Here is a 288,358-nt window from a genome sequence, read left to right as displayed (position 1 = left end):
CCATATTGAAGGAAGATATTGACTCTAATCAATTGGTTAATTTTGAATTATTTCTACTGTGACATTCAGTGGGGAAACTTTTGGAAAAAATAGTATTAACAAATCTGCATTTGAGGATGTGGGTTGCCTGAATCCATATCAATTTGGATTCAGACAGGCACACACGGCAAGATTAATTCCTTGAGGGGCCCCTAGGTACACAAGTACACTGGGCCCCCTAGCCCTGCCCATGCCCCACCCATTTATTTACCTGTTTTCTTATTTACTTCTTTATTTCCACTTGTATATTTTTTCTTTTATTATAAAATTCAAAATGAACAAAGAACCAGTGCCAGTGTCTAGTTTTAGTTCTATGCAAGCCCCAAACATCTCTAAACAAATCCCCCTTCCCACCTACTTGCCCAGGACTTTTAACTCTGAATCCTTTCCAAACATATGTGTTCAAATGCATTGTTAAGCAGCAATACTATCTGAAACATAAGCCTATATTAATAACCAAATTTGCAACTCCTCTGAACTGCCTCACTCTGTCATCCTACTGTAACCCATATATGTACGTATAAACAACCAAATCTGAAACTCCTCTGGTACGTTCCACTCCATGTATGTTAATTTGTAACAAAACAAACACTAGAAGATGTCCAAGATGTAGGCTTTATTGAAGATAGTCATAAAATCCACATAATAAAATGTCTATGACCCATAAGATGACTGTGGATCCACCACAGTCCGTGTTTCGATAACCCTGTCTTCCTCAGGGGTCCCTAAGAGTCTTAAGTCAAAGAACATGGATCAAAGGTTGAGAACAGTCCTGCTCAAGAGCTCTGCATGATAGAATAATACAGTTCAAACTCCTCTTACTGATCTACAAACAGGGCAGCCCCCCTTCTAAGCAAGCTGCTCTGACAACTTTTCCAACCATTTTTTGTTGCAGGGAACTAGTGGCTGTGGCAATGACTGAAATGTAGCCTGTGGCCTCCCTCCCCGATTTCCTTCTGTCATGGTCTGCCCCCAATGATGCAGTTTCTGTTTTCCACCTGTGTGGACCGCAGCAAAAGGAAAGCACAGAGGGTGGCCACCAGTTCCCTGCAACTAAAATGGATAAGTTGAATGAAGGTGACTAATGTCAGACTGGTGCCCTTTTGAGAAAAGCCGCTGGAAAACTGCCTGTTTACGGCTTTCAATACCTGGCTTCACAGAAACTCAATATGCTGTTATAATTAATATATATTTATTTTATTAACAATCAAGTTACAAGAACAAATCTTTAAACCATATGGAGCTGACAGATAGTATGCCTCGAGCGCTTGAGTATACCTGGATGTCTGTCCTGTTTTTATAATCACAAAAGCTGTCTCTTATACAATTCTTAGCTTGAGGCCACGTTGGCACATATCATATTGTTAGTTTTTATTGGTCACTTACAAACATCATTATATTTATCAGTTTTATTAATTGGTTTATAATATCTGTGTCATACCATACGCATGTCCTGTTTACTAAAATAACTATCTATTCCCAGCAAATGTCATTTTAATATCAACTCAAGTTTGAGCAAAGTGTCTGATAAGAATCCGCCCATTCCAGGATATATCTCGCAAATAATTAATTTTTGTATTCTTGTTCAAGACATATCCTCATCCTTCTCAGGTTCACTTCCCTGTTCGTATGGCATTACAGCAGATGTGACACCAGTTGCCATGTAAAAGAATAAGTTTCGTTTTACTTGCTCATTTTTAGCATAAGTTTCGCTTGGCTTGCTGATTTCAACAAGCATAGATTGTGCAAAGGCTTAACAGTTTTAGTCAAGCATTCTCAGCCATCTTAGGCCTTTAGTTGTGTTTATTGGTCTAATATGTTAGGGGATTTCCGGGGGGGGGGCTCTTCATCTGTCACCTGTACAGGATTCTCTCTCTCTCCTCCCCCTCCCTTCTCACCTTAGAAGGGGAGGACATACTGGGCCAGGAAGCCCTTTGAACCAACTTTTTTTTTTTTTTTTTTAAAGTAGAATGCAGGAGGAGTTTCAAAGAAGTGCAAGACTTTTTGTTGGGAGGGTATGTGAAGGGAAGAACTTCTAGGGCCAGAAACAGAGTACTAGGGAGAGAGATGGTGCGCAGTGATCTGGAGGCAGAGAAATTGGACAGGGGGTGCTATGACGGAAAAGGGAAATATACTTGAAGGAAGGACAGTTGGGAAGAGAAAGGCAGAGATGGTGGACCTAGGGGTGGTGTAGAGAGAGGGAGCGATATTGGAGGATAGGATGGTTAGAAAGGAGAGATGGTGAACCTGGGGGAGGCAGGGAGAGAGATGGGATGGAAGGGCAGTTGGGAAGAGAGAGAGAAAAATTGGACCTTGGGATGGAAGAAGAGTATGGAGGGAAAGAGAAATGGTAGGTTTAGGGGTGGAAGGGAAAGAAAGATGCAGCATCTCTTTATTTTTTCCCTCTCTCCCATTGTTCAGCATCAAGGAGGGAGAGAACAAAAGAGAGGGAGAGATGGATCCATAGGAGGCAAGAGAGGTGAGATAAGATGCTAGGGGATGGTGAGAAAAGGACAAGGAGATATTGCCGATGAGAGAGAGGAAGGGGATTCTGGAAGTGCTGAGTCATGGAAGAGGACAAGATGAGAGAGCAATGAGTATAGTGGTGGTAATGGGGAGTAGATAAAAGGAAATAGGAGACAGGAAATTGGTAAGCTGAAAATTTTAAAAAGAGGATGAGAGTGTGAGATTTGAGTGGAAAGGCAGAAAAAAAAGGAGGAAAGTTGAAAGGGAAAAATCAATATTTTATAGATGAGCATATTGAGGGAATGGAGCAAGAGAGGAGAAAAAAATGGACAGCAGACACTGGAAATAGAATTAGAAGATAGACAAAAATCAGAAAGAAACTAGGAGCAAGATGCTAGAAAAACAAATTGTCCAAACAAGGTAGAAAAAAATGTTTTATTTTGAATTTATTAACTGAATACGTTAGCTTTGAGCTATGTACATCACCAATATATTTGTATTTTATTCAGTGGCATAGCCACATGCCTCTTTTTTTTTCTTTTTGTGGGGGGGAGGTGGCTGGAGCCCAAAATGTGTGGCTGGGCACCAAATTTTCTCCCCACCTGAATGCAAAATATAAATACATGAGATGATGGGCATCCCCCCAAGCCCGACCAACTGAAGACTTCTGGTCCAGAACCAGAAATCTCCAAGCTTTGCAGCTAGTGGCTGTATCATCAAGCTGCCACTGCTTTCATGCATGCCTGCATGAAAGCCAAGGGGGTGGAGAGGCAGCAGTAGCTCTGAAATACTGTTGCATGCTGCAGAACCTGGAAAGTTCTGGTCTCTGCACCTGAGGAAGGGGAGGAGGTGGTCATCTGCTGGTAAGGCTTGGGGGATCACCACCAGCTACAGCAAGGGAGATGTTCATTTTGAGGAGGCCTATGCTCAAAGTGGGAGGCCCAGCCCCCTCTCATGGTTATATCACTGATTGTGTTTAGAATACTTACGAAGTTTAATGTTTTGGGGTTTCTAGTTCAGTTTTGGTATTCATATTTCTAATTTGTAATCTAGTGTTCTGTATTTAGTGAAGGTCTGTCTGTTTTGTGTGTGAAGAAGTCATTTAAATCTGTTTTACACATATATGGTACTAATGGTCCATGGGGAAACTGGGAGAAGGACCGAAAGAAGGGTGCCTTTCTTAATTTCTGTCCTGGGCCCCAGCATGTCTAAAACCAGCCCTGCCTGCAAGCACACTCTCCACTACAGTAGTGCTGCCCAATTCAGGAAAAAATATTTTGATTCGATTCATCTTGTTGAATCGATTTTTCAATTTGATTCATCTCTCCAGTGTGCTGCGGCACACCTGAAATCTCAGGAGGCACACAGTTGGGATACACTTCCCTAATCCCTAAATGTTGTGGCTTGATGTGCATCAATTCAGGTTTCAGCAGCCTGCCTTCAGCTGTTGGGTCCCTCTGCTATCTCTCTGTTCATCTCTCCCTCTCCCCATTTTGCCCTCCTCCACCAAGTCCATATCTCTATCATCATCTCTCCTTCTCACTCTAGCTTTATTTTGTTATAAAACATGTTGCCGATGGCAGTAGCAAATCTAGCAATCCACAGAGTTCTCCTGCCACCCATAGTCCAGGCATCTTTTTACTGCGGACTGGACTCAGTGACAACTTTCTGTTTCTACTGGGGTGGCTACAATGGAAAGAAGATACCTGGACTAATGGCAGGGTAGCTCTGTGAATCGCATTCGCTACTAGTGCTCGGCAACAAATTGTACACCGACTTAAAGGTAGATACGGGGCCAGGAGAAGGAATTAGATAAATGCTGTTGGTGACAGGATTGATTCCAGGAAAGGGAAAGCCAGCTAGTAAAATATAAAAGTCAAAACTCGATTTAGAGTAAGAGAAGCCAGGGAGATGTAGGCTCATCTTACTGCTGATCTGCGCACACAGGCTGGCTCAGGCGTTCCCTTTGCACAAGTCTTTTGTTCTGATGTAATTTCCTGTTTCATGAAACAGGATGTTACATTAGATGGAAGGACTCCGGCAGAGGAAAGCCCCACCAGCCCTGTGCAAAACAGAGTGGCAGCAATGGGCCACATGAATCAGTGGGTCTGGTTTTTTTTCTGGAAATGAATAGATTCACCCAAAGTGATTTGATTAGAACTGGGACCTCTACTCTACAGCTCCTCATTATCTCATCTCTCCCTAGACCCTGCCCTAGGACTACTGTTCTTTGAGTAAATCTCTCTTATCTGTACCCTTCCCCTCTACTCCCAATTATGATCCTTCCATTTTACTGTGCTATATGTGAGGTGCCATATCTGCAGGTCTCCAGGCTCAAAGTCCACTTTTTTTGAAGCTTTGAAGCTGCAGTTAGGTCCTAACCCTAATGCTTCCAATTTATAATACACAATATCTATTTATCATTTCTGCTGTAGTTCTTACCCTCGCTACCTCTTCCTCCCTTTGTATGTCCCTTTAGGACTAGAATACTTTATATTAAGCTGCCCTGGCTCTTGTTTGTCATAGTTTAGATCAGGGGTGTCCAACCTGCAGTCCCGTGAAGTATTTTGTGTGGCCCCGGTTGAGGGCGATGCAGTGTTTTCCTCTGCTGCCCCTGGGTGTTTACTGTCTTGCCAGCTCCCTCCTCTGTCTTGCTGCAGTGTTTGCACGGCCCCAGAAAATGTGTTTTTTGGCTAATGCAGCCCAGGGAAGCCAAAAGGTTGGACACCCCTGGTTTAGATTGTAAAAGCTCTTTTGAGAAGGGACTGTCTCTTCCAGTACTGCGTGCAGCTGCTCGTGCTGTAGAATGGGAGGGAGGAATAGTTACAAATCAGGTACTCGAGCATGTTCCCTATCTGTCCTATCTACTGTACCTGGGGCTGTGAAGGATTAAGTAAGGCTGTCGCTCTAACTACTACGCCCACTCTCCTCAAACTCTCCTATCCTACCAGTACTGAAGTGCTGCCACCTGCATACCTGGGTGATCCTCTCCAGTGCCACCCCTGCACTGCACACTTTTTAGTTGGGTAGTCTATGGGCCGCTGCATTTCCCCACTTAAATGGCAGTAAGCGATTTAAGTGGTCAGGAGCGGTTCTTGCCTGCTTAAATTGGTTTTTAGCTTCTGGATCAAAGATGGCGTTAGGCTAGACGCACTGAGGAACCGCTCTTCTAAAAAATTGATTATTCTTGCAGTGGAACATTTTTTCTTACCAGAATGCCGAAATGAGGCCGGAGCGATGCTGGTGCTTCGTGGCCCAATGAGATCCTTGGTCTCGGCAATATTGAAGAGCTATTTAGGCGGATACAAGGAGCTTTGGCAGCGTCTGAGAGCAGCCCGCTGACACAGGGAATGAGCGAGACCATGGCGGTTCCTCTTGGGCTAGAAACAACTCTAAGCACTCGACTAAGGGTGCAACCCCTGCAGCCTCAGACTACCAGCTCTCCAAGGGGCTCAAAAACCCTAGAGGTAGGGGTTATTCACTCTCCTGAGGCAAGCAACAGTATATCAGAGAGTTTGGAACTAGGAGCTCATGTAATTGTGAGCCCTATTGAAGTTTCTGGGACAATTTCAACGTCAGAGGGTGGATTGAGCCAGCCGGGACAATGACAAGTGGTGCAACAGCCTAGTGAGCACTATTTCACTACTCGCCCTTTAATTTCTTTGGAAAAACCTTCAGAAGTAACCCCGGAGTCTTTATGGGATCTTATGGCCGGCCTGGTAAAGATCATAAGCCCAAATTTTCAACAAATTGAAGGGAAATTATGTTTATGTGAACATATATATGAAAGAGTTGAAAGATTTGAAAAGTGAAGTGACTGCTTCTAACTCCTCTGTTCAGAAATTTGAACAGGAAATAAAAACTTCCAGCAATTACAAGAAAGTTTAATGAAAGACAATAAATATTAGCCTTAGGAGGAAGCTGGAAAATAATTCTAGATATAATCACTTAAGGCTGATTAATTTCACTAGGCTAACATTGGTAACGCCTAGGGAAATGTTTAAGAGGTATCTGACAAAAATCAATCTAAAAAAAAATCTCGACCAAGAATTATTAAATGTATTGGAGAAATCAGATAAAGAGGCAGCAGTGCCAACTACTTTGATTATAGCTGTAGCTCTTTCTATTGACAAAGTTTGGTTGTTAAAACTTTTCTTTTAAAAATAGAAAGAATTCATGGGATTTAAACTACAAATGTTACCTGATTTTTTACGGAGACTCAGAAGCTCAGAAGATACAACCCCCGGTTTCATTTTGATGAAACCGGGGGTTGTATCTTTGGGTGCTACTTTTTACTTAGACATCCTTGTAAGTGTTTAGTATGTTACCACACTGTTAAATATGTCTTCTTTGAGCCAAATCAGTTGACATCTTTTTTAGTGCTGTCCCGTCTGGAGCTAGAAAAATCTTAAGCCCTATTGATTAAGGAATCTAACTCCTGTACTCAACGTTATAGCCATTATTATGCTTTAAACTAAAATGTACGTTTAGTTAATTTGTCTTATTTTCTCGCTAAATTGTATTATTATGGATCCCATTATTGAGGACTTAAGCATAATTAGCAAAGACGTATTATTCTTTTGCTTTTTTTAATGTATTATTTGATGTATATATAGTAGCCAATATTGCTTTCTGTACAAGTTATACTTGGTAATTTCAATTTGAAAATCAATAAATCAATCGGGTTTTTCTTCTCTTCTTAGACGAGTAAACTTGCGGTTTATTTTCTGCAAATGATGTCGTCCCCTAACAACGGAGCTTTAGGAACAATCAAATAATTGGCGACTCCTATTAGATCCGCTCTGACGCAAGTCGCAATTGTATATGCGCACGCCGACACATACAAACCGAGCGAAGGCAGGCGATAGGACAGGACTGCATGACGTACTTGTGGACATCTCAAGCCGTTCCACCATCCCTGGAGCCAATCTCAGACTTTTTCTTAAAACAAACCTTCGCGCGCTCGCACACAGACCGGGGCATGCTGGGAGGCCGGTAGTTTCAAACTGTGTTGTTCTGCAAGTGGCTGTTTTATTGGGGAGTTTCCTAACATCTGACCAGTGTTGCTAGTTAAGCAGGTTTCCCTTATAGGCTAGTTTATAAGGCCGATGGCAGGAAACTTTTGGTTTGGCAGTTTGGGCAGTATTCAATCGAAGAGTATTCCGAAATTCAGCCTGCTGTTCCGGCTAAATTCCAAGCCTCAGTCTGATACTCCAATAGCCTCTTTCGTTGTATTTAAAGCCTCATTCTGGCCCTACAAAATTGCTCCCAGTGCGTTCTAAGCCTCACTCTGGTATCATCGGAGTTATTTCCAAGTGGTTTGTGCTTTCTTAATGTGATAACTGCAGCTAGCCACAGTGGTGAAGTTTGGAAGCAAGAGGATAAGATGTAAGAATAACATGTCTTTTCTGTTGCTAACTACTCCTCTGTCAACTCAGTATTTCTTGTCTCTTTTCCACATGTTCCTTATTTCTTCCCCCTTTTCTTGCATCCATTTCGCCTTGACTTTTTTCTCCAACCCCTCCCTCGCTCTAGTATCTGCTGAAACCTGTCTTTTAGCATTTTGTCAGTGGTCACTCACTATAACAAAAATCATCCCACCACAAAAAATCAAAATACCTTAAATGTGAATACAAAGTAATTTAAAGGAAGAAAAGTCATCGCACTAAATAAAATACAGTTAATGTGGCAGTTTATAAACACAAAAAATGTAATATTTTAAAATAATTATTCTTGAAGGAGAGACGGTTGGGTGCCTGAAAGTTAGTTTGGGGGCTTAAGGCTAAAGATTCGTCTAGGACAGTGGTCTTCACTAAATTTTAAGTCATGGCCACTTTGGACCTAAATGAGCAGGAGAGCCACCAGATATCTTCCTATGCAAGGCTGTGACACTGCTATACAGGGTGTGTCAATCATATCTGCTCTACTAATACGCCTTCAGACTTTATTGAGTGTATCCTTAAGGAGGTAGGCATTTTAAAATGCTTGTTCTTCAAGCAGACAGTGTCCCCCCCCCCCCCCCCATGAGCTTGTGTAAAGAGGCAAAGTGTAGCAGATAAAAAGCCAGAATGATTTAGGGCCACCACAGAGGCCTTCAGGGGTTGCATTGAAGAACACTGGTCTAGAATGACACTCCTGTCTACTAGAAAATATATTAATGTCTTTTTCTGGGCAGTTACAGAAACATGAGGCAGATAAAGGCCAAATGGCCCATCCAAACTGCCCATCTGCAGTAACCATTATCTCTTTCTCTCTCTCAGATCCCACATGCCTATCCCAGGCTTTCTTGAATTCAGACACAGTCTCTGTTTCCACCACCTCTTCTGGGAGACTTTTCCACGTATCTACCACCCTTTCTATAAAAAAAATTTTTCCCCTTAGATTACTCCTGAGCCTATCACCTCTTAACTTCGTCCTATGCCCTCTCATTCTAGAGCAGTGGTTCTCAACCCTGTCCTGGGGGACCCCCCAGCAATTTAGGTTTTCAAGATATCTCTAATGAATATGCATAAGACATATTTGCATGCCTGTCTCCTCCATTATATGCAAATCTCTCTCATACATATTCAATAGGGATATCCTGAAAACCCAACTGGTTGGGGGTCCCCTAAGATAGGGTTAAGAACCACTGTTCTAGAGCTTCCTTTCAAATGAAAGAGACTCAGCTCAAACACATTTACATCACATAGGTATTTAAGTTAAATGTCTCTCAAGTGAATAAATTGTAGTGACAGAAAACCCAAAATAATTGAAAATGTCACTCGCTAGCAGTGGACTCTTTCTCAGATCCCTCATTCAATACAAAAAGGTGGAGAAAAAGCCTCAAGAAAAAATTTGTCACGTAGCAATCATTGATGATTTTAAGCTAGCATTATTTTTGTCACTGGTAAAAAAACTCACACCAAAAGGAATGTAGGGATCTAGAGAGATACAAAACCCACTACTGTGCACAGTAAGGAGTAATATTTCTAATATATTTTTAATTTTGTGGGGTTTTTTAAACTTTTTATTAAACTTTTCAAAAAGCCTATTCAAAACTGTAAAGGCAGTTACAGATGGAAAATAGAAAACCTAAAAAAGTAACTTAGCTCTGGTGCCAGAACACTTGCTGTTGCTTAACCAACTCCACCGGTATCATACAGACTCTCCTTTTCAAAGGCGTTCAAGGTTATAGCTACAACAATGGCGGCAGGGCACGAACTCCTACAAGATCTTGTTTTACCAACATTCCTTTAGGTGTGAGGTTTTTTTGCCAATGAAAAAATAACGCCAGTTTAAATCATCAATGATTGCTACGTGACAAATTATTTCTTGAGTCTTTTTCTCCACCTTTTTGTATTGAATGAGGGATCTGAGAAAGAGTCCACTGCTAGTGAGTGACATTTTCAATTATTTTGATTTAAACGTCTTTATCATATCTCCCCTCTCCCGCCTTTCCTCCAAAGTATACAGATTGAGATCTTTAAGTCTGTCCCCATATGCCTTATGACGAAGACCATGCACCATTTTAGTAGCCTTCCTATGGACCAATTCCATCCTTTTTAAATCTTTTTGAAGGTGCAGCCTCCAGAATTGTAGACAATATTCTAAATGAGGTCTCATAAAAGTCTTATACAGGGGCATCAATACCTCATTTTTCCTACTGGCCATACCTCTCCCTATGCACCCTAGCATCCTAGCTTTCGCCGTCACCTTTGGCCACCTTAAGATTATCACATACAATCACACCCAAGTCCCTCTCTTCTGTCATGCACATAAGTTCTTCACTCCCTAAACTGTTGTGCACATAGGTTCTTCACCCCCTAAACTGGGTTTTTGCAGCCCATATGCATGACTGCATATTTTAGCATTAAATTTTAGCTGCCAAATTTCAGACTATTATTCAAGCTTCACTGGGTCTTTCGTCATGTTATTCACACCATCTGGGGTGTCTATTGCAGATTTTGGTAACATCTGCAAAGAGGCAAATCTTACCCGACAGCCCTTCAGCAATATCATTTATAAAAATGTTAAAAAGAATAGGCACACGAACAAAACCTTGAGGCACACCATTGGTAACATCCGTTTCCTCAGAGTAATCTCTATTGATCACTACCCTCTGTCGCCTTCCACTCAACCAGTTCCTGACCCAGACTCAGTTTATTTATTAAATGTCTGTGTGCAACATTGTCAAAGGGAGGATAGATGGAGGAGTTTTAGGGAGGACATATAGATGTTGAAAAGAATAGGAGATAGAGGTGAGCCTTGCGGGACTCCACATATAGGTTTTCAGGGAGTGGACGAGGTGCCATTCATGTTGACAGTGTAAGAACAAGAACGTAGGAATTTTGAGAACCAGTCTAGGACTGTGAAGTTAATGCCTATCTCAGAGAGTTGGAGAACTAGAATATCATGATGGACAACGTCAAAAGCAGCGGAAAGGTCGAATTGTAGGAGGACGGCGAACTTATTTTGAGAATGAAGTTGTTGAACCTTTGAGATTAAGGAGGTCAGAAGGGATTCGGTGCTGAAGTTGGAATGAAAGCCATATTGGTAAGGTAGAAGAATGGAGACTCTCTCTAAATATGATGAGAGTTGGGTAGAAATGATGGACTCCAGCATCTTGGTTAGGAGAGGGATGTTTTCTATTGGGCGATAGCTGGATGGTGTGGAGGAGTCTAGGTCAGATTTTTTTCTGTAGTGGGGTCAAGACAATATGACCCATTTCTGGGGAAAAAAGGCCCAAATGTAGGGCGGAGTTTATGAGTTTGGTAATAGATGAGATGGCCTGTGCGGGAATTTTCTAGTATAGGTAGGAGGGGAATGGGTCTAAGGAACAGTTGCAGGATTTCAGTTTGAGGCAGAGTTTGAAGACCAAGGATTCAGATACGTGCTCAAAGGTAGTCCAGGATCTATCGGCTGGGATAGGGTTGGAGACCGTTAGGGTAGAATTGGAGTCTGTGGGCACCAGAGAGTTGTAGGAGACTGTAGGTGGGAAGAAGCATCTCAAGGTAGTGACCTTTTCGTTGAAGAATTTTGCTAGAACATCGGCTGAGGGGAGAGGAGGGGAGCAAGGTGGAGTCTTTTTTGGAAGTTAAGGAGCGCCAGATGTTGAATAGTGTGCTACTCTGGTTGTTGAATCTGGAGATTTTGTCACCGTAGAAGTTCTTCCTTGCTTTTTTTAGTACTGTATTGTAAAACTTAATATTGATTTTCCAAGACTGTCTGTCTATAGGGGATTTAGATATTTTCTATTTGCGTTCCAGAGCTCGACATTTCTGCTTTAGTTCTCTGTGATAAGGGAGTTGCCAAGGAGCCTTACAGGAGTAGGAGATGGTTTTAGTTGAGAGAGAGTATATTTATTTATATACTGCCTATTAATTGTCTAAGCAGTTTACAGTCAGATACTCAGTCATTTGTCCCTATCTGTCCTGGTGGGCTCACAATCTATGAGAAACCAAAAAACACTGTGGAGTGACGATGTTCCTGAAATGGACTTTATTGAGAATTTCAAAGTTCCAAAAGTACAATTAAGCAATCCACATAAAAATAAAGTACAGTGGTGCCTCGCATAACGGACGCCTCGCACAGCGAACGCTGCGCACAACGAACTTTATGTCTTGATTCGTACAACGAACTTCGTTTCACACAACGAAGTCGCCCGAGCTGCATCCTTCCGCGCAGGCACTGCGCTTAACTGCCCTCTCTCCGCCTGGCTCCCTCTTGCCCCCCCCCGACTCCCCGACACGATCGGGGCAAGAGGGAGCCCAAGCCCTCTTGCCCCCCCTACTCCCCGACACGATCGGGGCAAGAGGGAGCCCAAGCCCTCTTGCCCCACCGACTCCCCGACACGATCGGGGCAAGAGGGAGCTCAAGCCCTCTTGCCCCCCCGACTCCCCGACACGATCGGGGCAAGAGGGAGCCCAAGCCCTCTTGCCCCCCCGACTCCCCGACACGATCGGGGCAAGAGGGAGCCCAAGCCCTCTTGCCCCCCCGACTCCCCGACACGATCGGGCCAGGAGGGAGCCCAAGTCCTCCTGGCCACGGCGACCCCCTAACCCCACCCTGCACTACATTACGGGCAGGAGGGATCCCAGGCCCTCCTGCCCTCGACGCAAACCCCCCCTCCCCCCAACGACCGCCCCCCCCCAAGAACCTCAGGCCCTGCCCCCAGGAGGGACCTAAGGCTCCCGGGCCTATTCTGATTGGCCCAGGCGCCTTAGGCCCCACCAGTAGGCGGAGCTTTGGGACGGATGGGCCAATCCGGCCTCATTCCGTCGTTGGCTGCCTGCCGGACAGGCGGGTTTGGCTCCCGTCTGTCCGGCCAACTACAGAAAGGTACGGGGAAGGGGGTTGGGGGTGTCGTGGGGGTCGGGCAGGGGGGGTCGCGGGTCGGCTGGGGGGGCGGTCGGAGGTTCTTGGGGGGGGGCGGTCGTTGGGGGGAGGGGGGGTTTGCGTCGAGGGCAGGAGGGCCTGGGATCCCTCCTGCCCGTAATGTAGTGCAGGGTGGGGTTAGGGGGTCGCCGTGGCCAGGAGGACTTGGGCTCCCTCCTGGCCCGATATTGTCGGGGAGTTGGGGAATCGGCGGGGCAAGAGGGTTTGGGCTCCCTCTTGCCCCGATCGTGTCGGGGAGTCGGGGGGGCAAGAGGGCTTGGGCTCCCTCTTGCCCCGATCGTGTCGGGGAGTCGGGGGGGGCAAGAGGGCTTGGGCTCCCTCTTGCCCCGATCGTGTCGGGGAGTCGGGGGGCAAGAGGGCTTGGGCTCCCTCTTGCCCCGATCGTGTCGGGGAGTCGGGGGGGGGTTAAGAGGGCTTGGGCTCCCTCTTGCCCCGATCGTGGCGGGGAGTCGGGGGGGCAAGAGGGCTTGGGCTCCCTCTTGCCCCGATCGTGTCGGGGAGTCGGGGGGCAAGAGGGCTTGGGCTCCCTCTTGCCCCGATCGTGTCGGGGAGTCGGGGGGGGCAAGAGGGCTTGAGCTCCCTCTTGCCCCGATCGTGTCGGGGGTGCCAGGGACCACACGGAGTCACCCACCGTACCACCCGATTCGGGTAAGCGCAGGTATCGGTGGGTGGCTTATTTGCGGGGGGGGTGCCTTATTTTACATTTTTTTCTAAAAAGGGGGGGCTGTCTTATTTGATGGCCCTGCCTTATCATCGGGGAAACACGGTAGAAAAAAAAAAAAAAATGAACAGTTAAGTCCCAGTTTTTGCCGCTGAGACTCTGCCCTCTCTCACTGTAAAATTAGACTCTACTTAGTCTGTCTTTAAATTTAAAAAATGTGTGTTGTTTTAAAAAACAATTATGTTTTTAGATGTATCTAAATAAAAATAATAACCAAAAATTTATCTTTTTTTATGTCATCTTACATATTTTATGCTGCAGAACGAATTATTTTTTTTTACATGTATTCTTATGGGAAAACGCGTTTCACATAACGAACGTTTCGCATAACAAACTTGCTCCTGGAACCAATTAAGTTCGTTGTGTGAGGCACCACTTAATCCACATAAAAAGCCTAAAGGACCTAGTTCGCTGAAAGCGTAGGACCCAACACGGTCCGTGTTTCGACAAGACAGTCTTCTTCAGGGGTCCCTGAAAGTCCTATGGTAGTAGATACGTAGAGTAACTAGTGTGTGGAGAATCGTGAGGAAAGCACTGCTTGAAAGCAAAACAATCTATCTGACATACCTGGGGAAATGGAGGATTAAGTGACTTTCCCAAGGTCACAAAGAGTAGTGCAAGGTTTGAACCCACAACCTCGGGGTGCTGAGGCTGTAGCTCTAACCATTAGGACACTCCATCCTATCTCTTTTTGAGATGTGGTGACGGTATTCAAGGTGCAGTCAAATTATGGAGCAATACAAAGGATTTTTAATCTCAGTTTTGTTTTCCATTCCTTTCCTAATCCTAAAATTCCCAACATATATACATTTTTCCCACTTTTCTATTAGCATTAGAAGCTAAGTTACTACCATTGCAGCATTACACAAATACTGTTGGTTTTTTAAAAAAGCTGTGGTCTCCAAAATGGTTTTCCTAGGTAAATTATTGCATGGTTCATTTACAATGATATTATTTAAAAGCAAATTGTTGTAGTGTCAATGTTGTGAGTAATTGGGACTCTGATTTCTAGTGTATGCTAATACTACTACTGCAATCAATATCCCTAGCCCCTGCTGGCTTGAGAAGCTTTACTCAAGTCAAGACACTGAGCCTGTGTTTATATACTGCTGTTGAGCTATCAGGCTGACTTGGAGGCCTTATTTTACACACATCTGTGTTCTTGTTGCTTGGCATGTCTGGCATTATAGCAAAATTAAACACACCATGTTTTGACCAGAAGTTTGAGGTCTATTTTACATTTATGGTAGACTTCAAAAAGGAGCAAGACATTCCAGCAAATTCTCAGAGCGACAAAACAGGGTGCCTCAGTCTAGAAAAATGCTGCTGAGTCCAGACGTCTCAAGAATTCTACGGGTTCCCGAGGATGTGGAACCTGAGGAGTTCTATGGTGAGTAACTGTGTGATCTCTCTTGGGACTGGGTTTGGTGGGATTCTATGTCTGCTGATAGCTCAGAAGACTGGATATCTCTTTCTGGACCCCTGGTGTAAGCTTTAGCTTATACTGGCAATATAAAACGGGCCTTATCAAAAACTTTTCAGGGATTCTAGCCCTAGCTTATCATTTTGACGGGTCACTGCTTATCATGAGTCTGAGAGAATTTTCTCTCTGAGAGCCCAGGAAGCTAAATTTTAAGTTGCTCCAAATATTTAAACAAAATACTAAATTTGGGGGCAGCTTTTTTTATTTTTCTTGTAGCACCAAATCTGTTCTCCAGTTCAGTGCTGGAGCAAAGATTCTGCATGGGAGCAAATGAGTCATCTGGGGTAAGTGTAGCATCTTATTCCAGATGACCCTCAACCACTAATCATTGTTGCCACCCAATCAATCATTTTAGAGCACTTATCAAAGAACTCAGTTTATAAGTCACATATACAGAACTGTCAAAGGTTGTGCTGAAATCCAAGTACACTGGGGCCAATCAATATTCAAAGCAATTTAAGCAGTCATGAACTGGTGTTTTCAGAGAACACCTATTACAGGTGAACAACTTTGCTTTCTTCACTTTACTTTCATTGCAGATAAGATCAGCAGTTGAATCATGGAGTTGGTTTGTGATTTTTCCCCCCCCCCCCTTTTATCCATTACGGTTTTACAGATCATCCTTTGCACAGCACTGCTGTTGATGATCAGCTAGAGAAAGAATGTACACAGAGTAATGTGTCACCAAACATATCTAAAGCTTTGCCTCAAGTGCCAGGAGCTGAGAGCAGGTAATTTCCTATGTTTAATAAAAAAAATACGTTCTTCAGTGTAATTGTTAGCTTGCACTACAAAGTGGACTTGTGTCACTGTATCCAACGGCCCAACACAATGCTTTTCAATAGCATGCATAAACTGTGTTTAATTCATTCCCAGAGGTTTGGACCTTCTCTAGAGGCTGCCCTTAATGTAGCTGCCTTTTTTTCTAATTTCAGCAGTTTATTTGTGCTCCTTTCTCTCCAACTCAATTGGAATTTAGTTCTATGAATGGTCATTCATGCTGCCTGGGGATTTTTTTTTTCTCCCTCTCCCAGCCCAAACCTACTTGAAAAGATAATTGCAGAAACGATCCTTGACCTGAGAAATTTTGCACCTATCTTAGTCAATACATTCACCAACTAAGATAAGTGCAGCTTTGAAGTGCTCATTCTGTTGCAGAGGTTTTGGAAAGAAGGCTTTCTGACCTCCTTCCAGCAGGCAGCCATCTTGCACCACCATCAGTTACTTCAGAAACTTGCCCCAGACCTGTCCCCCTACCCCTCAGTAGCCAAAAAAATTACCTATCTCTACTTCATTTTTGATCTGGCAATGGCAGTTCTTTTTGTAGCATAAAGTCTCCTTCACCTGGTAACTGCATAACAGCTCAACTTTGTGAAGATAATTGTGTTCTTTCGCTATAACAACAGATGGTCTCAGCTAATTGCCATTTTGTCTGCCTATTCTATGTGCGCACTCCAAGCACAATGGACCCATATCCTCTGGCAATGGCAGTTCTTTTTGTAGCCATGGCAATAGCAGTGGTCCCAGGGTTTGGTCTGGAAGGCTTCCAGGCACTCCAATAAAGCGCAAATTTCCCTGCTGGGAGCGATTCTTTATATCCTCCAGCTTCACTTTCTGTTCAGCAAACCGGCATTCTAAAATAGCCAAGGCTGGTGTCGCTGCATGAGAGGAATCCTCCAAGGAAGAAACGCAACTCTCCAGCTCTATGAACTGTGTTAAAAAGCAATGATTCCAAATAGCCCTCTTGACTGGAGAGTTTCGTCAGTTGGGGCTCTAATGCTCGGGTGACAGCAAAGCTAAGCTGAGACAACTGGCGTTCTGTGAAATCAAAAGAAGTTGGAGTGGGACAAGTTTGCCATCTTGTCAGCTGAGTCGCAGCTGGTGTGTTTCAGTTTTTGGGTGAATTTCCTGGACATTTCACCTCCCGATGTTGAAAGATATCTATCTGTCCATGAGGTATATGTGCAATATAGAATGTTTGCCAGTGATGCACAATCACTTAAAAAGCGATAATTAGGAGCTGGAACAGCACGGGACCAAGAACCGAAGAGAACATGACCTTGCCACTCACATCATCACTTGATCCATAATTGAAGTTATAAAATTGCAAAACCAACAAAAAATTAAATTTGAGAGTTATTTAAAGTTCTTTAAGCTATGTATGGGTAATTGTAACAATGGTGAAACTAAAGTAGATAGAATTGCTAATCAATAGGATGGATGTGTTTGTTTTGAGAGCAGATTAACTGAAAACACAGCTCGTTAGTCAACTAGCAAACATGGCATTTCATCATCCACCATCTGCAGTCATTTTCTTTTTCAGGTTGTTTATCTTTATTTTAACAGGTTAAACAACAAACAATCAACAGAAAATATTTCATAACATTGCTTACAGAGTTGCCAGCATGATAATCACGCTATACAGCTGAGCTCTATTTCTTTGGTACAGTGCTCTCACAGATTCAATAAGTACATCAGCCAACAATCCCCCCTCCCCTTGCCATCAGCAACTTAGAGAGCAATGTTGAGGATTGTTAAATTTAAAGTGTACATCGCTTAGAATATTTGATTAAGCGATTTATCAAGTCACAGAATAAACTTGAAACTTGATAGCTTCAAATAGTAGCATTCTACACACTCGACCCAGATGAATGCACCTTGTATATAGGGATTCAAAGTCTTCAAAAAGTTCCGAAGACTGTTAGCGCGTTACTGTGAATTTTGACATGTGCATTACTGTGAGTTTTGACATAGTCCACTCTAAGCTGCACATGTTGTCTAGTGGGATTTCCAGGCTGTTTCCAGGTGGCTGCCAATTCCAGTCTGGCCGCCGTTGCAACAAAAGCAACCAGTTTGATATTTAGCTAGAACTCCCTCTGGTGGACAATTCAGAAGGCTACAGCCCAGATCTCTTAATTGGAACCATGCAAATATAATCCAATACCTCCTAACTTTTGGGCATTGCCACCAAATGTGATAAGTTCCTTGCTCCCCACAGCCCCACCAGCATAACTCAGTAATATTAGCTTTAATGTGATGAAGTCTTGCTGGGGTTAAGTACCACTGATAAAGTTGTTTGAATCCATTCTTGACCAGATTACTCGCTATGGATACTCTTAAGAAACGAACAGAAAATCTGTTGCCACTGGGCTTGGTCTACAGATTGGCCTAGTAAAGATCCCCATTTCTTGGTATAGAGCTTAGGAGGGTCCCCTTGATACAGTAGAGCTTTATAAATGTGAAAGATACTACCTCTCTCGGAGCAAATGTCCCATACCCTATCCCATATGCCCATTTGTAGAGAAATGTGTGGACCTGACGATACTGGAACTGGTCCATCAATGTGAGGCCATGAGACCGCATGAGTTCCGATAGAGGAGAATACCCCTCCCTCTTCTAAGAATTGTCCCAGCATGGTGAGCTCTCCCTCCACCCAAGTCTTGTATTTCGTGTCCATCCCAACTGATTTGAAGCCTTCCACCACTACTAGGGAGGTTTGCTTGAAGTAGAAGCGGTGTTTAAACATTGTAGCTCTAAATTTAAACCAAATATCTTCAGGGTTCCTAAAATAAACAGCCACACTATCCTATCAAAGGCTTTGTCAGCATTAATACTCAGGATCAAAGGTGGGGACTCCCGTCGCTTAGCCAAATGAATCACATGCGAAATACGCCATTCATTATCAAACGTTTGGCACCCAAGCTTAAAGGCAGCTTGATCATCCCTCACTAAGTGGCTCATGTAATCTTATAACCGATTAGCTAATATTTTTGTGAAAAGCTTATAGTCTGTGTCTAAGAGTGAAATGGGGCAGTAAGATCCACATTGTTCCAGATCCTTTTCTGGTTTAGGTAGTAATGTGACCCCCCTGCCAGATGCCATGTATAAGGTAACTTGTCCCCTGCCCTGAGGCTAGTAAACACCTCAGTGAGGGGTTTTACCAGTAGACCCCTAAATCCAAGATCGCAAAGATAAGAAGATCCAAACAGTAACAAAGCCTTGATTGCTTTGTTGCTCAAATTAGGATAACTATTTACAGTACATAAAAATAAAATTGCTTGCTGTTAGTTTTCAAGAATTAATCACATCAAAAAATGCTTGTCTGGGCACACAGATGCTCATAACATTGACAGGCTCTTGCATACGCGATATACATGTCATCTATTCTAGTGTATATTTATGAAGGGAATTTTAAAAAATAAACTAAAATTCTAGAATCTCTCTTGGTGCGCTCGGAATCTCTTTTAGAGCACACCACTGTGCTGTGGTACACAGTTTGAGAGACACTGGTCTGTTGGAAGAAATGTTAAGGCAATAAAGCTAACAAGAACTGGGGAGGCACAGATCCTCTCTCCACCCTGCCCTGCCCCTTGCTTTCTAGCCCCCTCTATTTCCATGCATATTATGATTGAATTTTAAAAATGTCTTTTTTCTTAGGTATTTCTGGGCTATAGACTTAAAAGTCTACCCGATACTGATCTTAGTTTTCAACTACTGGAATTGCCATTGAAGCTCACTCCAGTCTATCCAAACCATCTCATTTGTGGGATTCAGACCGTGAAAGTTAGCCCATTTGCTATTGTAGCGATTTCCACACAGCTATTTTTATGGGCTGCATTGCATTTGTTGCACCGGGATGCGCTGCCACAGCTGTGTAAAAGGGGATCTAGATATGTTAGAAGATAACTTTATAGAGTATAAATCAAGTGCATGTTATTTTGTATTCAAATATACACAAATATGGTGCAAGTCTTGCACAGAAGGTGCAATTCGTGTTCCTCCTTCCCTCAATCTTCAAGTTTAAGGGGGTGTCTAATCTTGCTCTGTGGAGAAGTTTGCTATTATATCCCCCCTCCATTTGTCCACCACCCCTGAAGCATACAGCGCAGAGCTGTATGCTGTTGAAGCAGATAATGTATGGGCTTCTAGGGAAGGAGATGATCCCTGCTCTTGGTGATGCAGGGCTTGGGAGTGTGTTTGTCTCCCTGCTGCATGGCTTCATTGCTGGGTGTACGTGTGTGTCCATACTTTTTTGGCTTTTATTTATAAAAAATTTCTGTCCTGCATGATCTTGCTATTCTTTGCAAGCAAACATTACATTACATTAGTGATTTATGTTCCACCATTACCTTGCGGGTCAAGGCGGATTACATAAGAATTGTCATGATATTAGGAAATACATAAGGAATACGGTAGTTTGAACATTTTCTAATTTGCTAAGGAGTAGATAGTATTGCAGATCTGGTTGTGTTATATTGGCTTTATGTATTTTTTGAAGAGTAGGGTTTTTGTTTCTTTTTTGAAGGTTTTGTAGTCTGTGGTCGAAATCAGCAGATTGGTGAGTTGTCTGTCTAGTTTCGCTGCTCTAGTGGCCAGTAGGTTGTCATACAGTTTTCTTCATTTGACATTTTTGATTGGCGGGTATATGAATAGTGTATGGATTCTCCTGTGTCTGGTTGAGGTGGATTGAATTAGTCGGTTGTTCCAGTAGGTTGGGCTGTCTCCATTTATAGCTTTAAATAGTAGGCAGTGGAATTTGAAGTGTACTCTGTCTTGTATTGGGAGCCAGTGTGAATCGTGGTATACCTCTGCAATGTGGTCGTATTGTTTCAGCGAATAGGTAAGTCTTAGAGCTGTGTTTTGTATTGTTTGTAGTTGGATACCGTGCAGGAAGATAGAGGGGAAGACTCACTGGATCTTAGGCAAGACAGACCAAAAGGGACACAAGAGAGAAGGAAATGCAAGAAAGGAACAAGCCACAAACTCAAGTGTATGTACACGAATGCAAGGAGCCTTAGGAATAAGATGGGTGAATTGAAAGCTGTGTCACAAAAAGATAACATTGACATCGGCATCACTGAAACATGGTGGACTGAGGGAAATGTCTGGGACACTGTGCTACCGGGATACAAACTATACCACAGAGACAGAGTGGCTTAAAAAGGTGGGGGCATTGCCATATACGTCAAAGAGGGAATTGAATCTACTGGAGAGAACACGCCACAACAGACAGATAAGTTAGTCTTTTGTGGGTCAAAATTCCAGGAACAAATGGACTGAAAACGAAGATCGGCATCTACTACCGACTCCCAGGGCAGTCAGAAGAAATTGATGGAGAAATGACAGATGAGATTAAACACAACTGCAAGGGAGGCAACGCAGTTATCGTGCGTAAAATTTATCAAAGTACAAATATCAAGCTAAAATATAGACAAACGCAAAACTAAATATTTTCAATAAAACAGATCAACCATTCTTGCATAATGCTAACATAAAACAAGTGTTTAAAATACCAACTCTCTTGCAAAAGCCCTTTTGAAAAATATAATTCTGAGAACTATGTAGTTATCAAGGCATAGATCACCCGATATTCAGTGCTATTTAGCTGTCTGGGAACGGCTCCTAGCTGGCTAAATGGTGCTAAGCTAGCTAACTATGAATATTCAGTGGGACATAGCCACTGATCATTTTCAGTCAGCGGCTAGCCCAGTCACTGGCTATAGTGTGCAACATAATGTAGCTGATTTATGCCAATATTCATGGCTGACCGGCTAAGTTTAGCAGCCAGATAGGCTTGCCTAAATAGTGGGTCTTATCTTTGGCTGCTATGACTTAGTCAGTCAGCCAAAAAATATCAATTTGACTGGCGAAGTCAAACGCAGCTTAAAAATAGAACAGAAATTCAGTGTCAGTTGCTGGATACAGCCTCGCATTGAATTTTCAGGTTTGCCGCCAACTGCAGGAGTCAGTCTGACTAACTCTCGCAGTGGATTATTGGCCCCAGAGTTCCTAAGTTTAGGACCAGCAATTGGAAAAAATTCTGGTGGATCTGTGGAGCCAGCCTGCTGTGCGCCACCCTTCTTAGACTCTGGGTCCCTTTCCCTGGTAGTTCGCTTGAAAACGTAGATAATCTGTAGTTATCTTATCTAACATGAAATGAGGGTACATCCAATAACTTTCTCACCTGATTTTTATCAGCCTTGTAAGATTATAGATATGTTAATTTGCAGCAGCCAAAGGAGCATGGGGGGGAGGTGCATACTATTTGGCTTCTGGATCTACAGGACTCAGATTTGTGCATGAGTGTGCCCTTCTCTGAGACTTTAGGATTGGAAGAAAGGAGTAGAAGCGTGAAAAGGAAGAGTATATTAAGAGGGTTAAAGAGAATAGATTGTGCTATATAGTGTTCCCCTGTGAATTCGTGGTTTGTGGACTCGCTCATTCATGGTCTTCTCCAATCGCCTCTTCCTGTAGTAAAGTTGGGCTACACCAATCGGGAGCTATGTGTCAAAGCAGCTCCTGATTGGTGTAGCCTGACTTTACTACAGGAAGAGGCGGTTGGAGCAGACCGCGAGTGATTTTTTTCACCCGCTGGCACTCCAGCTGCCCTCTCCCGTCTCCCCTGCCTTTTGACAGACGAAAAACCGCATTTGCAGTTTGTTGAAATTTGCGGGGGTTCCTGGAATGGAACCTCCGAATTTCAGGGGAGTACTGTATGCCTTGCCCTCGGCAGTCCTCTGTTGTCGCCTAATTCCCCAGATCAGTTTTGGTCTCTCAACCTGTTCAGAAAACTCCCTTGCCTCTCAATGTATTTCAAATCACAATTTGGCTCTTCATATGACAGGTTTGGTAGTGTCCTTAATAAAGCAAACTATAGGGGGTTTCTTCTGCTGTGAACCAGAATCTCCTGTTCATGGATTTTTACTATTAACATAGAAACATGATGGCAGATAAAGGCCAAATGGCCCATCTAGTCTGCCCATCCGCAGTAACCATTATCTCTTTCTCTCTCCAAGAGATCCCATTGTATTATTAGTTTCTGAAAATTGCATATCACATGGCTGTGTGTAATTGTTCTTTTTGCTCAATCAGAGAACCCTTATAAATGACGCAGGCAGCTATGAGCTTTATATTTTTATTCTGGAGGGTGGCTGAATGGTCTATATTTGTCTTTCAGAAAACACCTGCAAAAAGCTGTCACATCTGAAAGAAAACTAAGCAAAACTCTAACAGAGGCTTCAGATAAGCCCACTGTGCAAAAAAACAGAAATGTAAGTTGAATTAAGCTCATTGATTATACTGTATATTTTTTATATTTATTATGATTTTACTCAAATATTCATTCTGTTAGGTCCCTTCAGGATTCCATATGCTAAGTGTTCCATCCAACCCTTTTCTGAGCACATGCTCCTCCCCTTTAGACTGAGAGCTAGAAACATATCTAGTTTCAGTTTCACAAGCAATCCATGCAGAAGTCTTTTGCAGTTCCTTTGATTTTTCTTTTTTTTTTTTTTTGCTTCAAGTTTGTTTTGTTCAGTGGCTTCAGTGCCTTGAGGCCCCTTTCGGTGGTCCCCTGTCAGAGGAAAGGACGCAGTCCCGTGGAGCTGGACTGCTGCTTCACAGAGAAACTCTTGTGGATCTGTGGAGACAGCTTGCTGTGCGCCACCCTTCTTAGACTCGGGGGGTCCCTTCCCCTGGGAGTTCGCTTGCCCGCTGACCTTGTCATGGGTTTTAAGTGCAGGCTGTATGAAACCCCCCTGTACCCATCTTCCTGCCTTCATCATCTCACCATTCTATGATCCCCTCCTCCTGTGTAAAGTATCATTCCTTCTGCATTCTTATTCTCCCCCATGTCTAGCCATCTCTATGTCCATATACCACCCCCATACCGATGCAGCATTCCCCTTTTTGTTCCTGTTCTGTGCTCCTATCCATGCCCACCATCTTCTCTCTTTTTGTATATCTCCCTGTGTCCAGCTTCTCTCCTCTTACTCCATACACTAATGTGTCTCTCACACTCTCTCTTTCCTCCCTCTTCTATGTTCAATATTTCACTCGCTCTTCCTTCATTCCCTTGGTTCAGTTTTTCTCTTTCCTTTTCTTTCTCTCTCTTCCTCTCTGCAGGTCCACCACCTCTATCTTCTCCCTTCAGCGCCCATGTGTGGATCAGGCACCTCTCTTTTCCCTCCAGTTCTACTCCACCCACTACATGGGCCCAGCACCTCTCTCCCTTCCTCCCCAATCCTCAGACTAGATCCAGCCACCGTCTCCCTTCCCTTCAGCTTCAGCCGTTCAACGTCCATCAGCCCAAGCAACTCCCCCTTCGCCTATTGGAATGGAAGCTTCTTGCATGCGTGTCGCAGGGCTGCTCGGACTGGAACCTTCTTGCAACTGAGCCTCTCCTTCCGACGTAACTTCAGGAGGAAGGCACGGAGGCAACTTGTGGCAGATACTTCACTGCAGGGACAAGGCCATTCACTGCTCTATGGGGTGGTGAATGGCTTTGTCTCCGTACCTGCGACAACCAGCCTTTTTCCCCCCATTTCTGCAGGTTACCCACTGGTAGCAGTCACCCTGTCATTTTCTAATGAGAGGCCCCAGAGGTCCCCTTCAGGTGGCCAAAGCCATGGTGAAACTGTCTGATGGATGTTGCATTTAATCAGCCTTTTGTTCTACTGAAAGTGGATTCCTTGGTGGTGTAGGTTACAAACCATACCCTTTCCAGTGAAGGTGGCATGGTATTAAAGGAAGCCCAGGACTACAGGCTTGATTTTATTCATAAGAAGCTCTTTGAGGCCATGGCCTCAGGTTTAAAAGCAGCTGCTGCAGCGTCTTTTGTTGCCTGGGCTTGCCACTTCAAGTTGCACCATGATCCGGAGGCAATTGGTGGGAGGAATCACCAGTTTCTAATGTCTGGAGTGGATTACTGTATTTTTCGCTACATAAGATGCACTTTTCCCCAAAAAAAAGTGGGTGGAAAAAAGAGCGCGAATACCCAACCCTAACATCCCGCCCGTTACCTTATTTAGACCGCTGCCCCTCGCCCGCCGCCGCTGCTACTTTTGGTCACTCGCTACAAGTAGAGAAAGAGAAAGGCCAGGCGGGTGCAGCGATTGCAATCCACCGGCCCAGAAGCCTTACTCCCGACGTCAATTCTAATGTCTGGCCCGGACCTTCTTTCCGATGTCAGAATTGACGTCGGGGGTAAGGCTTCTGGGCCGGTGGCATGCAATTGCTGCACCCGCCTGGCCCTTTCCAGCAATTTGTTCCATTTGGAGGGAGTGAAGTGCTGCTGGCTCCCTACTCATCCCTCGCATTCGGGCCGCTCTCAGTGCCGCGCTGATGAGTTTGACCCGCTGCTTTAGCCAGGAGTGTCCCCCCCCTCCACCGTTGCTGCTTCGTCAACGTGTCCTCACAGCAGCAGCAGTGGGAGGCAATTAAAGCGGGCGGGCAGGCTTGTGGAGGGCAGAAGAGGACAGAGGCTGGAAGGTGAGGGGAACATAGCAGGGAAGGAGGAAGAGATAATTGTTGGGCCTGAGTTTGGGGGGGGGAAGAGGACAAAGGCTGGAAGGCAGTGAGGAGAACATAGGAGGGAGGGAGCAAGGGACAATTGTTGGGCTGAGTTGGGGGGGAGAGGAAGAGGACAAAGGCTGGAAGGCAGTGAGGAGAACATAGGAGAGAGGGAGGGAGGAAGGAACAATTTTTGGGCCTGAGGAAGGAAAGAAAGAAATCACCATACAATGGGGTGAAGAAGAGGATAAAGGCTGGAAGGCATTGAGGGGGACATAGGAATGAGGGAGGGAAGAAGTGACAATTGTTGGGCCTGAGGAAAGAAAGAAAGAAAAAAATCACCAGACAACAAAGGTTGGAAAAATGATTTTATTTTCAATTTAGTGATCAAAATGTGTCAGTTTTGAGAATTTATATCTGCTGTCTATATTTTGCACTATATTTGTTTATTTTTCTATAGTTGTTACTGAGGTGACATTGCATATTTTAAAAAGTCATCTGCCTTGACCCTGTCCCTGCCCGCCCTGTCCCAGCCCGCCCTGTCCCAGCCTACCACTAGACCACCAGAGGGGGGACAAGGTACAAAGCCTGGCAGGGAGGGGGGACAGGGTGAAGAGCCTGGCAGGGAGAATTTGGTTCAGAATTTTTTTTTTTCTTTCTTGTTTTCCTCCTCTAAATCTTGGGTGCATCTTATGGAGCGAAAAATACAGTATGTAGCTGATGCTCTGTATGATCTTTTCAGAGTTATGAGTAAAATGTGTGCTTATTCTATTTTTGCCCGCAGGATGCTATGGATAAGAAACTGGGTGGGGGATTCCTCCTCCAAGGCGACCTTGAGTAAATTTACCATTTAAGGGACATTTACTATTTGGGAAAGGTCTGAATGATCTTATGGCCTGTGTATAGCATTGCAGACCAAAGTCTTTATCGGACTTTATCGGATCGCTGGAATAGTCTTCCACTTCGGGTTATTGAGGCCACCAGTGTGGCGGATTTTAAGGCCAGATGGGATAGACATGTGGGATCTATCCGCAAAGATAGATAGTGAGGATCACTGGGGTGGGCAGACTTGATGGGCCTTGGCCCTTATCTGCCGTCTATTTCTATGTTTCTATGTTTCTATGGACAGTAGACCTCGAGCCCTTAAGGGGTCAGGTTTCAGTAATTTTCGGACCTCCAGACAATGTCGCCAGTTCTCAGGAGGGCCTTTTGAGCCAGAGATTTTTTCAAGGCTCCAGACAGATTCAGTGGGTCCAGGTGCCCCCATTCTTCAGGATCCTGTTCTGACACAACTCCCAAGAAGTATTTAATGACTCCAAGTCATTGACCGAGTCTCCACACATCGGTGGTAGGTTATCGGCCTATTGGGGAGCATGGGTGAAGATCACTACAGACTGCTGGGTGCTGGACATTATTTAGGAGGGGTACAGGCTCAAGTTCTTTTGACTCCTTCTCAGACCACCTTCTGGACGCTCCAGCTGGGAACCGGGGAGGGTGGGAGGGAAATAGCCAAAGCTTGAAGAACCGCGTAAAGGCTGCTGGATCTGGAAGCCATGGAACCCATTCCAGAGGAAGACTCAGGGTGCAGCAGATACTCGATATGCTTCATAGTGCCCAAAGAGGCTCGGAAGACTGGAGGCTGATTCTAGACCTCAAAGCAATAAAGCAACCCTCGGGGTACCTATTTTCAGCTAGAGACAGTGCAGTCAGCGATTGCTTCAGTGGCGCCTGGAGAATTTCTCACTTCACTGGTTTTGACAGAGGCTTATCTGCAAATTCCGATTTTTTTTCGAAGAACACAAGAAATCTGTGCTGGAGCAACATATCCAGCTTGCGGCCTTACCCTTCAGGCTGGCCATGGTGCCACAGACCTTCACGGTCGTAATGGCAGCACACCTGCACAGAGCGGGCATACAAGTACATATGTATCTGGACGATTGGCTGATTATAGCTTAGTATGAATCCAAAGACAGGCTAGCGGTTCCAAGAGTTGATTTAGCTACAGAAGCTGCGTTGGATGGTCAGTTTTGGAAAAGTCACCTGGAGCCAACAAAGCTCTTGGAGTATCTGGGAGTCTGGTTAAACACATGGGAGAACAAGGTGTTCCTCCCAGAAGTCTGCAGAGAGAAGCTTATGCAGGCACTGGGAACAATGGTTGTGACCATGGATGTGGTTTTCTGGGCAAGGGCGCACTTGCTTCCAGAATGCTCTCCTCTCCCACTGGTGTCCATAGAGAGTTATTCTTCAGCAGCAGCTGCTTTGGATAGCAGAAGCACATTACAGTCTACCCTGGTGGTTGGAGCCTCAAGTCTCTAACCAGAGGAATTCCCCTTCACATCTCCACACAGGTGATCCTGACACCGGTTGCCAACCTATACTGTTGGGGGGTCACATTGCAAAGGGCGACTGGTGCAAGGATGCTAGTCCCCCCCTCCTCAAAGGAAGTGATCAATCAACTGCTTAGAACTTCAAGCTATCCACCTAGCACTTTAGGGATTCGGAGGCGCGCTGCAGAGCAAAGCGGTACAAATTTTCTCCGGAGACAAGCAGTAGATATGAAGGCACACTTGTTGGTGAAGTCCTCTGACGGAGCCTGTGTGCTAGGTAAGCTTTGAGCTTATTGGGCATGTGCAGGAGTCCCTAAACCTACTGCCCCTCCCCTTTAGCCTGCCAGTTTTTTCTTCGGCCACTCCTTACAGGTTGCAGCTCTCCCCTCTTTTCCTCTCAGAAAAAAAACAATAAACTTAACTATTTTCCTAATATTGATAACCACTTTTAGTTAGAACACTAAATAGCTTTAAAAAAAAAAGGGAAAAGAGAATTAATAGCAATAGGAGGACCAGAACAAGGACCATATTTCAAGAATATAATTATTAAAATAACCATTTATATGCAGCGAACACTATTGGAAACCAGTACAGAGTGTTACAAGGTAGGCGATAGGACCTAGAGGACACTTTTACCTTCTCACAGAAAAACTGTGATGGGACGGCGGTTCTCGCATAGCAGCCCTTTGAGCTGGAACTGTAAAAAAAGTCAGTCAAGCTGCTCGCTCCCTCCCCCAGAGCCCTGTCTTGGCACCGCAAGGGGAGGGAAGCCAACTACCGCTGACACCATTGGGAAACAAAAAAAAAAACCAGCAGATTAAGCAGGCCACAAGAAAAAGCTACTACTTCCAGAATGCTGCATTACTCCTTCACCTCCGACAGTGGTGACTTCAATATGGAGCTCTAAATTGAAGCAGCTTCATCTTTTCCTGAGGCTATAATGAAGGCTCCCTGGGGCTCAGTATCAGCCTCTCGGTTCTCTCCTAGTCCTATTCAACATGTTCCAAAGGATACAGGTATTTCTTCAAAGCCTACCAAGTCTCTCTCAAAATCTAAACGGGGGTCCTCTCCTACACCTACCTTTTCAAGAGCAGGTTCTTCCCAAACAACCTGCTTTATCTGTGTCTAACCCAGATGTTTCTTTACAGGGGTCAGAATCCATAGAGACTGTTTCTAATTTTTTCCTGCTTCTTCAAAGATTTATTTATTTATTTATTTTTGTAATTCTTTATTGATTTTCAAACTAAAACAGTACAAATAAAAGAACAATAATTATTACATACATTGCACTATTAACTATACAGGTAACATATATATCATTCAAAATTTTTCAGTTTCCTACTTTTATTAGTAACATAACATAATATAGAACATAATATGTAATGAAAAAAATTAAGTTACCCAAGTGTAACCATCAATATTTATTTCCCTCCCTCCAACCCCCCCCCCCCCCCCCCCCCCCCCCCCGGATGTGTAAAGGTAAATAAGCAGAAGAAAAGAAAAGATAAATTTATGCAGGATAGTGCTAATTTACTTCAGAGTTCTCCTCAGTTTCCTCCAGTTTTGCAGGCCCAGCAATGTTTAGCCTGTATTGTACCAGATTCTTCTGAAGAACCTATGTTTTCAGGTCCTATAGTACCATCTAAATATAGTTTGGGAACCCTGCAGTCCTATTTGTTCCTCTCCAACTCCAGATCCTCCATCACCTGCAGCCTGGTCAGAGCCTGATATACATCCTGTTTCAGATCCTGATCAACCTCTTCAATTGCTCCAAGCTATGCAATCGGTACCAACAAAAGAGTACTCTTATCCAAAATTTTTGCAGAAAGTCTCTTCCCTACTTAGCCTTGCTCAAGCGGTGATACCTACAGGTAGCAAGAATTTTGAAGCCATCTTTCAGTCCTGTAAAACTCCAATAAAGGAGCTGGTTGCCCTACCTGTGCATGAAGTTTTACAGGACCTTCAATTAGCTAATTGGCAAAAGTCTCTATCAGTATCAACAGCTTCCAAGCATTTGGAATTAAAATATAAAGTCCAAAAGCCATCATGACATTCAACAGCTTCCTCACCATTCAATGATATCCGAGTCGGCGAATAAAAAGGCGAAGGTTTCCAAAGCTCCGCTAAATATGCCCCCTGGAAAAGATCATCATTTTCTCAATTCAATAGGTCACAAAGTCTATCGGGTTTCTATGCTTTCTTTCAAGATTATTGCTCAATAATTGCAGATTCTCCTTTTTCAACATTCTGTTCTGCAACAACTGGAAGCCACTTCCCCAGAAGCTATTCCGAATCTCCTTATTGTCCTTCAGGAATCCACTTATTAAATCCAACTACGATGCCTATGACATGACGTCTCGAACGGTAGCGGTGGCTAAAGCTGCTAGACGCACAGCATGGCTTAAATCGTTGGATCTTAGAGAAGACCTCCATGAGAGACTAGCAGATGCTTCCTGCGCAGGAGAGTCTTTTTGGTGAAAAGGTGCAAGAGACAGTCTCGCAACTTAAGGAAGATTCCTTGACTAGTAGGGAACTCTCAGCGCATCCCTCCGGGCTGCACCAACAATTTTGTCACCCTTCTTCTTTGTTTTCTTACCGTAGAGCTTACCATCAACAATTTTTTCAACAGTATTATCTGCGTCACAGGTTTGCTCATTATAATCGACCTGCCCTACAAAGACCGCAGTCTTCCCCTTAAAACCCCAAACAGCGTATAAGAGACTAGAAGCAAGTATCTACATCTCAGCTTCCTGCTCTGAAGTCTACTCATAGTTTTTGACCATCTGCCAGTGAGAGGACGGCTGACCCATTGTTCAGCTTGGCAGGCCATAACAGACCAGTGGGTCCTTCGCATAGTTTCTCAAGGCTATTTCCTCAATTTTCTTCCTAACTCTATACCATTGCAACCTCCTCTCCCTTCTGTGATTCCACACCATCACATCCCAGAACTTGCAGCAGACGTTTCCCTTCTACTGCACAGCAATGCCATCGAGGAAGTTCCAGATGAACCAAGGGTTCTACGCCCAAGTTCTTCCTCATCCCCAAAAAGATGCAAGACCTTTGTCTCATTCTCAACCTCAGACCACTCAATGCCTGCCTAAAGAAAGAAGGATTCAGCTGCCCTAGACCTCAAGGACTTACATTCCCATTCATCCCACTGGCACTTCCTTCGCTTCAAATTCTTAAATCAACATTTCCAGTACAAGGTTCTGTCCTTTGGCCTTTCATCAGCACCAAGGGTTTTCACAAAGTGCCTAGCTGTAGTAACAGCACACCTGCGGAAACAACACCACATGATATTCCCTTACCTAGATGATTGGCTTCTAGTAGCACATTCCAGAGGACAACTGTTACTCACCATCCAATCCACAGTTCTCACCCTTCAATCTCTGGGGTTCCTCATCAACTTCCAAAAGTCCAACCGTACTCCAACACTCTCCCTCACGTTCATTGGAGCTTATTTAGACACAGATGCTACAAAGGCCTATCTTTCTCGAAACAGACATCAGACCATCATCACTCTGGCAGATCATTTCAGAAGATCTGCTTTACCAGCTCGCACCATTCTACGCCTCTTAGGGGACATGACAGCTTTGATTTCTGTAGTACCATATGCAAGACTGCACATGAGACTCTTGCAGTGGCACCTCAAATTGCACTGGAATCAACAATACCATTCCTTCGCCAAGTTGATTCCTCTTCCCACAAAGATTCAAGACTCCCTCCTGTGGTGGATTCATTCTCTGTCCCTACAAGAGGGTTGTCCTTTCCATCCTCTGCCTCCTCTTCTTACTATAACTATGGATGCTTCAACTCTGTTTTGAGGAGTGCATCTCAAAAAATTGCAGACACAAAGTCAGTGGTCGACCAACGAACAATCCCTGCACATCAACCACTTAGAACTACATGCAGGCCTCGGCTCGCTCTCTGACGTCACTTCTTGGTCCTGTGACCAGGAAGTGACTTCAGAGGGAGATCCAAGGCCGCCGCAAGCAGCACGTTGGAGATGCTACTCACGCCGGTGAAGAGCCAAAGAGGTACGGGTGGGGGGGGGATTGGAGAGGATGAGAGGTGCCAACACCCAGGACAGTCCACCCCTCCTTACTATGTCACTACTTTCAGTCATCTCCACACTTTGCCCTTTCCTGTGAAAACATCCACTAGTTGCTAGGGCACTGTTCTTTTGATGTTGCTCAGTAAAGTTCCAGCAACACTGCTGCCAGCGTTCACAGCTTCCAGTAGGTCTGAAAAAGTAACTGCCTCAGGCGCTACTGGAGCTCAAAAACTTAAGAGTGGCATAGCGAGAGTTGGAGATGCCTAGGGTGTAAGCATCTCTCTGTGCCTTCACTTCCCTCCATATCTCTTTGACTCTTCGCCAGCGCTAGCAGCAACTCCAACCTGCTGCCCACACATGCCTCGGCTCGCTTTCTGACATAATTTCCTAGTCTCACGACCAGGAAGTGACTTCAGAGGGAGAGCCGAGGCCGCTGCAAGCAGCAGGTTGGAGATGCTACTCATGGCACAGTGCCACAGAGTGTGACACAGTGGAAAATGTGGAGCAGTTGGAGAGAGAAATTTCCACTCCTCTGTTTATTCTTCTTCCCCATTGCTTGTTTGGAAGTGAACCACAGAAGCCAGCAAAAGAGTATCCAAGGATGAGATTCACATAAATGTCATTTGGCTCCCAAATTTAATTTAATTTCTATTTGTAAGATAAACTGTTTAATTAATGACTTTGAAACCAGTAATAACTGTAATTTCACAGATCACTCAGCTTTCTATCCTGCTTATGTCTGAGATGAGTGTGGCACAGTGGTTAGAGCCACAGCCTCAGTACCCTGCTCTGCTCCTTGTGACCCTGGGCAAGTCCCTTAATCCTCCACTGCCCCAGGTTTATTAGTCAAATTGTGAGCCCACCAGGACAGATAGGGAAAATGTTTGAGTACCTGAATGTAAACCACTTAGGCTATAAGTGGTATATAAATACTAAGGGCTCCTTTTATCAAGCCGCGCTAGCAGGGTTAACGTGTGTGACTTTTCATCACGCATTAACCCCCGCACTGGCCAAAAACTACCACCTGCTCAAGAGGAGGCGATAGCGGCTAGCACGTCCCGTGGTTTAGTGCGGCTTAATAAAAGGAGCCCTAAAAATAAATAAATAAACCAGTAGTTTATCCCTGGAATAATCTTCCCTATTGAATGCAACATTTTTATTTAAGAACAGTTGTATCTCAGCAGAAAATAATTTTGTTAATTTTTAACTTCTTGCCCAACTTCAGTTTTACTGCTGACTTTGCTAGTATGTTTTTTGATGTTTAAAGAAATAGATATCTTAATTTTATTCTATATTTGTTTTAGATCTTTAGAAAAACTAAGGCAAAGGAAGAAGAACCACCATTCACATCATTGAAAACTGGAAGCATAAGTCCAAAAAGTAATAATACTATTGTGAACTCTGGATCACAAGATAATGGGTCTGTAGAAGCTGGTAATCTTGTGCAGAGCCATCAAGATGATGCAACTCCAAATTCTGAAAATCTTTCACAGACACCAGCAGACACTGTTGTATCTGTAAGTGAAGATGGACACCAGGAAAGGAAAACCCACTTGTCTAAGAAGGGCTTGCTTCTGGAAGGAGCTGGGGTAATTATGCTGTTTTTGGTACTTTACTTTTTAAAATAAATCTTGCATAGTAATATAGTAAACTAGTCTTATAACCCGTTACATTAACGGGTGCTAGAATATATGTGTGTGTGTCTCTCTTTATTTCTTTCTCTCTCTCTCTCCTTAGCCGCTTTCTTTCTTTCTGTCTTTCTTTTTACTTGGCTGTCCATCACCACCCCTTGCCTGCTCCCCCTGTCCATTCTCCCTTCCTTTTACCTCCCCTGTGTCCACCACCACTCCTTCACAGGTCTCCTTATGCAGCAGCAGCCCTTCTCCCTTTCTTTTACCTCCCCCCTGTCCAGCAGCACCTTCCTTCTCCCCCTGTCCAACATTAGGCTTCCGTTCCTTTTTCTTCACCCCCCCTGCCCATCAGCACCTCTTTCCTTCTCCCCCTGTCCAGCAGTAGGCGTCCCTTCCTTTTTCTCCCCCCTCCTTCTTATCCCTATGATACACTTACCTTGCTCTGCCCATGATCAGAGGCTCCCGACAGCCGCCCAGTTGCACCCATTGGAAAAGTTCCCTCTGCGGCATCCTGCACCCCTCCTGACGCGACTCCCGCTGTCCCGCATCTGCCCCTGTATCTTTCTTCTTGTCTTTCTGTGTCCCTTCCTCTGTCTGTCTGTCCAAAGCAGCATTCCTTCCCCCCACACCAGTTCCCTGTGCACCTGCCCCTGTGTCTTTCTTCTTGTCTTTCTGTCTTCCTTCCTCCCTCTGTCTGTCTTTCCAAAGTAGCGTTCCCTGTGCCTGCATTAGCGTTTCCTCTACCCTCTTTCCCTTCCCACAGTCACGACTACAAACGCGGGCCCGAGTCCTTTGCCCCTTCCCTTCCCTTCCCTTCCCGTGAGCCCGACTACACATGGCGATTCAAGCAGCATGTCAGCACTCTTCACACGCTGCTTCGGGCCCTTCTACTGCCCTGATTTGCTCCGGACGTGCCAGAGTAAATCAGTGCAGTAGAAGGGCCCGAAGCAGCGTGTGAAGAGTGCTGACACGCTGCTTAAATCGCCAGGCGGGCCCGCGGTAAGGGAAGAGGGGGGGCGGCAAATGAGTCGGGTCCCGGACAGCGGAAAATTGCTGGGCTCCTCGGTGTGGCCGCGATCCCTCTCCTCCCAGACCCCCCCCCCCCCACCCCCGGAGGAACGGAGATCGAGTTGCCGTCATTTTGAAGATCGTTCTGCCCTGCTCCTTGCCTTAGTATATTTTTAAGTTGAAAGACACGGTGGCGGTGGCTCCTCTCAAGATCCCCGACTGCATTGGACTTCCGACGCATGTGGGGATCCTGAGAGGAGCCGCTGCCTGGTCTTTCAACTTAAAAATATAGTAAGGCAAGGAGCAGGGCAGAGCGAAGAACATTGATTCCCATAAGATCATCCGCCTCGGGGGAGACAACCGCCGCGTCCGACATCAGCCTCGGGGGAGGAGAGAGGACTTCAGGCAAGGAACAGGGCAGATCAAAAAACAGCAATGGGCCGATAGCCGCCGTGTCCGATATCCGTCTCTGGGGAGGAGAGAGAGTGTTTCCGGCGCACTCCTATCTGAGATGCTGAACATCTCACGGAAAACGGACCCACGCGATGGAACTGCGCATGCGCGGCCTAGCGTTTTATTATATTAGATGATGGTAGATAAAAACTGAATGGTCCATCCAGTCTGCCCAAACATACACTCTATAATTTAATGATTTAATTTAAATTGTTCTTTTTCTTAGATATTTCTGGGCAGGAAACCTAAAGCTCCGCCCGGTATTGTGCATAAGTTCCATCTACTGGAGTCTCTGTCAAAGCTTACTCCAGCCTATCTAAACCATTCCAGCTCATCCTCAACTGAATGGCCATATACGGAACACAGACCATGCAAGTCTGCCCAGTACTGGCCTTAGTTCTTCAATATACTGTATAGCATTATTTTCTGATTAGAGTTCCTCTGTGTTCATCCAATGCTTTTTTGAACTCTGTCAAGAAGAATTTCCTAACATTACTCTTGAGTACCACCCCTCAACATCAGATTATGCCTTCTTGGGTTAAATTTTTAAGATAAATTGACTCTTTGCTTAAAAAAAAGTTGCCAAACTCTGCTCTCTGCTATCCTCTCTTCTGTCTGCCAGTCTGACCCCAAAGCAACAATTCTGTCCTTCACTCTCTGGGCAGTTTCTTACAACAATGTAACCTTATGACAATGTAATGTAACCTTTCCCATGTTTCAAGTTTAAAATTTCTTATACCACCCCCATCAGCCTTCTAGGCGGTATAAATGGGTCTCTTACCTTGTAAATTGCCTTGAACCTGTTCTGGATAAGTGCGACTCAGAAATTCTGACTAAATTCTTTCTTGTAAATCCATACTCTATTGCTGGACAAGTGGATAGTCAATCCCATTTCTTGAGATCTCTTGTAGGAAGCTTCATTTACATATTTTTGATCCTCCACTCTTACCTCAGGACTGCCCTCTGACTTCCAGTTGGTACAAAAGCAGACAGCCATACCTGTACAGGACACAGAAAGAGAGGGAGGGGTACAGGATGCTCCCTGAGAAACAAGTCTAATCTGCTCATATCATAAAATTGCATAACAATCATTAAATATTAAACCAGGTTGCAGAAATCTTATAAACCATAAAATCAGAACAACAAGGAGACACAGCTATAGGATCGGATGTTAATCTTAGAAAGGCTGGTCAAAGAATCAGAAGTCCAACTGCTCTGTTAAGTCCCACTTGTCCAGGAATAGAGTGGGATTGTACAAGAGCAAAAGATTAGGTTCTTACCTTTGCTAATCTTCTTTCTTATAAATCCACTCTCTATTCCTGAAGCCAACCCTGGGAGTTGCTGATTTGTCTGCCTCAATAAGTACTGGTAAGTTGGACTTCTGATTCTTTGACCAGCCTTTCTAAGATTAACATCCAATCCTATAGAGTGCACTTCCCCTGGGGGGGGGGGGGGGTTTCTTGGCTAATATGCCCCACCCTGTTAGTGCAGGCTATGTCTCCTTGTTCTGATTTTATGGTTTATAAGATTTCTGCAACATGGTTTAATACTTAATGATTGTTATGCAATTTTATGATATGAGCAGATTAGACTTGTTTCGTAGGTATGACTGTCTGCTTTTATACCAACTTTGGAAGTCAGAGGGCAGTCCTGAGGTATGAGAGGAGGATCAAACATATGTAAATGAAGCTTCCTACAAGAGATCACACGAGATGGGATTGACTATCCACTTGTCCAGGCCGCATTGGCTGAAAATTTTTTTTCTGGGGCCACACTAACACTAGCTGAGCAAAAAAAAAGGTTGAGCAGGTCCCAAATTTGCAATCACTAATATAGAAGATGTACATATCTAATAATAAACCTTCATTAAAGGGACACTGGAGAGGAACCCAAAAAAGCAGTAATACTTACCATGACTGAGTGATCCTCCACGTACACCGCTGACAGTGGGAGCAGCCACAGGCTTACGCATCCCCACTCTGATGAGCAGGGATGCATGCTCCTGTTCTCCCATTCACTTCTATTACAGCTACGGCGAGCCTCTTCAGCAGCACACGGAGGATCGTTTAATCAGGGTAAATATTACTGCTTTTTTGGGCCTCCCACTTTGAGCTTAGGCTCCCTCAAAATGAATATCTCCCCTGCTGTAGCTAGTAGGGATCTCCAAGCCTCACCAACTGACAGCCACTTCCTCCCCCTCCAACTTCCCAAGTTCTGCAACTGGCAGCAATATTGCAGAGCTGCCTTCCCTCCTCCCTGCCCCCCCCTTTGGCATTCATGCATGCATGAAAGCAGGGGCAGCTTGAAGATGTTGCCATTGGCTGCAAAGCTTGGAGATTTTGAGTTGCCAAATTGGAGAAAGATGTCTTCAGTTGGCAGGGCTTGGGAATCCCCACTAGCTCAAGTATTTATAAATTGCACTCAGGCAGGGAGAAACTTTGGTGCCCATCCATTAATTTTGGGCTCCAGTCCCTCCCCCAAATCAGCTGTATATGACTATGCCACCAAATACAAAAATAATTGTGATACACATATCCCAAAGCTAACATATTCCAGTTAATAAATTAAAAATAAAACAATTTTTTTTCTACCTTGTTGTCTGGATGTTTTATTTTTCCGTCATCTTGGTCCCAGTTTCTCTTTCTGCTTTTTCTCTATCTTCAAGTAATTCTCTTTCCAGTGTCTGCTGTCCATTTTTTTTTCCTCTTCTCTCGTTCCATTTTCTTCTTATGCCTGTCTCCAACGTATTGATTTTTCCCTTTCAGCTTTCTTAACTTTTTATTTTCTGCCTCTGTCCACTCAAATCTTGCCTTCTTTCCCACCCTTCTTTTTAAATGTTCAACTACCTCTCAATTGTCCATCTTCTCTCAGTCCCTAGCTCTCTCATTTCCCATCTCGCTCCTTTTCCAGCCTCCTATTCCCTTCTATCTACTCCCCATTACCACATTTCTACCATTGTACTCGCTGCTCTCTCACTCATCTTGTCATCTCCCTTTTGACCTCATCCACATGGCTCACCACTTTCAGAATCCCCCTCCCTCTCTCCACTAGTCAAGCTGTAACTCCCTGTCCCTTTCTTTCCATCTCCTGCCTAGCATCTTCTTATCCCAGATCTCTTCCCTCCTGCCCTCCCTCCTCCCTTCTCCCTTCTGTGCCCCAGGTATTTACCTTCACGCCAGCTCCCTCCTCACTGCTAGTCATTTTTTTTGCTAAAAGCCGCAGGCAGCATCTCCCTCTCAAGTCCCAACACACCCACATGGTAACACAGAATGCCAAAAGTAAAACATGGTAAATTAATATAAACAGTAAATATGGACCAAAACACATGAGCTAATGTAAAAACTAATAATATTAAAATAAAATAACCATCTTTTATAAACAATCTGTTTAAAACCTTGTACTAAAATTAGAATTGAATGACCAGACAAACTGATGTCGAGCCAACTGAAGAGACAGGTGTCAAATACCAATAAACAAAATCCAGACAGAGTTGTAAAAACAAAGCAGCATAACAAAGTCACATGTTTAAGATAGGCATGGAAGATCCCAGCATATTAACTAAATAAAACAGGGGATTATTATATTATGTTAAAATTGATTAATATATGAGTTAGTCAAGTGTGTATTCAAGTTTCTATTGAGTTTATTTGTAACACTTGTTGTAACACAAAAAAATGAATAAAGATTTAGAAACATAAAAAAAAAAACTAAATAAAACCATACAATGTACAATGAGCGAAGTCACATTATTAAAACAGGCATGGTTAAGCACAGCAAAATGACGTAATAGAATGATAAAACAAGGCATAAAATGTCCAATGAACAAGATCACATGATTGAAACAGACATGATGAAACAAAGCATTGTCACATAATTGAACCAAGCTTGGAATTTGCAATCAACAGAAAAAAAAATTGGACTAATGGAGCACAGCAGAGTAACAAAAAATAAAAATTACAATGGCAACAGATGAAGCAGTAGATTACAGTAAACTGGAAAAAATGTGATTAAATAAGAACGGCCATCAATACACTATAGGGCCATGCCATGAAACATGAAACTAGACAAGAAGATGAACAGAGGCAAATTATACTGGTGAACCACAAGCACTAGGGGTCTCTCGGAGAAATTGAAAGGGGACAGGTTTAGAACAAATGCTAGGAAGTACTTTTTTACCCAGAGGGTGGTAGACACATGGAATACTCTTCCAGAGGTTGTGATAGGCCAGAGCACAGTACAGGGGTTCAAGGAAGGTTTGGATAGGTTCCTAAAAGATAAAGGGATTGAGGGGTACAGATAGAACCAGAGGTAGGTTAAAAGAATGGTCAGGAACCACTTCACAGGTCATGGGCTGCCACGGGAGCGGACCGCTGGGCGCGATGGACCTCTGGTCTGACCCAGTGGAGGCAACTTCTTATGTTCTTGTGACCAACATTGTTGTCTCTGGACAGTGGTATACTGTTTGTAGATTTGGAAGCCTTGATGGCTGTGCAGGAAGGGAGAGGGACTGGGTGCAGAGCCCAATAGGGCAGGGGAGCGCTTGAAGAATGGGAGCTGGGTGTAGAGCTGGGCAGGGCACTTGAATATTAACCTCCCCCACCTCCGGATTATACTCCTTTTTTTTTGGGGGGGGAGGACTACCTTGGCTTATAATTAGGTCGGCTTATGTGTGAGTATATGCAGTAAACTAGTTTTGCCCTAGCTCAACTTACTGGGCCTGTGGGACCTTGCTTCTGCTGCTAATATTCCACAGTGCAAAATCAGGTCAGAAGAGTGGTACCATTTTGTGCTGCTGTGACTGGACAAATAAGGAAATTTCCTTCCTTGCCCATATGAAGGCATATATCCCTAGTAGGATCAGGTTTTGATTCAACTACAAACCAAAATGAGCAAAGAAGCTGCTTTGCCAAAAATAAACTTACTTGTGTTTCTTAGCAGGAAAATTCCATTCCAAAAGTGAATAGCAAGTCCAAAGGGAAAAAAAGGAAGAAATCTACTCACCATAAGTCATTGGACTCTACAGGTACAGCTAAATGCTGTTTTGTTTTCTACTATAATCATGTGCATAATTTCTGTGGTTTCCTGTTTTACTGTGATTTTCCAGACTAGAAAATGGCACGGGGATGAGAATGTGCAATAAATGCACAGTAACAGCAAAAAGATTAATGGATTTACTGCTGATGCAGGCAAAAAATTGCAAACAACCCATGGGAATGCCGGTGGTAAATTCAGTAGAGCCAAAGCACTTACTGCTGAGTACTGTGTCTCCCCACTGACCTGTCACAGTGTCCTCCTGCCCCACCCTGCTGTGGAGGAAAAATGGCCACTGTCTTTAAGATTCTTCCTTCCTCTAGCTTCTCTCTATGTGAGCTGATTACATCACTGTCACTTTTGGTGATCTCTCTGCTATCCGGAGACAAAATTGAAGGAAGTTACCACTAAAATTGTTTCTCTAGTCTATGTGGCAGTCAGCAGTTTGGCTTCAGTTTCCTGGTTTTTTGCAAAATAAATTGCTCTGTCCCAACTAAAGAAGAGCTTTCTGTACGCTTAATATACTCCTTGCTCGGCACTGCAACTCACCGCTAAATTTCTCTGATGGCAGGCAGAAAATAAGTAAGGCACTCTAGGGAAAATTCTCAAAACTTTAACGCTGTTGCTATACTGTTTACCGACTGTTTAGCCTGTACGCATTTTAGCGGCAGATTATCTAAACAGATTATCTCTGTGAATAGCGAGCTTTCTAGCAGTCTCAAACAATGACATGCAAATAGGCTGTTCAATATTGAAATGAGCCCTCTGGTGGATTCTTAAAAAATGGTGAGACATTTTCTAAAAGCGGCATCGGCTTTTTGTGACAAAAATAAATGACTGGTCCAGAGATGCCAGTCAGTGTCAGATTGCTAGAAAACTTGTGTTGTGATGCAGTGGGAGAGATGCCCATTCTCTCTCCCACTGCATCACAACACCCCTCCCCTGCAGCGGCAGAGAACACCCCTCTCCCCCCTGAACAGCAGTGACACCTCCCCTCCCCCGCAGAAGGAGAGATGACCATTCTCCCCGCTGCCAAGAAATGCATACCGCCACTCAGCTGCATGCACCTTCCGCAGAAGAGAAATGGCCCCACTCCCCACTGCCGCTCAGCCACGCTCACTACCTGCTGCGGGAGAGATGGCCACTCTCCCATGCTGCCAAGTGACCTCCCCCCACCTCTGCCTCCGATGTCCCCTCCCCCTTATCTCAACATAGATGCATGGAGGGCACTCACTCCCTCCTCCCAGCTGGCCTGCCTGTGTTGTCTAAAATGGGACTTCCCCCTCCCCAGTGCATCTTGGGATGCACCGGGGAGGCGCCTAAGGCTCTGATTGGCCCAGATACCCCATAGGAGGAGCCTTAGGTGTCCGAGCCAGTCAGAGCTTTAGGCCCCTCCCCAGTGCATCCCAAGATGTACCAGGGAGGGGAAGTCCCATTTTAGACAATGCAGGCAGGCCAGTTGGGAGGAGGGAGTCCGTGCTCTCCATGCATCTATGTTGAGATAAGAGTGAGGGGGTGTCGGAGGCAGGGGGAGGTCACTTGGCAGCGGGGAGAGTGGGCATCTCTCCTGCTGCAGTGGGTGAGAGCTGCTGAGTGGCAGCAGGCGTGTCTTGGCAGTGGGGAGAGTGTGCATCTCTCCCGTTGTTGTGATTTTGGGGGAGGGGTTTCTGTGCATGTACCCATCGCTATCATCAGTGATGGGCACATGCAAATTTAGTGAATCTTCGCTGCTGTCCGCCGACCTCATTTGTACTTGTTTGGTTTTTTTTTATTTTTTTTAAATGTCTCGCTTTTTTTCAATTCACTATCAAAACGGCTGCAGTAGCAGACCGTTGCTTTTTAACACGGTTTTTTGAGAATTCTGGCCTCTGTGGATAAACAGCACTTTACTTCTGAAGGGTTCGGTTTCTCGGCATTTTCTTATATAAATAGAAACTGAATTCTAGAGGTTGTCAAATCACCTCTTCGCTGTGTTTGTCTTGTTCTCGCTGTACAGTGTAGTGCAGGACCTTGAAAATTTTTATCTTAGTCATCATTGGCACTACAGCTCCAAAATCAGGCTTTATGTCCGATCACTGCCGGTTTTCAAAGGACTCTCGTCAATTAGCTACCACATTGTTTAACAGGCTTTTAAAAGCTAGTTATCTCCAAACTTTGGAGCAGGACAGTGTCAAGAAATACTTAACAAATAACATAAAAGTTGATTTATATACTGCAAAACTGTGTTTTTATGTTAACTATAAAAGAAAAGAAAAACTGTAGAAACACAGTGATATACAAACTTAAGCTAACAAAAAATTTTAAACAAAGTCATAGCAATTTCCTAAAATGTTGGTATGAAATAGTTGGTTATCAAAATACTAAATTCCTGAAAGACAGTAATCTATGAAAATATCTTTTATGTGAACAACCTTGTAAAAGAGAACAAAGTAAAATTTTGTAGTACCATATATACTCGAATATAGGATAAGATTTTTGGGCCAAAAATATGGCCCTAAAATGGGGGGTCTCGTCCTATATTCGAGTCATTGCACAATGAAGACCCGACTCCCTCCTGGACTTGTTGCAGGCCTGAACCGGCCTGCCGTATGACCTGGTAGGCCAGGACAAGAGGGATCCCTCCTGTCTCCCGTCCGGCTAACAATTTTTTTAAACCCCCTCCCCCATGTGTACCTTTTACACTGTTTTTAATCCCTGGTGGTCCAGCAGTGTATGGGGCAGGAGCAATCTTTCTGCGCTCCTGCCCCATGCTGAGCCTCTCCCTCCCTGGATGTCTGCTTCCGATTTCGTGTCCAGCGGTACACACGACAAGACCGAGCTTTTCGTGCTTCCTGCTCAGCTCTGAATGGCTGCCACTATGTGTTTCTTTAAATAGTGGATAAATATAATGGTGCATTGTCCCCTCCCAGCCTTCAACCGGTTTCTCTCTTTCACCTAGCTTCTTTTCCCTCACCTAGTTTCAGCTGCAGAAGAAACAACAGGATTTTTCCTCCCCCACCACAGCTTAGCTTTCTGCAAGCTTGAGCCACGTGATGCTGGAAATTCAGGTTAATCTTGTGTGACTTGAAACTGTAAGATCAACCTGAACGTCTGACACTGTGTGGCTAATGGCCAATCAGGGACTTCCTAAGGAAGTTCCTGATTGGCTCAGATGCCTCAGGCCCCTCCCAAGAGATGAGTCTGAGTTGTCTGAGCCAATCAGGGCCGTAGGCCCCCTCCCAGTTCATCGCATGATGCCCTGGGGAGGGGCTTATGGCCCAGTGTCATCACTGGAGGAGCAGGAGGTATTTTCAGTACCTCCTGCTACCAACTTCAAGGTATGGGAACAACCTTCCAGAATATATTCATCAACAGCAAAATTTACAGAACTTTAAGAAAGCACTTAAGACACTTGTTCTGTAAGAAGAAAAAGAAGAAATATAGGATTTGAGATTGGTTGAGGGAGGAGGAGTGGTGACTTGAGTGCAGAGTGCTGGTCACTGATGTATTCCATGGTCTGGTCTATTTTATTGGTTATAATGAGGTTTGTCGTTGAAGCGACTTGTATGTTATATGTAATTTTATATTCTGTATGTAAGTGTGCAATTTGTTTTATAGTGATGTTTGTGTTGATGCGATATGTATGTTAAATGTAATGTTTTATTTTGTATGTAAATATGTAACTCGCCCTGGATAAGGGTGGGGGATAAACAAACAAACGGGGGCACAGAGGGGGAGGGAGGTGGCAGGAAGGAGTGGGCATCCATCCTGCCTTTTTTTCGGGGGAGGGGGAGGTGTTTCCAGGCAGGAGGGATGTGCATTCTTCCTGCTGTTTTTTTTAGTGGGGGGAGGAGGTAGCGGGCGGGCACCTTCAGGGCAGGAGGGAGTGGGCATCCCTCCTGCCATATTTTTGGGGTTCGGGGGGGAGGAGAAACGGTGGCTCAGGAGTACTAGCTGGGGAGGGGGTGCTTTTTTAATGGGACAGATTGAGTGCAGAACATCTGTTCCATTAAAAAAAAAAAGAGCAGAAGCCCTGACAGCAGTGACAGGAGGCTTCTTCCCCTGTCACTAATTTTAGGGCTCTATATTGTGTCAAACGCTTACTGAGCGATTGAGTCGGTGGGTTTGCATGCAAATGATTTGCATAGAGTCGGTGGGTTTGCCTGCAAATGATTTGCATGCAAACTTGATAGTGAATCAATTGCTGTTGGAAAATCGGCCAGAAAATCGGCCAACAGCGATTGAGTCGCTATATTTAGTCAGTCTAGCTCTAAACCTTGGTATTCTGTGATTTGCACCAATTGTTTCAGCTTATAAGTAATCAGTACTTTTGTTCCTGGTAAAGGTTGTTTCCTTTTAAGGTTGTAATCTATTATATCATGTAATTGCATGTATATAAGTTCTATGTAAAGCTTATGCTATTTGTTACCCACGAGGAACACCGACCAATATGTGAGGATTTGGTGGGATATAAACCTACATAACTTATCATTAAGTGCTGAGTATGTTTCAAACTACAGAGTTCACCCAAGAATTTGCGGTTTGCAAATCACAGATTTGCTCATTCGTGGTATGCTCCGACCACCTCTTCCTGTAGTAAAGTCGGGCTACACCAATCAGGAGCTGCATGTCAAAGCAGCTCCTGATTGGTGTAGTCCGATTTTATTACAGGAAGAGGTTGTCGGAGCAGACTGCAAAATGATTTTCTTCACCCGCCGGCACTCCAGCTGCCCTCTCCTGCCTTTTGACAGACGAAAAACCACATTTGCGGTTTTTTTTAAATTTGCGGGGGTTCCTGGAACAGAACCCCTGTGAATTTTGGAGGAGTACTGTATACATTTATCATTCTAGTATGCCAGACGCATTATTCCAGAACCTATGGGTAATTGATCAATTCCTGCAAAAATTCTTATAGCATTCTTTTGCTCCGCTTCCCATCTCTCTGGGCTGTCCTCTAATTCCTCAGTTGTCTTTTCTGCTCATGTTTATTTTTCCATTAAATTTGCATTTGGTTTTTTTGTTGGGGTTTTTTTTTTCTTATTTGCAAGGCTTTTCATTGCTTCTTAGGATCCCATTTTGGGACATTTCTGGCTACAGGAGAGCACAGACTCTCTAAGGTTGGAGGTCTGCATCTAAGGGGCAGACTGCCTTGCAATAACATCCACTTAGACAGCCTGTACTAACAGTCCAGGAGCTCAGAGACTAGTCCCTTGGGAGTAAAGTTCGTTCTAGGTTCTGTCCACAGTGGGTGAGAGTGCAGGCTTAGTGGCTTCGTGGCAAGTATTCCAGGTTCAGGGTTGACTGTTTTCTTCTTGCCAACTGTGTGCGTGAGGTTCCAATGGGGGTTGAGGTCTCTGGCTGGTAATTGGGCTTGAGAGGCAAACAATCCCCAAGCGGGTCTGGGCTCAGTAATTTTCAGGCTTCAAGATGCTATCGCCAGTTCTCAGGAGGGCCTTTGGGTCAGAGATTATTTCAAAGCTTGAGGCAAAGATTCGGACGGGCCAGGTGGGCCCCTCCCCCCCAAATGTTCAGGATCTTGCTCTACAGCAGCTCCTAAGAAGCAATTATGATGCCAAGCTTTCAGCTGAGTTTCCACGCTTTGGAGGGGAGGGAAGAGGTTATTGGCCTCTTAGGAAGCGTGGGTGGAGATCATTATAGACCACTGGGTGCTGGATATTGTATAAGAGGGTTACAAGCTTGAGTTCTTTCGTTCCTTCCCGGACCTGTTTTTGGATTCTCAGGCTGGGAAGCCAATAAATGTGGTCAGAATCCAAGCTACGGTGCAAAGGCTGCTAGATCTGGAAGCCATAGAGCCCGTACCAGAGGAAGACTCGGGCTCCAGCAGATACTCGGTATACTTCAGTGCCCAAAAAAGGTTCAGAAGACTGGAGGCTGATATCAAGGTCTCAAGGAGGTCAATACTGCTCTCAAGATACCTTGTTTCTGGATGGAGACTGTGAGGTCAGTAATTGCTTTGGTGGCACCTGGGGAATTTCTCACCTCACTGGATTTGATGGAGGCCTGTCTGCACATTTCCATTTTTCCTGAGCACAGGAAGTTCTTGCGCTTCCATGAGCTCAAGCAACATTTCCAGTTTGTGCCCTTATTCTTTGGGCTGGTCATGGTGCCCCGCATCTTCACCAAGATGATGGTGGTAGTTGCAGCACACCTATGCAGAGCGGGTATACAGGTATATCTGTATTTGAATGATTGGCTGATAAAAGCCCAGTCCAACTCTGCAGGCAGATCGACTGTGCAAAGAGTAATTCAGCTACTGTTGAGGCTGGGCTTGGTGGTCAACTTTCAGAAAAGCCACTTGGAGCCAACACAGATGTTGGAGTATCTGGAGTCCAGTTTGACACAAGATGTTCCTCCTGGAAGCCCGCAGAGAGAAGCTCCTGCTTAGATACAGGAGGTTCGGAGTAAGACAGCTCCGAAGGCCTTGATTAATTGCAGGTGCTGGGATCAACAGTAGTGACTATGGATGAGGTTTCCTGAGCAAGGGCATATTTGTGTCTGCTCCAGAATGTACTCCTCTCCCGCTGGTGCCTGCAGAGCGATGTGCTGTAACAGCAGCTCCCTTGGACAGCAAAAGCATGTTGCAGTTTAGCCTGGTGGTTGGAGCCTCAATCTCTAGCCAGAGGAGTTCCCCTTCACATCTCTGCATTCGTGATCCTGACAATGAATGTCATCCTATGACTGGCTCATTGTGAAGGGCAACTGGTGCAGAGATGCTAGTCCCCTCTGCAGAGGAAGTGGTCAGTCAACCACTTAGAACTTTGAGCCATCCACCTAGTGCTTCAGGCATTCAGGAGCATGCTGCAGTGCAAAACAGTACAAGTTTTCCCAGATAATGCTCCTCTATGCTTGGAATCCCAGATGCTGTTTTGGTGGGCGGTGTCCCATCTCTTGGCACTCTCGATGGCACATGTAGCAGGAGTGGACAATGTATAAGCAGATTTCCTCAGCCAGAAGACTCTGGATCCCGGGGAATGGTCACTGTCTCAAGAAGCCTTCACCTATATTGTGAGAAGGTGGGGGCACTTGATTTTCGATTTGATGGCAGTGGCGGCCAACAAGAAGGCAGCTCAGTTCTTCAGTCGAAGACATGAGCCAGGAGTCAAAGGTTTGGATGCCCTAGGGCAGCCTTGTTCAAAGACAGGATTTCTTTACGTCTTCCCACCGTGGCTTATGATAGGCAGACTTCTGCGCAGGATCACAATTTACCAAGGGCTGGTTATTCTAGAAGCACCAGACTGTCCAAGGCGACCGTGGTGTGCAGATCTGATCCATTTGCAAAGGGACCAAGGATTCAGTCTGACATGTCACCCAAGATGGCTCACGCAGAGCCCAATTGCCCTGGAGGATACGGAACACTTTGGTCTTATGGCATGGCTCTTGAGTGTGCAGTGCTTGCATGCAAAAACTATTCAGACAGAATGGTGTCCACCCTTCTAAGTTGTAGAAAGAAAGCAAGATTAGCTGCAAATGCAAAAGCCTGGAAGTGTAACCAAGCTTGGTGTGCTCAGAGGAGTGAGGACCCAATATCTGTGGTACTAGCTTTCCTGCAGGAAGGACTGGAAAAAGGCCTAGCAGTTGGCTCCCTGAAAGTTCAGATTGCGGGGCTATCATGATTTGGGTCTAAGGTTAATAAGAGCACCGTAGCCATACATCCAGATGTGGCTAGGATTTTGAAGATCACTTTGCGCCTCCAGTATGACAGCCTTTTCCGGTGTAGAGTCTTAATCTGGTCCTATGGGTGCTGGGTAGAGTGCCCTATGAACCTCCTAGAGCAAGCTTCTCTGATGGATCTTACAATCAAAACTGTATTTTTAGTGGTAATTGCTTCAGCTCGATGGGTGTTGGAATTATAGGCATTGTCATGCAAAGATCTCTTCCTCAGAATTTTGGATTCAGGCATAATATTGCGTACAGTACCATCTTTCTTACTGAAAGTAGTCTCCAACTTTCATATCAATCAGGAAGTGTGATTGCCTGCCTTCATGCTCTCGGGATCAAGGAAGAGTGATAAAGTGCTAAAATTATTGGATGTGCGCAGAGTGTTATTGCTGTACCTGGAGGTTACGAACAAATTTTGACTGTCTGATTATCGCTGTACTGGCGAGTACTGCCTGTAAAGTCCAACCAGTCTTGAAACAGACCATTTCAAGATGGGCTCGTAAGGCCATCTTTTCAGCCTATATCTGTGAAAGTGCATTCCACTAGAAGTGGCTTCCTCATGGGTGGAATCTCAGTGGTGTCTTCAGAAGAAATCTTTGAGTGGCCACATAGTCCTCTCTCCATATGTTCACGAAGTTTTACAGGGTGGACGTAACAACAAAAAAGGACTCTGCATTCGGATCATCTGTGTTGTCAGCAGGCTTATCTGCCCTGCCCTATACTTGAGGAACTGCTTTGATATATCTGTCGCACTGGAAGGAAAGATTAGGTTCTTACCTTGGTAATCTTTCTAGTAGATAGACACATTATTCCTGAAACTCGCCCTGTCAGATGTTCCTTTGCCTGCTTACTATTGTTTGTCAGATGTCGTTTCTTTCCTTTATTCAGCATTAACAAGGATAGAGGATGCGACTGCTGCTTTAAAGAATCTAAGGGTTATATGGAGAATCTCTTAGTGCGGTTTGCGCTTCAGTAGATGACTTGTTTTTCACCTTATGTATTGCAAAGGGTTAAGTTTTGTTGTTTTTTTTGTTTCACCTAATAGATGTTAATGATATGGGCAGAACAGGCATGCTTCTCGGTGAGCATCCCATTACCCCTCCCTATTCTGTTTCCTTTCTAGGGCTGACCATCTGCTTTGGTACACACTGAGGAATTGGAGGACAGCCCAGAGAGATGGGAGGCGGGTCAAAAACTGCTAATGAGGCTTTACAAGAAATCTCGTGGGAATAGATTGACTACCCACAGGTTCAGGAATAATGTGTCTTCTAAATCATTCCTTTTGGATTCGTATCTGGGACACCATAAAATCTATTACCAAATGTTCAGAACCTATTTCCATGGACATTATAATCCTTCGTTCTCAACACCCTTGCTTCGCACTATCAAACTGTCCTCCCAAACTCATTGACACCATGTTTGTGACAGCTCTTATGCACATTTTAAAAAATTGGAAATCATCTACATTACTAGACTACACCTTTTGGTGGAACTCTTTGAGCATGTACCATAAATTCGAATCATATGCATATGAAAAAAACATGATATCTCGTTTCTCTACAAAATTGATGCGAAATAAATCACCTTGGTCGTTCTTGGATTCATATGTTCATTCTGCCTCGTAGACACTTCTACCCCTCTCTTTTTCTCCCTCTTTCTTTCTCCTTCTTTACCTTTCTTTTTTCTTTTACTTCATCCTCACTTTCTTTTTTCTTTTACTTCATCCTCTCTGCTTATCTACCCTTTCTATTTCTTTTCTTAGCAGTTTCAAATACTCTGAATGCTTCTTAATAATTTGTTATATGCAAATGAATGCAATTACGGTTTCTTTTGTTTCTACATCAATATTTCTTATTCAATTTTCATGTACTTGAACTGCTTTCTGTATATTATTTATAATATTCAATAAAATTATTGAACTCAAGAAAAAAAAAAAAAAAAAAAAAAAAGAAAAATTAACAAGATAAGAACCTAATTTTTCCTTACTGTGTTCTACCATTATTATTTTTAGATGATGCTGGTCCATCCCACACAACGATTTTGAGTCCAGAAGGGATGCAGAGATCTTCCAAAGACTTGACAGAGTTGGATGTTGTCCTAGACAGATTTAAGGAAATAATCACAAACTACAAGTAATATCTCACTTTCCTTTCATATATACAGATTACAAGTTTAATCCACCCCATAAAACTGGTGCAATTGAATATGTAATCTCCTTTTATTCAGAGTTTCCTTAATGATTGTAAGTTTTCAACTAATGTGGAGCCCCATTTTAGAAAGGACACAGAAAGTGGAATTCAGACCTTCGGGTTAGAACATTGGCAATTCCCATAGTATAAATTTTACAAGAGACTCTTGTAAAATAGGTGTAAGATGAGGGAAATTATTTTTTTTCCCCAAAAAAGCTACAAGTGGAGAAAACACATAGTGGGTCATTCCATGTCAAGTGGTCCAGAGTTCCCCACTAGACCATCTCAGAAATTGATGTAATTTTTTTCAGTGAATATGTTGAGACTTCTAACAAAGATATCCAAAGTTTTGGAGCATGATCTCAACTAGGTACAGAGTTAGGGACCCCTTTATTTGGGTCACGTTTTAGTATCTTCCATGGATACAAAAAAGATGTCAACTTTGGATTCAGGTTATGGAAAGAACAGTTGGTCAACCAGGGTGAAAGCCAGATTTCTAGGGGAATGTTTTAGGCTAAGTCCAAACATACTGCTCAGAATAATGGTAGATGCTTTTTTGGATCACTAGATGACCACAAAATTGTTTAAAAAAATAGTTTGTCATGGTTCAGGTTCAGAATTCAGGAAATGGAAGAGACTACAGCCAGTGGATGCCCCACAAATTTTTAAGTCCACCGTGCTTTTTATTAATGAGAGAAAGCGTCATCAGAATTGATGAAAAAACTTTATGCAAATTTTTAGCTGTATTTGAAGCCATATATCACAACTGTACATTCTCCAATCCTTTTCTTTTTTTCACTGTTAGAACAAATTTTAAGCTACAGAACTCACCTAGCTATATCTTAGAACCACTGTTTCTAATAGGCTAAAAATGACTTCAAAGTAGAGCAAGTTTGTCTGTGCGTACACAATTTTAATGTATGTCTGACAAGTCCTTGCAAGTGCTTGTTGACTCATGTTAGCATCTGGGAAATTAAACATTGGTGCCTTGCAAGGCCTATTGCAGTTCCTGGGGTATTACTTTTATTGGACAAGCCCAGACTTACTTGTATAAACAGCAGATTTTTGAAGAAAGTATTTACTATGTGCCATTGTTTCTATTGTCAAGCCAAATAGCTGTTTTGCTTCTCTTATGACTAGTTTGACTGCTTTTGTCTAATTTTTAAAAGTGTTACTTTTGGAGCTTCACTGCAGTGCTTTTAGTTTATTAGCTATGGAGAATGATGAATTGGGTCCTTGGGTTTTTGCCAGTTTCTTGTGACCTAGATGGATTACAGAGCTAGATGGACCAGTGGTCTGACTCAGTATGGCTATTTTTATGTTCTTATGTACTACTGGGAAATTTAATGGCTCTGAATGTCACAAGGCTTTCACTTTTTATTATGGCCAAAGTATACTGAAACCAATTAAGGATTTGACAGAATCTGAACAGCTGTTACTATTGCATTAATCTGGATTACATAGTATTGAGGGATCCGATCATGTTCATTCCTATCACGAGGCAGTACTCTTAATTAAAATTAAATTCTTAGAATGGTTATGTTGCAATCCTTTCCAAAAGAAAGACCACAGTCACTTTAAAGGATTGCACCCTATAGATATATTCCAACAGTAGATCAATTACAGGCTTTGACTGGATGTATCTTCAAACCTGGTCAGAAATTGTTTCCCTAGATCAGGGATCTCAAAGTCCCTCCTTGAGGGCTGCAATCCATTCGGGTTTTCAGGATTTCCCCAATAAATATGTATTGAAAGCAGTGCATGCACATCGATCTCATGCATATTCATTGGGGAAATCCTGAAAATCCGACTGGATTGTGGCCCTCAAGGAGGGACTTTGAGACCCCTGCCCTAGATGCAGGCAAGATCTTGCTGAAAAGGAACAACTCTCTAGCTCAGTGGTTCTCAACCCTGTCCTAGGAGACCCCCAGCCAGTCGGGTTTTCAAGATGTCCCTAATGAATATGCATGAAAGAGATTTGCATATAATGGAGGAAACAGACATGCAAATATGTCTTATGCATATTCATTCTGTTGGCAGCTACTTATTTAAATGACTATAAAGTTCTGATGGGCAAGGTTGTATGTAGCTTAGATTTGAAGGATTGCATGCTGCATTGCTGTGAACCGTGTGTCCTGGTATGGAGGTGCTTGAGCATTACTTGTCTATGACCCCGTTGACCAAATTGTATTTAAACAGTAGGTTCATACTGACCATGATACTTTGACTACCTGCCAGTTGAGCAGTGAAGACTTCATAGCAGGACTTGCAACAAAAATATTCCAACTTAATGGCTAACACTTTATTTCCAAGCATTAGAGCTCCTATCTCAAGATCCTAAAAGAAAACATACAAGTAAAAAAAGTGATGTCATTATAGTAATGGACTCTGCAGAGAACATCTCATCTTCGATTGGAAAACTTACTCAACAAATTCAAAACCAAACTAAAAACTTTTTTATTTAAAGATGCATACCAAAATTCTAGATAAGATTCTTTTCTTTGAATTTATAATTCTTCAAAACAACCGCTTTTAAGAAGCGACACCCATCACCTCTCCCTTCCTTTCCTACCTCCCTTTTATTTTTATTTTGACTTCGATGTAATTTTGAATCTTCCCCTCCCCCAGTGCCTATTGTACCTACTTTGTCCATATCTTTGTCTTCGTCTGGTTTTTATGTTCCCCTCTTTATTTTTATCATTGCATCTTTTTTAAACTCTAATTTTAGCAATTGTAAACCGTCCAGATATTTGTTTGGTCGTATATCAAATTGTAAATAAACTTGGAAACTTGGAACTATTCCTTTTTTTATTCAGGATGTGAATCTATCTTGAAAGGAGTTGATCAATTAAAACTTCCCACTTCATGCAGTTTGTCCAGAATGGAATTTCAATTTGGTGCTCAAGTCTTTCCAGAAGGCCCCATTTGAGCCTCTTACTAGGTTACCTTGAAACTGGTGGCTATTATGTCAGCTAGGAGGATTTCTGAGCTTCAAGGCTTATTGTGTAGGGATCATTTCCTTTGTTTCACAGAGGCTGGAGTAACCATTAGAACTGTTTTCTCCTTCCTTCCTGAGATTGCTTTCACATTTCATTTGAATCAGCCTCTATTCTGGTCATCCTTCAGTAAATAAGCTTATATCAAGGATTATGACTCTAGATTCCTAGATGTGCGCCAAGCTCTAATTAGGTATCTTCAGACACTAACAACTTCTGTTGCTCTGATCATCTTTAGCAGGCTCTAATAAGGAGTCCTGTGCTTCCAAGCTTACCATGGCTTGTTGGCTCAAAAAAACTATTTCTTTGACTTACTTTCTGGCTGAAATGCAGCCATTTGGTTTGTTGAGGGCTCACTCTGAGAGCTGTAGCTATTTCTTGGGCAAAGGCAAGGGCATTTTCTCTGGATGATATTTGTAGATCAGCCACTTGGTTTTCTCTTCATAGTTTTTTCCCAGGTTAGCCATTTTGGCTAGACCAGAAGCCTCCTTCAGGCCCTCTGAGTTTTGGCACTGCTTTGGTACTCCAGCTAAAGTACTGATTCCTGTATATATGTAACAGAACAAAAGATTAGGTTCTTACCTTGATAATCTTGTTTCTGTTAATGTACACAGGAGTCCGTACAACCCACCCTGTGCTGACTTTTGATTCGCCTGATTTCTGTCTCAGACATTGCCAGTGTCCATCTTCTACTGTAGCTAAGATTCAACTGAGACATTGATTCAGAAAAAGGGGGCTCCCTTTCTCTAGCCCCTACTAGTTGCACTTAGCAGGTTGGCTCCTAGCTACTCATGTGCATAATTTGTGGTTCAATGTTAAATTGTTAAATGTTTTATTGATCATTGTTCTATTGCCTAAGTTTCAGAGCAAAACAGAATGTTGCTCTAATTGCATCCAGTAGGTTGAAAGCTGCATGGCTGTCTTACAGAAAATATTATGTGGGTGATAGCAGTAGGCTAGGCAAGGGGTTCTTCTCTCCCCATGGAACTTTGGATTTGAGAGTGTGGGGATGTTGGGCTACTGTTACCTTAGACCTGGAGTAAGCAGTCCTGTAGGGTGGCACCTTCCCAACACAGTGTTGTTTGTATGCCCTTTGAAGATCAAATCTCCCCTTTCACAAGACCCTTTAACCAAAGACACAGGTTTGCTGCAGTGGCTTTTTAGTCTCTCCCCTACTTCTCCAGCTAGACCAGTACAGCAGTGCTTGGGGAAACAGCCTAGTTGGCCAGGATATGGCCTGGGCTACTGTTCTGGCTGTGGGAGCCAGTGGCAGTCAGCCATTGCAAGGAGTTTTTATTTCCTGTATGATTCAGGATAGGCCTGTTTTGAGGAATATATGGAGTGCATGTGAAACACTCCCTCCTATCCTTGAATTATTCCAGAGACCAGGGCCAGATGACTACACAATGGAGGCACTTTACATGGTAAGTTTCTATATAAAAAAGGAGTTCAAAGAGAATTTCATATCCAAATAGGTATTTCACTGCTTTTTAGAACTGTGTTTTAGAAAACTCATGAGAGAGACATATGAACAGATGTTTACATAGAATTAATGGCACATTTTACAGTTTTTGCAATGTGCTAAAAAGAGTTTTACAGACTGAGCATTTATTTACTTATCCTTCTATAAAATCTTGCCACTATAAGAGGTTCCTTGAGAAAACTTTCAGGCCGCTAAAATGAATATATGGCTCAGAAAAATGACGTTAGAAGCTTCTTCTTATTTAGATTTTAGGAAATTAGTAAAGACTCAATTATTTAATAGGCTGACATCGTAATGGTTTCACCTTTTCTCTTATTTCAACCATGTTTGCATTTTATTTTTATGTTTCTTACCTGCATGGTTGCACTTTCATCTTGATCAATTTTATTGAAATGTATGTACTGCCTTTTATTGTATTTTATTTTATTTTTTTTTTTTTTTTCTCAGTATTTTTTATTTTCAACTTTTACATAAAGTGTACATAATAATAAATTACAATTGATAAATGCATATTATCACTTTTATATCTAATACATTATATATCTAAATTTGATTTTCCCCCTCACCCTCCCCCCACCCTTTTATTACTTTAATATAAATATTTTTATTTTTCAAATTTTTATAAAAAGTTTACAACATATTGGAATACAATTGATAAATATTCAATAACTTTTTTGTATCTAATACAATATAATCTAAACAAATTTTGTCCCATTTCACCTCCCTCCACCCTTTTATTACCTTTTTTTTTCATACGTTACATTTTGTATAATATATTATAACATATTATGTATAAATTATTTTTTTTACCCCCCCTCTATGTGTGTCGAAAAAAAAAAAAAAAATCCTTAAAAAGAAGAAAAGAAGAAGAAACATCATATTATTTAATCATTACAGTATTTTGTCAATGGCCCCCATATTTGTATGAATTTATTATATGTCCCCCTTTGTATTGCTATTGTTCTTTCCATTTTAAAAATATGACATATGGTATTCCACCAAAATGTGTAATTTAGGTTGTTGTAATTTTTCCAATTATTAGTTATATGTTGAATGGCAACCCCTGTCATAATTAATAAAAGCTTATTATTTTCTGGTGAAATTTGACTTTTTTTTCTCATCATCATTCCAAATAAAATTGTATCATATGATATTGCGATATGATTTTCCATTAATTTATTAATTTGTGGCCAAATTGAATTCCAAAAAATTTTTATATAGGGACAATGATATAATAAATGATCTAATGTCCCTGGTTTTAGATTACAGTGCCAGCATTTATTGGACTTAGAACTGTCTAATTTTTGCAAACGAGTAGGGGTCCAAAAAGCTCTATGTAATAAAAAGAACCATGTTTGTCTCATAGATGCTGACACTGTACATCTCATTCTCCAAGACCAAATTAGTGGCCATTGAGATGCATTAATTTGATGTCCAATCTCAATGCTCCAAATGTCTCTTAGACCATTTTTTGGTTTTTTATTCAAATATCCAGATATTAATTTATACCACATTGCGGCTTGATGTCCTAGGAAGTCTGCTTTAAAGCATAAGAATTTTAAACTATATTGATAATTCAATGTTTTCCATTCAGGGAACCCAACCTGAATGGCCTGCTTCAATTGCAACCATTTAAAACTTTGTGTTTTATTAAGACCAAATTTATGTTGCAATTGTGAAAATTCCAGCAGTTTACCTTCTGAAATAACATCATCTAGAGATCTAATGCCTGCAATAATCCAGTTCTTCCAAAGGATTTGAGCTCTGCCAATTTTGATCTTGGAGTTTATCCATATGGATTGATTAGTTGATTTGTATATTGGGATGGGTGTTAATTTATCAATAAATCTCAATGTTTTCCAAGTATCCATTATTATTTTATTTTCTCTGTATCTTCTAGGTATATTAATACTTGGCAAATGAACTAAATTTAGGGGAAACATAAGGCGCCATTCCAAATATAACCAATCTGGTGCATTATCTATAAGTTCTGGGAGGATCCAATACATACCCTGACGTAGAATATAGGCTTGATGGTACCTATAGAAATTTGGAAAATTTACCCCTCCCTCCTTAATTGATTTTTGTAAAGTTACTAAAGCTATTCTAGGTGTTTTACCAAGCCAAAGAAATTTTGTTAAAATTCTATTAAGCTTTTTATAAAAGGACCCCTGAAAATAAATAGGTATCATACTCATTTGATAGCAAACTACAGGCAACATCATCATTTTAATAGTTTGAACTCTTCCCCACCAAGAAATATGTAATGGGTTCCATTGCTCACATAACTCCATAACTTTTTTTATTACATATTTTTCATTTTCTTTTACAGTATCTTCAATTGTATTTTTAACTTGAATGCCTAGATATTTAAATCCTTCTTCTTTCCATATGAATGGAAAAGTATCAAATAATCCTTTTACACAATGAACATTCAAGGGTATAATTTCTGATTTATTCCAATTAATTTTATATCCTGAAAATTTACCAAACTTATCAATTAATTCCAATAAAGAAGATAAGGTAGACTCTGGATTTCTCAAATAAAGTAAAATATCATCAGCATAAGCCGAAATTTTATATTCCATATCTGAATATGGAATACCTTGTATCTCCCTCGTTTGTTGTATTGCTAACAATAAGGGTTCTAATACAACATCAAATAACAAAGGAGATAAAGGACAACCTTGTCTAACTCCCCTTTGCAATTGAAAACCATCAGATATCTTATTATTAATATTTAGTCTTGCAATTGGGAAGCTATACAAGGTTTTTACCATTTGTATAAATCCAGAACCTATACCAAACCATTCTAAAGCCTGATACATAAAATTCCATTCTACCCTATCAAATGCTTTTTCAGCATCTAATGAAACTGTAAAAGTCGGTTCATCTATTTTTTTTGATAAGTTTAGCATGTGAAATAATAGTCTAGAGTTATTGGAGGAATGTCTTTTAGCAACGAAACCCGTTTGATGCATATCTATAATATGTGGGAGAGCTTTTGCTAATCTTAAAGCCAAAATTTTCGCCAAAAGTTTATTATCAACATTTATCAAAGATATAGGCCTGTAGTTTGAAACCAAAGTAGGATCTTTATTTGGCTTAGGCAAAACAATTATTATTGATTCAGCCATAGTACCTTTTACATTACCTTTTATAAGTTGTGTCTGATATAATTTTAATAAATGTGGGGAAAGGATATTTTGAAATGTTTTATAAAATTCTACTATGTAACCATCACCACCTGGAGCGGATCCAACTCTAAGAGATCTCAATGCTGTTTCTAATTCTTTTAGTGATATAGGTTCTTCTAAACTTCGTTTTATATGATCAGGAATTTTAGGTCCATTAATTAAATCTAAAAAATTTTTCCCATCTTTTTGTTTCTCCAAATAAGGTTCGGAAGAATACAGGTCCTTATAAAATTTTAAAAATTGTTTTAGTATTATATTTGTTTGATTTGTTATTATACCATTATCATCTTTTATTCCGTTAATATTAGTTCTCCTTTTTTTTGCCTTAAGATAATTTGCTAATAATTTCCCCGCCTTATTTGAATTTCCATAATACACTGTTTGCTTGGAAAACAAATCCTTTCTTATCATTTTTGAAGTTAATTCATTATATTTACCTTTTGTTTTCAAAAGAGCTTGTAAAATTTCATATTCCCATTTTCTTACCAATTTAGCTTCTAATATTTTTATTTCTTTTTCTAATTCTATATATTGTTTTTTAATTTGTTTCCTAATAAAAGCTGAATATGATATAATATTACCCCTCATAGTTGCTTTAAATGCATCCCATACATTCTCTATAGATGTATCTTCCACTAAATTTATTTGAAAGAAATCGTTAATTTGTGTTTTAAAATTTTCCAAAAATTTGTCATCCACAAGCAATGCATTATCAAATCTCCAAAGAGGTCTATTATTTTCTAATTGGTCTAATTGTAATTCTATCCATACTCCCGCGTGATCTGAAATAATAATAGGATCAATGGAGGCTTTATTCACCTGTTGCACTTTATTTGTTGAAACAAAAATATAATCTATTCTTGAAAATGATTTATGAACCTGTGAACAAAATGAATATTCCTGATCATTAAAATGAAGAATACGCCATATATCTTTCAAATCACATGACTGAACCAAATTATCTAGACCTAAAGATTTAATATTTTTACCTGGTTTTTTATCCAATAATGGATCCATTACAGCATTAAAATCTCCAGCCACCACTAAATTAGAGGCAGCCAGTGGTAATAACATATTCTGTAGCTTTTTGAAAAATTCTGATTGATTCGAATTAGGGGCATATATATTGAATAACGTCAGGGTATCATTTCCCATACCTATATCAACTTGTATCCATCTTCCATGTGGATCTAAACTTTTTATCTTTATCTTGGCCATACATTTTTTATTTATAAGAATTGCAACCCCTGCTTTTTTACCCACTGCTGGAGCAAAAAAACATTCCTTTATCCATCCACCTGATAATTTCTGTGATTCCTTCATATTAAGATGGGTCTCTTGCAGACAGTAAACATCCGCATTTTGCTTTTTTAAAAATGTTAATACTTTTTTTCTTTTAATTACATGATTCAGGCCATTGACATTAATAGAATATATTTTAAAAGACATTATACTTTTTAATACTTTTCATTATATTTTTCTTCCCCTCTTCTTCTATATTTAAAATCCAAAAAAATTTTTCCTTCACGACACACATATTTACCCCTAATGTATATAATCCCTTATTTATTTTACCCTTAATAATACTATTAAATATTCTCATTTTCCCTCCCTTTCCCACCCAATACATTGGCTGCTTAAGGATACACATTGGAATTGCAACCCGAATATTCTCCTCTCTCCAGGCAATCTATATTCAAACAAATTTCCCTTCTTTCTATCAATATTAATCTTTTATATCTTTAATCATTTTTACATAACATTTCATTAATATATCATTATCCATTTTTCAATTATTAATTTGTATTTCCTTAGTATTATAATTTTAGCATATAATTTATTTTAAACATATATGTAGTGTGTTGTTTAATAATTTTTCTATATCTTGTTCCTTCTTTCTTATTATTTTTATTGTCTTTTCTTTATATCATTTTCTTTCTTTTCTTCATATAATTCAATATTTCATATTTTTATAATTCTTCATAAAATCATCAAAACCATCTTAATGTTTTATATTAAAATATCATAGGTTCTGGTTTAGAAAGAAAGTCTTTTAGTTTTTCGGGATCCTCAAAGTATAAGGATTTTTCTCCTGATGACACTCTCATTTTCGCCGGATAGTATAGACCATATTTAAATCCTTTTTCTTTTAGTAGAGGTCTCAAATCTAATAATCTTTTTCTTTTATTTGCTGTGTTTTTGGCAAAGTCTGGTAAAAACCATATTCTTGATCCTTTATAATTTAGATTTTTATCTTTTTTTGCAGCATTTAGTATTTCCAATGCTTGTTGGTATCTCAACATTTTGAAAATTATTGGTCTTGGTCTGCCTTTGTTTTCTAAATTTTTAATTGGGATTCTATGCGCCCTTTCTATTTCAATTGGTTGTTTCAATTCTATTTGTAGAATTTTTGGAATTAAATTTTCAAGGAAAAGGATAGTATTTTTTCCCTCTAGATTTTCTTGTATTCCAAAAAGTTTGATGTTCTTCCTTCTTCCTCTATTCTCATAATCCTCCAGTTGATCTTTTAATTTGTTTAATTCCAGGCTATCATTTTTACATCTTTTTGATTCACATTCTATAGCTTCCATTTTTGATTCTAATTCGGTTGTTCTTTTGTTATTAACTTCCATTTGTCTATGAATATTTAAAATTTCTTCTTTCATTTCAGACATATTAGTAACTGTTTCTTTAAGCATTTGTTTGATTTGTCTTAGTTCTTCCATGACTTCTGCTTTGCTTAATATGTCTGGTTCTTCAATAGGAAGTGGTATCTTGCTTGGTGTTATTTGATCTTGTTTCTGTCTTTTTGCAGATGTACCAGCCTCATTTTTGTTTTGTCTGGTGCTTGCCATGTTGTTATTTTCTTTTTCTTGGTTATTCTTATTTCTTATGTTTAGTCTCTTGGTTTTAGATTTGGTATTTTTATGTTTTTATTCCCTTTTCTTCCAAGCTTTGGTTCTGTCTTTTGAAATAGAAATTTTCTTTCCTTTTTTTTTTTTTTTTTTTCCCTTTTCTCTTTCTCAGTTATCTGTCTCAATCTTAAATATATTTTTTTTTTTTAGTGTCTTTTTTACTTTAATATTGGTAAAAAGGTTCTTTGGAGTAACTGTCAGTTTTGTTTCCAGTTCTAAAAAAAAAAACAGTATTCCCTTTTTTTTTGGTTCTTTTCCCTTAAGTCACTTCACTGTCTCAATGAAGGAGGGGATATTCAGTCCAACAAACTAACAAAGTAAATGAAATATTGAATATTACTTTTCTCTAGCAGGCTGCGATTGGGCTTGTGAGTGAGGAGATAGAGGAAAGGGACAACGGAACTTTTTTTAAAAAAAAAAACTGAAGCAGCAAGGCATTAAGGCAGTTGAGAAACGCTGTGAATAAACAGAGAACAGTTGCTTCAAGTTTGTCAAATAAGAGAAAAGAATTGGGTGAAGTGTTGCTCTCCTCGGTCAGGGCTGCGATTGGGCTTGTGACAGGAAAGCTAAAAGAAAGGACTACTAAACAATTTTTGTTCAGCGCTGAAGCGGTGTCTCATCAAGAAAGAATGAATGCCAAAGGTAATGAATTAAATCTGTGAAAGGACCTGACAAGTATGAGAGATATCTAAAGGAAGAAAAGTTTTATTGTATTTTATTGAGATTTTATTGAAATTATTTTTTTCATGCTGTGAGCTGTTTAGAACCTCCCCGGTATGATGGCATATAAATAAATAATAATTATTATTATTATTATACCACAAAGATATTCAACCAATATTTTTTTCTCAGACAGACGGTAAAATCCAGTTCCGTCAGAAAAGCAATTGATCTGTTCTTCTCAACTATGAAGAAAAATCTAAATAGAACAGTAAGTAAAATCATGCAATAAGTTATTTACATGTTTTATATATATATATATAACACAGTACTTCCCCGATATTTGCGGGGGTTCTGTTCCAGGAACCCCTGTGAATCGTGAAAAACCGCGAATATGGTTTTTCAATGGGGGAGACTTGAGAGGGCAGTGGGAGAGGCAGGAGAGAGCAGCCGGAGCACCGGCGAGTGCAGGAAATCACTCGCTGTATGCTTCGACCGCCTCTTCCTGCACTAAGTCGGGCCTTACCAATCAGGAGCTGCGTGTCAAAGCAGGATTGAACTAGCCAAAGATGTGAGTGACTGACTTTCAAGCTCAGGTTCACTCCAGTTTCTTAAACAGTTGTCACAGTATGAGGGAGCAATGCAGTCGCATGATGCTAGAATTCACTAGTTCATAGGCACAGATTGTTCAGTAGTGCTTGACAGAGTTCGCTCTCTTCGACTGAAGACTGGTCCAGGCAGTAGCATGAAATGAGGGTATGGTTACTATGAGGAATAGATTGCTTTACAGGTGCTTTAGAGAAGAAGAGTGACTGATCAAATGTGCCAAAAAATTTTTTAAATTATGCAAAATTCTCTGGGGTGTACCACCTCTTCCCTCATGTTATCTCTCTTCCCCCATCCATGCACACACTTTCTTTTTTCCTTTTCCCTTTCTCTCCCAGTATGTTTTTCCCCTCCTGATATATTCTGCCCCCCCCCCCCAGAGGTCCTGCATCTTCTCCTCTCACTCTCCTTCCTATCTCATGGAGGTTCATTATCTCTTTCTCCTCTTGCCTCTATCAGGTCCAGCATCTCCTCCTGCCCCACTCCTGTCCAAATCAGGTTCATCTGTCTCTCCTTCCTTCCTTAGATTTTCCAATTCCTCAACCACTTGCAGTCAATCATGCCTCTACTACTACTTATTTCTATAGCGTATGCAAGGCTGTACATTTAACATAAATCAGGGGTTCTCAATCTAGTCCTCAGGGCATACCTAGCCAGTCAGGTTTTCAAGATATCCACAATGAATATGCATGAAACAGATCTACATACAATGGAAGTATACCAATTACTTCTGGCTAAGACTCAACTGGGTAGTCAATAGACATCAATAACAATGACAAGCAACCCAGACAATAACTAGTATATAACTTATTATTACATCCTCGGCAGGCTTGTTATTCTCTTTTATGCTTTTCATGAAGAGATCGCATAAGCCATTATCTTCACAGGATCCTTTTATTTTATCTATGATTTTGTGCAATGCTTATTATAGTGAATCCTTAAAATCATTTAATATTAACTTTTCTTTTTAGTTGGAAATATATTCAAGGAGCGCCTCCACTGACAGACATGCCATGACCCCCCTCCCTTTTTACTAAACCGTGATAGCAGTTTAGTGCACAGGGAGCTGCACTGAATGCCCCGCGCTGCTCTCGATGCTCATAGACTTCCTGCACTAAAAACCGCTACTGCGGTTTAGTAAAAGGGAGCCATATAGACAGCAGATATATTTTTCGCTCCATTAGACGCACTTTTTTCCCCCCCAAAAGTGGGTGAAAATTAGGGTGCATCTTATGGAACAAATAACCAAAGCGCCCCCCTCCTCCCCCCCCCCCCCCCGTTACCTATTTTTAGTGCGGCCGCCCTCCCTCGCTGGAAGCGGTGCCCTCAGATGGCTATCAGGCGACAGGCAGGCCCTGGCCCTCTTCCTTCACCCTCCTCCCCCCCCCCCCCCGCGCGTACCTTTTTTTTTTTACTTCTGTTCACGGGAGCCAGTAAGGATGCCTCTCAGTACCGAGCAGCAGCGCCAAATCACGCTCCTGCTCATATCGTTCAGCGGCCGAAGGAACTCGCGGCAGCAGGGCAGGAACTTGGAAAGTTCGCTCCTGCCCGCTGCACTTCCACCGTGGATCGCCAAGATAAGGTACCGTATGAGGCTAAGACGAGGGCAGAACCTGGGAGGGAGGGTGCAGAGTCTGACGGGGAAAGGAAGGAAGGATGCTAGGTGCAGAGTCTGACAGGGGAGGGGGAAAGGAAGGAAGGAAGGAAGGGTGCTGGTGCAATGCCTGACAGGAGAGAGAGGGAAGGGTGCTGGGTGCAGAACCTGACAGGGGAGTGAATCCAAATTGACAATGGTTCAATATACTGAGCAAAAAGTAATGGTGAGAGAGGGCGTCCCTGCCGAGTACCCCAGGATATGGAGAATAAATTAGTGTAGGACCCATTAATCTTAATACATGCCCGGGGAGAAGCATATAGCACACATACCCACTCGCCAAACATCCCACCCAGTCCCATTCTGTCCATTACCACCCATAAAAAGTCCCAACTCTCCCAATCTAACACTTTTTCAGCACTGATAGCCAATAACGCTCTTACTTCAACAAATTTATTTCATAGCCAGTTCTTCCTCCCCCCCCCTTTTTTAAAGTTACCACTCATCATACTTGAATCCACTTTTTCCCCTCTCACGGTACTTTGTACTTCGTATTCTCTGACTGCACAATGGCTTCTTCACCATTTGTATTCTGCTATTCGCTCATTTTACAACATTTCTATTGTAACATGTTAAAATTTTATTGTAACCTATGCATATCTTTCTTCTTACTAATTTACACCATGTAATCACAGGATGCTCTGTGACCTCTTCTCCATCTGTATGTTGTAATCGCTGTTTGTACAGCTATTTTTCACTGTGAACCGCCTAGAAGTTGCAAGATTATGGCAGTATAGAAAAATAAAGTTATTATTATTATTATCCTGGGATTGTTTGGATCCCTACATCAAGTGTAATGTCCTCTGAATATTATCCTCTACTTGTCACCTCTGAATAAATCCCAACTGGTCAACATGTATAAGGTCTGGGAGCAACTTCCCCAATCGAAGAACTAACACCATAGCAAGTATCTTAGCATCCACATTTAACAATGATATGGGTCGATAAGCCCCACACCACAAGGGGTCTTTACCAGGTTTCAAAAGGACCATGATTCCATCCTCTCCCATTGAAGACGGCAATGGATCTTCCTTCTGCACTCCGTTGACCACCATCATCAGAAGCGTACCTAACAAGTTTGGAAACTGTTTATAAAATTGGCCCATGAAGCCATCCAACCCAAGTGATTTTACAACCACTTAATGACCCCTTCTACCTCCCTGATAGAAACTGGTTCTGTAAGCATACTGAGAGATACTCGGAAATGGAAAATTCTGTAAAAATTGGTCAACAGCTGATGTCCTGTCCCTCTACTATAAAGTCTCTCATAATATTACAGTATAACTTGGTGAATATCTTCATCAGTATAATGACGGTTGCTCTTTGTATGGTCTGCACAGTCACATGAGCCTGCCTAGAGTGTAAAAAGTGAGCCAACATAGAGACAGATCTATTCTCATAGTCAAATAAATTTTGTTTCAATTTAGTTTTCAAAAATAAAGCTCTTCTTGTTGTAACAGTTGCGACAGGCATGCCTGTTGCAACTGTTCAGCTACCAAGGGGTCCTGGGAAACATTATGTCTACTCTCTAAAGCAAGAATTCTTTCCCTTAAACCCAGGGACTGCTGGGCTCTAAGATGCTTCTTCCTGGTCCCCCACTTAATAAATACCCCTTGGACCACCGCTTTCAATGCATCCCCTACTGCCCCAGTGTCATTCTCCCGAAGATAACAAAGGATGGCGTCCCGAACATCATTCACCACCTGAGGATCTCCCAATCAATCAATATCCAATAGTGTCTGCTCTCAGTATATCTTGGGTGTGAATGAGTTTGTCTTTTCTATCCACAATGGAGTTCTTTTTCTTTTCAGTTAGATGCAATTTATTTTAACATGTACTTGTACTTTTATGTAATCCGCTGAGAACTTGTGAAAGATTTAGTGTTATATCAAATTTTAATAAACATAAACACACTGTCATGATCTGACACTTGTATGGAGTCTATGTCTGCATTCCAAATGGACCCCCATAAATTCCTATGCACCCAAATGCCATCTATTCTGGTATAAGTTTGAGTGACATGCAAAAAATGCGTATAAATTTTCTGGGTCTCGTGTAACAACTGCCAACAGTCCATAAGCCCCAACAATTTCATTAACTGAATCGGAGCTTTACTATGTCTTGTAGTCTGAGGATGCCCTCCCTTAGAATGATCCAGCCTAAGATCTGGCACTACATTAACCTCCCCCCACCAAACCCCCCCCCCCCCCACAAAAACAGCAACCCCCAAACAAAAAACATGCTTCCCCTTCAGAACTGCAGGAGATCCCCTTGCAGAGATGTATAAAATGTTGACTGATCGGCCTTGGGACCATATACATTCCCTCCCTTTAAGGCAGCCATTAACTGCTAAACAGCGACCCTTTAAATCTCCGTAAATCTGATTAATCCTATTTCATTTACCCTCTACCTCTGTGCCATAAGTTTCTTGATTTGTCATACTAATTGATGTTTCTTTTCTGTCTCTTATAGTCAGAAGATGTTCATAAATTGAAAAATCTGAAAAAGAAAAATGCAAAGGTAAGTACCGTGTTTCCCCGAAAATAAGCCCTAGCATGATTTTTGGGATAGGTCTTAATATAAGCCCTACCCCTGAAAATAAGCCCTAGTTGCCAGCAGCAGCGCTTCTCCCCACTCCCGCTGACCCTTCCATCTCTCCCTCCCATGCGAATCCTGACTGCGAGCCGAAATACCTGGAAATAAATAGCAGTGTCGGCAGCACAGGCTGTATTGCAGCCTGCCATTCTCATGCCCAGCCATTCCGTACCGCGTTGCTGATGACATCATCAGTGATGCGGCAGAGCAACACCTGGACGTGATAAGGACAAGCCGCGATCCAGCCTGTGCTGCCGACACTGCCGTTTGTTTCTGGGTATTTTGGCTCGCGGTTGGGGTTCACAAGGGAGGGAGAGAGGGAAGGGTCAGAAGGTGGGGTGCACAGCTGGGAGGGGATGGGATGGGAGGGATAGAAAGATGCTGCACAGGGGGATGGGAGGAAGGGAGGGATAGAAACTTCAAGGGTTCTGCTGCACAAAGGATGGGAGGGATAGAAGCTGCAAGGGTTCTACACAGGGGGTTGGGAGGGAGGGATAGAAAGATACTGTATAAGGGAATGGGTGAGAGGGGAGGAAAGATGCTGCACATGTTGGGGGAGTGAAAGGAAATAGAAAGAATTGGGGTGGAGGAGAGGAAGGGAGAGATGATCATTCTACATGAAAAAAATAAGACCTACCCAAAAATAAGACCTAGTGCCGTTTTTGGGCCCAAAATTAATATGACAGTGTCTTATTTGGGGGGAAACATGGTAGTGAAATTTGATAACTGCTTTGTTTTTCCCTTTGTTTAGTTGGGGAAATTGACTATTTATAAATATACAAAAATGTTCCATACACTACTCTGCTAATGGATTTGTCTATTTGGAACCACGTTATTAATGTATTATTTTTTTAAAATCTAATATTAGTGCTTGTCTAGAAAATACAAATCTCTACCTATGTTTACCTCTGCCTTTATTTATTGTAAACTGAAGCCTGTGCAGTCTATTTTATCTAAGGTCAGTACCAGGCTATAATATTTTTAGGAAGGACAGAGATGGTCGAAAAGGTGGAAGAGTAGCTCTCTATGTAAAGACAGATATCCAAGTGACTGAAATGCAGGGGCCTGGGGAAACTAAACTAAACTTTAGGCTTATATATAATAATAAAGCTCGGCACGGTTTACAAAAATTAGAAAAGAGAACAAGTACAATATGAATTTGGAATAGTATGGAGAGGAGCGGAATTTACAACTTTTGAAAATAGCCAAGTTTTCAGAAGGGAAGAAGCGATATGAATTGTTTTGAAAAGAGAAAATGGAACTTCCATCCACTTGGGTGTTGTCTACAGACCTCCAACTCAATCACAGCAAATTTACAAATATCTGATTATGGATATACAAAAGTTGGAAAAGAAAGGAGAGGTGCTGTTGCTGGGTGATTTTAACCTGCCAGATGCAGACTAGAAAGTTCTGTTCGGAATTGGAAAGAAGTAGAGAGATTGTGGATACCTTTCAAGGAGCTCTGCTCAGACAAATGGTGATGGAACCCACGAGGGAAAAAGCGATTCTGGATCTGGTGCTCACAAATGGTAAAAGTTTCTCTAATGTCTGAGTGGGGGCCCACCTGGGAAGTAGTGATCATCATATGGTTTAGTTCAATATAACAGCCAAAGAGGAGGATGGCCACACAAAACTTAAAGTCCTGGATTTCAAACATGTGACTTTAGTAACATGGGAGAGTACCTGAAGAAAGAGCTGATTGGATGGGAAGACGTAAGGAAATGGAAAAAACCGGTCTAAGTTGAAAGGTGCAATAAATAGAGCTACTGACCTTTATGTGAAGAAAATAAAAACAGGAGAAAAAGGAAACCGATATGGTTCTCCAAACTAGTGGCAGAAAAAATAAAGGCAAAAGAACTCAAGAAGAGGAGAACAGAAAGGAATATCGGATGAAACTGAAAGAAGTCAAGCGAGAGATACGTCTGAAGAAAGCTTGAGTGGCAGAGCAAATGGCTATAGATATAAGAAAGGGAGACAAAACTTTTTTCAGATATATTAGTGAAAGGAGGAAACCAAAAAATGGAATTACGAGACTGAAAGAAGGTGGAGAGTGATGAGGAAAAAGCAAATGTGCTAAACAAATACTTCTGTTCGGTGTTCACAGAAGAAAAACACGGAGAAGAACCGCAGTTGGTCAGCAAAGTTACATATGAGAATGGAATGGATACTGCACCATTCATAGAAGAAAGTGTTTATGAACAACTTGAAAAATTGAAGGTGGACAAAGCTATGGGATTGGATGGGATCCATCCCAGGATATTGATGGAGCTCTAAGAGATTCTGGCAGGTCCTTTAAAAGATTTGTTCAATAAATCTTTAGAGACGGGAGAGGTTCAGTGGGACTGGGGAAGTGGTTGTAGAGATGAAACAGGAAACTACAGGCTGGTAAGTCTCACTTCAGTTATTGGAAAAATAATGGAAATGTTGCTGAAGGAAAGGATAGTGAAATTCTTAGAATCTAATGGATTACAACAAGATCCGAGGCAACATGGGTTTACTAAAGGTAAATCATGCCAAATGAATCTGATTGAACTGACTGGGTGACCAGAGAATTGGATCAAGGACGTGCACTAGATGTAATTTTCTTAGATTTCAGCAAAGCCTTTGACATGGTTCCTCATAGGAGGCTTTTAAACAAACTCTGTGGGCTGAAGTTAGGACCCAAAGTGGTGAACTGGATCAGAAACTGGTTGACGGGCAGATGTCAGAGGGTAGTGGTAAATGGAATTCGCTCAAAGGAAGGGTCAGATGAGTAGTGGAGTGCTTCAAGGCTCGGTGCTGGAACTGATTCTGTTCAATATGTTTGTGAGTGACATTGCTGAAGGGTTAGACATTAAGGTTAACCTTTTTGCGGATGATACCAAGATTTGTAACAGTGGACACCCCGGGGGGAGTGGAAAACATGAAAAAAGATCTGCAAAAATTAGAATGGTCTGGCAACTAAAATTCAATGTGAAGAAGTACAGAGTGATGCATTTGGGGGGTAGAAATCCAAGGGAATCTTATATGCTGGGAGGTGAGAAGCTCATAAGCACAGATGGAGAGAGGGACCTTGGAGTAATTGTTTCTGAGGATCTAAAGGCATCTAAACAGTATGATAAGGCAGTGGCTGCAGCCAGAAGGATGCTAGGCTTTATAAAAAGAGGAGTAACCAGCAGAAGAAGGGAGGTGTTTATGCCCCTGTATAGGTTGTTGGTGAGGCTGCACTTGGAGTATTGTGTTCAGTTTTGGAGGCCGTATCTGGCGAAGGATATAAAAAGACCTTGAAGCGGTCCAGAGGAAGGCGACGAAAATGGTAAAAGGTTTGAACCAAAAGAAGTATGAGAAGAGACTGGAAGACCTAAATATGTATACTCTGGAGGAGAGGGAAGGACAAGGGAGATACGATAGACGTTTAAATACTTGAAAGGCATTAATATAGAACCAAATCTTTTCCAGAGAAAAAAAATGGTAAAACTAGAGGGCATAATTTGAGGTTACAGGGAGGAAGACGTAGGAGCAATATTAGAATTCTTTACGGAGAGGGTGGTAGATGCCTGGAATACCCTCCTGAGGGAAGTGATGGAGAGGAAAACGGTGATGGAATTCAAAAAAGCGTGGGATAAAAATAGAGGATCTCTAATTAGAAAATGAAGGATGTAAAGTAAAGAACTAAGGCCGGTATTGGACAGACCTGCACAGTCTGTGTTCCATATATGGTGATTTGGTGTAGGATGGGCTGGGGTGGGCATCAATGTGAATGCCACTAATATGGAACAGGAGGATGTTACTGGTCAGACTTTACGGTAGATGTCCTGCAAACAACGGGATGGTTGGATAGGCTGGAGTGAGCTTAGACGGCAACTTCAGCATTTGGAACCTAAGACAATATCAGACTTTACAGTCTACAGCCCAGAAATATCAAAGAAGAGACAAGTTAATCTAATCATGTATTTTTTAATAAATATAACTTATGGGCAGGCTAGATGGACCGTTCAGGTCTTTATCTGCCATCATTTACAATGTAATTAAAGTTGGTAGTCTACAAAGGAATGGTTAAATCCCTATGAAATGAAATGAAGCTGATTTATCGGTCGCACGACTAATTTTATGACCCCCCTAAATATTTATTTATTTATTTTAAAAAAATTTATGAATCGCTTAAATCTAAGCGATGTACAAAACATTTACATCCAATTTAAAGTACAAACAAACATTATAAAATGCAGTAAACAAGTCAATCTTCCCCACAAAATTTTCTTAATACAGAATTCTTTAAATCTAAAACAAATAATAACCATAGAGTTAGAGAAAGGAATCCACAAACAATTGTGTTTTAACAATTTCTTGAAAGACTTAAGATTTTTGCATAATCTCATTACACGTGGAATTGAATTCCAGAGATTCTTACCGGCAGTTGAGAAAATAGATATCCTAGATTTTACATAGCGAATCCCATTTTCTTTTAAACTGATGAGCAACATCCCTCCCTCAGATCTCAAACATCTTGCAGGTTGATCGATTTCCCACAAGCTTTGAAAGCAAGTAGGAGAAGAGGAATACAATATTTGATGAACAACAGACAGAGCTTTATAGCTTTTAAGATTGGAGTAATATGGGCAATCCTAGGAATACCCATTATCAATCTAGCTGCTGAATTCATTAGAAGTTGCACAGGTTTGCATGTTTTCTTTGACAATCCAAGATACAAAAGATTGCAGTAATCAATAAATTATTCAATAGTCAGTAATGAGCTCGTTGACAAGACAATCACTGCATATCAGTTACATGTGTCTTGTCATAGATACAAAGATAAATGAAATGGAATATAGTGATAGCTATCACTGTTAAAAAATGTCATAGCACTGCTGTACAAAAGACCTGGGTTTGATTTCCTATTTACCAGCACAGAGTCCATAGCTAGTTTGATAAACCACCCTGCAATAATAGGTCAGAGTGGGATACAATATCAAAATATCAGATAAAAGGTAAAATTTAATTTAATTACAACTTAATTGTATATACACACAATAGATTAAAAACATATGCATTTAATTGTTTTAACTTAGATTTTGCAGAGAGGCCAGACCCAGTTCAGCAAAATCCTCCCCATGGCCTTTCAAATAAATATATTTTACATTTTTTCTTAAAATGTTAGTTTCTCCCGCCAATTAAAGGAAGCTTATTCCAAATCTTCAGGGCCATCCAAAAAACATGCCTGTTTTGTAACCATTAGAAGGGCATCCAGTGTTGTGGGCAGAGCTAAAGTTTGAGTGTCTGCAGACCTCAGTGCCTAAATATTGTGATTTATTATCATGTAGAGCTCTATGGGTAGCAAGCAACAAACTAGTAAAGGAGCCCGCTAGCTACTTCAAAATTCTTTTCATTAGGTGGTGCTCAGATTCCGAGATGGAAATGAAGAGTTCAGTATGGGGACCAAACCCCTATGAAAACTCTTAAGGTATCTATCATTGCACCGTATGAAAAAGATGTTTTAAAGTGCTCACAAGGTGAACTTATAGTATGCTCAGATTCTTTATAAATACTGTATGAATGTCCAGTCTTTGAATGAATTTGAATATGTAACAGCTTCAAAATATGCAAATATTCAAAAAAGGACTTAGCTGAAGAATGCTGAAAGCGTGGATAATTGCTGGGTCCTGACGCGTTTCGCCGCCCTGGCTTCCTCAGAGAACCCGCAGCTTTCAGGCTTGTATTCAAAAACTTGTCCTGTGGTGAATCAATAATTTCTCCGTTTCCTAGGACCCAGCAATTATCCACGCTTTCAGCATTCTTCAGCTAAGTCCTTTTTTGAATATTTGCATATTTTGAAGCTGTTACATATTCAAATTCATTCAAAGACTGGACATTCATACAGTATTTATAAAGAATCTGAGCATACTATAAGTTCACCTTGTGAGCACTTTAAAACATCTTTTTCATACGGTGCAATGATAGATACCTTAAGAGTTTTCATAGGGGTTTGGTCCCCATACTGAACTCTTCATTTCCATCTCGGAATCTGAGCACCACCTAATGAAAAGAATTTTGAAGTAGCTAGCGGGCTCCTTTACTAGTTTGTTGCTTGATACGGTTCATTTAGGAACCCTTTTGCTTTTTGAATTTACCCAGTTGTTTATATTGAGCTCTATGGGTAAACATAAGAAATTTTTATATATGTGTCATAATCCAAGAAAAGGGACCAAGGCCTAGATTCACCAAACTTACCGATCGTTGTTGGGCGATTCTTGGCCAAGTTTTGCCAAGTGACCGATTTACTACAGATTCTACATGCAAATGATCTGATTGGACGCATGCCCTATAGCGATCCCACTGATCTCTGTAAGAGCAATCGAAACGCATGCACAGAGTATCCTTGTTTATTGATGCAATTTACACGTGGGCGAGGTTTATTCCTGCACATCATTGGAGGTAAAGCACAAGCGAGCTCAAAAGAAAGGGGAAGGGGTGGCTGCAGTTTACTTTTGCTGGCCCTACAAGTTAGACATTTTTAAAAAGGAATGATTTGTGACCGATGCAGTGAATTATTTTGTGTAGCCAGAGTATCGAACAGAACACGCTTTAAACCCACAGGTTAAAACCACAGATTCACAATGTGCTTTTTACAGAATATATAAAAAAGGAATTCTTAATGCATATGTTAAGATGGTTGTTTTATATGGGGTTGTAACCTCGATACTGATATTTCAGGGCGGAAGAGGGCAGGAGAGTCGGCAAGGATAGCAAGCGACTGGTCCTCAGCAGTCTTTTCAGATCGGCAAACCCAATCAGTGTTTCTTCTTATATTTAGTGAATCGATGGCTTCCTACTTTTACATGCCATTTCCCCTCATTTGTATGGGTGGATCGGATTGGATATTGATCAGGAAGCTGTTTAGTGAATCGGGTCGGGGAATGATCGCAAAACCAGTAAAACTGGTTTTGCAATCATCAGGACAGGATTGGAAGGTTTAGTGAATCTAGCCCAAGGCTTAGAAATTAGTTATTCAGCTATCTAAGTAATCAAGATGCTGATTCAAATGCAACAAACCACATCTTTCTATTATTTCATTTGCCAGTGATATACTCAGGGCTGTGGAGTCGGAGTCGGAGGAAATTTCGGGTACCTGGAGTCGGAGTCAGAAGTACAAAAAACTGAGGAGTCGGAGTCAGAACATTTATCTACCGACTCCATTTTTGAACTTGGCATACCAATCACGAGCGATTCTTTCAGCTATAGCACCCACTATATACACAGCACAAATGTTGCGAGCAGCTTCTGCGGCCTTAGAACCTTGATTAAAAGCAAAAAGAAGGTGGTGTCGAAAATGCTCATTTCTCTCAACTTGACATTCCATTTTAACGATCTGAAAATTAACCAGTGCTCTGGAGTCGGAGTCGAGGAGTCGGAGTCGGAGGAAATTTCGGGTACCTGGAGTTGGAGTCGGAGTCTGAAGTACAAAAAACTGAGGAGTCGGAGTCGGAGTCGGAACATTTATCTATCGACTCCACAGCCCTGGATATACTGTTTCAATTAACAATATAATTCAACAATTGAAGATTCAAAATTGTGAGAAACATTAAAAACAAAGTTTGACAACAGTTTATTAATGCAAATATCAATTGTTTTTAAATTTTGGTTTATTGGAAACTTGGATCATCAAAAATACAGAAATTGGTTTTAGTCATATGGGTTACAAAATTTTATAATTTTTATAAGCAATATCGGAGTCTGATTTAAAATTGCAAAAGGTACCAAGTCTTAAGCCTAATTTTGGGCTCCTTTTATGAAGCCACCCTAGAGGTTTTTATCACAGGCTGGCACACTGAATGCTCTGAAACTTTCTCCAATGCTCATAGGAATTGAGGACATGGCTAGAGCATGATAACCCAAATTATATTATTATTGGGCTAGGGTTAGACTTGTTTTACAAATGATTGGGAAACAAATTACCCTGTACAGAGTGCCAATCAGTTAATGATAAAGATCACACAGTTCATGGGTTCTAGTGTGCACATAAAAACATAAGAATTGCCATACTGGGACAGACCAAAAGTCCATCAAGCCCAGTATCCTGTTTCCAACAGTGGCCAACCCAGTACCTAGCTAGATCCCACACTACTGGGTACTGTAGCCTCGGTTTTAATTAATGAAATTTGGCACTCTTCCAGATCCACTGGTCAGTCAACTGCATTCTAGTAATTCCGTAGGTCTAGACATTCGATAACCTTGTGCTGGAGATTTAGTTTTTGGTTAACATCCTGTTCCATTAGGCACACTCATCTAAAGATATTCCCAGGATGCACTCCTAATAATAGAAACATGATGGCAGATAAAGGCCAAATGGCCCATTTAGTCTGCCCATCAGCAGTAGCCATTATCTCTTCCTCTCTCTGAGATCCCACGTGCTTATCCCATGCCTTCTTGAATCCAGACACAGTCTCTGTCTCCTCTACTTCCTCCAGGAGACTGTTCCACACATCTACCACCCTTTCTGTAAAAAGTATTTCATCAAATTACTCCTGAGCCTCTTAACTTCATCCTATGCCCTCTCATTCAAGAGCTTCCTTTCAAATGAAAGAGACTCAACTCATGTGCATTTATGCCATGTAGTATTTTTAAATGTCTCTATCATATCTCCCCTCTCCTGCCTTTCCTCCAAAGTATGTAGTAAAGCAAACTGGCTTCAATAGAAGAAGAAAGGAGTGATTGAGATGTGACCCAATTAGGCTTGAAAAACTGCTCAGAAATATGAAACTCTGAAGGGAAGGCTGTTAAACCTCCCTTGGAGAAGAGTTCACCTTCCAGTCACTGCAAACTTAACAAGTTTATGGGCACACTCAAAAACTCCAAAGATGTTTGAAAAGACGAGGTTTCAAAGTCTTTCTGTTTTATGCAATAAATGTCTTCATTTGGTAAAAATTAAAACTGCCACCACTGAGTTACTTAGCTCTGTTTGTTGTCTTGGGGGTCCCAACGTGGCCCCGTTTCGAATCCTGCTTCAGGAGACCCGATATAAATGAAAATCAGAGAGTAACAGATGTGGACATGTGTAAATCTACAGTTCTTCATTGGCTAAATACTTTTACTGGTCGTGATATTCAGTTGTATCTAAAGGTAAGATTTAAAAACAAGTCTGTGTGAATATAATCTCTAATTCACACTGGACTGCAAAGGTTATGCAAACTTTAGGCAAAAGCAGAGGAGAGAAGCTCATAAATTATACATACCACGGCTCTGGAGACTGATATGTAACAAACTCAAATTGTCAACAAGACGCTGTGACCTAGCTACTGTTTTAAAAGGTCAGCTATGGGGAAGGAGGAGGGGGGAAAAACGTGATGACATAGCATACTGTCAACTGCAAACTTGATGACTCTGTTAAGATTCAACATGTTGTCCGATTTAAAAGGAAATGCATGTAGATTTATATGCGCTGTGGATTCTAAAAATGGATACTACACAAATCCTGTTGTATCTTGCACAAGGAGAACAGAAGGAGATAGACATATCACTTTGTGACCTATAGAAAAACAATGTAAAATTAAAGAAACGCTATCCATTCAATTTCATTGTTCAAACCCTTAGGGTGTAATGTATCAAGATGAAATAGCCACTTCTGTTCCTTTTTCCACAGTGTGTGAGCCAAATTACCCCCTCTATTTATCTTGACGATATCTAAAATTGAGTATTTCAAATCTTCTAACTTGTGCTGTTTCTCTGACCAATGGAGAACTAGAGAGGCTTCTTTGACATTCAATCTAATCCTGCTGATGTGTTCACCAATCTGGGCTTTGATAGGGCGGGTGGTACATCCTATATATAAAAGATCACAAGGACATTGAATAACATACACTACATTAGAGGTGTTACAAGTTGTAACTGGACACTTATGTTGCTTCACTTGTGAATTGGTGAGGTGCAGATCTTTCTAAGGGACACTGTAGTCACACATGGTGCAGTGCCCGCAACGATAGTGTTCTCCTGGAATTGTGGCATTGGGATCTTGTCTAAAAAATTGTGACCGCACCAAATGCTGTTTCAAATTTTGTTGTTTGGAGAAAGCAAATCTGGGAAAATCCTGAAACTCATGATGATACTGCATGATGCCCCAATGTTGCTTAATGACTCGTTTGATCTGAAAAGCTAAAGTGGAGTAGGGGAGGACACACACCAGGGCTTGTTCATCAAGTTTAGGAGCAGGATTCAGAAGTAAATCTAGATTGGCATACAGCGCTCTTTTGTATGCTTTGCGGATAACAGACCTAGGATAGCCTCTCTCTTGAAACCTATACTGCATATCTTGAGCCTTATCAATGTACTCTTTCACTGTAGAACATAATCTGCGGAGCCTCAAAAACTGGCCAACTGGAATATTGTCCCGTAAATGTCTAGGGTGGAAACTGCCATATTGCAGTAAGTTATTTCTATCTGTGTCTTTGCGGTATAAAGTTGTTGTAAACTGACCCTGGTCCAATATAATATTGATATTCAAAAAAGGAATATGGCTCATATCGGTATGCATTGTAAACTGCAAATTAGAGTCACAGGAGTTAATCCATAAAAGAAAAAGTTTGAGGTCTTCACAATTACCAATCCAATCGGCAAAGACATCATCAATGTAGCACTTCCATATCAAAAAATATTTCCAAAACACTGATTAGTGCAAAAAAGTGCTTTCAAATTTGGACACATACAAACAAGCAATGGAAGGTGCCATTTTAGCCCCCATTGCTGTGCCTTTGATTTGCTTGTAGAATTGTAAATCAAACTGGAAGTAATTCATATTGAGGGCCATGTTTGCCAACTGAATCAAGAGCTGTATTCTGCTATCTGGCATGTCTTGAGATTGCAATTCTTCTGCTATGATATCTACGGTTTCCGGTCAGGTCACAGTACTGAAACAATTTTAGCTTCTCTGCTTGATTACCTTCATCAACAATTCAGCCAAGGTTCATGCGCTCTAATATTGCAACTCAATCTGAGTAGCGCATTTGACTTGGTTGACCACGCCACTCTACTAGACTGTCTGACATCTATTGGAATCTCAGGTCATATTCTCAATTGGTTCCATGGATTCCTGACAACAAGAACCTACAAGGTGTTCAAGGACGACACTACCTCCTACAGCTGGGACAACCCTTGTGGGGTCCCACAAAGCTCCCCCTTGTCCCCCACCCTATTTAACATCTACCTTGTCTCCCTAGGAAACCTCCTGCAGAGCTTAAAGCTCAAATTCTTCATCTACGCAGACGGCATCACCATAATCATTCCGCTCTCTTACTTTACCTCAGAGCTTCTAAACTCGTTATCTTTCACCCTAAATCAGATCGAACTTTGCATGACAGCATTTAGACTAAAGCTAAACCCAGAAAAAACTAAATTCTTTTTAGTATCCCCAAACGACAAAATCAAGGAAACTGCGCTACATGTCAACGGACTAGACTACTGTATTGAGCAATCCTTAAAAATACTAGGAGTCACTTTAGACAAGCATCTCACACTGGAGAAACACACTGATCTAGTGTTTAAGAAAAGTATCTCGGTGCTCTGGAAACTCTGCACCATTAAAAAATACTTTGATGACACCTCCTTTCGTCTACTGGTCCAATCTTCTATTCTTAGTGTCCTGGACTACTGTAACATCATTTATCTAGGCGCCTTCAAGAAAATCACCAGGAAGCTGAGATTGGTCCAAAACACCGCCATCCGCCTTATCTTTGGCCTGAAGAAATGGGAACACATATCCCCTTTCTACCACAAGTTGCACTGGCTGCCATTCGAATCCAGAGTTCTATTTAAGTTTTCTTGCATCTGCTACAAAACCGTATCTGGTATGTCACCAGACTATCTTTACCCCCACTTCATCCTAAACTATAATAATAAGAGCTCCCGCAGAATAACTATGTTTCGCTTTTCCCTCACTGAAATAGTGTCATCTTAAAAGATTCCTCGAACGAACCTTCTCTTTTCAAGCGGCCAAACTAAATTCATGGCTCGCCCAAATTCTACTTGACGCCTCTTCATACCTCCACTTTAGAAAAAAGCTCAAAACTCTATTTTTCAGTGGACCAAATCCTTAATGCTCCCCACTTCCACCTTAACGTTCCCCTTCTCCACACTAGAAAACAGATCAAAACTCTTCTTTGCAACAGATCAATTCCTTAACGCTCCCCTTCCCCCTCCTCAATGCTTCCCACCTCTTCCTTTACTTTTCCGCCTCCTCCCCCCACCCTTCTAAGATTGTTGCTCCCCCCTTTCATCTAATATGCTTTGTTCCCCCTTTTCATAAATTCAATTGTATCCTCTTACAGTACACACTGTATGTGCTCTGTATTTAGCCTTCCCTCACCTAAATTGTTAATGTAAACTAGTTTGACCCTACGATTGCCTTATGTTCTTCTTTTTTCAATCGCACTGTATGTAATTCATCTATCTGTTGTGAACTGCCTAGCACTCCCTGGGTATGGCGGTATACAAAATAAATTATTATTATTATTACAGCTGCACTTTGTGGTATGTTTGTATAGAGTGCTGCAATATCTAAAGTTACCATGATGGCATGAGCAGGTACACACTGCACAGTAGCTAGAATATTAATCATGTTTGCAGAATCTGCCACATATGAAGGAGCTAAAGGAACCTTGTTTTTAAGGTACGTATCTATAAATGCTGAAAGTGGTTCCAAAATGGAGCCTATCCCAGACACAATGGGTCTTCCCGGAGGGTGATGTAGAGACTTATGAATCTTGGGAACAAAATAGATTACAGGCGTTCTTGGATATTTACAAAACAGAAATTTAAACTCCTTTTCTGTAATAACTTTGGATTCCAATACCTGTACTAGCAAATGAGAGACCACATCTTGAATATGTTCCACTGGATCCCCTTGCAATAGTGTGTAATATTCTGGATGGATGGGTAATTTCTCCATGCACCTCGCAAGCCATACAGAAAGAATCTACTCCAGCTTTTGAATCCCTCCTCCTTCACTAGAAGGCTCTGCTGCCCCCTTCAGTTTTTCCTTGTGTTTGTGAGCCAGAAGGATTCTTTCTGATCCGCTCTGTGTATATTCTTTTATTTTTTTCATGATTTCTTGACAGCTCTCAGTGTTCAGAGCTCCCCTTGTCAAGGATACAGCTCTGCCTGCATGGAGAAGAAGCAGATTGAGGTCTGCAGCTTAACAGGCCAATCCCTCTGTAGTACCTGTTGGCCAGCCTGCAAAAATGTTTTGGAGCTTGGGGTCCGCTTCCCTTATAGCATTGCTTGCTTACTGGGTCACAGGGGCTTGAGCGCCGGCTGTCAGGCATCTGTAGTGACTCAGTAGGGTTCCACAGGGTGCCAGCTGTATTTAGTCTCCTTTTCACATCCGTGGGGGTTTGAGACTCAGACTCCAGTCCATCTGGCAGCCCAAAGATTCAGTGTTAGAAGAGGTCCATTTGAGATAGTGATTTCTTCTCCCAGATCCAGCTGCTTTAGGAGATGAGGCAGGCTGCAGCACATATCCAGCACAGGGCACAGTGAGTAAGCTGTTACAGCCTATGAAGAAAATTGGAGGGGGGGGTTAAAACTTTTTTTTTTCAGGTTTCTGCCCTATCCCTTATGTTTACCCACCTCTAAAATCTCTTGTATTTATCATTTATGTTATAGATCCATATAGAAATCAATAAGAAGAGGCAACGTTTGATTGACGTGAAAGAAGAACGAATTGTGTAAGTTCCCATGTTCTGAAAAATTGATTAAAAATACATTAGCTCGTATTTTCTTTTTATTAAATGTATGCACTATATATCCAGTCACAAAGAGGGTAATTTCATAACAAATGGGTCCTTTTACTAAAGTGTACTAACCGATGTAGCGCATGCTAATAGGCTTCTTAGCATTTAGCACATATTAAATCAGTTAAGAACATAAGCAATGCCTCTGCTGGGTCAGACCAGAGGTCCATCATGCCCAGCAGTCCGCTCACGCGGCGGCCCATCAGGTCCAGGACCTGTATAGTAATCCTCTATCTATACCCTTCAATCCCCTTTTCCTTCAGGAAATTATCTAATCCCTTCTTGAACCCCAATACCATATTCTGTCCTCTCACACCCTCTGGAAGCGCATTCCAGGTGTACATCACCCTTTGGGTGAAGAAGAACTTCCTAGCATTGGTTCTGAATCTGTCCCCTTTTAATTTTTCCGAATGCCCTCTCGTTCTTGTAGTTTTCGAAAGTTTTAAGAATCTGTTCCTCTCCACTTTCTCTATGCCCTTCATGATCTAGTAAGTCTCTATCATATCCCCTCTAAGTCTCCGCTTTTCCAGGGAAAAGAGCCTCAGTTTCTCTAATCTTTCAGCATATGAAAGGTTTTCCATACCTTTTACCAGTCGCGTTGCTCTCCTCTGAACCTTCTCGAGTATCGTCATATCCTTCTTAAGGTACGGTGACCAATATTGGACGCAGTACTCCAGATGCGAGTGCACCATCGCCCGATACAACGGCAGGATAACTTCTTTCGTTCTGGTTGTAATACCTTTCTTGATAATACCTAGCATCCTGTTTGCCTTCTTAGAGGCTGCTGCGCACTGTGCCGACGGCTTCATTGTCCTGTCCACCAGTACCCCCAAGTCCTTTTCTAGGCTACTCTCACCCATTACCAGCCCTCCCATCGTATAGCTGTACATCGGGTTTCTGTTTCCTGCATGCAAGACTTTACATTTCTCTACATTAAACTTCATCTGCCATCTTTTTGCCCACTCTCCTAGTTTGTTCAAGTCCCTTTGTAAATCTTCACAGTCCTCTTTAGTCCTAATCCCACTAAATAGTTTGGTGTCATCTGCAAATTTTATTACTTCGCACTTCGTCCCTGTTTCTAGATTACCTTAGTTAAAAGAACCCAAAACCCCACGCAAAGCACCTATTTTATAAAGGTACTTATGTGTCTTTACAAAATAACTCTTGGAACTAGCCCCAAGAATGCACAAATTCTCTCACAATTTTATATTGACTCCAAAGAAAGTGTAAATGTGCATTTATCTTATAAAGTTCTCCAATAATAATAATATTCTTTCTCCAGTTAGAACAGTGGTCTCAAACTCAAACCCTTTGCAGGGCCACATTTTGGATCAGAAAAAATAGGTAATGTCTTATTAAAGAAATGACAATTTTGCATGAGGTAAAACTCTTTATAGTTTTTCATAGTTTATAAATCCCTTTTGGCTAAGTCTTAATAATAATATTGTAATTTATAGCTAAAGAGACATATGATCAAGAAACTGTTTTATTTTACTTTTGTGATTATGATACACATACCGAGGGCCTCAAAATAGTACCTGATGGGCCGCATGTGGCTCCCGGGCCATGAGTTTGAGACTACTGAGTTAGAAATAACTCGTCAATTAAACACAATGGGGCTCATTTTCAAAAAGGTAGACATCCAAAAGACGGCATAAACCGGTGCTTGGACATCTTGCAAGTCAAAATGTCTATGTGAGCATTTTTGAAAATGACTTTTTAGATGATTTTCTGGTCATTTTGTCTCCAATGCATCTAAATCTTAAGGCTGTATGTTAGAGGCGTGTTTTGGGCAGGATTAGGGCAGGCTTAGCACTTGGATGTTTTACAAAATGTCCAGGACACAATTTGGATGTTTTGGGCTAGACCTATTTTTTAAAATGTATAAGGGCCAAAAAAGGTACCCAAACTGACCGGATGACAATATGGTCCCACAAACTCCCCCAAGTCACTGACCGCCCCTCCCACCCACCCCAATTTCTGCATGAAACAGTACATATCTGTCTCTATGACAGCTGCAGATATTATGGTCAGTCCTAGAAGAGCTGCAAGCAAGTCTCTGGAGTAAGCCACCCTAACTAGTTCACTTATGGTGGAAAGTGTGAGCTCACCCATACTCACCTTACTGCAATGTAGGTGACACCTGGAGGCATAAGGGTCATACAGCGTGGGGTAAGCAGTGAAGACTTTAGGAATCCTTGATCACAAATCGGTTGAACAGGTTGGTCTTAACTTGTTTTCTGAAGTTGAGGTAGGATGATGAGTGCTTGATGATGCTGCTTAGCCAGTCGTTCTACAGACTTGCTTGGAAGGCAACCGTTCTGTCAAGGTATCTTTTGTATCAGCAGGTTTTTAATGTAGGGTGGCTAAACATACGTATTCTGCGTGTAGGCCTGGTGGAGCAGTCTAGTTTAAAGTGGGAGACCAGGTATAGAGGGGCCAAACCGAGAATGGATTTGAAACAGAGGCAGGTGAATTTGAGCAATACTCTTGCTTCCAGGGGCAGCCAGTGGAGTTTTTGTTAGTAGGGGGGTTATGTGATCCCATTTCTTTATGCCGAAAATCAGCCGCTGAAGTGGCACTCTAGGGGGTGCTATGGAATGGATAACGAATGAGATGTGTTTGTGGAGTTTTTCTATAAAAGCACCTGCTTTTCGTATAATTCTGGGTAACTCTAGTCAGATACAAGCATATGTGTTAGTTAAGGCCACACCCAATAGAAGCGTATGAAAAATTGGTGAATTAAAATCTGAATATGGATGTAGCCAAGGCCAGAAAAACACACTACAGATTAATATTAAGGGAAAGCATAATAATATTATTTTTATGTACTTTGCTATTAAGCCAGACCATAAGGGAAATCAGGACACACTTCTGGAGGGATGAAACTGTCTCTATGTTTCTTTATCTTTCTCTCTGCGTTTCTCTTTGTTCAGGTTTTTCCCGCTTTTAGTCTCGTGGTTCTAATTGATACCAGATGTGCCTTAGGCTGGTTAGGAAGAGCATATTAGATTACGTATCCCAAACTGAGATATAACATGCATTAAATATGAATGACATATAATGTGTAAACAAAACAAAACTGCAGATCTGTACAAGACGCAGGCAAAATTTATTTTGACAAAATAATTATATGCAAACCCTTTTACCAATCAAGGGACCCGACACGGTCCGTGTTTCGGACAAACCTTCGTCAGGGGTCCATGGTAAAAAAAGGGGATAACAAGAAAAGTCACAAAAAATTGTAGAGTAGCAGCAAAGTATCAGCGACGTCAAAAATCGCCACTGCAATGAGCCGTCGCAAAAGCCCCTCCTTCTCCTTGACTGTGCTGACAGGGAGAGCCGAGAATTTCTCAGCACTTTTTAACAAATGCAGGTTCTCTTAATATACCTTTTTTAAAAGGGCAAAAAGAATATTGGATATGTTATAAAATGTTAATGTATATTCAAGGATGAATGTAAACAAACAAATATGATTTCTGAAACTTTTAAACATGTAAAGGAATTTTCTTTGTCCAAATTTAAGGACCACCTCTGTTAGTGGATTGGCTGACAGCTAATGATGTCAAACTGGACTGAAGGTATATTATATTGGGGAGCTTTGAAGTATCGGGTTGAGATCGTTATCAGAAGGCCAGCATTCTGGCAACTATAATGACCTCCCGCTAGCGCAACTAGCCTTTTGAGGTCCATGATGGAAAAATAAAAGCAATAAATAATTATTTTGATAAACCTTCCGTTATGCATCATTTCCATGTTTTTGTTATTTTGCACATCTTGAGTGAAAGCTAGCAGCTTAATTGGCAACTGCAGCTTAATGACTGCGCTGGCGTCCAATTACCCATGCTCAGTCGCATAGCTGAATTTTGTATGATTCGGAGTCTTTGAATGGTTTTCTTAAGAGACCCCAGATAAATGATATTGCAATAGTCGAGTAGGTTTAAAATGGAAGATTGCACCAGTAAGCAGAATGATGTTGTGTCGAAGTACTTTCTGATTGTTCTTAGTTTCCATAGTGTCGAGAAGCCTTTTTTGATCAGTAGCTCTGAGTGCATATTTAGAGTGAGATAGCGGTCCAGTGTCACTCCTAGGATTTTTATGGTATCGACAATGGGGAAGTTCTGACCGTTCAGGGTTATTGTATCTTTGATTTTGTCATTTGGACTTGCCAGGAAGAATTTGTTTTTTTCAGGGTTGAGTTTCAGTTTGAACTCTGTCATCCATGTTTCGATTTGTTTTAGAATTAGTGCTAGATGATTCTTGGTCTCAGGAGTCAGGCTTGTTAGGGGCAGGACTATGATGATGTCATCGGCGTAGATGTAAAATTTGGTGTTTAATTTTTCCAGTAGATTTGCCAATGGGGCTAGGTAAATGTTGAACAGAGGGGAGATAGAGGGAAACCCTGTGGTACTCCGTATAGGTTTACCCAGCTGGAGGATTGGATATTGTCGCTATAGACTCGGTACAATCGTTTGGTCATGAAGCCTTGGAACCATTTAAGTACATTGCCTGAGAGACCAATTGTCTCCAAGCAGTCAATTAGGATGGTGTGATCGACTAAATCAAAGGTGCTGCTTAGGTTAAGTTGAAGGATTAGTGCACTAGAGCCTTGGCTGAGTAGGTTCAGGAGGGAATCCAGTAATGAAGCAATAGCCGTTTCCGTGCTGAACCCGGATCGAAAGCCTGATTGGTTGTCCTGAAGTATGTTGAATTTGTCCAGGTGTGTTACTAAGTCCTTGTTTACCAAGCCTTCCATGAGCTTTACAAAAAAGGGAATTTTTGCGATGGGTCTGTAGTTAGATGTCAGCTTGATAAGATTCCTTGGGATTTTTTACAATCGGTGTGATCAGTATGTGACCTAACTCCTCGGGAAATGTACCCGACAGTAATAGAGAGGAGAGCCAATCGTATAGCATGGCTTTGAAGGTGACTGTAGCAGCTTTCGTGGGCGGCTGTCTAACCTGCAGTATGAATCGACGTATTTTGAGAAGAATTTGCCGAAGTGATTCCAGGTAAGGATAGAAAAGTTGTTCCAGTACATGTCTACTCTGGGTTCGTTTGTGTGTTGGGCAACTGGGTAGTTCAGATGGTTGGTTGTGGAGGGTGGTAGGTTGGATCTTAGGATATTGATTTTGTTGTTAAAAAATTCAGCCAGTGCATCTGCTGAAGGTGGGGAGTCTGTGGTGTGGCATGAAAAGGCCTGTATATCGTAGAGATTGTTAACTAGTTTAAATAGGTTCTTGGTGTTGGTGTTGGGATAGTCTATTTTTTTGCGTAGAAATTTGTGCTTTTTGTAGTTATAAGTTTTTTGTATTCTTTTAGTTTTAGTCTCCAGTTTGTTTTTTTTATGTTATCACCAGATTTCAGCCATTGTCTTTCCAGTTTTCGTAATTCTTGTTTCACTGCTCCTAGTTCGGCGTCAAACCAGCCATCTAGGTTTTGGTTTCTCGTTTTTCTTAGTTTGATGGGGGCCATCTTGTTAAGAATCTGTGTGCTTGTAATGGTCCAGGTGTCAATAGAGGGGGAGTTTGAGTCTGATGAGATATCGTAATGTGACCAGAATTCCACTGGGTTTACCAAGCCTCTGGTGGCTGTCATTGTCCTAATCCTTTTTTTCTCCAGAGGTTTAGTTGGGGAGCGTTTGGTTAGCCAGTTGAATTGGAAATTGCATAAATGATGGTCCAACCGTAGGGTGTCGGTCCAAGTGGTTTGGTGCCAGTGCATTTTGGGATGGGCTGGGGCTTTAGAAGAAAAGGTAACAAGATCTAGTTGATGTCCTTTTAGATGGGTTCTATCGGGGGGTAGCACAAGGAAGTCGAGAGAAGTGATGAAGGATAGTAGCTCTTTGGTGTCACCCTGCTCTACCTGCTCTAGGTGGATGTTCAGGTCACCAGTCAGTAGGTTGTAGGGGCCATCAGTTGAGTTTGTAAGGAGGAATTCGAAGAAGGTGTCCTTGGCAGTGGACCATTTCTTGGGAGGAATGTAAAATAGCGTGATGATTAAGGCCTCTTCTAATTTGCCTGACCAGAGTTTGCAGGAAAGTATTTCCATGCCCACTGAGGAGTTCGAAGCTATGATGGTGGATTTGTAGGAGTCTTTTACAATGACGGCTAGCCCTCCCCCTCTTCCCCTGCTTCTGGGTAGAGAAGTGATTTTGAATCCAGGTGGGAGGCACTCGCGTATGATGATGTCATTGTCAGCGATCAGCCATGTTTCCATTAGAAGGTCGAAGTCAGGGTTGGTCTCCTCAAGCCAGTCTTTGACCAGTTGTGACTTATTCCTAATGGATCTGATATTAAGGTAGAAACCTTGGACCTTTTGAAAGTGAGGGGAGACAGTTGTTGCTGAGAAGGGGACTTTCCTCAGCTTCCGCTGGTGTTTGCGGTGAGGTCTGTTAGGTTTACGTGAGGGTGGTTAAGACCGGGATTTGAAAAGGTCCCTTTTCGGAACAGTTATGAATGAATCGAGGGGCAGGTCTCTGGGGTTCTAAGATGGTGTGACGGGATCTGGTGAGGATTGGGATTGGTGTGGAGTAAAGGGCATCGGCTGACCTGTATTTGTAGCAGGACCAGTAAAACATGAGAAATAGTATTAAATGTTGATTTATAGAAGCCATTATGTAGTGAGACAGTAATTGGATAGACAGCAGAATCTTATCAATTATCCTGTCGATTGGTTGGGCATGCAGGTATTTGACTAAATTAACAGTCAGTTGGCTGAACATGCAAATTAGAGAAAAATATACATGCAGATACTTATCAGTCTTCAGTTAATGGGTCCGTGAGTAGGTCTTCCAAGATAGACAGACTGGTGGTGCAGGGTTGGAAAATCTGGTGCTGATGGGTGGCTGCGCCATTCCCGCAGATCAGTTTAATGCTCCCGCAGGTCAGGAGGAGCGGAGCCGATTCGCACTCCCAGATGGGGGTGGTGGTATCGATGGAGGCTCCGTGGAGGAGTCGGCCCCGGTCGCTGGAAGCTGCCGATTGCGGGTGGGGCTCTGTGGAGGAGCCATCCCGAAGCTGCTGAATCCTGCCGACTGCAGGTTCAGCTGTGGATGGGAGGTCTGGCTGGGATTTTTCAAATTTGTCGCTTCACTAATCCAGTCGCTTCACAAAGGCGCTCACTAAAGCGCAGGTGCCTTTGCCGGCGCGCCAAACGGCTGTGCGCAATTGGCGGTGCTTGTTTTAAAATAATCCCCGGATGGTTCGGGGGAGGGGCGGATCGACTCCCACGCCTGCAGGATCGGGCTCCTGCCTGCCTGCCCGCTGGTTTCAGTGCGGGAAAAGGCAGAACTCCGCTGGCGGTGCTTGTTTTAAAAGAATCCCCGGCTGGTTCGGGGGAGGGGCGGATCGACTCCCAAACCTGCAGGATCGAGCTCCTGCCTTTCCGATATTCACGGGGGTCCCGTTCCAGCTGTCATTGACTAAAAGGGTCTCAGTCTTCTCAGGATCTGTTATAGGATTTAAAATATTGTAGCTGATAACTTTGAAAACTGATTTTTCCATCTACTTTTGAAGATATCCATGCCATTGTGATTTGTGCTTTTGCAGAAATGAATTGAAGAAGCATCAGCTACTGAAAGAATATAACGACTTAGAGCAGAAGAAGTCATCCTTCAAGAATGCAACACAGTTCTTGCATGATTTGCAGGAGTTGCAGAGAACATATTTAAGCTACAAGGAGCAAAACCAAGAAGAAAAGGAAGAGGTAATAGTCTGCATTATAATGTTCTTTCAATTGGGTACTAACTCCCACTTATTCCTTACAGTGTTACTCAGGATTGCTACACTGTATGTTTATGAGATAAATTAGCATAAACTGGAGAGAGTTTTACGTATAATGGTCTTCCAATCTATGCAAATTTATCTCATTTTGATAATCAAAGCAGTGCTTTACATATTAATGTTTATTGCATTCTCAATAGCTTTTACACAATAGTTCTTTTGTTTCATTTCATTATGTATGTTTATTGAATTCTTATGTACCACCCTCTCATAAAAACATCAAGTCGGTTTACAATCTAAAAGCAAGAAAGGAACTACAATTGTAATAGGAAAGATATTTAGCTGAGGCATGGGCAACCTTGACGGCTGCAATCCAGTTGAGTTTTCAGGATGTCCCTAATGACTATGCATGTGATTTATTTGCATACAGTGGAGGCAGGGCATGCAAATAGATCTCATGTATAGTCACTAGGGGAAAACTGAAAATTTAACTGGGTTGCAGCCTTCAAAGATCAAGGTTGCCCACCCCTAATTTAGCCTGTTCTTCCAAAAGGTTCAGGGCAGGTTCCGTAAGAATATTAAAAAATCAATCATAAAAGCAAAACTATTTAGCCACAGTATCACCACAGGGATAAAACAGTCTAACACCAAGATAAGAACATAAGAATAGCTTTACTGGGTCAGACCAATGGTCCATCAAGCCCAGTAGCCCGTTCTCACGGTGGTCAATCCAGGTCACTGGCCAAAACCCAAGGTATAGTAATATTCCATGCTACCAATATAGAGCAAGCAGTGGCTTCCCCCATGTCTTTCTCAATAACAGCCTATGGACTTTTCCTCAAGGAACTTGTCTAAATCTTTCTTAAAACCAGTTAGCTCTCCGCTCTTACCACATCCTCTGGCAACTCATTCCAGAGCTTAAGTATTCTCTGAGTGAAAAAAATGTCCTCCTATTGGTTTTAAAAGTATTTCCCGGTAATTTCATCAAGTAATTTTTGATGGAGTGAAAAATCGATCCACTTGTACCCGTTCTACTGCACTCAGGATTTTGTAGACTTCAATCATATCTCCCCTCAGCCGTCTCTTTTCCAAGCTGAAGATCCCTAATAGTTTTAGTCTTTCCTTACACGAGAGGAGTTCCATCCCCTTTGCCATCTTGGTCGCTCTTCTTTGAACCTTTTCTAGCGCCACTATATTTTTCTTGAGATAAGGAGACCAGAATTGAACGCAATACTCCAGATGAGTTTGCACCATGGAGCGATACAGGGGCATTATAACATTCTGAGTCTTGTTGACCATCCCTTTTTTAATAATTCCTAGCATCCTGTTTGCTTTTTTAGCCACCGCCGTACATTGGGTGGAAGATTTCATCATATTGTCTACGATGATATCCAGATCCTTTTCTTGGGCGCTAATCCCCAAGGTGGATCCTAGTATCCGGTAACTGTAATTCAGGTTATTCTTCCCAATGTGCATCACTTAGCATTTGCCCACATTAAATTTCATCTGCCATTTAGATGCCCTATCTTCCAATTTCCTAAGGTCCGCCTGCAATTTTTCACAATCCGCATGCGTTTTAACAACTTCGAATAGTTTAGTGTCATCTGCAAATTTAATCACCTCCCTCGTCGTTCCAATTTCCAGATCATTTATAAATAAGTTAAATAGCACCAGTCCTAGTACAGACCCTTGCGGCACTCCAGTGTTTACTCTCCTCCATTGAAAAAAATTACCATTTAACCCTATCCTCTGTTTTCTAGCCGATAACCAATTCCTAATCCACAACTGAACTTTAACACATATCCCATGACACTTTAATTTTTTCAGGAGCCTCTCGTGAGGAACTTTATCAAAAGTTTTCTGAAAATCTAGATACACTATATCGACCGACTCACCTTTATCCACACCTTCAAAGAAGTCAAGCAAATTTGTGAGGCAAGATCTCCCTCGGCTGAATCCATGCTGACTCCGTCTCATTAAATCATGTTTGTCTACGTGTTCCACAATTTTATTTTTTATAATCGTTTCTACCATTTTGCCCGGCACCGAAGTGAGGCTTACCGGTCTGTAATTTCCAGTATCTCCCCTGGAGCCCTTTTTAAAAATCGGCGTAACATTGGCCACCTTCCAATCTTCAGGTACTACACATATCATCAGATATGCAACTGCAAATAAATAAAACCATACAGAAATCCTTTGCAATAATGAGAAACCTGAGACAAGTCCGGAAATTCTTTGAAAGAACACAATTCCAGCTCATAGTGCAATCCCTAATCCTAGGATTGCTAGACTACTGCAACATCCTCTACCTCCCCTGCCCTGCCACGATGACCAAGCAACTACAAACAATCCAAAATACTGCTCTGAGACTCATCTACTCACTGAGGAAACATGATCATATCACAGAAGCCTACATCAACTCACACTGGCTACCAATCCAAGAAAGAATATTATTTAAATTCTACTGCATGATATTCAAAACCCTAAATGGAAACAGCCCAGCCTACCTAAACAATCGCCTCATCCAAGCAACCTCAACCAGACATAGAAAAACGCACTCCCCTTTCACACCTCCCCCGATCAAGGAAGTAAAACGGTCAAAACAATACGACGGCCTCCTAGCCACTCGAGCTGCAGGAATGGATAACCAAATCTCCAACCTACTGTTAACCACCCCAGACTACAAGATTTTCAGAAAACAAATAAAAACTATACTCTTCAAGAAAGCCCTGAAACAGTCCTAACCACACCCACTCTTAAAATCTCTTACTCTTAACAACACTTTTATCTATCAAATGCTATCTAAAACCCATAATTTCACCATATTCTTACCTCCTAAAGACCTCCACTTCCCTTTGGTAACTCTTTATCCAATGTTTATTACCTTAAAAAATTCTATGTCATCGCTTATTCTATTCCTTTTAATTTGTATGTAATTCCTGTTTTTTAGTTTGAATGTAATCCGCCTTGAACCGCAAGGTAATGGCGGAATAGAAATCACTAATGTAATGTAATGTAATGTAATATTCACTAGTATGATAGTAGGCCATAAACAAGGCAGTGAAATTAGAAAAGGCATGTCAGTTAACATGAACGAAATCCAAAGTTGAGAAGCAGGGCAAGTAAACACTTCCCTTGCAAGCACAAAGGAGAGTTTAACATGGCACAATTTGTTCCTCAACAACATCAGCAAGGGGAAGAGGGAAGAGATGGTGCACATGGACAGAGGGAAGAGTTGGAAAGATAGATTTGAGATGGAGGCAGAAAAATGGAAGAAAACTGAATATGAAAATCAGTGCCAAAGATGGATGTAGTGCAAGATGTGAAGAACGAGAGGAAAGAAACAGCAAAGGCATAAGGAAGCCTTGGAAGCAGAGTTAAGAGCAAAGAGGGAGCAAGATGATCAGAAAAATAAAATTGCCAGATAACAAAGGTTGGAAAAAATGTTTCTATTTTCAATTTAGTGATTGAAATAGTCAATTTAGAAAATTTACTTCTGTTTTTATAATTTGAACTGTTCAGAAAGAAATGCATTTTTTTCTATTTCTTTTGTGGTGTACTGTGTGCAGAGTCTGGCATATTAAGGTTTCATTTGTGTATAGTAGTACTTTTGATTTGTGGGTTTGTATTTGAAAAGGGTTTTTTGCATGTGTGACTGAGGGCAGGTGTTCTAGTGAAGATAGAAGTTCAGAAACTTTGGTTGGTGGTCGTAGCCCCAAGTAGGAAGATATTTGGCTCTCCTTCAGCTTTTTTGGACTCGAAACAACCCCAACTGAAAAATTATTTATTAAGTACTTATGGCATTACTTACGACACTCACATACCCAAATTTCTAATCTCAGTTTATATTCGAGTCAACCTTTTTTCCTCCTCTCTTTGGGAGGAAAAAAGGTTACCTCAGTTCTGTCAGTACACAGTCTATAGAAACACTAAAGAAATAGTACTCAAATTAAAGTACTGTAGTTTAAGTTGAAAGAAATGATAGGTTTCTCTTTCCCCGGTCCTGAGCTCTGCCTTTAGTCATGTGTTTCCAGATCATACCTTTCTTCTTCTCTACTGCTTCCCTGTCTCTTCACCAGCACCAGGCCTTTTCTCTCCTCCTGCACTGCTTCCTTGTACCTCCACACCTTCCTTTCCCTCCCCCTCCCCATGCCCTGGCATCTCTCTCCTCTCCTTCCATTTTCCCCCCTCCTCCATGATCTGGCATTTCCTCTCCCTCCTTCCCCTCTCTCCCTCTTTCCCCCTGGTCTAGCATCTCTGTCTCCTTCCCTTCCCTCCCCCCTCGGTATCGCCTTTCCTTCCTTCCTGTCCCTCCCTTCCTCCCCCGTTGTCTGGCATCTCTTTCTTCTCCCATCCCTGGTCTTTGTTCTCCCTCCCTCCCTCTCCCCAGCCGGGTGCAGCATTTTTCTACCTCTCTCCTAGTAGGATATATTTGGTGTTAGAACCAAAGAATCCTATGGCAATGACTAGTTCAAGAGTATCAATTGGTTGTAATGGATGAGAAGCAGCTGTATTATGCTGAATTATTAGCCAAGCCTGTGAATCATCCTAAAAAACTTTTTCAACTTTTTTCACCAAGACACTGATGTTTCTTTCAACGTTCGGATATTTAGCAGTTTTGTTAGGTATTTTTTAATACAAGCAGTCCCCGGGTTAAGAACGTCCGACTTACGTTGGACTCGTACTTACGAACCAAGGTCTTGCCTCAACCTTCCTCTGCCATTGTGCCCCTTTTCCTCTCATCGCGACCCTCTTTCTCCCTTCTATGTCCAAATGTAACCTTTGCCATCCTTCCCACCCTCTGTTCTGTGTCCCAAATTCCTGTCTCCCTCCCTCCCACAGGTGTTTACCTCCTCTGCTGGCTCCTTCCTCCCAGCCACACTTCTTTACAAAGTTCTCTAGGATAATTCACAGACTTGGCTAATAATTCAGCATAATACAGCTGCTTCACATCTATTACAACCAATTGATACTCTAGTGTCCAGAAGGATCCTTTTTGGTTTGTATTGATATTTGGCTGTTTTTCTCTGTAGTTCAAGGCAATTTACATTCAGTTGCAGGAGATATTTTACATATGTTTCTGTCCCTGGAGGGCTTATAATCTAAATTTGTACCTGAGGTAATAAAGGGTTAAGTCGCCTAAACCTGTCTCTGGGGACCCCCACCCCCTGGAGTTATGCAATCAATTTCCATGAGAGAGATTTGCCTCAGAATATATTGTGACCTTCATGTGGATTTGTTTTGAATATTAAGCCTGTTTAGATCAGTGTTCTTCAACCACCGGTCTGTGGACTGGTGCCGGTCCGCAGAAATTTCCTGCTGGTCCACAGGCCTAGCATGTGTATTGGGCCCAAAAAAGTGTTCTTCAACTGCCGGTCTGCGGTTTGATCGGTGTAGCATTATCTTCGGGCCGGCTCCCTCTTCCTTACTGCCGCAGTGCACAAAGCCGCAAGCAGCGGCTCCTATGCACGTCCTACGCCTGAACCAGAAGCCTTCTCTCTGACGTCACAATGTCAGAGGGAAGGCTTCCAGAACCGTTGCCCGTGACTTTGTGCACTGTGTCAGTGAGGAAGAGGGATCTGGCTTGAAGATAACACGGGGGGGCGGTATAAAATGGCCAGGCGAGAGCAGGCCAGAAATTAAGGCACAGCATGGGGGGAGGGAGACAATAAAGGTAGGGGGAATTATTTTATTTTTAAATTTAGTGATTGAATTGTGTCAGTTTTGAGAATTTACATCTGCTGTCTGTATTGTGCACTGTTCAGGAAGAAATGCATTTGTTTCTTATTCTCTGGGGTTGTACTGCATGCAGAGTCTTGCATCTTAGGGTTTGTTTGTATATATTAATACTTTTATTTTTTGGTCCCTTATTTACATAGGGGTTATCTGTGTTCTGGTAGGAATGAATGTTGATAAGCATACGTACAGTGTGCTTTGTGTAGTTTAATTTTGTGGTTAACTATTATGTGTTGTTAATAAGATTATATTGTGTGTATATATGAAAAATGAATGGAAAAAAGTGTTACAATTAGTACTGTTATGGTGGTGGGGTCTGGGGCGGAGATGGGCGGGGTCTGGCATACGACTTAGCCCAGTGTTCTTCAACCACCGGGTGCTGGTCCACAAAATAATTATTTTATTTCTGCCGGTCCATAGGTGTAAAAGGTTGAAAAACACTGGTTTAGATAATCACTAAATATGTTATAATAATGTTTTTCTCTACTTTTTGACAGTATGGAATTTCTAGCCTGCCTGCTCTTCTTTTGGAAGCAAGACCAATTTTGGAAGCTGAAAAACATTTGCAGAATATCAACAGGAAGCTTCAGCACTGGCTTGACCTGGAGAAAGAATCAGAAAACCTGATTCAGAAAAATTAAATACATTTTTTTACAACTTGTTTTTCATGTAAAATCTCCTTTTAAACTTTATTCAATAAAATTTCATAAACAAAAAAAATAGCATGCTTGATTTTGGTCCCCATGAATATGTGGATATAAAGGCCAACAAATTTAACTGTAGGCTAATATTTTTTTATTGGTCTAAATACATCAGTGACTAGCTTTCAATACATGAAAGCAATATACAGTAACTTTGAAAAGCCTAGTCACAAATTATTAATCAAATAAAAAGGTATTAGGTTACAATATGGCTCCAGAAAAAGGAAGACGGATTGAGACATCTGGGTTTTACTTTCATTGAAAGCAATGGAAGTAAATCCCGGATGACTCAATCTGTCCTCCTTTTTCTGGAGCCATACGCTAACCCTAGTTATTGCCAACAAACTTTTTCTTTTACAATTAAGCTTGACCTAAATAGCTACAAGAGTTTTCTGAAGTTACTTAATTGAGACTGGCCTGGCAGTTTACAATGTTCCCCAGCGAATTTGCGAATCATGGACTCGCTCATTCGCGACCATCTCTTCCTGTAGTAAAGCTGAGGACCTTCAGTGCTCTCTGACTGCTTTCCAATTACAGCGCGTGATAAAAAACCTAAGGAAAGTGTGCTCTAGTGTGGTGCATTGGGAACTTCAATTGAAGATTGTTTTACATCTCTATATACCGCCCATGCGTACTTATTGGATGGGTATTACTCCTGTTCATAATTGTCCTAAATGTACTCAAGCTCACGCCTCATTGGGCCATATGCTATGGACCTGCCCTCGTATTCTTCAGTTTTGGCAATGTTTGGGCCACTATACTTCATCTTTGTGGGGGTCGACAGTGGACTCCAGCCCCATGAGCACTTTTTGGATTTTAAAACCTTACATCCCCGAAACCGAAAGGATTGACAGTTTTTATAGCCAGAGTGATGCTCCTTGGCAAGAAAGCTATTTTGACCAACTGGTTGTCCAGTGATCCGCCGTCCTATAGTCAATGGAGATTGTTGATGATTGTGCATGCCTTTTGGAACTTAGACAATTTGGTGATCTTGACACAGGATCTGGCCGTCATTTTTGTTCAATTTGGGAACATTTTTGGATGGATCTTACTCCTCATGCACGCAGTAGACTTTTGAATAGAAATTTTGTCATAATCTTATTTTACATGCTCTTGATATAATGTTTGTACATGGGATTTGGGGGAAGGGAGGGGGATATCTGGGGGTGGGGACTGTTTTGTGCACATATGTGAGAAATATGTTTTTACCTTTTGAATATTTTGTTGGCACTTCTTTGAAAAATTTTAATAAATATATTTAAATATATAAAATCACTGTGATGACGAGGTTCATTGGTACCTGTGCACATAGTAAGTGGAGGGAAATTTTCAGCCCCCAAAATTTATCCTGTTAATTATTATATGGGCAAATTCCTTGAACCCTGCCCTAATACTGCCTTTGCTCTACCTATATCCTTTCAGAAGTGTTAGGGAAAAAAACAACAAATATTTGATTTTTTGGGGGGTTCCATTTGTGAACTTTTTTCACTTATAAAACTTTGTAAATTTATATCTTGTACACATTGGACTTAATTCTCATGCTTTTGATAGGGTTGCCATATTTTGGGCTTCAAAACCCTGGACGCATGGCTCTGCCCTATTCCGCCTCCATCCCATTTTGCCTCCAGCCCCACAGTTCTGCACCCAGCAAGCCTTATCTTTCCTTCCCTGACAAGCTTCGGCCACATCTGGAGGGCCTGGAGCATGCATGGATGTGTGTGGTATCTGCGCATGCTCAGAGACCCTCCAGATGCAGCTGGAGGTTGTTGGGGTTTTCCAAAACCCGGACAAACTGCCAGGTTTTGGAAAATCCTTCCGGCACCTGAACAGTCCTCAAAAAGACAGGGTTTTTCCAGACATCTGGTAATCCTAGGTTTTCAGCTAGAATTTCTGGTTGTATCAGAGGCAATGGGGAGTGAAAATGACTTGCTCAGCTTCTCTGATGCCCAGCTCCAGGAGGGAGACTTTTTGGCCAGCCCTGTTTTTGAACTTACATTCTAGTTGTGTTCTATTAGTCCTTGATACCAAAGGAAATCAGCACTTTAGGTTAGAGAGTTGCGCGGGGACAGAAATCCCACCCGTCCCCGTGAGGAATCCCTCCATCCCCACCCGTCCCCGCGAGGAATCCCCTCCGTCACCACCCGTCCCCGCGAGGAATCCCCTCCGTCACCATCCTTCCCTATAAACTTCAGAAATAGTTATTTTATTTAATTATGCTACTGAATTAAAGGCTCTGGTAGAGACCCATTTACAAATAAGCAAAGAGACTTTATTAATTTGGAAATATTAATTGGGAAGAATACATACTTTGTAAATGGGTTTCTACCAGAACCTCTAATGTAAATATAAAATATAAATACTCAGCTGATGAGAACCCACAAACTGTCAGCTGAGGACTTCCTTTGCAGTTGGCCGGGGGTCCCTTTTGCCAAGCTTGGCAAGCAGCAGTAGCGTCCCTGAGTCACAGATGCTGGCACCTCAGTGGCTCATGGATGCTGCCAGCGACTGCTGCGCTTGGTGGAGGGGAGTTCTGGCCATCTCTAGAGGAGGTCCTCTGCTGGCGGTGCTTGGGGATCCCCACCAGTCACAGCAAGGGTCAACAAGTACTTCAACACTGTAGAAATAAAACCAGAAATGCATTTCCTTTTCTTTTGAACACAAAACAAAGACATCTGCCATATACATTTCCCAAAGCTAACATATTTTAGTCAATAAATTCCGTTTTTTACCTTCGTTGTCTGGAGACTTATTTTTCCATAAAGTTGGTCCCAGTTTCTTTTTTCCACTTTCCCATCTTCTGTAAATTCTTCTGTTGCTGTCCATTGGTTCCCCCTACCATAGTCCAGCATTTATCTCTTTCTCATCTTTCGTGCCTGCCCACCAGCCCCATGCCCAACATTTCTCCTTCTATCACCCCTCTCCAACACTATGCCACATCTCTCCCTCCATTCCCTTCACCACTGTCCAATATTCCTCCCTCTTGCATCCCTTTCAATCTGTCCCATTGTTCCCTTGCCACATTTCTCACTCTCATCTTTTTCTTCCCTATCACATTCTGTACCTTCCTCCCTATGACCAAAAATTCTCCTCTTTCTTCCATTTGCCGTGTGTGTGCCGTGAGGGAGGTCTGGTGCCCCAGAGTAAGAGCAGGGGTGCCCACACTTTATGGGCTTGCGAGCTACTTTATAATGACTAAGTCAAAATGATCTACCAACAATAAAATTAAAAAAAAACACAAAGCACAATGAAAGGCAGAGAAAATGTTAATTATTCATATTCCGGGTTTTTTCAAAGAGGTCACGGCAGATGACTCTATGCAATGTCACCTCGGTAACAAAATACAAAAATAGACAAATACACCCCCTCCCTTTTTACTAAACCACAATAGTAGGTTTTAGCACAGGGAGTTACGCTGAATGCCTCGCGCTGCTCTCAATGCTCATAGGCTCCCTGCGCTAAAAAACGATATTGCGGTTTAGTAAAAGGGAGCCATAGTGCAAAATATAGACAGCAGATATAAATTCTCAAAACAGACACATTTTGATCACTAAATTGAAAATAAAATCATTTTTCCTACCTTTGCTGTTTGGTGATTTCATGAGTCTCTGGTTGCACTTTCTTCTTCTGACTGTGCATCCAATCTTTCTTCCTTTCTTTCAGCCTCCTGTATGTTTCCTCTCCTCCAGACCTCATTCTCTCCCCCAACTTTTTCTTTCTGTCTCCCTGTTCCCCCTTCTTTCTGTCTCCCTGTCTGCCCCCTTTCTTTCTTTCTCTGTGCCCTCCCCCAAGCCACTCGGTTTGCTGCCACCGCCATCGGGGAATAGCCCCCAAAGCCACCGCTGTCCCAAGCTTTCCCTGCAGAAGCGTCGCGCTGACCAGCATTCCGCTCCCTGACGTCAATTCTGACGTAGGAGAGGAAGTTCCGGACCAACAAGGCATTTCTCCTCATTCCATCCAGCCTGAGCCCCATCTCTCCTTGATCCAGCATTTCCCTTCTGTGTCTGTCAGAATTACCATTCTACCTATTTTCCAGCATCATCCTTCTTTGTGTCCATCTCACCTATATCCCTATCTCACCACTTTTTCAGAATCTTCATTTGTCTCTGTCCTTGTCTTTACCCCATGTTCACCATTTGCCCTTTCAATGTCTTTATCTCCCCCCCCCCACACTTTTTCAGCATTACTTCTATGTCTCTATTTCACCTCCTCTTCATGTCCCCTCTGTATCTCTATCCTTATTCAGTAGGTCCTGCTTACTCTTTCTCTTCTTTGTGTCACTATCTCCATTTACAGCTTTCCCCCCTTTTCCTTTGTTACTGCACCCGGTAGCCAGAATCTTTCCATCCTCCCTCCACTCCGGCCCAGCCCAGTATGAAATATTTCCTTTTGTTTCCCTCCCCTCTCTCTCTCTCTTCTCCTCCCTCACCCACGAGTCCTGCATCTGGCCCTCTCCCTTCTACCTGCACCTGGCAACACCCCCCTGCTCCGCTCTCTTCAGCTCTGTTCAGCAACTCGTCAGCAGCGGTGATCAAGACAAGCTGCCGACATCGAGGCCTTCCCTCTACGAGTCTCGCCTTTGTGGAAAACAAGCGGGACTCGCAGAGGGTAGGCACTGATGTCAGAAGCTTATGTCGATCGCTGCTGCTGAGTTGCCGAAGAGAGCCGCGGAGCAGGGGATGTGGCCAGAAGCAGGTAGAAGGGAGAGGGAGATAGGAAGGCTGTAGATCTCCGGAGCATGACACCGACCCTGGCCAGGATGATTTCTTTTTCAGGTGTGCAGCTTACAAGTCCAGCGTCACGGCGGGAAATAGCCATGCTGAGCAGTGAGCTCAGCACGTACACAGATGAAAGCCTTGCTGATTGTTCCGGCGGGGCGGGGCCGCCGGACCAATCAGCAAACAAGGCTTTCATCTGTGTACGTGCTGAGCTCACTGCTCAGCATGGCTATTTCCTGCCGCGACGCCGGACTTGTAAGCTGCACGCCTGCATCGCCAGAATTTAGGTAGGCTGTTTTCATCCCCGTGGGAGTCCCGTGGGCCAGGGGGCGTCCCCGTGGGAGTCCCGTGGGTCAGGGGGGCATCCCCGTGGGAGTCCCGTGGGCCAGGGGGCGTCCCCGTGGGAGTCCCATGGGCCAGGGGGGGAACCCGCGGGATCCCCGTTCCCGTGCAGACCTCTACTTTAGGTCCCATAATGTAGTCATCCAGCACAATGTTTCCCAAATCGGTCCTGGAGCACCCCTTGTCAGTCAGATTTTCAGGATAGCTGCAATGAATATGCATGAAAGTGGGGAGGCAGTGTAAGCAAATCAATCTCAAGCATATTAATTGTGGCTATCCTGAAAACCTGACTGAACAAGAGGATACTCCAGGACCAACCAGGGAACCACTGATCTAGCAAGGTGCTTCTCAACCCAAACGCCCAGCCAGTCAGGCTTTCAAGATATCACAGTGAATATTTATGAGATTTGCAGGTACTCTGTAGGCAAATCTCATCATGTGTATTCAGTGTGGATATCATGAAAAGCTGGCTGCTATGCACCAAAATCCTGGGTTGAGCACTAAATCTAAAACTTCAGCAGCAATCCTGGGCACAGAAGACAATCTAGCTGGCAGCAGATACTGCAACACCACTAGCTGACAGGAAATTAGTAAGCTTCAGCTGCCCTCTCAGTTGGCCTGAAACAGCTATCTTCCTTGCAGCAACTTGCAAGGCAGATACCATCAGAAGATAGGTGATTTTTTTTTTTTTTTTTTTTAAGCAACACCATTAGAACCTAAAGTGTGAAGGTAGGCAGAAGCCTTTTCTATGCTAGGGTCAGGTGAGGCATCACTGTATGTAGAAGTCTGATTAGCTTGCTGAAATTTCAAGGGATCCAAGTTCTTCACCTACAAAAGCAGGGGCTAGTGCAGTGGTAGGCAACTCTGGTCCTCAAGGGCCGGAATCATTGGGTTTTCAGGATTTCCCCAATGAATATGCATGCACTGCTTTCAATGCATATTCATTGAGGAAATCCTGAAAACTCAACTGGATTCCGGCCCTTGAGGACTGTATTTGCCCACCCCTGGGCTAGTGCGTTGGATAGCCTGGTAGAATCATGACTAGCATCCAGGGTCCTCTATGTTTTCTTGCCAGAAGCCTAGCCCAGTCCTGGATCTCTTTCTTATTCAGGGGTAATCAGACAATCACTGTTTGTCTTAGCTGTTGATAGCAACAGGCTATGTAGCAAGGTTACTTAGCTCAGCATAAAAAAGGTCACATATGAGACCTATGTTCAAGTGGGAAGTCTGTTAGTGTCTCCTTTATGAAGTAAATTATTTCCCTTTTAGCAATCCTTTTCTTGTCTTTCCTCCTGATATGCTTTTACAAAAGTAACAATACAGCTGCTGTTTGTGTTTATAAAGTATATTGCAACCCTAAATATGGTTGAAATTAGAAATTAGTCTTTGGAAAATATGACTAGAGCCTGGATTTTGGAAAACTTTACTTACACAGTATTTCTTGCCCTTCACCTGGAGGCACATCTCACCAGTTAAGTCATCCTGTAACCCCATCTCATGCATACTTGGAGAAAAGCAGAATGAGGTGTATCTTCAGAAGAGGGGTGAGAAGCAACTGCAGTTAACAGAACCAAGTTTTTTGAATGCTTATCACTACTTGAATAGCTGGAAGAATTGGCTTTCAGTTTGGCTTCAGGGACTTAGATGCAGAATTTTGCCCATGTCCATAGATTTTGTACACCTTTCAGCACTTAAATGGGTAAATTAATCCATTTCACACTTAAATAGGTAAATTAATCCATTTCAGATCCCAGTTAAATCCCATAATGTAAAAAATATATTGATAGTTTTAAACAAGATTTAAATTTTGGCCCATTACTACACCTAACAAAGATTCATTAGAATAGGCAAACCTGTTTTCATTGTAAACACTTTTCAAGATCAGACTCAGATGATCATATTTTAAAAATAATTCTTGGTTCAAAATCACTCTGTATTTTTACCAGACCAGTGCTACCACTCAAGCAGCTCACAATCTCATCACTGCTGAAGCTTTATGTACTTAATTCGCCGATGATGCCAAATTATGCAATATAGTGGACAAGAACACAACAGGACCTGACAACAAATCCAAGACCGATAGTATGGCACACGACCTCCTCCTACTGGAGAATTGGTCCAGGACCTGGCAACTAAACTTCAATGCCAAAAAATGCAAGGTCATGCACCTAGGCAACAGAAATCCATGTAAGACTTACACTCTTAATGGTGAGATCCTAGAGAGAACTGTAGCGGAACGAGACTTAGGGGTAATCATCAGTGAGGACATGAAGACTGCAACTCAGGTGGAGAAAGCTTCATCTAAAGCCAGACAAATCATGGGTTGCATACGAAGGAGTTTCGTTAGCCGTAAGCCCGAAGTCATAATGCCATTATATAGGTCCATGGTGAGACCCCATCTGGAATACTGTGTACAATTCTGGAGACCACATTACCGCAAAGATGTGCTGAGACTTGAGTCGGTCCAGCGAATGGCCACACGGATGGTCACGGGGCTCAGGGATCTCCCGTATGAGGAACGGCTGAATAAACTGCAGCTCTACTCCCTTGAGGAACGCAGGGAGAGGGGGGACATGATCGAGACATTCAAGTACCTCACACGCCGTATCGAGGTGGGGGAGGATATCTTCTTCTTCAAGGAACCCACGTCAACACGAGGGCATCCATGGAAAATCAGGGGAGGGACATTACATGGCGACACCAGGAAATACTTCTTCACCGAGAGGGTGGTGGATCGATGGAATGGTCTTCCGATGCAGGTGATTGAGGCCAGCAGTGTGCCTGATTTTAAAGCTAAATGGGATCGAAAGGTGGGATCTCTTCGCAAAGAGAGGTAGGGGAGGGTCATTGATGTGGGCAGACTTGATGGGCCTTGGCCCTTATCTGCCGTCACCTTCTATGTTTCTATGTTTCTATGTTAATTATCACTGGTCTGTTATTTACTGAAAAAGTTTTAAGACCTTATTGATAAAACTCCAAATTACTGCTCATTTTATTTAATTGAAAAGTAAATATTTTTACTTGGTTTATGAAGTTTTGGACCTGAATAAGCTAAGTCAATAAGAGGACTCAACTAACATGAATCATGTTTTGCCTGAGGCTTCCTCAAGGATTTCTTCTTTAAAAATGGTCTCTCCCCATTTCTTACTTAATAAGATGAGCAGTAATTTGGAGTTAATCAATTAGATAAGCTCTTAAAAACATTTTCAGGAAATAAGACTGGTGATGATGAAGTATATAAAGCTTAATTATAATTGAGAGACTGACTCAAGTAAATTATACCACCCACGAGACAGACCCGCTGTACAGTAACTCAGCTCAGAGACATAAAACTCTGAAGAAGGGGAGGTCACCTCCTCTTGGGGCAAGAGTTTATCATCCAATCATAGCATAATTATTGATAAAAGCGGGTCCAACTCTGAGGTGTGAAGTTAATTGGTATCTGTATATATATATATAGCTCTTAATAGAAATGCAAAATTCATTTTTTTTTTTCACTTAAGTGAGGTTTTTATATTTCCAGTGACAACCTGAGTGCAAACATTTTTGAAACTATTGAATTTTGCATTTCTATTAAGAGCTATATATACAGATACCAATTAACTTCACACCTCAGAGTTGGACCCGCTTTTATCAATAATTATGCTATGATTAGATGATAAACTCTTGCCCCAAGAGGGGGTGACCTCCCCCTCTTCAGAGTTTTGTCTCTGAGCTGAGTTACTGTACAGCGGGTCTGTCTCGTGGGTGGTATAATTTACTTGAGTCAGTCTCTCAATTATAGTCAAGTTTCTTTTCTGACTCTCTTGATACATTGTCCCTGCTGTATTGGAAACGTATATAAAGCTTAGCCAGCAATGAGAAAGGCAGGGGGAAGCAAATGCTTGCCCTGGATCGATAGTATGGAATATTGTTTCTCCTTGGGTTTTGGCCAGGTACTAGTGACCTGAATTGGCTACTGGGCGTGATGGACCCTGGGTCTGACCCAGTAAGGCTATTCTTATGAGATTGTGAGCTGTCTGGGTGCTACCGCTGAAAGGCCAACATCCTGCAACTCCACCTTAGCAGAGACAGTCTAGTTGCCAAGCAGAAGCCTCAGTGAAGGGGCCACTAAAAATGTTAACTCCTTTCTTATGGCAAGGTAGCTGCTAACAGCACTAAAGGGCAGTTGTGCTTCTCCCTTTACCAGGACAAATTGGAAAACGTTCTGACAGTATCTACCATCCCTTATCTGGGAAAACTTGCATTCATCTCAATGACTGGCTGACTAAACCCATGTCGATTTGGCTTCAGACCTAGATAAGGAACAGAGACAGTTCTTCTATCTCTACTTGACCACTTTCACAAAAACTGATAAGTTTATTTAACATTCTGCAATGGAAGAAACATCGATGCGGTTTACATCTGAACACTGCTTGATTTCTCAGTAGCATCAGTGACTGATGGAGAATGATTATTTTGTTAAGCTGATGCTATATTAATGTTAGTTCCTGCATGTGCAAAGCTGAAAGACACTTTTCAGAACATATCCCTTGTATGGATAAAATTCAGAGCTGGGCAAACACAAATCTGCTTAAGTTAAATGCTAGTAAAGCCAAAATTCTTTGATTTCAGAATCCATCTATTCTAATTGCTTTATCCTATGGTAAAACCCTACAGGTTGATACTTTGGTGCTGTTTTGGATTCTTCTTTAACTTTTTATCCCCAAATTGCTAACTCAAAACTACCTCTACTTCAGGAAGCAGGTGAAAGCCTGGATCTTCTCCCAAACCTTAATGGTTGTGGCAACTGACTACACACTCCCACCAAATCTGGACTAACTTGCTGCACAGTAGAGAATGACACCGGGACAAATTTTTTCCCGTCCCTGTAGGAACTCAATTTCTCCATCCCGTCCCCATGAGTTTAGTCCCTGTCCCATTCCTGTAAGCTCTGCCTTAGCCACACAAGGCTCGGACACTTATGATTTTAAATTGTTTGAGGCTTGTGCAGATGGATGCAGGAATGGGGCAAGGACAGGAAAAGAACTTGCCGGGATGGGAAAATGAGTTCCTGCGGAGATGGTGAAAAATTTGTCCTTGTGTCATTCTCTACTACATACCCTAAAACTGAGAATTAGATTTTATTAACTTTATATACTACATATATCAGAGTGTCAAAGAGGTATAAAGTTTATACATACCTTATTCAATTCCTCAATTTAGTCACCCACTTATAGCCAGGCAAGACGGGTGACAGAAAACCACTGGGATAAACCCCAACTACACTTATCCTCTCTGCTGCCTCTTAAGATGTTTCATTGTATTTTGCTGATACTGTATCTTTTATATGAATGTTCTACAGTGATGCTTTAATGGATTTTGGTCATTTTACTATTGGTATGTTAAAACAATGCAAATCTCTTCAGAAAGATATAGTCGATACATCCTATGAAATACAGTACATTCAAGTAACTTTAAATACTCGTGCATACATATGATACAATGCATAAATTGTTCCAATTAGAACAGGGCACCACTGGACTGAAGATCTCCTTGGAAATTCATTTTTAATTGCCTATGTATATTGCACCATATTAACTCCAGAAGGAGTCTCTCTTTGGCACAGTGCAAGTGTACAGATAAGCATTAGAAGTGAATCAGAGAGAGTCAAGCTCATATTCAGCCTGCAGGAGATCGTCGGCAATCTCCCGCAGTCCACAGGGATACTGGAAATTCAATGTCGGCACCGTATCTGGCCACTAGCATTGAATTTCTGGTCTATTTTTGGCTGGCTGAAACATAGCTATATCAACATTCAGCAGTTAGCTGGCAAAGTCTCAACAGCCAAAGATATATCACCCTTTTACGCAGTTGTCTTTGGCTGCTGAATATAGCACGATATAGCCAGTCTCCAGTCAATCTGGAGATAGCTAACTATCCCCTTCTGAATAATGGTTGATAGTTGGCTATGTGCTATTTAGATGGCTGGGAGCCATTATCTAAATGGCACTGAATATCAGGCCCAGAATCTTTATATCCTAACATTGGTTGGATCATTCCTATAAAGGTAGCTGCAAAATGAATAGATGTCCAGAAATTTTTTCCATTTATCATAATCCTGGGAGAATGACGAGTCAATCCAAATTGTATATTTATAATTTAACTTATCAACTATTTTAATTGAAAAGAGAATCTAAGTAACCACAATAATTTAAAACAAACTAAAAAGCATTTGAGACTGATCCTACCATTTACAGGAGTTTAAGTTTGAACAGAAGCTAGGATGCCTGTGCAAAGGGGCTATAGATCTAAGTTGTATCAAATGGTGCATAGGGACAGGGATCGTAAACTGTCTTATTTATTGGCTTGGGAAGCGGATTTGGGGAGGGTTCTGGAGGGGGACGAATGGGAGAGGATAGTGTTTCTGATCCATCATATCGCTAGGGCGCCTGTTTTGGTAGAGAATGCTCTCAAATTGTTAGTATGATGGTATATGACTCCCGTTACCCTGAGCAAAATGTCTGCCACTAGTACTGATACTTTCTGGAGGGGATGTGGGCAGCGTGGCATGTTTTTTTCATATGTGGTTGAATTGCCCAGAGCTTCAGGTATACTGGGTGCAGGTATTTGGCTATGTGGGACAACTTCTTCAGGTGCCTTTAGAGGAGAGGGCAGACATAGCTCTCCTGGGGATGCCCATGGGGAGGATGGATGGTACTCAGGATAAAATGGCTAGCTTAGCGTTCAAAGCGGTTAGGTTGACTGGCTCGCTACTGGAGGAGCTCGACTATGCCCATTTTGCCCCTCATGCGGGAAAAATTAGGCTGGGTGTGTGATAAGTATAGGCTTTCAGCCTTGTTGACCAGGATAAGTATAGCCTTTTGGCCTTGTTGACCAGGATACGGCAACAATATTTGGATATTTGGGGTAGATTCTAGGAAGAAGAGGGATTGGATTTGGGGAAGAGTGAGAAGGGTTAATTGAGGGTCTTAGTGGGGGTCATGATAGTTCTTTTCATCATTCTGACCTCTTGGTTTGTCTATATTTGCTGTCATTGGGGGGTGCCTCTCCACATGTGGAATTGTTGGGGATATGGGTTGGGAGGTTTTTACCTGTTGTTTCTGGGGGGTTGTGGGGATTATAGGCAGTTGGATTGTTCATCCTGAAGAAGGGATTTGTTTTCTGTATTGCAGTTTTTGACTGATGACTTGTGGGTTGTTTTTTTATTCTTCTAAATAATTACAAAAAAAAAAAAAGCATTTGAGATAATATAAAATTCACCCTAAAAACTAGAACTGAAAAAGCTATAAAATGTAGTTAAAATAAAAGAACCAACCCTTTAACATGGATTGTTTGTTCATATTCAGCAAATTTAATCAAAACTTGGTGATATGTCAGAACAGTAATTAAATAAGCATATTTACATATTGATTTGCTAGACTACTATGTACAAAATTCTGACTGACTCATACATATCAAAGCCAGTCTACACAAATCTTTAACAGAACAACATTTAGATGCCAGATGCCAGATGGTGTTATCTACTTCTATGTTTTGCTTTCAGAAGCTTCATATTCTTGTAAAGCTTCCCATAAGAGCTTATCTGATACTTCTGGCTCCCAGTCTTCCATCAGCACATCTTTCTCTGCAGCTTCTACTAATTCAGCATCCTCAGCAGCTTCTAGACAATCTTTATCCTCAATTCCATTCATCCAGTCTTTATCTGAGCACAGACTTTCAGAACACTCTGTAACTTCTTTCAGTAATGACATTGGCTTGTTTTTTGGTAGCTGTACATGATGAGAAGTGTGTGCAATTTTGCTTTCTTCACAGCTGCTGACTTCGTCCATATAATCATCTTCTTCCTTTAAAGGAAATTGCATTATTTATTTATATATATATATATATATATATATATATAAAGTTATTTTTAAATAGCATCCAATCAATAATGTATACAAAACTTCACATCTCAAGTTAAAAAGTCATCTATGTGACAGGGGGTGGTGGTGATCCATATACTTGAACAATCAAAACGAATGGTGAAAGATGTGTATTAACAATCAAAGACCAAGTACCACCCCAAGTTAATACGATAAGATTAAAGCCTAAATGGAGGAAAAGATCTCAGATTCACCACTTAGGGAACATGTGTGGTTCTCCCTAAGTTATTGTGGTGTTGGGTTTCTTTCATTGATCAAAAAACCTCCATTCTATCCTAATTGCTAGTCATTAATAAAATATTTTTTAACTTTTATATTATTTTTTAAATTAATGATAGCATCATAACAATATTTGAATGAATCTAATCACAGGGGCCCACAAAATTCAATATATAAAAATGGCTCTCTGAAAATATGATATTTTCATGGAGCCATTTTTTTTAATATTGAATTTTGTGGGCCCCCTGTGATTAGATTCATTCAAATATTGTTATGATGCTATCATTAATTAAAAAATTAATATAAAAAGTTAAAAAATATTTTATTAATGACTAGCAATTAGGATAGGATGGAGGTTTTTTGATCGATGAAAGAAACCCAACACCACAATATCTTAGGGAGAACCGCACATGTTCCCTAAGCGGTGAATCTGAGATCTTTTCCTCCATTTAGGCTTTAATCTTATAGTATTAACTTGGGGTGGAACTTGGTGATCCATATACAACAACTTTTCAAAATGTAAGCAAACTGTAAATATGATTCCGTCTGGTTTTGGTATTGGATTTACACTCTGTCATATGTTTGCTGTTCTATTCTGTAACTGAAAGTCATAACATTGGATTAGAACGGAATATAAACAAAAGAAAGATTATGAATATGGAAAATTATGAAGATTTTGAGCTTGAAGGCCACAGAATAGAAGTTGTAAAGAGTTTTAATCTTTTGGGCTCTTTGGTAAACAAGCAAATTAAAAAAAATCATTTACAAATGACTCAATAAAGACATATTCTAATCAGCCAAAATTTGGGGGAATCAAGGAAACTGACTTTTGTCTATTATAATTGTTTTCTTTTTTCATTTTTACTTATTTGCTCTCTGTTGCTTTCTGCTATCCTCTCCAAGTGCCTTCCTTCCAAGTATTCCTTGCCAGCCAACTTCTTCCCCTCATCCTGATGACTGCACACACCTATTTACATTGGGCCAGGTTCCAATGGCAGTATCTGCCACAGCATTCTATCACCTGGGCCCTGCCAGGAGCAGCTGCCACAGTATTCCACAATCAAGGCCCCTCCAGTATTCTTCTTTTTGGCATCAGATACCAAGTTTCAATGCTTGGGATTTTTCTAGCTGTCATTCCAAGGAGAGACGTTATGTCACAGAGGTTTCTTTGTTCATATTTAAGAGGATATAGTCTGCAGGATTAGTCACTGGTGAATAAAATGACTTATTATATAAATAAGCTTTCTTTTGATTAGAGTATTGACTTTTCATGTTCTGCTTTAAGTCAAAAGTCTACCTTTGCAATAGATAGCAACCATGTATGTATATTAGTGCCGTACTGAATATTTGTATTTGATTAAATTTGGTGCTGAATAATGCCCTGAACACATTGTTCATATTTGGCTGAATAATGATTTAAATTCAATATTCAACACTGCTTATAGCCTAAGCAGTTTACAATCAGGTACTCAAGCATTTCTCCCTATCTGTCCCGGTGGGCTCATAATCTGACTTACGTACCTGTGGCAATGGAGTGTTTAGTGACTTGCCTAGGTTCACACAGAGCCGTGCTGGGCTTGAACCTGTAACCTTAGGGTGCTGAGGCTACAGCCCTAATCACTAGATCACCACTAGGAGCTTTCTGTAATGGCTCCTCTCCTCCCTGATCTGGCTTTCTTGCTATGTGCTATAAATATGGTGATTTGGCTCTGCACCCTTGTTCCATTCCTGTGAATGATATCTTTATTCCTGATAAATTTGTAACTATTCTCATAGTTCATAAAAATTTTGATTAAAAGCTAAACATAGAATTCAAAGCGTCTTACATTAAAAATAAATGGGGAAATTAATATTAACACAGAACTACTAACATACTGGAATGGGAAATAAAACAAGAGGAAGGGGAGGGGAGAACTCCATTAATTAAAGAAAAGAGAACAAAAAAGGAAATAACATCAAGGAGGGGTGGTGGGCAAGTTAAAAATAATAAAATATCCAAATGGTGAATTACTCATAAGCATTTTAAAAAGAAGGCATTTTAAATTGCCCTTAAATTTATCTAAATTTTGTTCTGCTCTAATGTGTAATGGAAGGGAATTCCAAATAGTAGGAGCTGTAACAGAAAAAATGAAAGTGTGGCGTGTCCCAATAATTTTTAATGAGGGGACATGAAGAGTATGTTGCAAAGCAGATCTTACAGTTCTAGAAGGCTCATATGGAATCAACAATCTATTAATAAATGCCTGCTCATTGGACTTTAGTGATTTGAAAGTAAGAAGAGCAATTTTGTACGTAATTCAATGAGCGATTGGAAACCAGTGCATCTTCTTAAGTAAGGGAGAGACGTGATCATATTTTTTTAAATTTGTAATAATTTTAACAGCTGTATTCTGGATCAATTGGAGACGTCTAATATCCTTTGGACTTAACCCTTTATATAGCGAATTACAATAATCAATTTTAGAAATAACAAGAGAATGGATCAGAATATTGAGACTAGGAGTATTTAGGAGAGGGACTAAAGATCTTATCATTTTTGGTTTATAAAAACAGTTTTTAAGAAGAGCACTAATTTGGGGAAGAGAGGTTAGTTTGTTGTCTATGATGACACCTAAAATTTTAATTGATGAAACGACTTCTATTGGGATATTTTGGATAGATAATGGAGCCGAAAGTTGAAGATTATCTTTCCATGGGAAGAGGACACTGCTGGATTTTGTGATACTAAGAGATAGCATATTAGTATTTAACCAATCTCTGATTTTTTCCAACTTAGAATTGATGCTCATAATATCATTCAGACTGAAGGAGTTAATAGTGTGAAGAATTTGAAGATTATCAGCATAGGCAAATTGAGAAGCCGATTGAGAGTTAGTAGTGGGGCAAGATAGATATGAAAAAATAATGGAGATAAAATGGATCTTTGTGAAATACCAAAGTTATTTTGAAAAGGATTAGAAACAGAATTATTGAAATGTATGGTTGAAGTTCTGCAAGAAAAATAAGAACGAAACCATTCAAGAATTTGGCCCATAATACCAATAGAGGTTAATCTTTGAAGTAAAAGTCGATGAGCTATAGTATCAAATGCTGCTGCAAGTTCCAAAGAAATAAGAATAACTGATTTATGTTGATCAAAGTAGTATTGGATAGTTGTAGTAAGACCCAAGGGAGAGTGTTCTAAAGAGTGATTTCTGCGGAATCCCATTTGATTGGGGTGTAGTATTTGAGTTTTGTCTACAAAATCAGATAATTGATTGTAGACAATTTTTTCTGTTAATTTGGCTAGAAATGGAAGGTTGGCGATGGATCTATAATTAGTACAATCCTGAGAGCTGTTTTTAGGATTTTTGATGATTGGGTAGAGCGCAGAGTGTTTCCAGTCATTCGGTAAAGTAGATGTGGTAAGACACTTATGAACGAGTTTTAGGATATATGGCCCAAAGATGGAGAAATAATGTTTTAAGATAAATGGTGGGATTGATTCTGGATTAGATCCTTTGGTATTGAGTGATTGTATGATACGTTCAATGTCTTTAAGGGATGGTAAAGCAAAATAAGAACATCTTGCGGTCAATGCATTAATATTATCATCTTCAATGTGACTGAAATCAAAAACTGAGACAGTAGAAAAGAATGCTAGTAAAGGCAGGATAGAAGACACGAATGTAATTTAATTTTTTTCCAGGAAAAAATCAGCCAGATTCTCCTATAGCATATGATTATTTTGGTAATTTTACAGTTGTTATCCTGTATTTTGTGTCTTTCATCCATCTCTAACTTTTGTTCCATTTCTAATCTCTCATTTGTATCCAAGATGGTTGAAAAACTGGACACAGCACAACTCATAGACTCTCTTGATGAAACCAATACTCTGCACCCCCACCAATCTGACTTGCACACCCATCACTCAACTGAATGGATTTTCTTGTTCTCACTAATTACATTAAGATGATCTTAGATATTGGCAAAGATGTACTCCTGGTCTCTCTCAACTGATCTGCTTCTTTTGATTTGGTTCTTACTAATAGGACACGGATCTTGGAAATCATCTTTACCCAAGCCTCTTGCTTCTGGAGTCCCTTAGTGTTCTGATCTAGGACAGATTCTCTTCAACATTTTACTTGTGCTGCTTGCATTACTTATTCAAATCACTTGGGTTTATGTTTTTCATCTACAGTGATATTCATATTCTTAAGAACATAAGAATAGCCTTACTGGGTCAGACCAATGTTCCATCAAGCACAGTAGTCCGTTCTCACGGTGCTCTCCTTGAGCCACATTCGCCTTTCATTATAGATACTATATCTTCTAAGCTGGACAAGATTGCTGATTAGGTTGTATAGAAATGATATGAACTTCAATACAAACAAGTCTGATGCCATTATTTTATCTTACAGGCAACTGAGACCAAATGATGTATGGGGCAGAGCTTATTTAGGTTTAAAACCTGGTGCTGGTCACCTATGAGTTTCTACCCGGGGCCAAAAAAAGTCATTGGTTTTAAAAGTATTTCCCTGTAACTTCATTGAGTGTCCCCTAGTCTTTGTAATTTTTGACCGAGTGAAAAATCAATCCACTTGTACCCGTTCTACTCCGCTCAGGATTTTGTAGACTTCAATTCTCCCCTCAGCTGTCTCTTTTCCAAGCTGGAGCCCTAACCATTTTAGTCTTTCCTCATATGAGAGGAGTTCCATCCCCTTTACCATCTTCTTTGAACCTTTTCTCGCGCCACTATATCTTTCTTGAGATAAGGAGACCAGAATTGAACGCTATTCTCCAGATGAGGTCGCGCTATGTAGCGATACAGGGGCATTATAACATTCTTAGTCTTGTTAACCATCCCTTTTTTAATAATTCCTAACATCCTGTTTGCTTTTTTGGTCACTGCCACACATTGGACGGAAGGTTTCTTCATATTGTCTACGATGATACCCAGATTCTTTTCTTGGGCACTAATCCTCAAGGTGGACCCTAGCATCCAGTAACTGTGATTCAAGTTATTCTTCCCAATCGTTAGGTCCAACTCGATTCTATTAGGCACATCTTTGGCATAGAGTTCAATCTTCCTTTAAAAATGTAAGACCTCCTTTAAAGCCTACCCTTTCAAAGGAATAAATAGAAACAGTATTTACATTGGGCCTTTAGCATCAATATTTTTAATTTTTAAGGGAGGGGGGGAGAGAGAAGAAAAAATAGCATACCTCTCTAAATAGGAATGAAAGGCATATGTCAGGAGACAATGGAAAACCTGTAGTAAGAAAAACAATGTTTTCATCATGTGTATAAATTCAGTGAAATAGATATATAAATAATACACATTTTATTCATGAGAAAAATCTTACACTTTGACTTGAAGTTATTTGCTCTGCAGACAGGGTCGTGACATTTCTGATACCAAATTTCTTTTTTCAAATCTACAAGAATCCTTCCGATAGAAAATTACATGTTAATGAATGGAAACATTTTAGGATTCTCTGAAATATTTGAATTCACATGGTGTAAAACAGCAATCCATATTTGTTGACATTTACCACAAAACTCAACATGCATGTTTAATGCTTACTTGTCCATTTTTGGGGGGAAAAGGAATTGCTCAAAATAAATCTGTACAAGTACAGTTATGTTATGTTAATCATGCTTTGTATTCCGCCTTTACCTATTCAGTTCAAGGTTGGATTACATTGCAAGAGGTTGGGTCAGTTACCCAGGAAGTTTGAATGCCCTGTCCATTCTATAGAGTTAATAGTACAGGTAGATCATCAGTACAGTTATTAATATATAGTTACAAGTTCAAGAAGATTATCGTTGGCTCATTGTTATGTTTCAGGAATTGTATTATGACAGGGATTGTGATGCAGTTAATTACAAAAAATTGGAAAAACTGGGATAGGCTGAATATTAATTTCTGTTGGAAACCCTGTGCCAAATTTATAGATTTGAGCGAATGAATTCGGAACAGACGGGACACTATAAAAAATTTAATGAGACTTGGGGGCCATTGGTGACATTTGTAAAAAAAATGATCACTAGTATAAGCCTTTAATTTCTAAAAGGAAGTTCACACATATCCCAGGAGGGCAGGAGGAGGGAAAGGGGGGGATGTACTTATATCATCTTTGTGAGATAAAGTGCTGTTCTATTATATCATTTGTTTATATATTATATTGCACTTTGTATTTATTTCAAAATTAATAAAGACTTACAAAAAAAAAAAAAAGAAATAGGTTTTTACACTTACCATTTCAGTTACCTCAGGGTTGGCTTCCTGTACCTGCTACAGAAATGCTTTTAAAAGTTTTCTGACCCTGAGACAGTGGTCACAAGATTGTAGTATAACTGGTAGCTGGTTTCAGCACTTTGCTAATTGATATTGGATGGCTAAGGTAATTTGCCTGGTAGACTTTATATTGTTGCATGCTAGGAATTTTGGGGGAAATTCTATAACCAGCGCCTAAATTTAGGCGTCGGTAGGCACCCTGCCAATGGTCAGAAAAGGCAATGTTGAAGCACCTACTGATGCCTAAATAAAAGGCGGCTGAAATGGCCATTGGAATTGCGACTAGCAACCCGCTTTAGGCCACAGAACACCAAAGTGGCGTTAGGCAATCTAAAGCGACTACCCAGCTGAGAATCATGCCGAGATAGGCTGTTGAAATGTAGGCCTGGGAAACCCTAGCCTACATTTCAGCCGCCTATTTTTGCCTAGACTGCATGAGCTGATCGCAACAGGGAAATTCCCCCCTCTCCCAACAGGGAACCCCCGAACCCCACCGCAAATCAGCCATCAGGAGAGATGCCCATTCTCTCCTGCTGACACCCCCTTCGCTAACATCCCTGGCAGAAGGGATGCCCAATCCCTCCTGCCAGCAGCTCCCCTCCTAATGTCTCCAGCAGGAGGGATGCCCAAACCCTCCTGCTGCCAACCTCCGCTAACATCCCCAGCAGGAGGAATGCCCAATTCCTCTTGCCGCCAACCCACTAACATCCCCGGCAGGAGGGATGACCAATATTTCCTCATGGTACCCCTCCCAAACACCCCCACAGCCTTAAACCCACCCCTGTACCTTTTTGTGGAAGGCCGGCCGGAAGGATGCCTACTCCCTCTGGTCAGCAGGCCCACCTCTTCTGAATGGCAGGCCATCCCCTCCCCTTTGCACCGAGAAGGGGCCTAAGGCCTTGTAGGAGAGGCTTTAAGCGCCTGGGACAACCGGATTCTTAGGCCTCCTTCCCAATGCATTCTGGGATGCACTGTGAGTGGCCAGAATGCAACGGGCAGGGGAAAGCCCACCATTCAGAAGAGGCGGGCCTGCCGGCCAGAGGGAGTGGAAATCCTTCTGGCCAGCCTTCTACAAAAAGGTATTGGGAGGGTCCTTATGGGGCTGATCTGAAGTGGGTTATTTATATATCTAAGGGTCAGACATTTTGAGCCTTGATATAACTCTCCAATATCAAGTCTGTAGGAGTGCAAGCAGAAGAAACAATCCACTAGTCAATTGTATACTTAGAAATGGCAGTCCCCAGGCTTATTGAGATCTTAAGAAAAAAAATCTAAGTGGACTTCCATTAAAAGCAAAAGTCTAAGGCACATTGCAATCTAAAGTGTGAAAGGTAGGATGACTGATATAAGTAGAAATTCAATACTACCCTGGAAAGAACTTTGGATACATATGCAGAACTAACCCCATTACTGAAAAACTTTGTAAAGGTGGGATAGTCACTAAGGCCTGGAACTCACTTACTCTAAGGGGCATTTTCAAAACACAAAAACATAAAAAAAGCATCTAAATCAGCACTTGAATGTTTTGCTCAGCAAAATGTCCCAAGTGCTAGACTATAGAAACAAAAATTTTTAAAGATGCTTTGCGGGATGTTTGCTCTCCAGCAAAGGGGCATGTTAAAAGCGTGTTTTGGGCAGGAGTTTGGCCAGCTTTGGGCCAGCTTAGACTTCAACATCTTGCGGTGATAATAATCAAACCTACTGCAAGACATACGTTTGGCGAAGGCACAGGCGGAAGAATAAATGGCTAAAAATGTAAAAAAGGGAGATAAAAATTTTTTCTGATATATTAGTGAAAGGAGGAAGATAAAAAATGGAATTGCTAGGCTAAAAGATGCTGGGAACAAATATGTGGAGAGTGATGAGGAGAAAGCAAATGTGCTAAACAAATACTTCTGTTCTGTGTTCACAGAAGAAAATCCTGGAGAAGGACCGAGATTGTCTGGCAAAGTTACACGAGAAAATGGAGTAGATTCTGCGCCGTTCACGGAGGAGGGTGTTTATGAGCAACTTGAAAAACTGAAGGTGGACAAAGCGATGGGACCAGACGGGATCCATCCCAGGATACTAAGGGAGCTCAGAGAGGTTCTGGCGAGTCCTATTAAAGACTTGTTCAACAAATCTCTGGAGACGGGAGTGATTCCTGGGGATTGGAGGAGAGCGGATGTGGTCCCTATTCATAAAAGTGGTCACAGGGATGAAGCAGGAAACTACAGGCCGGTGAGCCTCACTTCAGTTATTGGAAAAATAATGGAAGTGTTGCTGAAAGACAGGATAGTGTACTTCCTTGAATCTAATGGGTTACAGGATCCGAGGCAACATGGCTTTACAAAAGGTAAATCGTGCCAAACGAACCTGATTGAATTTTTTGATTGGGTGACCAGAGAGCTGGATCGAGGACATATGCTAGATGTAATTTACTTGGATTTCAGCAAAGCCTTTGATACAGTTCCTCATAGGAGGCTGTTGAACAAACTTGAAGGGCTGAAGTTAGGACCCAAAGTGGTGAACTGGGTCAGAAACTGGCTGTCGGACAGACGCCAGAGGGTGGTGGTTAATGGAAGTCGCTCGAAGGAAGGAAAGGTGACTAGTGGAGTCCCTCAGGGTTCGGTGCTGGGGCCAATCCTGTTCAATATGTATGTGAGTGACATTGCTGAAGGGTTAGAAGGAAAAGTGTGCCTTTTTGCAGATGATACCAAGATTTGTAACAGAGTAGACACCGAAGAGGGAGTGGAAAATATGAAAAAGGATCTGCAAAAGTTAGAGGAATGGTCTAATGCCTGGCAACTAAAATTCAATGCAAAGAAATGCAGAGTAATGCATTTGGGGATTAATAATAGGAAGGAACCGTATATACTGGGAGGAGAGAAGCTGATATGCACGGACGGGGAGAGGGACCTTGGGGTGATAGTGTCCGAAGATCTAAAGGCGAAAAAACAGTGTGACAAGGCAGTGGCTGCTGCCAGAAGGATGCTGGGCTGTATAAAGAGAGGCGTGGTCAGTAGAAGGAAGAAGGTGTTGATGCCCCTGTACAAGTCATTGGTGAGGCCCCACTTGGAGTATTGTGTTCAGTTTTGGAGACCGTATCTGGCGAAAGACGTAAGAAGACTTGAGGCGGTCCAGAAGAGGGCGACGATAATGATAGGAGGCTTGCGCCAGAAGACGTATGAGGAGAGACTGGAAGCCCTGAATATGTATACCCTAGAGGATAGGAGAGACAGGGGAGATATGATTCAGACGTTCAAATACTTGAAGGGTATTAACATAGAACAAAATCTTTTCCAGAGAAAGGAAAATGGTAAAACCAGAGGACATAATTTGAGGTTGAGGGGTGGTAGATTCAGGGGCAATGTTAGGAAATTCTACTTTACGGAGAGGGTGGTGGATGCCTGGAATGCGCTCCCGAGAGAGGTGGTGGAGAGTAAAACTGTGACTGAGTTCAAAGAAGCGTGGGATGAACACAGAAGATTTAGAATCAGAAAATAATATTAAATATTGAACTAGGCCAGTTACTGGGCAGACTTGTACGGTCTGTGTCTGTGTATGGCCGTTTGGTGGAGGATGGGCAGGGGAGGGCTTCAATGGCTGGGAGGGTGTAGATGGGCTGGAGTAAGTCTTAACAGAGATTTTGGCAGTTGGAACCCAAGCACAGTACTGGGTAAAGCTTTGGATTCTTGCCCAGAAATAGCTAAGAAGAAAAAAATAATAATAATAATAATTTAAATTGAATCAGGTTGGGCAGACTGGATGGACCTTTCGGGTCTTTATCTGCCATCATCTACTATGTTACATCCTGGATAGAACCTAGATGTTCTGAGTTAGACCTGCTTTAGAAGTGTCTAAGTGCCAAAATGACAACCAGATGACTTACCAGATGACAACTGGATGCATGAAGGTATGACACCCTCCCACCCCCAAATATCTGAATGAACATTACATACCTGTGTCTAGAACAGCAGCACCTGGTATGGGAAAGCCTGGTAGAACTATTTGGAGGGCTCTCCATATATTATAACGGGGTTATGTAGAGATGTACACCTGGCGCACTTTATGTGAAATTCACAGCAGTGCCCTCTAAGGTGCCTCACTGCTCTGTTGGAATGTGTATGTTGCCAGTCATTACAATGGTGGCTCCTCCCACAACTAAATGGTACCAATTTGGATGTTTCTAACTTGGATGTTTTTGTGGTCAGAAATGGCAAACAAAGTAGGCCGTCTTGGCAGTCTAGATGTTCTGGCGGCCAAGACGTCCAAGTAGGCGATTTTCCAAAAAAAAGTTATTTGGACATTCCATTCAAAAATGGACATTTCTCCATCTCCAACTTTGGACATCTTGCAGGAAACATCCAAATTCGGACTTAAACGTTCTATCATAAATGGCCCTCTCTGTGTGCCAGAGTAACTGCCATAAAAAAATAAGATCTTCCAGGTCAGCTATGATAGCTTATAAGAGTCTAGTGCCTCAAAAATGGGCTTTTTGTCAACTGAGATATTCATTTCCAATTTGCATAGGTGGACAGCTATCATGGCTAAATATTTTGTGGCTGACCATGGAGCTGATTACTAAGCCTAATGCAGTATTGATAGCCATGGTTCCTTATTACATATCAGAGATACTTTTGATGACTAGGTGTATGCTTTCTCTAGGTGCAGAAAATAATCAGTCTCCTTTCTGAAGGAAGGGAATCAAAGTGTGCTGTAAAACATCTGAATGTCTTTCTCAACAGTAACATAAACAAGGTCCTTAGGTGTAGGATAAGACATAATTTCCCTGCTTCCTTTGGGAGCTGGAAATGGTGGCTAATCCAGGTCACAAATACCTGACAAAAATCCAAACAGTGGCAACATTCCATGCTACCAAATCCAGGGCAAGCAGTGGCTTCCCCCAGATCTGTCTCAATAGCAGACTATGGACTTTTCCTCCAGGAACCTGTTTAAACCTTTTTTTTTTTTTTAAACCCGCTACGTTAACCATTTTTACCACATCCTCTGGCAATGCGCTCCAGAACTTAACTATTCTCTGAGTGAAAAAATATGTCCTCCTATTGTAACTTCAAGTGTCCCCTAATCTTTGTAATTTTTGATGGAGTAAAAAAATTGATCCACTTGTACCCATTTTACACAACTCAGGATTTAGTAGACTTCAATCATCTCTCCCCTCAGCCATCTCTTTTCCAAGCTGAAAAGCCCTAACCTGTTTAGTCTTTCATCATACGAAAGGAGTTCAGCTCCTTTATCATCTTGATTGCTCTTTTTTGAACTTTTCCTAGTTCTGCTATATCTTTTTTGAGATATGGCAACCAGAATCGAACACAATATTCAAGGTGAAGTTATATCATGGAGCGATACAAAGGCATTATACTGAATTTTTTTTAGCTTTAGCTGCCAAACTCTAGACCAATTTTCAAGCTTCAATTTTCAAGCTCTGTCCTCATGCTATTCTAACCCATCAGGGATTACAATGCTCCCCTGAGATTAGGGGGGGTTCCCTTCTAGGAACCCCCGCGAATCTCAAAAAACCCCGAATACGGTTTTTCATGGGGGAGCCTGAAGAGGGCAGTGGGAGCATCACGAGTACAGGAAATCACTTGCGGTTCGCTCCAATCGCCTCTTCCTGCACGAAGTCGGGCCTTATCCAATCAGGAGCTGCGTGATTGGATAAGGCCCGACTTCGTGCAGGAAGAGGCGGTCGGAGCGAACCATGAGTGATTTCCTGCACTCGCGACGTTCTGGCTGCTCTCTCCTGCCTCTCCCAATGCCCTCTCCTTTTCGGCGGTTCGCAGTCTGAAAATACCGCGAATGACCAGGACCGCCAACCGTGAACAACTGAGGGAACACTGTATATTGCAAAACGTGCTACATTCTTGGTTACATGCAAAACAGAAAAGCAGGCTAGTCTTAAATTCTACTTTGCTAAGAAACAGGTCTGATCTGACTAAGCAGACACAATCTTGGAGGAGACAGTTTCTACAGCTTATGCCTAATGTATTGGCTGTGGGAGCTTCTTTCTTCCTTAGATTTCCATGTAAGTGTTTAATATCCTATGGGAATAATAAGCAAAGATTTGTGGATCTATCCTAATTAGTCATTTCTTAAAGATAAACCTTTATTAGAGAAAGAGTCAGAAACTAATGTGGTATTTGAAGATAAGTGATTTAAATGCTTTTATGTCTGTCACGATTGAATAATTTGAGATTTTTCCTAAAAGAGCGAAGAAATTTTTTTCTGAGGAAAAACAGACAGCCCCAATAATATGGACAATATGATGATTTATGAATCTATTTTCCTTTTTTCTTAATTTTCTTGGAATTTGTTATTAATGTAACAAATGGATATGAATAAAAAGAAAATAATTAAAAAAAAAAAAGAGACTGTCTAGAGGGTAGCTATTAAAATGGTCAATGGTCATCATAAAGCCTATGGGAACAAAGATCTTAATATGTCTACTTTGGAAGAAAAGTGTAATAGGAGAGATAGTTAAATACTACATGGCATATTTTGAAAGTAAGCTCTGGAATGAGGGGGCAAAAGATGAAGGTGAAAGGGGATTGATTCAGAAGTAACATGAGGAAATACTTCTTCACGTAAAGAGTGATAAATTTGTGGAATGGCCTTCCAGTGGAGGTGGCAAAGACAAAAACTCTGAATTTAAGACAGCTTGAGACCCACCCAAGAACCCCCTACACCCTCTTCCCTTCTCCCCAAAGCAGCCACCACCCCTGGAACACCTGACCCCCCCCAAAGCAGCCCATAGGAGGGATGTCCACGCCTTCCTGCTGATGACCCCCCCCAAACCCTCCCTGGAACCTACAACACCTCACGAACCTTAACCCCCTCCCCATGCCTTTTAGAGGAAAATCCAGCTGGAGAGATGCTTACTCCCTCCGGCCGGCAGGTCCGCCACTGCCATGGGAATGACCATAGCATCTGGCAAATTGGAGTCTTAGGCCATGCCCAGTGCATCTGCACCAGGAAGGTGGCCTAAGACTCTGATTGGCCCAGGTGCCTAAGGCCCCTCCTATGGGAGAGGTCTTAGGCATCTGAGCCAATCAGGGCCTTATGCACGGGGAAAGGGAAGGCCTGCCAATTTGCAGTAGCAGGCCTGCTGGCTGGCTGGGAGTAAACATCCCTCCGGCCGGATTTTCATCTAAAAGGTATGGGGGAGTCGGGGTTGACTTAAGGGTGTGGGGTGGGAATCTGCAGGTTTGGGGGGTGTTGGAGGGGTTTAAGATTCGTGGGATGCCGGGGGTTCTGTGGCAGGAGGAAGTGGGCATCCCTCCTGCCGGTCTTCAATGGGGGAGGGGGGGCCTCAGGAGTTCTGGAGGGGCAGTGACAGGAGGGAGCGGACATCCCTCTTGCGAGCTGTTTCAGGGGATGGTGGCAGGAAAGAGTGGGCATCCCTCCTGCTGGGCTGCTTAGGGGATTGGGAGGGGTTGGCAGCAGAAGGGAATGGGCATCTCACCTGCTGATTTTGCCGTACGTGTCGGGGGTCCCCTGTCACAGCCACTCAGCTGATTGCAGCAGTTGTATTTTCTCCCCGATCAGCTGAGTCGGCAGGCCTCTTCGAAGCCATGGCTTCAGGGAGGACTGCTGACTCAGCTGATCGGGGAATCCCTTGCCGTGATCAGCTCAGTGGCCGCGTCTATTTGAAATGAAGGCCTAGGGCCACATAAGCTCATCCAAGGCTACTTCCGGGCGAAACCATGCCCAGCCTTGAGCGAGTTTAAGTGTCCCTAGGCATTTCCCTGCAATCACGACAAATGCCTACAGTGTAGGCAGCCTGCCTTTGGTTTTTAAAAAAAAACGTGTGTTCCAATTGTCTGCCAGATGGCGCGCTGCCTACAATCAGTATGCCCGTTTATAGAATCTGCCCTTTAATGCACATAAATAAGTCTGATCTTCCAACAGTTTCCTCCCTAAGAACTAGCTTCTTCCCTAAGAACATATTTTAATAAAGTTAACACAAGTTTATGGAACTCTCTACTTTCCAAAGTCTGATACAAAATGAACTACTTAAAAATTCCAAAAATCTTGGTTGTTTATCACCATCCTTAATAGTTTAGGTTTGATTGATCTTTTTTTTTAATCATTTTTATTAACATTTTCAAATTTACAAAAGCAAGCAGTACAAACATACCAACCAAAATGAACAAGATAAAAAGCAGAAACAGTCAGGTCATTTTGATTGATCTTTTTAATATCTCATTTTATGCAAGCTTGTTTTTATTAAGTTACTTGTGAGCCTTGTTTTGCTGTTAACTGTCCTTAGATATATATTCTCACAACCCAGAAGAATCCTGTTTATGATGATCATTTACTCTTACTTTTCCTTATTAATAGAAAAATGTACAGTAAAACAAGTTACTTAAAGTACTATACCCACTTTGCACTAATGCTGCTGAATTCTGATCAGTATAAGTAAGCAAACCATTAAACAAATTTATGAATAAATAATGCAATGAACTAAAAGGTCTTCAAATTCTTAATTAAATGAGTTCTAGGATAAGCATATTTATAAATATTAGTTACATACATTATGTTATTGCTTTTGTGTGGTCTTCCAATATTTTCACACCAGCGATAATTGGAAATATCATAAACAAGAAGTTCTTCAAGGGAAAAATAATTCCACCGACGTATTCCTAGAAAACACAAATTGTGAACTATATCAAACAAAGCAAGGCTGCTTACCTGTACTAGGCATTCTTTAAAAACAGCAGGATATAAGTCCTCACTATTGAGAGATGTCATCAGACAATGAGTAGGGATTGGGACTTGTATATCACCTTTCTGTAGTTATACAACCACACACTCAAAGTGGTTTACATATATATAGAGGTACTTATTTTGTACCTGAGGCAATGGAGGATTGAGTGCCCAGGGTCACAAGGAGCAGCCCTGGGATTCGATCCCACAACCTCTGGGTGCAGAGGCAGCATCTTTCGCACTAGGCCACTCCTAATCTATATCAGTGTCCAATGCAGTGCTGTTGAAACTTTTACAGAATATTCTAGCCTTTGCTAACTATCAATCACTACATGTATGCAAGATTCTCCCACTGGGTCACTTTAGTTCTATGCTAAGGTAAAAAGTTGAAATTCAGATGTCATAGAACCCCTGCTTGAAAGTAGTTTCTGAAGCTACAGAGTTTTGTTTCGGGTCTTGAGGGATGGAGGAAGAATGAACCTCCAAAATCCTATACTGAAACTTGATGTGTTTTACCTCTTTTCTCTGTTCATACTTCTCCTACCATCCACATATCAACTATACCTCAAGGCACCCCCTAATTTACTGTGTAGATTAAAATAGTTTAAGGGTAGTGAAACCAAAAGGAAAGGGGGGAAAAGACTCCTTCTGACCTGGAATTCTCTGCCCAGTGAAATAAGAAACTTGTCTAATATTGGACTTTTAAGGAAAGTGGTAAACCATGGTTATTTCAGAAATATTTTTAAGTAGGGTGGATATAATGATTATATTTTAAGATGTATTTAACAGTTTGTAATTTAAAAAAAATATTTTATTATCTTTTATTGTAACCTGTTTAGAACTTTTTGGTATAAGTGGGAAATTAAATTACATTAATTAAAGACTGATGAAAATCTTCCTTGAGATTCTCTTCTCCTCATGTGTCTCTCCTCTGTTAAATCTTCTCTTCGTGAATTTGAATCTTGCTCTCTCTTTTGAATCTCTAGTCTACTCTGTTATGGATGAGATCCTCTCCTCGTTGGGTTCCTTAGATTTTTGTGTAATTTTTGCATTGAATACTAAGTAGCTCCACTCTTCACTAGGCATTCTCCAAACTTTATATAGCTTGCCCTTCAAAACACACAATTTATGTTCTAATAATACTAATTAATCAATTATATTAATGCCTGTACTAGAATCTTCAATATCCTACCCTATAAATTTTAAATATATATAAAATTGAATATAAAGTGCTCAGTTACCTCCATTAGGTCACTTCTGAAACAGAAATAAATCTCTCTAACTTGCATACTCTCTGACATCTAAACCTTTCTCTTTACAGAAATAAATCCCTCTAACTTGGAAATGGCAGGGAGGACACGGAGTACCAAAGCTACTATCAAGATCGACACTCCAGCATCCGGAGGGACCCAGGGGATGGTCAAGGTCTGTACACAAAAGGCAGAGGGCGACATGAATCAGAGGGCAGAGGTCTCAGTGCAGACCGAGACCTTCCCTCCCCTCCCAAAGTGCACTACAGTCTCTACGCAGACAGAGGAGCTAGGAAACTTAGGCGAGGATATCTTGCAGGAACTACTGAGCCTCAGGGAGGAGGTAAAGCGCCTGAGGAGCATCAGGGATGACGAGGCCTTCATCGACGACGCCATCCTGGAACTGTCACACATCACAGAGAGAACCCACGACAGGTCCACCCTCGACACGCCCAAACCTACAGCACTAAACACAACGATTGGAGTAAAGGAGATGATTGGAAATGCTGGCCCCTGGCAACTAGTAACATCCTCTACGGGCAAGCGAAGTAAATCCACCTCATTCTCACTCTCTTCTTCTTCTTCTTTTTCTCTTCAACAGGATAGCCGTTCATCAATACCACAGCTAACTCTCAGAAATAGATTTCAGATCTTACAGGATAGAACCACCGAGGAATTAGCAGAAGGGACTCATGAGGATACCCAGCTCACAACGTCAAATCCAGAGCACGCAGACCGGCCCCCTCAGAAGGAACGAAGAGTGGTAGTCATTGGTGACTCCATGCTAAGGGGCACCGAGGGAGCAATTTTCAGGCCTAATTTGCAGTCAAGAGAGGTCTGCTGTCTCCCTGGAGCCAGGATCCAGGATATTACCACTAGCCTAGACAAAATTCTAAAAGCTAATGATCATTTTCCCATGTTTCTCATCCATGTAGGCACAAACGACACTGCTAGGAATGCCACAGAGAACATCCCCAGAGATTTTGGAGCGCTGGGAAAGAAGTTGAAGCAGATAGGAGCACAGGTGGTCTTTTCATCAATTCTTCCAGTAAGAAACAAAGGCAGAGCTAGAGAAGAGCGTATTCAACGGACTAACGAATGGCTCCGAGAATGGTGCATAGAAATGAACTTTGGATTCCTAAACCACGGCGAGACGCTCCAGGGACTACAAGGACCAGACGGATTCCACCTAACCAGAAGAGGTAGAAACGTATTTGGACATCGATTTGCCCGCCTACTCCATAGGGCTTTAAACTAGGTAAGTTGGGGGAGGGTACATACTTATATCCTAGAGCAGTAAGAAACCACCCTGAGGAGGCAAGTCACACTCACACTACCAAGTCTAAGGTAAGTACCAATGATATCCACAATAATTCAGGGAGAAATATCACTGATAATTTAGGAGCCACACTAGCTCGTAAAGGAATCTCTTCACAGATATGGAGGGCTATGTATGTTAATGCACACAGCTTGGGCAATAAAATTCTAGCATTAGAGACTGAGATAACAAACGCCGATCTTGACGTGATAGCGATATCCGAAACCTGGTTCACGGAATCGCATGGGTGGGATATGGTTATACCAGGGTACAACCTACTTCGTTGCGACTGAGAGGGTAAATTGGGAGGAGGAGTAGCGCTATACACTAAGGAAAGCATCAAAACCACCAGAATCACAGATGTTAGATACACTGGGGAATCCCTCTGGGTGAACCTGGCCAGAGGGAATGAAAAATGCCTATACCTTGGGGTGATATATAGACCTCCCAGGCAACAGGAGGACAAAGACATGGAATTAATCGAGGACATAGAGAACATCACACTGCGTGGGGACACAGTAATGCTAGGAGACTTCAACATGCTAGATGCAGATTGGAACACACTCTTCGCGACTACGGGTAGCAGCAAAAGAATATTAACCTCCATAAAGGGTGCACGTCTCAAGCAATTGGTATTGGAGCCCACCAGGGACCAGGCGTTACTAGACCTAGTTCTCACCAACGGAGATAGCGTCACGGAAGTCTCAGTAGGAGACACACTGGCCTCCAGCGACCATAATATGGTATGGCTCAACCTCAAGAAAGGTTTCCCTAAGACAAACACAGCAACAAGGGTTCTCAACTTTAGAGGCACAGACTTCAACCGCATGGGAGATTTTGTCCATCAGGAGCTACATAAACAAGCAATATCTGACAATGTGGAGGATATGTGGTCGTCTCTGAAGTCCATCCTACACGAAGCAACAGACCGATACATAAAGACAGTAAGTAAACGCAGGAGAAACAAAAGACCCCAATGGTTCAGTAAAGAAATTTCAGACCTAGTTAAACAGAAAAAAGACGCATTTATCACCTACAAACATTTAGGCAGAGATGGGGCGAAAGAGGACTATCTAGACAGATCTAAAGCTGTCAAAACAGCAGTCAGAGAAGCCAAACTCCGAATGGAGGAAGAGCTAGCACGGAAAATTAAGAAAGGGAATAAATCTTTCTTCAGCTATATTAGTGACAGGAAAAGAAACAAAGATGGGATAGTACGCCTGAAGCAATCGGACGGTAACTTTGCGGAATCAGATTCTGAGAAGGCAGAACTACTAAACAAATACTTCTGTTCAGTGTTCACCCGCGAAGCGCCGGGAGCTGGTCCACAGCTGCAGACGGGAGATAACCAGAAAGACCCGTTTCAAGATTTCGAATTTACGCCCAGTAGCGTCTATGACGAACTATCAAGACTCAAGGTAAACAAAGCCATGGGACCGGATAACCTACACCCCAGAATGCTCAGGGAGTTAAGGGAAGTCCTGGCAGAACCATTATCTGTTCTTTTCAATCTTTCCCTAAGCACAGGAAGGGTCCCCTTGGACTGGAAAACCGCCAAAGTAATCCCACTCCACAAAAAGGGCTGCAGGACAGAGACAGCAAACTACAGACCAGCGAGTCTCACGTCTATAGTGTGTAAACTCATGGAAACACTGATCAAACAGAATCTTGACACAATCCTAGACGAAGAAAAACTGCATGATCCACACCAACACGGGTTCACCCAGGGCAGATCCTGCCAATCTAATCTGATTAGCTTTTTTGACTGGGTTACTAGACAACTGGATGCCGGAGAGTCACTGGACGTGGTATATTTGGACTTCAGTAAAGCATTTGATAGAGTCCCTCATCGAAGATTACTGAACAAGCTGAAATCGATAGGATTAGGAGACACTCTAACTACATGGGTTGGGGATTGGCTGAGCGGTAGACTTCAGAAGGTGGTGGTGAACGGTACCCCATCCGAAGCATCGGACATGATCAGTGGAGTGCCGCAGGGCTCGGTCCTGGGCCCGATTCTATTTAACTTATTCATAAGAGATATGACGCAAGGACTTAGAGGAAGGGTATCACTGTTCGCCGACGACGCCAAACTTTGCAACATAGTAGGCAAAAGCTTATTACCTGATAATATGACACACGACCTACTGTTGCTGGAACAATGGTCAACTAATTGGCAGCTAGGCTTCAATACTAAAAAATGCAAGATAATGCACCTGGGTAAGAGAAACCCGCGTAGAACTTATGTACTAAATGGTGAGACCTTGGGTAGGACCACGGCGGAACGCGACCTAGGGGTGATCATTAGTGAGGACATGAAGGTTGCCAATCAAGTGGAGAAGGCTTCCTCCAGGGCAAGACAAATGATGGGTTGTATCCGCAGAGGTTTCGTCAGCAGGAGACCTGAAGTTATGATGCCGTTGTACAGAGCCATGGTGAGGCCTCACTTGGAGTACTGTGTTCAGTTTTGGAGACCACACTACCGAAAGGACGTGCTGAGGATCGAGTCGGTTCAGCGAACGGCCACCAGGATGGTCTTGGGGCTCAAGGATCTCACGTATGAAGAAAGATTAAAAAATTGCGGCTGTACTCACTTGAGGAAAGAAGAGAACGGGGAGATATGATTGAAACATATAAGTACATCACGGGACGCATCGAGTCAGAAGATGATATCTTCTGGCTCATGGGACTCTCGACCACCAGAGTGCATCCGCTGAAAATCAGGGGAGGGAAGTTTCATGGCGACTCCAGGAAGTACTTCTTCACCGAAAGAGTAGTGGATCATTGGAACAGACTCCCACTCCAGGTGATAAAGGCCAGCAGCGTGACGGATTTTAAGAGAAAATGGGATACTCACGTGGGATCTTTAAGGGAGTAAATTCAGGGGAGGGGATACTTGGAATGGGCAGACTTGGTGGGCTATAGCCCTTTTCTGCTGCTTTTTTCTATGTTTCTATGATTAAGACCAAGATGTTCAGGGAACCATCACTGCACCTTACCATTCCCTTTTCCCTGCCTAGAGTAACTTACAGTCTCTACTGCTTACAATTACTGTTCTTATTATAGGTAACAATTACACGATATGCTTCCACAATGTACTTATCTTCACTTTAGCGTCCTTTAAATCAATCTCTCAGTGATAGGTCTTGTATGTCTCAGTCATGATCCACGTGTTTAATGTGCTTTAATCCTCTCGTGCCCAGTATTTTAAATCTTTTCTGTTTATCAGACTTCACAAAATTACACCTTTTGTAATTATGCTATTGTTCTCCGACCCAAGCTGGGTTTCTAGGTTGTCCTCAGGGAGAACAAAACCTAGGAGCAACTGAAACAATTTTTTGCAATACTTTTACGTGCTTTCCTTATTCCTGGAAATCCAGCTTGGGTTTAATGAAAAAGAGATTAAAGCAATTGGTCTGTAATTATTGGGCTGAGAAATGGTCTTTTTTAAATCTTTAACAATGGGATGAATGATAATATGCCCTCTATTTGCAGGAAATATTCCTGTAATTAGCGTGTCAGATAGTCAGAGGTAAAGATCTGTCATGAACTTATTAGATGCTCGGGACATGAGAGCAAGTGGACAGGGATCAATCGGTGAGTATGTTCTGTGCTCCTCAGTTTGTACCAAAGCAGTTGACAACCATTACAAAACAAAAATGCAATTAAAGAAAAGCAGTGCCAAGAAGAACATGAAAAGCAAGGTGGAACTCAACAAGCTACCTACCTGAGTGCAATTGGCACTAACACTTATGTAGTTCCCACAGTCTCCCATTTGCTAAAACCTTTCTTCTTCTTCTTATTATTATTATTTTTTTAATATGCACAGTAGAGAGCTATCTATAAACCTCTCCTCTCGAGGAGGATATGTCTGGACACTGAGGAGACCCTCTGGGTATTCATCACTCTTCAAACCAGTATGACAGAAAAAGGTCAAACATTTAGAAAAGACATAAAAGTCTGAGACAGTAAACAGGCTACTTCAAGACACATACTTTTCTACTAGAAAGAAGATTATTGAGGTAAGAATCTAATCTTCCCTTCTAGTGTAAAAAGCATACGAGTCTTGAACCAGAAGGACATACCAAAGCAGTCCCCTGAGTCTAGGGTGGATGATCCTGCTGCTAGCACCGAGGGCCCAAAAGCGACATCCATTTATGCTACCACGTTGCCGTCCTATAAATCTCCTTGGGCGGTAGTGCCTAGGCCTCTGCCCATGAAAATCAGTGGTTGCTTACCACACCCGATGTATGCTGAAGAAATAGCTTTACGAATCCATCTTGAAATGGAAACTTTAGAAGCCGGTTTCCCCAAACAGCTAGGATTCGTTAGTACAACAAGAGGATCTGAGAGACGGAAATCCTTTTGTCTTTTTTCTTCAAACCTGTGGAATGGTACACGGGTAGCTGGGCTTCCTGATTTATGTGGAAGGCTGAGACCAGCTTTAGCAGAAAGGAAGATATTATGTGCAGTCTGTTGCCAGCTGGGGTCTGCAATGGCAACAGTGGTGGAGAGGCTTATGTGGTTCAATGACTTGGAGGGCTATGCTGTAGGGATACCTATATCAGATTGGCTTTTGAGGAGAAACCAGACAAAGAGTGCCTCACATAAAGTCCAAGATGGAGTTATGAGCAGTTGCTCAAGCCAGAGTTCCATGGCTTACCAAGGTTGAAGACTTTGGTGGACTCCCTCTCATTTAGTGATGGGGAAGGGGGAAATTGTGTCAGTTCCCTCCTGCGCAGGCTTCTACCCCACAGCTGAACCAGTTGAATTTAAAAGGCTTTTTCTGTACTCTGACTTTTTCAGGGAAGGTGGACTCTTTGGCTTATCAGTCAGTGATTTCATCATGCAGCAGTATAAAGGGGGTCTCTCTAAGCTTCACTCCTGTATCAGCCCCACTGTGACTAGGAAATTCTCCCAGTGTCAATGGAGGTAGTGATTTGCTCAGGAAGATATCTTTTATTGGTCTAACTTGGAGGGCCTTCCAGTTTGGATTTTTCTTTTTGAAACATCGTTGGAGGAGGGGAAGCCTCAGAGGAGCAGAAATTATGAACAGTGAGTACCCCAGCTCCCTCATGGGAAGGAATGACTGTGGACGTGGTGTCTGTGCTTGTGAAGCCAAATGTAATGATTTTGGATACACTATGGGATGCCATGCAAACACTGAATTCTTCCTTGGTGAAAATTGGCTACTAATATTTCTTCTGAGATTTCAAATGTGAAGGGAGCTCTGAATGTTCATGTAGAGAATGACACGGGGAAAAAATCTGTCCCCGTCACTGCCCTGTCCCCAGCCCACCATCCCCTTCACCGCCCCGTCATTCCCTTCACTGCCCCGTCACAGTCACCGCCATCCCCTTCACCGCCCCGTCACAGTCACTGCCATCCCATTCACCGCCCCGTCACCGTCCCCGCAGCATCCATATAAACCTCGGTACTGCAATATTTAGCTTATTCCTTCCTTATAAATCAAAGTTCTGGCTGCTGAACTAGAGAAAGAGATGTTCAGCTGGCAGGGCTTTTTTTATAAATTTTTATCAACATAACTAATATACTATCCTAAAGCAAAAAAGAAAAAGAAAATAAATAGAATTTTTTTTTCTACCTTTGTTGTCTGGTTTCTTCTTTCCTCATCTTCTCATTCAATTCCTTCCATCCACTGTGTGTCTTCTCTCTGCGTCTTCCATTTGCTCTATCACTATGCCTCTCCCTTCACCCCCCCCACACACAATTGGTCTGGCACCCATCTTCTTCCCTCCGCTCCCCCATAGTCTGACATCTGTCTTCTTCCCTTCAAGCGTCTTCTCCCCACTCTGTCTTCCACATTTCCCTTCAGGGTCTGTTCCTCTCCACCCTCCTTCAATGTCTGTTCTACTCCTTTCCACCATCACCACCCTTCCCTGCCTCCTTCACCATCTGTTCCTTTCTACCACCCTTCAGCTCCTCTTGCGCGGCCTACCTCCCTCCCTCCCTCTTACTTTCTTGGCACGTTACAATGTAATTTGTGCAAGCCGCTGGAACCTGCGAGCTCGGTCCCCAATCTCACTTCTGTGTTCCTATTTTCCCCATTTTTAATATCTCCCCTATGTATCTGGCATTGCCCCCCCCCCCGTGTCCATATACCATCCCCATGGCATGTATGTCCCCTTTATGTCTCTGTCCCTATGCCCCCATGCACATAATTTCCCCTGTTTCTGTTACCTTCCTGTGTCCAGATTTCCCATCTCTTCCTTTTCCACACCAATGTGTCTCTTCTCTTCAACCCCATCTAGCTTCTTTCCCTCTTTCTTCCCCCCCCCCCTGCTTCCAGCATCTGGCTCACCTGCCTGTCCTCCCCTTTCTTTCCTGCTGTGGATTTCTTTCTCTCCCTCTTCATCCTCTTGGCCCAGAATCTCTTTCCCTTTCACTCCCTCCTTCCTACTGTGAGCCGGGAACACGCGCGGTCTAGCAGCCCCCTCCCGCCCGATCGCAGCGTTCCGTCATCTCACCTTAGATGCCCAGTTTGCTGGCTTTCTTTTTCGCCCAGCTGCACACTTTCAAAAAGCCGCGCACGCGCGGCTGCTCAGTTGTTCAATCTTCTCCTCTAACGTAACCGGAAACAAGAATTTGCAGCAAAGAAGATTGAACAACTCGCATGCGCGGCTTTTTGAAAGCGTGCGGCTGGGCGAAAAAGAAAACCAGCAAACTGGGCATCTAAGGTGAGGTGGAGGGAGGGAGATGGCGTAACGCTGCGATCAGGCGGGTGGGGGCTGCTGGACCGTGCGATCCTTGATTGCCTCACTGCGGAGACAAGACCATTCACCCCTCCACGGGGGGTGAATGGCCTTGTCCCCGTCCCCGCAGCGACCACTATTTTTTCTTTCCCCGTTTCGGCGGGTTACCCGCGGCTACTTGCGGCTAGCCGCGGGTAACAACCACCGTGTCATTCTCTATGTTCATGTTCAAGTGTATAACCAGCAAGAGGTCAAGGTAGTTGCTTTGGACACCATCGATTGTGAGAACTTAATATTTATCTCTGCCGAAGCTGTCGAATGGAGCTAGCCCAAATGTATCATCTGAAATGGGATTAAATTTAACTGAGTTTTTGGCGTCATTTTTGGACATAGTGACACAAAAGCTACTTTATTTGTGACCTTTGCTTTAGAACTGGACAGGAACGCTGTTCTCAAATCGTTTCTTTGCTATATTAGATGTTTTTGGATTCCAAAGCTAGAATATTTCCTGATATTTCTAATTTACCAAGAAATGACAGCAGGAGTTTCTGGCATTGTGCCCTTTGGTGCAATTTCTGGGAATTTTTTTGGTGTGATTTCCTTGTTTTTGTTCTAATATTTTTGAAGGTAAATATTTTTGACATTAGTGAACCAAAACATCTATTGGATTTTGTGGTTTATATAGAAGAATTGAAAGTGATTGTATGATTGCCTCTATATAGGTTATACTGTAGAACTGGCTGAGACATTTTCCCTGATTAGGCTTTCTATTCTGTTTTTAAAAATCTTTTTAATTTCTTTTTACCGTTTCTTTCTCTTGGTCTCAATTTCCTTTTATATGTAGAGGATAGTGATTATTATTTTTTCTTTACAGAATTATTGTTACCATGTTTCTCTATTTCTAAAAATTACTTTACAATATGATTGTATAAATTTAATACTTGAAAATAAAAAGTTAAAAAAACAAAAGGAGAGAGGAAATGGGATTCAAAATAGAACATACCTCCTTGAACACCATCCTTCTTTATCAAAGAGAGGATAAAGTAATCGATTTCTGGATATGGTGAGAAATTATATCCTTCTGCCATGACTGCTATAAAAGAAAATAATAAAAATTGTTTGGTCACCATTAGGTAATCCCTAGAGAAAGATTAGGCTCTTACCTTGATAATCTTCTTTCTTGTAGATGTGATTAGTAGTCCTGAACCATAGGGCTATGCATCTGAACTTGCAAGTTGCTTGAAGAATGCTGTCAATCATCTCTGAACTCCACCTCCTTCCAAGGCAGCTGCTCCTGCCCCCTCAGTTTGTACAAAAGCAATCAAAGAGCACCGTAATGACAGACAACTTGAAGGAGGGAAATGGGGGAAAAACCTGACACTATAATTCTGTTCTGCTCTGTAACAAACATATCCATTAACATTATAATATTCAAGTAACTGATCAAAACAGATACAAAAATTGTATGCAACTGGCAATAATCTTATACGGTGGTACCTCAGTTTGCGAGTGCACCGGTTTGCGAGTGTTTTGCAAGACGAGCAAAACATTTGCAAAATCGTCGCCTCGGAAACTGAGCGTGCCTCGATTTACGAGCGCCCCCCCCCCCGTGATCCGGCACCCTCCACTCAAGTCGCATCCCCTCCCCGCTGCGATCCGGCATCCCCCAGGCATCCACCCACCCACCCGATCACATTTCTTACCCCCATTTGGCACTGGCACCGGCACCAACGCACAGGACATACCGGTGCCCGAAGGTCTGCCTCCTTCGTGATGGGCCTTGAGCATCTGCGCATGCTCAAGGCCTTCGGGTTCCCGTTCTCTCTCTCTTTTTTGGCCATTCTCAAACATGAAGGAGTCCACATGAAAAACGCACAAAAGCAAGTTTTTCAGATGTTCATGCAACTATTATTTTTAGGAAACTGTTTGCAAACAGCTGAGCATTCCTCAGCACAGAAGAATTACTGCAGAGAAGGTCATATTAAAAGTCCCAGGTACACATGTCACTTTAACTTGCTTCTATTGAATGGTGAACCCTACAAAACCCACCCAAAACTTACTGTACCCACCTGTACACCACAATAATAGCTCTTATGCCTCCATGTAGGTACAGTAGATTTTGGAGAGCTCAACATATAATAGAAATAAGTTAAAGTGACATCTGTACCTGAAACTTTTAATGTATAATTCACTGCAGTAGCCAAAATGCTCTCTTGGCTCAAATGTCTGTTAACATCTGAAGCTGTTTGGGCTGAGAACTTTTCAGCACCCTCTTGTAATACAGGCTAGAACAAGGGTGTCCAACCTTTTGGCTTCCCTGGGCCGCATTGGCCGAAAAAAATGTTTCTGGGGCCGCACAAATGCGCAAACGCTGCAGCAAGACAGAGGAGGGAGCCGGCAAGACGGTAAACACCCAGGGGCATCGGAGGAAAACACTGCATCGCCCTCGACCGGGGCCGCACAAAATACTTCACGGGACCGCATGTAGCCCTCGGGCCGCAGGTTGGACATCCCTGGGCTAGAATGTACTGTTTTGTTTTTTAACATTCTTGGGTAGTGGGAGGGGGTCGGTGACCACTGGGGGATAAAGGAGGGAGGAGGAGGTCATGCCTTAATCCCTCCAGTGGTCATCTGGTCAGTTTGGGCACCTTTTTAACATTTAGACGCTTTTAAAACAGGTCCATCTCCAAACGTCTAAAAAAAGCACAGGACGTTTTGTTAAAGGTTAGATTATGCCTGACCAGCGTCTTAAATCCTAAGCCCGCCCAAAACACACCTCTAACATACCCTGCCCCCTTAAGATTTGGACGCATTGGAGACACAAACAACCAGAAAGATATCTAGAAAGTCTGTTTTGAGAACGCCCACTTGGACGTTTTTGACTAGTAAGATGTCCAAGTGCTGGTTTATGCTATCTTTTAGACATCTATCTTTTTTGAAAATGCCCCTATAAGGCTTCAATTCTAATCTGTATTTACATTCAAATTTCTACCTGAAAGTCTGCAGTTTTGATGGTCCACATATGGAGATTTTTCCTTCTCTGGGATATCAGAAGTTAAAATTTTTATAGCATCTGAAAACCTGACAATAAAGAAGACAGATGATAACATTCTTGGATATTATATCTAACACTTCCTGGTTGGTTGAGGATCAAAGAAAATGTGAAAAAATATTTTATTCAAGAAAAATGTTTAAAATATTCAGGTATGCATTCATTATATTTAGAAATACAGAGATCAATTTTCAGCTGGCATAATGACAATATTTAATTAAAGCGTTGGTGTTTAAATTAATATGTAAGTATACGTATTTTACACCATTATACATATAATCAACAAGGGTGAATACAGGTATAACGGAGTCACCATGAAGGCACTGTCTATTTAGTTTAGGACTAAACAATATGGATAAATCATCCAGATAGTTTAACTCTTCACAGCAGTAATGTCAATTACCAAGGTTACAACCTTTCTACTAACCAAACATGCAACAATTATAAGAGGGGTGCTGAAAAATTCTCAGCCCAACCAACTTCCTAAATTCAGCGCTATTTTGCCACTGTAGCTGAAAAGAGTTTTATTTTATTTTGCAAAGTGCCAATTTGCAGAATCTTACTGCTATGCTTTGACATTGTTTCAGATCATTGTGAAAAGTGTGGAATTTTCAAGTGCGGAACTCCAAAATGTCATGAAGTTCCTATTCCTGCAGAAGAAAATTCCAAAGGCAATCCATGAATGTATGATGCAAACACCAAGTGACAAATGCCCATCATACTCCACAGAGAAGAAGTGGTGTGCAAATTTTTAGCATGGAAATTTCAAGACCAAAGATGCAGCAAGGCCTGGGAGGCCTTAAACGGTGTAAACTCCTGAAATTGTTGACCACATCCATGACCTGAATTTGGCAGATCAGTGAATATTGGCTAAAAAAATTGCTGAGACACTACAGATACCCAGGGAACATGTTGGGTCTATAATCCACACAGCTGAGTATGCAGAAGCTGTCAGCCTAGTGGGTACCCAAATGTTTGAATGCTGATGAGAAATAACGCCAAGTGGATACTTCCAAGATGATTTTGCAGCATTTTCAGTGAGTTGGTTCCAACTTTTTGGAACAACTAGTTACCGTATATACTCAAATATAAATCAAGATTTTGGGGCCAACAAAAAAGCCCCAAAATGGGGATCTCAGTTTATATTTGAGTCTACACTTCTCTAATTTTTTAAAATATCAAAATATCAAATTATCAAAATATCAAAACCTACCAAGGACTGGCTGTGGGGAATGGAGACGCGAGTCCAGGGCAAGCCCGACATGCAAGGCAGGCAGCTGATTCCTCCCAGCAGCAGCCGCAGCAGTCATCCATGCTGTTTGGCGACTGCCAGGAGAAGGGGGAGTGAAGAATCAGCAGCACTTCTGGATTGCAATCAGCCCTGCCTTCAGTTCCACTAAACCAATGACAATGAAGGAGTCAGATGCCGTGGAGGCCTTCCCTCTTATCAAATCACTATAGGCTCTGCTGCTCTCGATTCTGCCCCTCAAAACCAGGAAGTAACTTCAGAGGGGGGCAGGATTGAGAGCAGCAGATCCTATAACAATTTGGCAATAGGGAAGGCCCCCACGGTGTCTGCCTTCTTCACTGCCAGCCAATTTAGTGGGACCAGGACCAAAGGCAGGGCTGATCACAATCCAGATGTGCCACTGACTCCTCACTCCCCCCTCGTCCCAACGGCTACCAAACTGCATGAATGACCGCTGCGGCTGCCAGAGGGAGGAATCGGCTGCCTGTTTCACATGTCGGGCCTGCCCTGGACCCACGACTCTGTTCCCCACAGCCAGAGCCCCAGGTAGGTAGTGTTGGATGTGGAAAAGGGAAAGGGTGATGGGGAGAGATCATGGATTGAGAAGCAGAGAGAGAGAGATGAGGTGTTGAAGGAAAAAGGGGAAAGGACATGCTGATGGAGAAAACAAGACAGTAGATACTGGTTAGAAGAGTGAAAATAAAGGAGGAAAGAGAAGATGCAGGAAGGGAGGGAGAGGGAAGAGTTAGCAAAATAATTGGAGAATAATAAGATGAGGGAGATGGAAAGCTGTAAACAGAAGCAGATAGAGATGCAGAAAAATAAATGGAGGAAAACTGAAAGGAAAAGGTTAAAGTCAGAGATGGATGTAGGAGAGGAAGTGAAAGAGAGAAAAGGCAGGTAGACTGAAAACCCTGAAAGAAAATTAAGAAAAGACAGAAGAAAGCAGAAACTGGGATAAATATGAATAAAATAGCCAGACAACAAAGGTAGAAAAAAAATTATTTTTAATTTCATGAAGAGAAAATGCAGTTTTACTATAAATTTACACTGCTTTCTTTTTATTTTCCAAAATGTAGAGTGCTGTTTCTCTTTTTCTGGTGTTGAAATGCATATGGTTTCTTGAGGTTTAAGTTTGTCTATATTTATTTAAGTTTGTGGTTGCTTGTAGTTGTGTTTTTCTACGTAAGGGCCTTGTGAATATGTTAGTTTTGGTATATATGCATCACAGATATTTGTATTATGTTTAGTGACTTATGAGATAGCTGACATGGAGGAAGGGTGAACAGTCTTTATAGATTGGCCCATGATAACCCAAATTTCTAAACTTGGTTTATATTCGAGTCAACATTCCTCTCCCCTTTTTGGAGGAGAAAAAAAGGATACCTCAGTTTATAGCTGGATCGGTTTATATTCGAGTATATATGGTACTGTTGATGAAACATGGTTACATCATTATGATCCTGAGACAAAATAATAGTCCATTCAATGGCAGCACTCAGGTTCCCCAAGGCCAAGGAAATTCAAGACCCCAAAGTCAGCAGGAAAGGTCATGGCCACAGTGTTTTGGGATCAGGAAGGTGTTATAATGAGTGACTATCTTCCAAGGGGCCAAACAGTTAATGCAGAATACTACTGTAACGCTGTGCCTTTTAAAGGAGGCACTGAAAGAAAAAAGGAGAGGGAAGCTGTAGAAAGGAGTTCTCTTTGTGCAAGACAATGCACCAACTCACCAGGCTGGCAAAACGATGGATGTTTTGACACAGTTGGGGTTTCAGTGCGCAGACCATCCACCCTACTCACCAGATCTTGCTCCGTCTGACTATTTTCTGTTTCCAAACCTCAAAAAGAGAGTTTGAAAGGGCAACAATTTTCAAGTGATTCAGAGGCAGTATTTCAGTAAATAGACATCAGAGTATTTTTTGGAAGAATTACAAAATCTTCAGACACAATGTGTGTTGAACTTAGGGGTGAATATGTGGAATAACTTTTAAGTTTTATGACTCTATGTCATTCCCATCTTGGTTGGGTGAGAACTTCTCAGCACCCCCTCGTAATTCCATCACTTTAAAAAAAAAAATACTGCATGCTTGACTTTTCTTATTGCACTGCTGAGTTGAGGATTCCCTTTCATCCCTTTAGGGCTTACAATCCAAATACGATTGAAACAGTTAAGAATGTTAGTATATTCAGTCAACCTAAGAGTCTCTTAGCATGTTGTCTTCAGACTCAAATATTTTGTCAGCAACTATTACAATGCCTTACAGTAAGGGTATAAGACATATGACCTGCTGAGGTCCTTCATCTGGTCTGCCATCTCAAAGAAACATGATGGCAGATAAAGGTCAAATATGTCTGTCCCATGCTTCTTGAATTCAGATACAGTCTTTGTCTCCACCGGAGACTATTCCTTGCATCTACCACCCTTTCTGTAAAAAAGTATTTCCTTAGATTATTCCTGAGCCTTTCACCTCTTAACCTCATTCTATGTACCTCTCACTCTGGAGTTTCCTTTCAAATGCAAGAGACTCACCTCATGCGCATTTATGCCATGCAGGTATTTAAACATCTCTCCTGTCTTTCCCCAAAAGTATACAGTATATATTGAGATCTTTAAGTCTGTGTCCATACGCCTTATTTATTTAAATTTATTACTTGCCTAACACCTAGGCGGGTTACAATTAAACATACACAATTCATTCACAGAAAAGAAAACCGTTTCGGCACATTAACAGATAAGACATGTCTTCTTTTGTAGTGAGTTCAGCAACAGAACATCCCTCCCAACTTAAGTCCTGAGCAATTATCTAAAATGCTCCACATATTTACACAAACATAAATGATCTAGCTCAGCAAACAAATAAGCAGTCGCCTAAATTGTTCCACATTCTTACACAAATGTACTTGACCTGGTAATAAATTCCACAATCTGACCTCTCTTACTGGGAAAGATGCCTGGCTTGTTGATATATAATGTACTGAGTCCACCAACAATTTCATTGCTACTTCTGATCATCTTAGTTGTCTTCCTCTGGACCAACTCCATCTTGTTTATATCTTTTTGAAGGTGTGGTCGTCAGAATTGTATACAATATTCTAAATGAGGTCTGATCAGAGTCTTATATGGGGGTATCAGTGTTCCCACTAAGCTGTGCTGGCGTGCGCTGGCGCACAAAATATTAGGTCGCAGCGCACAAGTTTCTCGTCACAGCGCAGGACCGGCAAGATTGACTCATTTGAACTTCTGCAAGATCAGCATCGGAAGCGTGCGCTGGGCCGGAGAGATCTTGGGGAGCCTCCGACAGTGGCTTTCTCCCCTCTCTGCAGCTCTCCTTTACTTCCCAGCGCAGCGATTCACGAAGGCAGCCTCGGGGCTTTTGCTGAGTCGCGGCTGCCTCTGATGATGCAACTTCCTCTTTCCTCAGAGGCGGCGCGACACAACAAAGGACCCGAGGCTGCCTTCGTGAATCGCTGCGCTGGGAAGTAAGAAGAGCTGCTGGGAGGGGAGAAAACCACTATCAGTCTGGGAAGCTGCTGGGCAGGGGAAAAAAGGGACAGCTGCTACTGGAAAGGGAGAAGGAGAGATGCTTCTGGGAGGGGAGGAGGGAAAGGAATCTGGGAAGCTGCTGGGCCAGGAAAAAAAAGGGACAGCTGCTACTGGAGAGGGAGAAGGAGAAGGAGAGATGCATCTGGGAGGGGAGGAGGGAAAGGAATCTGGGAAGCTGCTGGGCCAGGAAAAAAAAGGACAGCTGCTACTGGAGAGGGAGAAGAAGGAGAGATGCTTCTGGGAGGGGAGGAGGGAAAGGAATCTGGGAAGCTGCTGGGCTAGGAAAAAAAGGGACAGCTGCTACTGGAGAGGGAGAAGGAGACGGAGAGATGCTTCTGGGAGGGGAGGAGGGAAAGGAATCTGGGAAGCTGCTGGGCCAGGAAAAAAAAGGGACAGCTGCTACTGGAGAGGGAGAAGGAGAAGGAGAGATGCATCTGGGAGGGGAGGAGGGAAAGGAATCTGGGAAGCTGCTGGGCCAGGAAAAAAAAGGACAGCTGCTACTGGAGAGGGAGAAGAAGGAGAGATGCTTCTGGGAGGGGAGGAGGGAAAGGAATCTGGGAAGCTGCTGGGCTAGGAAAAAAAGGGACAGCTGCTACTGGAGAGGGAGAAGGAGATGGAGAGATGCTTCTGGGAGGGGAGGAGGGAAAGGAATCTGGGAAGCTGCTGGGCAAGGAAAAAAAAAGGGACAGCTGCTACTGGAGAGGGAGACGGAGAGATGCTGCTGGGAGGGGAGGAAGGGAAGAGAGTTACTGCTGGACAGGAGGCTGGGAGAAAGAAAGAAAGGGGGCAGGCAGGGAAACAGAAGGAAAGAAGAGAAACAGAAAAAAAGAAAGAAAGGTCAGGGAGAGAGGAAGAAAAAGTTGGGGGAGGGAATGAGGTGTGGAGGAGAGAAAGCATACAGGCTGATAGAAGGGAAGAAAGATTGGATGCACAGTCAGAAGAAGAAAGTGCAACCAGAAATCACCAGACAAGGTAGGAAAAATGATTTTATTTTAAATTTAGCAAAGTGGAGGCAGTATTACCACAGTTTTCAAAGGAATTTGCCCAAATAACTTAATAGTTAACTGGGTAAATTCCCAGAGATGAAAACTTCCCTTCACTTACTATGCACAGTTCTGAATTTATATCTGCTGTCTATATTTTACAATATGGTCCCCTTTTACTAAACCGCAATAGTGGTTTTTAGCGCAGGGAGCCTATGAGCGTCAAGAGCAGTGCTGGGCATTCAGCGCAGCTCCCTGCGCTAAAAACTGCTATTGTGGTTTAATAAAAAGGATGGAGGGTATATTTGTCTATTTTTGTATGCTATAAAAACCAAATACAGAGAGAGACTGAGAGCTGTTGACGAAGAGCTACGTGTGTGTCTTTCTTCCATTCCAGCCAGAATATCAGCTTTGTGTTCAGCCAAACAGGCCCAGGTTTCGCACTGAATAAAGTATTTTATAATTTTTATAATTTTTATTTCATAATAAAGTAATTATAAAATACTTTCTTTGTGTTTATTTGATTCCTATTCAAGAGAATTACTTTATATATAGTCAATATAGGCAGAGAGTTAAATTTTTTAACATTTTCTAATGGTGGTGTGCCTCGTGATTTTTTTCATGAAACAAGTGTGCCTTTGCCCAAAAAAGGTTGAAAAACACTGGTCTAGAAATTGAAAGCACCAAACGTATTGTCTTCTGGACTGTTTTTAATTTACAGTTTACACATATGGATGTAACAGACATAACTACATTTGTTGTAAAACATTTATTAAGATATCATTTCATCCCTACAATTTCTGTGTTCTTAAAAATATTATTTAACGTTATTTAATTTAGCGTGTAGGCCTAAAATTCCTTTGAATACCTCGTCCTCATGTATCAGCAACTTTGACAACATATTTATTTGGCTCATAACTTGCTGGCGCCCGATATTTTTAGCTCACAGTGAAAAAAGTTTGCTCACAACACCCGCCCGCTTAGAGGGAACACTGGTATCAATACCTCCTTTTTCCTCTCCCTATGTATCCTAGCATTATTCTAGCTTTCTCTGTTGTTTTTTCAACCTGTTTGGCCACATACTATTACACCCAAGTCCTGCTCCTCTTTTGTGCACAAAAATTATTCGCCCCCTAAATTTTACTGCTCCCTCGGGTTTCTGCAGCCCAAATGCATGACCTTACATTTCTTAGCATTAAATCTTAGTTGCCAAATTTCTGAGCATTTCTCATGCTTCACTAGGTCCTTCCTCATATTTTCCGCACCAACAGGGGTGTCTACTTTATTGCCGATTTTGGTATTATCTGCAAAGATGCAAATCTTACCAGTCAGTCCTTCAGCAATATTGCTCAAAAAAATTGTTTAAAAGAACAGGTCCAAGAACAGAACCTTGAGGCACACCACTGGTAACACCCTTTTCCTCAGAGCGATTTCCATTGATCACTACCCTCTGTCGCCTTCCACTCAACCAGTTTTTGACCCACCCCAAGGGTACTAAGTTTATTTATTAGACGTCTGTGTGGAACACTGTCAAAGGTTTTGCTAAAATCTAAATATACCACATCTAGCGCACTCCCTCTATCCAATTCTCTGGTCACCCAGTCAAAGAACCTGATCAGATCTGTCTGACAAGACTTGCCTCTAGTGAATCCATGTTGCCTCAGATTCTGTAATCCACTGGATTCCAGAAACTGCACTATTCTCTGTTTTAAAAACATTTCCAATAATTTATTTAACACAGAAGTCAGAATTACTGGCTTGTAGTTCCGTAGTTGCAGAGCAGTCCAAGCCCCTTAATAGAGAGGACGCTGAAATAAGAGCTCCTTGTTTGAACCCTTGAAAAAGCCTGTATAGGCGAAATGGGTCCCGTCAGGGCATGCTTGAGACACTGCATTAAAGGATAAGTAAAAAGATTCAACAGTCGTGGTTATCTTCTTTTAGTTGATAACAGTGAACTGGAATAGTTAGCTAATAGAGCAAGCAGAATTGAAGAATATGATAAGCTTCTAGGCCTTTCTACAATCAATTCCCAAACAGTGAGGTTGTTATTCGTTGTGGGAATTTCCAGATTGCCTCACTTTTCATCTTCATTTTTCCTTTAGTGAAGGATTTTTTTTCCCTTGCTACTAGCCTTCGAGGAGAGTGGTCAGAGTTACAGCTTCAGTACCCTGAGGCTGTGGTTTCAAACCCCGCGCTGCTCCCTGTGACCCTGGGCAAGTCACTTTGGTTTAGGGGTATGATTAGGATAGGGTACGGGGAGGACACCTTACTTGTATCACTTTTGATGCTTTGTGGTCAGGTTGGATCAGTCCAATACTGCTTTCTTGATAATTATCTTCTGCATTTGATTGTGTGGATAATTTTTTGCTGCTGAAAAGATTACAACAGCTGGATTTGGGTGAAATGGTGCTGGACTGGTTCTGTTCTTATTTATATGACTGGATATAATAAGTATGTGTAGGGAATCATTTTTTCTTCCTGGGGTAAGATTTTGGTTAGGGTCCCGTTTCTCTGCCTTATTGCATAATATTTATTTGTAGCCCTTTTCAGAAGAGTGGGACAGATCAGAAGGAAAGGCCTGGTGTAGGCTGCAGGCAGCCTTTGAGTACAGCTGCTGCAGGGCCAATGACTTGCTTACTTTTCAAAAGGTACACTGGGTTGGGTTGGGGGGACTTCTGAGACGGCTGCAGCAGGTCCTGGAGGGGAGAAGGGAGGCAGTTTGTGATCAAGTATTAATTGCAATTAATTTTCTTTTAATCACAATTAACATGCAGCCCTAGGGGGCGTGGCTTGGACACGCATGAAGAAAGTCGTGTAATTGAAGAGCTCCGTTAAAAAGACCTTGAAAGATTAAATAAATTGAATGAAAACGGAAGATATATTAAAATTTCACTGGTCCTATGAATAATAAAGAAGAAAAAAGGATGGCAACTGGTAAACAGAATAAAAACGACTTCGCTGTATCAGGAAGTAGCAAAAGGGCAAAACCGGAGCAGGAGAGCAGTTTAAAACTGACAGACACAGAAGTTATGAAAGAGTTAAAAGAAATTAAAGAAATGCTTTCTATTATTACTAAAAAAGTTACCGATTTAACAGAAGAGGTTTCAAATATAAATAAGAAGATGGATGTGCTTGAATTGAAATCTAACAACTTAGAAGAAAGAATGCTGACAGTTGAAGAGGAAATCTGTTATAGCCAAGCAGACAGGAAAAAAATTGAAATACTTATTAAAGACCTGGAAGATTTTTCGAATCGTGAACGAAGAAGTAACATCCGTCTGATTGGCTTGCCGGAAGGAGCAGAAATAGGAAATCCTGTCACCTTCATTGAAAAATTACTTCCCAAGCTACTTCCTTTGCAAACGAAATTTCCCATAGAAATAGAAAGAGCACATAGAGTGCCTTTAAAAAGAGCAGTAAACCAGCAAGGACCAAGACCTTTTATTTTTAAACTATTGCGACACCAACAGGCCATAGAAATATTACAACTGGCCAAGAAAAATAAAGGTTTGAAGTATCAGGATGCTTTTATACATCTAGTGCCGGATTTCGCAAAAAATACAGCTGTAAAAAGAAAGAAGTTATTGGATTTAAGACCAAAGCTGAGAGAATTAGGAGCGAAGTTTGGATTGGTATACCCTGCTACTATGAAAGTGACAATTGGAAACAAAACTTTATCTTTCAATGATCAAGAGAAATTAGAAAAATTTATTCAAAACCAGGAAGTACCAATGTCTTCTTAAATTGTTTATCATATTTTAGTTCCTATATATAGATAACTGAATATAGTTAAATAACTAATTTGATAAAAAGGTATTATAAATTGATTTGGAAAAACTATATAGAATGTAATATATTCAAATCAATTCAAATATTCTACACTAACGTTATTCAAAAATGGAATTCAAATGAAATCAAAATTCCAAAAAAAAAAAAAAAAAAAACTTCTATTAAGGGAATAAGTGAATGTTTTAAACATGAACTAAGTTTATTAAAGGAAGATATGAATGTATTAAAGGAAAATATAATATAATATTAAAGAATGAATTTATAAGGAAAGATGTTCAGGAACATTCAATATTAATTAATAATTTTCAGATAAATGATTTTCATTTTTAGAAAAATAGAAACTATTTGAAAGACTACTTTATAATTTTAATTAATTTAATACAATATAAAGTAAAGATCTTCCTCCATGGGGGGATGCGCAGTGGGGGTGCATCTCGAACATATATAACACTAGATACAGAGGAGAGAATAAAGACTCAGATTCCCAGATGTCAAAGCGAGGGAACTACATGTGATGGACAGAGCAGACACCGGAACTATAAAGAAAGACTTTTGTATAACCGTTGAACTTATGGACAGATCTTGTTGTTGCATCGTATTGATCATATAAAGAGAAGAACTACATACATTGGAAAAAGAAGAAAAGAAGAGAAAATGAAAATTCAAAACGGAATAGAAAACTACAATCAAGAATAAAGGTGGACTGAGATATACTTGAAGGAAATGAGTTTGTATTGAAATTATTCTCTCTTCTGGATTCAACTAACATAAAAGTAAAAGAAATATATATGTGAAATCGAGATGTGCTTTTACGGTGGGTTCCTCCATAGGAGGGGGATTTTTTGATCATAAAATACTTAATTATATATCATTGAATTCCCATATTATTTAAAATAAAACAAATAAGGGATTATTTATTGATATATATTTATTACAAAAATAACAATTTAGATAAATTAACAATATAATATGCTTTGAATATTATATATATATATATATATGTGTGTAACATGGCTAAATTATATTATATTTCATTTAAATAACAAATGTTTTAATTTATAGAATACAATAAGAACAGGTCTTATGGAGTGCTTTATTATCGACTTAAGATGCGTGTTACCAAGTATACACAATTTTTAATTAAAAGGGAGGGTGGGGTGGGGGATGGGAATAGGAAGAGGGGAAAATTAATAATTAAATCTAGAATAATTAAAGAAAAGTGCAGATATCTGATCAAAATTTTATTATTAAGAAGATATTTAATTTTACTCAAATTATTAAATGACAATTAAAATTTTTTCCATTAACGTCAATGGTCTGAATCACCCAGTAAAAAGAAAAAAAATGTTAGGTTTCCTTCACAAGCAAAATGCGGATATTTATTTCATGCAAGAGACACATCTTACAGGGAATGAATCTAATAAACTAATTGGGGGATGGGTATCTAAATGTTTTTTTGCTCCTGCCTTAGGGAAAAAGGCAGGAGTAGCCATACTTATTAATAAGAAATGTACTGCTGATTTTAAACTTATAAAAATTGATCCATTAGGAAGATGGGTACATATCAAAATGATAATGGGAAATACAACCCTGGACTTATTTAATTTATATGCTCCTAATTCAAATCAAATGGAGTTTTTTAAAAAAATTCAACAGATATTACTACCATTGGCTACTTCAAATTTGATAGTAGCTGGAGATTTCAATGCTGTTATGGATCCTATTTTGGATAAGAAACCTAGTAAAATTATAAAATCATTAGGGCTAGAAAATTTGATACAATCTTGTGATTTGGTAGATATATGGCGTATTCTTCATTTTAATGATCAGGAATATTCTTTTTGTTCTCAGGTCCATAAATCATTTTCAAGAATTGATTATATATTTGTTTCTAGTAATTTAGCACAAAAAGTTATGAAAGCAGTTATTGATCCTATTATAATTTCTGATCATGCTGGTGTGTGGATTGATCTAAAAAATGATATAAAAACAAATTTTACATCAATTTGGAAATTTGATAATGCCTTACTTGCTGATGAAAATTTTGTAACAGACCTAAAAGTAAAGATGAAAGAGTTTTTTCAAATTAATAGCACAGACAATATGAATATTGAAATTATATGGGATGCTTGTAAAGCTACAATGAGAGGAAACATTATATCATATTCGGCTTTTATGAAAAAACAGCTTAAAAAACAATTTATGGAATTAGAGGAAGAAATTAAATCATTAGAAAAAAAATTAATTATTAAATGGGAAAATGTAGTATTACAAAAACTATTAAAAGTTAAAACTAAATATAATGAACTCTCTTCACAATTTGTTAGAAAAGAAATGTTCTGTCAGCAATTTAGATATTATGGAAACTCAAATAAAGCTGGAAAAATGTTGGCAAATTTTCTTAAAGCAAAAAAAAGAAAAACTAAAATTATTGCAATAAAAGATACAAAAGGTAATACACACACCAGCACTAAAGATATTGTAAAACAATTTCTTGATTTTTATAAGAGTCTATATACTTCAGATTCTTGTGAAAATAAAGAACAAGATGGCTTAGAGTTTTTAAATTCAATTATTGGACCAAATATTCCAGAACATATAAAAGGAAGTTTAGAAGAACATATATCATTAAAAGAAATAGAACTAGCATTGAAATCTCTTAGAGTTGGATCCGCTCCAGGTGGAGATGGATATACTGTTGAATTTTATAAAACATTTCAAAATATTATATTGCCTTATTTATTAAATTTATATCAATATCAGATACATAATGAAAATATATCAGGTACTATGGCAGATTCTGTAATTATTGTCTTACCAAAACCAAACAGGGATCCTACATTGGTTTCAAACTACAGGCCCATATCATTGTTGAATGTAGATGAAAAATTGCTTGCTAAAGTATTAGCATTAAGATTGGCAAAAGCTCTTCCTTTTATTATAGATGTACACCAAACAGGATTCGTTGCTAAAAGACATTCCTCACATAATACCAGACTGGCACTTCATTCTTTAAACTTAGCGAAAACTATGAATGAACCAGCTTTCTTAATATCGTTAGATGCAGAGAAAGCATTTGATAGAGTGGAGTGGAAATTTATGTATCAAGCTTTAAAATGGTTTGGAATAGGTCCCTTTTTTATTAAAATGATTCAAACATTGTATAGCTCTCCTGGAGCAAGATTAAATATAAATAATAACATTTCAGATAGATTTAACTTGTTACGGGGGGTTAGACAAGGTTGTCCTTTATCTCCCTTACTTTTTGATATTGTTCTTGAACCCTTATTAATTGCAATAAATCAAACTAAGGGAATAAAGGGGATCACATTTTCAAATTGGGAATATAAATTATCTGCATATGCAGATGATATTCTTTTATATTTGAGGAAACCGGAAGATACCATTCCATGTTTATTAAATTTATTAGATAAATTTGGTAAATTTTCTGGATACAAAATAAATTGGGAAAAATCTGAAGTTCTTCCAATTAATGTCCATTGTACCAAAGGATTATTTGATTCATATTCATTCCAATGGAAAGAGGAAGGAATAAAATATTTAGGAATTGTTATTAAAAATACAATTGATGATACAGTAACAGAAAATGAAAAAATTTTATTAAAAAAAATAACAGAAATGTGCGAGCAATGGAATCCTTTACATCTTTCATGGTGGGGAAGAGTTCAAACAATAAAAATGATGATCTTACCTGTGGTTTGTTATCAAATGAGTATGATTCCGATATTTTTTCAGGGGTCATTTTATAAAAAATTAAATAGAATACTTACAAAATTTGTTTGGTTTGGGAAAAGGCCAAGAATCGCTTTAGCAACATTACAAAAAACAATTAGAGAGGGAGGGGTAAATTTTCCAAATTTTTATAGGTATCATCAAGCCTATATTTTAAGACAGGGTATGTATTGGATCCTCCCAGACCTCATGGAGAATGTACCAGACTGGTTATATTTAGAATGGCGACTCCTGTTTCCATTATATCCGGAACATCTTATAAGTATAACAATGCCCAAGAGATATAAAGATCACAGAATTTTATTAGATACATGGAAAACACTAAGATTTATTAGTAATATTACAACAGATCCAATAACTAAATCGTTAAATCAATCCATTTGGGTAAACTCCAGGATCAAAATTGGTGGATTCAAAATAATATGGAAGCAATGGATAATTGCAGGTATACGGTCTTTAAATGATGTTATAGTAAATGGATCCATGCTTAGTTTTTCACAATTGCAACAGAAATTTGGATTGAACATAACACAATATTTTAAATGGATGCAATTGAAGCAAGCCATCCAGGAAGGGTTCCCTGAATGGAAAAATCTTAATACTCAATATAGTTTGCAAATCCTTTGCTTTCAGGCAGATTTTTTGGGACACCAAGCCGCAAAATGGTATAAATTATTATATGGATTTTTAAATAAAAAAAAAAAGAACAGGACTTAGGGACATTTGGAGTATTGAGATAGGACAGACAATTTCTGCAACTCAATGGCAAAAATTTTGGTCCTGGAGAATACATACTACAATGTCAGCATCTATGAGTCAAACATGGTTATTTTTATTACATAGAGTTTTATGGACCCCTACTAGGTTACAAAAAATAGATAGTTCTAAATCTAATAGATGCTGGCATTGTAAGGTAGAAATTGGGACATTAGATCATTTAATCTATTTTTGTCCCTGTATAAATGCCTTTTGGAAAACAATTTGGCCCCAAATTAATATATTATTAGAAAATCATGTTGGACTTACATATGACACAATTTTATTTGGAACAGCAATGAGAACACAGAGTCCAATATCAGCAAACAATAATAAACTTTTATTGATATTAACAGGGGTCGCCATACAACAAATTACTCAAAACTGGAAAGATCATACAAAATTAAATTTCACTTTTTGGTGGAATTCTATTTGCCATATATATAAGATGGAAAAAGCAATAGCGTTACAACATGGTTATATTAAAAAATTTAATAAAATCTGGGGACCATTGGCTCTTTTTTCTAAAGATCAGATATCATAGCACAATGATAGATCATATAATAGGGGTTAGGGTGGGTACAATATTATAATAACAGATGATTTATGATTTATAATTTATTGCAAAAGGGGTTTTTATATATGTTTATATTAAAATATATATTGATGGATATTCAAGTGTATATTGAAAATTATATGTATTATATATTTATCACTTGATGTAAGAAATTTAAAATGAATAAAGAACTTTAAAAAAAAAAAAACATGCAGCCCTAATTTTTTATGGTATTTTTTTCTGTACAAGCTATTTGCTTCATCAAGGTCTTGTTATAAATTTCAAGAAGATGGCTCATAAAATATCTTTAGACATCACCAGATGATCCAGAAGCCAATGTTGGCAAGATGATACCACAACTGAGGACACTATGGAGGATTTCACCCCGATCAAAAAATAATGAATCCAAACCAAAAAGGGTAGAATATCATGTATATTGGGAACAAGTGTGGTATGCCATAGTATAGGTTACACTGTACCCTTTCTAACTGCATTCTACCCAGTAAACAAATCTGAATTATATTAGCTACATTGTATCTATGAGCTTCTGTGTCAGAGATGCTATACAGTGGTACCTCAGACTCCAAATGCCCCAGAACTCGAACAACTTGGAATCCGAACTATTTTTTTAATTAAATTTTGCCCTGGAATCCGAACGTACAGGAACTGTAATTCTTTATTCATAACACTCTCAGATATTAACCAATGATAATACAGTACAGTAAAAGCAATGTTCAGTACAGTAATGTAAAGTAACCAATGATAACGTATCATGATGTGGAACCTGGAACAAGAGGGAGTTTATTGTTTGGAAGGCAAGTCACTTTCCAGACAGCAAGATCAGGCCCCCGCCGGCATAGGCAGCAAGATCGACAACAGCATGCGGTGCTCAGCCCAAAGCTTCCCCTCTGACGCAGCTTCCTGTTTCCACCTGGGCAGTTCACGTCAGAGGGAAGCTTTGGGCTGAGCACCGCTTGCCATTGTCGATCTTGTTGCCTATGCTGGCGGGGCCCCGATCTTGCTGTCTGGAAAGTGACTTGCTTTCCAAACAATAAACTCCCTCTTGTTCCAGGTTCCACATCATGATTCGTTATCAGTGGTTACTTTACATTACTGTACTGAACATTATTTGTATCTGAGAGTGTTATGAATAAAGAATTACAAAACAAATCCAGTGTGTTTACTGTTAAATTTATTTGAAAATCTGAGTTTGTGGGACCAAGGAACGGATTAATCCAGTTTCTATTTTTTTATTTTATTTTTTTTGGTTTTATAAATCTTTATTCATTTTCTTATGTTACAACAAGTGTTTTAAATAAATTCATTATAAACTTGAATAATCACACTTGATTAACTTACAGATTAATATCAAATTTAAAATTTCTTTAGAAAATCAATATTTTATAAAGTTATAATATTATGTAAGAAATTTAAATTAATATAATTATTATTGAATATAATAATTTCCCCTCCCTCCCTCCCTCCCTATCAATACTGAATGAGAAATCTTTATTCATTTTCATATGTTACATCAACAATATAAATTCATACTAATATTTCAGAAAACTAAATTTATATAATTCTTAGTTAATATAATAATATCCCATCCCCTCCCCCCTCCCTTCTATTCAGTAATACATGAATAAAATTTTTAAATGCTATTCTTTCCATATTTCATATTATAAATCAAGTATTAATATATTATATAATATTTAGAGATATGATCCCTTTTTCTTCTAATCAAATTCTATACATGGGAAAATTAATCATTCTTTACAATATTCAGTTAATGGTCTCCATATTTTTTGAAATTTATCTATATGTCCTTTTTGTGTTGCTATAGTGAGCTCCATTTTGTATATATGACATACAGAATTCCACCAGAATGTATAATTTAATCTGTCATGTTTTTTCCAATTGAATGTGATTTGTTGTATTGCTATTCCAGTTAAAATAAAAAGAAGTTTGTTATTACTTGATGATATTTGACTTCTTGCTCTCATAGTTGTTCCAAATAATATGGTATCATATGTCAAGGCTACCGGATTTTCTAACATCCTATTTATTTGGGGCCAGATTGATTTCCAGAATGTTAAGATGAATGGACAATAGAATAAAAGATGATCTAATGTCCCAATTTCAACATGACAATGCCAGCATCTATTTGACCTAGAGCTATCTATTTTTTGTAATCGAACAGGGGTCCAGAAAGCTCTATGTAAAAGAAAAAACCAAGTTTGTCTCATAGATGCTGATACTGTACATTTTAGCCTCCAAGACCAAAGTCGTGGCCATTGAGATGCACTAATTTGGTGCTTTATCTCAATGCTCCAAATGTCTCTAAGACCATTTTTTGGTTTTTTATTTATATAACCGGATATTAATTTATACCACTGTGCAGCTTCATGACCTGTTGAATTAATCTGGAAACACAGGAATTCCAAACTGTGATAATTAGTAAGATTTTTCCATTCAGGGAACCCTACCTGAATGGATTGCTTCAATTGCAACCATTTAAAATATTGTGTTTTTTTAAGATCAAATTTATGTTGCAATTGTGAAAACTCCAGCATCTTTCCATTTTTTATTATATCATCTAAAATACGAATACCTGCTGTCATCCAGTTTTTCCAGATTATTTTGAAACCGCCTATTTTGATCTTGGGGTTTAACCAAATCGTTTGAGTTGTTGATTTACTAATTGGAATAGGAGTTAGATTACTTATATATCTTAAAGTTTTCCATGTATCCATGAATATTTAATGTTCTTTGTATAGCCTTGGCATTTTGATACTAACTACATGACTGAGACGTAAAGGAAACATGAGTCTCCATTCAAGCCAGAACCAATCTGGAATATTATCAGTGGGCTCTGGGAGGATCCAATACATACCTTGACGTAAAATATAGGCTTGATGATACCTATAGAAGTTGGGAAAATTTACCCCTTCCTCCGCAATTGGTCTTTGTAATGTCACTAAAGCAATTCTGGGATTTTTCCCAAGCCAAATAAATTTTGTCAATACCTTATTTAACTTTGTATAAAAAGATTCTTGAAAGAAAACTGGTATCATTCCCATTTGGTAACAAACTACAGGTAAGATCATCATTTTAACTGTTTGTACTCTTCCCCACCAAGATAAATGTAAAGGATTCCATTGTTCACACATCTCTGTCACTTTTTGTAATAAACATTTTTCATTAATTTTCATTGTGTCTTCTAAATCTTTTGAAATCCAAATTCCAAGATATTTAATAGTATCCTCCTTCCAAACAAAAGAGAATGTATTAAATAAACCTTTTGTACAGTGTACATTTAATGGAAGTATTTCTGATTTATTCCAATTTATCTTATACCCTGAAAACTTTCCGAATTTATCAATTAGTTCAAGCAATTGTGGAATGGTGGATTCTGGATTCCTCAAATATAATAATAAATCATCAGCATAAGCTGATATTTTGTATTCTCTATCTGAATGAGGTATACCTTGTATTTCCTTTACTTGTTGGATTGCTAATATTAAGGGTTCTAAAACTATATCAAACAGTAAAGGAGACAAGGGACATCCTTGTCTAACTCCTCTCTGTAGATTAAATTTTTCTGAAAATGTATTATTTATATATAATCTAGCAGAGGGGGAGCTATATAATGTTTGTATCATTTGTATGAATCCAGGACTTATACCAAACCATTCCATAGCCTGATACATAAATGTCCATTCTATTCTATCAAAAGCCTTTTCTGCATCTAAAGAAACAGCAAAAGTAGGCTCATTCATTTTCTTTGTTAAGTATAACATATGGAATGCTAATCTGGTATTATGAGATGAATGTCTTTGAGCAACGAATCCTGTTTGAGGCATACCTATAATATGGGGAAGAGCATTAGCCAATCTTAATGCAAGTATTTTTGCTAATATTTTTCCATCTACATTTATTAAAGATATTGGCCTATAGTTTGAAACCAATGTGGAATCTTTATTTGGCTTTGGTAAAACAATAATTAAAGATTCTGCTATAGTGCCATTTATACATCCTTTATTAAGTTGATATTGAAAAAGATTTAATAAATAGGGTAATAATAAATTTTGAAATGTTTTATAAAATTCCACTGTATATCCATCACCACCTGGAGCGGATCCAACTCTAAGGGATTTCAAAGCTGTTTCTAATTCTTTTAATGATATTGGCTCTTCCAAACTTCGTTTTATATGTTCAGGAACTTTTGGACCCTCTAACATTTTCAGAAATTCCAAACCATCTTTTTCTTTATTTAAATAAGTCTCGGAAGTATAAAGAGATTTATAAAATTTTAGAAATTGTTTTAAGATAGGTTCAATTTGTGTTAATGTGTCACCTTTTTCATCTTTTATAGCAATTATTTTTGATTTCTTTTTTTTCGCTTTGAGATAATTTGCCAATATTCTTCCCGACTTATTTGAGTTTCCATAATACAATGCCTGCTGGGAGAATAAATCTTTTCTTATTATCTTTGATGAGAATTCATTGTATTTTACTTTAAGTTTTAATAATTCTTGTTGTATAGAATATTCCCATTTTTCTATTAATTTTGATTCTAAAATTTTTATTTCTGTTTCCAAATTAGAAAATTGTTTTCTATTTTGTTTATTAAGATAAGCCGAATAAGAAATAATTTGTCCTCTTATTGATACCTTAAAAGCATCCCATAATATTTCCCTAGAGATTTCATCTTTATCATTTATTTGAAAATAATCTTTCATTTTTGTTTGAAAATTCTCACAGAATATTGGGTCAGCAAGCAATGTATTATCAAATTTCCATATTGGTCTATTTGTATTTTGATCTGTGATTTTAATTTCAATCCACACTCCACCATGATCAGATAATATGATTGGATCAATGGCAGCTTGTGTTACTTGATGTGCTAGGTGTTTTGATATAAATATATAATCTATTCTTGAAAAAGAATTATGAACATGAGAACAGAAAGAAAATTCCCGTCCATTAAAATGAAGTATTCGCCAAATATCTGTCAAATTACAAGTTTGTACCAAATTATCTAGTCCCATCGATTTCATATATCTACTTGGGTTTTTGTCTAATAAAGGATCCATAACAGCATTAAAATCCCCAGCTACTATTAGATTTGAAGTAGCCAGTGGTAAGATCAGTTGTTGAAGAGTCTTAAAAAATTCATTTTGTTTTGAATTAGGGGCATATATATTAAACAACGTCATGGTTGTATTTCCCATGCATATTTCCACTTTTACCCATCTGCCATGAACATCTGATTCTTTTAATTTAAATAAAGCTGAACATTTTTTATTCACTAGAATAGCAACACCTGCTTTTTTCCCTATGGCTGGTGAATAAAAACAATGCTTTATCCAACCACATGTCAACTTATTAGATTCAATGTTTGAAAGGTGGGTCTCTTGTATGCAACATACAGTGGCGTACCAAGGGGGGGGCGGGAGGGGCGGTCCGCCCCGGGTACCAAGCCCTGAGGGGGTGCTCCCGGTCCGGTCCAGTTCCCCCCCCTGCGCCGGGTGTCGCGTCTGGAAACAGCCTGCAGCAAGATCGCGATGCCAGAGATCTTTGCCTGCTTCGACTGTTTCCTCCGCCACGGTCCTGCCCCTCCTCTGATGTCAGAGGAGGGGCGGGACCGCGGCGGAGGAAACAGCCGAAGCAGGCAAAGATCTCTGGCATCGCGCGATCTTGTTGCAGGCTGTTTCCCCAGGGCAGTAGCGTACCAAGGGGGGCGAGGGGGAGGTCCATCCCGGGTGCCGCCTTAGGGGGGGGGGTGCACAGCTGGCCCGGTCCCTATCGCGCTCCTACCCTCCCAGCGAAAGCAGCATCGGCGCCATTATCGAAAAAGGTAATGGCGCCAGGCCTTGGAGCACCAAGGCAGACCGCTTCTCCCCCCTCCCAGCCGAAACCCCGCTGACCATCCTATCTCTCCTCCCCCAAGTGAACCTTTCCGACCCTCCCAGCGAAAGCAGCAAACCTCCCTCCAGTAGCGTCGGCTTTATCCTCCCTCTGCCGCATCACTGATGACGTCATCAGTAACGCGGCAGAGGGAGGAGAAAGCCGCGAAGGAGGTTTGCTGCTCTCGCTGGGAAGGTCGGAAAGGTTCACGGGGGGGGGGGGAGATAGGAGGGTCAGCGGGGGTTCGGCTGGGAGGGGGGAGAAGCGGACTGCCTCGGTGCTCCATTACCTTCTTCGGGCAGCAGCAGCGTTTACAATTCGCTGCTGTTGCCGGCTTCAGGCCTTGTTCTCTGCCTGGTCCTGCCTACTTCCAGTTTTCATGAAGACAGGACCCGACAGAGAGGAAGGCCTGAAGCGGGCAACAGCAGTGAATTGTGAATGCTGCTGCTGCCCGATGAAGTTCAGGACATCAGGACATCGGGGAAGGAGCAGGAAGAAATCGGCTGCTGGCTTGGGGGTGAGGGTAGGGAAAGAATCGTGGAAGTGGAGAAATCGGCACGATGGCTTTGTGCGGGCTAGGGGGAGAGAGAAAGAAAGGAAAAAATAAAGAGGGGGGGCAGAGGGAGAGAGAAAGAAAGGCAGAAAGAAAGAGGGGGACCAAGGGGAGAGAAAGAAAGGCAGAAATAAAGAGGGGGTCAAGGGGGAGAGAAAGAAAGGCAGAAAGAAAGAGGAGGGCCAGGGGGAGAGAGAAAGAAAGGCAGAAAGAAAGAGGGGGACCAAGGGGAGAGAAAGAAAGGCAGAAATAAAGAGGGGGGCCAGGAGGAGAGAGAAAGAAAGGCAGAAATAAAGAGGGGAGCCAGGGGGAGAGAGAAAGAAGAAGGACCAGAAGAAGGACCAGAGACTCATGAAATCACCAGACAAAAAAGTAGGAAAAATGATTTTATTTTCAACTTAGTGATCAAAATGTGTCCGTTTTGAAAATTTATATCTGCTGTCTATATTTTGCACTATGGCCCCCTTTTACTAAACCGCAATAGAGTTTTTTAGCGCAGGGAGCCTATGAGTGTCGAGAGCAGCGTGGGACATTCAGCGCAGCTCCCTACGCTAAAAACCGCTATCGCAGTTTAGTAAAAAGGGAGGGGGAATATTTGTCTATTTTTGTATAGTTGTTACTGAGGTGACATTGCATAAAGTCATCTGCCTTGACCTCTTTGAAAACCCGCGGAATATAAATGATAATTAACATTTTCTCTGCGTACAGCGTGCTTTGTGTTTTTAAAATTTTATTGTTGGTAGATCATTTTGACTTGGCCACAAAGGTAAGGGGGAGGGAGGGAGGGGAACTGCTGAAAGACATCTAGTAATCCTTGCAGGCTTGACTGCAGGGAATTATTTTTGTAAAATCATGTTTTGTTATGTGACTGGCATTATCTAGACTTTAATTTCTATGAATGAATAGAATGAAAATGATATAAAATTACTTGCTTGTTTTTATGTGCGTGCGCTGAAGGAAAGTGGAGAGAGAGTGGGCTGAGGATGCTGAAGGGAAATGGGGAAGAGAGTGGGGAGAAGACGCTGATTTATAAATTGACAATTGTACAGAATATTGTTTCTTTTTATACTTTAATATAAACAATTCAAGGCTTGTGTGGATGGAATCAGGTGGTTTGCGGGGATGGGGACCGAGCTTACGGGGATTAGTCCAATAAAATGGTATTTTTTTATTTCTCATTATTTGTTTTATTTTTATTTGTTAATTTATAAAGTGGTGATTGTTATGTATCAGGTTTTTCAAATTTACATCTACTGTCTTTATATTTTGCACTGTATTAGAGGACATGTGTTACTGTTTTTTGTGGTGTTGCATTGTATCCAGGGTCTGGTTTCTTGGCGGATCAGTTTAACTTTTGTCTACATATTTCTATTTTTAGTTTGTGATTATTCCATTTTGGGCGAGGGTGTATCTCTGTTCTGTGTGTTCTGAAAAAGACATAGTTTTCAGTTGGCATTGACTACAGGACCAATTGACTGTGCGGGATCTGGCTTGTTTAGTTTTACAATGTATGTGTTGGTGTTCTAGTGCTCACTGCAATGTTTAAGATGCAGCCTTTTCCTAGGTACACTCTTGTGGTGCGATATGTAGATTGGTACTAAAAATCATATTTTTCATATAGATGGGGGGGGGGTGTCAAAAAATGATGGGCCCCGGGTGCCACATACCCTAGGTACGCCACTGGCAACATATATCTGCATTTTGCCTTTTTAAGAACAGTAATGCTTTTTTCCTTTTTATAACATGATTTAGACCATTAACATTCAAAGATATTATTTTAAGAGACATTTATAATTATAGTTTTTATAATATATTTTCTATATAATGATATATATTGTTTTTTATTAATATATTTTCCCAATATATTTAATAAATTATAATTTCCTTTTATTATTTCTATATATCCTATATATCTTTCTTTCCCATTCCCTCCCGTATCCCTATTTCCCTCCCTCCCCTCCCCCCTCTTATTAAATACGATTACTTGGGTACGCAAGATGAGGTTAGGTTAAAATAACTCCCCCAAGCTAAATTAAAATATTCTTTATTTACTACTAATAATTTATCTCCCTTTATCTAATATATTTCCTATATATCTAGCAAATAAATAATTTTCTTATATAAATTTTATATAAAAAGTTAATGTATTTAAATCCATATAAGAAAATATTATCTTATCTTTTGATAAATCTATATAAGATTTATCAATGAGATTTACAATCTTGCATAAATTTATCAAGAATCAACTTTACATTCATTATACTGATATCTAATAATATTATTATTTTAATAGTACTATGTGGATCATGAAGTGGAGTCTGTGTGTCTTAAAATGTCTTTATATAGGTATGTTTGTTGCAATCAGTCTATTTTTCAACCTTTACTCCAATTTGTGTTGTGAGGAAGAGATTTAGGTAAAATTCCCAGTTGTAAGACTCCTAGATTCTTTTCTTTCCCCCAATTTCTGTCTCCAAAAACGTTTTTGTGTTGCCTATTCAGTTCAACCTTGTAGGATTAAGTATTCCTCTCTCATTGTTTCTGCTAAATAGTCCAAGACATTCATCATTCCCTCAAGAGAGCAAGTAATGAAGATGTTTCCTGACTAGGGACTTGATTTTATTTTTGTCAGTATTGAGGACAGCCCGTCAGTCAAAGTGCCAGAGAAATAAAAGCGCTGAATAACTTTGAAGCTAGTTCAGTATTTGAGAAGGAGAAAATCAGTTACACCTTACATACAGCACAGTCTTTTTGGATTTATTCTGTGTTATTCCAGACTGAATCTCCTCTCTTTCATAACAAACTTAGCAACATTTTAGAATCAAAACGGAAGCACTTCCTATTACAGGATATTCTCTCTGTCAACCAATCTCTTTTTGTTTTGTATTTTGTAACTCCCCAGCAGCGTGATTGGAGATTTTTCCTGTCCATCAACCACATTTCCTGTTTGTATATAACCACTCCCATATTTAGTTACCATATTTACTTCTCTGTAAATTTTTCATTCGGATCTCCATTTAATCCACGTTTTCTTCTGTAAGTACATTTTCTTCAAAATGTTTATAAAACTTTCCTTTAAAAAGTATAAGTTTATGTACTTTTATAAAGTTTGTTTTATTTCTTTTATTTCCTTTATAGAATGTTGGTTTTGTATAGTTCCATGTGTGTGCTGCAGCACATGTAGTTTCAGTCTGTTGTTTTTTGAATCCACTTCAAAGTTCTAGATTTTAACTGTAAGTCATATTATTAATAAAATCAATTCTTATATGGTGAATATTTTAGTAAAGTATTAACAGATTTATACATACTCATTTTTCTCATTAGGTTTTCCATTAAGATGTTTAGGATGTCATGGGTTGTTCATATTGATCCAGAAATTCTTGTAGTTTTGCTGGATCTGTAAAATTCTGAGTTTTATTTGCAATAGTGATCTTCATTATTGCTGGATAAAGGAGCCCATATCTAGCTCCTAAAGATTTCAGTTGTGGTCTCATATCTAAAAAATTTTTCCTTTTTAATGCAGTTTCCCTCGCAAAGTCAGGGACAATATGTATTTTTGAATCTTGACATTTGAGATTTTTATTTTCTTTAGCTAATTGACAGATTTCCAGCGCTTGTTGATGTCTCAGTAGTTTGAATATTAATGTCCTTGGTCCAGTTTGTGAAGTTTTCCTTTGTGTTGGTATCCGGTGTGCCCTTTCGATTTCCAGTGGTGTTTTAAATTTTAATGGTAGCACTTTAGGTAGAAAGTGTTCCAAAAAAGTAATAGGATTATTTTTTTCTACCCCTTCCGGTATTCCTATTATTCTTAAATTATTTCTTCTTTCACGGTTCCGGCTGTCTTCAAGGTCTTTTTTAATTTCTTCTACCTCTTTCCATATGATTTTGTTTTGTCTTGCATTTAGATTAAGTTGTTCAAAGTTATCCTCTATTAGGTTTATTCTGTTTTCTGTCACTTCCACTCTTTTAGTTAAGGCTGCTGCATCTTCAATAGCTTTTTGTAGTTTTTTGTTGCTGTCCAGAACAATTTCTTTAATTTGTCTTAATTCTTCCATTACATCGAGGTTGTCATCTGATGGCAGTGGAGCTTTTGAAGGAGTGATGCTTGGCTCCGGTTTTGATCATTTATTACTTCCTGTACCGGATCCTCCTGCTCCTAAATCGCTTTTGTTCTGTTTGCTAGACGTCATTGTCTTTCAATATTTAGATATTTTTCTTTTGAATTTTGATTTTTTTTGTAGTAATTTCAAAAATTATAGCTTTTGATCATGGAGCTATTCGTTTACCCGACCATCGGAATGCGCGTCCAAGCCACGCCCCCAATCCAGTTTCTATTATTTTCAATGGGAAAAACTGTCTTGGAACTCGAAAGCTTTGGAATGGAGTTCTGGAACGGATTAAGTTCAGATTCCAAGGTATCACTGTATTTCTTGCTCCCAACCACACATGAAAAATTACAACTTATCAACTCTTGCTAACACCATTCCTACAGTACCCTTATAAATAATTTCTCATGGTAACATTTAATTGAACTAATTAGGCACATTCTGGCTACTTAACCAGTGAGAGGTTGCAAACTGAAAAAAACACCATGAATTCCTTCTCTCACACCAAGCAGCATCATGGGGTAAATACATAGAACAATTACTTTCGCCCTCTACTTATGAGGAATTTAGGAAACGTCTAAAAACACACCTGTTCCTAAAACATCTTGACAACTGATCCACTTATCTCTTTCCTCTCAATAGCGACCTACTGTCCTTTTGATCACTTTTCTCCTCAACAATGAATTTCCTGTCTAATTACTTCTCTTTCTTCTTCCCCTCTTGAAGTCAGTCAATTTGTACCTTTGCTTAATCTTTTGTAAACCGCATAGAACTTCACGGTATTGCGGTATATAAGCTGTTATTATTATTATTATTGTTAATGTGTACATTTTCTCATGATTCTAGAAACATATGTGTAAGAGAAATCCATTGTGGTACTAAATAATGCTGCTATTTAATATCTATAGTTCAGTGTGCAGGGTCCTTAGGAAGTTTATTTTTGTTACCTTACATTGCAGATCAAGGAGGAAAGGAAAATTTGTTGTTCCAGAGAAATATCCTTCTGAGGTTTAGGAACGAACTTATTATCTTCAGCTATATCAAGAAAGACATTCTTCCCCAGTTTTGAAGACTTATACAAACGGAAGTTTCTGTTTTTTGTATATACTCCTGCAAGGAGAAAGAAAATTGTATTTATCCACACTCATCACCTCACACTCAGACTGCTGTAATTTGCTTGTTATAGGTCTCCCACTAAACCATCTCTCTCCCCTTCAATCTTCAAATTTCTGCTGTATGGCTCATCTTCATCCAGAATCACTACACCCACATAACTCCTCTCTTCAAGTCACTTCATTAGCTCTCTATCTGTTTCCGTATACAATTCAAACTCCTCTTAATGACTTATAAGTGCATTCAATTCTCATCTCTTACTATAACCCTCCCTGGGAATTCCATTGATCAGGCAAGTCTTTTCCTTGCCAATTCCAAATTTAATTTCTTTTATCTTACTTATTTTAAGCATTTCCACAATAAATAGCTCTATATTCCCATTTCTGTCTTGAATAGATTGCAAGTTCTGTCGAGCAGAGACTGTCTCGTATGTTTTGTGTACAGTGCTGCATACATCTAATAGCACTATAGAAATGATAAGTAGTTGTAGTAACAGTAATAGAAAAGGCTCCAAAGAAAAATCCAATGTTATTTTGGACCAGTTTTCAGCTATTGTTGTCACTAAGAAAACCATTAAACGCCCGAGAATCATTCAGAACACCGCCATCCGCCTCATCTAGGGCCTCAAAAAGTCAGACCATATTAGCCCTTTCTACATAAAACTTCACTGGTTACCAATAGAAGCAAGGGTCATCTTCAAATTCGCCTGCCTCTGCTTCAAAACTTTAACTGGCTCATCCCCAATATACCTGTCACGCCACTTTGTGTTTCCAGGCACCAACCGCACACGCTATGCCTACCTGTTTGCCTACCCCTCTCCAAAGGGATGTATCTACAAAAGATCCCTTGACAAAACTCTCTCATTCCAAGCTGGCAGATGGAATGATTGCCTGACCACCCTCATTTCATATGCTCCATCCTATCTATCCTTCAGGAAATCTCTCAAATCATACTTCTTTGATAAATTTCTCTAACCCCTTCCCTCCCAGCCAAACTACCAAACTCTAACCATCTCTCCTCCTTTTCCTGTCCCTCCTTGTAATTGAAAACTGGTTACCAATACACTTGACAATTACTCTCTGCATCTTCGCTGTATATGTACAGTCTCTTCCCCTGTAAACCGCTTTGAACTGTTTGTGGTATAGCGGTATACAAAAATAAAGTTGTTATTATTATTATTATTATTATGTTATTTTAAACACCAGCACTGGCATTCAACATAATCTGTATATTCAGCAAAACTATCCTTATAGATGGGAATGATAAACAATGAAATGCCAGCACTATCCATTTAGTTTAGGCCTGCTATTTGAGGGCTTACATTAAATCTACAACTTTTGCAGACAGTGATTAAATATCACCATTATCCAGATTAATGTTTGGTCTACCCTCACTTCTTCCCTAACCCAGCCTATAAATACAGCCCCCCCCCCCTATCTACGGTTAATAGGTTCCAAGACCTATCGCAGATATGCGAAACTATGGATAATAGTGAAAGCTATTTTACTGCCCAAGGGCTGAGCACTCCAGCCCATAGCCCCCTAGTGTACCTCTTCAAATCTTCACCAGCATTGAGCAACATCTCCTGCCTGCTGCTTGTGCTAGCCTGTGCGCCTTCCATTTCAGGTCACTTCCTGGTCCCATGACCCGGATGTGACCCCAGGAGGGAGCTCAAGCCATCATGAGTAGCAGGCAGGAAATGCTGCTCACTGTCAGTGAATTTTTCTGGAGGTATGCTGGGGTGAGTGCGGGTGCATTGAGGTAGAGTGCAGGAGAGAAGTGATAAGAACTCAGGCATTAAAACCGTGGATACAGAAACCATGGATATGGGGCTCCCTTGTATACACAAACCTTGCAATTTAACAATCTAAATAGACAGATATCAACTGTATATTTTTTTTTTAAATAGAAATAGGTTTATTAAGCATTTACTGGCTGTTGTTGAATAAATAATTAGCTTTGAATATCAGGGTCCCTAGAAATTTTTCCAATTATAACCATGTGGTTAGACTTTCTCTTTGTCCAGTTTAAAGAATCCCTGGCAATCTTATACTTACCTAGATCTACAAATAATTTATTGCCACCTTCTTCATCTTTTACTATTAAGAAAGATAGATCAGGGCTCTCTGTGGTTACCCAGGTTCTTCTGGTACCCTTTACTGGGCAGATTCTGTCCTCAAGTGTTTCTCTGGAAGCAGAGAAGACAGAATTCTCTGCTCCCTTCTCTTGCATCACCACATTAGTTTTACTGTCAACTAAGGAAAGGGCGGGTTGCAAAACACTCTGAATAAAATTACCTAGAAGAAACAACAACAAAAAATTGAGGTTTCTTTAAAAATAGTAAACAATTCAATAAAGATGCTAAAAACACTTGGAAGTCGTCTCAAAGTCACTTTGGGTTCCTTCTACAAAGCCACGGTAGCGATGTTGCACAATAAATGCACCAAAGCCAATTCCATTTCTTTGGGTTTCAGTGCATTTACCACATCAGCATCACTTTTGCGGCTTTGAAAAAGGGGCTCTTTGTTTCTTTGAGTTCACAGATGTAGCAGACTAGAACAAATGAAAGTGTCACGTTTGGAATTACTCCCAGGACAGTAATTGAAACAGTACATTTCGCATTTTGATTTCTTCTTCTCCCTGAGTTACTCAAGATGACTGCCCAGACAGTACTGATCTCTGCTGTCCAAACACTGAGCAGGAATATTCCTCCCAGACTATAGCCTTCAATGTCATTGAATTACCTGCCATTGCGCCCCTAAATTCATGTCTCCTGAACACTGTGGGGGAGCCTAAAATCTGCTCCCAGGGACATTACGTAAAATATGAAGAGAATCCCACAGTTTATTTTTAAGAAGAATAAAACAGGATCACATTGGAGGGGGAATGGAGGGCAGGTGGAGAAAGGAAACCATTCCCGGTTGAAGATACTTTGGGGCCTTTCAGCACTATATAAGTGATAAGTAGTAGTAGTAGGATACAAGAAGGCTACTCTCAACTGCCAAGGGCACTTGAGACAAGAGTAACTAAGGTAATTTAGATGCAGAGGGATGCTTTTTTTATTTATTTACAGAAATTTCATATTACAATCAAGACAAATTCTCGTACAGAAAAGCTCAGCTAATTTGTAATATATTGCAGTAAGTAAATTAAATCTAAAATAAAAGAGAAGCCTATTATAACATAAACATAAATCCAATATATAGAGTGGAAAAAGATCAGAACATCATAAATGAAAGAAAAACATATTGAAAACAACAGAGCAGTGATGGGCCCAATGGGGACTAGGTGAGAACCGGAGGCTCCCTCAGAAAACATATATATTGATATATAGATATATATATAGATATATACACTAGTGTTTAAGTCCGTTATATTAACGGGTGCTAGAGTAGATGTCTGTCTATCTGGTTTTTTTCTCTTTGTCTCTCTCTCTTTGGACGCTGCCTGTCTGTCTGTCATTTTTTCTGTCTGTGTTTCTCCCTATGTCCTTAGTGCCCTCAGTGTCTCCTATGTCCTTAGTGCCCTCAGTGCCCCTTTCTATGTCCTTAGTGTCTCTTCCTATGTCCTTAGTGTCCCTAGTGCCTCCTTCCCATGTCCTTAGTACCCCTTCCTATGTCCTTAGTGCCCCAGTGCCTCCTTCCCATGTCCTTAGTGCCCCCAGTGCCTCCATCCTGTGTCCTTAGTGCCCCAGTGCATGCGTACTGTGTCCTTAGTACCCCAGTGCCTGCGTACTGTGTCCTTAGTGCTCCCAGTGCCTCTTTCCCATGTCCTTAGTGCCCCTGGTGCCTCCGTCCTGTGTCCTTAGTGCCCCAGTACCTGCATACTGTGTCCTTAGTGCCCCCAGTGCCTCCTTCCCATGTCCTTAGTGCCCCCAGTGCCTCTGTCCTGCTTAGTGCCCCTTTATAGCCTGCCTCCCTCCCATTCCACTGAGCAGCATGTTTCCATTTAACCTCCCCCGCCACTACCGCTGCTGTGCAGCCGACCCCACTGACCCTCCCATCCGACCCTCCCACCGCTAGACGGCCGACAAACCTTCTGGCTCCAGCAGCATCCGAGACACAGTAAACATGCTGCTTCGCGGCCTTCTACTGCCCTAATTTCCTCTGCCACGTCTCTGATGATATCATCAGGGACGTGGCAGAGGAAATCAGGCCAGTAGAAGGACGCGAAGCAGCATGTTTACTGTGTCTTGGATGCTGCTGGAGCTTGGAGGTTTGTGTTCGTCTCGCGGTGGGAGGTTCGGCTGGGAGGGTCAACGGGGGTTTCGGGTGTGCCAGGTATGGTCAGCGCTGGGGAGGGGGGGAGTCGCAGCGTGCTACCTGCCGGCGGTCGTATTTCCTAGAATAGAACCCTAAGCGCGCATGCGTACTCTTACCTACCACGGACATACAGATCAGGGAACACGCAGGTAAGAGTGCGCATGCGTGCTTAGCATTTTATCATAGTAGATATATATATAAAAGCTTACAAGAGCAGAGTTTTGCATACACTTCTCCCTCGTTATTCGCAGGGGATACGGGCAGAGCAGGACCGCGAATGGCGAAAAACTGCGATTATCCGGCTCTGATCCACCCCACCTCCCTGCCGCCTTCCCGGCCTTACCTGGTGGTCTAGAGGGCTTTCGGGGCAGGAGCGATCTTCCTACGCTCCTGCCCCGTGCAGATCGTCATGAGGAAATGGCTGCTGTGAGTTCCCGTAGTCTCTCGAGACTACAACGGGAACTCCCTACAGCCATTTCCTCATGGCGTTTTGCACGGGGCAGGAGCATAGGAAGATCGCTCCTGCCCCGAAAGCCCGCTAGACCACCAGGTAAGGCCAGGAAGGCAGCAGGGAGGTAAAATATATGGGTTTTTTTATTTTCCCCCTCCCCAGAAAAAAATCACGATTATGTGAAATCGCGAGTGCAGAAACAGCGAATGGGGAGGGGGAAGTGTACACTGTGAAATGTTAGTCATAAGAGCAGAGTTTTGCTGTGGAATTAAATCCTTGAGAATGTAATGTTGATTAAATTATATTTTACCTCCAAATTCGCAGGGGTTAGGGGAAGAGACGGCCCACGAATATGGAAACATTACAAATAACTTTAAGACCAACTCTAACCCACTCCTACCTCCTTTCCACTTGGTGGTCTAGCGTTGAAGGAACTCATGGCAGCCACTTTTGTTCATGGCTCTGCACAGAGCAGGAGCATAGGAAGATTGCTCCTGCCCTGTGCAGAGCCATGAACAAAAATGGCTGCCATGAGTTCCTGCTGTAGTCTCATGAGATCACGGCAGCCATTTTGTTCACGACTCTAGCACCGGGAGCGGGACCAAAGAAGACAAACATGAATAGGGATAGGGGTGGAGGAGTGGTAGACCATAATCAATTTTCAGAGGATTGTGTTCGTGAGAAGCTAGCTAAAAGTAGATAAAGTGATAGGGTTGGATAGTGTACATCCAATGGTGCTGAATGAACTTAGGGAAGTTCTGGTGGCTCCACTAACTGACCTTTTCAATGAGTCTCTAGAGTCAGGAGTGGTGCCACAAAGTGGAAGTAAGGAAGAAGTAGGGAATTACAGGCCGGTAAGTCTGACTTCTGTGGTAAGCAAATTAATGGAAACGCTTTTAAAACAGAGAATAGTGCAGTTTCTGGAATCCAGTGGTATCCAGAATTTGAGGTAACATGGATTCACTAGAGGCAGGTCTTGTCAGACAAATCTGGTCAATTTCTTTGACTGGGTGATCAGAGAATTGGAAAGAGGGAGTGTGCTAAATGTGGTGTATTTAGATTTTAAAAAATACAAGTAAAAAATCAATTTGCCAAAATCTCATAAGCTCCACAGAAAAAGCAAATTAATGAAGATACTCATAAATGTAGATGATAATGTCTCAGAACACCACTAAAGGCTTTCACCCTTAATTTCCGTGGTGATGGTTTTCTTTCATGGACACAACCTCCACAACACTTACTACTCTATTGTAGCTAATTTAATACTTAATTGTAATCAATATTTTTTCAAATTTCTCAGACTAATAAATTAATTCATTTTCTTTTCTTTTTTTGTCATTTAAAACTTTTTTTTGAAATTATTATTATTTTTTATTTTTTTTAACTTATTTTTGAAATTTTTTTTTACTTTAAACCAACTTCTAGTTCATATCAGGAAAGGTTATGGCTGTCTTATTGCCACCGGCTGTCTTGCTGCCTCACTTGTACTGCTATAATCGTAATACTGATTTTTTTAAAGCACAAAAACAGAACTTTTTTTTACTTATCTTGCTCTTGCCATTCGCTTGATGAATTGCTTAGAAAGGCCCAAACTGCATTTTCGCCTAAGTGCTCAGGATCATAGCTGACACTCGTAGTATCCGAGGATACTGAGGGAACTTAGGGAAGTTCTGGCAGCTCCACTGGCTGACATTTTCAATGCTTCTCTAGAGTACCGGAGAACTGGAGAAGGGCAAAAGTGGTCCCTTTATACAAAAGTAGAAGTAAGAGAAAAGTAGGGAACTACAAGCCAGTACACTTCCCCCTCCGTATTCGCTATGGTTAGGGGCAGAGCTGGGCCACGAATATTAAAAAACCGCAAATAATATTTGGGCCGGTTCTGCCCCTAACCACCACTTCCCCCGGCTATTTAAAGCCCTGAAAGCCCCCCTTAAGCCTTACCTGGTGGTCTAGCGGGTTTTCAGGCACGAGCGATCTTCCCACGCTGCTGCCCCATGCAGATCGCTCACAGGAAATGGTTGCCTTGAGCTCCTGTAGTCTCTCGAGCCATTTCCTGTGAGCGATCTGCACGGGGCAGCAGCGTGGGAAGTAGAGAGCTGCACTGGAACGGGGACGACGGGAATCCCGCGGGTTCCCCCTTTGGGTTACGGGGATCCCATGGGGACGCCCCCTAGGGTCATGGGGATCCCGTGGGGATGCCTCCGAGGGTCGCGGGGGTTCCTGCGGGGTTGGATCGCACTCGAGCCACGAGGCTAGTCTCCTTCTCCTTACCTGCCCTGCCTCAGTACACAGCCGAACGGAAGTCTTCCAGATGTCAGCGCTGACATCGAAGGGAGGGCTTAAGCAAAGCCCTCCCTTCCTCCGACATCAGCGCTGACATCGGGAAGACTTCCGGTCGGCTGTATGCGGCAGGGCAGGTAGGGAGAAGGCAATGGCGTACCAAAGAGGGGGGTAGCGGTCCGCCCCGGGTGCAGCCATGGGGGAGAGTGCACAGCCGGTCAGGTCCCCTTACCCTTTTGGCGCTTCCCCCGACCGACCGACCGACAATAGGCCCGGCCGACAAACCTCCTGTAGCCGCGAATCTAAATTATCTTCTTACAGCAGCTTCAGTACTCCAGCTGCTGTATGAAGGTAATTTAGATTCACGGCTACAGGACAGGGAGGTTTGTCCGACCGGGCCTATTCTGTTGTCAGTCAGGTGGGGAAGCGCACAAAGGTAAGGGGCAGGGAGGGAGAAAGGGAGGAAAGGTGGAGTGGAGAAGAAAAGACGCTTAAGGGAAATGGGTAAAACTGAGGGGGGAGAAGGCCGCTGAAAGCACTGGGGAAGACAAAGGGGTGGAGAAGGACGATGAAAGCACATGGGGAAGACAGAGGGGGGAGAAGGACGCTGAAAGCACATGGGGAAGACAAAGGGGTGGAGAAGGATGCTGAAAGCACATGGGGAAGACAAAGGGGTGGAGAAGGACGCTGAAAGCACATGGGGAAGACAAAGGGGTGGAGAAGGACGCTGAAAGGACATGGGAAAACGGGGGGAGAAGGACGCTGAAAGGACATGGGAAGACGGGGGGGGGAGAAGGACGCTGAAAGGACATGGGGAAGACAGGGGGGAGAAGGACACTGAAAGCACATGTGGAAGGCAGAGGGGGGAGAAGGAAGCTGCCTGACAGTACATGGGGAAGATGGGGGGGAGAAGGACGCTGAAAGGAAATGGGGAAGAGAGAGTGGAGAGAAGATGCTGGCAGGGAAGAAGACAGAGATGCCAGACTATGGGGGGAGCGGAGGGAAGAAGATGGGTGCAAAACCAATTTGAATAAACTTGAAATTTGATTTGGGAGGAGGAGAAAGGGAGAGGCACAGTAACAGAGCAAATGGAAGACACAGAGAGAAGAGAGACAGTGGATGGAAGGAATTGAATGAGAACATGAGGAAAGCAGAAACCAGGCAACAAAGGTAGGAAAAAAAATTCTTTTTTTTTTTTGCTATTAGTTGTGTTGATAAAAATTTATAAACATTAGAGGCTCTGGTAGAAACCCATTTACAAAGTATGTATTCTTCTCAATTAATATTTCCAAATTAATAGTGTTTTGTTTATTTTTAAATGGGTTTCTACCAGAGCCTTTAATTCAGTAGCATAATTAAATGAAATAACTATTTCTGTAGTTTATAGGGACGGGCAGGGAAGTAGGGGATTCCTCGTGGGGACGGAGGGAATTCCTCACGGGGACGGGTGGGAATGGAGGGATTCCTCACGGGGACGGGTGGGAGTCATCATGGGGACGGGTGGGACTTTGGCGAGGACGGGTGGGATTTCTGTCCCTGCGCAACTCTCTAGTGGGAAGATCGCTCATGCCTGATAACCCGCTAACAACTACGGAAGGCTTAAGGGGGCGCTTACAGGGCTTAAAATAGCCTGAAAAATGAAAAAACTTTTTTTTTTTTTTACAAAACCGCAACTAATCCAATCTGTAGATATAGAAACCGCTAATACGGAGTGGCAAGTTTAATTCTGACTTCTGTGTTAAGTAAATTAATGGAAATGCTTTTAAAACAGAGAATAGTGCAGTTTCTGGAATCCAGTGGATTACAAAATCTGAGGCAACATGGATTCATTAGAGGCAGGTCTTGGCAGACAAATCTGATCAGTTTCTTTGACTGGGTGACCAGAGAATTGGATAGAGGGAGTGCACTAGATGTGGTGTATTTAGATTTTAGCAAAACCTTTGACAGTGTTCCACACAGACGTCTAATAAATAAACAGAGTGCTCTCGTGTTGGGCCCAAAGTGACGAGCTGGGTCAAAATCTGGTTGAGTGGAAGGCGACAGAGGAAGATTGCTCTGAGGAAAGAGATGTTACAGTGGTGTGTCTCAAGGTTCTGTTCTTGGGCCTGTTCTTTTTAACATTTTTATAAACGATATTGCTGCAGGGCTGTCAGGTAAGATTTGCTTCTTTGCGGAAGTGCTTAGGGAATTGAAAGATGTCCTCGCGGAGCCGTTAGCTGCGCTCTTCAATCTTTCCCTAAGCACGGGAAGAGTCCCATTGGACTGGAAAACAGCTAACGTCATTCCACTCCACAAAAAGAAATGCAGGTTGGAGACTGCAAATTACAGACCGGTAAGTCTCACATCAATAGTGTGTAAACTTATGGAAACGTTGATTAAACACAAATTAGATACGATCCTGAGCAACAAGAGGCTGAGGGATCCCCACCAGCATGGATTTACTAAGGGAAGGTCCTGCCAATCCAATAAAATCAGCTTCTTTGACTGGGTAACAAAAAAGCTAGATATGGGAGAGTCCCTGTATGTCATGTATTTGGACTTCAGTAAGGCTTTTGATAGTGTCCCACACCGTAGGTTATAGAACAAGATGAGTTTGATGGGACTATGAGAAACATTGACTGCATGGGTTAAAGACTGGCTCAGTGGCAGACTCCAGAGGGTGGTGGTAAATGGTACGCCCTCCGAAACGTTGGAAGTGATCAGTGGAGTGCCGCAGGGACTTCGAGGTAAAATTGCATTATTTGCCGATGCCGCTAAACTGTGCAACATAGTGGGCAAAAGCACCGTGCCTGACACTATGACGCAGAACCTACTATTACTAGAACAATGGTCCACAACTTGGCAACTGAGTTTTAATGCCAAAAAGTGTAAGGTTATGCACCTTGGCAGCGGAAACCCACACAAAACTTACACCCTGAATGGTGAGACCTTAACAAGAACTGTTGCAGAATGGGACCTAGGAATAATCATTAGTGAAGAAATGAAGACTGTCAATCAAGTAGAGAAATCATCATCCAAGGCTAGACAAATGCTGGGTTGCATCCGTAGAAGTTTTGCCAGCTGAAAGCCTGAAGTTGTAATGCCGTTGTACAGGTCCATGGCGAGACCTTATCTGGAATATTGTGTTCAATTTTGGAGGCCACATTATCAAAAGGATGTGCTAGGAATGGAGTCGGTTCAACGAAAGGTCACTAGGATGGTCTCAGGACTCAAGGATCTCCAATATGAAGACCGTCTAGGTAAGTTGCAGCTATACTCTCTCGAGGAACACAGAGAGAGGGGAGACATGATAGAGACGTTCAAATATGTTACTGGCCGTAATGAGGTAGAAGAAGACATGTTTTTCCTTACAGGACCTCCGGCAACAAGAGGGCATCCGTTAAAAATCAAGGGTGGGAGATTTCATGGTGACACTAGGAAGTATTTCTTTACCGAAAGGGTGGTTGATCGTTGGAATGATCTTCCACTTCAGGTAATTGAGGCCAGCAATGTGCTCAATTTTAAGAAAAAATGGGATAAGCATGTGGGTTTCACTTCGAGGAAGTGCTTAGGGTGAAGAGTTCTTAGAGTGGGTAGACTTGTTGGGCCGATGGCCCTTTTCTGCCGTCATAGTCTATGTTTCTATGATGATACCAAAATCTGCAATAGACACCCAGGATTGTGTGAATAACATGAAGAAAGACATAGCAAAGCTTGAAAAATGGTCTGAAACTTGGCAGCTAAATTTTAATGCTAAGAAATGCAAGGTCATGCATTAGGGCTGCAAAAACCCAAGGGAACAGTACAATTTAGGGGGTGAAGAACTTATGTGTACAACAGAAAAGCAGGACTTGTGTGTGATTGTAAAGTGGCCAAATAGGATGAAAAGGCGATGAAAGCTAGAAGGATGCTAGGGTGCACAGGGAGAGGTATGGCCAGTAGGGAAAAGGTGGTATTGATGTCCCATTCTCTCTGCTACGTCCTGCCCCTGCTCTGACGTCAGGGGCAGGATCGCGGCAAAGAGAATGTGCCGCTGAGGACCACGGGCAGCTGCAGGGATCGCTATAACACTAGCGAGCCTGCAGGCTGCTCTATTAGCCTTAAGGAGGTAAGAGCGGGGAAGGTGCAGGCTTGCGGGGTAGCAGGCGTTCGTTCTCGGCGGAGAAAAAGTGCCTTCATGGCAGGGGGGAGCAGGCCTTCGGTGGGGGGGAGCAGACCTTTGTAGAGGGAGCAGGCCTTCGAGGCGGGGAGGAAGAGAGAAAGTGCCTTCACGGCATGGGGGAGCAGGCCTTGGTGGGGGGAACAGGTCTTCGAGGCGGGGAGCAGGCCTTCAGGGCAGGGAGGCAGGCCTGTGCAGAGGGAGGAGGAGGAAGGAGTAAGAGAGGGGAAGAGAGATGCCAGACCTGGGGTGAAGTGAAGGGAAGAGAGAGACCAAACCAAAAAGAGGGTGAGGAAAGCAGAGGAGAGATGCTGGACTAATGGAAAGAGGGAGAGAAATGCAAGACCACAAGAGGAAGGGTACAAGAGGGACAGATACTGCTCCAAAGTAGGTGGGCAGGGTGCAGGATGGCAGGAGAGATAGTAGGAGAAAGCCTGTACCTGAGGAAGGGGATACAGGAGGTAAGGAAGAGAGAAAGAAGAAGCTGGATATGGGGAGAGATAAGATGCTGAGCATGGAGGGAGCATAGGAACAGGGACACCACTGGAGAGGAGAATAGAGACACAGAAGAGAGATACTGGATGAAAGGGTAGATGAGAAAAGGAGAGATGGTGGATCTGTGGATGGTGGGGTCCATCGCTGCAGCTGCAGGGGGATGGAAATGAAAAAAAGGAATGATGCCAGACCTCTGGGGGAGGAAAGGGAAACAGAAGGGGAGCATAGAGATGGAAGATGGATGGTTAGCACAGAGAAAGAAGGAGAGCCTGATCAGAAGATAACCAGACCCACATGGGACCAACAAGATTTGAAAAATGACCAGACAACAAAAAGTAGGAAAAATAATTTATTTTCTGTTTTGTGATTACAATATGTCAGATTTGAAATGTGTATCCTTCTAGAGCTGGTGTTGGACTGCAAACGTGAGCTAGGATTTAATAGAGAGGAAAAGTATTTTTTGTTGTTTATTTTGTTTACACTACAGGACCAGTGTGGGTAGGAGAGGGCAAAGGGGGTGAAAAGGCTATAAAATAAACACACCATGATGTTTGGAAAAAAACCACCCAATTGGGCAGGAAAATCGAATCGATAGGCTGAATCGAAATTTTTTTTCCTGAATCGGGCAGCACTAGTAGACATACGTTGTTTTTGATCTACTAAAGAGTGATAAATTGGAAGAATTATTCAAATTGTATTATCACAATTTTCCAAAGCTTTATTAAAGAATTCCTGTTTTGCCTTTTTTAAATTGTTTGTTATAGTATGATCTTACTGTTTTAAGTTGCAGGTAGAGGTCATGCATTTTTGTTTTGAGCTATAACCATTCTTGATGACGTACCTATCTTTTCAACAGTCTCAGTGGTGTCAAAGTCCCTCCTCGAGGGCCGCAATCCAGTCAGGTTTTCAGGATTTCCCCAATGAATATGCATGAGATCTATTAGCATACAATGAAAGCAGTGCATGCAAATAGATCTCATGCATATTCATTGGAAAAATCCTGAAAACCCAACTGGATTGCGGCCCTCAAGGAGAGACTTTGACACCCCTGATCTAAGTCATGGATGTAACCATCTACTATTTTTATGTTTAACATAATTTACCTTTGTAAGGGGGACAATAAGATAAATTTCATGAATTATTGTATGTTGCCATATCATTACGATGTCAGTATGCAGCAGAAATGGAGGCATAGTTGGGAGTGTACTGTTAGTGATAGTTACATTGTTTGCCTATCCTACTTAAATTATCAATATGGTAATAAATTAAAGAAATATTGTACACATCTGGCATTGTAAAGTTAGCAACGAAGTGGGGCCAAATGTTTGTAACATCAAATCTGTTCAGAAAGGAGAACTGCTTTTTCCCCCACAAAATAAACATAGAAAATTTGCTTTTTCTGAAATCAAAGTTAGCAAACTTTCAATAGGTCTCTTTACATTTAGGCCTCCTTTACCGAAACTGCACTAGCATTGAGTTCCTATGAGCATTGGGAGCAGCACGGGCCATTCAGCGCAGCTCCCTGCGCTAGAAACTGCTATTGCAGTTTTGTAAAAGAGGGGGTTAATATTATGTCTTCCATAATAAATCACAAGTAGATTATATTAATACAGAAAATCAAATGTAAAAAAAAAAGTACATAGCAAAACATTAAAGTATAAAAATAAGATATGTATTAAATGCATAAGCCAATACCTCATCCAATCCTACCTTATATCTATAAGCAATATATAAAAGGGAAAGTATAATACCACAATTATTTACCAGGGGGTCATTTTACTAAGGCGCGCTAGCCGTTTTAGCACACGCTAAATGCTAACGCGTCCAAAGGATATAATGGATGTGTTAGCGTTTAGCGCGTGCTAAAATGGCTAGCGTGCCTTAGTAAAAGGACCCCCATATTTCCTAAAAAATACCTAACTGTATCATAAAAGATACCAAATATTTATGTATATTAAAGGAAAAAAAACCTTACCAATATGATTATTATCCTTAAATGCTGCATTTTGGGGCAGGAATATTAAATGACGGCTAAACTTTTCATTTGTACTGGAATCTAAATTTAACACATCTTCTGGTGAGCATTTGATTCCATGAATCTCTTCCAATTTCTTGATTATGTACTGAAAAATAAAGATATCACTTCTATAATTAAGAAACAGTTTACAAAAAATAACAGTAATATGTAAAGGCTAGGATTGAAGAAAGAAGAATAAGGGGAGCAAGTAGAGGTTAAGAAAGAAAATGTGAAGAAATGGAAGAATAGGCTCTTACCTTTGTTAATCTTCTTTCTGTTAATCTTCTCAGGAGTTCATATGTTAGGTGTTCAATCCAAACCCGTGAACCAGGTCTTGCAGAAGTGTGCTACTCACAGCTTTCAGAACCTCCCACCCTGCCAGTGGCATATAGTGCCCCCTTCAGTTTTTTCCCCAAAGCAATCGATCACCACTGGAATAAAACACAAAGAAGAAGGGGTATGGGTAACTTCCCTGCTGACATAATACAGGTCTGTTCTGCTCTGTAACTTATAAAAGAACAAACAATTAGTAATAAACATGCAAAAAACATAGCAGCAATAATAACCAACCTGTTGTGTGCAACAAGCACTAATATCAAAAGAGACATAGGCTGAATAATGCACTTGCATATACAGGACAATCTTATACTTGGCCATCTGGCTGGCAGGAGAAGAATTCCAGGCCTGGAAGTGAGAAATATCTAAGGCAGAAAGGCAGGCATAACAGGCAAACAGAGGGTGGGCTGTAAGTACTCCTGAGAATATTAACAGAAAGAAGATTAACAAAGGTAAGAACCTAATCTTCCATTCCGCTACATCTCCTCAGGAGTCCACATGTTAGGTGACATACCAAAGCAATGGCAACATCTAGGATGGTCAACTTAACAAAAAAAGGGGGAACACTCACAATAAGTAATATACCTAACTGCCGGTTAGTTTAAACAGGTATATTACTTATTGTGAGTGTTCCCTCTTTTGTTGAGTTGATAATCCCTTCGGGGCACTTTTTGATTGGATTTAGCATTACCCAGTAGTGTGTTAGGGAACATCTAGGATGGGACAGAAAAGCATGCCCCCAACACCAAGGCCTCAAAGGCGGTAGATATCCTCTCAAGCTACCACATCTACTCTGTAAAACCTCATAAAGGTATGAAGACCAAGTAGCTGCCCTACAAATTTCAGCAGGAGAGACTGACCGAGACTTAGCCCATGAAGCTGCAACACTCCTGGTTGAGTGTGCCCAGAGAGAAACTGGCAACTGCTTGCCACAGGCGATATATTTATGTCAACGAGATGGCCATGCGAATCCATCTGGCAATAGAGGCATTGGTCAAAGGCTTACCACACCTTGACTGCCTAGTGAGAGCAAACAGATGGTCAGACAGATGTGAATCATTGGTCCTATCCAAGCAGTGACATAAGACTCTTCGCACATCCAGTTTCTGTAATATTCTATCCTGCTTATTCGATCCAGTGGGTTGAAAAGCAGGCAGATAAACCTTCTGGTTGACATGGAAATCGAAAACAACATTTGGAAGAAAGGAAGGAACAGCACGGAGGGTTACTCCTGCTTCCGTGATCCTCAGAAAGGGCTCCCTACAAGACAGAGCTTGCAATTCCGAAATATGTCTCACAAAGACAATTGCCACCAGGAGCACTGTTTTGACCGTAAGGTCCAATAAGGATAAATGTTTCAATAGTTCATATGGAGCCTTAGTAAGGCCCTCTTAGAAATCTGGTTATGTCCAGATGAGCTGTAAGCCAAGATGAGCCATTGTGCACTCGGTTCACATGAACCGGTGTGCACATGAAAGATCTGCCACCTGACCCTTGAGGGAAGCCACTGCAAGCCCTTTTTCCAGACTGGCCTGTAGAAAGGCAAGGACCACCAGAATGGGAGCTCATAGTGTCTCCGCCTGGTCTTTTTCGCACCATTGTTGAAAAGCCTTCCAAGCCTTAGCTACCATAGTAGAGGGCTTTCTAGCCTGCAAAGGAGTGGAAATAACTGTGTCTGAATAGCCTCTTTGAACTAGGGCCATGCCATAAGACCAAAGTGCTGGGGATTCTCCATGGGGACTGATCCCTGACTAAGAAGACTGTGATGAAGAAGGAGCTTGAGGCCCCTGTCCCGAAGAAGAAGGACGAGGTCTGAATACCATGGACAGTGAGGCCAGTCCAAAGCCACTAAAATCATGAGACCTGGATGAGTCGCGATCCTGTGGATGATTTGGGCCAAGGTGGGAAGACATAAAGAGATCCTGGCTTGGCCAGTACTGAACTAATGTGTCCAGTCCTAAGCTTCCTGGCTCTGCTCTTCGACTGAAGAAGTGCGTGATTTTCAAGTTCTTGGTAGAAACCATTAAGTCCATTACTGGTCTGTTCCAATGATGCACAATGAGTTGGAATGCCTTTTGAGAAAGGAACCATTCCCCTGGGTCTAGGCTTGTTGACTGAGAAAGTCTGCTTGAACATTTTCTACTCCGGCCATGTGGGCAGCAGAGAGAGCCTGAAGATGTACTTCTGCCCACCGGAAGAGCATCTGTGCTTCCAGACATAAGGAAGTACTTCTGGTGTCCTCCTGTCTGTTAACATACGTTACTGCTGTTGCATTGTCAGAAAACATTCTTACTACTATGCCCTCTAGAGCCTTTTCCAGGGTTCTTAATGCTAGCCAAATGGCTCAAAGCTCTAGGCACTTTATGGACCACCCCTTTTAATGGTGTGTCCACTGGCCCTCGATGGAACGGTCTCTGTAATGGCTCCCCAGCTGAAAAGGCTGGCATTGGTCGTGAGAGTCATTCACTAGAAATCCAAAGAGGCATGTCCCTCAAAACTGGAGCTCACTTGAGGCCACCAATGTGTCCCTGTCCATGAGAGCTGCATATGAAGAGAATGACTTTGCGGGGACCACCAAGACAGAAGAGTATTTAATTTAATTTAATTCTTATATACCGCTAATAACCGTGAGGATTCTAAGCGGTTTACAAAAATGATGAAATTAAAAGATACAATGAATAGAAATAAATACATAAGATAGGTACTTGGAAATTCCCTAACTGTCCCAAAGGCTTACAATCTAACTAAAGTACCTCAAGAAACAATTTATGAAAAATAAAGATAAAATATAAAGACAGAGGTAGAGATGTAGATAGAAATAAATAAACCAATAAGTAATGAAAAAAATAAATTAAAGATAGAATTAATATATATATATATATATATATATATATATATATATATGGGAAAAGGGGAAAACTTTGATTTAATAATGAGTTTATAATAAATATATGGAATGTTTAATGGAAACAAAATGGTGGATAGGGGGAGAGAAATTACATTTATTTATAAATTTATGATATTATAAAACAAAGAAACAACCTTAATTTCTGATCAAGGTCCCTTTTCTACTTTTCCAGGGGTGCAAGCCCTCAATCCTTGGGTACAGATGCCCAGAAAAGGAAAGGGAGACAAAAATGAAAAACTGAAAGGGAAACAAAGAGAGACTGGTGAGGAATCAAGCTCTGGGAATGTAGAAAGAAACAGAATGGTGATATAAAAGAGGTTAGCAGACATACAAAATGGGGGTAGCTGAGAAGAAAGTCATGTTCGGCCTACAGGATAAAAAGGAGAGAGGGCAAGGGGAGGAGAAGGAACAGGAGATTGGTGGGATCGCATATGTGCCTTGACCCAAGGAACAACTTCCAGAGTGGCTGCCAACACCTGAAAGTAATGCCAGGCAGTGGAGGTTGGAAGTGATAAGAGATCCCAGATTTGTTTCTGGAGTTTCTGTTTGCATGCCTCAGGAAGAAAAACACAAACTTGAGCTGTGTCGAAATGAATTCCTAGATATTCCAAAGTCTGAATTGGTTCCAGATAGCTCTTCCTGAAGTTGACTATCCAGCCCAACTGTTGCAGGAGAGTCACATCCTTCTGCACTGCCTGCTTACACTCCTGCTTGGAAGAAGTTTTGATGAGCCAAACATCCAGACAGGGATGTACTTGGATCCCCATTTTGCAGAGATGAGCCACCACCACCACCACCAGTACTTTGGTGAATGTGTAGGGGGACTTTCTCCAATCCAAGGCAAGGGCTGCAAACTAACATAAGAATATCTTTACTGGGTCAGACCAATGGTCCATCAAGCCCAATAGCCCGCTCTCACAGTGGTCAATCCAGGTCCCTAGTACCTGGCTAAACCCCAAGAAGTAGCAACATTCCATGCTACCGATCCAAAGTAAGCAGTGGCTTCCTCTATGTCTTTCTCAATAAATTAATAGGACAACATAGCTTCTAATTCTTGTGTTTTCAAGTGAACTTCTAAGGTCACCATGCCTCGAATTGGTACAAGTTACTAGGTGAATACTCAACTAAAAAAATAAGACAGGTCTGTGAGACATTTGGAGCTTAGAGACACAGTATAATATCTAATTAAAACAATGGCCCCAGCTTTGGAACTCCCGAGTGCACTGTCTTTTGGCTGCATCGATGAAACAAACTTTATACTTTTTATTGTATAGAGTTTATTGGACGCCGATAAGATTACACAAAGTAAATAATGCAAATTCAAATAAATGCTGGTACTTAAATCTAGAGGTGGGAACTCTAGATCACCTTTTATTTCAATGCCCTTTAATATTAATTTTTTGGAAATCCATATGGAGCAAGATAAATCTTATTCTTGAAGTTCCCATTCCATTAACATACGGAATAATTATGTTTGGAATTTCTATAATGAATAAGAACCCTCTTAAAAAACATAAGGACAAACTCCTTTTGATAATGACGGGTGTGGCTGTACAAATGATAACTAGAAACTGGAAGCAATGTGATGGGTTAAAATTTCCATTTTGGTGGGAAATGCTATGTACGTACTATAGATTTGATAAAATTCTAGCAGAACATAAGGGCGTTACCCGGAAATTTAAAGAAATCTGGAGTCCATTAGATGATTTTGTAACACACATTCAAGGTAACTGAAGTTGTCATAAATTAATCTATTTTACCAGATCTGATATTACAAGCTAAATACACTTCCAGTAAAGGGAGGGAGGGTGATCAGGAGGGATTATAAAATAGAGGGTTTATTCTAATATATATTTGTTATATATAAGTGCTTTTATGAGATTAGTCTGTTTTTCAAAATCAATAAATAAAATAATAAAGACTATGGACTTTTCCTCCAGGAAATTGTCCAAACCTTTTTTAAAACCAGCTACGCTATCTGCTCTTACCACAACCTCTGGCAACGCAATCCAATTTCCTAAGGTCTGCCTGCAATTTTTCACAATCCACATGCATTTTAACAACTTTGAATAGTTTAGTGTCATCTGCAAATTTAATCACCTCACTCGTCGTTCCAATTTCCAGATCATTTATAAATAAGTTAAATAGAATCAGTCCCAGTACAGAACCCTACGACACTCCACTGTTTACTCTCTTCCATTGAGAAAAATGACCATATAACCCTACCCTCTGTTTTCTATCCGATAACCAATTCCTAATCCACAACTAAACTTTGCTACCTGTACTGCCATGTGTTTATCTAGCAAGGGTATGTAGAAGTCACCTCCACCAAAGCTTCAGAGTAATATGATACTTTATTGCATACACATCAGATAATACCAAATAATACAGATAGACATCAGATAATATACAAGATATAAGCAGAGAATATCTATATACACCAAATAGAATACTTCACCATGGCTGGCATGCCCCCTTCCAATACTGATCGGGAATCTGATCGATCAAGGGAAAGGATACAGTCCATGGCCCTCCTGAGGCTGCAGCAAGATTCAAAGTCCAGTCTGTGACTCTCAGTCTTTTATAGCACAGAAAGTGCTGAATTCCTCACACACACAGGGGAATAACAGTAATAGCAGGTGTCTCCCTTATCTCTTAACTCTCACAGATGGAATGTTAACTGCTGCTCAAACCCTCCCTTATCCCTGTAGACTGAGAGTCCTTCCTTGGCAAGATTTCCTCAGCAAGACATGAAACAGTATAAGATATATGACACAAGCTAACAGCTTGCTCTCATGAAAGTAAGTTGTAAGGCTGCCTAATTGTCTGGCACAGATGTAAGGCAAGAACTGCAGCTAAAAAGCAAGCAGACATGAAGATTCATACCTAATAGCCTAAGTGACTACTTGCCATGCCCTGGCCAGCCATAGGCATAACACTACCTATCCCATGACTCTTTAATTTTCTCAGGAGCCTCTCATGAGGAACTTTATCAAAAGCTTTCTGAAAATCTAGATATGCTACATCAACCGGCTCACCTTTATCCACATGTTTATTCACACCTTCAAAGAAGTCAAGCAAATTGGTGATGCAAGATCTCCCACGACTGAACTCATGCTGGCTCTGTCTCATTAAATCATTAGAAACATAGAAACATAGAAAGGTGACGGCAGAAAAGGGCTATAGCCCACCAAGTCTGCCCACTCTACTGAGCCGCCCTATCAAGTCTGAGTGTCTTGCTAGGCCTCTGTAGGGATCCCACGTAGATGTCCCATTTATTCTTAAAGTCAAGCACGCTGTTGGCCTTGGCCACCTGCTCCGGAAGCTTATTCCAGTGCCCTATCACTCTTTCCGTGAAGAAATACTTCCTAATGTCACCCCTAAATTTCCCTCCTCTGAGTTTGAGCGGATGCCCTCTTGTGGCCGAGGGTCCCCTGAGTAGAAAGATGTCATCTTCTACCTCGACACGACCAGTGATGTATTTAAACGTTTCAATCATGTCTCCCCTCTCTCTGCGTTCCTCCAGAGTGTAGAGTTGCAGTTTATTCAGTCTCTCCTCATACGAGAGACCCCTGAGCCCCGAAATATTCCTAGTGGCCATCCGCTGAACCGACTCGACTCTAAGCACATCTTTGCGGTAATGTGGCCTCCAGAACTGCACACAGTACTCCAGGTGAGGTCTTACCATGGTTCTGTACAGTGGCAATATGACCTCAGGTTTCCTGCTTACGAAACTTCTATTGATACATCCCATTTTGTCTATGTGTTCCACAATTTTATTTTTTATAATTCTTTCCACCATTTTGCCCAGCACTGAATTCAGGCTTATCGGTCTGTAATTTCCTGGATCTCCCCTGGAACCCTTTTTAAAATTGGCATTAACATTGACCACCTTCCAATCTTCAGGTACTACTGACGATTTTCCTGACAGGTTAGTAGACTTAAAAGGGTGGGTCAATAGTATGGGCAGACTTGATGAGCTATAGCCCTTATCTGCCGTCATCTTTCTATGTTTCAGATCACTATCAGCAGGTCAGCAATTTCATGTTTGAGTTCTTTTAGTACCCTGGGATGTATGCCATCTGGTCCAGGCAATTTATTACTTTTTAACTTGTCGATTTGGCTTAGTGCATCTTCCAGATTCACTAAGATTTCTTTCAGTTCCTCTGCAACATCACCCTTGAAAACCATTTCCAGTTCAGGTAGATTGCTTATATCTTCTTCCATAAAGCCCGAAGCAAAGAATTCATTCAGTCTCTCTGCTATAGCCTTATTCTCCCTGAGCACCCCTTTTGCTCCTTGATCAACCAACGGTCCCACGGATTCCCTCACAGGTTTTCTGCTTCTGATGTACCTAAAAAAATTGTCGAGTTTTTCTCTGTATTGCAAGTTTCTCTTCATATTCTTTCTTAGCTGTCTTTATCAGTACTTTGCTTCTAACTTGCCAGTGCTTGTGTCTCTTCTTATTTTCATTTGGATCCTTTTTCCATTCTTTAAAAGATGGAGGGTTTTTTTGGCTCTAATAGCCTCTTTCATTTCACCTTTTTGAGAAGAGAGAAAGAGGGAAGAGAACATTCTCTTTCTGAGAGGAGAAGAGTAGAAGACATATTTTTGGTAAGTATACATTATTTTGCACTGAGCTTTGATAGGTTTGGGGAAAAAAGTAGGTTCCCTTCTATAGACAGTTTAAATCTTAAAAGAGCAATCTTTACTTAGCTAGTTTCCATAGAATAATAGCCTTTTATAGGTCTACAGTTTTGTAAGATTGAACCTTCTGCTATATAAAGTAGGGTCTGGCTTAGTCTCTGTTAAAAAATAAAAGCACATTTTATAACTAGTTAATAATAGAGTATACAATCCTTTCCAATAGTTTAAAAGTGAAGTGTTTTACCAGAGGTAGAATCTAAATTGAAACAGTTAGAAGATCTGGATCTCTAGAGCAGTGGTTCCCAACCCTGTCCTGGAGGACCACCAGGCCAATCGGGTTTTCAGGCTAGCCTTAATGAATATGCATGGAGCAGATTTGCATGCCTCTCACTTCCATTACATGCAAATCTCTCTCATGCATATTCATTAGGGCTAGCCTGAAAACCCGATTGGCCTGGTGGTCCTCCAGGCCAGGGTTGGGAACCACTGCTCTAGAGCAACCTTTTGACACCTATGGACCGGCGGAAATAAAATAATTATTTGTGGACCGGCACCAGTCCACGGACTGGCAGTTGAAGAACACTGGGCTAAGTCATGCCCATCTCCACTCAATCTCTGCCCCAAACCCCGCCCCCATAATAGTACTAATTGTTCCATTCATTTTTCATATAAACACACAATATAATTGTATTAACAACACAAAATGCTTAACCACAAAATTAAAATACACAAAACACACTGTATGCTTTTTAACATTCATTCCTACCATAAAACAAATAACCCCATGCAAATGCAGGACCAAAACCTAAAAGTACTAATATTTACAAACAAACCCTAAGATGCAAGACTTCAGAGGGAACGCTTCAGACACAGCTATGAATCGCGCGCGAGAAGCCGACGCCACCCACAGTCGACTGCAGAAGGGAGCCGGCCAGAAAACTACCCGCCGGAGGGAGAGAGAAGCTGGGCCGCACAAGCTCCTTGTCGGGCCGCGGGTTGGATACCCCTGGAGTAGGGACAGGGAAGAGGATTGGAGCGTGGCTTTGATGCTGGTGATGCGGATTCAAGATGCCTGCAGGTTGGACACCCCTGGAGTAGGGACAGGGAAGAGGATTGGAGCGCGGCTTTGATGCTGGTGGTGTGGATACAAGATGACAGCCGGGCGCTCACCTAAATTAGCCGGGCGCAGCGCCCGGCTAAAACACACTAGGGAGAACACTGTTGATCATATTGTGATCGCTGTGTCCCAACAGTCCCACTACTTCCACTTCTTTCGCAGATCCTCTTAGCCCATTTAGGATTAGATCCAGAGTGGCATTCCCTCTCGTCAGTTCTCTAACAAGTTGATCCATGAAGCAATCCTGTATGGCCTCCAGGAATCCGGTCTCTCTGGCGCATTTTGAGCTTCCAAAACTCCAGTCTATCCCAGGATAGTTGAAGTCTCCCATAATAATCGCGTTGCCGCTTTTGCATTCTCGCTTCATCTCGGCTTCCATTTCTTCATCGATAGCTTCGGTTTGCCCAGGTGGACGATAGTACAGTCCCATCTTTATCTCGGGCCCTTTCCTGTCTTGCCATAAGGAACAGAAGGCTAGATTCACTACAATCAGATTGTTGCTAACCGACCTGATTTACTAAACAGCCCACCGTGTGTTTTTTCCCTTGATCGCCCATTTTCCAATCCGGCCATGCAAATTAGTAAAACCCCATGCAAAATAGCCAAGCGATTGATTCACTTACATTGCTTGTCTATTTAGCGTCAGGTTTTACCGATTCTAAAACCTGATAGCTGTAGACCTGTCGGTAACTGTGCAAATCATTTGCATGCAAACTTAATACCGGTAGTGAATCAATCGCTGTTGGAAAATCGGCCAGAGAATTGGCCAACAGCGATTGAGTCGCTATTGTTAGTGAATCTAGGCCAGAAACCAGTGCTGCTGACCTGAATTAGGTATTAATTAGTTTCTGTGAGCTTCAAAGGGTATGTTTGGAGCAGTCCCCTACAAATCATATCTATCTAAAGAGAGGAAAAGTCCAAGTTAGTATTCTTTTTGAGAAGAGAGAAAGAGGGAAGAGGACAGATTATATAAACATTATTCTTCTCCCTGGAAAGAAAGGGTCCAGTAACTTTTCAGCATATACTGACATGCTACAGTACTAATCAGTGCTTTTCCCAAATTAAGGTTGCGACCCCAAATAGGGTCACATCATAAGTGGAACTTAAACCCAGTGGTAGAAATGAGCATGAAGTTCTGGCCCCTGTTAAACTGGAAACCCATGCAGATTACTGTGTTCTGTGATCACAAACTGACCCACAGGCATTATGCAGTCTGCTTTTACTACCACTGCTACTGCCTTCCTGATTTGGATAAGCTGAGGGAAGAAGAAGTTGGTTAGGGAAGGGAGGGGAAAGAGTGAAGACCTGTTATTTTGTTTATCATTTGTTTATCATCAGCTGAAATTTTCAGCTGTTAAAAGGGAGTTACACTGGAAAGTTTGGGAAGCACTACATATTTTTCACTGATATAAATCATTATGGAATAAAGAAGGGCTGCATTTATTTATTCATTGCTTCAGAAAATGTGTTTTGTTTTTACTGCAATTATTTTATGCTTACCTTAATAAGTTTTGCAACCATCTTAGGCCCATCAGCTTCTGGATTGGCTGGTTTATAGAATTCCAAATCAAAATAAAGTTTGCAGACTGAATTTTCAGGAATAACTTCATAACAGTGCTTGAGATTATTATGATGCCCTCTGCATTTAAAAATAGACAATTATGAATATGCAGAATCTTAATAGGTTAAAGCGAAAACAATAATTTGGAGTTTTATCCTGCCTTTTCAAATAAAGTTCAGGGTGGTTTACAATATTAGTATTTCATGAATAATAAATCCCTGCTTACAATTTAAGTGGTTACCTAAATCAATGAGAGATAATCAAGTTAGTGATGCCAACCAAAAACAAAAAAAGGGGATTGAAGGTAATAATAACTATAACAACCAATCAATACTTTAGAGGCACAAAAATGCCAATATATAGCATGGCATCCAAAAACCTCATTAAAAAATAATTCTCAAAACCTCTTAAGAGACATAGAAACATGACGGCAGATAAAGGCCCAATGGCCCATCCAGTCTGCCCCATCCATGCATCCGCTATCTCCTCCTCTCCCTAAGAGATCTCACATGCCTGTCCCATGCTATCTTGAATTCAGATACAGTCTTCATTTCCACCACCTCCCTCGGGAGACTATTCCACGCATTTACCACCCTTTCTGTAAAGAAGTATTTTCTTATGTTACTCCTGAGCCTATCACCTCTTAACTTTATCATATGCCTTCTCCTTCCGGAGTTTTCCTTCATTTGAAAAAGACTCACCTCCTGTACATTAATGCCATGGAGATATTTAAATGTCTCTATCATATCTCCTCTTTCCTGTCTTTCCTCCAAAGTATACATATTAAGATCTCTAAGTCTGTCCCCATATGATTTATGACAAAGATCACTAACCAATTTTGTAGCAGCCCTCTGGACTGACCTCCACCAAATCCAAGGAGGCCAGAAATTCCCCTGGTGCGACTACCACAATGACTGACCGAACAGTCTCCATGCAGAAATGTGGTACTTTTAAGGCTGCATTGACCGACTTCAGATCTAGGATTGTCTCCATTCTTCTGGGTCTTTATTTGGGCACTATAAGTATATAGAGCATCTGCCCAAGCCTGATTCTGCAGGCAAAATGGATTCTATGGCACGAATGGCTAACAGCCTGTTCACCATTGCTTGGATTTTGACCACTTTTTATGGCTGACTGGCCAAAGAATCCACAAAATGATCCACCAAGGGTCAGCTGAATTCAATTTGGTATCCTTCATGGCAGTGGTCTCAAACTCAAACCCTTTGCAGGGCCACATTTTGGATTTGTAGGTACTTGGAGGGCGTCAAAAATAAATAGTTAATGTCTTATTAAAGAAATGACAATTTTGCATGAGGTAAAACTCTTTATAGTTTATAAATCTTTCCTTTTGGCTATGTCTTAATAACAATATTGTCATTTATAGCTAAAGAGACATATGATCAAGAAAATGTTTTATTTTACTTTTGTGATTATGATAAACATACTGAGGGCTTCAAGATAGTACCTGGCAGGCCGTATGTGGCCCCCGGGCCGCGTGTTTGAGACCACTGCTTCATGGATTATGTCCAGCACCCAGCAGTCTTAGCTGATACACGCCTACGCCTCTCAGAACTCCATTAGCCTTCATCCTATCTGTGGGAGTCTGGCTACAGTACTGGCATCATTGGGACTTCTTGAAGGCCATGGTGGAGCATGGTCTGGAGGACTGGGCACGTCTAGTGTTACCATACCTTTGTCTAGAACACTGCACCACTCTCTGAGCAGACCTCTGGAGTACTGACAAAAGTACTTGGAGCCAAGAAAATTACTCCAAGTAGACCCTCAAGAGTTCCGAGGCCTACTGTCCGAAAGTGTCTTTGGCTAACAGTCAGCCTCACTTGGCCATAAGATCGCCCAAACCTTTTCGAAAGAGTATCTGCTCCTTAAAGGGGAGTCTGATTAAGGTAGCTTTAGAAGCCAAATCTTTCGCCCATTGTATGATCCAAAGCATTCTGCAGGTGGAAATGGAATAAGCCAAGGCCAGGCTCAAGCCTCTGATAATGTCATAGACAGCATCCACCTCAGTCAATCCCTGCCATGGCTAGCCATGGGCATATCTTGTTGTCCATGCTTGCAATTCAACGAACTCTGATATGACAGGCACGTGTCACGAAAGAGACCACTGAGGCCACTTTAAATCCCAAGGCTAAAACTTCAAACTAACATTTGAGGACTACATCCACTCTGCGGTCCTGCACATCCTTCAAGGCTACACCCTTCGCACTAGGGAAGAAGGTGTGCTTGGTAACCTGAGCTACCAGTGAGTCTACCTTAGGCTAAACAAATAACTCCTGAAATTTGGGATCCAGGGGATACAGCCTTGTCATTGTCTTAGCTCCCCTTATGGAAACCTAAGGGACCTCCCAATGCTCTGTAATTAGAGCAGTAAGATCTGGATGCAACTGAAAAATGAAGTCTGTATCTGAGAAGAACTCTTAATTAAGCACTGCGCCACTGCCATCTGTGGAGACTCCAGGTTTAACTCCTGCAGTGACTCAGAGATAAGCTCCAGAAACACCATCACTTTAAATAGGTAGTGTACTTTTGGGTGTTCCCCTTGCTCAAGGGAGACTACAGTCTCCAAACCTCCAGTCTCTGAGACCCTGAATCCCCCAGGAGGAACAATTCACCCTGAGACAGTAAAGGCATAGAATCTGACTTCCAGTCCCCCAGGTCATTATCAGACTGGTTCTCTGGCTTCTCCTCAGGAGTTTCTGCTATAGAAAGTGCCCTTGGAGAGAACACATCCCCTTGCAAAGACACTATTGCTCCCTCTACTAATGTGGAAGACCCTTGACTGTTTAAGTAAGCTTTCCACAGTAAACATACAAAATCTGGAGTAAATACCTGACTAGGTACCCTTCCGGGTTTCACTTTCCTGTTTTCACGCACCCTGAGCTTAAACCAAGCTTCATTGCAAGGCGGAGAAGTTCTTTTCCCCGGACAAGGGGTTCTCTATGATCCCCAAGCCTTAAGAGTTCCAGATGGGGTTAAGCCTGAGGCTCATGGCACATGGCCGCTGTTCAGCCATCCATCCATTGCAAATCTGGCATGATATAGGGGTAACTCCACTATAGAAGTCCATCCCAAGTGGTTTTAATCCAAATCAAGGGGTTTATAAAGGTTAATGGAAGCTTTTAATCAAAATTGAGAAAAATCAAGATGGCCACAACAACAGTGTGATCGCATCAAAAATGGCCTGGGAAAACCCACCCTGAGGGTCAAAATATTCTGGGAAAGAGATGTTGGATGTGGGGGGACCCTAAAAACAGTCCCTGCACATTCAGATCCCCCCTCAATTTTCCCATAGCATTATATTGCTTCCCTCCCACAGGCATTCCTGTGTCAGCCCTTAGGGCAACGTGTCCGTGCACTCTTTGCAAGGGTGGAGGCATTTAATACATCAGTATTGGCGCTGCATAAGGCCCTTCTCTTATTTGAACGCGGTAAGGATTTGCAACATGTGAATTGGGATTGGGCAGTAGAACTTAATACGACACTTGGTGGGATATTTTGACCAACTTTCAAGGGTTCCCCAGGTTAATTGGGAGTGCGATACTGCAGGAGTGCTATGCTCAGGTGCTGTAGAAAGCCTATTTTACCTAGGTGCAACTACATAAAATAGGTGGAATTGGATCTCCAATTTATCCTAAATGTGGTCGGGAACCCAATACCTTCTCCAACTCTTTTTGGGACTGTTGGCGCGTTCTGATGTTTTGGTCTGCTTTAGTGAGATATTTGCAGATGCTTATGGGGTATAATATTATGGGTACAGTAGAGAAGCTGGTGTTGGACATGTTGGGGGTTTGTGGGGGCTACCCAAGGGAGGGATTATGCTATGTCGTAGGTGTATCTTCTGGCTCATAAATGTATCTTGCTGTCTTGGGTCTCTTCAGAACCTCCATCTGTTTGGCAATGGAGGGCTCATATTCTCTGCTTCTTGTTGTTAGGTATTTTTGCTTCTTTTGTTCTGATGTGTGTTAACAAAGCTTGCACAAAAATAGGGAGGAATGGATGAAAGTATAGTACAAAAATTCAAAAATATCACTCCAAAACAAAAGCACCACACAAGCCAAGAAAGCTAGCTTCAACTCTAGTGCAGGGAGCAATTTTGGATTTTTCAGCTCCAGGCTGTGCAACCCCATGGATTAAATACTATTTTTACTGAATCCTGTCAGCAGTTAATCATGTCATCATTTTAGTTTTATCTTGTCTGCAGTATTTCTCTAGTATGCTCTCTTTTGTGTATCAGCTGTTTTTAGCTCATGTGATTTCAATCATTCTGTTTTGTGAATGAGCTGACATGATCTGCCCGGATTGGCTGGTTCGTGTTCAGCTGACCTGTCACGTGATCATTCTCCTGACAGGGCTGGACATAGTTATAAGCCCCACAACAGTGCTTTGAAAGTTGTGGTTGAAAGCAGCAGTTAGGATCTGTGTACTGTAAGTAGTTGAATGAGCTCTTGCTCTTTTTCAACTTTCAGCAGGTGAGTAATTTCATTTCCCTTTTGGGTTTGTGTTTTCTGTTATAGGATAGCCTGGATTTGGAGCTAAGGCCCTGAAGCAGTGGTTACCGGCCACAAAATGATCATCGGCCTGGCCTGTTTGTGTTCAGTGGTTTTTACCATTAATCATTCTCGGCTATTTTTTGCTCCCACCTGCTAACTTTTGACTTGTGCGAAAGTTTTTTGCCTATGATGCTTTGGTGGAAGAGTGTGGGTACACCTCTCCGTTTGTCTGAGGCTTTTCTTTCGCTTAAGTAATAAGCTAGCTTTCTTGGCTTGTGTGGTGCTTTTGTTTTGGAGTGATATTTTTAACAATGCTTACTACACTTTGTTGTTTCTGGTTTATACTTGTCCTCAATAAAAAACGATTGATCGTAAAGATGGACAAGAAGAAGTCTGTAGTGTGGTAAGTTACTTTGGCTTGACCCACTTGCCAGCACCTCTTCCCCCCAAGAGATGCCATTAATGCATGATCCTTCTGACTAAAACACCAATATTCTGTAGCATTGCACATAAGAGAACCCCCCCCCCAAAAAAAAAAAAAATTAGTTCAATCTCCATTTCTAGGACTTCCTCAGGTCACACTCAAAACCCCTTCTAGAGTCTATCATGTGGCATGATGTGCCCTGCTGACAAGTTAAAATATGAAGTTAACTTATCCTTGAAATATAGTAGCAAACAACTTTGCTTTGTAATTAAATTTGCCTGGCAAAAAGCATACAAAAAATATAATGCTATACCCTTCTTCAAGGCCAGTACAATGGTACTAAGTGCCCTAAGCAAATGTTTAGCCTTGTGTCTCTTCAATTAACTATTAGGCTCCTAGATTCTTCCCATCTCCCCTTTCCAATATTTTGTTAAACATAGAAACATAACAGCAGATAAAGGTCAAATGACCCATCTAGTCTGCCCATCCACAGTAACCATTATCTCTTTCTCTCTCCGAGAGATCCCAATGCCCATCCTAGGCCCTCTTGAATTCAGACACAGTCTCTGTTTCCACCACCTCTTCCAGGAGACTGTTCCACGCATCTACCACCCTTTCCGTAAAAAAGTATTTCCTCAGATTACTCCGCAACCTATCACCTCTCAACTTCATCCTATGCCCTCTCATTGCAGAGTTTACTTTCAAATGAAAGAGATTCAACTCATGCACATTTATATTATGTAGGTATTTAAACGTCTCTTATCATATCTCCCCTCTCCCGCCTTTCCACCAAAGTATACAGATTGAAATCTTTAAGTCTGTCCCCATATGCCTTATCACGAAGACCACACACCATTTTAGTAGCCTTCCTCTGGACCAACTCCATACTTTTTATATCTTTTTGAAGGTGCGGCCTCCAGAACTGTACACAATATTCTAAATGAGGTCTCACTAGAATCTTATACAGAGGCATCAACATCTCCTTTTTCCTACTGGCCATACCTCTCCTTATGCAACCTAGCATCCTTCTAGCTTTCGTCGTCACATTTTCAACCTGTTTGGCTACCTTACGATCATCACATACAATCACATCCAAGTCCCGCTCTTCCGTCAGGCACACAAGTTCTTCACCCCCTAAATTGTACTGTTTCCTCGGGTTTTTGCAGCCCAAATGCATGACCTTGCATTTCTTAGCATTAAATTTTTGCTGCCAAATTTCAGACCATTCTTCAAGCTTTGTCAGGTCTTTCTTCATGTTATTCACACCATCCAGCGTGTCTACTCTATTGCAGATTTTGGTATCATCCGCAAAGAGGCAAATCTTACCCGACAACCTTTCAGAAATATAATTTATAAAAATGTTAAAAAGAGCAGGCCTAAAAACAGAACCTTGAGGCACACACTGGTAGCATCCCTTTCCTCAGAGTGATCTCCACTGATCACTACCCTCTGTTGCCTTCCACTCAACCAGTTCCTGACCCAGCCTGTCACTTTGGGACCCATCTCAAGGGCACTCAGTGTATTTATTAAACATCTGTGTGGAACACTGTCAAAGGCTTTGCTAAAATCTAAATACACCATATCTAGTGCACATCCTCTATCCAATTCTCTGGTCATGCAGTCAAAGAAATTGATCAGATTTGTCTGACAAGACCTTCCTCTAGTGAACCCATGTTGGCTCCGGTCCTGTAATCCACAGGATTCCAGAAACTTCACCATTCTCTGTTTTAAAAGCGTTTCCATTAATTTGCTTACCACAGAAGTCAGACTTACCGGCCTGTAATTCCCTACTTCTTCCCTACTTCCATTTTTGTGGAGAGGGACCACACCCACCCTTCTCCAGTACCACTCCCGACTCTTAGAGACTCATTGAAAAGGTCAGTCAGCAGAGCTACCAGAACTTCCCTAAGTTCCTTCAACATGCTCGGATGTACACCATCCAGCCCCATCGCTTTGTCTACCTTTATTTTAGCTAGCTCCTCACGAACACAACCCTCTGAAAATTGATCAGGGTCTATTACTCCTCCATCCCTATTCAAGTTTGTCTTCTATGGTCCCGCTCCCGGTGCTTCAGCCGTGAACACAGAACAGAAATATTTGTTAAGCAATTCAGCCTTTTCTTTATCAGCTTCTACTTATTCCTCCCCTTCACAATGCCACTTTTGCATTTCTTCCTATCACTAATATATCTAAAAAAAGTCGTCTCCCTGTTTTATCATGTCAGCTATTTTTTCTTCCATTTGCATCTTTGCTTTCCTGACTACACGACCAGCCTCTCTTAACTTTCCCAGATATTTTTGCCTGTCTTCCTCTTTCTGCAATCTTTTGTAGTTTATGAAAGCTAACCTCTTATTCCTTACCTTCTCAGCTACTCCTTTTGAGAACCAAAGTGGCCTTCTTTTCATCTTAGTTTTACTTACTTTTACTTTGTTGCCCTTACAATTGCTCTTTTCAATTTTGCCCACTACATCTCCAAACCTTCCAGACGTTCCCACCCACACAATTTCTTGACATAAACCCCATCCGAACAAAGTTAGTTTTTTAAAGTCTAAAACCTTTGCTTTTGAATGAGCCCTCTCTATACCCATCTTAATATTAAACCGTACCATGCAGTGATCACTGGATGCCAGATGATCAGCCACTGTAACATCAGAAATACTTTCCCCATTTGTAAGCACTAAGGGCTCCTTTTACTAAGATGCGTTAGGGCATTAACGCGCGGAATAGCGCGCGCTCCAATGCCGTGCGCGCTAGACGCTAACACCAGCATTGAGCTGGCGTTAGTTCTAGCCGCATAACGTGGGGTTAGCGCGCACTAATCTGCTTCGTGCGCTAAAAACGCTAGCGCACCTTAGTAAAAGGAGCAAGTACAGTATGACTCCATTCTGGGTTCCATTACCAACTGCTGAACAGTTCTCCTTGTAGAGAATCCAGAATCTCCCTACTTCTAGAAGACCCCACAATAGGGATACCCCAATCAACATCCGGCATGTTAAAATCACCTATTAGCAAGACTTCTCCTTTTTTAGATATATTCTGAATGTCTACTATTAAATCTTTATCTACTCCTTCCATCTGTGAAGGAGGCCTGTATATCACACCAATGTAAATATATTCACCATTCCCTCTTTCCAAATTGATCCACAGTGCCTCTTCCTTGCCCTGCAGGTCCTGCAACTGTGTGGCTTTAATATGATCTTTAACATATAATGCTACTCCCCCTCCTTTTCTTCCTACCCTGTCTTTCCTAAACAGATTATAGCCCGGTATAACTACATCCCAGTCATGGTTCTCCGTGAACCACGTCTCCGTGATCGCCACTATATCCAACTCATCTTCCATCACAGCTTCTAGATCCAGAATCTTGTTTCCCATACTTCGAGCATTAGTATAAATTGCTTTCCAGACATTGCCCCCTTTTCCCATCCGTGTAGAGGCATTCAGTGATTTACTTACCTGAGGGCTTATACTCACCCGGGAGCTTTGATCACTCTGCCCCATCACTTCTAGTTTAAAGTCTTCTTCAGTGGATTAGCCAGCCTGCCGGAAAAGACACTTCTTCCCTTCTTTGATAGATGCACACCATCCCTACTCATCAGCTCTTGGAAAATCATCCCATGGACCAGGTAGCCCAAACGCTCTCAACGACACCATCCACGTAGCCACACATTCATCTCCAGGATGCGAGCTTCTCTGCCCTGGCCTTTACCTTCAACAGGGAGGATGGACGAGAATGCCACCTGCGCACCTGACTGCTTCACCTTCTCTCCCAGAGCCACAAAGTCACTTTTGACATATTTGCAGTATGACGCCCCAATTTCTAAAACAATCTTGCAAAAATACAGATAAATGTGAAAGTACACATTGATAGTTCTTTAAGATTGTGTTGCTGTTTTGCTTCACTGAAGCTATTTACTGCCCCCAGAAGCTGCTGCTGCCCTAAACCACCACTTAATCTGCCCAGTGATTAATCCAGCTCTGCACGTGAAGGATAATATTAGAAATTAACGAGTCAGCTATGCTGGTGATTTTTTAAATCACCCACAAGCAATCTGCTCTGACTCCTAATTTAAAATGTTTCAGGTTTGTTTTGTGTTGCTTACAAACTGTATTTTAAACATAACCTTAAATGGAATACTTACTTATAGTAAAACCACAGTTCTGTATATGTTGTCACAAGGTAAACTCTTTGTCCATCTTCTTTTTTATCCCTTTCCAGTGCAAATACATGCACATCCTTTACAAAAGCAAAAAGGAACATCAGTGGATTTTTCACTCAACCATGACAGCAACATTTTCAATATGTTAAAGCATATGATATGAATTTATTCCAAGTATTGAAATAGTTATAGAAGTCTCTTGCCATAGCAAATATGTTACTAAAATTAAACAAATAAAGCTTCATATCAGCTGAAGTCTTCCCCACCCACCATCTGTCATTCTTATGCAGCATTTATCAGAGAAGGATGATCTTACTATAGCAAACCAGCTTCATTATAAAATGTGTTGGTTTCCTGTAATAGAGGAAGATTTAACCCAGAGAAGCAAAACATTTCATTGAAATGGACAGATTGTGTTTTAACAATATATAGTGGAACCTTGGTTTACAAGCATAATTCGTTCCAGAAGCATGCTCGTAAACCAAAATACCAGTATATCAAAGCGAGTTTCCCCATAGGAAATAATGAAAACTCGCTTTGGTACGTTTCCCCCCCCCCCGAGGCCATCGGCACTGCTCTCCCCACTCGCAAAGGTCCCCCCCCCCACGCGAACCGGCACCCCCCGCCTGACCAACTTGAACTCACCCCCCCGTCTGGCACCAGCACAAGAACCGGCATCGCTCCCCCCCCGCTCACAAAGGCCCCTCCCGCTCAAATCATCATTACCCCCCCCCCCCGCGAGAACAGGCACCCCCCGCCTGACCAACTTTAACTCACCCCCCCTACTGGCACCAGCACATAGCCCACAGGACGTGCCAGTGCCGCTTGATTATCTTCTTCCTGCCTCTGCCGGCTTTGAGCATGCATCTGCGCATGCTCAAGCCCTTCTAATTCTCCCTCTCGCCGAGATCATTGGGGGTATCCTCAAGGTTGTGAAAGCATTTCCAAATGCATACTCTTTTGTCTGTTGAGAAATGCCTTGTCCTTCAAACATGAAGCTCTTCCCCTCATCCACTTTCCCCTTTCTAGCCTGAGCCTGGATTCGGCGAGAGGGAGAATTAGAAGGGCTTGAGCATGCGCAGATGCATGCTCAAAGCCGGCAGAGGCAGGAAGATCTTCAAGCGGCACTGGAACGTCCTGTGGGCTGTGTGCCGGTGCCAGTAGGGGGGGTGAGTTAAAGTTGGTCAGGCGGGGGGTGCCTGTTCTCGCGGGGGAGGGGGGTGCCAATTCGAGCAGGGGGGGGCCTTTGCAAGCGGGGGGGGGGGGGGGAGTGATACCGGTTCTCGTGCCGGTGCCAGACGGGGGGGAGGGGGGGTGAGTTTAAAGTTGGTTGGGCGGGGGGTGCCGATTCGAGCGGGATGGGGAGCGATGCCGGTTCTCGGGGTGGGTGATCGCAAATCGAGTCAACACTCGGTTTGCGAGACAAGTTTTGCAAGAATGCTTTGCTCGTCTTGCAAAATACTCGCAAACCGGGTTACTTGCAAACCGAGGTTTGACTGTACTTGGAAATGACATAGATTGGGGGAGGGGACATTTCCCTATCCCAGTACTGCAGCTCATGGGATGGTGATAAAGGCTAGTGCATAATTCTTATAACATATGTAGACAGAAGTCATAGGGAAGGCCACTGGTTTAACAACATACTTATGTGCATCCAGCCCAAACATGCTATCAGATGCTATTACAATGACACCAAGGCCCATGTAAGCACAACCCCCAACCCCACTGCCCTACAACAATAGTCTCCTCTAGCTGAGATTAAAATAAATGGAAGCAGACCAGAAGCAATACTGATAGCCTCTAGCAGCTCATTTTCCTCTTGGGCTGCCCCATCCTGGGGTCATGCCCCCCCTCCCACTTCAGTAGATTGTCCTGTGCTTGCACACTCTCAAGGCCCCTCCTTTGAGGTAGGTATCATTTCCATCATCTTCTGTGGACCACCCGACGTTCTCTATTTCTGTGGATAACACTCTCTTCCTCCCTTTCTTGTCAGGCCATTGCTGAATTGGGAAGGAATTGCCAAATAGTTATTAAACCAGCTGATAAGGGAGGTGGTATTGCCATCTTGGATCGTGAAAAATATGTCAATGAAATACAGAGACAAGTTGAAGATCTAGAATTCTAAACTCCCCTTGACTCTGACCCGATCAATGAATTAATGGAAGAAATCAAACATTTGGTAGATACAACACATGCTGCAGGAATTCTCACACAGAAAAAAAACCCATTTCTTATCAACAAAAAACCAGTAATCCCAACCATCTACATCCTTTCAAAAATTCACAAATCCCTAGAGAATCCCCCAGCAAATGACTCAATATTAGAACCATTATCAGACTTTGTGGACCACTTTATACGTCCATTCATTCCAGAGATTTAATCATATGTGCATAATTCACATCTGTGAATTTGCACGTTTTTAGGCTTGTCTAGATTTTTGTCCATATCTATCATAAATACATCTTGGTACGTTTCCAATATTCGTCTATTTACGACTTTCACCATTTTTCTTCTTACTACTTGTGTTTGACTTTCTCATGATTTCCAAATTCACATATTCATATTTAGTATCATATATTAAATATTCACATCTCCTTCACATGGACACCACTAGCACTCTACCTGTATGTGGTTATGCCTCTTCACCAATCACATGCAGACAAGTACATCCAAGTGCCTCCTGAATCATTGGAATCACCAGCTGACATACAATTTCAGAACGGAGAGACCTCCTTGGTACATACCACTGAATACAGACTTTCAAATACTGACAAGATTGTTGATACAAACATATATGCACTGTCATCAGCAATTTAAATTGAACCCTATCAACAATAATTAACCATTCAATAATTAACCATTGCAACTTCTTGTAAAAAGGAATATGTTCATATTTGTCAAATCCAACGATCAAACGAACAGCAGAATTTTGAGTAAAGATCATATTAATGAAGCAGGCAGCTCTGCATAAATCATACTACAATCAATTCCACTCAAAATTAGGTTCTGAAGAACTTTACAGAAATCTGATTGTAAAAGCACTGGCTTCAATTTACTCAGAAGCCATAATTTAAACAACAAGCTCTTAATATCTGAACACACCTGCCTGTAAAATGATATACTGTATCAGAGTCCAAAATAACTCCCAAATATTTTACACAAGATGATACAATTATAAACCCAGCCCTCCATGTGTTTTTCTCTGGCCCTCGGAAACTTGGAAATTCATGTGGTGCTTATAGCAAGATTCCTACTTCCCCACCATGACTCAGATCTCTGTAAGTTTGAGCCGAGCAGTGCCGAAGTTTGGATTGGTCTTGCAGTTTCAATTCTTGTGAGACCCAAAACCATGAGACCAATCTGAACAAGTACCATGCAGCTCAAACTTGCAGAGAGCCGAATCACAGTGGGAAAGCAGAAAGTCCATTGTTTGTTCTGCAGCTGAAGCCAAGTGAGGGGAAAGAGACTGGGTAAAACCCGGGGGAGTACATGAGAGAGAGCTAAGTAGACTGGATGAAAGCTGCGAATAGATGAGAGAGAGACTGACTAGGAGGGGTGAGACACTGTTGTATTTTGCCACTATTTGATGAAGCATAAGGCAAAATACAACGGTGCGTGTTTTGGTCCTCTGAATGCAACAAAATATAAAATGGGGCTCCTGACAGAAAAATGTTGGACAAGCCTGATCTAAATACTGCAATACCTTACCTCTTTACAGCTTTTGGCAAAGTTAAAAGCTTGAATTTGACGATGGAAGAGCCTCCATATAGAAGATGGGTGCTGTGAATTGGATAACCTTGGTTGATAAACTGAGCAAAGCGGTTTTCTTTCATACTGCAGTGCTAATTCTTCAACCTGTTTCAGCTTGACTTCCCATTTTCTTTTCCTTTGTTCTAAAACAAACAAATGAACATTTCTTTGGAAATTATCTGAAATGTTCTAAACTTACCATGCCTTTAACGAAATGAACCAGTTCTAACCAGTTTAGTGTTGAAGTATTTTAGCTTGCAATACACATAATGGCTCTGCACCATCTTTTCCGTGCTTCATAGCATCCTCCGATAATAGTATGTAAATGTAGTAAATCAAGGTCATTAATATTAAAATGAGCACTCCAGGCGATGCCCAAACATTGCCTGGCAATGCAAAAAATGAAGCGCTAACCTTTAACACTCCAAAATTACCAGCAGGTCTGGAGGTGCTAGTAGTGTGTTAAAAGCACATCTTGGGCATGTGTGAAAAGCATGTCTCATGCATTTGCATCAAAAGTGTACACCAGCAGGTCTGGGCTGCAGATTGCATGAGAGATGGACATGGAAAATACATTTATCATACTTGATAGGGTAGGGTGTCCATATACGTTTGTGTTAAAAGTGTGTCTCACGTGCATTTGTTAAAAGCATATGCCAGCAGGTCTGGGGCTGCTGACTGCATGAGAGGTGGAAATTTAAAAAAACAAAACAAAAAACAGGGCCAGCATATATGTTCCACAGAAGCAGTGTAGAAAAAAGCATTTGCATGGTTTGCTGTTAGTTCTCCTCCTGTGGAATAGACAGATGCTGGTATATGACGTATACGACATTCATTGGTGGTTACTTGCTTTACAGCAAGAAAAAAACTGAAAACTATTTTGTGATTCTTTTTGCGCTGTAAAATTTAAAAGCCCTTGAATTACATGCGTTAGTAATCCACGTGTGCTTTGTGCTACAGCATTTGTGACGTGTGCCCATGATGTGCTACAATAAAGCAGGCCTATGATTGATGCTAATGCATGCCTAAGACACAGCATTTCCTGGCGCATGCACACATTTATGTAACAATAAAAATTGTTTTCCCATTAGTGCAGGCCTCTTTCCGTGAACAGTTCTGCGCATGGGTCAAGTCACTTTTTTCAATGACTGATCAGATGGAATTTCCATGGACCTCTGCAGAGCTCATTTGTAGGCAAAGTTTTTGTATGTTAAGAGTAAATAGGAAAATGTACTTGTAATAAGAAACTTATTTTTCTGTTAAAAATAACACTGAACAGTCACATAACCAGGATGGGATGGCCACTACAAAGATTAGGAAGGATGAAAGAGATAATAATACTTGGCTTGCTAGAAGTTGTGCAGACCACAGGTCAGTCACAGCTTCTGTCTAAGAATGAGGCCCACATTGCAAATAATGAAGATGGTTGATGTGCTTGAACTGATTTTTCCACCCCATTTGAACTATTTTTGCACACACTTTTGAACAAACATTTTAACAATTGTTGAATCCTTCCAGTCACAGACTTTCCAGAGAGAGGATGACCAAGGAGCGAGGTTCATTCTTGTCATGGAGAAATTACCCCTGAAAGACCTGGCTGTGCGACAGGTGCCTCAGCTCAGATTTTCATTGAAACCTCATATAGGCCAATAGGCAAATATCACAGCACAACAAGGAACTACATAATTTTCAGCATCAGGACCTTCTCCTCTTCAGCTGGGCTCATCTGATACCAGACTCACTGTCTTTAATTGCAACAGAATTTTATGAGACGGAACAATAAAGGTTCATAGCTTGTTTTTGTTTTTCTTGCAACTAAAAACTTATTTCATTATTGTTTTAGGAGTTTATTATTTTCCTTCAGTATCTATATAAAGTACTGTCCCGCGTATATTATTGGGATTATGGTATGTGTAAACTGCTTTAGTTGTACCGCAAGGGACAGCACTGGAACTCATATCGAGAATTTTTATGCAGGATATTCATCATGATCGGATTAGAGCCAATTTTCTCATCCAGCTGGCCCAGTTAGTTCTCAAGCATAATTATTTCAAATTTGACTAAGATTATTTCAAACGCACGGTGTTGCAATAGGCACCTCTGCCGCCCCCAGCATTGCCAACCTATATGTCTCTTTCTTTGAAGAACAACACTTGTATCCGTCACCCTGGTATAGGTACATTAAGGTCTGGCTCAGATTCATTGATAATGTGTTCTGTATTTGGACTGGTCCTACAGAATTACTACCATTCTTTCTTGAGTGGTTGAATTCTCAAGATTCCAATTTGAGATTTACCACGACCACTGATTTGAACCAGGTCTCTTTTTTAGATGTCTTGGTTAACAAGGAGGGACCAGTACTAACTACCACTGTATACAGAAAACCCGTTGAGGTCAACAACTACCTCAGTTATATGACTGAAACAATCTATTCTGATCAGCCAGTTCCTCAGGATTCGTAGACCTTGTTCTAGCATTGACAAATTCAAGACTCAGGCTCGTATATTGTACAATCGGTTCAAATCATGGGGGTATCCCCAGCAGGTCTTACATGCATATACCAGGGCGCTATATGCCAATAGAGATTTATTGTTACAAAAGTCTAATTCTCCAGATGATATTAAAACCATCTGTGTATTGACATTTTCAGATCAGGCAGCTAAAATTGCCCAGATCATCAGACGCCATTGGCACGTGTTACAATTACATTCTACATTTAAAGATCTTCCCTGTATTGCTTACTCTCAAACCAAGAACATGGCTAATCATGTAGTCCACTCTACTTTTTCTTTTGATTCCTGAACTAGGACTCAAAAAGGAAAACAAGCAAGTGCAGTGTAACATGTGATATTTGTGAGATTACCATCGAAGGTGAGGAGTGGGAGCATCCTCGCACCCAAAAAATTTATCCTCTTAAGTTTAACATGGGTTATTTATATTATCACATGCTCATGTCAGTTTTTGTACGTGGAGCGTACTCAAAGAATCATCAGAACACGCCTTATTGAACATAGGAGTAGGATTAACACTCAGTCCATGAGTTCTCCTATAGTTCCCCACTGCGTTCAACACCATCATTCATTTTCTGATCTTCGATGGAATGTTATTGAGCAGGTGACTACAGACTTTGAGGGGGATAAATTAACTCATCTACAGCGGAGAGAACAGTATTGGATCTATGAACGCCAGACAATATGCCCATCGGAGCTCAATGATTTCATCAAGTGTCATCATGCCATTTGATCTGTTTAATTTCTGTATTTGTGACCATTTTTACATGACTGTTTAGTATAATTTATGTAATCTGGATCTTTGAAGTATGGTCTGTAGAGTTTTGAAATTTCTTACTGAATTTTTTCAGGATCGAATTTCGTGTGACATCACACGTTCTGCAGTTTAAAATAATGGAGGCGTTCTGCCTGGTTCAGCACCATTTTCAACTTTGCTTACACCTCGGCGGGTACTCGAGAATTGCTTGTTTCAGCACAGCTGGTTCCTGAGGAAGGGGGTTTTGACCCTTGAAACAGAGCCCCATTGGAAGAGTTTCATTCTGCTGGCTAATTCTTCATCATTATGGAGAGCTAAGTACCTCCAATAGACTGTTTATTATCCGTGCCTGCTCAGTTGTTTTTGGCTGCTCTTGCACCCTAGGGTGAGAGGCAGAGACAGTTCTTACCTTAATTATTTATTTATATTTTGTTGTTTATTCACTATTAGCACAATGTTTGTGCACTAGTTATATTATGCCACTTATGGGTTAGCCCGGGGATGTTTCACAGATAGAACCCCTTTGGATATAGATTAGTGACAGTGGTGTATTAGAGGTTTGTCCCTTCTGCGAGCTGTGTGACTGAGGGCTTCCCGTTCACTAAATTATAGTTATTTTCCTGTTTCATGCTGTCTCTTCCTCTCATCCTGTTTTTTGAGGGTCCTGGGAGATTTTTCTCCTTTTGTTGTTCTCATTTTCTCCTGGGTTTTCTCTTGTTGTTCCACAGAAAGGTGGTACATCAAATCCATGGCCCTGCTTAGGTGAAAATCCCATTAACAATTTGCTTTATAAACACTTACTTTCAAAATTCTGGGATGAATTTTGCATCAAGTACTGGTAGATCTTCTCCAGCTTCCAAATCAACTTTTGTATGTGCAATTCTTCTGCTTAGTTCACAATCCTGAAGAAAATTAAAAGATAACAACTGACTTCATGTGATAATTATTATTTATTTTGATATATTTACTGCCTTTTTGAAGGAATTCACTCTGGCAAGAATAAGTCAAACCTGAGCATTAAATTTTCTGAGCAAGACTGGCTGCTTTAGTGTCAGCTGACATACTGGTAGAAGATCCTGACTCCACAGGATCAAGGAAATTACTTATATTACACTTTGAAGTCTCTCAAGTCTCAATCAACATAGCTATAGTTTTAAGAAAATCTCTGCATACTCTGAAGTGCCATTTTCTTAAAAACTACACTTCAATTTATTTTAAAAAATTTTCACCATATTTGAGTGAATCTTAAGATTCCCCTACATCAGGGGTAGGCAATTTCGGTCCTCGAGAGCCGGAGCCAGATCAAGTTTTCAGGATAGCCACAATAAATATGCATGAGATAGATTTGCATCTCAAGGAGGCAATGCATTGAAATCCATCTCATACATATTCATTGTGGATATCCTGAAAACCTGACCTGGCTCCAGCTCTGGAGGACTGGAATTCCTTACCCCTGCCCTACATGAATTACATCTTCAGTTCACTTGTGGCTGTGCCCGATGGTGCACTTTCTGAAACGGCTGTGGTTGACCCTGGCTCATTGGGAAAACTTTCTTATAGTAGCTGCCTGCTCCCCTTGGGGGGGGGGGAGAATAGGGGTTTTAGGCCAAGCTTGGATAATCCTGTTATCAGGTGGTGGAGATCTCAGGGCTTGATTCTATTGTAGCATGGTCTTACTGAGGAGGGTCGTTCATGCAGCATGGACTCACTCTGGGACCCTTTGGTACAGTGGGAAGACCATTTTGATTACTTCCAGCTTCAGCACTATGTGCGGTCCCTCCTGGCGGCTTCACTATCCTCTGAAGTGTCCTGCATAATCACAGATCTGCTTCAGGTTCCCTCTCACCGTCTATTTCTTATTTTCGTAGGCAGCTTTCTTTGGCTCTTCCTTCCAAGGACCTTTCTGATTTGGCAGCTCGTTGGAGTGCTGATTTGGCATATTTGATTCTACCTAAAGATCTTTTTTCTTGGATTCGAGCTATCCCTTATTATGTTTCCTCAGCAGAGTTGAGGGAATGTCAATAAAGAATAATTTATCGAGCTTACGTATCTCAAAATAGGCTTTATCATACGGGGTTTCTTGCTTCGGCTCAATGTTTGAAGTGTTCTTTGGGGCCTATTACTGCCTTTTGGAGGAGGGCAACGAGATATTTAGGACAAGTGCTGAATCAATCTATTTTGCTACATGGGGGGGAGCATTTTATTGGGTCAGGGGTCAGTTTTGGGTATCCATGGGAAAGAGCTTCACATTTGGGTAATGAAAGCCTGTATAGTGGGGGAAAAGTGCATTCTTCAACATTGTACACAAGTGGTCCCTACTTTTGCCATTGGAGAAATAAACTCTATGCTCTCCTGCTGCTGGAACTTCAGGATCTACATTTCACTTTTAAGAAGCAGAGGCATTTTCTGTCCATCTGGGGGCCATATATTCATACCTTACATCCAAGAATTCGGAGTCATATTCTAAATTGGTTGGAGGATCCCATGGCTTCAGTATCCTAACCTTTTCAGGTTTTAATTCACTTGAGGCCATCTATCTATCTATCTATCTATTTTTATGCATATATGGTACATATATCTCTCTGTATGTATATCTATTCTTATTCTTATTCTTATTTATATTTTATTTTTTTCTTCTTTTTAATATTTTTTGCATTTCTTTTGGGGCATCCATCACATGTGCTTTCCGTATAGTTGTGGCCTGGTACTCTGTCATTTGGATATAGGGGGGAGGGCTTGGCTAGATGGGGGAAGGGTTAATACTTGAAATAGTTCTGTTTGGTATGGTGTCAAGGGGGAGGGGGGGTTGAGGGCCTGAATGGGGTGGGGGTCATGGGAGGGAGAGGTCTGTTTTGTGATTGGAGTTCTGCTACTATCAATACAATTGTTTATACTATCGGTAGTTGTAGTACTTATCAGTGCTCAGAGTACTAAAGCCATGTTGTGATATTTTAGGTATAGTGTACAAACTTGTGCAGAATTTTATCATAACTCTATAGCATAATTGCTGTATTCAGCAATAATTTAGACTTAATTTAGAATTTTTCTAAAGGATGCAAAATTAAGCTTTGATATAGAACTCCTCTATAGTACAGTAAAAGTGCACTGTACCAGGGCTTCAGAACATAAGAATTGCCATACTAGGTCAAACCAAAGGGCCATCTAGCCCTGGTCACATTTCCCTCAGTGAGCTAGTAGAATCTCAAAAACTAGTAACTTTTCATGCTACAGATGTCAAGAACAAGTAATGGTTTATAGCAGTTTATGGATTTTTCTACTAAAAGTTTGTTCAACTCCCGATATACTAATTGCTTTTACCACCCCTTCTGTTTTTTTTGGCAGTTTTATTTTCACAACCACAGAAACCAAAGGAAACTCTTTTGAGTTGAAGGCAGCATAAACATCTTTGCAGATGTTAATCGTTGCAGCAACATACTGAGATCAGAGATTGTTGCATGGCAACCAGGGCTGTGGAGTCGGTAGATAAATGTTCCAACTCCGACTCCTCAGTTTTTTGTACTTCAGACTCCAACTCCGACTCCAGGTACCCGAAATTTCCTCCGACTCCACAGCACTGGTTAATTTTCAGATCGTTAAAATGGAATGTCAAGTTGAAAAAATGAGCATTTTCGACACCACCTTCTTTTTGCTTTTAATCAAGGTTCTAAGGCCGCAGAAGCTGCTCACAACATTTGTGCTGTGTATATAGTGGGTGCTATAGCTGAAAGACTCGCTCGTGATTGGTATGCCAAGTTCAAAAATGGAGTCGGTAGATAAATGTTCCGACTCCGACTCCTCAGTTTTTTATACTTCTGACTCCGACTCCAGGTACCCGAAATTTCCTCCGACTCCACAGCCCTGATGGCAACCCCACTGATGCTCCAGAATGCTCAATGAAAATGTTTAAAAAAAACAACACACACTAGAATATACCTTTTGCAGATCAAATGGCAACTTTCACCAAGATTAAGCACATTGCATTCACACCGATACGGCCAAGTCAAACCAAACTTAACCACAAGTAAGGTAGATGGGAATTAATTTATTTTTTAAACAGTGTTTCACTGATAGATAAGCAGTGCCTGGGGTACTCTCCCTCCATGCACAGAGAAGCACCGTCACTAGTCTTACTGACAATATCCTTTCCAAACCACTATTATAACAAAAGAGAATGAATGTACAACGAGGTACAGGGTATTGTTCAGCAGAAGGCCCCAGTTCCGGAGACAACAGGTCGGCCCACCCCTAAGAAACGCAGAGTGGTGGTGATAGGGGATTCGCTACTGAGAGGCACCGAGGGACCAATCTGCAGATCAGACTTACAATCAAGAGAGGTTTGCTGTCTGCCGGGGGCTAAGATTCGGGATGTAACCGCTTGCCTGGACAGACTCATAAAGCCCCAGGACCACTTCCCTATGCTTCTCATCCACGTTGGAACTAATGACACTGCCAGGAACACCCATGAGAGCATACAAGAAGACTTTAGAGCCCTAGGTGAGAAGCTGAGGAGGATGGAGGCGCAGGTGGTCTTCTCCTCGATCCTCCCAGTGAGGGGCAAAGGTAGAGCCAGAGATGAGCGCATCCAGAGGGCTAATGACTGACTGCGAGGATGGTGCAGGGAGATGAACTTCGGGTTTCTGCACCATGGAGAGACGCTACAAGGACTACAGGGATCAGACGGGCTACACCTGACCAGAAGAGGGAAAAACGTCCTTGGACACCGACTAGCCCACCTACTTCACAGGGCTTTAAACTAGGTAAGTTGGGGGAGGATACAGGCTCAATCAACCCACCTGGCGAGCTAGGCTGCCAACACTTTTTGGAGACTGGGGTAAGTGGACACAGAAATTCTGGGTTCAGGACTAGGACGAGTACACACATTTCCGAGACTGGGGTGGGTACATGTTGTGATTTGGGGTCTAGGGAGGGTACACACCTTGCAAATTGTACCAAAAGAGTCCAAATAGCTCAAGCGGGAATTCCCCCACAGAGTACACACATTTCTGTGTCTGGGGTAGATACTCACAATAAAACTAGCACTAAAAGCGAACATGCGACATGGAAAGCCATGTACGTCAACGCCCACAGTTTGGGCAACAAGATCCTAGAATTAGAGACTGAAATGAGGAACACTGACCTGGATGTGGTGGCGATATCTGAGACCTGGCTCACGGACTCCCACAGGTGGGGACATGGTCATACCAGGCTACAATTTACTTCGCCGGGACAGGGAGGGCAAAATGGGAAGAGGTGTAGCACTATATACTAAAGATGACATTAAAGTCACCAGAATTGCAGATGTCAGGTACACAGGGGAATCCCTTTGGGTAAATTTGGCCAGGGGGAAAGACAAATGCCTGTATCTTGGCGTAATATACAGACCCCCAAATCAACAGGAGGACCTGGATATGGAATTGATCGGAGACATAGAGAATATCACCTTGCGTGGGGATACAGTACTGTTAGGTGACTTCAATATGCCTGGTGTGGATTGGAACACACTTACCTCTGCATCCAGCAGCAGCAGGAGGCTATTGAACTCTATAAAGGTAGCAAGACTGAAACAACTGGTACTGGAGCCAACAAGGAAGCAGGCAATACTGGACCTGTTACTTACAAATGGCGAAAGTGTCACAGAGGTCTCAGTGGGCGAAACATTGGCCTCCAGTGACCACAATATGGTATGGTTCAATCTCAAAAAGGGGTTCGCCAAAGCTAACACATTGACCAAGGTCCTAAGCTTCAAGGACGCCAACTTCGAGGACATGGGGGAATTCATCCATCAAGCGCTACAAAACCAAGCGGTAACAGATAACGTAGAAGAAATGTGGTCAGCTCTGAAAAATACCATACAGGAGGCAACCAACCGATATATAAAATCAGTAAGTAAACGGCGAAGGAACAATAGGCCACAGTGGTTCTCTGTGGAGATCTCGGGCCTCATAAAAGAAAAGAAAAGAGCGTTCATTTCTTACAAACAATCAGGGAATCAGGACTCGAGAGAAGACTACCTGGTCAAGGCAAGAGCCGTCAAAACAGCAGTTAGAGAGGCCAAATTCCGAAACGAGGAGACGTTAGCAAAGAACATCAAGAAGGGCGATAAATCCTTCTTCAGGTATATTAGCGACAGAAACAGAAACACAGGCGGGATAGTACGCCTTAGGAAACCAGATGGGAACTATGTAGAAGAGGACTCGGAAAAGGCTAAACTTTTAAACGAATACTTCTGCTCGATCTTCACCCGCGAGGAGCCGGGATCTGGCCCTCTGCTACAGACGAGGGATTGTTCAGTAGACCCGTTTAGTAGCTTCGAGTTTACGCCAGGCAGTGTCTACTGTGAGCTGTCTAAACTCAAGGTTAACAAAGCGATGGGGCCAGACAACCTACACCCCAGGGTGCTCAGGGAATTAAGTGATGTCTTGGCGGAACCACTATCCGCGCTCTTCAATCTCTCCCTTAGTACAGGTATAGTCCCGTTGGACTGGAAAACGGCTAACGTCATTCCACTCTATAAAAAAGGTTGCAAAATGGAGGCTGCAAACTATAGACCGGTGAGTCTCACATCAATAGTGAGCAAGCTGATGGAAACTCTAATCAAACGTCAATTGGATACGATCATGAACGAGGAGAATCTACGGGATCCCCGTCAACATGGATTTACTATGGGGAGATCCTGCCAATCCAACCTGATCAGCTTCTTTGACTGGGTGACGAGGAAGCTGGATGTTGGGGAGCCCCTGGACATCATATACTTAGACTTCAGCAAAGCTTTCGATAGTGTACCACACCGCAGGCTGTTGAACAAAATTAGTTCTATAGGATTGGGTGACACTTTGACAAAATGGGTTGAGAACTGGCTTGGAGGCAGGCTTCAGCGAGTGGTGGTGAATGGCACCCCCTCTGAAATGACAGAGGTGATCAGTGGAGTGCCGCAGGGATCGGTCTTGGGCCCGATCCTGTTCAATATCTTTATAAGAGACTTAGCAGAAGGGCTTCGAGGTAAAATAACGTTATTCGCAGATGACGCCAAACTATGCAATGTAGTAGAAAGGAGTGTAACGATCAAAAACTCAATATCCGACAATATGACGCACGACCTACTCCTATTGGAGCGCTGGTCTAGGATCTGGCAACTAGGTTTCAATACCAAAAAATGCAAGGTCATGCACCTTGGCAACCAAAACCCATGCAGAAGTTACACCCTTAATGGCGAGATCCTAGCAAGGACTGTAGCAGAACGGGACTTAGGGGTGATCATCAGTGAAGACATGAAGACTGCCAATCAAGTGGAGCAGGCTTCATCTAAGGCTAGACAAATCATAGGGTGTATACGTAGGGGTTTCGTCAATCATAAGCCTGAAGTCATTATGCCATTGTATAGATCCATGGTGAGACCCCATCTGGAATACTGTGTACAATTCTGGAGGCCTCATTACCGGAAAGATGTGCTGAGACTAGAGTCGGTCCAGCGAATGGCCACCCGGATGGTCTCAGGACTCAAGGACCTCCCATACGAGGAACGGCTGGATAAGTTGCGGCTATACTCACTCGAGGAACGCAGAGAGAGGGGAGACATGATCGAGACGTTCAAATATCTCACGGGCCGCATCAAGGTGGAATAAGATATCTTCTTTTTCAAAGGTCCCACGGCTACAAGAGGGCATCCGTGGAAAATCAGAGGAGGGAAGCTGCACGGTGACACCAGAAAATACTTTTTCACCGAAAGAGTGGTAGATCGCTGGAATGGTCTTCCACTTCAGGTGATTGAGGCCAGCAGCGTGCCTGATTTTAAGACAAAATGGGATCGTCACGTGGGTTCTCTTCACAGAGAAAGGTAGGGGTGGGTCATTAAGGTGGGCAGACTAGATGGGCCGTGGCCCTTATCTGCCGTCTATTTCTATGTTTCTATGTTAATGTGTAATTTTCAGTACTGTTAAAAAAAACAAACAGAGCAATACTTGTTACATTCCTTATCTTTATTGATAAAGTTGCAGTGCATTTCTCTTGTTGAGTTGAAAATATTTGTGCAATTATAAATGTAATTTAAAAAAAAAAACTTTTATTCAACATGAACAGGTTTATGATCCGTAAAATCTGACTTCCATTTCCAAAAAAGTGGGCTAAACAGGGTTTATTGGCTATTTTCAGCTGCCCCAAAGAAGTTTTTGATGTCCTCCCTCTTAACATTTAGGGCTCCTTTTACAAAGGTGTGCTAGAGTTTTTAGCACATGCTATAGTGCGCACTAATCCAAAAACTACCGCCTGCTCAAGAGTAGGCGGTAGCGGATAGCACACGCACTATTCCGCGCGTTAAAGCCCTAACGCACCTTTGTAAAAGGAGCCCTTACTGCTGACCATGCCTATGCTTTGCAATTCTTTTACTAAAATGTGTAAGGCATATTAATAACCAAAACAGCAAAAGAGGTAAGTGCTAAACAACCAGGGGAGGGAATAACAACAAATAGCATCACAAGAGAAAAAAAGGTCTAAGGAATAAAAATCCAGGGTTCATTGATAAATATGCTCAACAAGGCTGCAACCGGGTGAGTAGATATGTTAAAGGAAACGTCTTGCAACATATAAATATATGAAAAATCAGAGTAGGTCGCAACTGAAAGCAACATGAACTACTGTAGGTAAAACTTACATTAAAACCTAGACTTATGAAAAAAATAGCTTGCTTTGTGCTCAGAGCTAGACCAGTGCGAATAAACAGAATGATCAGAGTTAAAAATATTTAAAAGTGAAACATGGCATCACATTTAGTATGGTAACAAGATTTAACAAAACTAGGTTGGTATGTTCAAAGGTGAATGGTTTTTTTTTTAAATACCTCAGCCCCACTACTCCACCGCTATGTTTACTTCAAAACAGCGGGAGATTTACGTGGTAACTCATCATAGGTATTGGTTTTCTAAATGCTGTGGCAATTTTACGATATTATTATCATTTTTGTAAACTAAAGTAATATATTTATATAAACTAAAATAGTATAGTATATGTACTTAGCTTTTACACACAGCTGGACCTGGGAGTCTGACCCTCCCACAGGTCCAGCTGTGTAAAAGCTAAGTACATATACTATACTATTTTAGTTTATATAAATATATTACTTTAGTTTACAAAAATGATAATAATATCGTAAAATTGCCACAGCATTTAGAAAACCAATACCTATGATGAGTTACCACGTAAATCTCCCACTGTTTTGAAGTAAACATAGCGGTGGAGTGGTGGGACTGAGGTATTTCAAAAAAAACCATTCACCTTTGAACATACCAACCTAGTTTTGTTAAATCTTGTTACCATTGAAGAGGGTTGGTGTTAGAATTAATAATTAACACACTGGTATTGGACTAAATCACATTTAGTATGTGCATCTCCCAAATATAGCAAGTCATTCCAGTTTAGTTTCAATGTTTTCACGGTTCTTTTGGTGGCAACTAACACAGAGACACACAAAAAATTTGAAGGCCACTTGACTTAGTCCAGTCGTCTGCCCTCCTACTATCCTTTCCTCTCTCTTAGAGATTCTACGTACTTCTCCCAAGTTTTCTTAAACGTAAATGCAATTTTCGTCTCCACTAAAACCACCGATTAACACACAAGTGTCTGCTCTCTCTACTCCTCCTCTCTCCAGTTATTTAACATGAATCATCGACTAAAGAAACAAACCCAAGGAAAATTAATGTGGAATAACAGTTGGCAGGATAAAAAGTCAAGCCTAACCCCTCCCATTGCTTGACGCTAGAAAATGGGCTGGAGCTCCTTCGACAGCACAAAGAAGGCTCACACTAGCAATGCTGCAGAGATACTAAAAAGTCTGCCCTCACACTCTTACAGCCTAGCACCCCTCTTCATACGCATTCTGAAACCCTGAGGACGAGTTTCCCATCCTCGCGATCTATCCTCTCTTCCTCTCTCCCCAGTCCAACACGTCTCCCCCCCTCTCCTCTCTATCTGCGATCCAGCATCTCTCCCTCAATCCCTGCAACAACCCCATCTGATAGTCAAACTCATACCTGACGCCACCCATCACCAATCCCTTAGGTTTTTCTCCAGTACCCCGCCCAGTCCTCCCAGACACAACTTCTCTGACTCTTGGGAGCGACCACGTGCCGGAAAAACAGGAAGTTGCGTCAGAAGAGGGCGGGACGTCAGAGAAGAAAAACAGCGGGCAATCTAAAAGAGACCTGAACGGTTGTCCAAAACGTTTAAATACGCCTCCTCCTTATTCAATAATTCAGCCGTAGTCGCACTTGCTCTCTGGCCAGGTTGATGCAGTAAAGTTCACGCTGCACGTCCACGGATCAGCGAAATCAAGAGTTCAGAGGTCACCAGATCGACTGGCTCGTGTGTATGGCGACTTGTTGCATGCAGATGATGAGTTTTATGTTGCAGTATTAGCCCGAGCAGAGAGAACATGTGTAGCTGTGCTGAATTATTGAAGCAAGGACTTGCTGGACTGTGCTAGTTAACCGTGGTTTGCTACCCACTAAGTAAGTGTTAAATAATCCTGGTAAAACACGGATAAGAACATAAGAATAGCCTTACTAGGTCAGACCAATGGTCCATCAAGCCCAGGTTACTAGTAAATGGCCAAAACCCAAGGAGTAGCAACATACCATGCTACCGATCCAGGGCAAGTAGTGGCTCCCCCCCCCCATGTCTTTCTCAATAACAGACTATAGACTTTTCCTCCAGGAAATGTGCAAACCTTTCTTAAAACCAGCTACGCTATCCGCTCATACCACAACCTCTGGCAATGCGTTCCAGAGCTTAACTATTCTCTGAGTGAAAAAATATTTCCTCCTATTGGTTTTTAAAGTACAGTGGAACCTTGGTTTACGAGCATAATTTGTTCCAAAAGTACGCTCGTAAACCAAATTGCTCGTATATCAAAGCGAGTTTCCCCATAGGAAATAAGGGAAACTCACTTTGATCCGTTCCACCTCCTCCCCCCACCCCGAGGCTACTGGCACTGCTTCATTCCCCCCACCCACCCTTGAGGCCACCGATGCTGCTCCATACCCCCTTCCCACGGTCTGGCATCCTCCCCTGCTCATGTTGTCCCCCTCCCCCGCGATTCTATATCCCCCGAGCACAAAAACAAAATCCCTTACCCCGATTGGGCACCAGCACCAATGCATAGGACATGCCGGTGCCTGAAGATCCTCCCTCTTCTGGGCTGGGTGGTGCGTCGGAGATCGTCCCTCTTGCCTGTGCGGGGCTGGACTGGGCCTTGAGCATTTGCGCATGCTCAAGGCCTTCTGGTCTCGCTCTCTCCGAGATTCTGAATCTGAGAATGTGCAAATGCTCAAGGCCCAGTCCAGCCCAGTCCAGGCAAGAGGGAGGATCTCCGACGCACCGCCCAGCCCAGCACAGAAGAGGGAGGATCTCGGGCACCGACAAGTACTATGCATTGGTGCTGGTTCCTAATCGGGGTAAGGATTTCATTTCGGTGCTTGGGGGGGGATGCCGGATCGTGGGGGGTGGCGCTCATAAATCGAGTCAAACTTGGTTTCCGAGGCACCAATTTTGCAAATGTTTTGCTCATCTTGCAAAACACTCGCAAACCGGTGCACTCGTAAACCGAGGTTTGACTGTATTTCCCTGTAACTTCATTGAGTGTCCCCTAGTCTTTGTCATTTTTGACGGAGTAAAAAATTGATCCACTTGTACCCATTCTACACTACTCAGGATTTTTTAGACTTCAACCATATTTCCCCTCAGCCGTCTCTTCCAAGTTGAAGAGCCCTAACCTTTTTAGTCTTTCCTCATATGAGAGGAGTTCCATCCCCTTTAACATCTTGGTTGCTCTTCTTTGAACCTTTTCTAGCACAACTATATCTTGAGAAAAGGAGGCCATAATTGAATGCAGATGAGGTCGCACCGTGGAGGCCCGGTGGTATGTCGGATCTCTAGCATATCTCCAGGAAGCAATGGGGTCTGGATCCAGGTGGGTGCAGTCCTCCAAGAAGCTTAGAGGGCTGGATCCAAGTAGTTGCAGCCCTTCTGGAAGAAAAGGAGGCTGGATCCAGGTAGATGCAGCCCTCCTAGAAACAATGGGGGCTGGATCCAGGTGGATGCAGCCCTCCTGGAAACAAATGGATCCAGGTAGATGCAGCTCTTCTAGAAGCAATGGGGGCTGGATTCATGTGGATGCAGACTTCCTGGAAACGTAGAGGGCTGGATCCAGGTATTTGCAGCCCTCCTGGAAGAAACGGAGGCTGGATCCAGGTGGCTGCAGCCCTCCTGGAAGTAATGTGTCTGGATCCAGGTGGGTGCAGCCCTCCAGGAAGCAATGGGGGCTGAATCTAGGTGGATGCAGCAGGTACAGTAGATGGAACCCTCCTTGGAAGCAATGGGGGCTGGATCCAGGTAGATGCAGCCCTCCTCAAAACACTGTGCTCTATCCTTCTTTTGCTTAATCCTACCCCCTCAGGTAAACTTTAAGTCATGGGGCCAGGACAGCGCAAACAGCCAGACATAACAGGTCAACATGGGGGCTTGCCCCATACCAAAACCAGTAGTGGCTGTCAAAGGAAAATTACACTGGTCTTAAGGTGGTACTTTAAAAAAATCCAGAGGATCCAGTAATCTATGCTGATGCCTAAGTCTTTTTTTTCTCTCTCAAATTTGCGTTGGTTCTACAAATAGTTTTATGCAGAAGTAAGACAAAATTAAGGACCGACAGGGGTAACCTATGTTGTCGTCCCTCTCCCAGTCTCCCTTAAGTCCGCATCTATGCATAAATTTATAGAAGTGGCTCAAATAAAAACAACAAAGAGACTTAAAAGATTGGCACCAATCCTGATCGCATAACGCCCGCTGCATTATCTAACACCGGTTTGGTGGCAAACCAGTTAACTAGAACAGCTGCACATGCTGTCTGCAGGCCTAAAATAGGAAGGCTCACACTGACGTGCACGGGCTACATCAAGGTCATCTAATCTAATGGCGCGTGGGTGTGGCGACCTCCACTTTCAGTGGCCGAGATCGCCATACGCACAGGCCAGCAGATCAAGTAACCACTGAAGTCGCAGACCCTCGCATGTGTCAGGAGCTTTCCTGCATCAATCAGCCGGACTAGAGCAAGTGCGTCTAAGCTAAATTATTGAGGGAAGAAGGAGGCGGTTACTGGGCGAGTATCGGTGCGTTTCTCTTTTGCCGCGATAAGCACCGTAGTTTTGAGCTTCCCAACGTCCCGCCCTCCTCTGACGCAACTTCCTGTTTTCGGTAAGGAGGGGAGCATCCGAGGGAGAAGTAGTTGTGTCAAATGGGACGAGGCACTGGAGAAGAAAGCTGTGCTGTTGGTGATAGGTAGCTTCAGGTACGAGTTTGATTATAAGATGGGGAAACGTATTTGAACCGGGAAGAGACGGTAGCCCATGGGGGAGGGGAGACCTATCCCCCGAATGCGTGTGACTTAGTATCTCTGCACCATTGCCGATGTGATAATGTTTTATGCCGTCGGAGCTGCTCCAGTCCATTTTTCAAGCCTCAAGGAATGGGAGGGGTTGGGCTTAACCTTCTTTGTTTTCACTCTGCCAACTGTTATTCACTCTCATTTTTCATACAGTTATTTCTTTAGCCGATGACTCATGTTAAATAACTGGAGAGAGAGGTGGAAGTACAAATAAATTATCAGACTTTAGAGCAGATACTTTGTTTTACATTTGTTTACTAAGTTGTGGTTTTGGTGGAGATGAAAGCTGCATTTGAACTCAAGAAAACTAGGCACAAATATATGGGATGATAATAACAACAGTTTATATACCAGCAGGACCGATGCGGTTTACATTGATTAAAAGGTGTTACAAATTGAGTAGAATTAACAAAGTTAAGAGCTAGAGATTAATAGCTCTAGAGATCAGTTATTATGGAATAAGATTGTACAGGTCAGTTAACCATAAGTAGTAGGTATAAGCAATTGTTCCAGATTTTTACCCCATAATGCTGCCTGATGTGAGAAAAGGTGTTGATGATGTCTTTTAAATTTACATTCTCTAACTGGTGGAGAAACAAAATTCAAGTGTGAGCTTCTCTTATGTCTGTTGGTTGAGAAATAGAAAAAAGGTCAGTTATATATTTAGCGGCTAAACCGAATAGTACCTTAAAGCAAAAACATCCAAACTTAAATTTCACACATGCCTCCATCGGCAGCCAATGCAGAAGTCAGTAGGAAGGCGTTACAAGATCGAACTTCTTCATCCCCAAAATTAGCCTGACAGCCGCATTTTGCCCCAGTTGTAATCGCTGCTTTTTTTTTTTTGGAAAATTGTCAAATAGGCGATATTACAGTAATTAAGTTGACTCGGTATAAGGGATTGTACCAGAATTCAAAATGATGAAACATCAAAATATGCTCTAATGGACTGAAGCTTCCAGAGAGTGAAAAAACTCTTTCTAACCAAGGAGTCCACTTGGTCTTTCATGATTAGGCACTGGTGCTGAAAAGTCCTTAGCCAAACTAGTGCTGAAAAGTCCTTAGCCCAACTAAGAAGAGAATGATGTGGTGCCATGAAGCTTACAAGTTATTCCACACTTTACATGACACTTTTCGTTTCATTTCATTCTAAGTTTCATGGCTCCACATCATTCTCGTCTTCGTTGGGCTGAGAACTTTTCAGCGGCCCCTGGTATAAAGGAAGGGATAGTAGATGGCATGGATAGGCAGACCGGCTAAAAACTATATGGTATTTATCTGCCTTCATTTTTCTGTGTTTTTCTATATTAGTCGCCAGATAAGCACCAGGAAAACATTGAAACAAACTGGAATGGCTGGCTATATTTGGGAGATGCATGTTCTAAATTCCCTTTGTAGTGTTGATCATTCTGTTGTGCTTACTACTATTAATTATTTCTAGAGTGCTATCGGGCATAAGCACTGTACAGAGTTACAAAGGAGACAGACAAACAGGATGCCATGATGGGGGATACAGTTAGGAGGGATAGTTAATCTGCTGGCTAGGGTGGTAAGCAGTGTGGAGTAGGGTTATGGATTGAAGGCTATATCAGAAAGGTGGGGTTTCAAGCTGCTCTTAGAGAAGAGGCGTGACGAGCGAACTCAGTTTATTCCAGGAATATGGTGTAGCTAGATTAAAGGAGCAAAGTCTAGAATTGACAGTGAAAAAGGGTGCAGATAAAAGCAGCTTATCTGAAGACTGGAGTTTTTGGCTAGGCATATAAGGAGAGATAGGAGAGGAGACATATTGAGAGGCTTGCAGCATGAACACACTTTGCTCCTGGTGAAATTCTGCACAATGCAGAATTTGCGCAGAATTCCCTGTTTCTTTGCAGAATCGGCACTCCCTCAGTCTCTGCAGCCCAAATCTCTGCCGGCAACATCGTCATGCAGCCTATGCAGGCTTCCGTCTACCACAGTCCTACTCTCAATGATGTCCCTCTTTCTTCTGGCAGGACTGCACTGGAGCGAAGCCTGCAGAGCCGGTGACAGGTTGTCAGTGTAATCGGCATCACTTGTCGTGGAGAGAGGGTAGGAGATGCTGGCTGGAAGGGTACAGGCAGGAGAGAGTGGAAGATCCTACACACCAAGAGGCACAAAAATAGAAAGAAGAGATCCTAGATGAGGAATGAATGTAAATAGAGGGACGCTGAAGTCATGCTGGGCACAGGGAAGGACAGACATACAGAAGAATGCTTGATGGGGAGAGAACTTTGAGGACTGCAAGACACAGGGACATTACTTGAAAAGGGGTGATTCTGACAGGCCTGACGGATATATTGTAGGGGAATGGAGAGGCACACAGAGAAGCTCAAGATAGAAATGAGGGAGACAGATGGGGACAAAATTTAAAATGGACAGGTGATCCTGGGAAAACAGTTACCAAAAAAGCAAACAAAGAAAAGCTGAAAAGGAACTATGGGACCTAAGTGAATGGAAAACTAAAATGTTTTTTATTCTGAAGCTATTGAAATATGTCAGCTTCCAGAAATGTTTTTCAACAACATAAAAGCAACGTGAAGTACTATGAAAATAAACCAATCAAACTTCATTAAGGTGGGCTTTTATAAAGGTGTGCTACTAGAAGAAAGTCACTAAGCAAGAAAAACTTGAAAGCTCTTTTCTCTAGTATAATTAACGCTCCACCTTTTTACTAAACTGCGTTAGTAGTTATTAGCGCAGGGAGCCGCGCTGAATGCTCCGCACTGCTCCTGACGCTCATAGGAACTCTATGAATATCGGGAGCGCGCTAATAACCACTATCGCGGTTTAGTAAAAGCGGGGTTAATGAAAATAGCGAAATTGTACTGAAATTCTGGATAATAATTAGCAAAAATATTGTTTAAATGTTGTTAAACTTGCAGAATTTGCACATTTTAAGTGCAGAATTTTGAATTTTTTTGTGTGTAGAATTCCACCAGGAGTAACACTTATAGGTCAGTAATAGGAGTTTTGAACTCTATGCCAAGGCAGATAGGGAGCCAATTCAGTGATTTGAGGAGAGGGGTAAGGTGAGTGTAGTGAGGTTGGCAGTAAATTAAGTCATGCAGTCGAATTTTGCACCAATTGCAGGGGGGAGGCGGTTCAGCAGGAGACCTGTTAGAAGTAAATTGCAGTATTCTCAGTGTGAGGTTACAAGAGTGTGGAAAAGGGTCCGGGTTGTGTGCTCAGAGAGGAATGAGCAAAATTTGGTGCTATAGAGATAGAAGCGACAGGCTTTAGCGGTCTGTTAGATGTGGAGAGTTGAAGACTTCAAGGTTACATATAGAGGAAACTGGAATGATAATAGCATTATTTACAGAGATGAAGAATGGAGGGACAGGAGCAGAGGATTTAGGAGGAAAGAGGAGCAGCTCAGTCTTGACATGTTTCAGATGGCGGCAAGACATCCAAGCAGCAATGTCAGCCAAACAAACAGACTTTTTCTTGGACTTTAGGTGAAATTTTTGGGAATTCCTTCCCCTTCCCTTTTTTTTCTTTGGCGATGGAAAAGTGATTTTATTTTTTTTTATTTTTTTTTCCATTTATTATTTATAATTTTATACATTATTCCCAAGCATAAACATCTTGTACAGTAAGATTGTTTTGAATACAAAAAAAGAAAAAGAAAACAAATTACAATACAATATAGAAGATATTAAATATCATAACATCTTCTCCTTATAAAGACAATCTCTAGTCCACAATAATTGGATCCTAGACTTCAATAGGGTGAATTAAAACAAAAAGATCATAAAATAATCTTATACTTAAGAAAATCTAAATGGATGAAATCGTGGGGAGCTAATCATGTATTTCTGTTGTTACTTCTATTTTTTCACCTTTCTCAAGACGTTTCAATGCCACAAATTTGGTTAGGTGTGTCGGATCAAAGAAAACATATTTATCAGAACCATAATGAACAATACATTTGCAAGGAAATCTAAGGAAAAATTTCCCTCCCACTGAAATTACTCCAGGTTTTAATAACAAAAACTGCTTTCTTCGTTTTTGAGTCTCTTTGGTAACATCAGAAAAAATTTGTACTTTCTGACCCAGGAACTCTTTAGTTCTATTTTTAAAGAACATTTTCATAATCCAGTTCTTATCTGGCATCAATACAACTGTTACCAGTAATGTCGCAGGTTTGACTAATTCTTTCATTGAACTTTCCAATAATGTAGTAATGTCCAATTTTGATTCCTGTTGTCCCTCGTTGATCAATTGCTGATCCAATTTTCTATCAGGCAGGTAAAATACTTGTGTAAATGGTGGAATTAATTCTTCTGAAACTGAGAAAATCTCCAAGAAGTATTTTTTTAACATTTCCCTAGGAGACATAGAAGATATCCTGGGAAAATTTAGGAACCGCAAATTATTGGCTCGTTGGCCATTTTCAATCATTTCCAGTTTCATCCTGATATTTATACTATCTCTAATCATAGTTTCTTGTACTTGTTTGACCCCTACTATCTCATTTTTATTTTTATCTGAGGTAACTTTGACCGTAGTCAATTCTAATTGCATTTGAGTCAATTCTTGTTCCTGCTTATCAACTTTCATTTCTAATGCTTTAAGTTGTGGATTCAATGAATTCCCAGTTTGACTACTAAGTCCCAGAGAGACTCCAATGTAATTTCAGTGGGTTTTTCAACCAAAAAGAAAGGAGTCTCACCTGCCATACTTGTAGAAATCAAGTCTTGTTGTATCTCCCTTTTCTTTGATGTTCCAGCCGCAGTATCTGTCTCCAGACTTAAAAAGTCTTTTGATAGATCCAATACATCGCTCGAAGATGAATCAGCCTCCTGGGCTACCGGTACTGCCTCTATGGTCATGCCTTGTGCCTGCGGCGAGCTAGTATGCTGCGATTGGGGGGGAGTATCTCTTTCTTCCGGGCTCAGCGTGACCTCTAGCCCCTGGATTCTGGCGGCGTCACCCCGTACCGCCAAGTCCTGCGGGCGATTCCCCGAAGTTGCCGGCTCCCTCAACCGCGTCAAGAGGCGCTCAATAGTGAGAGGAGGAGGAATTACAGAACGCCGCGAGGCTCCGGCGGCACTTCTCCCTCTCCTCTTAGGCATGAGGAAACCTTCAGAGCAAGCTGAATAACCAGAAAAGGTAAATTATAAAAAAATCTACCGAACGCTCAGGAGACGCTCCGAAATTCAACCACTCGCGGCCATCTTGGATCGGGTGCTGTTTCTTTATCGGAAAAGTGATTTTAGAGATCATAAACCTGTTCCTATTGGATAAAAGTCTTTTAAATTACATTTATAATGCACAACTATTTTTAACTCGATAAGAAAAAATGCACTGCAACTTTAACAATAAAGATGAGTAATGTAACAAGTGTGTGTGTGGGGTTGGTTCAGTACTGAAATACACTTCATTCACATGCGGGATGGGAAAATTTGGTGGTGGAGAAAATTAACCTCCTCTTTTACTAAGATGCGCTAGCATTTTTAGCGTGCTCAAATTCCCACGCTATGCGGGAAAACTAACGCCAGCTCAATGCTGGCGTTAGCATCTAGCGTGCGTGGCAATTCTGTGCGTGCTAAGCGCATGCTAAAACCGCTATCGCAGCTTAGTAAAAGGAGCCCTAAATGTGTACTATTTTTATTAATTATTATTATTTTCCAATGCTCAATATGACTTCCTTCTTTAAGGTTTGACACTTGTGCCAGAATATTTTTACTAAATTTAAGAAGTATCCAATTCTAGAAGGGAATAATTAGATATTTGCCCTCTTTCAAATGGTATAGAGGTTTAAAAAAGGGAAATGCGTTAATGAAGTCATTAGGTTCAATCTAGCCATTTATTTCTGCATGAATTTAAACAACTAAAAAAAAAAAAGATAACTATAGCTCATCTAGTCATACAAGAAATGGCTCTACAGCAGGGGTGCCCACACTTTTTGGGCTAGCGAGCTACTTTTAAAATGACCAAGTCAAAATGATCTACCAACAATAAAATTTTAAAAAACACAAAGCACACTGTACACAGAGAAAATGTTAATTATCATTTATATTCAGGTTTTTTTTCAAAGAGGTCAAGTCAGATGACTTTATGCAGTGTCACCTCAGAAACAACTATACAAAAATAGACAAATATACCCCCTCCCTTTTTACTAAACTGCAATACGGTTTTTAGTGCATGGAGATGTGCTGAATGCCCTACACTGCTCTCGATGCTCATAGGCTCCCTGCGCTAAAAACTGCTATTGCGGTTTAGTAAAAGGGGGCCATAGTGTAAAATATAGACAGCAGATATAAATTCTCAAAACGGACACATTTTGATCACTAAATTGAAAAGAAAATCATTTTTCCTACCTTTTTGTCTGGTGATTTCATGAGTCTCTGGTTGCACTTCTTCTAACTGTAAATCCAATGTTTCTTTCTGCTCCTCCCTTTTTCTTTCTGTCTCTCTTTCTCCCTCCTGCCTGCCTGTCTTTCTCCCCCTGTCCTCCATCTTTATTTTTGCCTTTCTTTCTCTCTCCCCCTGCCTGCCTGTCTTTCTTTCTCTCTCCCCTGCCCCCCCCCAAGCCATCATGCCAATTTCTCCGCTTCCTCGATTCTTTCCCTACCCCCTAAGCCACCACGCCGTTTTCTCCCTGCTGCTTCCCCGAGCCAGGCCAGGCATGTACAAGTGTCGGATTCACAAGACTTCACCTCCAACGTCAATTCTAACGTCGGAGAGGAAGTTCCAGGCCAGCCAGGCAGCGATTGGTTGGCCCAGACCTTCCTCTCAGACGTCAGAATTTATTTATTTATCCATCCATTTATTTATCAAACCCAAGTCCCGCTCCTCTTTTGTGCACAAAAGTTTGTCACCCCGAAACTGTACCATTCCTTCATATTTCTGCAACCCAAATGCATGATTTGCATTTGTTAGTATTAAATATTAATGGCCTAATTTCATACGATTCCCAAGCTTCACTAGGTCCTTCTTCATGTTTTCCACACCATCAGGGGTGTCTGCTCGATTGCAGATTTCAGTATCATACGCAAGGAGGCAAACAGTCAGCCCTTCAGCAATATCGCTTACAAAAATGTTAAAAAGAACAGGTCCAAGAAGCGAACCTTGAGGCATACCACTGTTAACATCCCATTCCTCAGAGTATATGTGAATTGTTTGTTTACTCTTTTTCCAAAAATACTAGGACTAGGGGGCATTCAATGAAGCTACTAAGTAGTAGATTTAAAGCAAACCAGAGAAAATATTTCTTCACACAACATGTAATTAAACTCTGGAATTTGTTGTTAGAAAATGTAGTGAAATCAGTTAGTTTAGCAGTGTTTAAAAAAGGTTTGGATAATTTCCTAAAAGAGAAGTCCAAAGGCCATTATTGAGATGGCTTGGGCAAATCCATTGCTTATTCCTAGGATAAGCATAATAAAATCTGTTTTACTACTTGGGATCTATCTAGGTACTTAGGACCTGTGTTGGCCACTATTGGAAACAGGATACTGGGCTTGATGGACCTTTGGTCTGTCCCAGTATGGCAATTATGTTCTTATCTAATTAATTCTGCCCTCAATGCCCCTCCCCATCAGATTAGACCTGATTGTTTTAACAACATAGTTATAGTTGCTGTTGGACCTCGTTATCCGTTTCATAGATATGTATGACAACAGTTAGATCACAGTCTAATGTCTTGTTTGTTGCATATTGTTGAACGGTACCATGTAGGGCATGCATTGCTTCTGTCCTTAAATTAGTATTACATGGCTAAGGGGCAAGACTTCATGGAGCTGGAGGGATTTTATCCCCCCCATTGGGCAGAGAGCACAGGGCTACTTTTTAATTTGGCAAGTGGGCTCTTTAATTTTTTTTGTGCAATTACACGAAGGACACTTTTTATTGTTTTCCAGCTTGGAAGAAATAACTACAGTTTTTTCAATAAAAATGGGCCTGGAAAACCTCTCTTTGTGTACTCCTTTTCTTATTTTGATGCATTTGAGTTGCTTTACATGATTTAAATCACAACATCTCATTAATGCCAACGTGACAAAACATTTTGCATGCAGTGGATTTTGCAAGAACATTTTTCTTTTTAATATGAAGGTTACTTTTGTGAAGTGACTTTGCAAAAATACACTTTTCTTGATTAAGTGTATTTTTGCAAAATCGCATCACTCTTTATTACATAGGGCCCTACATGTGGAAAATCTCACATTTGGAGCATTTCTGCTTAAATTCAGTTATCAGTAAATACCGTTCTAGGGGCTCCTTTCCAAATCACTTTCTAGGTCTCTATGGGTTAGAAGGAAAAGTGTGCCTTTTTGCAGATGATACCAAGATTTGTAACAGAGTAGACACCGAAGAGGGAGTGGAAAATATGAAAAAGGATCTGAAAAAGTTAGAGGAATGGTCTAATGCCTGGCAACTAAAATTCAATGCAAAGAAATGCAGAGTAATGCATTTGGGGATTAATAATAGGAAGGAACCGTATATGCTGGGAGGAGAGAAGCTGATATGCACGGACGGGGAGAGGGACCTTGGGGTGATAGTGTCCTGAAGATCTAAAGGCGAAAAAACAGTGTGACAAGGCAGTGGCTGCTGCCAGAAGGATTCTGGGCTGTATAAAGAGAGGCGTAGTCAGTAGAAGGAAGAAGGTGTTGATGCCCCTGTACAGGTCATTGGTGAGGCCCCACTTGGAGTATTGTGTTCAGTTTTGGAGACCGTATCTGGCGAAAGACGTAAGAAGACTTGAGGCGGTCCAGAGGAGGGCGACGAAAATGATAGGAGGCTTGCGCCAGAAGACGTATGAGGAGAGACTGGAAGCCCTGAATATGTATACCCTAGAGGAAAGGAGAGACAGGGGATATATGATTCAGACGTTCAAATACTTAAAGGGTATTAACGTAGAACAAAATCTTTTCCAGAGAAAGGAAAATGGTAAAACCAGAGGACATAATTTGAGGTTGAGGGGTGGTAGATTCAGGGGCAATGTTAGGAAATTCTACTTTACGGAGAGGGTGGTGGATGCCTGGAATGCGCTCCCGAGAGAGGTGGTGGAGAGTAAAACTGTGACTGAGTTCAAAGAAGCGTGGGATGAACACAGAAGATTTAGAATCAGAAAATAATATTAAAGATTGAACTAGGCCAGTTACTGGGCAGACTTGTACGGTCTGTGTCTGTGCATGGCCGTTTGGAGGAGGATGGGCAGGGGAGGGCTTCAATGGCTGGGAGGGTGTAGATGGGCTGGAGTAAGTCTTAACAGAGATTTCGGCAGTTGGAACCCAAGCACAGTACCGGGTAAAGCTTTGGATTCTCGCCCAGAAATAGCTAAGAAGAAAAAAAAAAAAAATTTAAATTGAATCAGGTTGGGCAGACTGGATGGACCACTCGGGTCTTTATCTGCCGTCATCTACTATGTTACTATGGTACTTTGTGTGACTAAGTGCTTTGAAAATGAGCCTCCTAGTCTATTTAATATTTTTGCAGTTGGACAACAAAATATTAATAGTGCTTAAATATGACTATTCAGTTAAACAGTTTCATAATCCTGGCTGGAACATCTGGGGCTCCTTTTATAAAGGTGCGCTACGGGGGTTAGCGCGTTGGACATTTCATCACGCGCTAACCCCCCACAGCAAGCCAAAAAACTAACGCCTCATCAATGGAGGCATTAGCAACTAGCGTGGTAGGCAGTTTAACGTGCGGTATTCCGCGCGTTAAACCCCTACCGCAGCTTGATAAAAGGGGCCCCTAGTAAAACAATATTATAATACCAGGCAAATGATTTTCTCTTCTGTACATTAAGGTTTTTCTTCACTTATCATATATTGAGGGTTATATAACACTTTTTTTTTTTTTAAACATGATATATCTACCCTTAGGTTCTAAAACAAAGTAATACTAGGCCATATATTTTTGTTTTCTAAATAAGCTTATTATTTTCTTTGTTCAGCTGAAATATGTAGAACCTAGAATGAGCTCATCATCCCTAGAGATATGTCATCTGATTTTACAGTGATGCTCTCATTGCAATGCTTATGAAGATGAGGTCATCCTCCATAACTGAAGAACTTCAGTTGCCAGTATTGTTTACTTAAGCGTGTATGATGCAATTCTGTTAGCAAAAGCAACAGATGACACACAAAACATTTTCGAGCACCTACATAAGATTTGTTTTGTGATGTTTGTGTGTTTAAGTATATTAGTAAACTCAGAACAGCATGATTATGTATTTTGTTCTATTTGCAAGCTTTTAAGGAGCTGAATTCTACTGTATACAGTAAAATTGAGATTTGTAAATAATAAAATCATATAGTAGCTACCCGAGCATCATTTTCAGGGGTAAGTCTTGATATAAGCCCTACCCCAAAAATAAGCCCTAGTCCCAGGATTCGCTGACAACTCTTCAACCCGGCCGCCACACCACCGCCACCGTGCAGCCGAACCCCTGCTGACCCTCCATCCTTCCCTCCTTGCTGACAGCAAGCAAGCCCTACCTTCATCCGAAGCAGCGTTGGGCCGGTAGTACTCTAAATAGGCTGCTTGGCCTTGTCCGTCAGGGATTTCTCTCTGCCACGTCACACGTCGGAGTGAAATCCATGACGGACAAGGCCAAGCAACCTTCAAGAACTGGAACATGTATTCCAACAGTTGAAGGATGCTGAAGCCAAGTTAACTTCAGCGAAGGGACAATGGTGCAGGAAAGCCCTCAACTACCTAGGCTATGAGGGCTTGGCCAAAGGATTACAACCTCAAAGGCAGAGGATTCTGGCACTCTATCAGTTGAAGATACCCACCAATATTGCAGAATTGCAGTCATTCGTAGGAATATATAATTATTCCTGTCAATTTGTAGATCAGTATGTGGAAATCACTCGCTCTTTATTCAAGCACTTGAAGAAAGACTTGCCTTGGAAGTGGAGTTTAGAGCAGGATGCAGCCATGCAGGAATTGAAAGATACATTACTACTACTACTATTTATCAAAGCCATACACTGGGATGTTTTCCCTGCCTTGCCTATCCTAGAAAGAGAAGAGATTTCTTTTTAGAGTTTGGATTTTCTCAAGATTGTATGAGAGCAGTGTTGTACCAAAAGTATGATATGGGACACTGGATCATGGCCTATGCTAGCAAAGCCTTATCAGAGGGAAAAAGCCTTGTTGGGAACAGTATGAACTTACAGCATTTCTGCAATTTACATACAGGAAAAGAAGCTGGTTGGGGTGACAACTCTATAAGCTTCCTCGGAAGTTACCGCATTAAGTCAGGTCTGATCAATAACATTTTTAAACTAACAGTTGCATAGTTTCCTGGACACTGGCCTTCAAGGTTAGCCCATGGAGATAAGGTATGCCCAGAAGCATAAAAATAAGTAGCACAAGGCTTGGCATAACTGCATGATTGCACCGTGAGTGATTCAGGAGTGGAAGAAGAGACACCAGACATACTCTTGTGGGGAACCCACTGAACCCTTCTGTCACTTTCTCTATGATGAAACAGTTTGTGGATATTATCCTTTGGTATATGTAGATGGATGTGCTTATCATGAAGGACTAGGTCACAATGTAGTCGCTGGCATAGGTGTAGTTTGGGATCTGATATAGATGAGTGAACACCTGAAATTCTGTTTAGAGTCTAGAACCAATCAATTTGCAGAAATCGCAGCCGCCATTTTCACAGTTCAATGAACTGTCAAGAAAGGAACCAAGACCAGGTCATCTGCACCAATTTGGAATTATGTTCACCATGGTTTTGTAACACATCTACCGACATGGAAAACCAAGGGCATGGTAAATTCAAAAGAAAATCCTGTTTGCATGGGGATATCATCTTGACTTTGGATCAGTTGGCTCAACAGAATGACATTACCATATATTGGAAGAATGTGAAGGGGCATGCCAAAGTTGACCATCCAGACTGAGTAGGAAATGACCTGGTAGACCAATTAGCTAAAGGGGGGGCTACCTTTCTAATAACCAGCAATGGCACATATATAATGTATATGTGTATTTTTTATATGTAAATGTAGTCTAATAGGAAAACAAAACCATTATTTATGAAAACAAAACACAATAGATTAAATTATTGTGACAGATCAAGGGCAAGCTGAGGGCGTTGGGCAAGTGCAAAAGACTACAGTTCCCAGAGTGCCCTGCTTGGCTCAGGGCTAAGTCAGAGGGGCGAGACTCAGAGAGGAGTACTTCTGACCAGAGCCAATTCAGAAAGGTCCCAGAGGGAGGAGAGGTTGGGAACAGACATCTGGTGTATATGCTTGGCTGAGGTATTTATCCATTTAGTGTGAGGTAAACTTAAAGAAATAAGTGGAGGGTGGGGTTCCCTTATGCCATAGTGTTTTATCTGCGGACCTCTCCTAGAAATCCTGGACAGTCTACCACACTAGGTTGTTTGAGAGAGAGCAAGCAAGCAATAAGTGGCTAATAATAATGATAGGTATGTCTCAAAATACCGTATATACTCAAATATAAACCAAGACCCCCATTCTTGGGCCATTGGTGGTGATGATTGGTGATGCAGCGGTCTTTCCCCCCCCTCCCCCCAATGACCAAACTACCATCCTCAATAAAATCAATCCGCCTTCAAAGATAGGTGCTACTTTCATCCACAAACCCTTCTCCTCCGATGACTGGCGCTGCCATCTTCTCCTGCCCAGCCAAGCACCCCTAGTAGGACTTCTATCCACAGATCCTCACCTTCTCTTAATATCCCTGTCATTCTGCAGGAGTGTGATGGCAAAGCCCTCAGGTTAGCAAGATCCCTGACTCTTACCATTTCTTCCCCCTCTGTGTAAGAAACCTGAAACCATCTTTTGTTATTTTGAGTGTAACCCCTGCTATTACCTTCTTAGGCACTACCAATAAGTTCTCTTGGATCACTTGTTCTGATCCTTCAACTGATTTGTAAGGATCTGCTTACTTCTATAAATTAATTTGGATGACACCCCAGTCTGTTCTACTCCCTGAGATCCACTGATTTCAAGTTCAAGTTCTCTTGGGTCATATCCTACAGGAAGTTCACTTCCAAAAGGCGCATCGTAGGCATATCCTTTACATCATATATTCTTCCACAACATATGCAAAAATATAAAAATCCAAACCATGAAAAGAAAATCTCTTAGCAATATCTGCTGACACTAAAGCAACCAATCCTGCCCAGCAAATTTAATTATCATATGAAGTCTGATGTTATCTTTTTGGTTTTCTTTAGGACTGTTCACTAAGCAGAAGAATGGCGCATATAAAAGTTGATTTGAAAGCTGGAGAAGATCTACTTGATGCAAAATCCATTTCAGAATCTCAAAGGTGAGTGTTATATATAAAATCTTTTAATGAGGTTTTCACATTAGCAAAGGGTCATGGATTTGATATACCACTAAAGAATGAAACATGGACCCAGGACAAATCTTTTCCCTGCGTCATTCTCTATACATCTTTTTGTGGTACATTCAAAGCAGTTATATATACAGTATATATAACATTCAGATACTTTGTCCCTAATGGGCTCACAATCTAAAGTAGTAGTAGTAGTAAGGTGGAGTTTTGAAACATGTGAAGTAATATTTGTAGTACAGAAGTTTTCCTTTTTACACTTGGAGAAACCATGCTCTGTTCCATGCAGCATTTTACTTAAGGGTATTGGCTAATTTAAATTGAAAAAGTTACTTTCTGCTTAAGTTGAGGTATTAAGAACATAAGAACATAAGAATTGCCATCTCCGGATCAGACCCATGGTCCATCGAGTCCGGCGATCCGCACACGCGGAGGCCCAGTCAGGTATACACCTGATTGTTCTAATCACCCATATCCCTCTATGCCTCTCATAAGGAGATGTGCATCTAATTTGCCTTTGAATCCTAGCACAGTGGATTCCTTAATAACCTCCTGTGGAAGAGCATTCCATGCGTCCACCACTCGCTGCGTAAAGCAGAACTTCCTGACATTTGTCCTGGACTTGTCACCCCTTAGCTTCAAACCATGTCCTCTTGTCCGTGTCACATTGGACAATGTAAATAATTTGTTTTTCTGCTCTATTTTATCGATGTCTTTCAGTATTTTGAACGTCTCTATCATGTCCCCTCGCAGCCTCCTCTTCTCAAGGGAGAACAATCCTAGTTTCTTGAGTCGTTCCTCATATTCCAATTTCTCCATACCTCTTATTAGTTTCGTTGCTCGTCTCTGCACCCTCTCCAGCAGTTTTATATCCTTCTTTAGGTTGGGAGACCAATGTTGTACACAGTATTCCAAGTGTGGTCTGACCATTGCTCTATAAAGCGGCATTATGACTTTCTCCGATCTACTCGTGATTCCTTTCTTAAGCAAGAGATCATAGTAATAATAGTGGCATCTCTTGTCTTCAGACAAGTTAATAGTCTTCCATTCTGGTTAGATAAGCCAAGCCAGATCACTGATCTCCTGTATTCTAATCTCAGTTCTTGCAGAGCCAACCAGATCAAGTAGGGATTGGGACTTGTATACCGCCTTTTTGTAGTTTTACAACCACACTCAAAGCTGCTCTCTTTATAATCACTAAGTCTTATTATGGTTTTTTCCTTACTTTAAAGTACATGTAAACCGTGCCGAGCTCTATCTTTATAGAGAGGATGCAGTATATAAGCTTAAGGTTTAGTTTACATACATGTACTTCAAGCATCTGTCCCGGTGGGCTTACATTTTATTTAATAGATATTTGGGGCAGTGGAGCATTAAGTGACTTACCCAGGGTCATAAGGAGCAGCGTGGGGTTTGAACTACAACCCGACACAACACCATGTATCAACTCCCTCTATTCATCCCACCCTTCCACTATCCCTCCTTGCAATGATTCAGCAGCCTTGGACCACATCTTGCTGCCCTGTGCCTGCTTGTTTTGAACTGCACAGCTGTGTGTTGTGCAACTTGGTTAAAAGCAGCAAGAGGGAGAGAGACAGTGATGGCAGGTAATATGAAGGAGTGTGTGTCTGCAGCTCCTGGCTGAGCTGCTGCCTTTTGGAATAGTAATCTGGAGGTGAGCACAGTGCTCTTGCTGCTGTTCAAGGAGGCATGCAGGAGGGTCCCATTCAGATATAAAAGGAAAGGAAGACAGGTTTTGCTGACACACCTCTGCACAAAGACGAGGCATCAACTAGAGACAGATCAGGGCAGCCAAAGCAAGAGAGGAAGAGGGACAGTGATGGTGAGTGGAAACAGAGTGTGCCGAATAGCCTCTGGCTCTTCAATCTAATTCCCATATTCTCTAATTAGTCTCTCAACCCAACCTTTGGCTTTTTTAGATGTCACACGTCCCCTGGTCTCCACTGCCCATTATTTCTGGGTGTCTGGCATATCAACTTTAGTACATCCAAAATACAATACCCTGACAAACCACTTCACTGTGTTCTAAATTGTCTATTAGGAATGCGCTCAGTAATATACACGAGAGACCAAAGGCAAGGTCAAGCCCAATACTATATTGTCTCTACTACTTTTCAATCATTGCACTTATAAAAATGCCCTAATCCAAAATTCACACAGTATCACTTAAAACAATCCAAAATATAAGGTATTCTTATCTTTGTGAACAGTACTGGGCTCCGATGCACCTCGCCAAAGTCGCCCCAGAAAACACGGTGTGCTGGTCTCACTCTTTATCTTCACTGTTCTGCTTCCTTGAGATGTTTGGGTGTGGAAACTGAGCACCTGTGTGCACATTGGCATCTTTCACTTTGGTGTGCTATCTCTTCTTTTCTTCAGAGAGCTTAGATCGCAGTCTGGCCCTGAATTACCTTAAAGTACAGTTGTTGGCCTTATCTTGCTACTGAGTAAGGCTTAGCTACCTTTTAAGGCAGTAAGGAAGATCTTAGAGCTAGATTCACTAAACTTACCTTAGCGATCTGATCCATAGCCGAGTTTTCCCGGGTGACCGATCCACAACGTGTCCTCATGCAAATTATGCCGATTGGAGGCACGCCCCAAACTGACCACACGGATCACTGCAGAGCGATCCTGACATGTGCAGACCATCTTCTTTGCTTGCAAATGGTCTGCGCATGTGCTTGTTCTCTGTGCTCCCTACCTCTTGAACCTCTTAGATTTCAACTTAGGGTATGAAAGTTTACTATGTTGCAAATGCACCTTTTTTTCCTGTACATTCCCTGGAATAGTGGGATTATCTGTGGGATGGGTGCAGGTGATGCCCAATTAATTTTTAGTCCTTCTCTGAACTGTTTTCTTTATTCCACTGACCTGTTGTAAAGACTGTTGTTTCTTTCTGGTTTAATTGAGTTTAATTGTAAACTGCTCTGATAGCTCATTAGAAGGGCAACATATATCTAGAGACAAGATAAACAATAATTAAATGCATCTGGAAGATTCTCTTGATGTAAACCACTCTGAACTGTTAAGATATTGTGGGTTATAAATAAAATAAGATTTTTTGATTATTATTTGATATGCAAAATGATTTGAAATTAATGTAAGTGTTTCACAGAGTTGCAGAAATGTTACTGCAGTTATTTCTAGCTCTTCTGCAGAATCTACCCCGAGCTGCTGCAGGAAGCTGAGGGCTCAGCACCCATTAGCACTGAACACCTACCTACCACCCTTGTCTGTCTTAGCTGATCCTTCAGCCTTCTCCTACCATTGCCCTGCTTAGTGGTCCCAAGCATGCCTAAAATCTGTTAATGTACTGGGCATCACATCCCTTGTAGAATTTATCTTCTTCATTAGTCTTGCAAGATCAGCACTTGCATTCCTTTCTATATTATTTATAATCATCCATATAGCCACCAAAATCAGCAAGACTATTGTCCAAAACATCCAGCCTCCTTATGTTGATAATTGTGCCCATAGATATTTGAGAATCCAAACATGATCAAGAGCAGTGTTTCTGTGATAAATTAAAGTATGTCGCTGTCTTGATATGTGTTGGCAGGGAGCATCACATGGTACTATTTAACTTTTCCCTGTATCATTAGCTCTTTATGCACAATAATAATATTGTTTGTTCAAGCTTATATACCGCTACTAATGACTAGAACAGTCATATCTAAGCGGTTTACATTAGCTTTCCAATAGTGTCCCAAAGCATGGGCTTCTGTAGTAGTGTAACAAAACAGAGCTAATTACAAGGGCTGTGGACATGGTGTGACAATGCATCCTCCTGAACTAATCTCATATCATATTCACCCTATGCCTATTCACACAGCCCCTCTCAAACCATGAAATCAAATGCATAAGCACTGAGACTTTGAAATTGGTATTCAAAATCTGGGAAATCGCTGAAACTAGAATCTCTATTTGCTTCTAGTGGTTTATAAAGAGAGAATTTTGAATAGATGGGGCCTGATTTCTCATGGACAATCAATAGAAAAAACATGACCTGAGAATATTTCCCTTAAAAGACCTGATTATTTTAACAACATAGTTATAGTTGCTGTTGGACCTCGGACAGGCTTTTTCCTGTCTTGTTTGTTGCATATTGTTGAACGGTACCATGTAGGCCACCATGCTGCATTGCTTCTGTCCTTAAGAGAGATGGCAGGAAATAGCATTGTTGGAAGGCAGCCCAAGCTCTGTAAACGTGGAGTTAAAACCAGTGATGTAGGAGGCAGAGAGTTCATAGCTGAAGACACTCTGTTCTGCTTTGACTGGAGTAAAACAATATTGTGAAGTATAATCAATGAGAGGTAAGTCAAGGCCTTTGTTTCTCTATTCATCAGCTGTGATGCATAACAACCATCTTTTCAAAACCTTTGTAGACGCTAGACTCAACAGAGAGTACCCATCTCTGTACACAGTAAAGGAAGGGTTGACTGATAAGATTTGTCTCTTTCTGGATGATACCAAAATCTGCAATAGAGTAGACATGCCGGATGGTGTGAATAACATGAAGAAAGACCTGGAGAAGCTTGAAGAATGGTCTGAAATTTGGCAGCTAAGAAATGCAACATGCATTTGGGCTGCAAAAACCAGAGGGAACAGTACAGTCTAGGGCAGGGGTAGGGAACTCTGGTCCTCGAGAGCCGTATTCCAGTCGGGTTTTCAGGATTTCCCCAATGAATATGCATTGAAAGCAGTGCATGCAAATAGATCTCATGCATATTCATTGGGGAAATCCTGAAAACCCGACTGGAATACAGTTCTCGAGGAACGGAGTTCCCTACCCCTGGTCTAGGAGGTGAAGAAATTATGTGCACAACGGAAGAGCAGGACTTGGGTGTGATTGTATGTGATGATCTTAAGGTGACCAAACAGGTTGAAAAGGTGATGGTGAAAGTTAGAAGGATGCTAGGTTGCATAGGGAGATGTATGGCCAGTAGGAAAAAGGAGGTATTGATGCCTCTGTATAAGACTGATGAGACCTCATTTAAAATATTGTGTAAAGATATAAAAAGGATAGAGTCGGTCCAGAGGAAGGCTACTAAAATGGTGTGTGGTCTTCTTGATAAGGCATATGATGACAGACTTAAAGATCTCAATCTGTATACTTTGGAGGAAAGGTAGAAGAGGGGAGATATGATGGAAATGTTTAAATATCTATGTAATATAAATTTGCATGAGTTGAGTTTCTTACATTTGAAAGGAAACTCTGCAATGAGAGGGCATAGGATGAAGTTAAGAGGTGATAGGTTCCGGAGCTGATCCTATACTGTGGCAGCATATCATTCAAGACAGACTTTTTCAGCTTATAATACAGGAGTTAATTAGGGTTACCATATGTCCAGAAACACCCGTACATGTCCTCTTATTAGAAGACTATCCAGGTGCCAGACAGCTTTCTAAGCTCTCCCCCCCTCTCTCTTCTCCCTCCTTTTGCTACAAGTTTCTCTCTCTCCCCCTTCCCTCGGCTTCCCTTCCCCAAGATCTAGTATCTCTCCCCTCTCCCCCATTCTGGCAACCCATCATCCTTCCCCAACCCCATGTGGGTCAGTCACCTTTCATTTATCCAATTCTCACTCTGCCCAGGTCCAGCACCTCTTCATCCCCTCCCCCCACTATGCAAGTCGGTCAGCTCTTCATCCCCCCCTTGTAGTCTGGCACTTCTTCATTCACTCCCACCCCCTGCATTCTGGAACATCTTCATTCCCTCCCTCAGGCCCAGCACCTCTTCATCATCCCTTCCTCTGCTGGTATGCAAACACACATGTCAGGTTGCTGGCACAAGCAGCCCTAAATACAGGCTATTTCTGGGTCGGCCCTACCAGGGCCTTTCCTGTGCCGCATCCTGCCCATGATGCAATAACCTGTATTTATCCCTGTCCGTGCCAGCAACTGGCCACAAGTGTTTGCTTACCAGCAGGGGAAAGAATGATGAAGAGGTGCTGTTGGACCCGTGGGAGGCAGGAATGAAGCAGTGCCGGATTTGTGTGTAAGGGTATAGGGACAGATGCTGGAATTTCAGAGAAGGGACAATTGCCCCTGCAGTGGGGACAATGTTCCCCCTCAAACCCCCCCCCAAAAAAAAAACTACGACCATGCTTACAGAAGACTATGGGCTAGATTCACAAACCTCCGATCCGTGGACGATCTGTGCAGTCCCGACCAATTCACAAAAGAAAAAAATTAAAATGAGAGCAAACGGAGGAACACCCCCCTCGGACCGCATGGATCGCTAGCCCAGCGAACCCGTGGTTTTAACCCGCTTTAAACCTGCGGTTTAAAACCACAGGCTCGCAGTGCAGGGAAGGACAGGAGAGTCAGGGCAGCAGGAGAGATTGGGGTGAGAGCAGGGCGGCCAGTTGGAGCGGCAGGCAGGAGAGATTTGGGCCGAGAGCAGGGCGGCCAGTCGGGGCGGCAGGCAGGAGAGATTTGGGCCGAGAGCAGGGCCAGTCGGGGCAGCAGGCAGGAAACAATCTGGCCAAGAGCAGGGCGGCCAGAGCAGCAGATCACGGCAGAATCGGGGCAGACAGAAGCAGGAGATTGGGGCTGACGGGCAGAGAGCAGATCAGGGCAGGGCGGCAGAAAGCAGGGCAGTTGGAAAGGATCTCAGCGACTGGTCCTCAGCAGTCGCTTATTTTGGATCGGCCAGCCCAGTCAGTGTTGCTTTTTTATTTTAGTGAATCGCATCCTTCCTGCTTTGCATGCACGGATCGGTACAGAGGTTAGTGAATCGGGTCGGAGGGAAATCGGGTCACAAAGGGCTCGCAAACCAATCGGTACACAATCGGTTTGCTTAGTGAATCTAGCCCATGTGTCTTCTTTTTTTTTTAGACCACAAATATGGTAACTCTAGTGTTAACCATTAGGCAGGATTTTGTGGATTAGGATCAGTAATCAGATTACTAAAATATAAAAAAAGGAAATGTAAAGAATCTTCACCCTTTATATTCCTTTTTTAGAATTGTACTAATCAATGTTAAATATCCAATTATAGCTACACTATAGGCATATAGCTAGAGCAGGGCATGACAAATCTCAGATGCCATGGCACCACAAAACTTAAAAATTGCATGCTGGCATCCTTCCTGAATTTTTTTGCTCTTGCCATATTATTTTGGGAACTAAGGGCTTTGCTTTATTTTAAATTTGCTAATTGCTGATATATACTGGTTTTTTTTCCTTTGTATTAGTTTTCATATGATCCTTGTTTTCCTTATTCAAGTAGAAAATTACTTGGACTGTATTTTTTAACATTTTATTAAAATTGCATGCCAGCACTTGTGATTTTGTAACCCTGAATTTTGTTTTTGTACAGCTGCTTCAAATGTTACATTTTCTGCTTTTGCACCGCAGTTCGGTTTTCTATAAGTTTGAGCCACACAATTTTGGAAGTTTGGTAAGGCTTGCAGTTTCAAGTCTTTGGAACATGAAGCTACAAGATAGCCTGAATTTCCTTGCTCAAGCATCCGAGTCAGATCTCAGCACAGGACTAGAAGCATGCATCTTTTATTTTTTCTGAGAATGCAGCCCGTAAGGTGAGGGGAGAAAGTGACAGAATCAGAGAGAGAGATTGGGTTGGGGGGAGTATGAGAGGAGACTAGGAGAAGGCTGGTGGTGAGATATGAAAGAGAGAGACTGATGTGAAGAATCCAGGCTATGGTGGTACTTGAAAGAGCTGCTTTCAAGTTGTGGCTATTGATATATGTAATGTTACATGCATAAAGAAAGTAGGTAGATAATTTAGAGATGTTGGTTTACCCCCACAATACCAAATGTTTAACTCCTGACTTTCTAGCCCAGTTTTTTAAATAAATTGTACTGTCATTATGAATACCTCAAATCATGGTACTAATTTGTCTTATGCTGTTCTGTAGAAATGGTGAACCGAGTGGTGACTTGCTGAAAAAGAAAGCAAAACAAATTGATGGATGTGAATTCCAGTACAGAATGGATTATCCAGAAATGGGCTTGTGCTGCATAATAAACAATAAGAACTTTCACCCATCCACACGTATGTGCTAAAGTTCTTTATTTATCTCTCTCTTTTCTTGTGTTTTTCCTGGCATTTATTTTTCCTTAACTTCCTTTATCAGACCAGTCCAGGCAAGGCTTGTGGATTGAGTCAACTGGCAGATGAAGTCAGAGACTTAAAAGACTTGTGGGATTTTCTCTATAAAGCTGGCATTCAGGCTCATGTCTACAATATTTCTCTGTCTCCACAGATGGTGACAGCAAAACATGCAGCTCCTAAATAGGTCAGTGATTAGCTCCTGAACTGGTCAGAGGACCTTGTTTCAGTTGAGAATTGGGTTCCTATATAAAGATTTTCATTCTTTGTGAAGATTTTGGAAATAAGTAATATATTTTAGAACAAAGGGAATAAATATCTCAGAGGAATCCGAGATCCTTTCTCCCTCCCCAAGAGTCTTTCTTCAGCAGTCAGCTTATCTTTCTTGAGTATTTAAAGCAAATCCACAAAAGAACAATATTTAGATTGGTAGGATTCCTGAGACAAATTTTAATTTCTGATTTAGCTGGTAGTGGTTGGGGAAGGCTCCATCAGCTATATGCCCGCCATTACGAAAGCTAGACGAGTAGATGTTCTACAGCTGTGAGAAAAATCAGCTCTGCTTAGGCCACAGCATTGGCCCAGATTACCCCTGGAGGCTGACACGCCTACGGATATTAGTGGATTCAACCGTGGGGGGAGGGGCACTGTAGAATACTGTGGAGCACTGCTTCCTTTGCAGAGACGGATAAGATGAACATAGTTCAAATCAAATAGATCAGCACCCAAAGGTCCAAAGTAGATTCTCAAATATCTCAGAGATTTTCACCCAACAAAAAGGAAATGATACCCTCGGCACTTCCACCATAGCCTCTGGTAAATTTATATTCAACAATTCCGATTTATTCAGATAAGTTTAAATCCCAAAACTTCCCCATAGGCAGACAAGCTCCCCTAATATTTTCTCAGGGAGTTTATAGGATCCTGGAGCATAAACAGAAGTACTGCAAAGAAACTCAATTTATATCTCCCCCCCAAATCTATCTGGATCCCCCAGATACCTGCATGTGCCCTGACCCGCTGAGCCAAAGGTTCTACAACCAAAGCAAACAATATGGGGGAGAGGGGGCATCCCTGTCTGGTTTCACGAGATAAAACCAATGGGGCAGAATAGCCACCATTCACTTTAATACACCCCAGAGGGTTCATATACAATACCCTGATCCACACCTACATTTGAGGCCCCAGCCCAATAGCCTCCAGGACCCTAAATAAGAAAGGGCCAGGAGATGTGATCAAAGGCCTTCTCCGCATCAATATATAGGAACAGTGTGTTCTGCTGTAACCAGTGAACCCTCTCCATCAGGTCCACTGCACATTATCACTCACCTGCCTCCCAGCCACAAAGCCAGACTGATCAGGGTGTATCAAGCACAGAATCCAGCTCATCAAGCGGTCTGCTAGGATCCTAGTAAGTATCCACCCCTAAGAGGGAAATAGGGCATTAGGAAGCACCTCTGGAGTATTGCGTTCAATTCTGGTCTCCTTATCTCAAGAAAGATATAGTGGCACTAGAAAAGGTTCAAAGAAGAGCGACCCAAGATGACAAAGGGGATGGAACTCCTCTCGTATGAGGAAAGACTAAAACGATTAGGGCTCTTTAGCTTGGAATAGAGACAGCTAAGGAGAGATATGATTCAAGTCTACAAAATCCTGAGTGGAGTAGAACGGGTACAAGTGGATCGATTTTTCACTCCATCAAAAATTACAAAGACTAGGGGACGCTCGATTAAGTTACAGGGAAATACTTTTAAAAACAATAGGAGGAAATTTTTTTTCACGCGGAGAATAGTTAAGCTCTGGAACACGTTGCCAGAGGTAGTGGTAAGAGCGGATAGTCTAGCTGGTTTTAAGAAAGGTTTGGACAATTTCCTGGAGGATAAAGTCCATAGTCTGTTAATGAGAAAGACATGGGGGAAGCCTTCTTGCCCTGTATTGGTAGCATGGAATATTGCTAGACCTTGGGTTTTGGCCAGGTATTAGTGATTTGGATTGGTCACCATGAGAAAGGGTTACTGGGCTTGATGGACTATTGGTTTGACCCAGTAAGGCTATTCTTATGTTCTTAAAGCCTTGGGTCCTTTCCATCTTTAGGCAGCACTGTAATGCCCGCCAGGCACATAAAAAAGGGGAACTGGCTGCCCAGTTGCCAGGTATTAAACAGATAAAACAGGGAAGGGAGAAGCAAATTACGAAAACATTTATAAAACTTCCATGAAGCCATCCAAACCAGGTGATTTTCATACCTTCATAGACTTAAGTGCCTGACAGGCTTCAATAAATGTGATAAGGCGATCTAATCGCAAAGCATCCGAGGCAGTAATTTACCCAGATGGGTTGATTGCACATAAGCTTCTAAATGACCCGGGTCAGGAATCGTCTCTGGCATCTAAAGCTGCTTATAGTAATCCACAAAATAGGCCCTAATGTCCTCCTCCCTCTGATATTCCTCTCCCGGACAGACACGACATATAGGATTGGGGATGCAGAACTTAAGGTGAAAGGAGTTAGGAGTTGAAAGTACTCTCAAAGAGGTGAGCTTTTAACTGGGCCTTGAACAGAGTCTGGAGTTGGCAGTTGAAGCGAAGGGCACAGATAGAAGGGACTTACCAGTTCAGTGGAGCTCATGGGGGTTGGAATCATAGGGGGAGATAAGTAAAGAGAGATAGTGAGAGTGAGTGCATTTGTAGGTCAGTAAGAGGAGTTTGAATTGTAGTCTGAAACGGATGGGAAGCCAATGAAGTGATTTTAGGAGAAGGGTAACGTGAGTATAGCGGCTCTCCTAGAATATAAGTCATGCAGCCAAATTCTGGACTCCAAGTGAGCAAGTGTAGATTGAGAAAAGGAGCGGTCCCAGGACAGAGCTTTGAGGTACACCAATCGATAGTGGAAAGGCTGTGGAAGAGGAACCACCATTGCGTGGGAGAGAGAGGAAGAAAACCAGGAGAGGGCAGGACTCTGGAATCCCAACAAGGACAGCGTATCGATCAACAGTATCAAAGGTAGCAGACAGATTGAGAAGGATGAGGATAGAATAGAGGCCTTTGGATCTGGCTAGGAACAGGTAATTGGAAACTTTAGTAAGGGCAGTTTCCATGGAGTGCAGTGGGCATAAGCCTGACTGAAGCAGATCTAGAATAGCTTGGTAGGAGAGGAAGTCCAGGCAATAGCGGTGAACAGTGGGTTTGGAGGATGAGAGAAGATGTGTGGTTTCCTCCTCCGTGATCTCAGAGAAAGAGGAGAGAGTGGCAGGTGTTGAGGGGAGGTTAGTAGATGGGGTAGATGGAGGGAGGGGGAAGCAGCCTGGTTGGGAGTTCAAGGTGAAGCTTCTGAATCTTATTGTAGAAGAACTCTGCCTTTGTCTGGGGAGAAATTGAAGGAGTTATAGGTGGCTGAGTAAGGAGACTGCAAGGATTGGAACTAAGAGAAGTGGTTAAGTGGATATAGTAGCTTGTTTGGCAAGCGAGAGGGCAGACTGGAATGATGTCAGCATGAATTTGAAGTGTACAAAGTCGGCAAGCGTACAGAATTTAAGCCGAAGACGTTTAGTATAACGGGCACATGAGCGCAGGTAGCGGATGCAGGGGTTGAGCCAGGGTTGGGTATTTGGCATGCTTAATAGGACGTGAGATTGGAGGAGCAAGGGTATCTAGAGCAGAGGAGAGAATGGTATTATGAGAGGACGGCTTCATTGACAGTCTTGTGTGATATAGTAGTTGAGGAGAGGGATGAGACAGCATTGGAGAGGGTTCTGGGGTCAATGGCCTGAAAGTTCCTGAATGTGTTGGTGGCAATTGGCCAAATCTGGGGTGGGGGGGGGGTAAGGTAATGAATAGTTGATGTTAACAGGTGATGGTCAGAGAAGGGAAGGGTGGTATTGCAGAATTTGGTGGTTGAGCAGTTGGAGGAAAGAATTAGGTCTAGGCAGTGTCCTTTCTGGTGTAGGGGTGGTGGAACACAGCAGGAGATTGTATGAGGATGTTAGGGCAAGGAACTTAGAAGCGAAGGAGTTGGAGGGGTCATTGGCATGGATATTGAAGTCACTGAGGATGAGAGAAGGGGATGAGGGCTTGAGGAAGGAGGAGAGCCAAGAGTCAATGTTGGTGAGGAAGGCAGAGTGGGACGTATCAGGGGTCGATAGATGACTGATATTCGGAGAGGTAAGGGAGCAAAAAGATGGATGGAATGGACTTCAAAGGAGTACTGAGGATGGTGCAGTTTGACCTAGGCACCTTCTGAGCATGCTTGACCATGTCTTTAAATTGGTGGCCTTAGTTGGCATATACAGTAGATTAAATTAATTTTCAATGCTGGGGTTCAGTTACAGATTCACAAAGCGCTTTCTCCTTTTCCTAGATTACAGTTGAAGAGAACTGTTAAGCAATTACATATTACACTGACTTTGACATTTGTTCAACATTACCAGCAGTTCTGTTAACTGTTCTATTGAACTGTTTTGTGTGCATTTGTCTGGGTTTCTCTGACTAATATTATATTTATAGTGTAACAAGCCATGTGTTAAGTTGTTTTAAAGGACTTTTCTAATCCCTAAATTTCAAATGTGTGGATGTCAACTAATAGGAGAGCAAAAATAATAACCTTTATTCTTTCATTTGATATGTCATTCAAGTCTATTTTGATGCTAATGGTGTAAATGTTATTTGAGACACTGTTTCTTTGAAAGTAAGGAAGTTTCTTTAGTCTTTGACATCATACCCAGGATGAAGAATTATACTGTATCCTCCCTCCCTTTATCCCACTCTCTTGGAAATCCTCAAATCCTAATACCACCAGACCCACCCACAAATTAAAACTATCCTTCCCCTCATTAAAAGGCATTTCCCATGCAGGAAAACTAGGGACCTCCCTCCCCTTCAGATTCACCGAACTCTGGAACAATCTTACCTCCCCTCTTCGGAACCTGAGCTCTCTCCAACTTTTCTGCAAACATCTGAAAACCTGGCTATTCTCAAAAATGTAATACTTACTCCATCTTTGGCATTCTAAGCCCTCTAATTATTCTTCATACTTTATCCTTTAACCCTTCATTGGAGTTCCTTTCTCTCTCAACTCTGTAAACTGTGCCGAGCTCTATGATTGTGGAGAGGATGCGGTATACAAACCTAAGGTTTAGTTTAATTTAGTATGTTGTAAGTGAATTTCGGGTATTCAATGGGTATATAAAAATATGCTCTGACCCTTTATTCCAATGGCATAATTGTGGGAAAAATTAATGTTTTGCAACTTTTTTTTTTTTCTTTGGGGGGGGTATAACTATAGCATGCATAAATTGATTCTAATCCCAAATGTTTTTATTTCTATTTTTTCCCTAAAGAAATGGGGTTTCGATCTGGCACAGATGTGGATGCTATAGCCCTTCGTAAGACTTTCCAAACTCTTGGATTTGATGTCAAGGTTGTCCATGATCAGACATGTGATAACATTATTAATGTTTTGAAAAGTGGTAAGTTATTAATTTTAGGATTTAGGGGCATTGATATAAGTGGGGCTGGATTAAGACATGGACAAATTATAACATCTTTAGCGAGTAAAGTGACTGATTTGGAAACTACCGTATTTGCCGGCGTATAAGACGACTTTTTAGTACCTTAAAATCATCCCCAAAGTCGGGGGTCGTCTTATACGCCGGGTACAGTTTACATGCCCTTACTTGCGGGGCTGGATGTACTCAGTCGCGCGGCTCTTCTTCTCCCTACCTTCTCTGCTTGCAGCACAGAGCCGAACGGAAGTCTTCCCGACGTCAGCGCTGACGTCGGGAAGACTTCCGTTCGGCTCTGTGCTGCAGGCATGGCAGGTAAGGAGAAGGAGAGTAGCCTCGCGGTTCGAGGGGCGGCCGCCCCGGTTGCAGCACAGCCGGCCAGGTTCCCTTACTTTTGTGGCACTTCCCCGACCGACTGATAACAGCCCGGGTCCGACAATCCTCCCTGCCCTGTAGCCGCGAATCTAAATACCTTCTTACAGCAGCTGTAAGAAGGTAATTTAGATTCGCGGTTAAGGGCAGGGAGGTTTGTCGGACCGGGGCTGTTGTCGGTCGGTCGGGGAAGTGCCACAAAAGTAAGGGAACCTGGCCGGCTGTGCTGCACCCGGGGCGGTAGAGAAGGTGTGCGGAAGAAGGGGTCGTCTTATACGGCGAGTATAACACAAAACTCTATTTTTTAACTGAAAGTTGGGGGGTCGTCTTATACGCCCAGTCGTCCTATACGCCGGCAAATACGGTAAGCTAAAACCCTTGGAAGTACAAGCTCTAACTTGGGCTAAGGACAGTGCTTGTTTGCACTTTAAGCAAGAAATGATGGAAAATTCTATTAGGAGATGCGATCTCCAGATTATTAACTTTCCTAAAGTCCATCTTATAACTGCCTTAGCAATGTTTAAAAGGTATTTGAGTGAAATTCTGAAAGTGCCCGAAACCTCAAACCCACCTCTCTCAAAAATATATTACCTTCCTACGATAGTTAAATCTCAAAATCCTAACCAACAGAATGTTTCTGCTAATAGTTTGGACTTGACTAATTTCCTGGAGAGGTCAGATACTGAGGTCCAGGTTTCAGCTACATTAATTGTACAGTTTGCTATTGACTCTGATAGGGAATGGATGCTTAAGATGTTTTTCAAATATAAAAATGTTCCTTTTTTGACGAATATTATAAGAATGTATCCTGATGTTTCTTGTTCCACCCAGAAGAGAAGGAAACAATTTCTCATTTTGAGGCCTCAGGCAGTTCGCTTAGGGGCAACTTTTGCTCTAAGTTATCCCTGCAAGGGCGTATTGGTACATAAAGAAAATAGATACGTTTTCTCTGAGCTGCAGCAGCTGTCTAAATTTATTTCGGCTAGAGAACAGTCTGTATCCACTATATGAATTTTGCTGGTTTTCAAAATAGCTCATGAAAAGAATTGTCCTAAGAGCAGTTGGACCTCCATTCTTTTTCCTTTTGATTTAAATTCCTATGTCTTCTGGCATTGATGGATATTGGGCTGAGTTTTATAAACTTCTGAAATCTGTTTAATGTGATGGTCAATGCTGAAGTGATGCCTGAACACCTTAATGTGGCTCAAATTATAGTTCTTCCCAAACCTGGGAGGGATCCTACCCTCCCGGGATCTTAACGTCCTATATCCCTGCTTAACTTCGATGTCAAGCTTTTGGCTAAGATCTTGGCCAACCGATTGGCCTGGCTTTTGTCGCTTCTTCTTCATGAGTCTCAGATTGGTTTTGTTAAAGGATGTTTGGTGGCGGAGAACTTGTGGAAGATCTTGACCTCTTTAGAATTTAGCACTCGAATAGCGTCGCCCTCTCTCCTTATTAGTTTCGACGCTGAGAAGGCGTTTGATCTTGTTCAGTGGGATTATTTATTTGCTATTCTGACCAAGTATGATTTTCAGGGCCGATTTGTATCAGCTATTCGCGCGCTTTATGCTTCTCCACAAGCCACTCTGTGGGTTAATGGCTGTAGATCCTTGTTATTTGAGATTCATAGAGGCACCCGCCAGGGCTGTCCTCTGTCCCCTTTGTTGTTTGTCCTGGCCCTTGACCCACTTCTTTGTGATATTTACTTGAACCCGGATATTAAAGGGATCACCCTGGGGTCTCAAAGTTTTTAAATTGCAGCTTTTGCGGACGATCTTCTGGCTCATCTGACGGACCCTAGACATTCTTTGCAAGCTCTTTTGGAAACTATTAGAGAATATGGGGATTATGCCGGATTTTGTTTGAATTTGCTTAAATCTGAGGCTCTACCCTCCTCTTTGGCTTTGAAGACCAAGTGGGGCGCCTCCTTTCCTTTACGGTGGACTACAGGTTCTTTTAAATATTTGGGGGTGCTTCTCTCGATCTCTACGTCACAACTCTATTCCCTTAATATTTCTCAGCTCTTAGCTGATACTAGGACTCAGCTTGAGACCTGGGCTGATCTTCCTGTGGCTTTGATGGGCTGTATCACCTTGATTCGCATGTTGAAGAAGGATCTTTCCAGATTATACCGCATGTTATCTCGCTTCTGTTGGTGGTGTCGTAAGCCGAAGGTGCGCTTTCTTTATTTAATGGGGGTTGGACGCAGGGGGGCCTCGGACTTCCCAATTTTGGTCATTATAATGAAACTTGTCTGCTTAGGCACCTGAAAGACTGGTTACAGGGTACCCAACAATATACTCCCTTGGATTTTGAACGTGCTTTTTATTCACCTCACTCTTTCTCTAGCTTCTTGCATTTACCTACTTGGGAGTTTCCTGCCCTGCTCCATCCCAGTGTTATTTTGAGATCTATGTGGGCTGTGTGGGGTAGCTTGGTTGGTAGATTAGGAGGAGACCCTTGTGTGACAAATCAGCTACCCCTCCAAGGGAACTTAGCATTTTTGCCAGGCCGGGATAACCCTACCTTTCTTCATTGGGCTGCCCACGGCATTACTCTTGTGGAACACTTTGACTGAGGAAGGGAGTTTGAAACCACTTGCTGCTTTTGATGAGCATTTGGGTAGGTGTTGGGGTGATACCTTCGCCTATTGTCAGGCTAAGCACTATGTTCTTTCTCTCTCTTCAGAGCACCTCGCACAGCCAATGGGAGCACATCTTCGGGTTTTCTTTGCTGGGGTGGAGATCTGTTCTACCTCAGTGTCAGCGCTATATAAAGCTCTCTCTGGATTTGCACGTCCTAAAGATGTCTCGCAGATACAGGGGAGTTGGGATCAGGAGCTCCGTCGAGACCTTGGCCACTGGGACATCCTGCTTACCCTGCGGGGAATCCCTCACTTGATAACGGGAGTGATGTTCCGAGAATGCTATGTTCGAGTGATTTACAGAGCCTATTTTACTTGGGTCCAATTACATAAAGTGGGAGGCATTGATTCCCCTCTGTTTGAAATGGGGCTGTGATCCCAATACCTTTGCTCATTCCTTTTGGGACTGTTGGACCATACAGGCTTTTTGGCAGTCCATCGTCCATTCAGGGATTATTTTGGGGTCCCATTTCAGATACTGTAGAGAACTTGGTTTTAGATCTCCCTCCCCAAGGGGGGTCCCCAATGGTATTGTAAGGTGTGTCTCCTCGCTCGTAAATGCATTTTGCAATCCTGGACTGTTTCTGAGCCTCCCTCTTATTGGACTTGGAGATCTCTGGTGCATAATTTTGCTGCCTGAGAGGCGGTTTGGTCGCCCTCGGCAGCAGCTGCTTTGGGGAGCCTATCTGGTTTCCTTACCTCCTCGAGGTCATAGCCTCCTTTTGAATCCTCTTGCTTAGCTTACAAATGTTCCCCACGTTTGCTCCCATGGTCAGTCACTGCCTGTCCTTTTTTTTTTTTTTTTTTTTTTTTTTTCTTTTTCTATTTTGGGGGGTTTCCTCCTGACGTAACCCAAGGGCCACAAGAGTACGGGTCTTTGGCATTTGGGAGACCTTTTGGTCATCTTTTATATATTTCTGGAGGGGGTCTCAGGGGTAAGATGTACTGGGGGGGATTGTGGTTGGGTGAGGTGGGGGAGGTGGGAAGCTAGATTTGTTTTTTTGCCTGTTTCTGAAATTCTGTATTGTTGGATGTTGATTCCTTTTGATCTTGTTGTATTCCTTGTTCTCTGTTCTTTTCACATTCACAATAAAGCAGATTTGAACATAAATTCCTATGTCTTATTTCAGTTCTATTTTAGCTACGTCCCCTATATTGAGGAGTAACTATACTTTGTAATAAGGAGGTGTTTTCAAACAATGTGGTATATTATAATTTCATTTTACACTGTGGGATCCTTTTACTAAGCTGCTATAGCGTTTTTAGCGCATGCATGTTAGATGCTAACGCCAGCATTGAGCTGGCGTTAGTTCTAGCCGCATAGCGTGGGTTTAGCGCTTGCGGCAATTCTGCGCGCGCTAAAAACGCTATTGCAGCTTAGTAAAAGGAGCCCTGTATTTTTCTTGTTTGACTTGTAAGATTGTCAATTGTTAAAATTATAAATAAAGAATTAAAAAAAAAAAAAGAAGACATGGACAAATTAGGTACATGTCTAGGACCCAAAGGTTTAGGGGGGACCCTGTCAAATGTACTCAGCATTCAGAAAGCTGGGATTGCTGTCTGTCTTATTTTCAGTATTCTATAGATTTGTAAATTAACTGTCTCAAAGCCAGAAGGATAGCTAATATGTAGTCTTGGAGAGAACCAGTGAGCATCTTGGTAGGGAAGAGGGAGGGGGTTGTTAAGAAGGGAAGGAATATAAGAGGAATGGAGAAATATGTGAGGGGGTGTTGCTACATGCTGAGAAAGCATGGCAGTAAATGCAATAACTTTACATGATGGTGAGTAGAGCTCATGATGAGGGGCATTCATTGAATTAACGCATGAGCAGTATAACATCAGAAGAGAGAGAGGTTATATGTCTGTCTAAAGAGTGAGAGTGCATGTGTTTGTGCATGTGTGCCTATCTGAAGAATGAGATCATGCATGTGTGTATCTGAGGAGTGAGTGCGCTCTTGTATTTGTGTATTCAGTGTGTCGGGAGGGAATGGTCTCAAATAGTTCCCTTTGAAAATTTGGGCTGGAAAGAAGTCTGTTGCTTCAGATTCCTCCTTTACTTTCTTCCCAGTCCATGGCTAAGTACTTCCTTGACAAGGTTTACAAGATTATCCTTGAGTTCTCGACCCAATCACCTCCACCTCCTCCTGACTGCCCTGCTGAGCCATGAAGCCTCTTCTTCTTTCTCCAAAATCACAGAGAAAACTGCAAATTTTCTCTCTTCCTCTAAACTCACTACCTGTTTCTCTGATCCCATCCCCACCGATCTACTTATCATCTCTTCTACTGTTATCCCCTCTATCTGCCATATCCTCAGCCTATCACTTTCTACTGCAACTGTACTTGATGCCTTCAAACATGCCAAAGTTACATTGGACCCTACCTGTCCCTCCAATTATTGTCCTGTCTCCATCCTCTACTACTACTATTTCTAGAACGCTACCAGACGTACACAGCGCTGTACAAAGTCACAAAGGAGACAGTCCTTGCTCGAGTGCGCTTACAATCTTAAAAAGACAAACAGGATGCCAGGGTACGGATTACAGTTAGAGGGGATGGTTAAACTAGAGTGGTAAGCAGATGGGAAAAGGGCTATGTTAAAGGTGGGTTTTTAGCCTATTTTTAAAATTTATTACTGGAACGCTCTTCCAAGTCTGTCGTAGGGGAAAACACCCTCCAGGATTCAAGACAAAGTTGGACAAGTTCCTGCTCAACTGGAAAGTACGCAGGTGAGGCTGGGCTCATTTAGAGCACTGGTCTTTGACCTAGGGGCCGCCGCGTGAGCGGTCTGCTGGGCACGATAGACCACTGGTCTGACCGAGCAGCGGCAATTCTTAGGTTCTTATGAAAATTTTCAGCGCAGAGAATTTGCGCAACTAACTATTAAGTCATTTGGGCAATTCCTTTGAGAACTGTCCTAGTCTGTATTCTTTCAGATACAGCAAAGAAAGCTAAATATCTTCCTTTTGCTTCTTCCACTTGTAAACTTTTTAAATTTATACCTCTGACACCATCACCCATAGTCTCATTCCTGAGGTAATGGTAACTCTGGTTGATACCAAAGATAGTGATAATCGCTTGCCCAGTTTCCAACCCATCACTGCAGAGACTTTCTTTGAGTTTACATCCCAATTCAGTGTGCTACTTTGTAGACTCTCATTCTACCCTTTGAAATCACTTCAGGTTCCATAATGCACCAGGATAGGGTTGCCAGAAATCAGGACAGGCCTAAAATCGCCCTCCTGGACGTGGGAAACTTGGCAGCTGTCCACATAGAACCATTCTAAAACACACGCTTTCCTAATTCTTTGCTCCCTCAAAACTGTTACTGCTACCTTTCCCACAGTTAAGCACTATACTTGCCCTGCTACTTCTGGAGAGGTTAAATGTGTGTGCATGAATAGGGGGGAGTGTTAGTAAAAGTGAATATACCGGGCCATGGTGCACCTGGAGTACTGCATCCAGCACTGGTCGCCGTACATGAAGAAGGTCATAGTACTACTCAAAAGGGTCCAGAAAAGAACGACTAAAATGGTTAAAGGGCTGGAAGAGTTGCCGTACAGTGAGAGATTGGAGAAACTGGGCCTCTTCTCCCTTGAAAAGAAGAGACTGAGAGGGACATGATTGAAACATTCAAGATACTGAAGTGAATAGACTTAGTAGAGAAAGACAGATTGTTCACCCCGAGAGGGCACTCCCTAAAGGAAGTTCTTCTTTACCTAGAGAGTGGTAGACAACTGGAATGCTCTTCTGGAGTCTGTTATAGGGGAAAACACCCTCCAGGGATTCAAGACAAAGTTGGGCAAGTTCCTGCTAAACTGGAACATACTAGAGAGTTGCGCGGGGACAGAAATCCTACCCGTCCCCACCTGTCCCTGCCAAAGTCCCACCCGTCCCCGTGAGGAATCCCCTCCGTCCCCGCCCATCCCTATAAACTTCAGAAATAGATATTTCATTTAATTATGCTACTGAATTAAAGGCTCTGGTAGAAACCCATTTAAAAATAAGCAAAAAGACTTTATTAATTTGGAAATATTAATTGGAAAGAATACATACTTTGTAAACGGGTTTCTACCAAAACCTCTAATGTTTATAAATTTTTATCAACACAACTAATATACTACTTTATCCTGTAGCAAAAAAAAAAAAAATAGAATTTTTTTCCTACCTTTGTTGCCTGGTTTCTGCTTTCCTCATGTTTGCATTCAATTCCTTCCATCTACTATCTCTCTTCTCTCTGCGTCTTCCATTTGCTCTGTTACTGTGCCTCTCCCTTTCTCCCCCCTTCCAAATTGGTCTGGCACCCATATTTTTCCCTCCGCTCCCCCCATAGTCTGGCACCTCTGTCTTCTTCCCTGCCAGCGTCTTCTCCCCACTCCCTCTTCCCCATTTCCTTTCAGTGTCCTTCTCCCCCCCCATCTTCCCCATGTCCTGTCAGGCAGCATCCTTCTCCCCCCTCTGCCTTCCCCATGTCCTTTCAGCGGCCTTCTCCCCCCTCTGTCTTCCCCATGTCCTTTCAGCGGCCTTCTCCACCCCTGTTTTCCCCATGTCCTTTCAGCGGCCTTCTCCACCCCTTTGTCTTCCCCAGTGCTTTCAGCGGCCTTCTCCCCCCTCAGTTTTACCCATTTCCCTTAAGCGTCTTTTCTTCTCCACTCCACCTTTCCTCCCTCCCTGCCTCTTACCTTTGTGGCACTTCCCCATCCGACCGACAAGAGAACAGGCTCGGTCGGACAAATCTCCCTGTCCTGTAGCCGCGAATCTAAATTACCTTCTTACAGCAGCTGGAGTATTGAAGCTGCTGTAAGAGGTAATTTAGATTCACGGCTACAGGGCAGGGAGGTTTGTCGGCCGGTCCTGTTGTTGGTCGATCGGGGGACCTGACCGGCTGTGCACACTCCCCGGGGCGCACCGCCCCCCTCCTCTTTCGTACGCCATTGTCTTCTTCCTACCTGCCCTGCTGCACACAGCCGACCGGAAGTCTTCCCGATGTCAGCACTGACGTCGGAGGAAGGGAGGGCTTTGCTTAAGCCCTCCCTCAGACGTCAGCGCTGACATTGGAAAGACTTCTGTTCGGCTGTGTGCTGCAGCAGGGCAGGTAAGGAGAAGACTAGCTTCGCGGCTCGAGTGCACTACGATCCAATCCCGCAGGAATCCTGTGACCCTAGGGGGCGTCCTCATGGGATCCCCGCGACCCTAGGGGGCGTCCCCACGGGATCCCCACGACCCTAGGGGGCGTCCCCAAGGGATCCCCGTGACCCAAGGGGGGAACCCGTGGGTCCCGCGGGATTCCCGTCGTCCCCGTGCAGCTCTCTAGAACATACACAGATGAGGCTGGACTCATTTAGAGCACTGGTCTTTGACCTAAGGGCTGCCGTATGAGCGGATTGCTGGGCAAGATGGACCACTGGTCTGACCCAGCAGCAGCAATTCTTATGTTATTAAATGGGGGCTCATGGTGAGGTGACCCACAATTTTATACATTTGGCTGTCCTAATTATAGGATTGGGGTGTATCAATTTGAGGGGTAGATTTTTAGTTTTTAAAACTTGACAAACTACTAGTGACCAAATTATACAGTTTTGCATGCTGAATTTAAAGCTATCTTCAGAAACTGCTTAAAGTGAATCTTACCTACATCAAATCACAGTTGAAATATGTAAAAATTAAGTAGTATCTATTTGAACACCAGACTCCATTCCTTTTATCTTGCTGTGCCATATGCCTGGAACAGACTTCCTTAGACAGTATGTCATGCTCTATCTCTGGCCCTATTAAAATCTAGGCTAAAATCCCACTTTTTGAGGCTGGCTTTAACTATTAACTCATTTTCACTTCTTCAGTACCCATGTGTGGTTTAAAAAAAAATTATTCCCATCATAATTTTCCCTAATCCTTTACATGTTTTGTGTACAGTGTTTCATACATTTAATAGCGCTATAGAAATAAGTTGTAGTAGTAGAGAAGAATGGGCATCCCCTTAATATACCTTTTTGGCTATTTATATCAACCAGAAAATCCCTCCGTTCTGTTCCAGACTGGAATCATACCATAAACTAACCTCGGATGCCTTTCTCATTTGGGGTGAAGATCTTCTATACACACATTCTCCAGTGCCTCTCATAGTGCAAACTCTCCTAAAACTCAACTCATGTGGGATTGAGGAACCATAATTCTGATTACACCTAACTATATAATTACTATAATTCAGTTAAATTTTGTAATTTGCTTTTATTGTAAAATTTTATCATGAACCAGAGCCAGAAACCCATAAGCCATGAGTATCATACATGCGCTCAAGCGTGCTTTTACCTCTCCCACAAAAAAACAAACTACAGTTTACGAGAATCATGTAACTTTATTTTTTTCATTAACACGCCACAAGATGCACTTTTAACAGTACTGGCACCCCCGGACCACTCGCTGAATTTTGTCGCCAAAAGCCAACGCTGCTCTTAGAAAATGGCTTGGCACCACCGGAGTACTCATTTCAGTGTTGAAGAGCTCATTTGCATGTCATTGTTGGAGACTGCTAGAAAGCTTGCTGTTTCGATAATCTGCCACTGAAATACATGCAGGCTAAACCATCGGAAAACAATTTGACGGCGACGTTAAAGTTTTTTGAGAATCTGGCCTTTGGTAAACCTGCTGAAATTGTTTCTTGAAACAAGGTAAAATAGTTTTTAAAGTCCAGCATCTGATATCTAACAAGGCACTTCTGTTCACTGGAGATTAAATCAAATGACTATGTATTCACGTCTGTGAAATTATTTGGAAGTTTTAATGCAGAGTGAGAGTTAGCAGATTATCCCAGGACAAGCAGGCAGCATATTCTTAACGTATGGGTGACGTCACCGACGGAGCCCCGGTACGGACCTTTTTAACTAGAAAGTTCTAGTTGGCCGCACCGCGCATGCGCGAGTGCCTTCCCGCCCGACGGAGGAGTGCGTGGTCTCCAGTTTCTTCGTTTCCGCGGAGCGAAGAAGACGCATGTGGTATTCAACGGCTGTTGAACACTCCTTTTTTGCCTTCCCGCTCGCGTTATTCTGATTTTTTCTGCTTTTTTCCTTCGGGTTTTTCTTTTCTGTCTAATTTACAAAAAAAAAAAAAAAAAACTTTATTTTTTCCTTTATTTTTCAACAGGCCCCGGCGGGGCCTGTTGCCATCATACAAGCCTCCGGCTTTGATTTCGCTGAGGCCGTATTCCCCTTCATGCCCCCTCAGCCGGGTTTTAAGAAGTGCCAGCGGTGTGCACGCCCGATTTCCCTTTCGGACCCACACAACTGGTGCCTACAGTGCTTGGGTCCGGAACATCGGGCTGACACCTGCACCCGCTGCGCGACTCTTCAAAAACGCACACTTAAAAATAGACAAATTCAGCAGAATCTCCTCTTCGGCACCGGTTCTGCTATGGATCCGACCCCGACGTCGACGGCACCGCCGAAATCGGCACCGTCAACATCGACACCACCTGATCCTTCTGCGGGGTCGATGGCGCCAGGTAAGCCAGCTAAGAAGCCTTCCACTTCCCTCGAGCGCCCTCCAGCCACGGCGGTGACACCGGTCCTTCCGACGTCCCGCAAGTCCCGTAAGCGCTCCGCTCCGATAACGGTGAGTGCCTCTTCATCGGCCTCCTCATCACCGGAGCGTAGAGCGGCACCTATGGTACCGAAGAAAAGTAAAACGGTACCGGTGCCCCCATTGGAGGACCGTATCTCGGCCATCCTCCAAACTAAATTACAGGAGCAACTCGAGCACCAGCTTCAGGAACTGCTCCCAACCCTGCTGGCACCGCTCCTTCCGGTACCGGTCTGGCCCGAGCCTCGCACCACTACGCCAGTGGCCACCCCCTCGGTACCGATGAATACTTCGATGCCGGTCTTATCGGCACAGCCTACATTACAGACCTGCACGGCGGAGGACCCATCCCGAACCCAAGATCGACATCGATCGTCTCGGGACCGGGATCGACACCACTCCTCCCGGGACAGAGATCGGCACCGGTCTTCATCCCCCGGCACCGTATCCATGAGATCTGGCAAGTCCCTTTCTAAAACCCGCCATGCTGAGCCGGCCATCAGGGACCCTGACTTATGGGAGCAATCCCCCCTCGGTACCGAGGAGGATGTCTCTTCCACTGATGAGGAACCCTCCATGGCTGAATCCACCTCCAAGCCCGAGCAGTCCTCATTTACAAAATTCCTCCGGGAGATGTCTGGGGCTCTTTCCATCCCACTCGAGTCCGACTCCAAGAAGTCCCAGGCCTTTCTAGAAGCCTTGGACTTCGACCAACCCCCCAAGGAATTTCTCAAACTCCCCGTCCATGATATTCTGCGGGAGACGTTTTATAAAAACTTGGAGAACCCCCTTACTGTTCCAGGTGCCCCTAAGAAACTGGACAGTTTATACAGGGTCATCCCTATCCCGGGATTTGATAAACCCCAGTTGCCACATGAGAGCCTCCTAGTAGAATCCACTCTCAAGAAATCTCATGGTTCCAGTGTCTATGCCTCCACCCCTCCTGGCAGAGAGGGTAAAACAATGGATAAATTTGGAAAGCGCCTATACCAGAATGCCATGCTGGCTAGCAGAGCCAACAATTATTCATTTCATTTTTCTTTTTATATGAAATACCTGGTACAACAACTTTCTGCTCTGCAAAAGTACATCCCTGAACGCAAGGTCCCTTTGTTTCAGCAACAAATTTCCACCCTCCTTCAGCTCAGGAAGTTCATGGTACGCTCAATCTATGACTCCTTCGAGCTCTCCTCCCGTGCCTCTGCTCTGGCAATTGCTATGCGACGCCTTGCCTGGCTGAGAGTATCTGACCTGGATGTCAACCACCAAGACCGCCTTGCCAACGCGCCCTGTCTTGGTGATGAACTTTTTGGGGAGTCTCTAGATACCACCACACAAAAACTTTCGGCTCATGAGACCAGATGGGACACCCTCATTAAGCCTAAAAAGAAGACTCCACCGACACGACCATACAGACCTCAGTCTTCTTACCAACGTCGCTTTTCTGCTAGGCCGCTGAATCCTCCTCAACAGCAATCTCGTCGGCCTCGCCAACAACAACAACAACACTCTCAGGCTCGCTCGCAATCTCACCAGACAGCTAAGCCTCTCCCTCAAACTAAGCCTCCTCAGCCCTTTTGACTCCTTTCTCCAGGGCATAGCCAGTCTCCAACCCTCGCTGCCTCTGCCTCAACCTATCGGGGGCCGCCTCACCATCTTTCTACGACGCTGGGAGGCCATCACATCAGACCTGTGGGTTCTAAACATCATCCGTCACGGATACTCACTAAGGTTTCAGACTCTTCCTCCAGACCACCCTCCCGTAGAGTCTGCTTCTCACTCCTCCCAAACTCCTCTCCTCCTCAGGGAGGTCCAATCCCTCCTCCTTCTCAATGCCATCGAAGAAGTTCCACCAGACCAAAGAGGTCAGGGATTTTACTCCCGCTACTTCTTGGTACCCAAGAAAACAGGAGATCTTCGTCCTATCCTCGACCTCAGGAACCTCAACAAGTGTTTGGTCAAGGAAAAGTTCAGGATGCTCTCACTTGCCACACTTTATCCTCTTCTGTCTCAACACGACTGGCTATGTTCCCTGGACCTCAAGGAGGCCTACACTCACATCCCAATCCATCAGGCTTCACGTCGCTACCTCCGATTCCAGATACTCAATCACCACTATCAGTACAAAGTGCTTCCCTTTGGTCTCGCATCTTCGCCCAGGGTGTTCACCAAGTGCCTGATTGTGGTAGCGGCCTGTCTCAGGTCCCACAACCTACAAGTGTTCCCCTACTTGGACGATTGGTTGGTGAAAGCAACGACCGCTCCACTTGTGCTGCAATCCACTCACCACACCATCTCTTTCCTCCATCTCTTGGGGTTCGAGATCAATTATCCCAAGTCGCATCTGCTTCCCACGCAGCGCCTTCAGTTCATCGGAGCACTTCTCGATACCAACTCCATGAGAGCGTTCCTTCCTGCCGACCGGCACCGGACACTGCTTCACCTCTGTCGACAGGTGCTCCTCCAACCATCCATCCCTGCTCGCCAGATGATGATTCTTCTGGGTCACATGGCCTCGACAGTCCATGTGGTTCCTCTGGCGCGACTCCATTTGAGGATACCGCAATGGACCCTCGCCAACCAATGGTCGCAGACCAGGGATCCTCTTTCTCATCCCATCTCTGTGACATCGTCTCTTCAGCACTCTCTTCAATGGTGGTTGAACTCCTCAAATCTTTCCAGGGGCCTCCTTCTTCATCCGCCCCCTCATTCCATGATCATCACCACAGATGCCTCCCCCTATGCATGGGGAGCTCATATAGGGGATCTACGCACACAGGGACTCTGGACCCCTCAGGAGCGTCAACATCACATCAATTTCCTGGAACTCAGAGCCATGTTTTATGCTCTCAGGGCCTTCCAGCACCTTCTCTATCCTCAGGTTCTTCTCCTGTGCACAGACAACCAAGTCGCCATGTACTACATCAACAAGCAAGGCGGCACCGGATCTCGTCTCCTTTGTCAGGAGGCCCTCCGAATTTGGACCTGGGCCACAGCCCACAATCTTTTTCTCAAAGCGGTCTATATCCAGGGCGAACAGAACTCCCTGGCCGACCAGCTCAGCCGCATCCTTCAACCTCACGAGTGGACCCTGGATCCTCCCACTCTCCACTCCATCTTTGCTCGATGGGGCACTCCACAGGTGGACCTCTTTGCAGCTCCTCACAACCATCAGCTGCCCCAGTTCTGCTCCAGACTCTTCTCTCCACATCGTCTGGCCCCGGATGCATTCCTACTCGACTGGACGGATCGGTTCCTCTATGCCTTCCCTCCACTTCCTCTGATGTTGCGGACCCTGTTCAAGCTCCGCAAGGACAGGGCCACCATGATTCTCATCGCCCCTCGGTGGCCCAGACAACATTGGTTCTCCCTCCTGCTTCAACTCAGCTCCAGGGAGCCCATTCCTCTTCCTGTATTTCCTTCTCTGCTTACGCAGCAACATCAGTCTCTGCTACATCCCAATCTGTCTTCCCTCCACCTGACAGCTTGGTTTCTCTCGGGCTGACCTCTCCAGAAAACCTGTCTCAGCCAGTCCGTCGCATTTTGGATGCCTCCAGGAAACCCTCCACACTCCAATGTTACCATCAGAAGTGGACCCGGTTCTCCGCTTGGTGTCTCCTTCATCATCACAATCCCACCTCTCTGGCGGTGGAAACTGTACTGGACTATTTGCTCTCTCTCTCCGACGCTGGCCTCAAGTCGACCTCAATCAGAGTCCACCTCAGTGCCATCACTGCGTTTCATGAGCCTATCCTTGGAAAACCCCTCACGGCTCATCCTCTGGTTTCCCGGTTCATGAGAGGCCTCTTCAATATCAAACCACCTCTTCAGCCTCCCCCAGTCGTCTGGGACCTCAATGTGGTTTTGTCAGCCCTCATGAAACCTCCTTTTGAGCCTCTGGCTACTACCTTGCTCAAACTTCTCACATGGAAGGTGCTTTTCCTCATTGCCATCACCTCTGCCAGGAGGGTTAGTGAGCTACATGCACTGGTCGCCGATCCACCGTTCACTGTTTTTCACCATGACAAGGTGGTTCTGCGTACCCATCCTAAATTCCTTCCTAAGGTGGTTTCAGCCTTTCACCTCAACCAGTCCATCGTGCTGCCTGTTTTCTTCCCTAAACCCCATTCTCATCCTGGGGAACAGGCTCTTCACACGCTGGATTGTAAGCGTGCCCTGGCGTACTACCTAGACCGTACCAGGGCTCACCGCTCCTCTCCTCAACTTTTTCTGACCTTCGATCCTAATCGTCTGGGTCACCCTGTATCTAAACGAACGCTGTCCAATTGGCTTGCTGCCTGTATTGCGTTCTGTTATGCTCGGGCCGGCCTGTCACTGGAAGGACCTGTCACGGCCCACAGGGTCAGAGCTATGGCTGCTTCTGTGGCTTTCCTCCGTTCCACTCCTATTGAGGAAATCTGCAAGGCGGCCACTTGGTCTTCAGTTCACACATTCACTACTCACTACTGTCTGGATGCCTTCTCCAGACGGGATGGACACTTTGGTCAATCTGTGTTACAAAATTTATTTTCCTAATGGCCAACCATCCCTCCTCCCTCTCTGTTAGCTTAGAGGTCACCCATACGTTAAGAATATGCTGCCTGCTTGTCCTGGGATAAAGCACAGTTACTTACCGTAACAGGTGTTATCCAGGGACAGCAGGCAGATATTCTTACGACCCACCCACCTCCCCGGGTTGGCTTCTTAGCTGGCTTATCCTAACTGGAGACCACGCACTCCTCCGTCGGGCGGGAAGGCACTCGCGCATGCGCGGTGCGGCCAACTAGAACTTTCTAGTTAAAAAGGTCCGTACCGGGGCTCCGTCGGTGACGTCACCCATACGTTAAGAATATCTGCCTGCTGTCCCTGGATAACACCTGTTAACGGTAAGTAACTGTGCTTTATCTCGGGACAAGCAGGCAGCATATTCTCACATGTGGGCGACGTCATCCACAGAGCCCCGGTACAGACAGTTTTAAAAGTGCATCACCACTTTAAGAACTTGAAAAAGTTTGTGAATTGCCCACACGCGCGAGTGCCTTCCCACCTGATGCTGCTCCTCAGTTCTTAGTTTTCCGCAGAGCTAAGAAGTCTTGTTTTTTGAACGTTGTTCAATTTTTGCCTTTGCCTTACCGCTCACACATATATTTTAGTTGTATTTTTTCTTCATATTTTGGATGTGTATTATTTGTGGGGGTTTTTTTTTTTTTAAACAGTTTAGGACATTTTTTTTTTCCTCGCTGTCGAGGCCTGATTGTTTTACTCAGCCATTGAATTCAATTTGGCTAACGTGTGTTTTTTTGTTGATGATGTCCCAGCAACTGACTGGGTTTAAAAAGTGTTGCAGGTACCAATAGCAAATTTATCACTGATTCACATAGTTGGTGCTTATAGTGCCTTGGCCCGGAACACCGTGTTGAATCTTGCGCTTTCAACCGAAACTGAATGTGAGACTAATCCCCACTCACTCCTGCCCATGCTCTCTCAGCGGTGAAAATGGCAACTATGGCTTCCAGTCTCACGTGAGAAAGGGAGGGGAGCACTGCTGGAGGGGTGATGATGGAAGGGAAAGCCTGGTTTGGGGGGGCACTGAAGGTGGCAGCAGCAGCAGAGGGACACCACTGGGAGGGTGGGTGGTAGGAATGGGACATCAGGGCGGAGGGAAAATTTGAATATAAACCGAGACACCCATTTATGGGCCCCCAAATCTTGGTTTATATTTGAGTATATATGGTACACATTTTTTTAATTGTTTGGCTCTTTCATTTCCTTTTTGCATGCCCAGATTAGGCTGACTTTTTGAGGGTCATGTCGCAGCTCACAGTGTCCACACTATAGCATTTTCTTTAGCCCAAATGAGATCTGCCTCCATAGTTGAAATTTGCAGAATTGCAACATGGATCTCAGTCCACATAGTCACATATCACTACTGCGTACTCCTGACATGACAGTTGGCTTGCTTAGTCAATCCTTCAAAATCTATATGGTCTAGAATCCATCTCCACCCCCTGGACTCATAATTTCATAATGAGGCTGTCTTAAAAAAATTATACTCATCTGAAGTTCTGAAACCTAACCTGTTGCAGGACTTGTTTTCCCCCTTTTCTGTTTTAAGACTGCCTAGTAGCTAGGGATTCCTAATAGTAATGAGATTGCATCCTGCTTATCCTCATAGAAAGCAAAGATGCTCACAAGTAACAGATATTCTCTTAAGACAGCAGGATGAAAGCTCTTCCCGAACTAACCCACCTCTCTTTGGAGTTCATTTTTATCAGTTAGTGCATTAAACTGAGCAGGTCCTGTGCAATGACAATGGGCAGGAAGGACACTGGAGAGAGTATCCCATGCTGGGCTCTGTCACATGGCATCACCATCTGTAAGAAAATTCATCCTGCTGACCTCAAAGAACATCTGCTACAAGTGTAAGTGGAGAAATTTAGACAGTCTAGATGGGCTTGTTTTTTTGTGCTAAATATTATATTTCACTTCTTGTCTCTTCAGTTGCTCAAGAAGACCACAGCAAACGAAACTGTTTTGTGTGTATAGTTCTGAGTCATGGGGACGATGGTAAAATCTTTGGAACTGATGGTTGTCTTGAACTGATGTTCTTAACAAGACTTTTCAGAGGAGATCGGTGCAAGAGCCTGGTTGGAAAGCCAAAGCTATTCTTCATACAGGTAGAGAAGTAGTTACAATCTATGTATATCAATTATTTATTGTACTTTTATGCTCAGAAATTCCAGTATTCACTAATTATGAAGAAAATATCTGATGCCTAAGATATGCTAAAAAACTAGATACACAAAGTCGACGCAGTGTGAGAAGTGTACGGGTGCTCCCAAGTCCTTTTTCCATGCTTTTTGGAGTTGTCCAGCAGTCAGAGTTTTCCGGAAATGAGTGATCCGCTATTTGGAGCCCTTGCTGGGAAGTTCTATACCTCTCACTGCGGTGGGGTTTCTTTTGGATAAATATGAAGCTTTACCCCCCCCCTGGTGTTGGCCAGTTCTTTTTGCGGAAGGCAGGGTTGGTGGCTAAGAAAATTATTTGGGGTGAGTGGGTTTCAGATCACGCTCCTTCTTATTGGGCTTGGTATAATCGTTTACATGCTTTGATGATGCTTGAGAGGGGGTGGATATATAATTCCTTGTGACAATCTAAATTCTTTTTGCAGGTCTGAGGTCCTTATATATATTCCTTGTCTCCTAGAACCTGATTCTTAACACCTTGCTAGTCTAATTTGCTTTGAGCGGTTTAGGGTTCGCGGCCTTGGGATTGCCTTCCTCCAGTTTGCTTTGATTTCCGTCTTGATTGCTGTGTTTTAGTTCTTGGGAGGTGGAGGATTTGGGGGGAGTTCTTCTGTTTTGTATCTTGAGGCTCATCAGAGTCCAGGGCCCTGATTGTCATGTTTTCACTTTGGTCTTGTTCAGACCTCCTCCTTTTGTGGGGAATGGGACACTTGCTCTTTCCTTGTATAAATTGGTTGGGGGTGGTGAAAGGGGGGATATTGGGCTTGGGGGATAATTGTTATATGATTCCTGAACAAATGTTGTACCTATTACTGTGTTCCTTGTTTTTTTTTGGCTAGTTCAATAAAAATTGTTTAAGTAAAAGACTTGGTATGCAAGAACTAAAAACAGAAATTTAGATTGTGTACAGCTATTCTCCAAGAATAAGCAAGATGTAATAGTTTTACTGATGGGCGACATCATCTGACAAAGCCCTGTGCAGGAAACACTCTCCAGCATTCTTTCTAAAAATATTTAAAGTAAAATATAGAAATAAGGTAATACCCTTTTTATTGGATTAACTCGATGCATTTTATGATGAGCTTTCGAAGGTAACCCTTCTTCAGAAATAAGCAAATGTTGATTCCCTCTTGCCACCGGAATGCTCCCCTCCCCTATACCTTGAAGTTGGGAGCAGGAGGTACAACTGTGGGCTTTAGGCCCCTCCCCAGTGCATCATGTGATGCATGGGGAGGGGCCTAAGGCCCTGATTGGCTCAGACGCTTCGGACCCCTCCCGTGTGCGGGGTCTGAGGCATCTGAGCCAATCAGTGACTTCAAGGAACGGGGCAGTGGGCATCCCTCCTGCCTTTTTCTTCAGAGGAGGGGAGATGGAGATACTGCCATACCTCCTGCCATCTTTCTGGGGTTCGGGGAGTGCTTTTTTTAATGGGACAGATAGTGTACAGAACATCTGTTCCATTTAAAAAAAAAAAAAAAGCAGAAGCCGTGACAGGAGGCTGCTTCCCCTGTCACTACTATTAGGGCTCTGCAAATCATTTGCATGCAAACTTCTTAGTGAATCAATCACTGTTGAAAAATCGGCCAGAGAATCGGCCAACAATTGAGTCGCTATTTTTAGTGAATCTAGCCCTAAGTCCTATCTGGTAGGTGTCAAAATATTTCATCATTTTAATTTCAAAGGTCTTACATTTTTGGATTGTCTAAATTTCCTTTTAGTATTCTCACCATAAAATCATTGGTGCAGTGGTCAGTTTTTCCAAAGTATTGTCCAACAGAGGTGACATCCTGGTTGGTATTGCAATTTTTAATATGATATGTATGTAAGTTGATTCTAGTCTTTAGCATCTGGCCTGTTTCACCAATGTAACATCCCTCTTTGCACTTTTTGCATTGAATGGTGTACAACACATTAGAAGATGAAGCATTTGAAACATCTGGTTCAAATAAGGAACTTCAATTTGTAGAGCATTTTTGCATATTTTTTCACATTTAAAGGCAGTAGCAGTAGAACTCTATCTTTATTGTTCTAACTTAATACATTTGTGATTAAGTTTTGAGCACACTGCTTTTGACATCAAATCGGTGCAAAAATGTAAAGCAAAACTTGCAAAAAAAAAATTTATGAAAATTTTGGTTAACAGTTCACACACAGAATAATTAAGAATTGCTTTTGTATTATTATTATTTTTATATTTCAATCATGGCAAATTTTACATCGTTATTTTGATAGAAGGAAGTTGTATTTTTTAGTTTTACATCTTTGCCATGCTGGGCCTTCTTTCACTAGGAGACAGATATCACTGTGATGTTTGTGTGAGTAATTGAAGAGTTGATTTGAAGCACTTTAAACAAACAAAAAAAAAAAACAAGGTGATTCTGTCATAAGGTATTACTTTGTATTTTTGTAATAAAAGAGGTATATTAGGACAAATATGACGAAGACCTGAGGGTGCCCCTTTACTAAAATGTGTTAAGCACTTAGCACAGAAGAGGGTAGGGAATATGTGTGGCACATGACAGCTTACCAGGAATCGGCCAGTAGCGATTGATAGGTATCTTTAGTGAATCTGGGACTAAGTGCATGCACTCTATCCTCTGCCTTAACTGAAAGGGTAGATGCTGAGAATGCTCTTAACAGTTGAATGTGGAGTCTTTGCAGTTAACATGTAGAATTAGGGCCGCTTAAGAGTGCAGTCATAAAAATGAAACAGTCAGTCCAAAAAAAGATAAATTGATATTTTGAGTGATCTTGGCTGTTTTCAGGTAACACTGAACATTGTAGTAGTTAAAAACTGACTATAACATTTTGATGCTTGATTTGTTTTATTCTAGGCATGCAGAGGATCAGAATTAGATGCAGGAGTTGAGGCAGACAGCAAAAGTGATGACTATGGTGACCGCCAAAAAATTCCTGTGGAGGCAGACTTTCTGTTTGCTTATTCTACAGTTCCAGGTACTATACAAGATGTGTGTTATTTTACTCACTACTCCATTCGCTGGACAGGAATTAACTGATAGCAACCTATTCAATGGCTGGACCTAAACAATGGGAATGGAAAGTGTTGGCAACAACAGAGAGCGCACCTGGGATTTGCAGTAGAGAGTTGCGCGGGAACAGAAATCCTACCCATCCCTGCCAAAATCCCCTCCGTCCCCACCCGGAATCCCCTCCGTCCCCGCCCGGAATCCCCTCCGTCCGTCCCTATAAACTTCAGAAATAGTTATTTCATTTAATTATGCTACTGAATTAAAGGCTCTGGTAGAGACCCATTTACAAATAAGCAAAGAGACTTTATTAATTTGGAAATATTAATTGGGAAGAATACATACTTTGTAAACGGGTTTCTACCAGAGCCTCTAATGTAAATATAAAATATAAATACTCAGCCGATGAGAACCCCCAAGCTGTCAGCTGAGGACTTCCTTTGCCGTTAGCCGGGGGTCCCTTTTGCCAAGCTTGGCAGGCAGCAGTAGCGTCCCTGAGTCATAGATGCTGGCACCTCAGTGGCTCATGGATGTTGACAGCGACTGCTGTGCTTGGTGGAGGGGAGTTCTGGCCGTCTCTAGAGGAGGTCCTCTGCTGGTGGTGCTTGGGGATCCCCATCAGTCACAACAAGGGTCAGCAAGTACTTCAACACTATAGAAATAAAACCAGAAATGCATTTCCTTTTCTTTTGAACACAGTACAAAGACATCTGCTATATACATTTCCCAAAGCTAACATATTTTAGTCAATAAATTCCGTTTTTTACCTTTGTTGTCTGGAGACTTATTTTTCCATAAAGTTGGTCCCAGTTTCTTTTTTCCGCTTTCCCATCTTCTGTAAATTCTTCTGTTGCTGTCCATTGGTTCCTCCTACCATGGTCCAGCATTTATCCCTTTCTCATCTTTCGTGCCTGCCCACCAGCCCCATGCCCAACATATCTCCCTCCATTCCCTTCACCACTATGTCCAACATTCTTCCCTCTTGCATCCCTTTCAATCTGTCCCACTGTTCCCTTTCCACCACAACATTTCTCCCTCTCATCTGTACCTCCTTCCCTCCCTATGACCAAAAATTTTCCTTTCTTCCATTCCTGTGTACACAACCATCTCTTTCCCTCCCTTCCTCTTTCCCAAGTCCATGCCTTCTGTGTCCAAAAACGCATTCCCTCCCCCACCTCAGCATCTTTTTCCCTCCCTGCCTCTCTCCCAAGTTCATGCCTTCTGTCTAAAAATGCATTCCCTCCCCCACCTCAACATCTCTTTCTCTTCCTTCTTCCATCCTCTCCCAAGTTCATGCCTTGTGTCCAAAAAGGCACTCCCTCCCCCACCTCAGCATCTCTTTCCCCCCTTCCTCCATCCTCTCTCCCATGTTCATGCCTTGTGCCAAAAACGCACTCCCTCCCTCCTTTTGTGTTCCGCCTCCCAGCCCTCATCTGCAAGCAAAATGGAGCTCAAGCCGCAAGGCTTGTCTTCTTTTTCTTACCTGCCCTGCCGCAGCACACAGCCAACTGGAAGTCTTCCTGATGTCAGCGCTTAAGCCCTCCCTCCAACGTCAATGCTGACATCGTAGAAGACTTCCGGTCGGTTGTGTGCTGTGGCAGGGCAGGTAGGAAAAAGAAGACGAGCCTCGCGGCTCGAGTGCATCGAACCCTGCAGGATCCAAGCGACCCTAGGGGGCATCCCCACGGGATCCCTGCGACCCTAGGGGGCGTCCCCACGGGATCCCCTTGACCCAAAGAGGGAACCCGCGGGATTCCCGTCGTCCCCGTTCCCATGCAGCTCTCTAATTTGCAGCAGGGCAATGTAATAGCATCTTACTGCAGTGTTCTCCCCAGAAATTTTTTCCAGACGGGTGGCATGAAAAAGTAGCCGGGTGGGGCGGGGCGGGGAAATTTGGTAGTGGGGAAAATTAAATGTATACTATTTTTATTAGTTAATTATTATTATTTTCCAATGCTCGTTATGACTTTTATATTTTTACTAAATTTAAGAAGTATCCAATTCTAGAAGTGAACAATTAGATATTCACCCTCTTTCAAATAGTATAGAGGTTTAAAAAAGGGAAATGCGTTAATGAAGTCATTAGGTTCAATCTAACCATTTATTTCTGCATGAATTTAAACAACTAAAAAAAAAAGATAAATATAGCTCATCCAGTCATACAAGAAATGGCTGTACAACACCTCTAATAATGTTTTGATCACTAGGTTCCTTCCTAAGGTCTCACTGAGGATATGAAATAGATGCTATCCCCACTTCCAGACCTCTTCCACATAATTTATGGAGAGGTGTTACTGAGCCTTGAAGGGCACCTGTGTGATTGATCTTTATCTGCTTCTTTTTTATTTTGCTATAGTGCAAAGTAAGAGCTAGGGCAAAACAGTATAGGTAAAGATGCAGGTAATAATTAGCAATGTATTAAAAATATTTTATTTTTATTTGCTTATAATGTCATTTGAAAGCTACTTGATGATAATACAACTTTAATTTAATTCTTTATAATGTGTGTCTGTGTGTTGGGGGGGGGGACAACACCTATGTCAACAGTAAAGTTAGAATAGAGTCATTAAATCCAGTGGTGTACCTAGTATATATGACAGCCAGTGCTAATCATTTTTTTAACAACCCCCTCCTCTATATAAAAAAATATATTTTTAGTAATAATCCATGAGTCACACAATAAGGGTGCATCTAGGAAAAGGCAGCATCTTAAACACTGCAGTGAGCACTAGAACACCAACACACGCATTGTAAAACTAAACAAACCAGATCCTACACAGTCAATTGATCCTGTAGTCGATGCTAACAGAAAGCCATGTCCTTTTCATACACACAGAACACAGATACACCCTGGCCCAATATGGAATAATCACAAACTAAAAATAGAAATATGTAGACAAAAGTTAAACTGAACCAAGAAACCAGACTATGCATACAATGCAACACCATAGAAACAGTGACACATGTCCCCTAATACTGTGAAAAATATAAAGACAGTAGATGTAAACTTGAAAAAAACTTCTACATAAGTCACCACTTTACAAATTAACAAATAGAAATAAAATAATGAGAAATATGAAAATACCATTTTATTGGACTAATCCATTTTTCAATTAGCTTTCAGAGGCCAAATCTTTCTTCAAGACAGTACAGTATACAGCTGTTATGGTATCCTGTCCTGACGTGAGGAAAGGGGTTTATTCCCTCCCAAAATTGCCTTATTTCCATTTTCTATTGATAAATTTTAATCAATACAGTTACAATACTACTTGATTCTACGTAAAGCAACAAAAATATTTTTTTTTCTACCTTTTGTCGTTTCTGCTTTAGTCATCTTCTCTTCTTTCTATTCAGCATTTGTCCTCGCTCTTTTCCATGCAACATCTGTCCTCTCTCTTTGCCCCTTCCACCCAGCCTCTACCCTCTCTCTACCTCTTCCATCTACTGTCCACCCTATCTCTGCCCCTTGCATCCACTGTCCACCCTTTCTGCCTTTTCCATCCAGTGTCTGCCCTCTCTCTGTTCCATATGGTATCTTCCCTCTTTCTATGTCCCTTCAATAAACTCTATATCCTGTGCCCTTTCTCTCCTTTGTACATGATTTATTTCAGCTTCAACCCCTCTCCATTTTTTGTCTCCACCCCTATGCTCTGGCATCTCTCTCTTCTCCTTTCCTTCCTTCCCACTCCACCCCATGGTCTGACATCTCTATCTCCTTCCCTTCTCTCCCCCCTCTCCAGTATCTGCCTCCTGTCTGTCCCCTTTGGTCTAGGCCTCTCTCTTTCTCTCCGTCTTTCTTCTGTGAGGAGATCATGTTGATCTTGAACACTGAATAATTCTTCCACATTCTCCATATCACTGTACTGTAGTCTGGTCCAGCAGACTGCTTTGGCACTATTACATGGGTAATAGTAAATTCATTATGCATCAGCTTTCTACACAGAATGCCACAAGTCTCTATTTCTTGTGCTGTGCTTACATCTGCCAGCGTCAGAAACTTGTGAGACAGATCCCTTGGCAATACTACACTTCGGAGCCCTTTGACCATCTGGTTCTGTATGGTTGCAGGCTTTAAAGCTCTGTTTACTGGAGGAGACTGTCCAGCATACATAGTTGCATCACTCTTAAGGATCTGATCAGAGATTACATTAGACAAGGTGGTATTTTTAGGCATGGAAAAACAGGACATGTTTTCCTCAATCTGCTCAGATGCCTTCAAATGCCCTTTAATATTCGTCTGATCTCGGGCTAAATCTTGCCTCCTGAGCTGATCTTCAAAGGAGAGTGGAGTGAGAGTCATATCGGCAGTGAGATCCGTTTTGGGCCACATGTTGTGCAGGGCTGGACTAAGGCAAGTTGTAAGCTTCCTTCCATCGCTGACCTATCTTCCATAAGTCAGCAACGGAAAGAAGCTTACAACTCGTTGCTCTTGCTTGCTTTGGGCCTTCCTCGTTGCCGGGTCCTGCCTACTTTCGGAAACAGAAAGTAGGCAGGATCCGGCAGCGAAGAAAGCCCGAAGCAAGCAAGAGCAAGTTGTAAGCTGACCTGTCTCCTATAGCGAACCCATGCTTCGGGGCGTGTGCATGCCGACTTCCCTTCTCTTCCTCCCTCAGGACGTGACTTCTGGTTTCGGAGAGAAGCGGCATGCACATGTTAGAGCCCCGGAGCATGGGTTCAAGTCGCTTGCTGGCGTTAAAAACTTTTTTAAAAAAAAGTCAGGCTCCTGCGATTCAGGCTGTGCCGAGTCAGCCCAGTAAATCTCCAAGCCGGTGAGAAGGGTTTTTGTTTTTTTTTTAAATGTTGAGCAGAAGCTGGCAGCAGCAGCAGGATTGCGATTGAGATTACAGCCGGGCGCTCATCTAAATTAGCTGGGCGGAGCGCCCAGCTGAAAGGCCCTGGGGAGAACACTGCTACTGGAAGCAACTCCTGGAGCCTTCTCTTTCTGTTTGGAAATTGCAAGTGATGTTTAAAGTTTAGTGGAAATGGAGCAACTAACCTTTGTTAAGCATTGTTCTACTTCCAAGTATCCTATGGTCTGGGATAAGATTTTTAAGAACATAAGAATTGCCGCTGCTGGGTCAGACTAGTGGTCCATCCTGCCCAGCAGTCTGCTCACATGGCAGCCCCCAGGCCAAAGACCAGTTCTCTAAATGAGTCCAGCCTCACCTGCGTACGTCCCAGTTTAGCAGGAATTTATCCAGCTTAGTCTTGAAACCCTGGAGGGTGTTTTCCCCTACAACAGACTCTGGAAGAACATTCCAGCTCTCCACCACTCTCTGGCTGAAGAAGAACTTCCTTATGTTTGTACGGAATCTATCCCCTTTCAACTTTAGAGAGTGCCCTCTCGTTCTCCCTACCTTGGAGACTGTGAACAGTCTGTCTTTATCTACTAAGTCTATTCCTTCAGTATTTTGAATGTTTTGATCATATCTCCTCTCAGTCTCCTCTTTTCAAGGGAAAAGAGGCCCAGTTTCTCCAGCCCCTTAACCATTTTAGTCGCTCTTCTCTGGACCCTTTCGAGTAGTACCGTGTCCTTCATGTACAGTGACCAGTGCTGGACGCAGTATTCCAGGTGAGGGCGCACCATGGCCCGGTACAGTGGTATGATAACCTTCTCCGATCTGTTTGTGATCCCCTTCTTAATCATTCCTAGCATTCTGTTCGTCCTTTTTGCCGCCGCAGCACATTGTGCCAACGGCTTCATCGATTTGTCGATCAGAACTCCCAAGTCTCTTTCCTGGGAGTTCTCTCCAAGTACTGCCCCGGACATTCTGTATTCGTGCATGAGATTTTTGTTACCAACATACATCACTTTGCATTTATCCATGTTGAACCTCATTTGCCATGTCGAAGCCCATTTCTCGAGCTTGATTATGTCACTTTGTAGATCTTCGCAATCCCCCTGCGTCTTCACTATTCTGAATAACTGGGTAGACTGTTAAGACACTGATTGGGGGGGGAGAGCAGGGAGAATAGTCTATTGATTATGTGCTGAGCAAGAAATGGTGCATTTGGAGAGAGGGAGGGAAAGCAACTTGATTGGAGAGTTTTGGATGAGAAATGAGGGAAATTTAAAAGGTTGCAGATGTTTTTTAATACTGTATGATGAGAGATGGTTGTGGTGAAGAACTTCTATATTGTTAGTTTGTTCAAATGGAGTGTTTAAAAAAAGAGATCTAACTGTCGTCATAAACAATACACATGTTGCAGTGGCAGGCCAAAAGAAAAAAGCAAACAGGATGCTAGGAATTTATTAGGAAAGGAATGGTAAAAAAGACCAACAATATTATAATACACCTTGAGTACTGCATTCAATTCTAAAAAAAACCACAAAAACCCCCCACATATAAAGCAGAATTAGAAAAGGTTTGAATTAGAGCAAACAAAATAATAAAGGGGATGGAACTCCTCATGAAGAAAGGCTAAAAAGGTTAGGGCTCTTCAGTCTGGAAAAGAGATGGCTGAGAGGAGATAAGATTGAGTGGTGTAGAATGAGTAAAAGTGAATTGAACTGGCTGTTTTCAGTTGTCCCTCCCGCCCAGTGAGGAAAAAAAGCCAGCAGGGATCTTGGAGGGCAATAAAAGTGTGTGGAAATGCCCCGACATGGGGATTCACTATTTGTCAGCCTGGTGCTCATTATGTACCTGCTCCTGAGGGTGAAACCCGTGGGACACCAGAACATTAGCAACCAGGAGAATTCTACACAAACTTCCATACTGCCAGGTCCTGATGTCAATTCATCAAAGAATTTGATATATAGGCCATGCACAACTACATGTGGCATTGGAATAAGAGAAGTCATGTTAAGTAAAGGGTGTCCTGGAACGGAAGCTAAATGTCTAGTTCGCATGGAAGAATGCAGAGGACAAGTGGACTGTGGATGGGGTAAAACACTTTTTGAGAGCCTTGAAAGTGTGCAGTTCACTTGTGTTTATACAGCGCCTGATAGTTGCTTTATAGTTTCATGGACAATGTTAATTAAATACAAGCAACCCCTTGTTCTCCCCAATGATGCCAACATTCTGGAAGTGAAAAGACAAGCACATCCCATCATTTACCAGTGTGACACTTTTGAGGGGAAACTAGCTAGTTGCCAGAATAAAATATGTAACATAGAAACATAGAAATAGACGGCAGATAAGGGCCATGGCTCATCTAGTCTGCCCACCCCAATGACCCTCCCCTACCTTTCTCTATGAATAGATCCCACGTGTTGATCCCATTTGGCCTTCAAATCAGGCACGCTGCTGGCCTCAATAACCTGAAGTGGAAGACTATTCCAGCGATCAACCACCCTTTCGGTGAAAAAGAATTTCCTGGTGTCCCCATGCAGTTTCCTGCCCCTGATTTTCCACAGATGCCCCCTTGTTGCCATGGGACCCTTGAAAAAGAAGATATCTTCTTTCACCTCGATGCGGCCCGTGAGATACTTGAATGTCTCGATCATGTCACCTCTCTCTCTCTGCGTTCCTCGAGTGAGTAAAGCTGCAACTTATCCAGCCGTTCCTCGTATGGGAGATCCTTGAGTCCCGAGACCATCCGGGTAGCCATTCTCTGGACCGACTCCAGTCTCAGCACATCCTTATGGTAATGCGGCCTCCAGAATTGCACACAGTATCCCAGGTGAGGCCTCACCATGGATCTATACAATGGCATAATGACTTCAGGCTTACGGCTGACGAAACTCCTGCGTATGCAACCTATGATTTGCCTTGCCTTGGATGAAGCTTGCGCCACTTGATTGGCAGTCTTCATGTTCTCTCTGACGATCACCCCTAAGTCTCGTTCCGCTTCAGTTCTTGTTAGGATCTCGCCATTAAGGGTGTAAGTCTTGCATGGATTTTGGCTGCCCAGGTGCATGACTTTGCATTTTTTGGCATTGAAGCTAAGTTGCCAGGACCTGGACCTATACCAGCGCTCCAGTAGGAGTAGGTCATGCATCATGTTGTCGGACATTGAATTTATGTCTGTTGTGCTTTTACCCACTACATTGCTTACTTTGGCGTCATCGGCGAATAATGTTATTTTACCTCGCAGCCCTTCTGCCAAGTCTCTTATAAAGATGTTGAGGATCGGGCCCAGGACTGAGCCCTGCAGCACTCCACTGATTACCTCCGTCATTTCGGAAGGGGTGCCGTTCACCACTACCCTCTGAAGCCTACCTCCAAGCCAGTTCCCAACCCATTTCGTCAATGTGTCGCCCAATCCTGTAGAACTCATCTTGCTCAGCAACCTGCGGTGTGGCACGCTATCGAATGCTTTACTGAAGTCCAAGTATACGATGTCCAGGGACTCCCCAACATCCAGCTTCCTTGTCACCCAGTCAAAGAAGCTGATCAGGTTGGATTGGCAGGATCTCCCCTTAGTAAATCCATGTTGACGGGGATCCCGTAGATTCTCCTCGTTCAGGATCGTATCCAGTTGGCGTTTGATTAGAGTTTCCATTAGTTTGCACACTATTGATGTGAGACTCACTGGTCTGTAGTTTGCTGTCTCCATCTTGGAGCCTTTCTTGTGGAGTGGAATGACGTTAGCCGCCTTCCAGTCCAACAGGACGTTACCCGTACTAAGGGAGAGATTGAAGAGCACGGATAGCGATTCCGCTAAGACATCGCACAACTCCTTGAGCACCCTGGGGTGTAGGTTGTCAGGCCCCATTGCCTTGTTAACCTTAAGCTTTGACAGCTCGCAGTAGACACCGCTGGGTGTAAACTCGAAATTACTAAACGGGTCATCTGCGTCAACCCTTGTCTGTAGCTGAGGGCCGAGTCCTGGCGCCTCGCGAGTGAAGACTGAGCAGAAGTATTCATTTAACAATTGGGCTTTTTCCAAGTCCGCTTTTACATAGTCTCCGTCTGGTTTCCTAAGACGTACTATCCCGCCTGTAGTGTATACAGAGGCTGAAATAGAAATTAGAAGGAGAAATGCCGGTGTTGACATTGTGATGGTCTTTGTCCTGATTATTACAATCGTGATCTTCCTAGTCTTCATTATCGGCTTGCTTTTCTTGTTTCTGCAGTGCAAGAGGTCTACTAAAAATTTATTCAAGTCGAATCCAGAGCCACAAAAAGCCAGTGTATCGTTCGCTCCAGTGAGTTATCGAAAACCAGTGTCTGTGGAAAGAAAATCAGTTCTACACACAACTGTAGTCCAATCAGACATAGGCCAGTCGAAAACAGGCTAGTCAGATGTCCTAGAATTCATCCTGCTGCAAGTCTACCTCCTCCAGGTCATTAGAATAGTAAATTGCAACATATGAAAGGAGAAAGCATATAATGTACTTAATAAAATATATTTGGCATGCCTGCAAAAAAAAAAAAAAAAAAAGTGAATTGATCTTTTAATCTTTCAAGAATTACAGACTAGGGGACACTCAATGAAATTACTTGGGAATACTTTTAAAACAAATAGGAGGAAATATTTTTTCACTCAATGAACAGTAAAGCTGTGGAACTCATTGCCAGAGGATGTGGTTAGAACGGGTTTAAATAGGTTTGGACAAATTCTGGAGGAAAAGTCCATTTTCTGTTATTAAGACAGTCATGAGGGAAGCCACTGCTTGCCCTGGGATTGCTAGCATGGAATGCTACTTCAATTTGGGTTTCTGCCAGATACTTGTGACCTGGCTTGGCCACTGTGGGAACAGGATACTAGTCTAGATGAACCATTGATCTGACCCAGTATGGTTATTCTTATGTTCTTAGAAAAATGGGCTGTCCAGGACAGAAATACATGCATATTCACATTTACACACCCACTTATACAATTACTCGTTCACCAGAGACAGCCACACACAGACCAGTCCGATAGCAAGATGGCACACACTTGGAATTTGAGGGAAGCCAGGGGAGAAAGAGAAGGAGTTGGCATGAGGGGACTACAAAGATGAGGAAGGGGGCTGGAAACAGAGCAGGGAAATGTAAGATAGCTTAAAGACATGCTAGTTTTGCTTTACATTTCTGTACTGATCTGATGTCAAAAGCAGTGTGCTCAAAACTTAATCACAAATGTATTGTTAGCACAATAAAAAGATATTGAGTTCTACTTCTACTGCTTTTAAATGTGAAAAAATGTGCAACAACGCTCTACAAATTGAAGTTCTTATAATCAGGCAATAGGAACATAGGTCATATGGTCTTTATCTGCCTTTATTTTTCTGTCTAGTCTGACGAATCATATCATCTACTATACTCTTCTCTCCTTTAGAGATTCAACGTACTTGTCCCAAGCTTTCTTGAATTCAGATAACACTTTTTGTCTCCACTACCTACACTGGGAGGCCATTTTAAGCATTCACCACCCTTTCCGTGAAAAATATTTTAGTAGCCTTCTTTTGGACTGACTCCATCCTGTTTATATCTTTTTTCTTTTTTAAGGTGCGGTTTCCAGAATTATACGCAATATTCTAAATGAGTCCTACAAATGGCATCAATACCTCCTTTTTCCTATCGACCATTCCTCTCCCTGTGCACCCAAGCATCCTTCTAGCTTTTGCCATCAACTTTTCAACCTGTTTGGCCACCTTAAGATCATCACACTCAAATCTCAGCAACTTCCAATGTAAATACCAAGTCCAAAAGCTAAGGGAGGTCAGTCTTTGTGCATTATTTAGAGCAAGTTCAGATGCCAGTGTTTAGATTTCTATCCCCTATGGGCATTGCTTTTGCACAATACATCAGTTGTATATCTCAGTGCCACATCCCAACACAGCTCTGTTCTAAATGTGGATATCTCAACACATCTGTTGCATACATATATAGACTGCACCGATTCTAACATTGTGATTTCTACATGGCCTATGTGCAATTTCCACATGGAAATTGTGCATAGAGCTTCTAAAATAATTCTTTATGTTGATATTTTCTCTTTTTTTTTTTAGTTTCTATACTAAACTAAACCTTAAGTTTATATACCGCATCATCTCCACAGATGTGGAGCTCGGCACGGTTTACAAGAACTTAAAATATAGGAAGAGAAGAAAAAAAAACGGTTTAAATGAACTTATATATAGAAGAGAAGAGTAAGGGGGGATAGAATTACATTTTAGTGAAAGCCAGGTTTTCAGTTGCTTGCGGAATAATTGGAGGGAGCCCAGGTTCCGCAGTGGGGAAGTAAGGTCGTTCTAAAGACCTGTGATTCTGAAGAGAAGGGATTTTCCCAGTTTGCCTGCATAGCGAATACCGCGTAGAGAGGAGAAGGATAGTTTATACCTTTGGGCGGGTCTGGTAGAGTCAGGACTCGAGGAGTTATAAGATAGTGGGATTAAGGGAGGAAGGATGCCGTGAATGATCTTAAAAGCCAGGCAGGAGCATTTGAAATGGATTCTGGAAATCACTGGGAGCCAGTGAAGTTTGGCTAGGAATGGGGAGACATGGTCAGACTTGTGTTTTGCAAAGATCAACTTGGCTGCAGTATTCTGGATTAGCTGGAGTCTTTGAAGACTTTTTTTTTATAGGCTTAAGTAGATGGCATTGCAGTAGTCTAGTTTGGAGAGGATGATGGATTGGACAAGGACGGCAAAATGTTGTTGGCGAAAATAGGATCTTACTTTCCTTGGCATGTGGAGGCTGAAAAAGCATGATTTAGCCAAGGAGTTGAGGTGGTCATTGAGGGAGAGAGAAAAATCGATAATGATGCCAAGGACCTTGCTTGAGAACTCAAGCTGCAGTGCAGCGCCTGAGGGTAGTGCGAAGAGGGTGGGCAGGTGTTCTAATTTTGGGCCGAGCCAGAGTAATTTTGTTTTTGATTCATTCAATTTCATCAGTACCGAGAAGGACCAGGAATGGAGTCTCATTATGCAAGCTGTAATGTTTTCGTGGAGGTTGGTGAGGTTCCGGTCTGTCTCAAGGAAAACAAGGATGTCATCAGCGTATGTGTAGATTGTTTCAAGAGGGGATAATTGGGAAGAGTTTCAGGGAGGACATATAGATGTTAAAGAGAATAGGGGATAGGGGTGATCCCTGAGGGATACCGCAAGATGGTGTCCAAGGAACGGACATGGTGCCATTTGTGTTGACAGTGTAGGAGCGAGAGCGTAGGAAGTTTGAGAACCACTTTAGGACGGTGGAGTCAATTCCTATCTCGGAAAGTTGATAAAGTAGTATGTCGTGGTGGACAACATCGAAAGCTGCAGAGAGATCATTTCCTTATGAATGTTTTTCTTTGTATGGATCAGAAATTTTTACCTGTTGTTATTTCGGATGAAACCTCTGTTTTTGTGATGTATAATTTAAAATTATAAATAAAAAATGTTTTAAAAATTCAAGACAGTAGTGGTTGGAAATATTAGATTCTCAGTAAAATTTAAGATCAAGTAAGTTAATCTATTCAATTTTATTTCCTTAATATTGTAATGGATCTTTTTCCACACAGCAGTTCAGGGCACAGAAAACCACAGTTACTTGATTTCCATATTGTAAATGAAAACCATTTATCTTGAGTTTTTTTAGAATGTAACAAAATATTTTTATTCTTGTGTTTTTAGGTTATTACTCCTGGAGAAATACTTTAAATGGCTCTTGGTTTATTCAGTCCCTCTGTGAGATGCTGAACCTACATGCAAACAAACTTGAGATTATGCATATCCTGACCAGAGTCAATCGCAAAGTGGCATTAGAATTTGAATCCTCTTCAAATCATCCAGGGTTTAATGCAATGAAGCAAATCCCATGTATTGTTTCTATGCTTACCAAAGAGCTGTATTTTATCAAGTGAAATATCTACATATGTGAACTTAAAAGTGAAATGACATTAAATTCCACCCAGGAGATGGATGAGATTAGCCACTAGCATTATGAAAACATAACAAAACTTCATTTTTAATATGAACCATAAAGACAGTGGTATATATTATTGATGTCAGTTTGTTGAAATAGGAATATATTATATCACTAGATTAGAAACTTATTGTAGCAATCAACTCTAGAATAATTAGAGATTTTTTTTTATTTCATTGATAAATATGCAATTAGTTCTTCCTGAGGGAAGAATGGATATATGTTGGTAAGCTTGCCACAGCTTTACAGAACAGATTCTGCTATGGTGCAGAAGTGACTGTTCTCTTTATGGTGCAATCTTTTATAAGTATCCATGGCAAGCCATAATAACCACATGTGAATTAAAAATTTATAATTGATTCTCTTAGAATTCTTTAAGCTGTTCAGTTTTATATTGTTAAAGGTTTTAATATTAGCAAAAGGTGCATATTACCTCACTTGCCAATTCTGAATGGTTCATATTAAATACAATGGCAGAAATAGCAATTCATACTACTTGAGAAGTGACTGAATTCTCATTCTTTGTGATCTATTTATGACTCTTCAAATATCGCTAGCAAGCAATCTAGAGAGTTGCTTAAATCTAAAACATGATGATTTGGTCATAACATTTTCAGTAGGTATAGAGGACATATTAATGCTTAACAGTATCATAGTAAAGTGTTGCACTGACTAGATGAAGAGGTAGAGAAAAAGGAGGTGTCAGAGGAATCAGGTGAAGGAGAGGGAACATGAGAGCAAAAGGAATAGAAGGTGGAGAATGATCCAGGATGCAGCACTGCTATGGAAAGAGTTGGGGCTCTGTCCACGGGTAGGAGATTATGGATCTGAGGTAGCTCAGAGAAGCTGTGGAGGGGAAGGGGATGTTAAATGAAAATCGAAAAGAAAGGAAGGGAGCATTTTGCAGCATTTTCTGGGACACCTGAGGGTACAAACATAGCCTCTATGCTTGTCTGTGATTCCAGTTAATTCATTTTACTTGTTGGTAGCATTCTCACCACATCACCTGCTAATCTCAGGGAGAGAAATCTGGTGCATATAATTTACTTTTTTCAGTAACACATACACATGGTACAGAGCCTGAATAGTGCTTAATAGGATATGCAAAAGGCAAAACTTTTCAGTTCATTTTCAGTTTTCATATATTTTTAATGAGCAACTTTTAACGCATGTTGAGTGACTAAGGGGCCCTTTTACCAAGCATCCCTAAAAAGTAGACTGTGATAGCTCCAACGCAGGTCTTTCATGCACACTGAGACCACTTTTAGCACTGTTGGTAAAAGGCAGATTATTGTAATAATGGCCATGTGCTATTTTCCTCAGCACATGAGTGCTTACCACCACCTGATTTGTAGGCGGTTAAGGCTCATGTGCTAATCCTGTATTAATCAGTTAGTGTGCAATAATGCCTAAGTGCTAACCAATTAGCATAGCTGAGCCCACTTTCCACTCCTAAAAACACCCCCAGAGCTAAAAAATAAGTGTTTTTTTATTGTTGTTTTTTTTTAGCACTGGGTAGTGTGCACATTTGCAAAAACTGAAAAGTTCTCAGCCCAACCAACCAACTTCCTAAATTCTGAGCGTTATTGTGCCACTGTAGCTGAAAAGAATGTTATCTTATTTCCTTAAGTGCCAATTTGCAGAAACTAAATTCTGTGTTTTGGTGTTGTTTCAGATCATTGATTGAACCATATCCACATCATTCTCTTCTTGGTTGGGTGAGAACTTTTCAGCACCCTCTTGTACTGTGGAACACCTGAGCATACTCCGCAGCACTACATTTTAACCTGTGGGCAATCATGCGCTAGTGCTTGCTGCAGCTTAGTTAAAGGACCCCTCAAGGCACACTAATTCATAAGTTCATGCATGTTGAATTGATTTAACACACACCATATTTAAGGCAAGTGAACGAGTACATATCCCTCCTGCTTTATGTTGTGGTAGTATGTTTTGTAATAAACAAGCAAGTAGTACAGATGAGGGCAGCTAAAGGTGCACCCAGTTTTCATCTTTCTTTGATCCTCAAGTTTTTAAGCAAATACTTGAGTCATCTTCAACTTGTTATTCAGCCTCATGTACACATACTGAGATGCCAGTGGTAAGCTATTTCAGGCATATATCGCCCACTAAGTAAAGAAGATTTATTTTTCATATCATTTTTAAACATTCTTCCCTTGAACTTCAGATTTGGATATTCCTTGAAATTGCCTTCTAATAGAAAAATTCACCTTCCCATACCCTATTGCAGCGTATCAAATATTCAAACATTGTTGTTAATAGCTGCTCTTTATCTTTTCTTTAGAATGCTTAAAACCTTTTTTTGGAAGAGATGTATTGGAGGTCTTGTATTATTTTTGTAGCCTTTTTCTGGACTGCTTACATCCTGTTCTGAAGATACAGCTCCAGAACTGATCACAGCATTTGAAGTGGGATGACCCACAGAAGAACAATGTTACCTCCTTTTTCCTTCCTTTAATACTTCTACTTGTGCAACTGAATTGAGCATACTGCTAGATTTGTTAAACTGACTGGCCACTTTACAGTTATTCCTTGCATTTTGTAATCTCAGACTTTGAATTTCCTTTTTTAAAAAAATTTAATAAGATTTTCAATTTTATAAGCATACAACAACACTTGATACAGATCAAGTAAATACAATTAAGCAAACAAAGCAAAAGGAAAATAAAATCTTATTTAGTCCACTATATAGGAGATCAAGAAAAGAAATTAACCACAATGGAAATTATCAAATAACTACAGCCGATGGCAAGTCATATCATTAGGCACAGTTACCAACCCTTCTTTCGACTCAACAAATTCTAAGTTGTTTAGGCTAAAAAAAAAAAAGAAAATTCTGATTCTGATTCGAAGCATAACATTTTGCAGGATCCTTAACAAGAAATGTAACCCCCAGAGCCAGAACCCTTGGCCTCAAGGTCAAGAATTCTTTCCTACGTCTCTGGGTTTTTTGAAACAAATCTGGAAAAATTCTAACATTTGAACCTAAAAACTGGTCATTCATATGACAGAAATACAGACGAAGAACAAACTCCCTGTCACTTTCAAAAGCTAGAGTAACAAGCATGGTAGTTCTATCAGTAACTACTAAAGAGTTGCGCGGGGACAGACATCCCCCTCCGTCCCCGCCAGGATCCCTCTCCGTCCCCATGAGGAATCCACTCCATCCCCATAAAAAGCAGCAATTACTTCTAACAGGATCATCAATTCCACAGTTTCTTTTGTATTTGCGCTGCTGTTTTCCTTGTGGAATCTCTTTGGTGGAACCCTTTTTTTGTTTTCTATTCAGATAATTGACTTATAAACCTCCTTTTTTACTAAGTCGTGCTAGCCGATTTAGCGTGCGCTAAATGCTAACGCGTCCATAGAATATAATAGATACGTCTGCCTTAGTAAAAGAGGAGGTTTATAAGTTAATTACCTGAACATAAAACAAAAAAGGGTTCCACCAGAGATTCCACTAGGAAAACAGCAGCGCAAACACAAAAGAAACTGTGGAATTGATGATCCTGATGAAATCTTTATTTGAAAAAGGTGCAGATGAATTCAAAAATAAAACACAATATTAAAAATATAAAACACAGTAAAAGATTTCATCAATGATCATCAATTCCACAGTTTCTTTTATGTTTAAGTTAATTATCTGACTGCCGGCTGCTGAATCCTCCTGATTCACTGAAGCACCTCTTCATGCCTGCTGTGCTCACTGCTGCTCTGTCCTCAGCTTGGGTATAAAAAAAAAAAAATCACTCGGTTCCTTGTCTCCTGCCTCCTCAAGTCACCCTCTTCTAGTTTGAGATGAGTCTTGCCAGTATAAGGGCCTTTGGGGTGCTGGGCAGATCACTAAATAAGTGTCTTCCTGCTCTAGCCTTGCTGACCAATCGGCAAGCAAGGCTCTCAGCTGTGTACATGCTGAGCAGTGAGCTCAGCACGTAAACAGCTGAGAGCCTTGCTTGCTGTTCCTACCCGCCGTGCCACAAAACCAATCAGCAAAGCTTTCAGCTGTGTGCATGCGCTGGACTGGTCCATGGCGCTGGACTGGTCTCAGCTGCGTCAGAATTTAGGTAGGCCTCAGTAAGTCGAACCCTGCTTCCAAAGCCTTCCATCCCCGTGGGCCAGAGGGGGGTCCCTGTGGGAGTCCCTTGGGTCAGGGGGAATTCCCACGATCCCCGTTCCCGTGCAGACCTCTAGTAACTACTTCTAAAGAAGTTTCCAAAATAATCAAATAAAGAATTTTAAAAAAAAATAAAGAAGTTTCCAAAAATGAAGATAAGTTCATATCCGCCTGTTTATCTACAGGCAATTCTGCTGGAGTAGATTCCTGTTGAGAACTCCTAGTACTGAGGTAATAAGCTAAACTAAAACTTAGTTTTATAGACCGAGTCACCAATCAAGAGGAGCTCAACTCAGTTTACAATAATGTAAAACATAATACATAAATTTGACAATTGGGGGTAAATTTTCCAACGGTATGGCTAAAGTCTCATGGAAATATTTCCTAACCATCTCCACTGGTGAGATAAGACAATTGGGGAAATTCAAGAATCTTAAATTGTTTTTTCTCAGCTGATTTTCAAAGTTTTACATTTTACGCGAAATGATCTTTTAATCATTTCTACTTCTATTGCTTAACTTCTTGCTTCTCCACTTTTTCATTTAATGCAGAGAGTAGTACCCCCTGTTGCTCCACCTTAGAAAAGACAGTCCCATAATCAGTTTTAATAGTAGAAAGAGTCAATTTTAGGTTGGAATCCAAAATGGATATGGCTTACCAGAGCGCTTATAAATCAATCTTCTCTGGCTTTTTCAACTCTCCAAAGTTGATAACATTCTCACCTGAAGCGGATCTCAGTCCTTCCTTCGTTGTGCTGGGAGAACGTTGACAAAAATGATCTACTCCTTCCTCCAAAGAGCCCAGTGAAGGCGTCCCTCTCAAGCTGGAGTCCACTCTTCCCTCTTGGGGTAACAGGACACCAGCAGCTCCCTGCACTGAATCACTTCCGCATTGGGGAGGAACCAGTCTCTGCTCCAGGCTCAACAACACCCAGCTCATTCCCGCATTGAGGTCTCCCGATGAATATGGGATAGCCCCCCAAGGTAGGTCTGGGATCTTCACCCGAACAGGCAAAAGCGCTCATAATCATTGGCTGTGTCATCCGCTTGGGGGGGGTGTTCCAGTCACCGAAGAGTTAGGACGAGCAGTCCCTTTCCTCTTTCCCATATTGCACGGGAAAGAGTCACACCACACACTGAAACTCAGCAAACCATCAGCGCTGTCCGCTCAGGCGTCCATTCTCGACGCCATCTTGATCCCTGACTTTGAATTTCCTAAGCAGTAAGAAACTATTGAAATGGTACCTTTAAAAAAAACCCTACCATTATCTAAATAAACTGGGTAACCAATTCAAGGCTAGATTTACTGAAGTGCCCTCCTAAGCAGTAGAATAGGGTAGGGTAGGCTATCACCCTATCAGTGTTTTGTTCATCGCAGCATCAGCAAATAGAAAGCTTGAAGGTAGTGCTGGAAATTGGTTTGTTTGCTCCTCCAATCAAAAAAACATTCTGCTGCCTCCAGTGCACAGTTGCCATTAAATATATACCATTGCATGAAATGGGATTTTCAATAAATAAGACTTTACTGAAGGTTAACTTATAGTAATGTAGCAGCACCTTTAGTAAATATAGGGTTCAGACTTTCAAAATGGAAATGTTCCATTGACATAGATGGGAAATTGTGTTATATAAATGACGTTCATCTTATTTTCATCTTCCTGTTAAAATAGTTAAGTTTGATTGTATTGTGATTATCTTTGATAAAATATAAATGATTTATGATATTCAAGAAATGCTTTCTAACATTTCAAGAAAAAATGATTTGCAAATAAAGGTAACTTTATTTATTTGATAATATATGTCTTTTCTACATTTTTTATAAGAACACACACTAGCTGTTGCATCTGAAGAACATGATCAGTGATGAGATTCACACTTTTGAACTTTCTGGTTATAAAAATATTTCAGATTCTTAGGTGCATCTACTTCAAGATTTAGGCAGTTTTAAGAAGAACTTGAAGGCCTTTTGTTTGTTAAGGCAAATTGTGGGGTATGATTATCTGCTATAATATTTTTTATTGGTTGGGGGGTTGTATATATGTGAAGCAGAATGATTTTATGTATGTGTTCTTTGTAACTTGCCTAGATAGGTGGGATAAACATTTTAGAAATAAATATACTGTGGAAAAACGTTGCAATGTGGCATATGTTTTTGTACCGTGTGTTTCCTTCTTCTGTAGAACTGTACTTTTTCCACAAAATTTGTGTATTGTTTTACATGTATGCAGCTATAAATTCAATAAAAATAAACACTTGTTTATATGAAACATGGTCATTTTATACTTCATTGTTAATATTGTATTTGAAACACTGCTAATGTGGGGAAGCACTGAAGCAAATTTCATTGCTTAATTGCAGGCTGATTCATAAATAGGTCATGCTGCAACAATTCCAATTCTAGAGTGCAAATTAGATAGGCAATTAACTGTCTTAGTTGCAAGCTGAGTTTTTCAAGTGATTATTCTCCCTATACATGGCCTCCCAACTAGATTTGGAGTTGACCCAGAATAGATTTTAACTGACTCAATCGAAAACTGAATCTGAACCAAATATCAGTAAACTGTGTGTGGCATTGATTCAATTAACTTCATTTTTACTCATTTCTATTTCAGGGGTGGCTAAAAACAAAAGAAGATCCCCCCCACCCACACACAAGCCTAACAGAATCTGGCTTTTGCACCTCTAGATCCCTACATGTGGCAACATTCACTAATTGTGGTTTTGTCTCTTATGATTTCCCATCTTTTAACTGACCTTTACTGAAAAGTATTTTCCAAATCTGTTGGGATTCCAGGTTTGTGTTCAGAAAGTAGTTACACTATACCCTATATATTGCAGATGTTGGGATGAAGGATATTTGACTGCATTTTAAGTAAAATCATATTATGAGGTTCACAGACTAATATATAATTGCAAAAAATAGTTTCCAAACTCCAATCTGTCCTGCATTATATTGAGCCATGTTATATGGTTTTTACAATGTTTATTGATTTTGTGGTCTTTGTTTTCCTATCTGAGCTATGTTAAAATATTTGCATTGGCTCTGTTTTTGTAATAAGTGGTTGACTTTTTGTAATTTAAATGTATAGACACATTTTTATACATGTTTAAAAATAAATGTCCTGGTTTAAATAATAGATTTTTTTAAAAATGGAGAAACAGTTTGGTAACTAGTTAAGCATGCGTTCAACATTAGAAGTAGCTGTGATCCCATGGATCAGAATAGATAATTTGTGTACAGTTTTTCTCTTAGCAGCTATGTGATTCTACTGCCATTTATCTGTGTTGTGTTTTCCTCCCTCCTGCATGTACTGTAACTCTTGCATTGCTAGACCTAGCTCAGCCATCTGTGAAAATAGGTCATGGAGAAGAAGGGGGTGAATTAGACCTGGGCTTTCTGAATCTATTCTGGGAACCACCCTAACCATTTAAGTTTTCAGTTTCTCCATAATGGTATGGGTGAGATCAATGTGCATATGTTGGGTCTCCAATCTTTGCAGATTTATATTTATTCTATTTTCTGTATCATTCTTCCAGGGGAGCTCAAAATGGTTTACATTAATTTATTCAGGTACTCAAGCATTTTTCCCTTTCTGTCTTGGTGGGCTCTCAATCTATTTAATGTGTCTAGGGCAATGAGGATATTAAGTGTGGATGTGGATGAGATTAGAGTATTTGCTGTTTATATATATTTTCTGGATTAGAGTCCACCAAGATCAAACCTGTGCAATCCCTCTCCCCTCCCATATGCTATATTAGCATGAAATCCTGTATTTCTTCTTCCCAATTGGGGCTGCAGGGACTAGGGACTGGAGACCTTCCCTGCTCTCTTATTTCTCCACTTGGAGACAGGATGCTGGGCTAGATGGGCCTTTGATCTTACTCAATATAGCAATTCTTATAAGTTCTCCTTGTGGCTGCTGTTGGGCTGGCAGGCCCAAGCACTCCCTTTTGTTGAGACAGACATAGAGGAAGCCTCTGCTTGCCCTGGGATTGGTAGCATGGAATGTCGCTACTCTGGGATTCACCAGGAACTTGTGGATTTGTCAAGGTTAGAATAGGAATACTAGGCTAAATGGATCATTGGTCTGATCCAGTATGGCTATTATATTCTTATGCTCTACTTCAGACCACTCCCCTTTGTGTGACAGTTATTACGTTGGCTCAATTCACTGCTAACTGAACCTTTTCCTTTTGTTAGTGCACTACATTTTCTGGTCTATGGGTGTGACATTTTGGCTCATGCAAATTGACTGATGCTTACTTCTCCCATCCAAAGCAATAATAAAATAGCTTTTTAAATTATTGATATCAAATCTCTATCACTTATAGTTTAGAGGGAGAGAGGTTTGTGAAGCCTCTCTGCAGTACATTCATCATCCTAACCTAACTCGTGGCCTCTATCCTGTTGGCGAATTCAAGAAGGCAGGGGATAGGCACGTGGGTTCTCAGAGAGAGGAAGAGATAATGGTTACTGCAGATGGGCAGACTAGCTGGGCCATTTAGCCTTTATCTGCCATTATGTTTCTAAGGTAAGATATGCTGTTATCAGAAAAACTGGTCACCAGAGCTTTGAATTGAAAACGCTGCTTATAATAATAATAAAAAAACCAAAACATAATGCTGACAATAAGGATGAGATAGTTAATTAAATTTCCCTTACTGAATAATTTTCTAGCTCAATATACTGTGCTGTAGCCCACCCCTCTGCTGTTCAATTTATTTATGAGTGTTATATGAAGAACAGCGTCAAAGGGAAAGGGAAAACACAGTCTCAACTCTACAGAGTGAAAAAAGCTGCAAACACTGTTGGTTAATGACCGAGACAATTTGGCAGGCAGAATGTGAAGTGAAAGAGAAACAAGAGGAAAGAAAAGAAAGTAAAAGGGAAATTGCATAGCTTGCCCTCAGAATAGGAAAAAAAAAAAATCAGCAAGCACCTGTGCTTAGAAACTAAGGACAAAGTTAAGACAAGGATCCAGGTCCTTACCTGCAAAAGAAAATTTCATGATGTATGGGCACCATTTCAAAGTTTTTAATTATGAATTGTAGTACAGTATGTTTTAAAAGCAGTCCATGTGTTCTTCCATTTAAGGATTTTCAACATATGGAAAATTAGATTTATGTAAAGTAGTTTGTGTGTGCCTATCTAAAGGCAAAATTAACTCTGTAAAGAAGCAAAGGATAATCATCAAACTTGACTTGCTCAAAATATATGGAGAAATCTCGGACAAATTTGGAAAACAAGTATCAGGTATTTTTAGTGAATAAACCCTCCCCAAATAATCTTTGCTTTACTATGGCAAATACTTGGAGGCACCCACTGTAGCCTCCCTGTGACCCTGGGCAGATCACTTGGCACTCCATTGTCCCAGATTGTGAGCATGCTAGGATCAAAAATGGTACTGGCATATAATGTCTATTGCACAGCATATGCCTAGTAGCACTATAGAAATAATAGTAGTAGGCCTTACAGGAAGAAGAAATTGAAGCTGCTGGCAAAGCACTAAAGCCATCTTCATCCCTATGAACCTCTTCACCGTACTATCCATGTCAATACCTCCCTGAATTACTTAAATTCATCCCACATATTATCCCTGCACCATACCTCTACACACAACCCCCCTAACCCACTCACAAACTCCCATATCCATCCCTTCACTCATACACAGCCCCACACACTTCCCAAGACAAGCACCCTAAACCCCTCCTACACTATAGGAGATGAAGATAGGAATATATGATAAATTTTGAAATGCTCTAAAAAATATTAATAGTACCCTTGAAACAAGCTCTTCTCAATGGAAACAATTCTCTAGAACTAGATAATGAAGCTCCTAGGATACATTCAAGCATACTAGAAAGCACAGCCTCGCAAGCAGATTTGCTTGTAGAAACTAGAAGTTTCGAGTCGACCGCACTGTGCATGCGCAAGTGCCTTCCCACCCAGCGTGGGGTGCGTCTCCTCAGTTCAGATAGCTAGCAGAGAAGCCAAACAGGAGAGGTGGGTGGGTTGTGACAATAGCTGCCTGCTGTCCCTGGATAACAACTGTTACAGTAAGTAACTGTGCTTTGTCCCAGGACAAGCAGGCAGCCTATTCTCACATATGGGTGACCTCCAAGCTAACCAGAATGGGATGGTGGGAGTGTTGGCAATTTAGGAGAATAAATTTTGTAAGACTGGCCAAAATGTCCATCCCGTCTGGAGAAAACATCCAGACAATAGTGAAAAGTGAAAGTATGAACCGAGGACCAAGTAGCAGCCTTACAAATCTGAGGAAAGCTACTGAAGCTGCCATGGCTCTGACTTTATGGGCTGTGACTCTACTGTGTAGGGGTAATCCAACCTGGGCATAGCAGAATGAGATACAAGCAGCCATCCAGTTGGAGAAGGTACGCTTAGAGATCGGATGTCCCAACTTGTTTGGATCGAAGGAGAGAAAAAGTTGAGGAGCAGTTCGGTGTGGTTTGGTGCGTTCCAAATAGAAGGCCAAAGCATGTTTACAGTCCAGAGTATGAAGAGCTGATTCTCCAGAATGAGAATGAGGCTTTGGGAAGAACAATGGATTGGTTGAGATGAAATTCTAAAACCACTTTAGGGAGGAATTTAGGATGAGTACAGAGGACCACCTTGTCATGATGGAAGACAGTGAAAGGTGGATCAGCAACTAAAGCTTGTAGTTCACCAACTCTTCGAGCAGAAGTGAGGACAATGAGAAACATCACTTTCCAACTGAGATACTTCAGATGAGCCATAGACATTGGTTCAAATGAGGCTTCATCAATTGAACAAGAACAACATTGAGGTCCCAAACCACAGGAGGAGGTTTGAGAGGAGATTTGACATTGAAAAGTCCTTCATGAATCTGGAAACCACCAGATGAGCAGAGAGAGGTTTCCCTTCAATAGGCTGATGGAAAGCCGCAATTGCACTGAGATGAACTCGGATCGATGTAGACTTGAGGCCAGAAGTAGATAAGTGCAAAACGTAATCCAAAACAGAAGATAAGGAGGAATGTTGAGGCTTCTTATCATGAGAAAAACACCATTTTTGGTGATAGTATTGTCTACTGGTAGGTTTCCTAGAAGCCTCTAAAATGTCTCTGACAGGTTGAGAAAACTGAAGAGGAGTCATGTTAAGAGGTACTAAGCTGTCAGGTGTAGAGACTGCAGGTTGAGATGAAGCAGAGATCCCTGACTCTGTGTAAGCAGATATGGAAAAACTGGTAGAAAGTATGGCTCCCTGCTGCTGAATTGACAGTCAGTATTCATGTATTTGACACAAAACAGTAAGAAGCCTTTTCACAAAGGTACACTAATGATTAGTACATGCTAAATGCTGAGAAGCCCATTTTATCCGATAAGCTTCTTAGCATTTAGTATGTGCTAAGTCCATTAGCGCACCTTAGTAAAAGGACCCCTAAAATTCACAGTTGAACAAAAGACTCCTAAATACTCTATCATTGTTAAAAATGATGCAAAGGAAATATAAGGTGAAATCTGGGCTTAATGAATTGCATGCAGATTAACCATATGGGATTGTATAGTAGGCAAATTTATAAAAACCTTATTGTCATCAAGAAACTTATCCAGTTTTGAGTCTATATAGCTTATTGTACAAAACAAATATATTTTAAAATTCTGGTGTCACCTCAGTAACAGCAACATAAAATCATATTATTGACATACTATGAAATAACACAAAGCCCTGAAAATACTCAGAAACTATGTAGAAAACAGAACAGATGGACAGCAGACATGCAGCATTTCTATGTATTTGAGACCAATGGCAGCTGGGTAGTCAAGAAGAAGAAATAGGGACCAGTTATGATTATTTAAAGGGACACACCTCCTAACTCTTGGGGACACACTGGCTGAGAACCACTGCACTATGAGTATGCAGACAGCTGGTTAGTCTAATTTTATTTTCATTAATTTAAACATTCAAAGCAGGGTTTCCAGTAAGGAACCTTTATTTGAATTAATGCAAAAATTGTCTATTGTCCAGTATGCCTGAGCAGGAAATTAGAGCCTGAAAGCAGGTCTGTGTACTGTTTAGCTCTGTATATATATATATTTTTTAATATGCAGGACAGTGTGTAGCTTCAGCCTGCTCTATGATCTTTGGAATGAGCCTCTGAACTTTGGAAAGGCAATTTTCAAAAGCTATTTACCTGAGTAAATAGGCTTCCTGAACATCACTTATCTTTTCTCCAGATAAAAATATGGGGGGGGAGGGGAGGGGGAATTAATAATAAAGACTTGCACCTGCAGAAAAAAAGAAGATGGTCTCAGGGCAAAGGTAGTTTGTTGGAAGCAAGAATAATTGTAATGGTAATAAAGAAAATGGACTTTGGATTTACCAGGCAAAACAAGAAATTGACCTTGAAGTCTTCACTGAATAAAAGTCCAACAACAACAAAATATGCTGTGGAGAGTTGATGTTCCTGATATAGACTTTATTGTAAAATCAACTTGATAATCCACATAAAAACATGTAGGACCTGATCTCTTGGGAACTTTGGACCCAACACGGTTCATGTTTTGACAAAAATGTCTTCCTCAGGGGTCCTATGAGTAATGATGAGATGATATAGTGTAATATATGCAATAAAACAATGTGTAGAGAATAAGTGAAATGAATTAAAGTCTGTGTGATATCATTCATAAATGTGATGAGGTGACTGGTGGTGTATAAAATGTGAGTATGTATGTGGTATAATTGTATCAGATCCAGAAATACTAAGTGATTATAATAAAGTTGGAGAGCAAAATTTCGAAGACAAAAGTCTAGTGCCGAATAAGAGCTCAGATGAAGCACAGTGCATGTTCTATCCTCCATATGTGGCATATTAAGAAGGTGTAGCCAAACCTAAAAGAGGTCCAAAATAATTTTTGAGAATCATCAACTTCTACGTCCAGCTGTTTCATCATTCAGACCGGTAAGTCAACTATCTTTATACCCCAATCTCGTCCAAAAAAATCATCCAAGTCAAAAACGCCTAGAACAACCTCCTGGACACCTAAAACGCCTCCTGGGCATGGGAGGGGTCAGCAAAGTGATGGACTGGCCACCCAGACATGGCAACAAAGTATTGGGGGCACCTTACAAGATACTGCTGTGAACTTCACAAAAAGGGTGCCACCCAGACATGGCAACAAAGTAGTGGGGCACCTTACAGGGCACTGCTGTGAACTTCACAGAAAGGGTGCCACATAAACATCTCACCACAACTCCCTTATAGGTCATGGTGAGCTCTGTGTGTGTCTGTCCTTCTGGGCACTTAGAACTGTTTTTAGATTACCTAAGTCACAACGTATAAGTTCCATCTAGGCAGTCTCATTAAATTTTTAATTATTGCTGTAGGACGACTAAGTCTAGGTCAGCCCACATCCCGCCTACCTCCCGCCTTAACCACTCCTTCAAAACGCCTCTTTTCACTCAGAGCGTACAGCCGCAGTGAAAAGGCCTAAGCTACTTTTAGATACGTCTAAAACCCATTTCAATTATCAGCATTTGGATGGCCTGTCTTTTTGATCATCCAAGTGCCAATTTAGGTGGGTTTTTAGACGTATTTCCGTTTTATGTACTTCTAAATCTATTGTAACTCCTTTACAAAAGCACAAGTATTGATTATGGTTTAATAATGTCTGTATTGAAACCATTCCAGGAAACGCAAACTCTGTATTGTAATACCTCTACAGAAGCTCATGTATTGTAACACCATTACAAAGCTCATATAAACTACTCTAAATTGACTCCCTCAGTCAATAACAGCAGTATAAAAGCTTTAATAATAATTTTAAATGGCTGTAAAAAACTTGGATATGTATTGATGGTTGGTATATCTATTTTTTTTTCTTAATCTTTATTCATTTTT

At 41.9% G+C, this 288,358-nt stretch overlaps 3 protein-coding genes across 7 annotated transcripts; 2 read left to right on the top strand and 1 right to left on the bottom strand.

The window, feature by feature from the left end:
* Positions 1-7,449: 7,449 nt before the first annotated feature.
* Positions 7,450-93,768, top strand: CENPU (centromere protein U). Of its 2 annotated transcripts, none has more exons than XM_033943413.1 (12): positions 7,450-7,893; positions 14,851-14,990; positions 15,700-15,814; positions 23,041-23,134; positions 33,059-33,343; positions 39,785-39,869; positions 49,548-49,668; positions 61,169-61,247; positions 65,709-65,756; positions 79,461-79,522; positions 87,139-87,295; positions 93,546-93,768. In XM_033943413.1, the coding sequence occupies exons 2-12, from the start codon at positions 14,921-14,923 to the stop codon at positions 93,687-93,689; spliced, it is 1,260 nt and encodes a 419-aa protein (XP_033799304.1). In that variant the 5' UTR covers positions 7,450-7,893; positions 14,851-14,920; the 3' UTR covers positions 93,690-93,768. The 2 variants fall into 2 exon arrangements, with proteins under 2 accessions (XP_033799304.1, XP_033799294.1); XM_033943403.1 differs by having other exon boundaries at positions 7,459-7,893; positions 39,782-39,869.
* A 12,375-nt stretch (positions 93,769-106,143) lies between these two features.
* PRIMPOL (primase and DNA directed polymerase) lies at positions 106,144-211,044 on the bottom strand. Of its 4 annotated transcripts, none has more exons than XM_033943380.1 (14): positions 210,925-211,044; positions 201,704-201,804; positions 197,594-197,778; positions 193,868-193,962; positions 184,733-184,871; positions 174,183-174,330; positions 162,639-162,878; positions 160,416-160,578; positions 134,210-134,298; positions 132,221-132,307; positions 121,764-121,872; positions 112,296-112,378; positions 112,155-112,201; positions 106,144-106,653 (listed from the first exon to the last, which is right to left on the bottom strand). In XM_033943380.1, exons 2-14 carry the CDS (start codon positions 201,729-201,731, stop codon positions 106,336-106,338), a joined length of 1,731 nt encoding a protein of 576 aa, XP_033799271.1. In that variant the 5' UTR covers positions 201,732-201,804; positions 210,925-211,044; the 3' UTR covers positions 106,144-106,335. The 4 variants fall into 4 exon arrangements, with proteins under 4 accessions (XP_033799271.1, XP_033799262.1, XP_033799286.1 ...); XM_033943371.1 differs by having other exon boundaries at positions 132,221-132,310; positions 210,925-211,043; XM_033943395.1 differs by lacking the exon at positions 112,296-112,378 and having other exon boundaries at positions 112,155-112,158; positions 132,221-132,310.
* A 3,073-nt stretch (positions 211,045-214,117) lies between these two features.
* On the top strand, positions 214,118-277,259 carry CASP3 (caspase 3). Its single transcript, XM_033943359.1, has 7 exons — positions 214,118-214,235; positions 227,533-227,627; positions 235,556-235,692; positions 241,085-241,213; positions 258,339-258,514; positions 261,418-261,538; positions 274,055-277,259. The coding sequence occupies exons 2-7, from the start codon at positions 227,554-227,556 to the stop codon at positions 274,282-274,284; spliced, it is 867 nt and encodes a 288-aa protein (XP_033799250.1). The 5' UTR covers positions 214,118-214,235; positions 227,533-227,553; the 3' UTR covers positions 274,285-277,259.
* Positions 277,260-288,358: the final 11,099 nt, after the last annotated feature.

The sequence above is a fragment of the Geotrypetes seraphini genome, chromosome 1, assembly GCF_902459505.1.
Source record: "Geotrypetes seraphini chromosome 1, aGeoSer1.1, whole genome shotgun sequence".
In the NCBI taxonomy this organism is placed as follows: Eukaryota; Metazoa; Chordata; class Amphibia; order Gymnophiona; family Dermophiidae; genus Geotrypetes; species Geotrypetes seraphini.
This window is presented reverse-complemented; position numbering and strand designations above follow the sequence as displayed.

Coding starts and splice junctions, on each gene's coding strand:
- PRIMPOL (XM_033943371.1), bottom strand. CDS start 201,731: ATGCAAAATTCATCCCAGAATTTTGAAA. Junction 134,299..160,415: donor TCCTTGATCTGCAATGTAAG/GTAACAAAAATA, acceptor CTTTATTGTCAG/GTTTTCAGATGCTATAAAAA. Junction 132,311..134,209: donor TCAAAACTGCAGACTTTCAG/GTAGAAATTTGA, acceptor TTTCTTTTATAG/CAGTCATGGCAGAAGGATAT.
- CENPU (XM_033943403.1), top strand. CDS start 14,921: ATGCTGCTGAGTCCAGACGTCTCAAGAATTCTACGGGTTCCCGAGGAT. Junction 33,344..39,781: donor TGCTTCTGGAAGGAGCTGGG/GTAATTATGCTG, acceptor TGTGTTTCTTAG/CAGGAAAATTCCATTCCAAA. Junction 39,870..49,547: donor TAAGTCATTGGACTCTACAG/GTACAGCTAAAT, acceptor TATTATTTTTAG/ATGATGCTGGTCCATCCCAC.
- CASP3 (XM_033943359.1), top strand. CDS start 227,554: ATGGCGCATATAAAAGTTGATTTGAAAGCTGGAGAAGATCTACTTGAT. Junction 227,628..235,555: donor TCCATTTCAGAATCTCAAAG/GTGAGTGTTATA, acceptor GCTGTTCTGTAG/AAATGGTGAACCGAGTGGTG. Junction 241,214..258,338: donor TATTAATGTTTTGAAAAGTG/GTAAGTTATTAA, acceptor TTGTCTCTTCAG/TTGCTCAAGAAGACCACAGC.